At 32.5% G+C, this 226347-nt stretch overlaps 3 protein-coding genes and 2 long non-coding RNA genes across 15 annotated transcripts; 3 read left to right on the top strand and 2 right to left on the bottom strand.

The window, feature by feature from the left end:
- Positions 1-3033: 3033 nt before the first annotated feature.
- Positions 3034-64612, bottom strand: LOC114325208 (equilibrative nucleoside transporter 1). 4 transcript variants are annotated; one of them, XM_028273216.2, is made up of 9 exons: positions 64447-64612; positions 29981-30119; positions 19776-19990; positions 17739-18024; positions 15775-16007; positions 15465-15642; positions 14571-14692; positions 11062-11264; positions 3034-9959 (listed from the first exon to the last, which is right to left on the bottom strand). In XM_028273216.2, the coding sequence occupies exons 2-9, from the start codon at positions 30042-30044 to the stop codon at positions 9833-9835; spliced, it is 1428 nt and encodes a 475-aa protein (XP_028129017.1). In that variant the 5' UTR covers positions 30045-30119; positions 64447-64612; the 3' UTR covers positions 3034-9832. The 4 variants fall into 4 exon arrangements, with proteins under 4 accessions (XP_028129017.1, XP_028129027.1, XP_028129020.1 ...); XM_028273226.2 differs by lacking the exon at positions 64447-64612 and adding an exon at positions 47775-47793; XM_028273219.2 differs by lacking the exon at positions 64447-64612 and adding an exon at positions 46356-46519.
- A 6852-nt stretch (positions 64613-71464) lies between these two features.
- LOC114325191 (NADPH-dependent diflavin oxidoreductase 1) lies at positions 71465-101814 on the top strand. 3 transcript variants are annotated; one of them, XM_028273199.2, is made up of 7 exons: positions 71465-71623; positions 71700-71959; positions 73377-73628; positions 74940-75081; positions 88358-89026; positions 91591-91817; positions 101543-101814. In XM_028273199.2, the coding sequence occupies exons 2-7, from the start codon at positions 71895-71897 to the stop codon at positions 101766-101768; spliced, it is 1581 nt and encodes a 526-aa protein (XP_028129000.1). In that variant the 5' UTR covers positions 71465-71623; positions 71700-71894; the 3' UTR covers positions 101769-101814. The 3 variants fall into 3 exon arrangements, with proteins under 3 accessions (XP_028129000.1, XP_028128993.1, XP_028128988.1); XM_028273192.1 differs by having other exon boundaries at positions 71484-71623; positions 71682-71959; XM_028273187.2 differs by having other exon boundaries at positions 71490-71959.
- Positions 101815-106257: 4443 nt separating this feature from the next.
- On the top strand, positions 106258-107607 carry LOC126883401 (uncharacterized). The gene is made up of 2 exons (XR_007697638.1): positions 106258-106588; positions 107458-107607. It is a non-coding gene; the product is annotated as an uncharacterized LOC126883401 (long non-coding RNA).
- Positions 107608-112949: 5342 nt separating this feature from the next.
- LOC114324812 (uncharacterized) lies at positions 112950-114631 on the bottom strand. Its single transcript, XR_003651604.2, has 2 exons — positions 114290-114631; positions 112950-113408 (listed from the first exon to the last, which is right to left on the bottom strand). It is a non-coding gene; the product is annotated as an uncharacterized LOC114324812 (long non-coding RNA).
- Positions 114632-116526: 1895 nt separating this feature from the next.
- Positions 116527-220164, top strand: LOC114325166 (6-phosphofructo-2-kinase/fructose-2,6-bisphosphatase). 6 transcript variants are annotated; one of them, XM_028273151.2, is made up of 7 exons: positions 116527-116881; positions 190600-190982; positions 194254-194550; positions 197069-197287; positions 200026-200260; positions 203554-203681; positions 203790-205894. In XM_028273151.2, the coding sequence occupies exons 1-7, from the start codon at positions 116692-116694 to the stop codon at positions 203826-203828; spliced, it is 1491 nt and encodes a 496-aa protein (XP_028128952.1). In that variant the 5' UTR covers positions 116527-116691; the 3' UTR covers positions 203829-205894. The 6 variants fall into 6 exon arrangements, with proteins under 6 accessions (XP_028128952.1, XP_028128947.1, XP_028128971.1 ...); XM_028273146.2 differs by lacking the exon at positions 203790-205894 and adding an exon at positions 211358-220164 and having other exon boundaries at positions 116528-116881; XM_028273170.2 differs by lacking the exons at positions 116527-116881; positions 203790-205894 and adding exons at positions 146523-146705; positions 211358-220164.
- Positions 220165-226347: the final 6183 nt, after the last annotated feature.

Below are 226347 nucleotides of genomic sequence, written 5' to 3' on the forward strand. Positions count from 1 at the left end.
TAGTACGATCCAATCGATCAGCAACCGTTGCCAACCATCAGACGCATGCGCAGTTAACAGTTTGAGTTCGTAGACTACGAACGCGCTTGCGTCTGACGGTTGGCAACGGTTGCTGATCGTTCTACGAACAAACCTAATATTCTTAATTTGATTGAATAGCGTAATGTACTGTAAGTTGCATACATTTGGCGCAACACAACGATAGAAATCTGTAAATAGGTAATTTATTTAAATAAATACTGTAATTTTGCTACGAAAACATAAAATTTACTACATATCATTATATAGATTTATAAATGATTACGTTGTAATTATTAACATCAACTGTGATGAATAATAAATAATTTAGAAGATTTATACCCTGTTTTTAAACTGAGGATTAATTCAAATTTACGGCGCCGCCGTAATGCTTGTTTATAATTTGTTCAACCTCAGGCAAGTTTAGGTACTCCACTCTTTTGAAATTTTGACCCTATTGGCATTTCATTTGTTAATTAAGTTATATCGGCGATTAAGTTATATTCTGCCGTCCTTAGGAAAAACGCCGTATCTGCAGAGATCGCATTTGAGTAAAATCGGTTTTTGTTTAAATTAGCCGTTGAAAACTAGTTAGAATTTTTTTTGTTTTCTACTTTATATACATAATAAATATCATAGAATTCATATTTATATATAAGATTGGCAAAATATATCTCATTTACTCTAAAAATTCATGTTACTGCGTTCTTTCTAAGTATACTACATAAAGTAACTTCTTCCTCCTTAGGAAGAATGCAGTACTGCGTTTGCGCTAAGCATTTTCTTATTTTATAATACAGTAGACTCTCTCTATAACGAACACGGTTAATACGAGGTTTCGCTTATAACGAGGTACACTAGATGTCCCATGAAATTCCTATTGAACTGAACACCTCTATAACGAGGCATATTAAAATATGACGAGGAAAAATGAAATCGTAAAATATGTATCTTTATTATTCTTTATCTATTTTTAGCGCTGTAATGGCTGTAAGTAAATACCCCAACTAGGTACCTGTATACATAAATTTTCAACATCTGTGCGGTTATCGAGGGTAGTGCTTTAATAAAAATCCACCGCCTACATATAATAAACTTCTTCCTGTTCTGTTTATCTATTGGCCGATACTGAATATTGTAAAAAAAAATTATAATTTATGATGGCGAAGCCTTATTGTCGAGGAAACAATATTTAGCATCTTATATTGCTCCGAATGGCATCACTATAGAAAGTTAATATTTTAGACAACTATATAAATATGTATGCACAATATTATTGTTGTCTGATATAACAAGATCCGCGTATAACGAGGTAATTAGTCTGCCATTTGTTCTCGTTACAGAGGGAGTTTACTGTATAATAAATACAATATAACGATGAAAAAGGAGAATAAAAAACATTTTTTATAAAAGTGTGTCATGAAAATGGACAAAAAGAGTGCTGGAAATAATTTTGGAATTGATAAGTTTGCCGCTAAGGGGCGTTTCTTGCATTTTAAAATTAAAAACATTCCAGAAACGATTAACGTTTACGATCAAGTTTATTTTCAATTATTAATTATTAGACATTGATTTAGCTATGTATTTTTATACCACATTTTTTATTTGGAAATTCTACGACCTACGGCGACCAAAATACTTCGTACCAAAATTCGTATTTCGAACAAACTTTATAAAATTTGCGTTGTTTAAAATGCCTGATGTAACGTAATAATACAATATCGCATCAACAACAATATACATACTCAGGAAACTCCACATTTAGTATTTGTCTCACTTAATAGTACCGCATTGTTTTTAGCACCACACATTATTTCTTGATCACCAACAACTCAAACACATGTGTTTAGATTTTCTGTTGATAAAGAAAAAATAGCCTTCTGCAGTATTAACTTTGTTCTATTTGACTTATTTAAAAAATTATATCAAACAACCGTTCTCGTTGAAAAATGGCAACGAACTAGATTAAAAATTTTACACATGCTGTAAAAATCTGTCAAATGCTTAGACAGAACGCCGCATCTAGTGCCAGCTTAGGATAAACGCGGCAAGTGACCTTTAAATACGGCGTTTTTTAAGTATTTTTCAAATGACGCATTTATTCTAAGTATCCATGAACATTTTTGCAGATACGGCATAAAATGCGTTGTGTTTAATGTATTTTGGCTTAACTTACGTCATTTTTAGTAAGCAAATAAGATAGATATGCACATTTGGGTTAGAAAAATGTATAAATCTAAATTTTGCAGATACGGCGTTTTTGCTAAGCACGGCAGTATTATATAAAAAAACAGTTTGTTTTTAGAACCCTTTGGCGACGTATTAGTATAACATAATATTTACGAATTACCGTCGAAGGCCGACACATTCAACCAAAAAAGATGTATTTGGTGATTTGCCTAGTAACATTGGGTGTGAATCTGTCTTTTGAGTTTACTCCTCCTGATTTAAAAACAGAGTATAATTATTATACATTTTGAGGCTATTAAAAACAAATTAAATTTGTCAAATTAAAAAAGAAATGACAAGTAATTTAGAGAGCCGGTGAAATTAAATTTTTCTCTATATTATCAGTTTGTCTACAAAAATCTTTCATTTTGTCCGCTCTTTTCCGAATGTATTTTTTGTCGATATCTGCGATTTTTGTCTTGTGATTTATTGCAGATTTTTTTCTGTTAAAATCTCTTTCCTACATACATACACCAGACAAGACAACGGCAGTGATATACTCGTTTTTTTATAGCTAAATAATAAAAACATCAACACGAATAATGCCTAAATTATTGCTAAATGAAAAAAGGACAAAAATTGTACAATACTTTACATTCTCAATTGTTTTTCACTAGCAAGTGTGATTAATATTTTACTAAATTGTCAATATTATGGTGTATAACGATGGCTGAGTTGAAATCAGTACTAAAATTATAAATTTAACGATAAGAGAATATTAAAAAAAGTCATAAAATATTCACTGAGAATACAAACAACTAAAAAGGAAAAAATAAAACAAAAATATCTTACGGAGTTCTTTATTCAGCCTATTTTATAAAACAAGCTGTAAAAAAACTGGATAGAAATATTATCAATCAGTCTTGAGTAAAATTGATCTTTAAAATCGTCGCTTTAGAGACCAATTTGTTGAGTGAATTCCAAATTACTCAATCGGTGTAGTTATTACGGATTTAGAAAAAACAAAAAAACCCTGAGTTAAAATCATATAAAAGTCTATTTACAATAAAAATTCTTATTAATAGTTACATCTTTATCAACAGTGTGACGCAAAATTCTAGTCGCACAAGGTTTTTGTTTAAATACAATCAGTTGTTTTTAAATTTTACTTGTCCGAGCTCAAAGTAATAAAGTACATAAGAAATAAATTAAGTTGGATATAATCGATATATTAATCTTAGTAAGAAATAATGGCGCGCGCACTTTAAAACTACTTTATGGCATTCCAAAATATATTTAGGCATACTTAAAATACATAAAATTATTCGTATTCGATCTATATACAGTCCGTCTAATTTACTTACCGTTGCACGTCATTATTTACGTTAGAGATCTAAGTTGACATTGTTGCCCAATTACAAAAAATTCTTGAATTCATTTTAAATCAAATACGTCACACAATTTTTGCGGAAGTGGATTATACAGCAAATCAAATTAATATTCAATGTAAATAAATAAGAACTTTAGAAATAGAAAACAAGAATTAAGTTATAATCTCATGTTAAAGTACATAATAAAAATAGTAAATATATTGAAACAAATACTTATTGGGACCGTGCAAGTTCGGCAAAGCGACACCTGGTTTCTACGCTCAGCAACATTATTCGCACTTTTAATTATATTGGCCAATTATATTAGTCCTGGTTACTGGATAATTGTCAAGGCCATAGTCCAAAAAAATAATAAGAAGAAAAAATAAGATTCAGGTTATGTTATTAAATCGTAAACAATTGTATGTAGAAAATAAAATTAGTTATTAAAATGCAGTACTGCAAGCAAAATACAATTAATTAAATTTGCCTTTATATAATTGCATATTATATCAATATTGTGGAGCAATATATAATGTTTCTTCTTCATTGACAGTAGATATGAAATATACGTCAATTTGACAATTTCAATTGACAATGAATTATTTAAGAAAGTTACAATATTTCTCCGCTATTCTCGCACGATCGTTTCTCGTATCCCCTCCAAGTACTTGCACACCGCGAACAGTAAAGAATATAAACAAATATGATGTGTCATCACCGCAACTGTCAAATAAATGTTACCAATTTATGCCAAAATATCACCTTCGTTCGATTATAGTTACAGTGTATTCCGAACAAATGTGCTTCATAAAAACGCTTTATAATCCATTTAGACAAATTAAATGAAACATATTATTGTGTATTTCTTTAAGTTAACATTAATAGAAATCTTTAAATATTATTTCTACGCATATATAATAAAATATGCCTAGTGGCTGTAACGCCAGTGTACTCGGCAAAGTGATTCTAAGAAAGAACACACCTACCGCCTAAATATTTCGTGTTGATATCATGTGACGTCTCGGGCTATGCCGCGGATGACGTGTAACTTCAGGGCCGGGTTTAAAGGGAGCAGGCTGGGCAGCTGACCGGGGCCCCCACATTTTGGGGGCCCCCACAAAGCCCCAAAAAAATCAGCACATTATTCACATAGAATAATTTTTGTCAATCAATTAACTGTAATATTTTGTTATATGGAAGGTTTCTCTACTATTAAAAATGTATTTTTGCAGGGGACATGGGAAATATGTAAAAGCTGCAGGGGACAGTCCTACGACAATGTGTCAGTCATAGGTGGAAAATACAATGGTGTTCAGCTAAAATTTAGGTAACACAATATCTTGGCGTTGTAGATTCCATGTGTCGCCCACTCTCTAAATTTAGTTGCTAAAGCTGCAGCTAAGTGTTGTCTGCTGCCATATAATTATTTGATTTCTTGGAAGGACATATTTCTTCTACATATAGATACAACTTGGTCATCGAATGTTTAAAAATGTCTTTAAGCGAGAGCAACGTCGACCATGGCAGAAATATTATTGTTCCTAAAAAAGAGTAAATACTACTAGATGGTCGTCTAGAAGTGATGCCGCAAACGAATTAGTTAAAGGCTGTAATCAGATTAAAGGAGTATTATCCAAAATTTCAAAAGACGATGGGCAACAATTTGAAACTCGTAGCGGTACAAATTGTTTGCATAATCGAGTGAGTTTACTGAAAATAGGGATATTTGCAATATTTTGGAATGAAATCTTAGAGGGGACAAACAGCACAAGTCGTATTCTCTAAGATCCAAATATTGACCTTAATTCAGGAGTGGCGGCAATTAAATCAATTAAAAAAATTATATTCTTTTAAGGAATATTTCAGAGACTGAAATGACAACATCAGATAAATTTAGGACTCAAAATTTTATAGCTATTATAGATCACTTCATTTCCTCTTCAAGTCATAGGCTATTTGCATATGAATCTATTCATTCCAATTTTGTATTTTTACATTATTTGGAAAATTTAACTCCAAATGAAATTGAAGCTCACTCACTGAAGCCTACCGACAATTATAGGAATGATTTAGATAAAAAACTAGGTGTCGAACTAGTACAATTTGTAGAATTTTTCAATTCATTTAAAGAGGAAATCGGCTCATCAAATATAAGTAAAGAACTTCAAATGTGCCGACGCGACGGTTAAAAGAGAAAAATGTGAATGATGCATTTCCAAACGTTGTAGTGACACTTCGTTTATATTTAGTTCTGATGGTAACTAACTACAGTGGAGAGAGATCATTCTAAAAATTTTAAGTTATTTAAAAATCGACTTCGGTCTATGATAGGCCAAGAGCGCTTGAACAATCTCTTTATAATGAGCATTGAACACAATGCCTTAAAGCAACTAGACATGCCCGACATAATCAAGGAATTTTCAGTTAAAAAATCTCGAAAAGTACCCGGACTTTAACCATACCATAGTCATAACAACAATTTGTTTAATGGTAGGAGGTAGGGCCCCACACCAATTCTGCCCAGGGGCCCCCACTGCCTTAAATCCGGCTCTGAGTGCAACGGTAAGTAAATTAGATGGGGTATACAGTCGGAAAATACACTTATTTTGAATTTGCTGTCATTTTCTATAACAAATGTTTGTTATTTATATGTTATGTTATGTTAATGGCTTCTACAACAAATGTTTGTTATTTATAGAAAAAGATAGCAAATACAAAATAAGTGATTGATGTGATCGTTCATGGGTATTCTTTCATTTTTCCGACTGTAAGTACTTAGCCTTCAAAAAAACGAAAATTTTGGAAAAGTGACGATTTATTTTTGAACGTAGCCTCATTTTAGTTCGATACACGTGCAGTGATACAGCACCTTTTTTAACCCGTCTGAAAAATACCTTTTCTCGAGGTCTGAAAAGTAGGTTTCCGTGGCGGTGATGAACTCCTTATTACACTTAAATTTCTGCCCGGCGATTGACTTTTTCAAATTTGGAAACAAAAAGAAGTCGTACAGGCCCAAATCTGGAGAATACGTTGGATGGAACAGCAGTTTGTAGCCCAATTCAACCAATTTGGCAAAGGTGTAAACCGGACCGTTGTTATGGTGGAAGAGTGATTTTTTCTTCCCAATTAGGGATGTTTTTTCTGAAATTCGGCGTCGAATAGGGCCAATAATGTGGCATAGTAAAGCCCTGTGATCGTTTAGCCCTTTTCCAGGAAGTGGATATACTTAGATGTTCACATCTTGTGAAACACTGTAAATGGTGTTCCGGTCGATTGGACAGTCTTCACCCTACTCGGTGCATGTTCGGGGGCAACGTCGAGTGTATCCATGTTTCTTGGCTTGGTCTCTGGTGTATACCAGTGGAACCATGTTTCGTCAACGGTTATGAAATAACTCATTTGGATTACGCTTAAATCGCATCCGCTCCGGTCTAATGGATATGACCAATGAGATTTTTTGAGATACCTACTGTCTCAGCGATCTCACGCATCTTCAGTTGGCGGTCTACCAATACGAGATCGTGGATTTCTTTCATGTTATCCTCAGTGGTAGCCGTTTTCGGGGAGTAACCTGGAGTGACTTATCAAAAACCGACGTGTCACCAAGTTGAAACGTAGAAGAAAAGTCACTGTATACAGCATCCGAGGGATATTTGATTTCGCTGGGGGATTTCCTTTCTAAAAACAAACTGATATTACTCTTTTTTTAATTTTCTAAAATCCCCAAACACGCCCGCTTACACACGCGGTCAAAACAAAACTATGAGTCCGATTTGGCTGATATTTTCACAAATGGCGTCTGCAAGAATGTATTACACGATGGTAGTTTTCTCTTGCGACAGTGACACCATCGGGCGGAGAGGCTAAGTACTTATTGGATCACCTATAAGCAAAAGTTTTAGTAGCTAAAAAACCTTTAGTAGCTTAAAAAAGAATTGATATGCCTTTTTAATAAAAATTTATCGTTTAATTTTCATGACTTTGTTATAAAAAAATTTCGATTACAATAATAATTAAGGTTTGGTTTATAGCTCGTATTTTTTCTTTTGGTTGAAGCTATTAGAAAGTTACTTCATTCAAAATGCAGATGAGATACAAGTGAAAAATCTCCCAAGTGCCGTAATTTTGCAATATCCGCATTTCTAATTATTGGATCAAGGTTTATCATACATCATTTTGAAGGTTTTTTTTATAGTAACAAAAATTGCATTGTGTAAAAATTGTATTTTTAAGACTAGAACTAGAATATTGCGTTACGCTGTATATAAGTCAAAAATATAAAGAATAACAAAAGTGTATAAACCAACACTGGTAATAAATACATAATATAAACGTTATATTATTATATACTAACGATGATGAATAAATAAAATCGAGACCTTTGTGGCTAGAAAATTGTTGATGTAAAGGTTTTTACCTATATTTTATACAAATTTTGCTACAAAACTCCTAGAGCCTTGAAAAAAAAAAAACAAAAAATTTAGAATAAAAAAACTATAAAAGGGGTAAAATAAAATTTGAACACAAAACAAATTTATAATCTCTTCCAATTTATATAAAAATTTAATACAACATAACAATTAAAAGAAATGTAAAGGAAAATAAAAACCTTTTTTTTTGTAAATATTTCCAAACTTTTTCCATTCTTTCAATATTTTGTTTAAAAAAAATATGCAAATAATATTTTAAATCAACAAAAACATTATACTTCTTATAAAAATTCAAATGAAAATGAGGACTAATGGATGTGGAAGATCTACGATTCTATTTTTGGATTTTGGAAAAAATAGCTCAAAGTTAGATCGTTGAAATGTCGGCAGGTTTTAATTTAGCGCGGCCATTTTTGTTGAAGCCTTACTGTTTAAATTGAACTCTTGAGAAACTAAGATTATGAATAAATGCAGCTGCTATATAAAACACAATTTTTTAAAAAACGTTTACTCGAAAAATTCTGTTTTTATTTTGTTTCTGAACTTCTAAAGACAACCTTCCAAAAAATTCGAAGAAGTTGTCGCAAGGGCATTCCAAGACTTTAACGACGCGACGTTTATGACACCGTTGGGAGACAAACATTGTATTTGTTTATATTTGTATCACATTGCAGAAAACTGCAATATCTCTAGCATGACATGTCATGAGGGGCGAGCGTTATAACTTATTGCAATTAATAATACAAGGAAGAATACAGAGTAGATATAGTCGTCAAAGAAGACACATCTCCTGGTTAAACAGTTTAAGAGTTTGGTTTAACTCTTCTGCTGATCTCTTTAGAGCAGCGGTGTCGAAAGTGCGAATTACCATGATGGTTGCCGACCGTCTTAGAGGAGATGGCACGTGAAGAAGAAGAAGTACCACATTGTGTTTCTTAAGTTTTTTACCTTTAATAGTTTTTTAGTTGTATTTTCCGAACATTTTTTTATTGATTTTGTGTAGTTTTCAGTTGTAGAAGTACTTGAACGACTTTATTTAGTTTTAAGCAGTAAATAAATAAACAAGAGTGAATATTTTCGAAAGTTGTTGGTAGACAATACAGATGTTGCTAGTACGTACAAGCAAAAGATTGGCAAAATAAATAATATAGATCCATTTTCCCTCAAGGAGTCTGAGTTAACCTACAGTGGAGACATTTTTCCAAGTGTAAGTAACATGGACATAATTAGTTATGTAGCATTTTTATAGGACGTGTTATAGCATTTAACCATTGTTTTTGTCTCTCAGATGATAACTTATTTAGTTCAGTTTTATACTTAAAATGTAGCACTGATGGTAACTGATAAAACTGAACTTTATCATGAATACTTCGCATTCCACACTTCAAAACACAACAGAAATTAGGCATATTATCTTTTTAAATTAATTCTTCTAGTGAAAATGTTAAATTAATCCTAGTACAAACAAAATTACAAAGAAACGCAAACTAAAATGATCTAAAACACATTAAGAACTGATAGAATAACATTTATGTATGCCTCCCGGCTACCATATTGATTTAATTTTGACAGCATGTTGGCATGCCCTATTGGACCTTCACAAAAATGGCAGCACGACGCTTTCCAGCGTCGTCCAATATAAACATAATACTAAACTGTATACATAGTGTCACATTTTGTCGCTATTTTTTCCGTAATCCCTTTGTATATTTATAATTACAATCCTTTGGTTCACAAAATGCTAACTAACAATAATATTTTGGGGCATATGACCAGAAATTTTCCTCATAAACTGAACCTAATCGCGAACTCCTTTTCTGTGCCATATACCACACATTTTTGCTAGGCGCCAACATGGCCGATCACCCAAGGCCACAAGAAGGCTATTAGAATGCCGGAGAAGATTCCAGTGATTAAAGCTGCGGCCGAAAACATTCCAGCTGTGGGAGCGTACCGATCGTCCACAGATCTGTGAATAAAAGTAATATAATGTTACATAACAATAATTATTATTGTATTACAAGTTTTTAGAATTGTGAAAGTGGTATACACATGTTTTGTAGTAGGTTATTATAAACATTATCATAGATGTAGTAATAATAAACTATTATTACAAAAATTATCAAAAAAAGACTGGAGGCTATGTTAGACTTCGATCAGCCTAGAGAACAAGCTGGATTTAGATCTGGATATAGCACATCTCACCATAGCTATTCACAACCCTTTTAGAACACACTTTTAAGAAGGCAGATCTCAACGAATATGGTATCATCATAAATGGAGAGAAGCCCAGTCATTTGAGATTCGCAGATGACATCGTCCTTATAACCGATCGTATGGATGATGTAATAATAATGTTGAACAAATTATATCACGCTTTCTTAGAGGTCGGACTAAAGATTAACATCAACAAGACGCAAATAATGAGTAATCTCGTGCTAAATTTAGTAATACATATTGTTTTGATGGAATGATTGGAATTGGTAAACTGAACTATGTATTTAAATCGGACTTACCCATATGCCTCAAAAGGAAAATCTTTGACCAGTGTGTGTTATCTGTACTCACTTATGGAGCGGAAACATTAACACTCACAAAAAAAGGTAGTGAACAAGATTCGCGTAACTCGTGAGGGCCATGGAGCGCCAGATGTTGGGTGTTTCCCTGAGAGACCGAATCCCAAACGAAGAAATACGTTGTAGAAAAAAAAAACAACAGACGCTGTCGAAAAAATCGCTGCGCTAAAATGGAATTGGGCAGGACACGTCGCCAGATTATCAGATTGTATTGTCGAGTACATGACACGAGAAGAAGCACTACAGAGCAGAGGATACCCACCAACCAGATGGGCTGATGAAATATGCAAAGTCCACGAAATATTCGTATTTAACTCACTTTTCATAGGCAATAGTACATATATATTACCCAGCCAATGAGGAGCAACTTCGTTACAAACTTTTGAGTCCTTTTACTTTCCCACCCCTTTGAAAATCTCTTTCTAAACTCAACAAAAATTAAATATTTATTAATACACACACACACACACACACACACAAACATTTTTGACTTACCTTGGGGCATACATCATGCCTAAGGAACTGAGATAGCCACTCGACAAGGCCATCGAGGCACTTAACAAGAAGTATACGTAGTCATTGGTGATCAGTCTAGGTAAAACTCTCTGGATGCCCTTCACTTGGTAATTACATAACAAAAACAAAGGTATGTACACGATTCGGGCCGTTACTGGAATCCACAAAAATTTCGGACTAGGCTAAAAAGAAATTAAAATCAATAAAAACTGATCGTTTTATTTCATTCGGATCGAATTTGCAATTATTTCTCTAAAAGTGTTGTTTGCCACTAGACTAATAAAAAGCATAATCGGTTATGCGTTAAGGTGAATGTACACTGTACACCGCAGAGCAAAATCTAGCTAGATTGTAGAGACGCTAGCTAATAAATCTAATAAACTGTGTACACTACAATGATTTATTTTAGTCTCTACCTAGAGTTATCTCGAGTTGTACGAGATTAATTTGGGATAGACTTCCATATTTGGTGTGTACACTGGACAGAGTGTAGTGTAGACAGTGGATGTATGTATCTGAGTTGCGAATTTCCCTGAAAGATGTACCGGCGAAAAATTGGAGCAACTGTTTTTATTTTAATTTTAAATGAGAAAAGAAAGAGCGCAAAACGAAATAAAAAAAGAATGTGTGTGTACTTTGTACGTACGTAAAAAATTATACTTATATGATTTCTTAAAAATAAATATACTTTAAACAGTTTCTTTTAATTTTTTTTAAACACCAAACTAATTTTGTGCTTACCGCTTTCAAAAAAATAAAAAAAGTATAGGATTGCACTGGATTCGAACTCAAGACCTCTCGATCTCTGGTCGAATGCTATACCAAATACGCTACGAAGACTGTGGCTGTATCGGTTCGAACGTACCTATGACAATTCACGGTAACAAACAGACAAGGTGATGTATAATAAATATACAATAAAATGTTTTAATTATACTCATCTTACTACTGAGGAAGACAAATCCAAAGACACAAAAATTATAATAATTATATTTACTAAAAACACTAATATATTCTTTTCACACCTTTTCTTGCACTGATATATTTATACATAACTAGAAACATTTAGCAACTAAACGCCATACTGTCTGGGTGCGCATGCGCGCAGTATTATGAAATTTTATTCTCAATCGCGCCTAAAGAAGTATAACTTCAAAAACGAAGTGTTTGGGTAAGAAATTGGGTTTTAGAAATATAAGGAAAATGGTTGTTTACGAATCTATTGTGTACGAAGCCGTACACAATTTTTTTGAGAATGGGTCATAAAGATTATGAATGTTTATTAGGGAAAGTAGAACCAATGATAAAAAGAAAAGATACGCATTTAAGAGGAATGCAATAAAGAATAACGCAATTTCAGCTTCAGAAAGACTTACTAAAGTCCTTCAATGAAACATTTAACAATTCGGGATGCATTTCAGTCAATTAAATTCATTTAAAAATATCATATATTTTCAATTAAATTAATTTTAATATCATATATTTTCAATTAAATTAATTTTAATATCATATTTTTCCCGTCCCATTTAATTTTTTTCAGACATGGTACATATGTAGTTTCGTTCTACAAAATATCAATGTCTCTCTAGATTAGGTCACTCTATTTAGTCGATCAAATAGTTTAAAGTGTCTCTAGACATATTCGAGACGGTGTGTCCACTATAGAGTAGCTAGATTTATTTTTCTCTACTGAGATCTAAGGCTGCTGAACTCTAGCTAGGCTGCTTTCAACACCGTGTTCACTAGTGTCTGACATTTTTAGCGAGAGTAAATCTAAGCAAAACGTCTACAGTGTACATTCACCATTATATGCTATTAGTGATTCTATAGTATAGAAAATAGTACAATATATTGTAACTTGGCGTAACTTAATGATATTTTAAATGACTGATGCCTGGTTGCACCAACAAATCTTAGCTCAAGCTTAGTCCAGCTCAGCTTATAGATCCATAATTTTCGATTTTTATTTAAGCACGTCCTAACTGAGACGAAGTTTAAAATGCAATCTACGTGGCAGACTATTGTGGCAAGCAGAAAATTGATTTAAGACTCAATGGTGCAACCCTTATATTTAGTAAGCGATCCATGTGCCGTTTCGAAATCGGTAACTGAACGGTCCTTTTGATACATGCCTTCAAGCAGAAACTATTTGTATTGACTTGCGCAGTTAGGATTGTTTTCATTTTTACTGGTCACTGCTATTCAATAATAGAATAATCCACGCTATTAGTACCTGTGAATCTTGATTTTCGTTTAAAAAATTCTTTTTTTTTCAAATTAATCTTAAAAATATGGATAATTTATTATTATTATTATTATTTTTTCATAGAAGACAACGATTTTATGTCAAATATAGATTCTGAGGAAGATTTTGAAGTTGAAGTGATGTTTAATGAACATGTTAGAAATGAGAATTTCTAACATGTTTAATGAACATGTTAGAAATGAGAATTTCTAACCATCTAGCAAACTACTAGTGGTACTGTGGTACTCGTACTGAAAATGGCTCAGGCGCATCTCGAACTTGAAATGGTACACAAATACGTTCCAAGAGGGTTCTTCTTCTTCTTCTTCAAGTGCCATCTTCGTTCCGAAGGTTGGCGATCATCAGGGCTATACGTATTTTCGAAACTGCTGACCGAAACAATTCGTTGTTGCACCATTCCCGTAGATTCTTTAGCCAGGAGTTTCGTCTTCTTCTTATGGACCTTTTTCCTGCTATCTTTCCCTGCATAATTATTCGAAGCAGTTCATATCTTTCGCCTCTTGTAATGTGTCCCAAGTATTGCAGTTTTCGTTTTTTGATCGTAAATATGACTTCCTTTTCTTTATTCATTCTTCTCAAGACCTCGACGTTTGTGACTCTCTCAAAGCTGTATCAATCTTTTTCAGCGTCCATGACTTCATTCAGTAGAACAGCACAGAAAGTACGTAACATATCATCAGGCGAAGTTTCATTTCAAGGCTCAAATCTCTTCCACAGAACACTATCTTCATTTTAGTGAATATGGGATCTGGCTTTTTCTATTCTTATTTTGATTTCTGCTGAGCTATCGAGGGTTACGTACCGGTAATCGGTTCGGGATCGAAAGAAAACTGTTCAAGGGCGATTCTGCGCATTAAAACAGTCCAATCGATTTCGTGACGGTTCAAGGGATCGTACAAATGTGTCGTCTTGGAACGAACCTATTATCTCACGTTGTTAGGTGTCAGGTGGCAATGCATTGTGGCAAGCTGAAAATTGATCGAAGGCTCAATGGTGCAACGCGTACGTTTCGTAAGCTGAGCTTAAGGCACTTCTTAAGCTTAACGATATGTTGGTGCAACCAGGCATTAATTACTTTTAATGTAGTATAATATAGTTTCCAAGATTAACTTAAAAAATTGACTAACAAAAAACAGTTTTGATGATTTATGATACAATAGTGAAAATACGAATTCCATTATAGCCTTTTACTTTACACGAGTAGAACAGTATGATTACTTACCCATACAAAAAAGGCAGGCAAACAACTACCTATCATTGCAAATATGTTAAAGGTCATAAAACACATCAGATTCACATAAATGAATTCGGGAACAAAGAAACTGTCATCACTTCTTTGTATTCCTGAAAAAGACCAAAAAAATTTCATGTTAGTATAGGGCATTCCAAGACTTTAACGTTTATGAAAACGCTGGGAGACAAACTGTCAAACATTGTGCTTGTTTATATTATTTGTACCATTGTACAACTTGTTTCTTAAGTTTTTTACTTTCCGAACATTTTGTTGTAGATTTTGTGTAATTTTTAGTTGTAGAAGTAATTGAACGACTTTATTTAGTTTTAAGCAGTGAATAAATAAACATGAGTGATTATAAAGTTGTTGGTAGACAATACAAATGTTGCTAGTAGGTACAAGCGAAAGATTGGCAAAATAAATAATATAGGTCCACTTTCCCTCAAGGGGTATGAGTTAACCTACGGTTTAGACAGTTTTCCAATTTAGACAGTTTAAGTAACATGGACATATTTAGTTATTTAGCATTTTTATAGGACGTTTTACAGCATTTAACCATTGGTTTTGTCTCTCAGATGATAACTTACTTAGTTCAGTTTTATGCTTAAAATGTAGCACTGATGGTAATCGATAAAACTGAACTTTATCATGAATACTTAGCATTCCACACTTCAAAACAAAACAAGCATGTTGGAGTGCTCTATTTATTAGTTCACATTTTGTTTTTGTCTCTATAGAGAGTAAAAGTATATGACAAATGTGACAATATTCTAAGGCGGTTAAAATGAACTATTCTAGGAGGACTTTATAAAGTTCAATGTTTTAGAATCAAGGCAGACCCAACCTAAGCAAAATGACATATACAGTGAATGATCGTCTTACCTGATTGAACAGCAGGAAATACAGAGATAGTTACGAAAAATACCATCCACACATTCAGTAATTGTGGAAAAGACTGTTTGAAAATTTTTAAATACGGAGGTCTTTGAACTTCTCCGCTAGGCATCGGTGCCAATCGCCTCTCTTTTTTGTCTTTCAGATCATAGTACCTGTAGAATCTCTAAAAAATACAAAAAAATCGCAATAAGTATAAGAACATGACTGTGAAATGAGTAATGTACTGCTTTACAAAATATCTTTCCTATAAATAATAACGAAACGTGGACATTAATGAGCATATAGGAATACTTACATTAAGTGGTAGAGCGAAATAAGTGTCGAAACATATCAAGAGCACGAAAAGAGCAGATATAAAATAATAGATGGCAGCCATTTTAATACTAGGTGTGCTAAGTTTAGAGACGAGGCTCACAGTAGCCGTAAACGTGCCACTAACGTTATTTCCTAATATCACAGCTGCTGTATATTTCGCAGGCAATTTGGCCGCCATACCGTAAACGGTATTCTGGTAGATTCCGTTTGCGCCTAAAACATACGAACTATATAAACTGGTTCCACGACATCTCGTAACGCCGTAATTCGTAACGCCATAAATTCGTAACGGCGACACTTTGTAACATTGCAGTTCGTAACTATAACTATTGGTAACGTCAAAATTTAGCATTACTTACTTTGTATACAATAAATGCATTTTGCATTATATTCCTACACTAATAGTAGTATGTACTTTTTTAAGACCACTTTTTAAATATATTTCACACATATTTTGCATCTTCTTCTACTTCATGTGCCTTATCCGTTCCGAACGTTGGCAATTAACACTTGGCTATTCTGACTTTGTTTCTGAATAGTTCAGACTGATGAATGACGACGAATGTCTCCTCCTCCCTGGACCTCTTCTGCTGTATACTTTCCCTTGGATGATTAGCTATAGTACTCTATATTTATTGTGCCTCATAACGTGACCCAAGTATTTCAATTTTCTTTTCTTTGTAGTTATTCCTACCTCTCTCTCTTTACCTATCCGGCGTAGTACCTTCTCGTTGGTCACGTGCTCGGTCCAGGATATACGTAATATACGTCGGTAAGCCCACATTTCGAAGACCTCTATTTTTTTCATTAGTGTTGCGGTCATGGTCCACGCCTCCATTCCATATAACAAAACCGGGAATACATAGCATTTTAGAAGTCTGATTTTGAGAGGTAATGTGAGGTGTTAGAGGTGAAAATTACGTATTTCCTTAGCTTGATCACAACTTGAATTAACTGTTGTTCCTAAGTAGATGTACGAATCCACATGTTCAATTCTTTGATTGTCTATTATCAGTTGTCATGCTCGTTGTTGGGTTTTGCTTACTAACATCCATTTGGTTTTCGTTATGTTTAATTTGAGTCTGTATTGTGCACTTGTTTTTTGAATCTTACTCATTATTTCACATTTTTGTAAATGACAACTAATATAATAACGAATATATTTTTTAATTTGATATCCTGAATTATCACTTAAAGGGCGTATACAGAAATTTTCGGCTCCAATGCTTTTTAAATGCATTCATTGTTTTCGAATCCTGAAAAACTAATAGATATTTTTGAAAGATTTAAACGCAGAATGAAAGATTACATTATTACCGAGGGCCGAAAGTCCCTTACAATAAACAAAAAGTTTCTTTTGAATGAGATATTCGAAATTAAAAATCACACTAAATTTGCTCTTAGTTTTTCACCCCTGTAACTTATTAAAATAAACATTATAGAAGTTTTCAGGCCTTCGGTAATAATGTAATCTTTCATTCTGCGTTTAAATTTTTCAAAAATACTTATTAACTTTCTCAGGATCGGAAAAAATAAAAGCATTTAAATGTCATTGAACCAAGATTTTGCGCCTACCCCTGCCCCCTTAACAAAACTAAACAAAATAATTCAAATGTATAAACATTTTCAATTTCTTTGCAACACGAAAATGCAGTAGCTGCATAATACTCTGGATAAATCGAAGAGTACAGGAAGAGTCTATACCGGTTTCGGAGGTTTTTTCCTCCTCATCAGTAGTCCCATATCCTCTTCTCTTTTCTCTCAGATTTCCCCAGGTATCATACTTTGGGCCTTTCCGAATTGCAAAGAACGAAATGCCGCGAATGAACTATACAAAATAATTCAATTATGAAGTTACGAAGTGGCGTCGTTACAAATTGATAGCGTTACGAGATGTCTTGTCACCATATAAGCTACATCAATTAAACTTATGTCAATACTTACAATTCAGAACGACAACAAGGACTAACGTCGACCAAAAGAAGGCATACGGCACATCACTGGTGTTGATCATTCCCAACACTATGGTAACAATGAAGACTACGATTTCTATACCGATGCCCCAAACTATCCTAGTGGTTAGGTTGCCTCCGATTTGTATGAATATATTTGTATAGTTCAGTATTATCGAAGGTATTTGGGCACAAAACGTCAAATACTGCATAAAAGTCGGTATGTACGGGAAATCGAAGTGTATATACGAGGCAGATAACTTATAATCTGTGAAATACTGAAAAATAAACATATATTAGGACATATTATAATAAAGTTTTTTTCCATATTAAAAACGGAGTAAGTCTTTACATGTCGAACAAAATAATTGGTACTATTGTGTATTGTTTCCCTGCGTTGCTACTCTAAAGAGGCTAGAAAGAGGTATGAGAGGTACAGCTATATGAATGGTATGAACAATGCTCTTTGCTGATAACGTGGTAATGGAGGAGAGCAAAGAAATCTTGGAGAAATTGGAGGGTTGGAGAGGGAGGTCTTATTGTTCTTCTTCTTCTTTTGGTGCTTATTCGTTTCGAATATTGGCGATCACTCTGGCTATAATTATTCTACTAACTGGTGCTTTAAATAGGTTAGTTGTGGTGCTTTAATAGATTAGTTGTTGTTGTGTTCCTCAGGTTCTTTAACCATGATATTCTTCTTCTCCCAATTCCTCGCTTTCCAAATACTTTGCCTGGAAGGATTATTTTCAGTAATCTGTAATTAGTGCAGTTTCTCATTATGTGTCCGAGATATTCTAACTTTCTCCTTTTGATCGTATACATCACTTCTCTTTCTTTCCCCATTCTTCATAGTACTTTCTCATTGGTTATCTTGTCCGTCCATGATATTCTTAGGATTCGCCTGTAGCCACATCTCGAAGGCTTAAAGTTTTTTCTCCATTGCTTCAGTGAGTGTCCAGGATTCAACTCCGTAGTATGATATCGAGAAGATATAGCATCGTAGGAGCCTTACTTTCATCTCCAGATTAAGGTTGTGGCTTTTAAAGAGTTTGGCCATGTTGTTGAATGCACTCCTAGTGTTCTCTATTCTACATTTTACTTCTTGTGAGTGATCCCAATGTTCGCTTACTATTATTCCAAGATAGGTATACTATTTTATTCAGTCCACTGGTGTATTCTTGATAAGCAGTTGGACGTATCTAATTTTATTTTTGTCGATGACCTTAAATTTAGTTTTTGATATGTTTATTTGTAGTCCAAATCTTTCACTAACATATGGTTATCAGGTTGAAAACGGAGGATATGTGGTTAGGAGGAATAGGAATGATTGGGACATCGAATTGCTTGGAGAAAAACTAGGACGAATAGGAGAATTTAAATAACTTGGCTCCTACATAACGGAAAAGGAGACACTAGATATAGAACTTGAGCACCTGATACAGGCTGGTTAGTTTAACTGGAAGCGAATGAGAGAGGTACTCCGTGATCGAAAATTCGGGGAAAGGTTTAAAGGAAAAATATACAAGAATGTGGTGAAGCCTGCGTTAGTGTACGACGGTAAGTGTGGCTTGTAAAGATGGTTCAGGAAAAGAAGATGGGGCAGCTGAAACGAATATGTTACAGTGTATGTTGGGTAAGACTAGAAGGGACAGGATCAGGAACAAAGTGGTTAGGGAAAGAGCTGGAGTGACTATAGTCTCAAAAAATGTTCAAGAACAAAGACTGCATCAGTTTGGTCACGTAAGACATAAAAATGAAAACTATGTGGGATGAAGAATAGAGCTGTTAGAAGTTGGGGGAAAGAAAGAAGTTGGTGGAGGAAAACCAAAAAGGAGATGGAAGGACTGTGTGGCAGAGGACACTGAAAAGGGAAAAGTTGGGGAGGAAAAAGACACAAGGACCAAAAGATGTCTAAAAGATATACAATAATCTATATGCAAGAAAATTGACAACATCGCACTTATTACGTTTACATACGGTGTTCTTGGTTGATGTTAAATAAATAAAACACATTTTAACTTATATTTACCTCAATAGCTGTAATAAACATATTCCAAGGCATCAATACGCCGATACCGTGGATGACGAATGTCATATAAACTAAATTGAACCGATCTGGAGGAGCCTCCATTGTTAAATTTTTGAAATTGAGCTCGTCTTCTGGAAGGTTGTTCTCCTCCCACGCCGGATGTAGCTTGACCGGTTGCTGCAGTCTGGCTTTTTCATTAGGATTGCTCTCCATCCCTGTAATGAATACAAAAATATTATCTCGACGTCATTTGCAACGAAATGATTATTTATTTATATTAGTTTTACTCCTAACTGAATATGCGGGACCATTTCTTGTTGGAATTTTACCGCGCTGGGCAGGCGAGAAGTGAGATGCACCTTTTAGATCTCCCTCAGCCTTCCTTGCTCCGGCACTTCGTTGGTTTGTAATTTTTAGAAACCACGAAGGTGTTACCAGAAAATTGGTCACAATAAAGTTTTATTTTTTATATTATTTCAATTTTATTAAAAGTGAAATTTTCGCTTGTCTTAAGCAGATGTGACCACATCTATACCATCATTTTATTTCGTTGTGAATTGATATTGACAGCCCGATCTTTAGTTTGTTTAGAGATAATCATATAATATGCTCTATCTAATGATAACCTAAAAAGTTTTGAAACCGGTTAGTGTGATTATGATGCTCTCTGAACGAACTGAAAAATATGCCGGCTCTTGTTTCATTTTGCAACGAAATGATTATTTATTTATTATATATAAGAAATTTTGTCGAAACGAAGAAACATTCAAACGAACAGTTTAAAAAAGAGGACGGAATATGTAGTAGAACATAATTATCTTTCTAGTATTTGCACAATAATAGCAATGATAAAGCTGGCTAATATATCGATAAACATTTGGGGTAACATTTTTATTTTGATAATAATTGTTTATCTACCGAAATCATTAGCTGTAATGAGAGATATCAATGTGTTATCTATTAATGTAAAAAACATAAATGTGATTCATTATTCTGTAAAAAATTTGTTATTTTACATACATAAATACGATGTTTAAGTTATTTTGAAAAAAAGCATATTTTTAAAAATTTAAATTTTTAAAAATTTTATTTTGAAACCAAATTTTTTCAAAAATAAGCACTTTGAATAGATGAAACTTAGAAATCATATAAACACAACATAAGTAAAATAATTTGTGGAGCGGTAACGATTAATTTCATTTAAGTTGCTAATTAGGGGGTGGTCTTCCCGATTTTTTTTTGCAAAAACAAAAGGGACCAACTTTATTTTGAGCGTAACTTGCTCAAATTTAATGCTAGAAACTTTTTGTAAAAACAGAAATAAAGCTTTTTTTAAACACTTTAAAAAAGTTATAAAGGGTTATCCCCAAAAGTGCTTAATTTTTTGGATATTTCACGTCGAAATATTCTAATTGAAATTTGGTAAATATGAATCTATATTTTATTGGCTATAACTCTGGTTCTACGAGATCCAGAGACCTAAAGCGTACACCATTTTTTTTAGTTTTTTATAAGCTATATTTTTGCTAAGAACATTTTTTTCGACAAAATACTTACTTTTTGAGTTATTTGCGAAAAACCGTCTAAAAATGTGGTTACTTTGTTGAAAAATGAACATATTCACTCATAAATAACTCGAAAAGTGTTAACTTGGCGAAAAAGCTCTATAGAACAAAAGTTACTTAAAATTAGTCAGTTTACCCATTTCCGGACTTATTTTAGACATATATTTTTTCACCCCCAAGAGGAGGTGAAAGTCACCCCCAGGGCAAAAGCACACATCGGCACAATATCACTTTTTTCTTTGACATGTAAGCTATACGTATGCCAAATTTCATGTCAATCCAAGCGGTTCTTTAAAATTTAGAGCAAAAACCGTGAAAGAATGGACTAAACAGAGAAACGGTCAATTTTAAATGTATAATGCTACCAATACCTTTTGTAGTGCTTGAAAAGACCTTTAAAATGAGCTATATTAAAGCTTCATTACATTAAAACTAAGCGAGATATACTGCAAACAAAATTGATAACTAATGTGTTTTAAGAAAAAATGAGAAGTAATTTTAACCCCATCCACCAAAATGTAAATGCATCGTTTTTTTCTACAATACCTTTTATTACAGTGTTATTTCTATGTTTAAAAAGTTGGACGTGTTTAAAGTGAATGGTTTTTTGACAAAAAACATCAAATTATAGAGCGCATTTTTAAATTTTCTTTAAAATCTTCCTTTTTCTCCATGTAACTTGAAAATGATAAGAGATACAGTAATGAAAAATAAAAGAAAAGTTTTATCTAAAAAAACCCTACATATTTGTGTGGTATCTTTTTTTCGTATCTCTTATCATTTTCGAGTTACATGGAGAAAAAGGAAGATATTTAAGAAAATTTAAAAATGCGCTCTATAATTTGATCTTATTTTTTTCAAAAACCATGCATTTCAACCAGTACAACTTTTTGAACATAGAAATAACACTATAATAAAAAGTATTGTAAAAGGAAAATGATGTATTTAAATTCTGATGGATGCGGGGTTAAATACACTTCTCATTTCTTCTTAAAATACATTAGTCATCAACTTTTTTTGCAGAATATCTCGCGTAGTTTGAATGTAATCGACATTTAGTATTGCCCTTTTTAAAGGTCTTTTCAAGCACTACAAAAGTTATTTGTATCATTATACACCTAAAATTGACCGTTTCTCTGTTATTTCAAGTTGAATACACCGATTTGAGCATGCAGCCAAAAAAAAACTAACTCTTCTTACCTACTATATCCCTCTTTGTATTTAAACTAGAAGATTTATGAAGGAACGAATCTCTTTGTTTTTTTATAACCTACAGAAATATTTCATATACATAGTTTTTTTGTTAGATGCATAGTTTTTAGATGCATTGTTAGAAAATCCGTCCGAAAAGGTGTCATTTTTCAATGAAATTGGCCAATTTTCAACCACGAATAACTCAAAAAGTATTGAGTTTTCAAAAAATAATTATAGAACAGTTTTTGCTTAAAATTAGGTTCTCTAGCCTCTTCCGTAGCTATTTTAACCAAAAAATTTTTCACCCCCGAGAAGGGGTGGGAACCATCCCTAAGATAAAAGCGCACATCGGCATAGGGTAGACTTTGTTTCTTGAGCTATTCCTTACTTACTGTGAAAATATCAAGTAAATCGATGTAGTAGGATGAAATTCGGAGCCGAATACCCTCATTGCCTGCCCTAGAAGTTTTTATACAGGGAATGATAATATATGTTCTTGTGGCTGCTTTTATTCTATTTCCAATTTCATCTTCCTGTGTCCCCTTCTTATTTACAAGTATTTCAAGGTATTTAAAAATGTCTCTACCTGTTCTATTTTGTTGCTTCGGATTTCAATATTTCCGTTAACTTCTTTGTTGAATATTGCCATCACTTTTTTTCCATATTTAGTACCTGTTGAGTTGTAATTTTTTAATTCTGTCTCCCAGATTTTTATATTTTATTCCAGAATTTTTTCAGTCCTTGTGACAATAACTATATCGTCTGCAAATACACAGGCTTCGATTTTGTATTTTACATAATGATATTTTATTATTTTTTACACTTTTTGCGACCTAGTCCTTGAATATTTTATATATTCAATATGCTGTTAAACCGACCTACCCAATAGAAAAAATAATCCAGATAAAATATTTTGAATGTCAATAAGTTACCAAGAGGTAAAAGGTTATCAAATTTAGCAAACAATTATCGACAATTTTAAACTGACACAGATGTTTAGAAAAACATTGTACATACCATACATTTGCTGACCAACCACGGAGGTATACTGTCTAATAATAGTCCCATAGCTTCGTACCAATAATTTTTTTATGGGCATTCTGCCCGCACCATTTAAGACTTTTTCAGAGCAGACTACTAATTGCTAAATGATCGTATTTCGTTCCATATCAACATTTACATAACAAACAATATTAATATCATAATAAATTGCTTAATGTATCTTTTAGATACCAACTTGGTGAAAGTTGACGGCCAAGAGACTCATCGGAAACCAAAAGAGATAAAAGTCTTGTAAATAAGCGTCAATCTAGTGTACATATTGACTTTACTATAAAATTGCTTTGTTGATAAATTATTGTAAATATCCAGTGTGGTCACTATATGGTACAATGTACAACCCAATTAGGGCGAGCGAACCGCAGAGTTCATTGGCGGGTCAGACAATATACTTGTCGATCAAATACCTTTGCTTTCTTTTAATTTATAACAGAGAACAATGAAAAAAAGTAAAGAGGTTCTAAACATTAGCTATACAATGTAGAAGGACTCAAAGATACGAACAAACATAAACAATATAAAAACATCAAAGTAGAAAACATACTAAAAAATAAATGAGATGTAGAAAGAGTATAGAATCATAAAAGACTCAACTGAAGAAGTACTAGGCACGGAAGGTAAACAAAGAAGAACAAAAACGAATCACTTGTTTGACGAAGAATGCCAGATTATAACAGAAAGACAAATAGAGCCAATTTACTGTTGCAACAGGGCACAGAACCCGACAAGCAGAGGAGGAATATAAACAACTAAGTACAGAAGAAAAACAAATTCATCGAAAAAAGGAGAGAGAAATATGAATAAAGAACTCCAAGAAGCTAAAGTAAGCTTACTACATACAATAAGTCAACAGAGACAAGAAAGTTTTACCGGAACAAGAACAAGAGCAGAAAAGAATTGAAACAACAGAGAAGAGAGTCCACAAACAATGGCCAAGATTAGAATAGCCAAGACCAGTATTCAGGTTACAATATACAGGGTGTTCCAGACTAATTTATCCAGGCTATATCTCTTAAACGAATAGATTTTCGAATGGGAAAAAAACTGATATATTCTATTTGTAATACACTTTGATACGGCATAGAAAAAATCATCCCCTAATTATTCATCCCTTAGTTACAACCCCTAACTTTAATTTTTTTAATAGCATCCTGTACAATTTTTTATAGTTTTGGATGTGGTCTTCTCTCGTCTATTCAACTGATTTTTTAAAAATAAAATCGGTTCATAAATAATCAAGAAATTATCAGTTTATTTTTTATTTTTGTTATGAGTCCCAGACTAATTTATCCAGGCTATATCTCTTAAACGAATAGAGATTTTCGAATGGGAAAAAAACTGATATATTCTATGTGTAATACACTTTAATACGGCGTAGAAAAAATCATCCCCTAAATATTCATCCCTTAGTTACAACCTCAAACTTTAATTTTTTTAATCCCACCCTGAATATTTTTTTAGAGTTTCGCATGTGGTCTTCTATCGTCTATTAAACAGATTTTTTAAAAATAATATCGGTTTGTAAATACTTAAGAAAATATGAGTTTTAATTTCTGTTAATTGTGGTATAGTTATTAAAAATTAAATTTAGGGGTTGTAACTAAGGTAAATATTTAGGGAATGATTTTTTCTACGCCATATTAAAGTGTATTACAAATGGAATATATCAATTTTTGTCCCATTCGAAAATCTCTATTCATTTAAGAGATATAGCCTGGATAAATTAGTCTGGGACACATAACAAAAATAAAAAATAAACTGATATTTCCTTGATTATTTATAAACCGATTATATTTTTAAAAAAGTCTGTTGAATAGACGGTAGACGACGACATCCAAAACTATAAAAAAATATACAGGGTGCTATTAAAAAAATTAAAGTTAGGGGTTGTAACTAAGGGATGGATATTTAGGAGATGATTTTTCTACGCCGTATTAAAGTATATTACAAATGGAATAGACCAGTTTTTGTCCTATTCGAAAATCTCTATTCGTTTAAGAGATATAGTCTGGATAAATTAGTCTAGGACACCCTGTATAGCAATGACGTGAAAATAAAACTAATCGTGATTCCCAAACCACAGAAACCAGTAAATAAAGTAGAATTACATACAGTACAGACCAATATCGTGGCTAACAATAATTATTATCTCCAAATTATTTGAGAAGATATTGATAATAAAAAATACAACCTACATATACTCCACAAAGACCACAACAAATTATTCCTTTTATCAGTTTGGATTCCGAAATGAACACTCAACAATAGACCAAAAGCATTCGAAAAAGAGTGACACAAAGACTTGTTACTAAAACTCAAATCTGTCCATCCACTATGTTCAATTAATACAATCATATATGGAAGACAGAACTTTAGAGTTAAACAAAAAGGCAAATATTCAGAACTACGACCAATCAAAACAGAAAACTTACAGGTCAGTGTTTTGGGACCCATACTATATTTTTATGATTTATTATATACCTGTGACATCCTTGTTACGGAAAATATTAAACTGGTCACATTTGCACACGATACTGTAGGACTAAGGCTACGGCTCCACGGGCGGGAAATTGACGCTAGCAGTAGCAGTAAAATGAATTTAACGTTCCGCGGAACGGAATAGGGATAGCCGAACTGTACCGACTACAGGACTTGTGCGTAGTCGGTTCAGTTCGGCTATTCCCATTCCGTTCCGCGGAACCTTAAGTTCGTTTTGCGGCTACTGCTAGCGTCAATTTCCCGCCCGTGGAGCCGTAGCCTAACATTCGGTGAAACATTCGCAGAAACTGAAAACCTCCAAAATGCAATGAACAAAAAAAGTACTTGGAATAAATGAAAAAAATCACTCGAAAATAACTCGAAAAGTATTGACTTAGTGAAAAACTCTATACAACAAAAGTCGCTTAGAATTAGTCATTTTATCCAATTCCGGACTTGTTTTGAATGTATAGTTTTTTCACCTCCGAGAGAGGGGTATTTCCCATTTTTTTTAAATGGAGGGGATGTAGAATTGTAAACGTTTTCTTATGTAATAATAGATACTTTCAACTACGTATCTTCAAATTTTTATTCTTCCTTTATTTTTTTTCGTAGGTTTTCGTAGTTTTGTGTTCTTTGATCGGGCTAATAGGATTGTGCATTGTTCCTATTAACCTTCGGATGACCAAGCGGAGGAAATTGTGACCCCAGCGTATGCTTTTCTTTAATAAATTCAAAAGTATTTTCAATTTTTAACTAACTATTTTTTTATTTGACTTAATATCATTCTAGATATCCGCATATTTTGAAATAAAAAAAATTCCCTATATTTTACGAATAAAAAATATATTCTGAAGTTGATGTTTAGTAAAATACCGTCTATTATGTGTAATTCCAAGCAGTTTTACGCTAATGACGTCGACTTTGCAAAGTAACAAGACACTTACTCAACATATACACTACACATGACACTAAGGCCATTCGCACACACAGCTGCTAAAAAGAAACCAGTTGGTAATTTTAGTTACCAATCAGTTACTTAGTAGTCACTGTCCATGTATTTTAATGAGCGTCCGCACACAGCACTACTAGTTAGCAGCCGGTCTATAATGCGGGAATGATCAGTCGACAGCGGACTGGACATGCAGGTCGCTGGGGGACTAGTTTCTAGCCTTTTGTGATATTTTGTTAAAGTTTAACACGCAAAATCGGCGGAATCGTTTAATATTAATATAAAATTAGTGCAAGAAGTGGAAAACATCCGTGCCTATATAAACTTAATTAACTAGTACCTATTGATGGGAAATAATCCACAATTTTACTAAAAAAATGATTTTATTAACGTTTCGTAGTCCAAATCGGATGCCGTTGTCAAAATACAAAAAATATTAATGAATTAAACAAAAATGTTGTTGCTTAGTAAAAAATTCTTCTAATATGTATTTTTTTAATCTGACTCATTTATATCGACAATTCAGACATATATTATACATTTTAAAGTAGAAGACTTTAAAATGATATTGCTAATATTTATGAGTTGCGTTTCTGGGACGACTCTACTGAAAGATAGTTTATTCGATTACATGAAAACAACCCCAACTCAAGAATATCCGTCACAAAAAATCATGACATGTGATCTATTTTTAAAAATACAACTACATGCAACGGTGACAATAAATAATAACAACAACATGATTTTAAAGTCTTCTACGTTAAAATGTATAATATATGTCTAAATTTCCGATATAAATTAGTCAGATTAAATAAATTATTAGAAGAATTTTTTACTAAGCAACAACATTTTTGTTTAATTCATTAATATTTTTTGTACTTTGACAACGGCATCCGATTTGTACGTCGAAATATTAATAAAATTATTTTTTAGTAAAATTGTGGCTTCTTTCCCATCAAAAACTAGTTAATTACAAAAATTTCACAAGAAAATAGATTCAGGACAACATAATATATAAACTTAAACACCGCCTAACAAAGCTACTCAGTACAAAGTACAGTCAAGAAGTGACTCGTTTTAATAATTTTCGGTAGCGTAATGTGCGAGCCATAGTTGATAACCCGTTGATAACTCTGATTACCAACTAGTTTAGTTTCTTTTTAGTAGCTGTGTGTGCGAAAGGCCTAATACTCATGTCGTGACTGGCTGAATGACATAAAGTCCATGCCATAAAAATAAAAAAAAATTAAAAAAAAAATTAAAAAAAAAACTTCATTTTTTTGTTAATTGTCATTTTTGACATTTTTGACCTGGGGTCATTTTCCCCCCTTGGTCATCCGTGTAACAAAAAAAGGTTGGTCATCGGAAGGTTAAAAAGAATGATTCTTTGTATCTATATATTATATGCATAAAAGAAATTCGAGTTATGTTAGTTACACCATTTATAACTCGAGAACGACTGAACAGATTTTTATGAAATTTTACACGTATATTCGACCGGACTGGGAATAGGATAATATGGAGTTTCATACCCGTACGTCATAAGAGGGGTTGCCCCCTGATATATTTTTTTTAATTTTTGAAAAAACCGTTTTTTACTAATTTTATGAGATGTAGAACCAAAAGATACATGAATCCTAAATTTTCAATTTTCTATCTCAGACCGTTATTTTTTAATAGCCATTTAAATATTTTACATCTATATATTCAAATTCTCCGGTCGCAGTGTTTGTCACCATACTCCTCCGAAACGACTTCTATGAAATTTGGCAGGTCTATTCGACCGGACTGGGAGTAGTTTGTTATCTACTCGCGATTGAAACGGAATATAGAGGGCAGGTCGAATGCAGGAAAATGGCCGATATAAATGGTATAAACAAACATTCGATCGAGGAACAGAACAATACCGATTTGATTTAAAATATTTTAATGTACTCATAATGCTAAAATTTACTAAAAATTTCTTAATATTGACCAAATTCCATTCAAATCAACAATTTTCTGGTTTGTTTATACCACTTATAGTAGTCTAAATTTATTCCACCAGAGGTCAGATACTTTGTTTTTCATCGCGAATATTTCATATCCGTACGTCATAAGGCATGACGCCGTAACTCTCACAATAATGACGCGAAAAATACGAAATTAAGTAGGTAGACTCCTTGCTGAATTCCGAGCAGAACCGTACTAAAAGTTTTTCTCTAGCGTAGTTGGTGTTCGAAATACAATATCTCAAGCCGTAGAAATATTCAGAGGACAGAAGAAGAACGAGCGACAAATTTCACAGAAGAGAAGTGGAACAGGTTAACTTTGGGACTCAAATTGGGCAAAATATGAATTTTTTAATTTTGTGAAATTTTCAAAAAATATCTTTAAACGGAACTTTTCTGACGAACCGTAAGCAGGAGAAAAATTCTGAGCACACGAAAAGAACAGACAGCAAATTATAAAATTTTATTTAATTTTGTTTATTTTTATTTAATTTAATTATTTTATTTATTTTCGTCTATTTTATTTTATTTCATTTTTTAATTCCATTTATTTTTTTTTTCAATTTTTTTTCAATTTCATTTAATTTTAATTTACTTCATTTACTTTTTTATTTAATTTAATTTTATTTAATCAACACCTATAGAGTTGGAACTACCCCGAATCCAATCATAAATATAGGGTTGTTTTGAATGTAGATAAAATAAAGCTGTATATTCATTATAAGATAAATAAAAAGATTGTAACTGTTGCACTACAAACTTTATTTTGTTACTTCTTTCAAACATCATGTGTAATTAATTAAAAATAATAATAATTAAGACCTTATTCACATCGAGCATTTTTTGTTTATTAATTACGAATTCCTTTTGTTTATTTTAAGTTTATTGAATACAAAAGTTTGTTTTTATCTATTGAGGCAGTACGAAGTCTGCCGGATCAGCTAGTATTATAATAATTCAACATACCTTGAAGTTGGTAAGTGTTGGTTCCATTATTTTCATTATAGTGGACTCCTCTGGAACGATTCATCTTTAGTGTTCAATACAATCTTATCCTTCTAAAGAGTTCCAAACTAAATCATGATATTTCCTAATTCAAAGATACCTGTAACAAAAAATATGAATTCTCAATAAGATACGAAGTGTCACATGCTGTGCTGAGCATCATTACATATCTTCAACTATTCTTATTCAATTATCTCTAATACCTTATTTATTGCATAAATATTTTAATAATATCGTTAATGTTTATATAACAGATCTTAAATTAAAAAAATTAATGTCAATAGTAAAAATAACTTTGTAATAAAAGTTCGGTGATAACATAAAAAATATTTTGATATTTTCGAATGTTTAATAGGCCTGGATCCCGCCTACCAAAAAAAAATTATTAATAGCAAGCTAAAAATTTGTTAATAGCTTAACGGTGTGTAGTCGGACAAATATTTTTTCATAATATTATATAAAGTTTGCTCTTGAATAAACTTAAAAACAACATGCTAGTTTTCACAATCATAAACTTTTCAGAATGACACGTTCCACAATTAAAACTTCCCCTGTTCCAGTGTTCCCATATATCAAAGTTTGTTTGAATAGACACCGTTAATAGCCCAGTAAATGAACGGGAAATACGACGATACCGTGTAATTTTCAGGGGCAATTCCGAATTCCATGAAAATTTGGATTTAGGGTCTACTTACTCTCCACTTCAAAGTTGAATTTGTGCCGTTGATTGCTTTTACTTGGGGGGTGACAGTCACCCCTTCTTGGGGGTGAAAAAAGATACGTTCAAGATAAGCCCAGAAATAGATAAATTCACTGATTATAAGCAACTTTCGTTCTATAGAGTTTTTTATGTAAGTTAATACTTTTCGAGTTATTTGCGAAGACAAAAAACTACGTTTTCAGACGGTTTTTTGCAAATAACTCAAAAAGTAAATATTTTATCGAAAAAAATATTGTTAGCAAAAATGTAGCTTAAAAAAATCGAAAAGAGCTGGGTATTCGTAAAGTCTATAGATCCAGCAAAAGCAAATTTGTAGTTCATGAAAAATACGTTTTTATTCGTCCAATTCCATATTGAATATTTCATCGAGAAATAACCAAAAAATGAAGCACTTTTCGGAAAAATCCGTTTAAACTTTTTTAAAGTTTTTAGAAGTAGCTTCATTTTAGTTGTTTATAAAAGTTTCTAGCATTAAAAAAAAGCGAGTTACGCCCAAAATAAAGTTGGCCCCCTTTTTTTTAGTAAAAAAAATCATGAAAATCTCCCTGTGTTTAGCTCCACAAAATGAACTTAATCGTTACCGCTTTACAAACAATTTACTTTACTTATCTATTTTTTGTATGATCCGTCAGTTTCACCGGCTTAAAGTGCTTATTTTTGAAAGGGTTATAGTTGAATGGGCTTTATCTTGAACACTAAATACGAGTGTACGCAAACTTTGAACAGCCACAGCTTAACCAATTTTTATCTTACAGAAAAACAAAATGAAATTAGCATATTTATAACAGCAAAACCTACATTTTTTTTACTTTTTAAGATTCTTTGTATCACTAATACTTTTTAAGTTATTTTGAAAAAAAGAAATTTCTACGAAATTAAAAAAAAATTTTAGTATAACACCAAATTTTTTCAAAAATAAGCACTTCAAACCGGTCAAACTTATAGATCATATAAACAATATACATACAGTACAAGTAAATGGTAAAGCGATAACGATTAATTTTATTTAGGGTGCTAAAGATAGGGAGACTTTCACCATTTTTTTTTAACAAAAAAAAAGGGGCCAACTTTAGTTTCAGCATAACTCGTTTATTTTTGATGCTAGAAACTTTTGTAAACAACAATAATAAAGCTTTTTTAAACACTTTAAAAAATGTTAATAAGTTTTTCCCGAAAATGGCTTAGTTTTTCGGTGATTTCACGTTGAAATATTCGATTTGGAATTAGACGAATAAGAACGTATTTTTCATGAGCTACAACTTTGCTTTTACTTGGTTTATAAACTTTACTGATACACCATTTTTTTAGTTTTTTATAGTCTACACTTTTGCTAAGAACATTTTTTCGATAAAATATTTAATTTTTTAGTTATTTGCGAAAAACCGCCTAAAAACGTAGTTTTTAAATAAACATTTTCAATCGCAAATAACTCGAAAAGTATCGACTTACATAAAAACTATATAGAACGAAAGTTGCTTATAATAATTAGTCGGTTTATCCATTTCCGGGCTTATTTTGAACGTAAATTTTTTCACCCCCGAGAAGGGGTGACGGTCACGCCCCAAGTAAAAGCAATCAACTTTGAAGTGGAGGGTAACGAGAACCTAAATCCAAATTTTCATGTAATTCGGAGTTGCCCCTCAAAATTACACTCCAAAACGGTCATTTATGGGGTTATAAGCTATTAACAAATTTTCAGCTTACTATTAATAAACTTTTCTTAATAAGCGGGATCCAGGCCTATAAGTGATTTTTCCGACAAAGCAAATCTTTTTATAAATGATATAACAGTGATATTTAACTACTTTTTACAAATATACTGAGTGATAAAAAAAAGGTAAACACCTACATTATATTTATCTCATTTTAATAATTTTTGGTAATACATGTTAAGTGTCCCTTACTAATATAACGGTTAAAGTCTCAGCTTGATTCATCAACTTATTCCAGAAAGTGGTTAAATAATGTGTTGACTATCTACGATTTCTTATACACTCATTGATAAGCCCGATGTTGGTGTATCTCATTCCAGGCTACTGCAACTTCGCAAAACTCTGCAAAGTCGGTAGAGGGTGTTGCAACTTCAAGAGCCTGCGACGTAACATCTCCCAGACACATATAACTGGAGCCAGATCAGGCGATCTTGGTGGCCAAGGTTAATGGTTGATGTGATTTTGATCCACGCACGCTAACGATTCTCTGGCATTCTCTTGCTGAAAAGTCGGGTTGTTGAATGGTGTTTAAGTATGGAATAAGATAAGGCTCCACCAATTCCTGAATATAGCGTCTGGTGTCATACTGCCTCTGATGAAAATTAGTGGTAATCTGCTACTGCTACCTCTGCCTCTTACAGCCAGAAGTTTTAATCGGCAATATTGTCACTATGTGGTCTTCTGTGCCTTCTACAAACTTTTCTTACCCATAGAACGGCTTCACGCAGCCCGAAAATTCAATCCCTCCGGTTAGCTGGTACACCCGGCAAATTTTACGAACTCTAGGCATTTTGAGCAATCAAAAAAAGGTTTCTCAATCAGCTACACGAGTAACTGACAACGTAAATTCGCGAAATATGAATACTTCTTTATCGCCCACCAATTCATGCAGTCATCACAAAAACAGATAAACTTGAAAATTTTATCACTTGTTGCTCATGACAAGATAAGTGGATATGTAAAAAATTAATCGATTATAATACACATAAGTAGGCCAGATATTTATTTTTTTCAGTCACTCAGTATAAATATATTAAAACTTCTTCATAACACTGTTAACGTGGCGAACGTGTAACATTAATAAAGCAGCAATCTGGGAAACGGCGAAGCACAACTTTTAATGTCCATTCATTTTAATAACGGAAATTTTGTACCTCCCTTGGCGAACCCCCACTGTTCAAAAATGTTAACGTCGATAACAAAGAGATGCATGAGGGAATGAGGGGTATCTGGATCACGCTTTAGCAAGTTCAAAGAGCAGCAGCGTCTTTGATGAAGGAAAAGTACAGAAATTATCGCAATTGTGAGAATTCTTGTGAATCGTTTGTAATAAAAATAAAACACACATAATACACTTCTAAGAAATTCACGCACCACCTTAAAAATAGGTAATTTTTGATGCCTGGAATTTCGTAAACCTGTTTTGTCTGATTTAAGTCATTTTTTAAATAATATTAAAAAACAGTTAACATATTATGTTATAGCCTTATTCTTTAACAATATCGCTGTAATAATATTGTTGCTAGACAGGTAAATTGTCATTGAATACCTGGTGTACCAATCAAACTGTGATTTTTTCTCAAAGTTCGCGTCACCCTGTGGAAAATTCTAATATTTATAAAATACTGAAATTAAATCCCAACTATAGCCTCATGTTTTTTTAACGTTCTGTTTTTGTATTTATTTGCTTATGTTCGATAATAAAAAAGTTAAGATAAATACTTTAACAACTAGCCATGTTCTTCATCAATACAGGGTGTCTCCAAATAAGTGCGACAAACTTTAAGGGGTAATTCTGCATGAAAAAATAATGACAGTTTGCTTTATAAACATATTATGTCCGCAAATGCTTCGTTTCCTAGATACGAGACGTTGACATTTTTCTTACAAATTGACAATTTATTGCTCTAAAACCGGTTGAGATATGCAAATGAATTTGGTGGGTTTTAAGAGGTAGTTATTGAGCATTTTTTGACATACAATTAGGAATTTCATATTCACCATTGGAGTGTATACGGGTAATAAGAAATGTGAATACGTCGATGTCGTTTTTGGTTTTACTATCTGGACTCGTTAAGTATATTTTCAATGAATGTTCTTACAGGACAAGCAGTTCACCCAGTACGGCTTGTTTTCCAGAATGAAATTTGAGACTGTTTCGTCCCTTTCGCTAATGTGTCAAAATTTCCAAGTGTACTTTTACTCCTATTTTGGTAACAACTAGAATAGAAAGATGCTTTATTGTCACTGAAAATTATACAAATTTTATGGACAAAGCTTAAGAGGAAACAGTAGCGATCAACAGGTAGCGAAAACGGTAATTTTGAATATTTTTTCGAGATATTTGGCAGACGTATTCGTAATATAATAAAGAATGTCGGTACAGAGCCCAATTTGAAAAATATATTAATATGTGGAAATTACTCTGTAATTAAATACAATATTTAAAAAACGAGCCTGTACCGCCATTAAGAAGAACAAAAAAATACACTTTCTTCAAATAAACTTTTTTACCTGATGCCTAGATTTTGTGTCATTTTGGAACTACTAATGAAATAAAAAAATTTAGTAGTTCCAAAATGACACAAAATCTAGGCATCGGATAAAAAAGGTTATTTGAAGAAAGTGTATTTTTTTGTTCTTCTTAATGGCGGTACAGGCTCGTTTTTTAAATATTGTATTTAATTACAGAGTAATTTCCACAAATTAATATATTTTTCAAATTGGGCTCCATACCGCCATTCTTTATTATATTACGAATACGTGTGCCAAATATCTCGAAAAAATATTAAAAATTAAAGCTGCAATCTTGGAACGTGTTTTTGCTACCTGTTGATCGCTACTGTTTGCTCTTAATATAAAGTCAGAAAAAATAATATCAATAACAATAACAAATATTTTCTGAAATTTGATAAATCGTCAATATAAAAAAATACAAAAATACAAAATATAAGTTAATAAAGTAAAGAAAAAAAAACAAAATCGATATATTGCAACAATAGGGCTTTTCATTCACAGTCATTTGTTTCGAGCTTCTGTCATATGTTGTATAATCTGTGTATAATATTAATATACACGGATTATACAATATATGACAGAAGCTCGAAACAAATGACAATCGATGAAAAGCCCTATAAATAGAAATTCCAAAATGAACATACAATAGACATTGGAACTAATAAGTTTAAGCTGCTGCATGGGACACCCAAATATAGATAAGTTTGGTTTCTTGTAAATACATTACTGTAATTTCTTAGTTAGTCATTAAGAAACTCTTCTACTGAATAATATGGTCTTTTAGATAGATGAGCTTTTGTCATTTTACGGAACTTGGGGAAAGATGTGGCAGATTTGAGTTGTAAAGGAAGATGGTTATATAGTTTTTTTGGGGAATATAATATAGATTTCTTTACTAACTCAGAGGACGGGATCGGTAAATAGACATCAAAAGTTGAATTTCTGGTGCAGTAGTCATGATGAGGCCTTGCTGGAAAGACATGCATGTGTTTACGAATCAAGCAAACAGTTTCTAAAATATATAAAGATGGAAGGGTTAAAATTCCGTGATCTTTGAAGTAACTTCTGCAATGTGTTATTCTTCTGAGGTCAAACAGATACCTTATTGCTCTTTTTTGTAATTTAAAAATAACATCTAATTGGGCAGCTGTACTAGAACCCCAAAAAGGAAGACCATATCGAAGATGAGACTCGAACAAGGAAAATTATGTTAGTTTAGAAGATGCTAAATTGAGTTCTTTCGAAACAGATCTTATAGCATAGCAGGCTGAGGCGAGTTTCTTACTTAACAAATCGATATGAAGTGACCATTTGAGGTTGCTGTCTAAAAAAATACCAAGAAATTTTACGGAATCAACGGTAGAGATCTGGCTGTTATTAACAAGCAGGGGTTGAAGAGCACTTTTATAGGATAATGCTACTGTCTTATCCACGTTAAAAGAGAGTAAATTAGAGTCAGACCAGATTTTTATCTTAAGCAAATTAGAAGTTATAGTTGCATGAAGAGATGCAATAGTTGAATTGCTCCAAGTGATACTGGTATCATCAGCAAAAAGAAAAAAATTTCCATCGATTTTTAAATTAGTGATGTCCTTTATAAGGAACAGTAGAGGACCCAATACTATATATAACTATGTACTACTATAAAAAGTACAACTAGGATATTTTTAGTGGAGCGTGAACTAAAATCTATTGACCAGCAGCTTCAAAAACATTATTGTTTATGACAAAAAGCTACCTACACTACGGTAAGATTTTTGCAACGAACTAAATTGGTCCTAATTTTTCACGATAAAAGTTATTAACCGACACCGACACTCTCATAGACCGTGTCTTAATAAACCAAAATTGAAAACAATTTTCAATTGGACAATTACATTAACTAAACTGCTGAAAGTGTTGTTAATTATTCAATAAAGAAACAATTTAGAATGAAATCGAAAACACTATTTCGTATGGTTGTAAATTATTTGGTTTATCGATATCGATAGAAATTTGAATGAGAATTAAATATAATTAATTGTAATGCCGGCATAGATTTACGGCAGAAAAATAAAAAAAGATGCTGATTACATTATAAAACAATTATTTCTACGAACCTACACAACAGCAACAGGGTAATAGTCCAGAAAGCCACTGCGCATCCGCTAGGAAAAATATTCTGATTCGGATTTTTTGCACAATCTTACTCAAAAAGGACTCCTTTTAACAAATTTGCATGTTGACAGGACCAAAAGGTGGTGAAAAAATTTTTAAACGTTTTTTTTTTTGTTTTTTTCCTAAAATTATTTTTTTTTGCATGGAAAAACGTTTTTTAGGTTTTTTGGATCATTCCAAACAGAAAAGGTCTTTAGTGACTTTTCTCTAAAAATGATAGTTTTTGACATATAAGCGATTAAAAATTGAAAAATTGCGCAATCGGCCATTTTTAACCCTCAAAAACTATGTGAAAAACTGAAAATTTGAATGTTGCCAAGGTAGGTAGATATTCTTTAAACATCGATTGATGAAAACTCCTTTGTTTTTTAATTGCTAATCAAGCGTGCGCGACACTATTTTCCACCGTTGCATGTGTAACCAGTATGGTGCAAATGAAAGGAATAAATTCGTTTTTTCGTAAACCGGCGACTTTAAGGAAAAATCTCGAAACAGGTCGATTTTTATTTTTAAGTTATGATATTGTGGCATATATGGTATACTAGTGACGTCATCCATCTGGACGTGATGACGTAATCGATGATTTTTTTAAATGAGAATAGGGGGTCGTAGCTCATTTGAAAGGTTCTTCAATTCTCTATTCAGTAATATAAACATTTACATAATTATTTATACAGGGTGCCCAAAAAAATTTTATTAAATTAAATTATTTGACAAAAAAAGAAGAATGTATGTAATTTATTTAATTCAAAATACATTGTACTGCTTTCAAAAATCAGAAAACAAAGTTAATTTCACACAGTCTTATTCGTACCTTCGAATCGATCGCAGGCTATCGTTTACAAAGAAAACCGGATTCATCAATTTTTGTTGAATTATTAAAAACTCGTTAAAAATTTAATACTCGATAAAGATATAATTTTATAGTCCAGTGAATTTTTAAATAAACAAATTAAATTGGTTCCCCCATTATGGGGGAACAAAGTTCATTAGGGACGTCCTCTCAGACGAAAGACATAGTGAATAGTGAAGATAGTTTAATGGAAAATAATAGTTTTGAACCTAGTGCTACTTTGCCGATAGAAAAACAAAAGGATATTAAATATTTCAACTTGATCTCAGATAAGTACAATTTAGATAATATTTGGGTTTATATTGAAAAAATTGGGAATGAAACTGGTCTTTCTAGATTGCACCCTATGGCGATAGGTCACCTACTATTTAAGACCCTGAAACTTACACATATTAAAGAGATAAAAAGCATTGGCCGTAATCGTATAAAAGTTTTGCTGTCATCACGTTTAGAAGCTAATAATCTTGTCAAAAATAAATTATTAGACGCTCAAAATTTAAGAGCTTACATTCCAAATCACTTGTTGGAAGTTAAAGGGCTTATAAGGGATGTAGACACCCAATTTGACATTAATTATCTCATGGAAAACATTGAATCTACTTCCAAAGTTTTAAATATTTATAGAACAAAGCGTAGAATCCAAAAAGAGGAAACAATTGAATACGTAGATAAAAAAACTATAGTTGTCACTTTTGAGGGTAATATTCTACCCAACTATATAGGTTTTAATAGAGTTTATTTTCCGGTAGAACAATTTATTGGTAGGGTCGTTCAATGCTATCGATGTTTGAAATTTGGTCATGTGTCAAAGCAATGTAAAAGTTCCCAGGAATGTTGTATTCAATGTGGGCAAACTAAGACTACTGATCATACTTGCGATAAAGCTATGTATTGTATACATTGTATAAGTAATGAGCATGTCACAATATCAAAAAAGAGTCCCTTTTATGAAAAACAAAAAAAGATTAAAAGTATAATGATCGAACAAAAGACTACTTTTTTAGAGGCAAAACATTTGTGTGAACAATCATTTTCTGGTGTTATGAGTCAAAATTACTTTTCTTTGCTTGAAAATAATGAACAAGAATTTCCTTCGCTTCCAAAAATTAATAAAAATTCTGTCTCCACTCTAATATCTTCTCAATTGAACAATAATTCACATGCATCTGTAGGAAAGAAAAGGAAACCAAACTCTCCTATCATACAATCTCCTATTCATAAACCTATCTTTCCCTTTACATTTGGACCTGCCCAGCCTTTACCGGCTAATCCACATAAACCCAATTATAACAAAGTTGAAAATAAAAATCAGTTGACAAAAACTATAACAAATTTTATAATGAGCCTCTTGGAACATATTCGTTCAATTGAAGATATAAAAACGTTAGACGATAAGACTATAATTAATGAATTATAACAGGTTTTAAATACTGTAAACAATAATAGCTTCTAATGGCTGTACAAGATATTTTAAAAATTGGTCAATGGAATGCTAGATCTATTATGTCAAACAAAAACAGTTTAATGCAATACGTAAACAATAAACAAATTGATATTTTACTAATTAGCGAAACATGGTTTAAAAAAGATTCTCATTACAGTTTTAATGGTTATAACCTAATAAGAAGAGATAGGAAGGAAGACCGGTTTGGTGGCGTTGCGATTCTTATCCGTAACACAGTAACTTTCAGTGAACTAAAACTAAATTATAACTTTAATTCTGATATTGAAGTTTGTGGCATCAAAACAAAATTTAAAAATATTGAACTCAATATATTATCTATATACAAACCTCCTAAATGTAAAAGTACAGTATGTGATTGGGCAAATATATTTTCACAGGTCACTGGTTCAGTAGTTATAGGTGGAGATTTCAATGCGCATAATACGATTTGGGGATCTAATTATAATGATGCAACTGGAATACAACTCATTAAAACTGCAGATGACTTAAATTTTACAGTAATTAATAATGGAGAACCTACCATTTTAACTAAACCAGATCAAAATAAATCAGCTATTGATGTTACTTTCGTTACAGCTGATCTAGTCAATAAAATTAATTGGTCTATACATACAGACACCTTGGGATCGAATCATTTTATGATCTATATGGAAATTACCGACATTCATTTACCTGAAGAAATTATTCCTAAAAGTAAATGGAATACAAGAAAGGCTAATTGGTCCATGTACGAAATTTCAGCAGAGCAATTTTTCAATAACTATTACCAAATGGAAAATACGTCGGACAAATATAATTTTTTAATTGATTGTATAAATTATGCAGCTCAACTATCAATTCCACAATATAAAGCTTATAAAAACAAAATCAGAAATTCTCCACCGTGGTGGAATACAAATTGTGATAACATTATCAAGGAAAGAAAAGAAGCACTTTCAAATTATAAGCAAAACCGTAACTTTGAAAATTACTTAAAATGCCAAGAGAGCATGGCTAAAAGTAAAAAAAAAATAAAGGAAATAGCTAAAGAAAGTTGGAAAAACTTTGTCTCAAACTTAAACAAAAACACTCCTTCCTCAGCATTATGGAATCAAGCTAGAAAAATCAATAGAAAACCAATTACTAATCGAACATGTCTTAATGATACATTAGTCGACGAAATTTTTGATCAAGTTGCTCCTCCATCAGTCCAATTACTAAAAAGCTACAGCTATGCTTCAAATGAACAAAACCATTTTTTGCTAGAACCGTTCAACATTACAGAATTAGAATATGCTCTTAAAAATCGGAATAACACAAGTCCAGGTTTGGATAATATTAAATATCCCATGATAACACCTTCCAAAAATAGCTAAACTTTGCTGTTGGAAATATTCAATGAGATGGTCAAAAATGGGAGTTTAGTTCCTCAATTTCAAGATGTCATTATAATACCAATACTGAAACCAGGTAAAAATCTCAACGTGGCACAATCATATAGACCTATATCTCTTATGTCATGCCTTCTTAAAACAGTCGAACGAATGATAAAACAGAGACTGGAATGGTGGTTAGAAAAAAAGAAATTACTTCCCAACCTTCAATTTGGGTACAGAAAAGGAAGAAGTACTTTAGACGCCCTTTCAACATTAGTGGTAGATATACAAAACACATTTACAGACAACAATTATTTACCTGCAATATGTATGGACATAGAGGGTGCATATGATAGAGTCTGTCTAGATATTTTAGTTGAAAAATTAGTCAAAAATTTCCAAATACCAGCCCAACTAGCAGGAACAATATATAATTTTTACTCATGTAGAAAGATATATCTCAGAGCACATAACAGTAGTCTGATAGGTCCACGGTACAATAACTTGGGGCTGCCCCAAGGATCAGTATTGAGCCCTTTGTTGTTTAATTTGTACACTGCTGATCTACATAATAGCCAAATTGAAAACTGCACTTTGAAGATTATACAATATGCTGACGATTTTCTTGTATACTCGTTTTCAAAAAAATATGATAATTGTATACAAACATTAGATAAAATGCACAACTTGTCAAACAATTGGTTCCAACAAAATGGATTTGAAATTTCCACAAACAAATCTAGTGTTTGCATTTTCACACGACACAACTTACCAAATATTGATAAATTAAAATTAAGCAATCATGAGTATAGTTTCCAAACTTCTATCAAATATTTGGGGATGATACTTGACCGAAAACTAACATGGAAATCACATATTGAGTTTATGCTAAACAAATGTAATCAAGGAATAAATTTTTTAAAAGCAATTTCAAAAACGTGGTGGGGAGCAGATGTTGAAACATCATTACTTTTCTACAAAGCTTATATACGATCAATCATAGATTATGGTTGTGTACTCTATGGCTCTGCATCTGATCGGGCCCTAAGCAGAATCGACGTAACACAAAATACAGTTCTGAGGATTTGTTTAGGTGTTATGAAATCAACTCCAATTAATGCGTTACATGTCGAAGCTTTAGAGATGCCACTGAAATATAGAAGAGAATATCTAAGTAAAAAATTTATTATGAAATTACAACATAAAGATCCTTCCCTTCATTTAAAAATAAGCAAATTGAATGAAGCTGATCTGACGAATAAATATTGGAAACACAAGAATTCACCTCCACTTTGTGAAGCTTTTCGCAGTATGTCAAACTTTGATGTTACTTCAAATCCAGACGAAATCTTAGACTTTGAAGATTTTCCTTCATTATTAGATTTGGTAAAAGTAATTAAGCCAAGTTATCATGAAAATGCAGCTATCAGTCATAACATCTTAAGAAGTATCTTGGACGTTTTTTCGGAGTCTATAATTATCTACACAGATGCGTCGAAGTCAACGTTTGGCACTGGATGTGCCTTTTATGTCCCATCAAACAATACAGAAAAAATGTATAAAATAAATAATGCTTTCTCAATATTCAGCGCTGAAGCAATTGCAATTTATGAAGCTTTATTATATTTTATGAATACAGAAAATAAGTCTACAGTAATTGTTTCTGACTCACTTTCCGTACTGACAGCTATTCAGACAATAATATTTCCAAGTCATAATTTAAACAACTATATCTTCCAAATTAAAAAAATACTTTATGAAATCTATAAAAAACGAAGAGAAGTGCATTTCCTATGGGTTAAAGCACACATAGGTATCACCTGTAATGAACATGTTGATTTATTAGCAAAAAAAGCCATCACACATGGATCGTTAACCGGACATAAACCTTCTAATCCAGATATATGTGCAATTGTTAAAAATGAAGTTAACCAACAATGGAGACGTACATGGAACGAATCTAGCAAACATAGTTCCTCTCAATACGCGATGATTCAACCTAAAGTGCCCACTGAGTACTGGTTTAAAAATTATTCCGTTCCCCGCAGATATATTACTTCCATTATTAGAATAAAATTTGGGCACGCCTGTTATCCTTATCATTTGGCGAAAATTAACATGTTATCTTCAAATCTATGTTTAGACTGTCAAAAAGAGGGAGACTTAAATCATATATTTTTTGAGTGCTCAAAGTATACTCAACAAACTAATAAACTAATTGAAAATTTATTAAAATATAATATATTTCCACCTTATAATTTATGTTACCTACTTTCTCTAAATAAGAAAACAATATATGACTGTTTAATGGAATTTATTTGTAAAAGTAAAATCAACCTTTAAGCATTATCCACAAATGATTATTTACCTTTGTTTTATCCCATATGTATTTACCTCCTATCCGCGACCTAGTCTAGTTATGTCTAAACGAAATGTCTTGAAGGGTCCCTAGACGAGAAGAAGCAAGTGACCCTGTCTTATTCCTACCTTAACTCCTGAATATAATAATTGTAATATTAACAACCAACTTTACGGTAACGTTTCCTTATCTTTCTTATTTTTGTTTTGTTTTATATTTTTGAAATGTATGTAGATTTTGAAATATACTTGTTGTGACTGGCTGAGTGGCGACAGCCCATGCCAAAAAAAAAAAGGAATTATATCCGCAATACGATATATTTTAAGTTTTCTCAGCATTTTTCTCTTAAGTTAAATCAATTAAAGGGTTGTTTGGGGGTGAAGGGGATGAGCTCAAAAATCGAAACTATATAATTTCAAGAGCTCATAAATAGCTAATAGCTCGTAATTCTGCCGCAAAAACCGATTCAATATTCCTATTTTTAAGTAGTGGGGGGGCTGAGTCAGCCCCCCCCCCCCACCACCACTAAAGTATTAAATTCCTGCTCAGTGGAACGAGCTCAAAATTTTTAGTTTGCGGAATATGAGAGCTCATAAATCAGGGCTATTTGTTTTTTAATTTTTGCAAGTGGGGGGGGGGGCAGCTCAACACGGGTGGCTGAAAGAGGGAAGGCGGCGACAGCTGTAAAAATCCTTAAATAGATAGTTATTTCAAACGAAAGTTTATGGATTGCAGATTTCTAAATGGTTCAATGCGATTTTACGTTTCAGACCTCATGGTTTTCTACAAAACCTATGTGAATATCAAGTTCCTGAAAATAACATGAGATATTTATAGGAGAATACAGATTTCAAAGGATTGGCTTCGTTTCACTTTTTCGCCCCTAATTCAAATCTGCACGGGCGAAATTTTGCAAACACGTTGGCTAATAAGCCTAATGAGTTACTTATTAAAATATTCTTGGGAATATTACACATGTCATTGAAATTTAAAAAAGGTAGAGGTTGGAATCAGATTGGATTCAAGCATCGCTTCGCACTTCCATCTATCCACCTCTTCCTTGGTCTTACTACTGGCCGACGTCCTACCATAGTCCCGCTAAGTGCTCTACTAGATAATGTATTGTTAATATCCATTCTTATAAAGTGACCTGTCCATCGCAATATTTGTATTTTTGCATAATTTGATATTGGTTAGGTTATGTTTAAAGCTAAATTTTTAAGAATCAAAGTTTTAAATTTTGTCTAAAACACGAGGTCTTACCATTAATAATGGCCAACCTAAATAAATACATTACTCAATTCCCGCGCTTTTTAATCTGAAAGATAAGTACATTCCTACTAATTGAAGAGACTTCCTGTTTACTATGATATAGCTTGATAAAAGTATATCTCAACAAAGGAATCACAGTATAATAGCAGCTTATAGATAGGTTCTCGAAAGTGGTTAACATTAACATTGGCTCGCATAATGGATTATTTGTGTCTCTATCAGGAATGCAAAGAATGCGGTAATATAACTAGATAATGAAAAAATATATGACTAGTACATAGTAACATTTGGATGCTTCAGAAGTAAAACGATGTAAGTCACATTCTCCCTAAAAATGACTTATGAGATGTACCAACATATTATTATAATATGTATAAATATAATATTATAATTTCCTTGTTTGTATTTATGAATATAATACTTATATTATGATATGATAAATAAAGACGGTTTATTTATTTTTAATGACTCCTTATTTTTCTGCAACTACTTTCACAAACATCTCACAAACATATTATCCATTGCATTATGCATTTTAACCATTTATTGACTTATGTACACCGATTGGCTTCTGAGGCATCGATTTATAGGTTATAGATCATTTTTCACAATTTTATTTCATAATTTTTTTGAAAACTGTACAAAAAGTGTATTCATTTTATTTTCAAAATAAAATAACTACTTTGGACAAAAACTTTTTACAAACATTAATATTATTAACGAAACATATCAAGAGACAAATGGTGAAATAGTTTCTAAAAAAAATTGACTTCGTTTGGGAGAATATGCTTCTTTTCATGAACATTTTTCAGTGCGTCACAAATGATACATTTTAGTGACATGATATTTTAGTTAAATCTGACAGTTGTCACATTTTATTTGCAATTTGGCATAAAATCAAATCAATTGTGTTTATTGCATTTATAAAATGGTATTTTCTTTGATTTGTATAGTCTTATAAATTGTACAGTTTATATTCGTAGATATATATTTTGTAAATATTTTTTTCGATTATGGCGCCATCTATTGACAACTAGAATAAATGTTATAAATGTCACCGACGAAATGTAATCTCCGACGTGCGTTTTTTTCTGTCATATGCAATTTAATGCGTTAGAAAGAAATCGAAAAACTGTGACGCACTAAAAGATCCTCATGAGAAAAAGCATAGAAGATTTGTATCATCTGTACCGAAAATATATACAAGGTATCGCTGGATTCAATTTGATCTGACCAGGAAAAATATTCAGAAGAAAACGCACATTAGGAAAAAGAACATCGGGGTTTAAAAACCTGAGTCAGTGGTTTAAACAAACAAACGAATATGTTTTCCAAGTATAATAGCTGTTATTAAGGGGGTGATTCAATTTGAAGACGTAAAAACCTTTTTTAAGAATGCTGGTCAACAGAACATCTGCCTCTTATCTAGTTTTTTATTATCCTTTCTCTTGGGTGAGCAAAATAGTAGGATCAACAGCAAGTAGTATCTATCCTCTCGATATTTTTTGACCTATAAAACGTCCACTTGAAATCTTACCGTACATGATGATATCATTAATATCATTAGCAGATATCTATGTACTTTGTAGAACTTGTAAAAAATATTTCGAGGCTATAAAGCCAAAAACAATGAGCTATGAATTGAAATTGATAACTTTCCGTGGGCTACTATAAACTGGGTTAGGTTCGGAATATGCCAGAGGGAAAGGAAAATACTTTTTTTAGGGCATTACAAAAATAGATAAAACGTGTACTTTTCGTAAATGGACTATTCGTCAAAAATTATGCCTCCAATTTCGGAAGCAGCATCCAAATTGTTTTTTTTAATGACATATTCTTGTGATACACATTTTTACATTTTAATTATAAAAAAACTAGATTGAATTAATTAAATGAAAGATATAGGATATGATATAGTTTATTACCTTTCAAAATAAGCAGAAGTTCACAAATTTTTAAGCAATACCTAAGTGGATAGTGGATCGGCCTTCAAACTCTTGTGCCACACTTTTGCTGGTACCCCGCAACAGTAATTACATAAACACTATAGATACGATTAAGCAAATATACCGTATTAACCAATCTATTTTGTATAAAGATAAATAAATTGATAAAGTGCTTGTGAAGAGAAGAGTTGACAATAATATTTAATATATTTTAAATAAATTCAATAGATAACCCTATCAAATCAAAGTGAAGGCTATTCATATGACGATACAATCAATTAGTTAAATAAACGAAATCAAAAATATTCGAAAGGTGTGCCTTTCACTTGTTTTACGGAGAGCCCTCGACAAAAATTCTAAAGTGGGTAGGCAGTGAAAAATAAATGTCGTGGGTCGCATCCGTAGTATGTAATGTAATATGCAACTCAAGAATGCTTTTGTGACCTTTATGGAGAACTTTCTTTCATACATAGAAAATTTACCAACAGAATTGTGGAGATAAAAAAACAAAGACACCAGAGTAGCTCGTCTTATTATAAAATTTGACAGAGATATATGTACATACATAATGTTCTCCATTAGTGTTGTCTAAATGCAAGAAGATGAGACTTAGACAGTCTTGGTCTTGCGCCAGTACACCTGGTTTTGGTCTTGCAGCAAGAGTCTTGTAAGTCTCGCAGTTGCTCATTAGCCTATCGCATTTCTTAGAACCATGTAACAGAGTAGGCATATATTAAGCTTGCGTATCATAGCCATAGTAAAGACCAACCAAATTAATAAATATGTAATTAGTGTAATGCTAAGGTCTTTAATAAATCTTGCACACCAAGGTGCAAAATGTGAACAAAGCACCGGAAATGTTGATGGTCTGAATCGAAGTGTGGCAGCTGTTTGTCCAGTTCATATGTACAATGGTACATTTGGTATTCGCAGTTGCGTTGTCGACCGTGATACGCTGTATTTTATCAATTGTCATATCTCATATTCCAATAAACGTTGGAAAATCGTGTAAAAGTTACTATTCAAATTAAGATTCCAACAGGTAAGGAACGAGTTGTAAATATTTATAAGTGGATTATCACATTTATCGAGAAGAATACATAGACATTGATCCTAACCACAGCACAGACCAGGAGAATTTTCATCAGATGTTGTTAACCTTCAAAAACTAGGAAAACACCCATTTTAAATTACCATTATTAACAATAATGTACATACGAAACTAATTATTCAAAATAAACCAGAAACAATATTCTTTACAATCCCAATCTTCCAGAAGAAATGAAAGCCTACCACTATTTCAATGCAAAAAACTGAAAACTATTTAATCGCTACAAATTGAAGCAGTTTACTAATATATTTAAAAAATAAATGTTCACAAGGAAAAATAAGACTCACCCACATCGATTTACAGGAAACAACCGTCTAGTCATTTTCTAACCTAACAGGAATGAGGGAAACTGAACCATGTGCTTTTGCTATTGTTAGTCACAAGTTCACTATACTAAGAACATCTAAAAATAGACCGCACTGAAAAATTTCAAGTTTGTTTTCGAGACGATGCATCCAACTGCCAATTACGTTTGATTGGCAAAATCGGTTTCTACTTTTCATTCAGAAGATTAAACAAAAAAAGCAGCATTAGTGATTAGTGTTACACATGAGTGTAAATTGCACAGTCAGAGTCAGAGTATTTGTGTCACCGATATTCATTCACTAAATTAATAAAATCATAAAGCAGGATAAAATATCGAAAGAATAGAGAACGAGCGAATTAATTCTACTATTCAAAAAATGAGATAAAAAGCAGCCAGAAAACTACAGAGGTATCCACTTGCTAAATACTACCCAGAGGCGGATTTGAAGATTGGCCGCCCCTGGGCTATACGCAATTTGCCGCCCCCGGCCTTTTTTTTACTTTTTTACCAAAATTTGCCGTCCCCTGAATTATGCCGCCCTGGGCTATATAGCCCATCCAGCCCATATGTAAAATAAAATTCTACACTAATGAACCAGAGGATAAATTTAGCAAATGAACAACAGGGTTTTCGTACTGGAAGATCGTGTATTATACAGATGCAATATTCGTCATAAAGCAAATTACTTAGAAATCACTAAAGTACTTATAATAGACCAGCATTTCTATGTCTGATTGACTTGAAGAAAGCATTTGACAGAGTAAGACTAAAAGACGTAATCCATCTTGTGTCGGTATAATAGAGAAGTTCCCCTATATATCATAAAAACTATTAAAACCATTTACCACAACAACAAAATGTAAATCAGAATAGATAGACAACTTACAGAACCTATAGACATAGGCAGCGGAATAAGACAGAGAGACTCATTGAGTCCTATGCTCTTCAATTTTTTAATCGTGGATGAAATATGAAATCATCAAAAACGTAAACAAAAGAAGAGAAAGATACGGAATGGGAAACAAGGAAGTAAAAATACTCAGTTATGCAGACGACGCGCGACGCAATATTGATAGCCCAAGATGAAGACAGTCTGCAAAGATTAGTCCAGAGATTTAACATAAGAGTAAAAGAATTCAATATGACAATTTAGTCTTTGTAGATTATCTCCATGATTACAACATCATTTGGAGATTGTATAGGATCGTGCGTAGTTCAAAGGTTTAGTAAATCACAAAAAAATTATACATACTTTCTATTTACGTGACCTCACAAACAGGATTTGTAAAAACATTACGACTGATACTGATGCGGAAAACACAGATGGGACTTCACATTATAAATAGTGTGACCAACTCCAATTTAGTCGAATTCGGGACAAGACTGAAAAAACTACCTAAAATCCGGGACTTTTCAATGAAAATCGGGCCATTTTTTTTTTAAATATAAAACTTTAATATCATCATTTTATTGATTATTTAACATTTTTATGTTGACAAAAATTTTTTTAATGGAATGGTTTGTAATGATAATTACATTTTTGTTTTTTGACATTTTGTTTTTGACGTTCCGATTTTCAAACCGGAAATCGTTCTCAAAAAACGAAAAATTAGAAAATCAACTAATGTTGGATTTCCATGTAAATTGAACCTGGTTAAAATATAATGTATCATTATTTGATATTCATGTTTTTAAATCGTCTTTTCAGAAGATGATAATTAAATTACAGAAACCGGAAAAAGTCCAGAGTTTGAGTTTTCGTCGAACTATAATACGACGATATAAAATGCATGCGTTTTGGATGTGGTATTAGTATAACAGTCAAGAAATTGTAGACATTTTTTCTTCCCACCAATTCAATTTGATGTGAATTCTTAGAAGAATGATGTATTAAAAATTTCAATATGGAATTTTTCCAAAACGTTGAAAATTCGGATGGCCCGGAAGCCTTGTCCGGGACGCCGGGACACGACTTCGTAATTCGGGTCATGTCCCGGATTTTTCGGGCTAGTTGGTCACACTAATTATAAAGAATTTTTAATCATAATTTATGAATGTAATCGATAAAATGTTTCAAATACTAATTTCGAATCTCATAATTAAATTTTGAATTTTTCGGATCTACAAAGCTTTTTTGAAATTGAAACTGAATTCTATTTTTCCCTGTTTTTTTTTTCTATAATCATCCATAACATACAAATCACTTAGCCGTTACTTTAGATACAATATTAGGAACATGCTGTCAAAATAAAAACCAGAAACAACATCTAAAAAGTATATGATTACTCAAGTCTTTTCAGCCTTAGTTTCCGCTTTTTTTGCTAATCTGTTTAAGACTTATTAAATAATACATTTTTTGGGTTAACAGACATTTTTCTTTTATCCACAAGGAAGAATTTCCTGTAGCTGGCTGTATACCATTAATTTAATGAAAAATTCATCTTGATCAAAGGTATATTAATTTAAAAAGCCCCTAGAAGGGCTACAAATATAAAAACAAAACGTTTTCGCTCTGTAACAAGAGCATCATCAGTGTTACCTAAAATAAGTATAACCATATTAATTAAGACAAAATGTTAAAGTTAAAATGATGACCAAGATAAAAAAACAAAGTTTAGTTATACTTACAAGAACATGGTGATGGTGAGCCACCCAAAAATACAAAGGTTAAAACCTTTTGGGTGGCTCACCATATTCTTGTAAGTATAACCAAACTTTGTTTTTACCTTGGTCATCATTTTAACTTTAACATTTTGTCTTAATTAATACGGTTATACTTATTTTAGGTAACACTGATGATACTCTTGTTACAGAGCGAAAACGTTTTGCTTTTATATTTGTAGCCTTTTAGGGGCTTTTTAAATTAATATACCTTTGAACAAGATGAATTTTTCATTAAATTTATTTTCCTTTCAATATAATTCATACATAATCTATTAAACAAAGTCGGAGTCAGCCCATCTTCCTGATGTAGCCCTTTAGTTATCTGGAAGGGATTTGTCAATTATTGGTTTTGGACTTGTACTTGCATTTCTAGTGAGTCATGGTGGCTTGAACTAATTTTACTAACTTCCTTGGTATACGGAATTCGCGCATAATTAAGTATATTTTGTCTCTGTTTACGCATCTATTTGCGTCTACAGAAATTTGGTAGAAATTTGCTCCCAAGCTTTAGCTAATATTAGAGAGATATCGAAACCGTCGTTTGGTAATAAAAGATCCTTTATTTTGACACTTTTGACATATAAGCATGGTTATTTATGTCAAAATAAAGGATCTTTTATTAAAGGACGATGTAAAATAGGGTTTCGATATCTCTCTAATATTTGTTTTACGTTGACTAGCTAATCAATAGTATACCGTACTGGGCTAAATTCGGCCTGGTATTCTCCTATGATTTGCTCTGTGAAGAGACTCAATCTACTGTTTATGATCCCAAAGCCGTAACCAGGATGATCCTAAGGGGGGTTACAACTACTGGAGGGTCTCTGCGGGTATGGAATACCCCCACATAAAAGCGTATAGACCTCAAAGTACAACCTCCAAAACCCCGTATGATCTACATAAACACGTTATAGCTCACACAGAGTAAGGATATGCCTCTGTAGTTTTTGTAGCTGAGTTTGTCTCCGTTCTTGAGAACTTGACATATAATTGCTTTTTCCCCAGGCTGCTGGAAATTCTTCTGGGTTCCACACGTATGGTATTAGATGGTATTAGTTTATAAAATCCATCTATCAGTGTGTATCCTCAAATTTTGATAATTTTAGCTGGTATGTTGGCAATATCTGGGACTTAATTATTCTCCAGTGCTTTATTAACGGCATCCATTACTTCCAGTCTCGTGAGTGGATATGTCAATTCATTCATTCATCAAGCAATACTGAGTATGTCACAATAAAACCGTCAGAATGATTGCTGAAGTCGTTAAATCCACCAACACACAATTGCCGATATTTACAGTTTATCGATAGTCATAGTAGATAATATCGATATGTATTTATAGTTTTTCTGCTTTGAACAACCCTTTATAAAGACCGTTGTAATTCTGTGTCCTAAAAACTTTCTATCGCGCATTTCCAAATCGACTATATACTATTGTGTTTCAATTTATCTATCAAAGATAGAATAAAATTTTTTATTTTTTTTTAATATAACGCGGGCACATAAATTTGATACACCCTGTATATTGATTTGTAAATATTTATTAGAAGTTAGCTTTCACGCAAGGTGGTTTCTCCTTAAATGAATTTTTCCATGAAGAATATTAAAAACATTTGTAAATAAAAGTGAAGTGAAAGTTATTTAGGATTATTATTTTAAACCGATTGTTTATTACGGGAAAGGCAGAAGCCATAGGTAATTAGTTCTTAGAAAATTAAGGTAAAGAAAGTTTGGAATTTTAATCTCTTTTTGTTTAACCCCGAGTAAATTTTGTAGAATTTCCCGAAAGTAATTATTATGATGGTAGGAATATTTTTGAAAGTATGAGTGGGTGTTTCGAATGAAAAAAAAATGGGGAAGAAGAAATGTCTCTGATTGGTTTGGCAAGTTGGAATGGGAAGGAGAGAAGGTTGAATTTTCAGATAGTTTTGGAAAGAGGGATTAGTGTGTTACCGGCAGCCGAGAGGAGCAGTCAAAAGTTTTCGTGAGTAGTTCAGAAGCAAGTACTAGTGGTTGTATTGATAGTGAAAGTAGCTGGAAAGTGGAACGAGAGACAAATCAAATCGAGAAGAAATACCTCTTTGATTCTGTAAAGTCCAAGAGAGTAAGTTACAAGAATTATCGTTATTAAAATGATTTGTGACACCAAGTAAAAAAGATACTTGGGTCTCAGGAGATTATTGTTGAGAGAACGAGAGGAGAGAGATTTGGAGTTTATTGAACGAGTCCTGGTCAAAGGAAGCCTGGCTTGTGTTTTTGGAGAAATAGTTGCTGGTATCCTGCAGGATTGTTTGCTGAGAACGGAGAGGGCTTTGATTGGTAGCCTAACATAATCAGCAAGGAGGAGCTGTTTGGGTCAAGAGGAGACATCATTGTGTGTGAATCAAAAAGGTCAGTCAATAACCTATGTGATAGATTTTTTTATAATCAGAAGTTAATTTTTTTTTACGTAAAAGCATATGCATTTAAGATTCCAACATTTCAAAAATTTAATAGGAAGTATAAGTAATTTGCGAATACCAAATTTGTTTGTTTAGCTGGTTTTTTATTAAGGGTATCAAGAACAAAGCGATAAATATTTGTTTGAATTAGATTAATTTATATGGTAAAAGTTTCTTTTGGACAGTTATGCCCACAGGATTTAATTGATAAATTTATAGAGCATTGCTTTTGATAATAAAGGTATTTGTATGTGTTTATTTATGATGTTTCTATTTATTTCCTTTTCCTATTTTATCCCGATAAGGATCAACTAAGAGATACTGAAGCCACGAGAAAGGATAAGTATAACCTAAGAGAATTTAATTAAATTTTTTTTTTGACAAAAGGCACCCTGAGATTTTTTCTTAATATGTTTATGTATGATTTGCGTTAATTAAATAATTGATCAAATAAATAATAATTAATATAAATGTAATAGAAAGCAGATCATAAAAATACATAGTTCTTTTAGTCTAATTTAAACAGTCCTACCCATTTTAATACGATTATCTATCTATGTGTTCGAACCTTCCTACACACTAATACCGTCTAATACATACATAATAGCAAAGTCAATGACATTCATTCATCCCATTTACCATATTTATTAAGCTTTTCGTGTTCGAACCAAATTTAGATTACATTTAATATTTTGTGAGGATTTTACGCACCGTCGGCATCGCGTCATGGGCCTGATATTCATCAATAAATTCCTCATGAATAATACATACAACAAGAAAGCTGAAACCAGTCATTAGTTGCGTAATACACACTAATTTTCCGATATAATAATATTATCATGTGTTGCAATTAGACCCAGATGTTTACAAAACAGAGACGTCATTAGCATAGTGTATCTATTATAAAGAATGAATATTAATTTGGCGCGTGAGTTCATTCACGGAAGCCATTGTCATTTTCTAATTACAGATAGTGACGATTCTTATTGATAGTTCCAGTTCCAAAAATTCAAAATTGTTTCCTATGCAATGCAGGACACCAAAAATGCCATATACATATATTTCTGAGCAGACGTTTACCCCATTTATATTAGAAAAGAGAATGCCTATTAATGTATCACAAACTATTTCACAGAACTGCTAAATAATAGCGAAGTACAAAGAGAAACATGAAATATGCGAAACACAAAGAAAATGAAATTGAAGATGATCAGATAGCAATAGAAATCCCAACAGAGCAAGAAATAGAGAACGAAATAAAGAGCCTGGAAACTATCAAAAGCCCGAGAATAACAGAAATATCGGCCAGAATGATGAAATCAGGAGGGAAAAGACTGCAAAAAGAGATAGGTATGACCTGATAAGAATATGGGAAGTAGAAAAAATGCCAGAAGAGTGGACCATAGCAAGGATATGCCCTATACATAAAAAAGGTGATAGAATGCTATGCAAAAGCTATAGAGACTGATAATATCGCACTACTAGAAATAGTTTTCAAAATCTTGGCACAAAGTATAAGAAAAAGGCTAAATATCTGACGAACCAAATATTTGTCTTAACCCGACTAAGAAATACAGTCTACCCGTTACGAACATAAAACAGTGCTATATGCTTTGTTCGCTGACGACACAGTAAACAGACAACAAATGTACGAACTGATGAAAGAATTGGGGATGCCAAGTAAAATTGTCAGAATGATAAAGATGACGATGGAAAACACAACAAACGAAATAGCATGGAAAGGGTATACATCCAAAAAGTTTGAAACCAAGGAAGGATTACGACAAGAAGACCCACTATCAACAACTGCATTCAATCTGACATTGGAAGGAATAATCAAGAAAAGCAGAATAAACATGCAAGAAACACTATGTATTAGCACATCTGACACTAGTAGCAACAAGCAAGAAATAACTACAAAAGTTAATGAAAAACGTAATAACAAAAGCCAAAAAATTGGGACTTAAAATAAATGAAGAAAAGACAAAGTATATGATAATGGGAGAGATCCAAAAAGAAAAAGAAATTAACATCATGATGGAGAAAAAACATACTCGTTCAAAAGAGCCAAAGAAATTAATTACCTGGGAGCCAAAATAGATGAAAATGATCATGAGGAAGGGAAGATAAAGGCAAGAATAGCTAAAGGAAATAAAAAGTATGGTGCATAAGACTGTTTTCAGACCTACAGTAACATACGCATGCGAAACATGGGTGCTGGAAATGTCCAAAATAGACCTTTTAGAAAGATGGGAAAGAAAAATGCAAAGAGCAATATATGGAGGTGTGAAAATAGAAGGTCAGTGGAGAAGAAGAACCAATAAAGAACTGAAAGAACTATATAAACAACCAACGATCACGACGACGATCAAAGGACAGAGAATACGATATTTGGGGCACATCGAAAGAATGGGAAGTAAAAGAATACCAAAACTGGTACTCTCACGAAGACCAATACAAAAGAGAAGGAAAGGCAGGCCAAGAAAAAGATGGAAGGACAGTGTGTACCAAGATCTCAAGAAAAGTAACATGGAGAGATTGAAAGAACTAACATTGGACAAAAGGACATGGAGGGAGGTGGTGAAGGAGTGTATAAAAAGACTGAAGTGTAATTAAATAAAATTTGTAAGACTAAAACAAAATGTAATCAGAAATATAAAACATTTTAGCCCAAGGCTTACAAGCCGTGTTGAGCTTAATAAATAAATAATTGTCACTTATAGTAACAACAACGACAACATTGTGTTTGAAGAAAATTCAATCTGTGTGATCGCATGGTAGAAAAAAGCGAGCAGCAGATTGCTTGCGTTAAGAAGTAAAAATCAGATTAAGCACGAGCCGTATTATTGGATTAAATCTAATTGTGTAGAATGCCCTTTTTGTCGCACTGCGCTGCGTGCACAACGCTAGGCCCATTTATAATGTTTTACTACAACATTTTACAATACTTCCGTCTTCTTTATCAGACACACACACACACACACACACACACACACACACACACACACACACACACACACACACACACACACACACACACTTTAACTTAAGCTTTAAATTATACAGAGTTCGCAAAAAATTATAATAACAACAATCGATATAAACAACATAATATCCATTGTTTCACTTGAAGAAAGAAACCTAATTCATACTTCTATTTTTTGTTACTAATAAATTCATAGAAAATAGACCGAACATCGATATTTGAATTCTTCGTGTAACTTTGCGTCGATTTATATATGCTTTCACTAATCTTGGGTAATTTTTACTAAATTTTCGGTCATAATTGTTTAAACGGAAATGACTTCAAAATCGAAATTAAAGATTCAAGCTCGACTTTTTAATACGCTTCGATTGATATGTCACATGTACTATTTCTGCGACTATAATATGGCACTTCAGATTAGAACTTTTTAACCGGAAATGATATAAAAACCAAAAGTATACATTTGTTCTCATCTTGCTAAAGCACGTCGAATAATACATATACTTATACTATTTTGGTGATTTTAAAACGGTACTTCCGGTTGCAACTCCAAAACCGGAAGTCCGAGATCAAACGTCTCATCTTTGATACCATCCTTGGGTTATAAGCTTTCATTCGACACCTCACTTGTCATTCTACCTGTATTAATAACGGAGTTGCGTGTGCCGACAGACAGTCACGAAACTCGAAGTATATATTTGTTATCGTCTTGCTAAGATGCGTCGAATAATATATCGCTTGTACTATTCCGGCTACTTTAAAACAGTACTTCCGGTTACATTTCTAAAACCGGAAGTCCTAGGTCAAATTTCTCACCTTTAGTACCATCCTTGTGTGATAAGTTTTCATTCGACACGTCATTTGTCATTCTACCTGGTATAATGACGGAGGAGTTGTGTTTACGGACGGACAGACAGACATGGATAATTTATCGTTGTCACATTTTTACTTTAAGCTTTGCTGACGACCACATAGTGATCGCACACGACGAAGATGACCTCAGTTTTATGATGAGAAAACTGGAACAGCAATATACAAGAAATGGGATGGAAATAAACCTAAAGAAAGCTGAATACCTAACAACGGAGAAAACAGAAAATAGAACAGCTGGAAATAAACGAAGATAAACGAATCAGGGGAACAGACAAGTACAAGTATTTCAGTTTCACAATATCAAACAAATGAACAACGGAAGAAGATATAAAAAATATACTAGACCAAACAAGATACTGCATACGAAAATTGAACCCGGTACTGAAGAATATCAGCATAAAAACAAAAAAGAATATATAATAAAATATAATACCATGACAAGAAGTATCCTCACTTATGAATGTGAAAATTGTTCAATAAATAAGAAAACCAAAAACAAAATAAGAGCAACAGAAATATAATTCCTAAGAAGAAGCTACAGAGTAACAAGAACAGATAGAATAAATAACATATAGATTAAGAGAAGAATGGGAGTGAACTCAACTCAGATATAATAGACTACATCGAACAGACGAGATTAACCTGGTACGGACATGTCAGAAAATCGTTGGATAAATAGAATAACGGAATGGAGCCTGACAGGAAGAAGGAAGATAGGCAGACCCCGAAAATCCTTCAGAGATGAAGTGGACGAAGCAATGGAGAGAAGAAATCTGCAGGAAGCGGACTGGCAAAACAGAAAGAGCTGGAGAGAACGGTTGAGTGAAGGAATACAGTGAAAATTGTGGAAATCTTTAGTATATAATATGCTAAGTAGAATGATTTTGAAAAATGTTCTCAGGTGTGTTGCATCGGAGTGATAATTAGGGAGCAAGAAAGGAATGAAAATTTCCAATTAAAAATTCGTTAATGATTATTGTTTGACGTGTTTAAGCAATTTTATGACTCCATCAATTGGTGACTAATGAACACTTTATACAAATATACATGTATATTTCAGATAAAGTTATAATTGTCAGTTCCCACAAATAGTTACTTTATTCACCTTGATCTTAAAAATTAAACACTTTTTGCATGATCGTCCCTTTATAAAACCAACACAAGCTTTTATTCACCTTGAATGACTCAATTAAATAGCATGAATATTTTTTTGCATATTTTGTCATTTTCATGGTCTACATATCACAACACCTGAGTTTAAGTTACAAATCCGTCAGCTATTTATACAAAAACAATTTTGTACATAATAGCCTAATGATGTTCTGGAACTATTTTTTTGTGAACTTTTAATAATACATATTTACTGTCTTTATATTATTCATTTCAATTTCCACAATTCAATTTAGAATTCAAAAATCAATTTCCAAAATACAAACTGAACAAATTATTTTGTATTTCGAGAAGTATTTCTGATGTGGAAATTAAAATACAGTAGAGCGTCGATAATCCGAACTCTGGTAATCCGAACGTTCGCTAATCCGAACGCAAAAAATTATAAAATTAAAAAATATGATCACGGACCGAATTTTTGGATTTAATATGACAATATGGGCAAAATAAGACCGCGGATTTTTGTTTTGTTTATGCAGAAATACTTACAATATATTTGTTTATTATGCAGGTGTTTTATTCTTTGTAACTAAAACGTATGTACTATCAATGGTACTATGTTTATGAGCTTTGTATGTATTTTGAACATATGTTCGATAATCCGAACAATTTGATAATCCAAACTACCCCTCACTCCACTCTACTGTACCACAATAAAATTATTTTTAACAAAAATTGTGCTTAATTTCCATTAAAGATAGTAGATAAAAACCTAATGAACTTAAAATGAATGCAAAAGAAAATTAAGTAAATGGTGGATGAAATGAATTTTTAAGATATTATACAGGGACAGTTTTTATTGATATATTGGTCGATAATTCCATTACAGTATGGAATATATCTAAGTTATTTTGAAAAAAATACACAGGGAATGAAATTCTACAGACTTGGTTGATATGCCGAATTCTATAGTGTTGTTTATAACTATGTGGTAAAGCAAACATACAATTTTTGAAATGGTACACACAGTATATTTTCTCATATTTAGATTTCTCTCATAATCCCTGTTCTTACAATGTGGGGTTTGACACTATTATACAGGGTATTTAACGAGTTATTATAAAAGACCACTTTTATTATGAAATCGCTCTGAAATAAACACCCTGTGTATAAAGAAGAAATAAATAAATAAGTATTAATTTTACATAATAAGGGAAACAGTATGATGTAGTATTTAAATTAAGTTTAAGAGAAATCATGACAAATATTTGTATACATGGTGAACTATAACAGAAAATTAAGATTTTGTCATATGTCACATGTATTATTTTGATTCTACTTATTTCGTTTATGTAGTTATTTAAAAATTATACTTATATTTATTTTCAATTACTAATGGAACAAAACTTTTATTGGGCTAGCTCAAATTGATAAATTATCTCAGGGTTTTACGTCATCCAATCACAGAAATGCAAAACCAATACTCAGAGGAAGCTCATGGATAAATAAAATTCAAAAGCAAAATATAACCGCATATTAAAAAAAATGTTCCAAAGAATTAAACACAAATTTTAATGATAGAATAAAATGTAAAACAAACAATCTATGAAATGATTATGTACGTAAATTTAAAAAAAGGTATGAGAAATACCGCAAATTATTTTAAAATAGAAAGTTTACCAAACAGAAAGTATAGATACAATAATAATTATAACTGGTTAAAATATTAATTTAGAAAATTACGAAATTGTTTATGTTAAAATTTATGTCAAATTACACTGGAGATTTTATGTAGACATCGATGAAGCCAAAAAAAAAATTCTCGCAACAGAGAATATCGATAGAGAGATATAGATCTGAATACCTTGGTACTCAGATACCAAATGCTACCACTTCTCACTGAATTTAATTTTAACTTTAAAAAAATATACTTTGCTCCTTTTTTTCTTTTTTTCAGCACAAACTGCTCCTTTAAGCTCTCAGGAATACCCTCTTTTTTTCTCTCTTTGCCAAAAACTGTCTTGGTTCAACATCACCTTCCATAAATCACATACCTTCATTTCTATCAGTCAAAACAAACATCCCTCCTCCTTCATATTTCAACGTCTTCAAATTTCCAGTCGTAAGTACTTTTAACATTTTCTAGTTAAGATTCCCGACTTTTTCCAAATATTTCTTGTACCTCCGATTTACAAATCTTACAAAAACGTCTTTCGTATACTCAATTTCAGCCGCAAATTGTTCTTCGAAGCACTTTAACTCAAATTTACCCGCACTGATAAGATTATAAATATTTGTCCAAAAATCATAGAATTATTTTACCATTGTTAAAAGAGAAACTTAGCAAAACTGGGTAATTCCAATCTATACCTATTTTAACATGTTGAATGCAAAAATGAAATATTTCAAAAACGAACTACTTTAACGTATTACAAAATAACAAATTTGATGCATACAAATTATTATACAATTAGATAGTTAGATTTTCTTCTTCTTCTCTGCCTTTATTTTTTTACGACTGTATATTTGAAATATCGAACCCTAAATGTGTTCAAAAGATTGCATTTTTGATACTCTTTCATTTTTATAAACCATTCCTAAATCTCAGAGATATGTAATGCTTTTGCTATTTATATTTTAAATAAAGTTAGAGAAATGCAGAAACCTTCATGTGGTCCTTTCGTCACAGCAAATAGCTACAGGTGATAGGGTGTTGCCTATTATAATTCTAGATGTCGGTCCATTATATTACAAGTTTTGTAGTGCATTTTTTTATCAGCATGTGATTAATATTGTTGTCCCAAAGTACTTTCCAAAGTTTTTGACTGGCACTGTATCATAGGCTCTTTGCAGATCAATAAAAGTTAGGTAGACTTCTTAATTGTTTGCTGTTTTCTTTTTTATGATATGCTTTAAACAAAACACATTATCAATACAAAACCTTCAAGCCATGAATTCACTTTGTTCTTTTCCATGGTAACTGCAGTATTCTTCTATAACAGGGGTCACCAATTAGCGGACCGCAGTCCGCATCCAGACCGTGAGCTAGTTTTGTGCAGACCGCCAATAAATTCAGAATATACCTAGTGTTTGGCAATTTTGAAAATGTTTGACCATGAAATTGTGTACCATGTTTGGCTCAACTTATGTGTGCGAAGCCGCTTTATCAAGAATGAACTTTATTAAAAATCGGTAGAGATCTCACTTAACAGATGAATATCTCAACTCCCTAATGAGACTCAGTTTCACTAAACTCACTCCAAACTTCAGACAGGTTGTACATAAAAAATGTCATTTTTCTCTCTGATAATTTAATTTTGTAAAGATATTTCCCCCTTATTGTTATACTTACTAATCATTAATTTTGAAATTAAGTAAGCTGTAATAATATAAAATTGTCATGTGCATTTAATTAAAATAATTTTCAGATTTAATAAGTTTGCAACAAACATCTTGCATTGAAACAAATGTAGAAAAGATAACATGTTAATAATTAGCATTTTGTACTATGATTATTTATTTTAAATTCTCAGTTTCCTTTCTACAAAATTGAAGATGTCTAAAAACTTCATTAGCATTCAGTAACAATTTACAATACTGCTGTTTTCAAAATATACTGATAATAACATCAAAACAATATACAATGAATTTATATTTTATTTATTGTACCAGGAAAACTTACAGAAAAGTATACAGTAACCAAAAAACAATCAGATATTATTAGTTTTCCTTTCCATATTAGTCCAGGTGTGAGGCCACTTTCGTATGAAAAATGTTTCTGACTCGATTTCTCTGCGGATTTCTGTTCAAAAATGTCCCCTTCAAATAAATCAGAAGGGTGCCGGGTGAAACAATTTTTTAAGCAAATTCAAAATTACTTTTTTGCCTCGAAAAATGTATTTTTACGTTTCTTGGGTAATTAGAAACAATAAAGGTATCTTCTCATATTTCTGAAAAGTTGATAGTTTTCGAGTTATAAGCGATTTAAAATCTGAAAAATGCGAAAATATGATTTTGCGATGCTTGAAAACTCTCCAAGTTTAATTAAATGACACATCTTTTTTATTTAAGATGACCCAAAATTGCTAAAAACATATTTTCGCGGGCAAAAAAGGGGATGTATTGAATTTGTAAAAAAAATATTAAACAATTTCTCCCAAAAATTTCGCCCGGTACCCTTCTGATTTGTTTATAGGGGATATTTTTTAAAAAGAATCCACAAAGAAACCGAATCAGAACCGTCAGGACACAGGCAGCATAAATCTGGACCCCGGAAGTGTTATAGGTTTTCGAAACGGACCCTCAGAGAAACTAATTGGTGACCCCTGTTCTATAAGGTCCATTAATTCCCTTACGACTAAGTGTACACAACACTGAGAAGTCTGGATAATAATTGGGGTATTTTCAAAAGAGCACTGACAAACTACTTAAATAAAAACTACAGGAGCAATTCAAAAACCCAACAAAAGAGAAGCCAGAGACAACATGATGGACAAAAAGCACAAAAAAGGGATGCAAAATAAAGCAATAATGCTATCTGACTGGTTAGAAATATGGATATGGAAGAAAAATTAAAAAGTGAAAAAAAATTAAAATTTATTAAAATAATGATGAATTAAATTGTTTGTTTATATGTAAACAAAGTCCCTCATTGATACCTTCAAAAGTTGACTGGCAAAGGGAATAAAAACTACAAATAAGTAGGTACACTGAATATATCATCGAAACAATTGTGAGAAAACTGACCTGGAGAAGAAAAAACTAAAAGGAAAAAATATTGAAGCAAAAAGATGAGATGCAGACTATAAAAATAAGCTCATATGATTTTCATTGTTTCTAAACAGATTTATATTTATGTAAAAAAGTGGACCCTATTAAATCATTTGAACACTTAAAAATAGGTAGGGTAGGTGGGGGCAAAAGTATGCACGGGGCAAAAGTACGCATTTACATTTTTCAGTAACTTCTTATATGTTGGCGACAACATCTTGTGGTATATGTTTGTACTACTCAGTAGCATTGGATGAAAAACTTTGGCGCAATCAGGGCGAACACAACAACAAAAATGAGATAAAAATTATTTTTGTACCTTTTGATCTAATTTTTCTTAAAAATTGATTGATTCTAATTCTTAATCTTTCAAACTCAGATTATTATTGGTTAGGCATGTTGAAAGTTTATTGTTAGAAGTTAGAAGTCCTTTTCTACATGACAGTTTGAAGTTCATATGTGCATAGTTTCATATTGAGGTTATATATATTATTGGTTGCCGGATGGGGCAAAAGTACTCACACAAATGGGACAAAGGTACGCACTGCGAACATTGAAATGTGGCAAACATTCGCAGTGCGTACCTTTGCCCCCAGTGAGGTAGACTTGGCAAATGCATGTTTCAAGTCAATCTTCAAAGTGAATATCAAATTGAGCTTGATATTCTATCAGCTAATTTTGTCTCATGCATACTTTTGCCCCATTGGGTGGGGCAAAGGTACGCATTTACATTTTTTTTTTCAAAAAGTTATCAACACTACAAAAATAATGTTGAAGAATTTCCATTTGCCTAATATGATTACAAAATGTATCAATTTCACTTTCATCTATACCCTGTGCCAATCCAAGCATTAGGAGATTCACTAGAGATGAAAATTTAGAAAATGTGTACCTTTGCCCCCACCTACCCTAGATATTGTTCAAATAGTACAGTTCTAAAAATGATGAATATACAAAAAGAAACAAATAAATGGTTTTATTGCAGCTACATTTTTATAGACAACCAAAATAATGTAAATATAACACAAAATAAGCAAAAATACCTAATCCACATGTTGGATTTGATGCAATGCTTCATCATGGGTTTTATTTATCACATGCGTCATAAAAGACATCAGGAAAATTGTAATTTTTCGTACATTTTCATTTTTGGTTGTTTTAAGATGTAAAAATTGCAATTTCACATTTTAAAACACACTTATTTTAATTATTTCATTCAGCATTGTTTAACAAATAAACACAATAAAGAATGTAAAAATATAATAATATACATATTCCCGCCAGAACATAAAATGCTAGCAATACGATTAGTGATTAAATTTTTACTTTTAAGCATACCTATGTAATTTTGGAAAATAAAACTACATTTCCTTAATATTCAATAAGTTTCATTTCTATTGACCTGAACGCCTATTTATTTATGTTAATTATTATCTACCCAATTAGTTGCTTTTATAAATATGTATTTATTTTGATATTTAATACAAATTCGCAGAACTAACGCCACAATTTAAAATATGCATAAACAAGTGTAATTATTTCGGCATATTTATTTGCGCTATATTGCTCATCATAGGGGATGAAGGGTCAAATATGCGGGGTGTGTCAAATTGAACCAAATTTAAAACAAATGAAACTAAATCCAGTGATATGTTGTTTAGCAAGAATTATACTGATAAGTGTAAAAATCGGTAAGAGAAATAAGTTTATTCACCAAATAGGAACATTCAGTTAATATCTATCGATTAGTTCCATTTCCTTGAAGAAAATTGGAAAACTGCGAGTGGAAAAAGTGAAAGTGTACTTACATTGTGTATAGTTTTATTCACAAACTGCTCAATTAATTTTAGAACCCCGAATTGTTTTATTGTAAACACGTGTTTTATGTATAACCAACAAGACAACCTAACCCGTACCTTACTACCTCAGCACTATTTTCACACTGATGCCATTTTCATTTTCTTCAACAGCGTGTACCGCGAAATCCATCAACCTGCGATCGGAGTTAAGTTAGCAACGACTGAGAAAATTCCGTTAGGTTGCACTCCATGGGCGTGTAGTAATTTTTTTATCAAAATTTTTATAATATTAGGTACAGTTTAATTTTTATAAAATTTTTAACAATTTCTCATTTCCTGTATGGTATATTGTTAATTTTTTTCGCGACTACATTTTTCCCGCGAATAACTTGTAATTAAAATTGTTTTATCGAATTTCCACTCAGAAGTTGTTCCCAAAATGTAAATGGGTGATTCGCCAAAATAGACGGCAATTTCGAGGTAGAGAAATTTAATTTAAAACATGGTTTAGAATTAGTCCATTTGAAAATATATTTTATAAAATGAGCTATTCAACTTAGCCATGATACCAGCAGATATCATTTTTAAATATTTTCCGAAAAACGGAAATGTTGTGACTTCGGAGTTGACAAGTGTCCACGGTGTTGACGTAATTCTCTGTTGATTAAAATTTATGATCGTAACAATTAAATAAAAACTGGTATGTAATAAAACTATACAAAATACTTCCATTTTGATATAAAGTACTACAGAAAAACATGAAAAATAGTTAAAATATCAATTGAGTCGGAGTTGATTTAGACCGGCCTTCGTGTTGACAAAACTTTCCAATATGTAGCCGTGTCTTTTCCGTTAAACTTCAAAAATCTAATCTGATTTTGAACACAATCTTGGCATTTCCTTTCTACACATTCTTCTGTCTTTTCTCCATTTTCTCCATGTCAACATAATTATTTGTTATCCGCTTCCACACATGAGCTCCATGTTTTCACATAATGTGCCTACATAGACAGCAGATGTCTCTTTTATCAACATTAGAGAAGACTACCCAAAATGGTATATTCTTACAGAAATAAGCATAGCTACATAAAAAATTACTTTCTTTCATAAAATCTTTATTTAACGATTTTGGGGGCTTTCGCCTTCATTTTTCCGTCGTATTCCAGTGTATACGAGCCATTTTCTATAAAAAGAAGATAATTACCAAACCGACCGAAACATCTTGACATCTTACCCAGTAACCCTTTTCCTATATCAGACTAAATTTAAATGGTATTTTTTTAGTTTAAGAATGACCATTCACACACTTTAAACAACTCCAAGACACGTTCGTCATCTCCGAGGCACGACTGGGCTTCGGAGTTGATTGCTTCGGTGTTGATGATTTCATACATTTTTAATTCTACTTTCTACAAAATATTAAAAATAATTCTGCTTTATTCATCTTGTGTCAAAAAAACTTTATAGCGCATACTTAAAAGAAAAACATATTAAAAAATTAGCAAAATTAAGCTTTTACGAAGGCTTCGGTGTTGACTGTATAAAAACATACGCTTAGCTTAAGACACCTTGAAAAATTTTCTATCGCTTAACGATATTCTGTTCGTCCACAATTTGGGTTAGACTGAAGCGTTCCTCTCTTGTCAAGCTGCCTGCCATACAGTATACGCTCTGAGCTTCGCTGGTGGCGCTCCTAGCGGATTACTAATTCAACTTTCACCGGTAATTTTTAAATTTATTATTTAATTGTTATCGCTTAACATTTACAACGCAAAAAAGTAATTAAATTGTAATCGATTTTTTTAAGATTTTGCTAATCATTTTGATGTTCTATTGATAAAATATAAATTTCTTACTTCGGATACATTCACAATTATCGTGTAGATGGCGCTAAGATTATTAGAATAATTTATAATTACATATTACGGAAGAGTAAAAAACTTAAATTTAGTATTTAAAACGTAAGTATATTTAAGGTAAAAATATATACCACAGCTTTGACCAACTAATATTTTTTATAATTAATGTTTTTAATTTTAATTTTAAATTAATCACTTTGACATTTATGTCAAATTTCCGGTAAAGGTTTACAGACTTGTCACTACTGGCGCTCGTGAATTTGTAAATATCCCCTCTACGTACGAGCTCACAGCGTATAGTGCAGTTTGGCCTAAATTTTTATATCATAGAAAAAAGTGTTGTGTGATTTGGTAGAATGCGATCTTACTCTTTAAAAAAATGTCACGTATTTCAGCGCCATCTCAGCACCTGGTTAAATGGAAGGGTACTACAAATCTGGCCTCCACATAAGTGGTCTGTAGCTTCGACATGATAGGTGTGGAATTTTAAACGTTCTTGTTGTTGATTGGATAGGAAGAGTGGCGTAATCTAGCCTCCATGCTAGGTACATCATAGCCTCCATACGGTACTTCCAAGATTTAATATTTTATTCAAGTGGACAATAAAGGTACAACACAAACAACTTTTGTTTCTTAATTATTTATTTATACAATAATGTGACATTTTACATAGAAATATGAGTATTTAATTTGGATTAAATATATGTTTACTCGTTGAATTTTTCCACTGTCTGTACACAACACCTGATGGGAGCCATTAGACCTAACAACAAAACGCGAAATAAAATGTGTATTTTAAAACTGTTGGATAAACAGTACCTACAATCAGAAAATCTCTACCTTGCAATCAGAAAAACTTACCTTTAAAAAGGTACTCGATTACAAAATAACAAAAACATCAAAAAACACGACTGAATATCAGCTTTTTATGGTGACACAAACACATCCATAGATTAATAATATAGTATTACCGGATAGATAGGCAACTCACTGTAAAAATTTGGTTCCTTTCGCCACTTGCGACCGTAGTGTTAACTAATCACCATTTGGCGGGAAATTTAAATGGACAAGCATTAATTTCATCCGTTCAGCGCCTCTTGCGGGCCCTTTCGTTACTAATTAAAATATCTTCTTATAATCTCACCTATATTATTAAAATAAAATACCAGAACTTACTAAGCTTGTTAAAGTATTTTATTTAAATAATATCTAAGTAATACTCATAAATTATTCGGAATTCCCAAGTTACAAAAATATGTTATTTTTGCTGTCAAATTTAGTAAGGAAAAGGGATATAAAAAAAGTTATGACAATGTTTTTCTAAATATAGATACGTGTATTTATTTGTTGTTTCAGATAAAACAGTTATAAACTAATTACTATTTACCTATCTATGCATTTTTCTAACTTTTCTATGATTTGTACACAACGGTACACAACAATAATAAACCATGTTCAGTTTTTTTATTAACACAACACAAAAGTTCTTTCGTTTCGTAACTAAAACAAAACTACACTTTATCAACGAAGGATAAGGAACCAACTTAAATTGAAATTACTAAGAACAAATCGTTAAAGGTAATACAATAAAAAATAAAAACTGTAAACTAATGGAAAATTTTTTCCACTAACTGTCATTACTTTTGACAGAATTGACATTGCCGAGTTAAGCCTCGTTTGATTATTTTATTTATGACATTCAGATATGGCGTTAACATAAATGATTGGTTAAAGTCTTCGTGAGCGAGATAGGCTGTCATTTCTCTTTATTAGCTGAAGGTAGTGAAAGTGATGGGGGAAATTCCCCAGTTTGTTCATATAAGATTCCGGGGCATGAACACATCACCGACCAATAGGGCTTTTCATTCACAGTCATTTGTTTCGAGCTTCTATCATCATCATCATTCTCTTTGCCTTATCCCTATGCGGGGTCGGCTTCCCTAATTGCATTTCTCCACACAATTCTGTCTTGGGTCATATCAATGTTAATCCCCTTTACCAACATGTCCTGCCTTATCGCCTCCCCCCAGGTCTTCTTTGGTCTTCCTCTCCTACTTCTTCCAGGAATCTGCACTTCAGCTATTCTTCGTATTGGGTGATTAACGTCTCGACGTTGAACATGACCAAACCATCTTAACCTATGCTCTCTCATTTTGGCATCAATTGGTGCCACACCTAGACTTCCCCTAATATACTCATTTCTAATTTTATCCTTCTTTGTCACTCCACTCATCCATCTAAGCATTCTCATTTCCGCCACATGCATTCGTTGTTCCTCTTTCTTTTTCACTGCCCAACATTCAGTTCCGTACATCATAGCCGGTCTTATGGCTGTTTTATAGAATTTTCCCTTCAGCTTCATTGGAATTTTTCTGTCACACAACACACCACTCGCTTCTTTCCACTTCATCCATCCAGCCCTAATTCTACTGCATGCATCTCCATATATTTCTCCATTACTCTGTAGTACCGATCCTAGGTACTTAAAACTATTGCTTTTCACAATCATTTCACCATCCAAAGATACCATTTTATTTGTAGTAGCTCCATCTTTAAATGAACATTCCAAATACTCTGTTTTTGTCCTACTAAGTTTTAAACCTTTTTCCTCCAGAGCTTGTCTCCACTGTTCCAGTTTTTGTTCTAGGTCTCTTTCACTATTTCCTACTAACACGACATCATCAGCATACATTAAGCACCATGGAATGTTACCCTGTAGTTTCGTTGTTATCTGGTCCACAACTAATGAGAATAAATACGGACTAAGCACAGAACCTTGGTGCAATCCTACTTTCACATGAAATTTATCAGTCTCTCCCACACCTGTCCTAACACTAGTCGTTACTCCCTCATACATATCCCTCACAATCTTTACATATTCACCAGGGACTCCTTTCTTATTGAGTGCCCACCACAGAATCTCTCGAGGAACTCTATCATATGCTTTCTCAAGATCAATGAATACCATATGAGCGTTTGTTTCTTTACTCCTGTATTTTTCCATCAATTGCCTTATAATGAAAATTGCATCTGTTGTTGATCTACCCTGCATAAAGCCAAATTGATTCTCGGATATTTCGGTCTCTTCACGTATCCGTCTGTCAATTACTCTTTCCCATATTTTCATGGTGTGGCTAAGCAGTTTTATAGCCCTGTAGTTTGTACATTGTTGTATATCTCCCTTGTTTTTGTAAACAGGTACCAGCATACTGCTTCTCCATTCGTCTGGCATTTGTCCGACTTCCATAATTCTATTAAATAGACCTGCTAGCCACCTTGTTCCTGTCTCTCCCAATGCTCTCCATACTTCCCCAGGAATATCATCTGGTCCTACCGCTTTTCCTTTCTTTATTTTTTGAAGCGCTTGAGCCACTTCCTCGTTGGTTATTTTGGTGACCATTGCTGCTACTGTCTCCGTTGGCTCTACAGGCTGTCTGTCAAATTCTTCATTTAATAAGCTGTCAAAGTACTTTCTCCATCTCTTTTTGACTTCCCTTTCGTGAACTAGTATTTTATTATTTTCATCTCGGATACATCTAATCTGATTAAAATCTTTTGCTTTCTTTGCTCTCTGTTTGGCTATTTTATATATCTTCGTTTCGCCTTCCCTGGTATCAAGTTGATCGTATAGGTTTGAATACGCTTCTGCTTTGGCTTTTGCTACTGCTACTTTCGCTTCCTTTTTCGCCACCATATAGTTTTGAAGATCTATGTCGGATCTGGTTTCTTGCCACTTTTTATATAATATTCTCTTCTCTTTTATTTTTCCTTGTACTTCGTTTGACCACCACCAAGTCTCTTTATGCTCAAACTTTTTTCCTGACGTTTTCCCAAGTATTTCAATAGCAGTCTCTCTAATACTACTGGCCATTTTTCTCCAAATTGTATTAGGGCTTCCTTTCACGTTCCAACATATTTTTTCTACTATTCTTCTCCTGAATAGACCTTCTTTCTCATCTTTCAGCAGCCACCACTTGATTTTTTGTGGTCCTCTCCGATATTTTTGTTTAGTTTCGCTTTTTACTTCGATGTCCAGAAGAAGCAGCTTATGTTGTTGGCTTACTGTCTCACTCACTATTACCTTGCAGTCCTTACATTCACGTATGTCTTCTTTCCTTATCATGAAGTAGTCTATTTGGGATTGATGTTGTCCACTTTTGTAGGTAATAAGTTGAGTTTCTCTCTTTTTAAAGAATGTGTTAACAATCGCCATATCCAATGCTGTTGCTAATTCAAGCATGTCATCTCCAGCTTCATTTCTAGTTCCAAAGCCTAATCCCCCATGTATTGTTTCATATCCTGTCTTGGTTTGGCCCACATGTGCATTGAAATCACCTCCTATTATAACTTTCTCCTCTGCTGGAATATCACTCAGTACGTCTCCTAATTGATCATAGAAAGCTCTTCTTTCATTCTCACCCAGACCTGTTTGGGGAGCATACACACACACAACATTCAATACCTCTTTATCAATTACAAATTTCACTGACATCATATTCACTGACTTTCGAGCTTCTATCATATGTCATATAATCCGTGCATATTAATATTATACACAGATTATACAACATATGACAGAAGCTCGAAACAAATGACAATCGATGAAAAGCCCTATATAAACCGACCATATATATAAAATAACCTGAACGACAACGAACAACGAACGAACGAACACGAACACTGAACACAGATAGCGCAGGATTTGTCAAAAGTCATGTTCCACCAATCACAATGCCGACATCAGCGCCTCTGACAAAATGGAAGGAAAATAAATACGATAACATTTTTAGAGTGCGCGGGGCATGATAGAATGCTTGTAAAAATACTTTTTTTTTAATTAATGTTAAGTGACGTACATTCATCTATTGTATAACTTAACTTTGGCAACACAATTTGAAACACAGTATATAAAGGACTTAAGAAAAAAGCGAGTTACACAATATGCCGCTTATTTTGGAGAACCACCCAAATGCATAATCTAATAAATAAAAAAAGTAATTTTTAAAGAATAAAGAGAAGAATGGCCAGACTAGAACTGAAACGTCAATAAATATGTAATCTTAATTAATTATAATAATTCTTGTAGTTTATTCTCAGAAAAATTATTGACGTTTACTTTCATATATGCAACACAGATTTCATATAGTAATTTGGGTTGCCTATAACAAAATGTCTGAACTGTCATTGAAAAATTAGGTTAGGTTTAAGTTTAAGATCCAAGTCCAATGCCAAATTTGCTAAAGATAAAATTGGAATACTTTTATTATATGTGAAGATTTGAAATTTACAGAAATTTAATTGCATTATATAACCAATTTTTGAAAAGGGTGAGTAATGAATGGGAATATCTGTGAATGCCTTTGACTTACATAATATATTAACCAGATGTCTTTTGAAAATCAGAGAATAGCAGTATTATATGGTTCCCAAACTGGAAACGCTCAGGATTTAGCCGAAAGGATATGGAGAGAGTCCAAGAGATTTTATTTTAAAGGCTCCGTGAAGGCTTTAGATGACTATGATGTACTTCATCTTATCCAGGAGACTTGTGTTATCTTTGTATGTGCAACTACTGGTCAAGGTGAAGAACCAGATAATATGAAGTCATTTTGGAGATTTTTATTAAGAAAAAACCTACCTCCAGACATTCTATGTAGACTCAAGTATGTATCTTCTAATTCAGGTATTTTATTATATACCTATATAGTGGCTAAGACATCTCTGTGGGGGTAGCGCCACCTTTACAGGCTCTCTAGATTCACCTTTTTCGAGGTGGATCAGTCCTCCATCTTCTCGTTTTTAAACATCATTACATATTCGGTTCCAGCTCCTTCTCTCTCTTGCACTTTCTACTGCATTTCTGATTCCCATGTCCTCTAGATCCCGCTTCACCTCATCCAGCCATTTGGACCTCGGTCTTCCTCTTCTTCTCCTTCCGGCCGGATTCCACTTTGTTGCTGAGTTTATTATCGCTTTTTTCCCTGCTCTCCATACATGCCCAAGCCATCTCAATCTTTGTCTCTGCATTCTCCTTACTATAGCTTGCCCCTTTAATTCCTCATTTATTTCATTATTTCTTCTACTGTATTCACCTTCTGCTGTTTTTCTTGGTCCTAATATTGCTTGAATTATTTTTCTCTCGGTTCTTCTTAAATTTTCTTCATCTGTCTTGGTCATTGTCATTACTTTTGCTCCATACATTAATGTTGGTCTAATTAATGTTTCATAGAGCCTTAATTTAGTTGTTTTTGTTAATATTTTGCTTTTTTTCATTTTTTTGTTGGCTTGTAATGCTCTAATTATTGCCAATGTTTTCTCTTTTATTTCATTTTCTCTTGTTCCGTCACTTGACAGCATGTGTTCCTTTGTTCATTTTTCTGGTAATATATTCTATTGCCAGGCTGAATAATGTGGATAAACTATCACCCTGCCTCACCCCTTTGTTTATTTCGAACTCTTCTGTTTCCCCTATTTGAGTATTTTCATACTCACTCTGGTATGGCCATTGTCATTTTTATAAGTTTTATTAATTTAAGCGGTACCTGTAGCATTTTTAATATTTGCAATAATTGGTTTCTTTTGATTTTTGATAGAATCAAAAGCTTGTCTAAAATCTACGAAAAGTATTTCCAAGTATATTTTAAATTCGCCTTGTCCATTATTTGCTTTAGTATGTATACTGCATCTATTGTGGATTTTCCTTTCCTGAATCCATATTGATATTGACTGATTTTATGGTCCTTTGCTTCCTGCAATTTTCTTTGTATTGTGGTTGACAACACATTATATAATGTACTCGGTAATCTTATGCCCCTGTAATTTTGACATTCTTGTTGATTTCCCTTTTTTTATATCTTTATGATTTGCCATGTTTCCCATTCTTTTGGAATTTTTTCTTCTTTCCAGATGTTTACTATCAGTTTGTGTATTTCTCTATGCAACGGTTCCCGTACCACCAACGATATGCAAAGGTATCTTATTAGCGTTTCCAAAGTCGTTTTTGATTTATCATTATTTATTTGTGAAACTATTAGATTTTTCTCTAAAAGAAGAACCATTCCAACTAATATGTGTTTTTAGGTTTGGTGTATTTGGTTTAGGAGATTCAAGTTATGCAAAATACAATTTCACAGCAAAGAGACTTTATAAGAGGTTACTACAATTGGGAGCCAATCCTCTCGTACCTTTAGGACTAGGAGATGACCAGCATGATTTAGGATATGATGCTGCAGCTGATCCTTGGATAGAAAATCTCTGGAGTAGCATTTTAAGGTTTCATCCGCTACCTGTGGGCATAGAACCTTTATCAAAACAGTATAAGATTGAACCTAGGTTAGTATATTATTTTACTCTGATATTGTCATATAAAATTTACTAAATTACTTTATTTTCCATATAGTTGTGACAGCAAACTAATAGAGTCATTAATATTCATCTCAGCAGGGTAATATTGATGAAAATGTGTAATTAAATAAACAAGGGATCATTCCATAAAACAAAATCATTCCATAAAATAATAGGGAATAGGGATAGTGTGCTAGTCCATTTAAAAGGTTATTCAATTCTCTATTCACTAATATAAACATTACAATAATTATTTATACACGTTGTCCAAGAAAAAAATATTTTAATTAAATTAATTGACACAAAAAGAAGAATGTATGTAATTTATTTAATTCAAAATACATTCTACTGCTATCACAAAACAGAAAAAAATGTTTTTTGATAAATAAACATTGCTTTTCGATTAATTTCAATGTCCAAGCTGCCACCCATCTGCCTCTTGGTAGGTTGAATATTGAATTTAAGCGAAAAACAATATTTATTTGTCAAATAAACATTTTTCTCTGTTTTCTGTCAGTAGTAGAATGTATTTTGAGTTAAATAAATTGCATTCATTCTTCTTTTTGTGTCAATTAATTTAATTAAAATATTTTTTCTTGGACACCCTGTATAAATAATTACGGTAATGTTTATATTAGTGAATAGAGAATTGAATAACCTATTCTATTCCCTATTTAAAAATAAGGGGTGGGGAAGATGAAGGGAGGGGGTTGACAAATGACAAATGTATGTACCGTAAAAATGTGTCCCCCTTAGATCAAAAATTGACCTGTTTCTTCATTTCTTTAAAGTCCAATAAATACTACCAAATATCGAGGTGGCCTGTTTTTTTTTGTATAAACAAGGAATCATTTTATAAAACAAGTAGATCCCTTGTTTATGGAATTTCACAACAACGACAATAGCACCCCGCTCAGATGAATATTAATGACTCTAGTTTGTCAGACTCTACCTGAATACTGTTTTATTGCTGTTAGTTAAAATTTTTGACATTAAAGATTTTTCTCATTATTTTACCTAGTTTATGTTTACCATGTTAATAAATTAACTAATAAATATAGCACATGCTCTTTCTCGATTTATTCTAAGAACATGGCAATACTGCCTAACACTAAAATTCGTTAGATTTGTAGCTGTCTTCACAGACCTTTAATCTAAATGTTGTCCCTATTATGAATTCCTTGTGTTACTAACAGTCCAATAGAAGGAACTCATAATCTAAGGCTTGCTCGATTTACATGTTTTTTTTTTGGCTTGTTACAATAATTTTATGTATGTATGTTCTTTTTTTTTTTGTAGATGGAATGTTGTTAGTCATTTTAGTACAATTAAAGAAGAATCACGTAGGCCACACTCTATTTATTCCTACATAAGAAAACCATCAGATTTTGTTGCTACAGTGATAGAAAATTCGAGATTAACATCATCTGACCATTTCCAGGTATAGTTCTTTGTTATTGTTGTGACTGATACTTTCATCTTAACAATAAAATCAAACTATTGTAAATGACACAAACTTTGCACCACCACCAACATATAATTTCAAAAAAGTAACTATATTCAACTGCATTATCTGATATACAACACTAATTGGCAAGAATGTATCAATTCAAATTCAAATAACCCAGAAATATGTGTCAATCAATTTTATAATACTCTTTATCATATACTAGATCAATGTATTCCACATAAGAAGGTAAGCCAATCAAGGAAATATCCTTTTTGGTATTCAAAAGAATTAATTAAAAAAATTAAATTAAAAAATAAATTTTTTAAGAAAACAAAAAAAGATAACACATATTTACAAAAGTTTTATGAAGTTAGGAAAGATGTTAAAAAACTTATTAAAAAATGTTATAGAGAATATATTCAAAATATTGATGGTAATATTAATAATAGTCATAAAGAGTTTTGGCAATACCTAAAAGGGAAAAGATCAAATTCAACACTTGCATATAAATATAAACATGAAGATGAATGTTACGAATCTGAAAGTGATATAGCAAATGCGTTTGCACATTATTTTGAATCTATACATTCTAACACTAATTTAATAATAACAGACTCCTACAAGGAATATGGACTTGAACAATTATGTGTTGATTGTATAACTCTAGAAGAAATCAATATTATGCAATTAAGTCTTTAAAAAGTAGTGCAGCTATAGGTGTGGATGGGATTCCTTCTTACCTGTTTAAGGCATATTGAGAAGTTCTGTTACATCCCCTACAAATCATATTTAATAAATGTTTAGAGACAAGCACGTTTCCGGATGCGCTTAAGGCAGGTAGAATAACTCCTATCCACAAATCTGGAAATACGAGTTTAATATCAAATCATCGTCCTATAACAGTATTGCCTTCTCTTTCAAAAATCTTGGAAAAAATTATGTACAATAGACTGTATACTCATGTTTCAAAAACTTTAATGGAAGAACAACATGGTTTCATAAACAAAAAATCAACTCAAACAAATCTGTGCATTTTCAGTCACCATATTGCTTCGTCCATAAATAATTCTCAAGTTGATGTTATCTTTACTGATTTAGCAAAAGCCTTTGATAGAGTAAATCCTTCAGTACTATTAAAAAACTGAGGTCATATGCAGTTTCTGACAAGCTTATAAAATTTTTTGAATCTTACCTTACCAACCGTACTAATGTAGTCAAATTTGGGAACTGCTACTCAGACAGTTGTATAACCAGGTCAGGTGTACCGCAAGGTTCCATCCTTGGGCCTTTACTTTTTGTTATGTTCATAAATGACATCACCGATTATATAAAATTTGCCAGGTTTCTTCTATTTGCAGACGATTTGAAATTATTTCTTACAATAAAGAACGAACATGACTGTATTAATTTACAACAAGATATTCAAGGTATATCCACATTCTGTAAAAATAATGATTTGAACTTAAATGAGTCAAAATGTAAACTATTGACTTTTTCTAGAAAGCGAGAAATCATAAGAACAGATTATTTTATTAACGAAGTAAAACTTGAAAGGTTAACAAAAATCAGAGATCTAGGAGTGTTATTCACTAGCACTTCTCCTTTAATGAGCACATTGTCAAACTAACTAATGATTGCTATAGACAGTTAGGCTTTATCCTAAGATCCAGTAAAGAATTTTATTTTGACACTACAATTAAGCTTTTTAATGCATATGTGAGGTCAAAACTCGAATATTGTTGTACCATATGGAGTCCCTCCACCATATCACATGGTGATATGATAGAGAGGATTCAGAAGAAATTTTTGAGGTCTTTATATGTGAGGAAATTTGGGATTTATCCTTTTAAGGTTTCGTATAACTTGCAGAGAATGCTTTTTGACACTGTGTTATTGAGCGAAAGACGTAGAAATGCCCAAATCATTTTCATATTTAATATAGTTTATCAAATCATAGATTCTCTTACGATTCTTTCATTTATAAATTTTAATGTACCAGACCAAAGACTTAGATGTAGACACACTTTATTTAAAATACAGTAGAACCCCGCAAATCCGAACCCCGCAAATCCGAACTTTCGGCAAATCCGAACCAACGGAAAGTGAAAAAAATTCTAAAAATTCAAAATAAAAATTTATAACATACATACATAATCGGTTGCCTCTTTTACCATTAGGTGTCGAGGATTCCTCCTTTATATAATACTCTCTGCAAATTTACGCCACTTCTTCCTATCTGCTGCTAAAACTTTTGCTTCTTGCCACGATGTTCCTCTTTTCTTGAGTATTTCGTTTACACTAGTGTTCCAGCTTTTCCTTGGTCTGCCCCTCCTGCTTTTACCCACTGCTTTGGCCTCCCATGTCATTTTCACTTGTCTCTCACCACTCATTCTTATCATGTGTCCAGCCCATTTTAACTTCTTTTCTTCAACTTTTTCGTTGAGCGATTTTACCTGTAATTCATGTCTTATATCTTCGTTTCTTCTTTTGTCTAATCTTCTTGCTCCCACCACTTTTCTTAAGTATCTCATTTCTGTAGCTTGTAATCTTTTTCTTTGTCTGTCATTAAGTACCCAGTTTTCTGCCCCATATATTGTAATTGGCATATATACAGTTTTATATACTGTCATTTTGGTTTTCCTCGATATTTCTTTTTTGTTTAGGAAATTTTTATACAGTGAATAATAAGTTCTCGTAGCCAATTTTATTCTGTTTCCAATTTCATGTTTATTATATGTACAGAGAACCAGAAAATTTACTTACTTACTTACTTAGTCCTAAGCCTTTCTACCTTTAGGTGTAAGGCTGGTGGAGTTGAGTTTGGCATTGTAGTCTCCATGCTTTCCGATCTTGCGCTAGGTTTCTTGCACTTTCCAATGTCAATCCCTTCTTCTCGACTTCTTTCCTGATTTCATCTACCCACATAACTCTTGGTCTCCCTCTTTTGTTTTTCCCCTGCACTCTCGTTTCGAACACTCGTTTTGTTAGCCTCTCGTTCGACATTCTACACACGTGCCCGAACCATCTAAGTTGTCCTTCTACTATTTTTTCATTGATTGGTTCTAGTTTTAGGTTTTGTCTAATTGTTTCGTTTCGTATTTTGTCTGTCCTTTTTCTGTTTGCTATTTTCCTCAGGAACCTCATTTCCATAGCATTGACTCTGGATTTTTGTCTCCCCGTCAATGTCCATGTCTCGCTGCTATACATGATTGTTGGTCTAACTACTGATTTAACGACTGCCGTTTTTACTTTTTCCGGTATCCCTTTTTTCCCAAAAAATGTTGTTTTCATAGTGTTAAATAAGCTTCCTGTTCGTCCCATTCTCTCGTTTATTTCCATGTCTTGTTTACCATTTGATTCGATTATTACTCCTAGGTATTTAAAATATTCCACTTGCTCTAGTTGTTTCCCGTCTAATTCTATTGCGTGTGTCTTCCTCGTATTTGAAATTATCATTGTTTTTGTTTTCTCTGTATTAATTTTCATATTTATGTTTGATAGTTCTTCTTCTAGGATTTCAAGATTGTTCTGTAAGTCTTCTCTGTTTTCTGCTATCAATACCATGTCGTCTGCAAATAGTAGCTCCGATAGTTGAGTCTGTTTCATTTGCCAGTATCCTAATGTTAGTTTTCTCATTCTTCTCTTGGCTTTCTTTATCGCTTCATCCAGTACCACTGAGAATAGCAGTGGACTCAGCACGCATCCCTGTTTGACGCCTTGACTTGTAGAAAATTCTCTGGATTCCTCGTTATTGGTTCTTACTGTATTTGTATTATTTTTGTACATATCCTTTATTACTTCTATTATGTGTCTGTCGACTCCCCTTTCTGTTAGTGTCTTCCAAACGTCCTTTCTTCGGATTCTGTCAAACGCCTTTTCCAGGTCAATGAAGCACATATGTATCTCTCTATTTTTCTTGATTACCTTCTCACTTACTTGTCTTAATGTGAATATTAGGTCTTGCGTGCTTCTGTCCTTCCTGAATCCACACTGTGTGTCTTCCATAGTTGTTTCTATTTGTGTTTTTATTCTTGTCTCTAGTATTCTTGCTAATACCTTCCCAGGGATACTTGATATGGTGATACCTCGGTAATTATTACAGTTTCTCTTGTCTCCCTTTTTGTGTATTGGTAATATAATGTCTTTCTTCCAGTCCTTTGGTAATTCTGCTCTATTTATGATATCATTCATTAGTTCTTTCATGCTATCCATTCCCTCTGTCCCCATGAATTTTATCATTTCCGGGGTGATATGATCCTTGCCTGGTGCTTTGCCCAGTTTTACTCTTTCTATTGCTTTCTCTAATTCCTCTCTTGTTATGGATTCCACTTGTTGTTCTTCATTCCTTTCTTGTATCTCCCCTATGTTGTCCTTGTCTACATGAGTTAGCTCTTTGAAATGTTCTCTCCATCTTTCCATTATTTGTTTTTCTTCTGTTAGTACGTTTCCATTCTTGTCTTTTATATTCGGCATCGTGTGCTCTTTCTTTTGTCTGAGTTGTTTTAATGCGCCGTAGAAGAGTTTTTGGTTTTCCCTATAATTTTTTGTCATTTTTTGTCCAAATATCTCCCATGACCTTTCCTTTCCTGCTTTCACCGCTATTTTAACCTCTTTCCTTTTTTCTTTATATGCTTCGTAATCTTCCGGGTGTTTTGTGCTTAGGTATCTTTTCCATTTGTCTTTTTTGTTCTTTATTTTCTCTCGTATTTCTTCCGTCCACCATTCTGTTCTCCTCATGTTAGTGTTTGCTATTTTTGCTTTCCCGCAAGTTTCCTCAGCTGCTTTGATTATGCTGGTTTTTAGATATTCCCATTTTTTTTCTATATTTGTATTTTTTGCCCTACCTTTCAAAGTATTATCTAATTTTTCTTGGAATTTCTTCTTATATATTTCCTCTTTTAATTTGTAACTTTTTATTTTTTCATTTACTACCTTTCTTCTCTTTTCTTCTTTTTCCTCTGTTGTTCTCATTCTCATTATTACTAGATGGTGGTCACTGCCAATCTCCGAGCCTCTTTTCACTTTCGTATCCTGTACTCTTTTCCATTTGTTGCTGCTTACCAAAAAGTAATCTATGATTGATTTTTCGTTTCTGCTGTCTTGTACTCTCGTGTATTTGTGTACTTCTTTATGTTTAAATTTTGTATTTGTTATAACTAGTTTATTCTCCATACATATTTCTATTATTCTTTCACCATTTCTGTTTAGCATTTCTTCTCCTTCTTTTCCCATGCACTCCTCTATTCCGCTGTTGTTGTTTCCGACTCTACCGTTTAGATCTCCCATTACAATTATGTTTTCTTCCCCATTATCAATTTGCATTTGGAGCTCCTCGAAAAATTTATCTTTCTCTTCCTTTCTTGCATCTTCATTTACTCCGTAGGCTGTTATTATTGTCCATATTTCTTCGTCCATCAGTTTAATTTTCACCGATAATATTCTCTGGTTAACATATGTTTCTTCTATAACGTGTTGTAGTCTATTCGGTGCAATTATTATCCCGACTCCTTCTTTTGCTCTCTCTTTTGTATCCGCTCCTACCCAAAGTAACCAATATCCTTTGTGTATTTTCTTAAGACCTTTTCCTTTCATCTTCGTTTCTGTTATTCCTAGTATTTCTATTTTTTGTCTTATCATATCTTCTACCAGTTCTTCCTCTTTTCCATTGATGCTTCTCACATTCCATGTTCCCATTTTTATCTCTCCTTTTTTCTGCAATCTAGCTTTCCCCTTTTTCCTATTTTTATCCTTGTTTACCTTTGCATCATCTTTTTCCCTATCGCTTTTCCCATTCATTGCCTTGGTTGTCATTGTTGTGGGTCCGGTCTCATTATTTTCTTTTAGTTTTTTGAAGTCCCTTCCCCGATATTTCTGTGAGTTAGTATAAGTTTCTCTTTATTATGGTCCCATTTCCACTCCTTTCCATTAATCTCCAGTTTCATATATCCTATCTTCGTAGTATTACCTTTGTCTTTTTCTTCTTTTGCCATTTTCCTAATTTTTGCTTGTATTTCCCTTTCCTTTCTTGTTAAATCTGATTCTATATACACCTTTTGTCCCTGTAGATTTTTCAGTTTTCCTTTGTTTTTTAGTACACTCATCTTATCCGTTAGGTTTTCCATTTCTGCTACAAAGATTTGGTCGCCGATCTTCACCGCTCCTCTCAGTCTGACCTCTAATTTCAGATGTTTAATTTATGTTTAATGTCTAATTTCAGAAAATTTAACAATGTAAAATTAATAGGAATTTGGACATTTGAAATTTATTAAAAATAATATAAATTATTATAAATTATTATTTATAAAAAAATAAATAAATACACATAGTACATACTTATAAAAACTTAAACACAATCAATAAAGGAATGTGCATAATACGCATTTCCCATGGTATACTATGAACGAAAACATTGAAAAAGATAAGAAACATGAGAAACATAGTGTAATCAATATCCAGATTACAAATTAAATGAATCATTTACATGGCCGAATTCCCATGTCCGTGACGAAACAAAACTACTGGTGTTAGTGATTTAATATTTCAGTGATCTAAATATTTTTCAGCTTTAGAATATTGGAGGCATAAACGCGCGGATAAAGTTTCATAAAGGGATCGGTGGCAGACCATATTATCTTTTAAAAATCATCTTCCTTAGCTTCTTAGGCTAACTTTCGGATAATCCGAACTTTTCGGAATCCGAACAGGCTGTCCCCCCCAATTAGTTCGGATTTGCGGGGTTCTACTGTAACTCCAGAATATGCAAACTCCCCCATGGCAAACTGCTTAATGTCAATGAACGATTTTATCCTGAGTGAAGACCTTGACCAATATAATATGAAAAAGAGTACTATGCTACATAAACTGTGATACCCTTATTTATTGTTTTAACGTGTATTTGTTTTATTGTATTGTATAAATTATTGTATGTTCTTATTGCCTTGTATTGACCAACTGTGTATTTATAATTGGCATCATTGCTGTAAATGTGCAGTATAAATAAATAAATATATAAATATTCCTTTAGTTTATTCTACATTGATATGAAATAATCATTTATTTGTTTGTATTCATGTATTAAAATAGGAACAAGAGAGGCGTTATTTGCTTTTAATGTGTTAGCTCAAAGATGCATGAATATGATTGTGGATGTGCATGTTTGTTACGTTGATTTTGAGAAAGCATTTGACAAAGTAGGGCATGACATGAAAAATTAGTCCAAATTCTTAAGACAAAAAACATAAACAAAAGGGACTTACGAATAATAACAAACCTTTACTGGAATCAAAGAGCATAAATTGTAATAGATAACGAACCCAGTCCAGAAATTGAAATCAGGAGAAGAATTAGGCAAGGACCAGGGATGTATTATGTCTCCATTACTCTTTAATGTATATAATGAAGCCATTTTTGAAGAAGCATTACTATCTCAAAGTGAAGGAATAATAATTAACAGAAGATCTATTAACAACATAAGATAATATGCAGATGATACCATGATTATTGCAAGATTTGCTGAACAACTACAATTACTACTAAACAAAACAAACATTTTCTGTGAAGAATATGGACTAAAAATGAATATAAAAAAAGAATGTGTGTACTTTGTACGCACGTAAGAAGTTATACTTCTATTATATGATTTCTACGAAATCAATATACTTTAAACAGTTTATTTATATTTAATTTAACTGTTAAACTAATTTTAATACTTACTACTTTTCAAAAATGTTTATTAAAACAATACCAAAAATTAAAAGAATAACACACACACAACCACATTGAAAAATGCCACAAAGAAATGATTTCTGAACAATAATTGTTCCAAAAATTTTAACTAAATACGTATTTTGCGAAAAAATTATATAATAATATACTGACAATCATAAAATGTATAAAAAAAATAGTAACTTGCATTGGGGATCGAACCCGCATCCCGTCGATCCCGCCGATCGAAAATCGAAGTGCATTCCCATTGCGCCAACTTCGCCTGTCTGTCATGTGGGAATATACACCAACTGAACGTTTACACCATAAACTTTTTGACAGTAGTTGTTTATTACTTATATGAATTTAATCAAATCAGTTTGATTTTTGTGGAATAACAATATATTAGGTGAATATCGGTAGAAATGTTGATGGTAATCAAATTATGTATATCAAAGCATTACATACTATTTTGGTAAATTCATTTTAAATTTTCAAAATAGGTAGGTAGCTATGTAATTTTTTATTAGGATACTGAAACATTTACAATTATTACGTACCTGTCGCTTTTAAAAAACTATTTAAAAAGTCACTACAAATATAAACTTGCTTTTTTCTCTGCCATCACAACAATAAAAACTAATATACACAAAATGTTTTTATCCGTAATCTCCATATTGAACAATTATTGACAGATGATTTTAACACCCAATCAGATCTCGTATAACGTTTGAGCGACTAATACCATACTGTCGGTGTGCGCATGCGCCAGGGAATGTAAAAATTCACCCTCGTGCCTAAAGAAGTATAACTTCAAAAAGACCAAATATATGATAATAACTAAGAAAACAAACATACATTTGGGAAACGTACCGATAGAAAGGGTTGATAAATACAAATAGCTAGGAACCTGGATTTCAGAGAAAAATGATCAAACAACAGAAATAAGGACCAGGATAGAAATAGCAAGAAATGCGTTTGTAAAAAGAAAACAATTCTCTGCAACAAAGACCTTAGATTAGAACTGAGAGTAAGAGCTTTGAGATGCTATGTGTTCTCGATACTGCAATATGGACTTGAAAGCTGGACACTGAAGCAAAAAAACATAAATAAGCTTCAGTCTACATTTGAAATATGGTGTTAAAGAAGGATGCTTAGAATAGCATGGACACAGAAGAAAATCAACACAGAAGTATTGCGAGAGATGGGCAAAGAATGCGAAATAATAAACACAATAAAAATAAGAAAGTTACAATATCTGGGGACATGTAATGAGGGGACAGCGATATGAAATGCTAAGACTGATAATACAGGGAAAGATAAGAGGCGGAAAGAGTATAGGAAGAAGGAAAGTGTCATGGTTAGAGAATTTAAGGGACTGGTTTAAATGCAGTTCTATAGAACTTTTCAGAGCAGCAGTAGATAGAGTAAATATAGTGATGATGATATCCAACCTCCGATTGAGAGACGGCTCTTCAAGAAGAAGATCAAAATTGTCTCTTGTCATTCTGTTTGATTATATGAGTAATGGCCGGTTTCACCAACGACAAATAAATAGTAGTTTATTCTATGAATAAAATTATTCGACCAATAAACTGACATTTCTCCATTTTACTAACGTCAAATAAGACTTATTTTCTATTCAGTCTAACATAAAGCATCGTCGGAAAAAAAACTTATTTTAAGACAACTGGTTCTTTAATATATTATTCCCTATGCTTCCTCGAACACCGTACCGGCCATCTGGCTGCTGATACAGGTTGCGTTCTTTACTGCGCAGCACATTTGTACAGGTAAACATAACGAATTTAAAATTATTGTAAGACGAAAAGTTATTTTGTCATTACTTTTTAAACATTATTAGAAATATGAACTATAATTGCCAGACATTTTTGTGGTTTAAAAAGTAATGACAAAAGAATGTTTTGTCCTAAAATAATTTAAATTCAATATACAGGGTGATTGATGAGTGTGATAAAGCTCAGTAGATCCGCTATAGTAATAGATAGCAATAAAAGTTGATAACAAAAATTGTAGTCAACTTTCAGCATTACGTTACGAAATTAGTTAGAATGTTACAGGGTGTTCGATAACACAGTGGCAGACCAAACGTATGTTTTTTTTAAATGGAATACCCTATATTTTATTTTATATTCGAAATTCTCTTAACTTTCCTGTCACAAAAATATAAAGGTCTGTTATGTTATATAGGGCTTTTACAAAGTTATAACCAATTCTATATGAAAATCGTAACAAGTTCAGCTCCCAGTATAAATAAAAATAATCACAACAGCAATGGTTTATTGGTGCTATATTTTTTGGTTGATTGTCAAAATTTATAAAAATGGTTGATATTGCTAATTTTCCTTATATCGAATACAGGGTGAGTCAAAACGCAAGTACATTCTTTTCTCAGAAATTTTAAGTGAAAGACCCTGTATTTTATATCACCACCGAAAATTATCATTGCCGTACTTTAATTTTTGTATAATATTCCCTATGCCTAAATTTGTTAGTTTTCGTGATATTTTCATTTTTCTATTAATTAAGGTGTTCTATTTAAAATTACTGAGAAAATAATGTACTTGCGTTTTGACCCATCCTGTATTCGATATAAAGAAAATTAGCAATATCAACCATTTTTATAAATTTTGACAATCAACAAAAAATATGGCACCAATAAACCATTGCTGTTGTGCTTATTTTTATTTATACAGGGAGCTGAACTTATTACGATTTTCGTAAAACATTGGTCATAACTTTGTAAATACCCTGTATAACATAACAAACCTTTATATTTTTGTGATATAGAAGTTAACAGGATTTCGAATATAAAATAAAATATAGGGTGTTCCATTGAAAAAAACATAAGTTTGGTCACTATGATATCGAACACCCTGTAACATTCTAACTAATTTTGTAATGTGAAGCTCAAAGTTGGCTACAAGTTTTGTTATTAACTTTTATTGCTATCTATTACTATAGCGGATCTACTAAGCTTTATCACATTAGTCAATCACCCTGATTTTGTATTTACCTGTTACAGGTGTGCTGCGCACTAATGAACGCAACCTGTATCAGCAGCCAGATGGCCGGTACCGTGTTCGAGGAAGCATAGGGAACAATATATGAAAGAATCAGCTGCCTTAAAATAGTTTCTCGAAAACGTTGATAGCTCTTAGACCATTTATTCTATGAATAAAATTATTCGACCAATAAACTGACATTTCTCCATTTTACTAACGTCAAATAAGACTTATTTTCTATTCAGTCTAACATAAAGCATCGTCGGAAAAAAAACTTATTTTAAGACAACTGGTTCTTTAATATATTATTCCCTATGCTTCCTCGAACACCGTACCGGCCATCTGGCTGCTGATACAGGTTGCGTTCTTTACTGCGCAGCACATTTGTACAGGTAAACATAACGAATTTAAAATTATTGTAAGACGAAAAGTTATTTTGTCATTACTTTTTAAACATTATTAGAAATATGAACTATAATTGCCAGACATTTTTGTGGTTTAAAAAGTAATGACAAAAGAATGTTTTGTCCTAAAATAATTTAAATTCAATATACAGGGTGATTGATGAGTGTGATAAAGCTCAGTAGATCCGCTATAGTAATAGATAGCAATAAAAGTTGATAACAAAAATTGTAGTCAACTTTCAGCATTACGTTACGAAATTAGTTAGAATGTTACAGGGTGTTCGATAACACAGTGGCAGACCAAACGTATGTTTTTTTTAAATGGAATACCCTATATTTTATTTTATATTCGAAATTCTCTTAACTTTCCTGTCACAAAAATATAAAGGTCTGTTATGTTATATAGGGCTTTTACAAAGTTATAACCAATTCTATATGAAAATCGTAACAAGTTCAGCTCCCAGTATAAATAAAAATAATCACAACAGCAATGGTTTATTGGTGCTATATTTTTTGGTTGATTGTCAAAATTTATAAAAATGGTTGATATTGCTAATTTTCCTTATATCGAATACAGGGTGAGTCAAAACGCAAGTACATTCTTTTCTCAGAAATTTTAAGTGAAAGACCCTGTATTTTATATCACCACCGAAAATTATCATTGCCGTACTTTAATTTTTGTATAATATTCCCTATGCCTAAATTTGTTAGTTTTCGTGATATTTTCATTTTTCTATTAATTAAGGTGTTCTATTTAAAATTACTGAGAAAATAATGTACTTGCGTTTTGACCCATCCTGTATTCGATATAAAGAAAATTAGCAATATCAACCATTTTTATAAATTTTGACAATCAACAAAAAATATGGCACCAATAAACCATTGCTGTTGTGCTTATTTTTATTTATACAGGGAGCTGAACTTATTACGATTTTCGTAAAACATTGGTCATAACTTTGTAAATACCCTGTATAACATAACAAACCTTTATATTTTTGTGATATAGAAGTTAACAGGATTTCGAATATAAAATAAAATATAGGGTGTTCCATTGAAAAAAACATAAGTTTGGTCACTATGATATCGAACACCCTGTAACATTCTAACTAATTTTGTAATGTGAAGCTCAAAGTTGGCTACAAGTTTTGTTATTAACTTTTATTGCTATCTATTACTATAGCGGATCTACTAAGCTTTATCACATTAGTCAATCACCCTGATTTTGTATTTACCTGTTACAGGTGTGCTGCGCACTAATGAACGCAACCTGTATCAGCAGCCAGATGGCCGGTACCGTGTTCGAGGAAGCATAGGGAACAATATATGAAAGAATCAGCTGCCTTAAAATAGTTTCTCGAAAACGTTGATAGCTCTTAGACCATTTATTCTATGAATAAAATTATTCGACCAATAAACTGACATTTCTCCATTTTACTAACGTCAAATAAGACTTATTTTCTATTCAGTCTAACCATACTCTGGTGTAAATATTTTAATATTTGCACCATCTTCTCGTCTCGTTTTGATTCAAATCAATCTTCTTGCGAAGCCTCTTTGAAAAGGAATAGATTCCGACACATAAGGTGTCAGAGGATGGCAAGATACTCGAATTGAATCAAAATGAAACGATTATTTTCATTTTTTTTACTTATTTTATTTATTTATTAAATAGATATTTACTTTTCGAATATGTAAATTGGCAAGTTAAACTCGCTGTAAATATTTATAAGAAAGTAAATTTGCCGCCAGTTTAACTTTAAATTATCAAAATTTTATTGAAACAAAATATAAATATAAACGTCTAATAAATTTTATTCGACGAATAACTATTCATTGTCAAGTAGTATAATATATTTATATTTATTAACATAGTATGTACATTAGCTGTAATGAGTAGGTAAATAAGAAGTAAAAAAATTGTAATAATATTATAATAACCAAGTTTCACTAATTGGCAATATCTTTAATACATTTACTTTTAATTGAGACTGGCTGAATGACCATAGTCCAAGCCAAAAAAGAAAAAAAAACTATTCATTGACTTATTTGTTGTTGGTGAAACTGGACCTTTTAGTTAAAAAAAAATAAACAAGTAATAAATCAATAAATAACTTTTTTTAATTATGTTTTTAGGATGTTAGATTAATTAAACTGAAATGTCCAAACCAGAAGTACAATCCTGGAGATGTAGTTTCCTTAAGGCCTAGAAATCTAGACTGGAAAATAGAAGAGTTCAGGCAAGTACTATCGTCCAATGGAGTGGATATACCTCCTGAAACAATAATAAATATAAGAGAGAAGGATCCTGAGATATCTCTGCCTGACGTTCTAAACTATGAATTGACTTTCCAGCAGTTGTGTACCGAGTATTTTGATTTGATGGCCATACCACGGAGACACACTTTCCAGCTGTTAGCCCAATTAACAGACAGTGAACTGGAAAAGGAAAAATGCCTCGAATTCACATCAGCCGAAGGTCAACAAGACTTTTACACCTACACGTGTAGACCAAGAAGGAATATCGTAGAAGTACTTCAGGACTTTCCTCACGCTACTAAAAATCTGACGTTGGAAGTTTTATTGGACATTATGTCACCTATAAAGCCTAGGGATTTTTCTATAGCTAGCAGCTATAAAGCCCACCCGGACGAAATACACATTCTTCTTGCTGTAGTAAAATATAAGACTAAATTGACCAAAGAGAGGTTTGGTCTAGGCTCGAATTTTTTAGCCGGATTAAAGAAAGGTGACGAAATTACGGCATGGATTAAAAAAGGAAGCTTTAAGTTTCCACAAGAATCGGTAAGTTCAATATATGTAATCCATATCTCATACGTTGTATTATGTGGGCTTTGAAGGCTTCTTTAAATATTTTTGTAGCACGTTTTATTAATTTATTATTTTCTTTTTAAAATAAAGAAACAATTTAAGTTTAAAATTAAATTTATTTGACGTTTCATTTCCACATCAGAAATCTTTATCAAAATATAAAACATTTAAATAAAATATCAAATAAAGTTAAACTTACATTGGGGTTTCATTCCCAAATAAAATAGTAAATTAGACAAGATGCCACAAGGAAATAGCTTCAGAACAATATTTTATTAAATAATAAAAGCGGATTATAATTCCCTTCACATTTATTATATTTTTATCACTTGTGTTTTTTTATTTGTCCGTTTCATGTCATTTGTTACATTCTATTATTTTCAACGAAAACTTTTAGTTTATAAATTTGCAAAAGTCTGTGTGTTATTGCGTTGCCGCTCCTGCAATACTTAGAGCAGATGTATCGATGGATTCTTATGTAGTTTTGTCTTCTGAATCCAAATCTGAAAACGGCATTTCGATATCTCTAACCGTCTTCGAGATAATCGACCTCAAAATCTAAAATGTGACGTCACAATCCGATTATTTCCTACCACGCACTAAACGTCAGCTGAAATCTTTGATTAGGAAGTAGGCTACTTTTTTAATCTGAATTTGTTAAGCAAAGCAAATGTTATTATTTACATTTCAGTTTGACACTTCGTGAATGTCAAACTAAATTTTAAATTATTTAGCTATTAATAAAATATAAATGACATTTTATAGTGAATTTAATTATTATATAAAATAATATGTGTAATAAATGTATAAAAATACAATTTGAGTATATTTTGAAAGCATACATATTATACTATATTAATAATGAATCAGTAGAAACGATTATATTTAAATTTGGTAAATTATAGGTTTGTTCCAACTCGATACAAAACCGTTCTTGAACGGTTACGAGTATGCGCAGTAACGAAAAATGTGTTACTGCGCATAATTATTCGTTATTCCGCATGCGCGTAACGATTCACGAACGGTTTTGTATCGAGTTGGAACAAACCTTATAACTCCACTCGACCAGCGCACGACCACACAACTCGAAACACAAGTACGCAAATACGGTTGCGTGAAGCGTGGCGCAAAGCCGTGGAATTTACGAGACTCGCTCGGTCACGGTCTGTAGATCCAAGTAAAGTTCATCAGTAAAAAGTATCTTTATCATGTATGTATTATTTATTTTACAATATTGGAAAATTGTTATTTAAAATGTGGTTTGGAATAAAAGAGTATGTTCTGATATATGAAAATACATCCTTCTAATGGAAAAAATATTTGACGAATTTTCTCAAATTATGGATACCAACATCATTTTCATTTATAACTCTTGTATTTTTAATTTGACGAAGAAAAGTTATTCTTCATAAAAATCTCTTTTTGGTCTAAGATTTATGATGCGACCATCATGAATCAAATTTTATTAATTTTATACGAGGTATGAAAAAATATGAATTTCGAGTAAAGTATCTTTATAGTTCACAACATTTAAATTAGAATGATATACTTGCACATTAAAACATAATTTTTAATTCTAAACAGCTTTTCGTAATAGCAATTTTCTATATTATGAATTTAAATACGTATATAAACAAAGTTTTCGTTATGATAATGCTCGCATTTTCAGCTTGTTTTTTTTTTATAAAAATATGTTCTAATTGTTATTTGAATATTCAGATATTCTGTTTTCTTATTATGTTTAGTATTTTCTCTAAAGTTTTTCTGTCGTAAATATTACAACTACATACATTTTACTAGAGGCCATTCACATGCTAACGCGCGTTTTAAGTTATATAGCATGTGAACGGTCTCAAGTAAAATGTATGTACAGTCGGAAAAATGAAAGAATACTCATGAAAGATCACATCAATCAATTATTTTGTATTTGCTGTCTTTTTCTATAAATAACAAACGTTTGTTATAGAAAAAGATAGCAAATACAAAATAAGTGATTGATGTGATCGTTCATGGGTATTCTTTCATTTTTCCGACTGTAGTTGTAATCGCGCGTTATCAAAACGCGCGTTAAGCGCTTGTCATGAGAACAGTTCCTTAAGAGCAAGCTTAACCCCTTACATACGGTGATGCACACGGGTGCATCATGAGCTTGCGTTCGCCATATACGGCGGTGCAGCTGTGTGCATCATATTTAAGGAATTTTTGATCAATCCGAATGTTCTTATTAAAATCTAAAGGTGGGGAAACCCACCTTTAATTAGTTGTAGTGTGATACTGTATTTTAACAGATAACTGTCAGAGCCCGAAATGCGCGAATCCACTCGGTAAGCGCGCGAATCCGTATAATAGGTGCGACTTGCCGTATGCCGGTCCGGTGGGAAGGGGTTAAGGATACATTTTTGTACTTTTACAGTATCAGCTGTTGTCTTTCTGGTTTATTTTCTCTTTTATTTCATATATAATAATAGGATCCCTTTATGTAGTTGATGTTTTTGTCAAAACTCTGACTCTCTCTAATTATTCTTCTTATTTTTTAGGATGTACCTGTGATAATGGTAGGCCCAGGAACTGGGGTAGCACCTTTTAGAAATTATATATTCGATCGTTATGTAGAAAATAATAGCAATAAGAAAAATTTGTTCCTATTTTTCGGTTGTCGATACAAAGAGAAAGATTTTCTTTGTAAAAGTGACTTTAAACAAATTTATGATAGCCACAAACTCAATTTGATTACTGCTTTTTCCAGAGAAGAGGAACACAAAGTGTAAGTTTTAATGTTAATGTACAAAAGTTTAATAGATAAAATTCTAGTAAGGAAAGACAGCTTTAGATTTAATTCAATTCGTGGGCCACCACCAACAATTGACATCAGTGGCGGATCCAAGGGGGGGCGATCGGCCCCCCCTCTCAACCCAAGTGATTTATTTTTTTTTAATTATAATATAAAGATTACAAAAACATTCATTTATTTTTTCAAATGGATAATTATACAGTTTTAAAATTACAATATTATATGAATTATGAATTACATATAAATATATTTTATTAGTATGCGCTTGGCTAAAACGGGCCAGTGACGCTAGTGTTTTTGGAAATGAGTAATTTATAATCCTTATAAATTAAGAATTAAAAATGATCACAATAAGCATATTTAAAAAAATATGTAATCCTATATACTGTGAACGCATACTTAAGCATCTCCACGTATAATTATAAAATCGTTTGCAAAGAGATTCGCCGAAAATCCCTCGAAAATTGCGCGCCTATCAAAAACTATATTAATTCGCCGAAAATATAAATATGTTCAGACGCCGCGCCGATTTAGCTGACCACGAAAAAAGCACACCCTTATTAATTATTAGTAATTAGTGTATTTTGGCTTTGGGTATCGATGCAAGTAACATCTCTAATACTGATTCGTACAGATCTTAGTTTGTAAATTGTTAGCGTGATTAATAGTATTTTGAGTTTATTCTTCTTTTTTTTATATTAATATAGTTTGTGATTTACGAAGAGTTATAAGATGTCAAATAAACGAAAGGAATCAGAAGCTTTTACCGAGAACTTTAAAAGTAAAAAATTCAAATTTCGCAATATAACTGATAATTTTTTTTTAAATCAACGTAATTTGGGTGATAATAGTAATAGTAATTATGATAATAAATATGTACAAGGTACATCTTATCAGATAGATCATACTATGAGACCTACTGATCTTGGATTAAATTTTTAAGTTCTGCGAGCATTCAAAACAAGTCATGCGATTTTTCAATATGTCCAATAAAAATCAACGATGATGCAGTAAATATCAATTCTACTTTCGAGAGTTTTATGGAAAAAGGTATGTCTTATATGCATGAAATGTATGTCTTATATATTATATAAGTTTATTTTATATCACGTTTGACAGAACTAAGTATTTCTACACGAGTACGATAGATAGTCATAGTCCAGGAACCGAAGCTTTTCACCTCGCAATTTTTACAGAATGGATCGATTTGCTTGAAAATTTGAGAATAAGTAGTGGATAGTCCAAGGATCAAAATCTATATAATGCCGAAAGGTGCCTTTACCATGGGGGTGGCTGCCACCCCATCTCGGGGGTAAATTTTTTTTTATTATATTTTGACCGCAAAAGTTAATAAAAACATTCATTCTAAACAAAAAACGTTCCATACATTTTTTTGATAAAATTAATAGTTTTCGATTTATTCGCTATCGAAATTGTTAGTTTTATATCTAAAAAATTAATGTTTTTCGATGATATACTCATGTACGATTCACTCAATTTTTGCCGTACAAAAATGTTTTTCAAACCAATTTCTTGGAAATGAAATAACCTACAATTTCATATTTAAACATTTTTTCGTATCTCTGATGCTAATCTTTCTATTCTGAAGAAAATGGCATTTTTTACCAAACTACAAAAATTCGTAAATTCGCTTTTGACTCCAGTTTTTTAAAAACTAATCATTCTAAGCCAGTCAAACTTCTACAATCTATTAATAATACATAAATAAATAAGAATGAATAAGGTAAATCACTAAAAACACTGCTAGCTTACATTATTATGCTTACAATTGGATTTCTCCTTGTTTTTTTTTTCAAAAAAATATATTGATTTCTTAACCGTAACTTTTTAATTTTTTATCTTGGAAAGTTTAGTAAAAAAATAATGCTGTAGGTTTTTATAAGGTCTATGAGCCTATTTATATTAAATCTTTTAAAAATCCTCAGTCGCAAAAAGAGGAGACTTTGAAAGGGTTGGTTAAGGTGGTTTTGCATGTTATTACAAGTTTTAATTGTCAATAGCTTACTCAATTTTTGCTGTAGGAAAAATTTTTGCAAACCATATTGTTGGGAATTAAATAAGCTACAATATCACATTTAAACATTTTTTCGTATATCTGATGCCAATCGTTTCATTCCGAAGAAATGGCGATTTATTTCCAAACTACAAAAATTCGTTCTTCGCTTTTAACTCCATTTATTTAAAAACTAATCATTCTATGTCGGTCAAACTTTTAGTACCCATTAATAATACATAAATAAAGAAGACCAAATAAGGTCAATTACTAATTTTAATTAGGGTGGTAATTAGGGGGCTGCTTCCGATCACTGTTTCGCTGAAAAAATAGGAGCTGACATTCATTTCAGTATGTCATTTAATATTTGAGCTAGAGACTTTTTTTTTTATTTCTGGAGATAGATATTTTTAAATGTTTTAAATTAGTTTGCATAAGTAATCCTCGAAAAATATATAGTTTTCCCGTCTTTTGACTTTGAAACTACAATATTTAGCATTTGACGAAGAAGAACTAACATATTATAAAGTATAGCTCTGTTACTATTGGTCTTAAAGAAGATTTAAAAAAAAGAGCTTTGTTTATTTTTTCAAAATGTACATTTTTGTTAAGCAAAGTTGTTTTGATAAAACGAAAACTTTTGGAGTTATTAGCAGAAAACTTATTAAAAACATTGATTTTTTCGATATAAAACTAACACTTCCGATAGCGAATAAATCGAAAACTATTAATTTTATCAAAAAATGCATAGAAAGTTTTTTGTTTAGAATGAATGTTTTTATTATCTTTTGCGGTCAAAATATAATAAAAAATTTTCACCCCCGAGATGGAGTGGCAATCACCCCCATGGTAAAAGCGCCTTTCGGAATCATATAGATTTTAATCCTTGGACTATCCACTACTTATTCTTAAATTCTCAAGCAAATCGATCCATTCTGTAAAAATTGCGAGGTTTTGTACTATTTTAAGCTTCATTACTTGGACTATCATTTATGTCGCGGGATGCAATCATCCACATATATAAAATTATGGTAATAAATTAAATTTTAAACTTCGTGTGGGAAAGTACATCATATGACACCTCATTTAAAAGCTTTTGAGATACTGATTACAAAAATGTATAGGCAATACTTGTGCAAAATGTCGGTCCAATGCTTTTTAAATGCATTCATTTTTTTTATAATCCTGAGAAAACTAATAAGTATTTTTTAAAAATTTAAACGCAAAATGCAAGATTACATTATTACCGACGGTCGAAAGTCCCTGAAAACTTCTATAATGTTTATTTTAATAAGTTACAGGGGTGAAAAAAAGAGAAAATTGAGTGTGATTTTTAACACGTTGACGGACAGTGCGTCAAATGTATAAGCAAGAGTTGTGACACTATAATATGTATTTTGCAAAGTAGAATAGGGGAAAATGCAACGTCTATAGACGTTGTGTCACATTACATCAATGGAAATTAGACGTCTATAGACGATCTGTCCGTCAGCGTGTTAATTTAAATTATATCGTTCAAAAGAGATTTTTTGTTTATTCTAATGGACTTTTGGCCCTCGGTAATGATGTAATATTTTATTCTGCGTTTAAATTTTTCAAAGGTTCTCGTATTAGTTTTCTCAGGATTCGAAAAAAAATGCGTTTAAAAAGCATTTGACCAAAATTTTGCGCATGTACGTATTATACATTTTTGTAATCAGTATTTCAAACGATTTTAAATGAGGTGTCACATGATGTACTTTCCCATTACGAAATAAAATTAAAACTAATATTTCGACATGAATTTTTTTGCCTTGAAAAAAGTAAAGTATTTTGATTTTTTGAAACTTACATTCGGTTAATTCATTATTACATTTCCGAAACTACTGTACTGTACTGTTAACTTATAAAAGTCTCATTTTGTAGGATTTTTTTTTTAATTTTAATGATAATTCACTACATATATTTGTTTTTATTTCATCAACTTTATATATAGGGTGTCCCAACCCAAAAGTAGCGAAACCGTTGAATATTTCGCGAAATGAACATCGGATCGAAAAAATGAAAAATATATGTGTTCAATAATTTTTAAAAATCTATCAAATGATACCAAACACGACCCCCTACTCAACCCCCTGGAAGTGGGATGGGGGTAACTTTAAAATATTTAATGGAAACCCCCCAGTTTTAATTGTAGATTTATATTCCTAAGTAAGCAACTTTTATTTGGGACATTTTTTCGAATTCTGGATAGATGACGCTATAATCGAAAAAACGATTTATCGTGATACCATAGGTAATTTATAGAAATTGTTTAATATCTATAGAAACACACTCTCAAATGAAAAATCAAAAAACACAAGTTGACTATTTTTCAAAATCCTATCGAATAATCGAATGCCACCAAACACGACACAGTGTCATTCGATAGGTTTTTGAAAACTATTAAACATGTGTTTTTTAGCTTTTCATTTGGAAGTATATTTCTCGAGACAGACTATTTCTATATTATTCTATTTCTATGGAATAGAAAAAATGTCTCGAATAAAAGTTGCTTACTTTTACGTAAGGAATCCAAATCTGCAATAAAAACTGGGGGTTTCCATTACGATTTTAAATTGAGCCCCACCCCACATCCAGGGGTTGGAGTGGGGGGTCGTATTTGGTGTCCGATAGATTTTTAAAAATTACTGAACAGGTATTTTTCAGTTCTTCGATCCGATTTTCATTTTAGCCAATCGGCCCCCCCTCTTAACGATGCTGGATCCGCCGCTGCCCGGACAAGGCTTCCGGGCCATTCGATTTTTCAACGTTTTGGTAAAATTCTATTTTGAAATTTTGAATATGTTATTCTTCTATGAATTCACATCAAATTGAATTGGTGGGACGAAAAAAATTCGACAATTTCTAGTGTAATACTAATACCACATCAAAAATACATGCATTTTATATCGTTCGACGAGAACTAAAACGGTGGACTTTTTTTTGTTTCTGTATTTTAATTATCGTCTTCTGAAAAAAAAATGGCCCGATTTTCATTGAAAAGTCCCGGATTTCAGGTATTTTTTCAGCCTTGTCCCGGATTATATTGAAGTGGAGTTGGTCACACTATGTATGTCAAATTTTATGTCAATCCAAGCGGTTCTTTAAAATTTAGAGGTTTTGCAATATTTTACCGTTAAAGAACGTACTAGTGGTGTACCCTGAAACGAACTAAATCTGGCTGTCTGCTAAGCAAAATAATCAACAATTGTTTGCTGCTAGACGCATTAGCGAACGGCTATTTAAACAAATGAGAAAATTTTCTTTTGGGTCGGAATGCAGAATTCTTGGTAACAATTAATTGTCTGCATTTTTTTACAATTTACAAAGCAAACATACCGATAAATAGCGGACATAAGAGAATCTACAATTTGCATTCATCACCTGTCCGCTTTTCTAGATAAAAATCCAACAGAATTCTGTTTCTTTGGTACTCAAATATGAGATAAAATAAGGAAAGACAGTTTTATATTTAATTCGATTCTGTGGCCACCACCATCTTCACTCTAAAAAGAAGAAACATGTTAACTTATTGTCGTGGTCCCTGAATCGAATTAAATCTAAAGCTGTCTTTTCTTATTTCATTTTACTCATATTTGAGTATAAGGAAGCAGAATTCTGTTGGATTTTCATGTAGATAAGCAGACAGGTGATAAGGTGAGAATTAATTAAGGGAACTTAAACGCCTATAGTCTTTTTACTACAAAGGCAAGATTACGTAGGTCAAAATTTCTGACGTAAGAGCACACGTATTCTCACGTCAAAATATGAGAATGTTACTTTTCATCATGACCACGTTTATGTCATTCCTTGTAAGAGATATTTTTCTTTTTTTTTTTTTTTTTGTTTACTATAAAAATAATATCTATAATTATTTATTCTAATTAATTATGTCAATTGGTTTTCATTACTTTCCGAAATATATTAATTAACAACTATATTATCATAGTGTAGGTATAATCATTAAAATAGATTATTTAATATTTTTAAAACTAAGTAGGTACTGCAAACGCTAAAATTCATAAGAAAACTTTCTGATCTTTAAATATAATAATAATTTTATTTCTAATAAACCTAATCCAAGAAATCAAAATTCTTTAACTTACTTCTCTGCAGTTAATGGTAAATGGGAATCCCATTATTTCGTTCTTGTTCAACATAATCTATTAAAGAAGCATTTTGATTTGACATATGTTTCTCAATACAAACACAATAGTATAGGTACACATAGTCCTGTCGCCAGGGGGGGTACAACGGCCTCCTTTATTCAGATGGACTTACCCAAGTTTTTTTCATGTATTTTGACCCGTAGAATACGAATTTTTTGGGTAACAGTTGATCCGGATGTCGATAAGATTGTTATTGACCAAGAACTTGAGGAATTACATAACCGCGATCTCTCGCAAAACAAAACATTTTTTGGTATTTTTTGGGTCATTCTAAGCAAAACATGTTTCTACAATTTTTTTCGTAGGATGGCTAGTTTTCGAGATAACCGCGGTTAAACTTTCAAAAAATCGAAAAATTGCAATTTTTGAACCCGAATAACTTTTGATTAAAAAATAAAATAGCCAGTCTGCTTACCGCATTTGAAAGTTTAAGTCAAATTATATCGGTTTTAATTATTTGCATTGCTAAAAATTTATTTTTTTATTGTTTAACAAAGCTATAAACACATAGTGTTTCCCCTTTACATGCATAGTGTGCCTTTACATGCATTTTAACGCATGCTACGTAGAAATAGCCTCGATTGCACTAGTACCTATTCTACCTACTCGTTAGATTTTAAATGAGAAATCATAGAAAACATCACTCACGCACTAGGTGTTTGTAGCTTTGTTTAACAATAACACAATAAATTTTTAGCAATGCAAATAATCAAAACCGATATAATTTGACTTAAACTTTCAAAGGCACTAAGCAGAATTGCTATTTTATTTTTTAATCAAAAGTTATTCGGGTTTAAAAATAGCAGTTTTTCGATTTTTTGAAAGTTCAACCGCGTTTATCTCGAAAACTGAGCATCCTACGGGAAAACTTGTTAGAACATTTTTTACTTAGAATGACCCAAAAAATACAAAAAAATGTTTTGTTTTGTGAGAAACCTCTGTTATGTAATTCCTCAAGTTCTTGGTCAATAACAATCTTATCGACATCCTGATCAACTGTTACCCAAAAAATTCGTATTCTACGGGTCAAAATACATGAAAAAAACTTGGGTAAGTCCATCTGAATAAAGGAGGCCGTTGTACCCCCCCTGGCGACAGGACTAACAACAATAATTACAATAGTTTTTAAATTAAGCTATATTTATTTAGTGTTGTAAAACTATATTTTGAAACAAATTGTGTACGAAATGAAGGAAAAATGTAGTAACACAGAACTGTCACATCAGTAGCGTACGATTGTCTAATATATTTAAATAAAAATTATTATTTTCTGGAGTATTTAACTTAAAAGACTGTTTCACAAAATTTATATTATTAATAAAAAAATGTGTTTGGGTATTAAATTAATATAATTTTCAATGTAATCGCGATTACGTTTTTCTTATTATAATACCATGTTGACATTTTTGCAAGATCGGTCAGTTCCGTGTGGGTGTCGTACAGCTGTGCTAGAGAAATGTCAATTTTAAAGTTGATGTTTATTTACGTTAATTAACATTACAAATATTTCGGTGTATTAATAATATATTTCGGCAAGAAAGGAAAACCGATTGACATCATTAATTAGAATAAAGAATTAGATGTATTATTTGTACAGCAAACAAAAACAAAGAAAATATCTGACAAGTAATGACATTAACGTGGACACAATGAAAAGTCACATTTTAATGATTTGGCAGTGGTCTGACGTCAGAAATTTTGACCTACGTAATCTTGATTTTGTAGTAACTATAAGTTATTATTTATGCCTTTTATGTAATCATCAGTTTATCTTTTTTACGTCTTTTGGTTGGTTTTTCATTGGAAGTTCTCCATAAGGCAAATTTCCCCTCCCAAGACAAATTTCTAAATCCGCCACTGCCCCTGGCACGAAAAAATCTTTAATTCTAGTCCGCAATTCCGAAATGGCAGACGGTGGATCTGTCTGACTCCTTCAGCATTCCCCATATGTACGCATCTGGTGGCGTTAGTTCTAGTGAGTGGCAACTACCAAAATGATCGCGCAGTATTCGAAGAGATTCCCTGGCAGTGTGACACCTGCTGGAACCATTGTTGATTTAAAGCTTGGACCGTTTTCGTGACCTTTTCTTTATGACCGAAAATAGTACACCACCATAAAATTTTTTTCTGCAAAACTGAGAACCATTCTGAAGCACCTAATATTATCACAACATTCACATATATGTTATAACAACATTTGAAAACCACTCGGTACGTTTCGGCGCCTGACACATACAAATTTGAGGCATACGAATTTCAGTACCTACTGTTTATTTTGCCGCATACCGTATTATGCCATTAAACATGTTGTGATAATATTTTTTATCGCCAACCGTCACTAAAGTCATTAATTATTGTACTCATTTGCGGCAGTAAAGTAACACTTTATTGTACTGAAAGAAGAATTTTACTTTACCTGCCGCGATTAATCAAATTAACCCAGATTGAATGTAAGCGGTCGATGATAGTACTCGAATGGCGTGTATTTGAGTGGACTTACAATGTATTTACTTTAATTATTAAAAATATTGTACGCAATTTGCGATATTATCAATTAAATTTATGTTAAAAAGTGAAATTCTGTAGTATTTTGTATATTGTCATATAAAATAAATTAAAACTTTACCGATTTAGTAATTATTCAATATTGATAACTATCGATTAAAAATCGAAAGCGGCCATCTTGCAATTTATTTGTCATCACTGTCATGAAATTATTATGACGTCTAAAATTTAAAAAGTTCTTAAATTGTAAATTGCAAGTAAGTGTTAAAACCAATATCAAATTATGTTGGATGTAGATTTTTTTTACCATACTGATATTGTTTAAAAACATTAATAATATTGATATAAAATGTTAATAAATTGTATTTATTTTTATAAGAATCAAAGGTAAATATGATTAGGCGATTCGCAGTCAATATCCCAACCACACACAATTATGTTGGCAAATATTATTTTATATCAATAAAACATATCTTAACCGATTGTCAAATATACCAGCAAACTAGAAGTAAACTCAACCTTCCCAGCGACATATCTGAGCTTCTTAGAGACAATACAAATAACAACAATATCATACAGTTTTTAACGGAAATAGGAATAAAAGATATTTAATTGTATCACAAATTTTTCAGATATACTTTTAGTTAGTACATATGTATTTACTTAATAGTACAATCTCTTTTTATTTTTAATATGTATTTTCCATTGTTGTCGTGTATAACCACAGTGGTTCGGACGACATTAAATTTAAAAAATATATGTTGGCGATAAAATTTTGTATGCACCACATCAGTAAAGACTCCTTCTCGAACTCGTCTGTTACTCGCCTCGCTCGCTACGCTCGCTCTTCTCGTAATATCAGACTCGTTCGATAAAGAGTCACTTTACTGACTTGGTACATAAATAACTATTTATTAGATTCATTGTTTATTTAAATAATTATTGTGTAATTGTATATTTTACTAATTGTTTTGTTTTTTAATTTCAAGGTATGTTCAAGACAAAATAAGAGACAACAAGCAACTGGTTTGGGAGGCTCTAGAGAACAATGCGTATGTGTTTGTGGCTGGCAGCGCAAAGAACATGCCACAAGAAGTGAGGAAAACGTTTATTGAAGTATGTCAAGAATGTGGTCATTTAAGTTTAGAAGAAGCTACAAAATATATAGAAATATTAGAAAAGACGGGTAGATACCAAACAGAGTGTTGGTCATAGTATTCTTTTATTATCTGTTAAATTAAATATTAAATTGTTTTTATAACTATTTGTTTTATTTCTTTATCCCTTGTAATTTTCAGAGTACTTATTTCTATTTCTTCATTAATAGATTAAGCATATTTCGTGGCTAGTTGTAAAAAATATTAATAAAACACTGGAATACGTACTAATATAAAGATGCGGAGTTGTAAAAACCATTTTTAAACTTTTTCTGCATATACGGTTGCCTAACTAGTAGAACTAGTTATAATTCAAAAATTGTATTTTGAATTCATATCTTACAAATGTTTAATAACAATAAGTGAAGTTCTGTTTATTAAAAGCCAAATTAAATTACATTACATATATAACTGAATGTTTTTAATTTTCTACTTTTATACAAATAATGTAATATTATTATAGTAGGAAATCTTCAGAAACTTAGAGAACTTGTGTATAGATGTCAGCAGCGGTAATATTAGATAATAGTCAGAGTGCGTCCAAGACCACAAACCATACATACTCATAGACGTTTCACGACCATGTTAATCTTTCGGATCGAATTAACGCCATCTCTTGATTGGAATGGGAACTAAATTGACAAATTTTAATTACGTGAGAATTTCAAATTATAAATTTTGCGGGACTTTTGATGAAATTTCGCAGGAAATTAAAACAACAGAAAGACAATTCAATGTTTTATTCCATATTTTACTGAAAACTTCAAATATTCCAATTTGTTTTCAAAATGCTAACACTACTGCTATGTGTCACGTGAAAGCACTGATGTGTATCGAGTTGAATGAGAATTTTTGAAAGAATCTTGTAGGATGATTGTTTAGATAAATATTACCTTATAATCTTTTACAAACTTCCAAAAATATATAGGTCCGAAATGTTGATGACACTTGTCTATTGGAATAAACTGTTTCAGGATCTATTATATTGGTTTTTTTTTAATGTGGAGAAACACAACACGGGATGATCAATGTAAACTAAAAATTCTACTCATAAAAACGGAGAGGAGGTTAATACACTTGATTAAAATTGTGATTAAATCTAATTAAAAACGTAACACCTTTATAATAAAATAATTAAGCCACAAACTGTAAAATAAAAAGTAAATAACAAATTAATTTAATTGTCAACTGTCAGTTGTTAAATATGACAAGAGAATTGACTGACAGCGACATCTCTGGATTGGAATGGTAACTAACTTGCTGTCTTGACCTTGACAATTTACGTGAAACGTCTACCAAGACGCACACTGATAATAGTATTTGGACCACAATGTGGTCCTTGTTCTCTGGTATTACAGTAGAGCGTCGATAGTCCGGACGTCAAAAATCCGGACCGTCAATAATCCGGATTTGTATCCAGCAAAAATATCTGATTCTTTTAAAATAAATTAAGAACTTCGCTGCGAAAAACGAACCTCTACCGCAGCTCAAAAATATTTTACACATTTTTTTAAAAGCCCCAAATAGTGTCTGATGTTTTTACTGTACACATGGTGCTATTATAAATTAATTACAATACAGTGTTTAAACATAAAAAAATGTTTTGATTAATTTCACCTGTAGACACTTTACTGTACAAGAGAAAACATAAAATTTTAAAACGTTTGTTGTACTTTAATGTGTATACTGGCCTTTTTTTAGGTAATTTCGATAATCCGGATAATTTGATAATCCGGATGGGGTCCGGTCCCAATTAATCCGGATTATTGACGTTTTACTGTATTAACTTATTATTGATATTTTTGTCCTACCATTTCAAAGCATTTGAAATAATTTTTAAAATATATTTACTTTATCTTAGTTGTAAAGAAATAATAAAACAAGTAATTGGACTTCGTAAGTCCTAGGTTTTCACCCAAAGTAATCGAAAGTAAAACTGGAAGTCGATATTTGAACGGTTTGTGTAACTTTGCTTCGATCGATATACGATTTTACTAATTTTGAGTCATTTTGACTAAACTTTGGGTCATCATTGTTTAAACAGAAATGACTTCAAAACAGGAACTAAAAATTAAATCTCAACTTTTCAATACTGATCGATTATTGATGTGTTACATGTACTATTTCTGCGACTAAGACGACACTTCTGGTTATAACTTTATAAGTGGAAATGATATAAAAACCAAAATTTTTTCTCATCTTGATGGAAAACAAGATGAGAACAGATGGAAACATTCCTTTGTGTGTCCTATTTTCAAGGCAGGAGATCATAGTGATATCAAAAATTATCGGCCAGTTTGTATTCAGTCAGCCTTATCTAAAGTATTTGAAAAAATGGTTCTGCCAAGTTTGGATAATTGTTTTAGGAACATTATTACGGACAACCAACATGGATTTGTAGGCGGACGTTCTACTCTCACTAACCTCTTTTTGTATTCAAGTAAGATCAGCAAGAACATTGCAAGTAAGATCAGCAGGATGTGTTTCTAATGGATTTGAAGCCGTGTCAGGGGTTCCGCAGGGTTCCCATTTGGGTCCTAAGCTTTTTCTGTTGTTGGTAAATGATATTGGTAGGAACTTTAAATTTGAATATCTGATATTTGCAGACGACTTAAAGATATTTAAATGCATTAGGTCAGAATCTGATTATGAGGGTTTGCAGAGAGACTTGGATTCTTTAGTACATTGGTGCCAGGAAAATAATCTTAGATTGAATGCTTCGAAATGCTCATATATTATTTTTTCACGTAATAAGACCACCAGTGATTTTAAATACAAGATAGGAGATGTGGATTTATCTAGGGTTCAGGTAATTAAGGATTTAGGTGTGTTACTGGATAGTAAGCTAAGTTTCGTGGACCATTATGATGCCATTATTGCGCGTGCTAATCGGACATTAGGGTTAGTCATCAGAATGTCATATGATTTTAATAATTTGTTTATACTTGTGAGATTGTTTTTGAGTTATGTTCGTTCATTACTAGAGTATTGTTCAGTGATTTTTAGTCCAAGTTATGAGAATCACAAATATCGAATTGAATCGATTCAAAACAAATTCGTTAGATATCTGCGGTATAGATTAGTTACTAGAGGAATGCAATTGAATTCCAGTCAGGTCATGCAGATGTTTCATTTGCACCGCCTAGAGGATCGCAGGCGATACTTTGACCTTAATTTCGTATTTAAGGTGTTAAATGGTATTATTGTTGCACCTAGCATTCTGGGTCGAATAGATTTTTATGTTCCAGCTAGGAATTTGAGAAGATGTCCCTTGCTATCCGCTAGATCGTGCAATACACGTCATGCAGAAAATATGCCTTTAAATAGAATTGTTTCTAGTGTAAATGAGTTTCCAAATATAGACATTATGGGAGTCACACTAAATGCTTTTAAAAGGACTATTTCACGTGAATTATTTTAATTTGATTTTAAAATTTTTTTTGATGTCGTTAGTTTAATTGTAAGTAATGTAAGTTAACTTGTGTTCAATGTTTAATTTTGACTTTTAATTTTAATTGTAAAATGGAGTTTTCCGTCAAATAAATATTAATTTAATAATATATCACGGTACTATTCCGGTGACTTTATAAAACAGTACTTCTGGTCGCATTTCTAAAACCGGAAGTCCTAGGTCAAATTTCGCACATTTAGTACCATCCTGCTTGGATTATAAGCTTTCATTTGACACCTCAATTGTTACCTGGTATAGTGACGGAGGAATTTTATATATTCGCAGTCGGACGAACACACAGCCTAGGTCAAATATCTCACCTTTAGTACTATCCTTGGATTATAAGCTTTTATTTGACACATCATTTGTCATTCTACCTGGTATAATGACGGAGGAGTTATATTCGCGGTCGGGCAGATCGATGGACGGACAGTCTAGATTAAATTTATCACCTTTAGTACCATACTTGGATTATACGCTTTCATTTGACACCTCGCATTTGCCATTCTACCTGGTATAGACGGAGGAGTTATATATCGCGGTCAGACGGACCGACGAACAGACAGACTAGGTCAAATATCTCACCTTAGTCCCTTCCTTGGATTATAAGCTTTCATTTGACACCTCATTTGTCATTCTAGTTTTTTTTTATTATTTTAGAAGTGCAATTTTGGTTGCCTAATTAGTAGAACTTTTGATAGAAAATACAGCTCCGAGAACGAACCATGGCCGATGACAAACGCTGTCGTCGGTCGTACACCCACCTAAAATTTACGCAGACAGGATTTCTCTACGCTGTGAGCTTCGCTGGTGTCGCTCCTGGCGGATTACTAATCAACTTTCACTGGTAATTTTTAAATTTATTATTTAATTATTATCGCTTAATATTTACAACGCAAAAAAGTAATTAAATTATAATCGATTTTTTTAAGATTTTGCTAATCATTTTGACGTTCTATTGATAAAATATGAATTTCGTACTTCGGATACTTTCACAATTATCGTGTAGATGGCGGTAAGATTAATATATTAATTTATAATTAGATATTACGGAACATTAAAAAAACTTAAATTCAGTATTTAAAACGTATTGTATTGGGATAAACCGTAATCGTACCCCCTCCTAACTGCCAAAGTGTCATGGCCGCCGTCGGGACCTATTGTGCTGACATTTACAATGTTTACATATAGAAAAGTTTGTTTTTTTCTGCTTATAATACCGTTTTCTAAAGATATTAGTGAACAAAATCGATTTGCTAACAATATTTAATATATTTTAAATGTGCTAAAATTGGATTCAACAGCAAAAGTCGCATAAATAACATATAAATAACGAATTTGTTCACCTATTACAAATGGGGTTATGTGGTTGTAACTGTTTATTTTGGGAATAAAATGAAAATGATCAATTAAACGACTGGAAAACTGTAAGTATTACAATTAAAACATGTTTATCCTATCAAAAGAGTTCACTTCATTTTAAGAAAGCTAATTATTATTATACAATAGACATTTATAAACTGCCATGTACTTTTAAGGTTACTTTTGATCTGTTTTCAAAGCTTATGATTAAATGTTACCTCTTTATTAATTAGATTTGCCAACAAAACATGCATGATTAAGGCCAAATGCAATTCCTTTGCTAAAGTCATAAAAAAAGTACCAATACAGTTAAAAAAATTATTTTAAAAAGGTCTCTCAAAAGACATGAAAATATACAACAACTCAAAAAACTAGAGAATGTAAAGAAAGCCAGGTTATTGGAAATGGAATTCCTGTTTAATTGGAAGCCAGTAAACTATCCAAGACTTTTCAGAATCAAATGTGTCAACTTGTAAAAACGATTCTTCTGACATTTTTAGTAAAAACCAGATTATCCTCAAGAAAAATTCTGTTTAAGTGAGACTCAAAGTCATATTTGTGGATGTGTCATCTTTGAATGAAACAATTTTTTTACCTAAACAATTAAATGTATGGATCTAATTAAAAACAATGCTGAATCAAGTACAGTTACAGAAATACAATCCTTTGAACTTCTAAATGTGATTGTTGAAAGTGTCGAAATAGCTACTGCATAGGGATTCGAAAGGGATAGACTTGTTATGAACGCACTTGATCATGTACTTCTTACTGTTATAAAGTTGAAACAAAACTTATTTTATGCTTTTTTATCAGTCACTTTTAATTGTGTATCAACTTTACGTGGTACATCCTGCAAAAATTGCTAAAAATGCAAACATTATATTTATTTTCTGTGTTACATTGGATAGTATGATTGAATGTCTTCCTCTTTTAGATAGTGAAGTGAAGAACATCTTGAAGTTCCAATGATGTTTCAAGATGAGATAAATCGAAATAATGGTTGTATGTTAGAAGGACAGAGAATACGAAGAAATGTTATTGCTGCATACTTAGTGTAGTGAAATACAAACTTCAAACATTATAATATATTTTTTGATTTCAAACATTTCATATGATTATGAAAGAACATCTTTCTTTTTAAAACAATGAAGAAGTGAAGAACATAATAAAGTTCCAACGAAAATGATTCCAGATGAGGAAAATCGAAATAATGGTTGTATGTTACGTGTATAGAGAATACGAAGAAATGTTATTGCTGCAAACTTAGTGTAGTGAATTAAAAACTTATTGTCAAATACAAATCAATGTATTTCATACTTTTATAATATATAGTGATATAATTTTATATGTGTTCAAATAAAAATATTAATAAATAAAATACAATAAACACAAATCATGTATATCTTACAATGAATTACAAAATCAAAAATTAATTACAAAAATATCAAAATAAATCTAAAATATTAAAAAGTTACATATAATTTTTATAGTACCTACATACTTTGGTTGGTACTCTAATAATTTGGAGATCCATTAAAGTCTGTAGATGGAAATTGCAGGTATCTAAAAAATATAATAATATAAAGTAACTCAACAATCTCTTTTTAATTAGGGTAGCAGTTGATAAAGATGACCCTTGCTCGGGAAATCAAATGTATCTAAAAAAAAATTAAGTAACAGCTTTCTAACAAAACAATCTTAGCACTAAACGGAAACAAAGATACTGGTAAGTATTAAAACATTTTTTGAAAAATCTTTCTGAAAGTGAAAATAAAGACTACTCTCTATGGGAACAACTAAAACTGGGCATGCTTTACAAAAAAATGTATCCAGAACAAACTTCTTCTCTATAAGGCAATACTACGACAAGTCTGGATGTACAGGATTTAAATCTGGGGAACTGCCAGTAATACAAATATGCAAAAACTATTAAGATTCTAATCCGAAGTCGTTTATGATGTCCGATGTTTTTAGTACCACTACCAAATATCATGCTAAACTGAAAATTATAGGGTAAAAATCTGTCTGATCACCCAAACTTTTAAAAGCTGGATGCTTATCTGATCTAGTCCAGAGGCTGGTTTCAGTATTGCAGCTATAAAATACTTAAATAGTAAGCATGGAAATTTTTATTATGGTCCACCTTGAGGCAAACTAGGGCACTAGAGGGTTAAGAAAAGTTACAGATCTCTACACCACTGGGAAGTAGATAGTAGTTACTAATTTGTAAAAAAGTCAGAAATATGGTAATGTAGACTAAATTAATATAAATATGTAAAGAATTCTCACCCCTGAGTGTAGTTCCCACTGTGTCATTTTTTATATCTGTCATATTGTTATAATGATAACAGATTGCATTAAAGTTAAAATAAAAAAGAATTAAAGAAGTTCATAAAAATATTCTATTTTTGAAAAAATATTTAAGTGCTTAAATACTTTTTTAGATAAAATATACATCAAATTTATTTTTTCTACAACCGTGTTAAAAATGCAACTTTCAGCACTCTATACAAGCGTTAAAAACGCTACCTTAAGGCACTAGTGCTATAAAATTTTTATGGCACTGCAGTTCGTATTGACTGTATAGGCAATTTTGATGTAATGTCAAAAAAATATAAAAATGGAATGTCAGTTCAAGTAATAGTTATTTATGATATAAGTGTTAAAAGTACACGTTTAAGGCACTCATGTGAAAGTTTGCAGAATGAGCGATAGCGAGTTCTGCAATTCACATGAGTGCCTTAAAAATGTACTTTTTAACATGCATATCATACAATATTTTTTCTACAAACGTAATTACAGGTACCGTAATTTTGTACAGTAATCTACAAAAACTTTTACTTGAACTTGACCGACATTCCATTTTTATATTTTTGTGACATTACATCAAAATTGTCTATACTGTCAATACGAATTGCAGTGCCATAAAAATTTTAAAGCACTTGTGCCTTAAAGTAGCATTTTTAATGCTCTTATGGAGTGCTAAAAATTGAATTTTTAACACGGTTGTAGAAAAAAGTTTTTGTAGATATTATTCTGTAATTACGTTTGCAGAAAAAATATTGTATGATATGTGTGTTAAAAAGTACATTTTTAAGGCACTCATGTGAATTGCAGACTTTCACATGCGTGCCTTAAATGTGTACTTTTAACACTTATATCATAAATAACTATTAAAAAACTAACAGAAAATAGTAAAAATATTTGATTGAGCATAAGTAAAAAAGTCACTCTCTCAACCAATAAACATTTGTGATTAAAATTAATATACTTAATTGATTATAATATGAATGTGTTCTTGTAGAGTTTCATATAATAATTTCCATTTGACTAAAGAGACACAAGCTGGAATACTTAGGTCAATAATACTTAGGTATGAAACACCCTAAAAAATATGAACTTTTGCATTTGATAATTCAGAGAAAGATCCAAGGTAAATGTGGTTCTGGTAGAATCTCACAATCATAGCTGAACAATCTAAGACCATAGTATGGAAAATCGACTCCATCATCATTAGTTAGAGCTGCTGTCAATAAAGCCACAATAGCGAATATGGTAGCCAATATGATATCCAACAATTGATAACAGTCATGGAACTAAAAAATGTATTATTTCAAAGTGTTTATGGGATAAAATTAGTAAGAGTGACATGATACCTAACAAAAATTTGATTCAGAAGATTTAACATAAAACTTGTAATTCTCTTATACTAAACTCACAATAAAGATGCACCAGAAATAAACAACCCAAGACATGTTGAATGATACAAATAGCACTCCCGAATCATGATTTACAATGTATAAACTTTGTAAATCATGATTTGTGAGTGCTCCTCATAACATTCATCATGTCTTGTGTTTGTTTCTTTCTAGTGCATCTTTATTGTGATTTTAGTATTATAATTATATACAGTGTGTCCACGGTTGGGGTGCCCAAGAGGAAAAACTTTTTTATTTTCAATTTTAGCGAAAAATGTCATTATTGATAAAAAGTTTTGCTTGTTCTAAAACCCCATAAAACGAAATAAAATTCAAGTTTTTTAAATCCTGCTTAATTTTGTAGCCAATTTTATGTAAATCCCTATTTTATGTAAATTTTTGCACTAAGTTTTAAATCTTAACAATAATCTAGTGTTGCCAAGCCACAATGTAGCTTAGTAACTATCAATTTCGATAAATAATTTGCGAATTGTCAATTTTTTTGACAATGTTAAGCTATCAATAAAGAATTTATCTTGTGATAAATTTCATTATTAAAATTGTTGTATTAATAATTATTTAATTAATAAATAATTGGATGATTCAAGGAGAACGACAAAGTCTGGCTTCGTAATCCAGAGAAGTGAAAGGGTTGTTCTCCCAAGTTATTATTGTTACAATTTCGAACTTAGTGCAAAAATTTAAAGGGATTTACATAAAATTGGCTATAAAAATAAGCAGGATTTGAAAAACTTGAATTTTAGTTCATTTTATGGGGTTTTAGAACAAGCAAAACTTTTTATCAAGAATGACATTTTTCGCTAAAATTGAAAATAAAAAAGTTTTTCCTCTTGGGCACCCCATCCGTAGACACACTGTATTACTATTTTTATAATAAAAAGATTATAATTTATAAAATGTGATGCTGTATATGATTTCAAATATTAATCTTTTCTATTACCATACAAAAAAAATATTGCCTTTACTCAAAAACATTTTATTTATCATAAAATTTTTAAAGATATATTTAAAAAGTTCATAAATATTAATATTAATTTATACAAAAACATTAAATATTTTAGTTTTACTGGTTTATGGCTGTAAGGTGTCTCTGAATATTTTTCACTCTTTTATAAGATGTTTCGAAAATTGAAATATCTCTGAAAGTTTTTAATATTTAAAATCAGTTTTCATAAATTTATCATCGGTTAATATTAGAGATCTTAAGTTCACAGTGGCACAAACAACTGAAAATATCTTCTGTAAGTGGAAGAAGACTAACATACATTTTACATACATTAATTGTTTTTATTTATTTGGTTGGATCTATCTATGTGTACTCAAGCTTTAGCTATCTTCATTGTAAGAATTTTAAGTTTAGCGTGATATTTGGTAGTGGTACTAAAAAAATCGGACATCATGAAAGACTTTGGATTGGAATCTTTGTAGTCTTTGCATATTTGTGTTACTGGCAGTTCCCCAGAATTAAATCCTGTACATCCAGACTTGTAGTAGTATTGCCTTATAGAGAAGAAGTTTGTTCTGGATACATTTTTTTGTAAAGCATACCCAGTTTTAGTTGTTCCCATAGAGAGTAGTCTTTATTTTCACTTTCAGAAAGATTTTTCAAAAAATGTTTTAATACTTACCAGTATCTTTGTTTCCGTTTAGTGCTAAAGGCTGTATGACACTATGCATTTTCTTGTATCATTTCTAATATCGTTTCTGATATGTCAAAAAAATGTATAGTGTCATACACAGATACAAGAAACGATATCAGAAACGATACAAGAATTTGTGTCAGGCACAGATTCTTGTACAATAACTGCGCCAATTTCTGCGCAAAGAGCAAAAACGTAAAACCTGCTGGTAAAACTTCTAAATGTCATAATGGCGGCTGAAAATGAGATCATATGATTTATGTCTTGATGAATTTATTTGTGTTTTGTAGGTATTATTTATAAATATTTTATTGATACTTAATATACCGTTTGGTATGGACTACTGTTCTACTAATAACCATATATTTAGAATAACTTTGGGTTTCATATTGCATAATTTTTTAATAGAGGAAAATACAATAGTTCCAATTTGGATCAAACTGAAGATAATTATAATGCAAATATTTTAGCACAAATATCAAAACAAAATAAAAAACACAAATAATCAACAGTCAACGTAAAAATTCTAGTTATTATAACATTAAAATATTTGTTTTTAAAAGTTTATAAATTTTATAAAATCCTTAAAATCAGCTGTAGACACAGTACTACCATAAGTACCATACCAATGTAACGTGACAGGGTGACAAACAAAATTTCGACCAGTCACGTGCAAGAAATGATACAAGAAAATGTATACAAGAAACGATATCAGAAACGATATTAGAAATGATACAAGAAAATGCATAGTGTCATACAGCCTTAAGATTGTTTTATTAGAAAGCTGTTACTTAATTTTTTTAGATACATTTGATTTCCCGAGCAAGGGTCATTCATCTTTATCAACTGCAACCCTAATTGAAAAGAGATTGTTGAGTTACTTTATATATTTTTTAGATACCTGCAATTTCCATCTACAAACTTTAATGGATTTCCAAATTATTAGAGTACCAACCAAAGTATGTAGGTACTATAAAAATTATGGGTTACTTTTTAATATTTTAGATTTATTTTGATATTTTTGTAATTAATTTTTGATTTTGTAATTCATTGTAAGATATACATGATTTGTGTTTATTGTATTTTATTTATTAATATTTTTATTTGAACACATATAAAATTGTACCACTATATATTATAAAAGTATGAAATAAATTGATTTGTATTTGACAATAAGTTTTTAATTCACTACACTAAGTTTGCAGCAATAACATTTCTTCGTATTCTCTATACACGTAACATACAACCATTATTTCGATTTTCCTCATCTGGAATCATTTTCGTTGGAACTTTATTATGTTCTTCACTTCTTCATTGTTTTAAAGAGGAAGATGTTCTTTCATAATCATATGAAATGTTTGAAATAAAAAAATATATTATAATGTTTGAAGTTTGTATTTCACTACACTAAGTATGCAGTAATAACATTTCTTCGTATTCTCTGTCCTTCTAACATACAACCATTATTTCGATTTATCTCATCTTGAAACATCATTGGAACTTCAAGATGTTCTTCACTTCACTATCTAAAAGAGGAAGACATTCAATCATAGTATCCAATGTAACACAGAAAATAAATATAATGTTTGCATTTTAGCAATTTTTGCACGATGTACCACGTAAAGTTGATACACAATTAAAAGTGACTGATAAAAAAGCATAAAATAAGTTTTGTTTCAACTTTATAACAGTAAGAAGTACATGATCAAGTGCGTTCATAACAAGTCTATCCCTTTCGAATCCCTATGCAGTAGCTATCTCGACACTTTTAACAATCACATTTAGAAGTTCAAAGGATTGTATTTCTACTGTACTTGATTCAGCATTGTTTTTAATTAGATCCAAACATACATTTATTTGTTTAGGTAAAAAATTTGTTTCATTCAAAGATGACACATTCACAAAATTATATTTATACATATGACTTTGAGTTTCACTTAAAACAGAATTTTTCTTGAGGATAATCTGGTTTTTACTAAAAATGTCAGAAGAATCCTTTTACAAGTTGAAACATTTGATTCTGAAAAGTCTTGGATAGTTTACTGGCTTTCAATTAAACAGGAATTCCATTTCCAATAACCTGGCTTTCTTTACATTCTCTAGTTTTTTGAGTTGTTGTATATTTTCATGTCTTTTGAGAGACCTTTTTAAAATAATTTTTTTAACTGTATTGGTACTTTTTTTATGACTTTAGCAAAGGAATTGCATTTGGCCTTAATCATGCATCTTTTGTTGGCAAATCTAATTAATAAAGAGGTAACATTATCATAAGCTTTGAAAACAGATCAAAAGTAACCTTAAAAGTACATGGCAGTTTATAAATGTCTATTGTATAATAATAATTAGCTTTCTTAAAATGAAGTGAACTCTTGTGATAGGATAAACATGTTTTAATTGTAATACTTACAGTTTTCCAGTCGTTTAATTGATCATTTTCATTTTATTCCCAAAATAAACAGTTACAACCACATAACCCCATTTGTAATAGGTGAACAAATTCGTTATTTATATGTTATTTATGCGACTTTTGCTGTTGAATCCAATTTTAGCACATTTAAAATATATTAAATATTGTTAGCAAATCGATTTTGTTCACTAATATCTTTAGAAAACGGCATTATAAGCAGAAAAAAACAAACTTTTCTATATGTAAACATTGTAAATGTCAGCACAATAGGTCCCGACGGCGGCCATGACACTTTGGCAGTTAGGAGGGGGTACGATTACGGTTTATCCCAATATTTAAGGTAAAAATATATAACACAGCTTTGACAAACTAATACTTTTTATAATTAATGTTTTTAATTTTAATTTTAAATTAATCACTTTGACATTTATGTCAAATTTCCAGTAATCGTTTACAGACTTGCCACTACTGGCGCTCGCGAATTTGTAAATATCCCTTCTACGTACGAGCTCACAGCGTATAGGGCTTTTCATCGATTGTCATTTGTTTCGAGCTTCTGTCAAATGTCGCATAATCCGTGTATAATATTAGTATACACGGATTATACAACATATGACAGAAGCTCGAAACAAATGACTGTGAATGAAAAGCCCTATACATAGATCTTTTCATCGATTGTCATTTGTTTCGAGCTTCTGTCATGTGTCACATAAAATTAATATATCTACGTTATGCGTCTTTGGTACATACCAATGATACAAACCAAAGACGTATGACGTAGATATATTAATATTATGTAACACATGACAGAAGCTCGAAACAAATGACTGTGAACGAAAAGCCCTATTGTAATAATTTGGCTTTTAAAGTGAGTGATTGAACAATGAAAATAGGGCTTTTCAACAAGTCTCATTTGCTTCGAGCCTCTGTCATATTTTATAATGTGTATAATTAATATACGACATATATGACAGAAGCTTGAAACAAATGCATGAGAATCGTTGAAAAGCCCTATTGAACAATGAAAATAGGAGACTTCAGTTTTAGGCTTAGAGGGAAAACGAGGAATACAAATTACTTCAGGACACAGTAGACTCATATTTGGATATTTAAGGTATTTAAAGAATGGCGGTACGGAGCCCAATTTGAAAAATATATTAATTTGTGGAAATTACTCTGTGATTAAATACAATATTAAAAAAACGAGCCAGTACCGCCATTAAGAAGAACAAAAAAATACACTTTCTTCAAATAAACTTTTTTATCCGATGCCTAGATTTTGCGTCATTTTGGAACTACTAAATTTTTTTATTTCATTAGTAGTTCCAAAATGACACAAAATCTAGGCATCGGGTAAAAAAGTTTATTTGAAGAAAGTGTATTTTTTTGTTCTTCTTAATGGCGGTACAGGCTCGTTTTTTAAATATTGTATTTAATTACAGAGTAATTTCCACATATAAATATATTTTTCAAATTGGGCTCTGTACCGCCATTCTTTATTATATTACGAATACGTGTGCCAAATACCTCGAAAAAATATTCAAAATTACAGCCGCAATCTTGGAACGCGTTTTCGCTACCTGTTGATCGCTACTGTTTCTTCTTAATCTTGAACAAGAAAAATAGTTTCCAAATTATTCCTGTGTTTCTATCGTATGTTGCACATAGGATAATATTCCCATATGAAATCCATTTCCTATGGACAAAAAACGGGGTTTAAAGCTCATTATTACGGTCTTAGTATAGTATGGTATAATAATAGGTAGGTATATACATTCCTACATCATTCGAGAGACACAAAAAAAGAATGAAAAAAAAAATAGTAGGATGGCTGGGAAATGAACTCGGATTGCCCGATCACAAGTTTAGCCTCTTATCAATAGTCGTATCAAACATTAATAGTAAAACTTTAAATAGGTAATCCCTTGTTTTTGTAAATCACGTACACAGTACACATATAAGATCGTTCTCCAAATCGCGAGAGAGTACCAACGTGACCTATAATCATAATTAACGCACCTAGCGAAAACAATAATTAAATAATTAACAAACTGTTTGGGATTTGAGACTATAATTCAAAAAAATCGTTGACTGCAATAAGTACATATTTATGGAATCGTCCTCGTATAAAAGAACTGCGAAGCTCCATTATCGCACACGGTGTAGTCGGGTGATCACATAACCCGTTCTGATTGGTCCTCGGCCATCCTTAGCCGTGTGTATTTCGCGGATGATCCGGTCTTTCAAAACAGTTGTTTCTTTAGCCGGTGTAAGAATAGTCAATTTTACGTCTGCACCGACAAGTACGAACGACCTACCGCGAAAAACTATCACTGACAACTATATCACATTTTTGTTTATATTTTATTTTCCATTGATTTCCTAGTTCAAGTTCAGCAGACATGAGCAGTGGACTCGACGTTCTTAGCGGCTCTTTAAGAGTACGAAATAATCGTATCGGATCGGCTTGTAAAAATTACAATTGTAAAATCAGTGAAGTAAAAGCATGTCCTAGTGTAATGTCCCCGGAAACCAAGAGGTTGCTGCCTCCTAACACAGAAACAGTTCAGACGAAGCCCTTCCCAATCAGAGGTAAGTTGATAATGATTTTTGTTTTGCTATCTATAAGTACATGCCAGCATTACCAGCCTATTGACTATTGCCTAGCTCTAAATGTTCCAGATTAGCCAGGGTCTGATATACCTTACATCTTACATTCACCATTCACCTTGTTTTAGGTTTTTACATATACATTAACTTACATTTTCATAAATATTATTATACAATATCTCACATAATACAGTTTATGTAGGTACTACATCTACATACTGAGATATTACGTATTTATCTAATGTTACAGTTAAAATTAACATGTTTTACCCTGTTTCGCTTTAATAGCTGTCTTATTTTTCAACAACCAAATATTTAGGAATTTTTATACATTTTTATAATTGATCTTTTCCACCTAGGTACATAGGCACATTAATATTATACATGATATACCGAAGCTAGGACAAATAATCCCGGACAAAAAATCCCCACAAATTATCCCCGGACAAAAAAGCCCCACAAAAAATCCCCACAAATAATCCTCACAAATAATCCCCGGACAAATAATCCCCGGACAAAAAATCCCCACAAAAAATCCCGGACAAAAAATTCCCACAAATTTTTTTGGACAAAATATCCCCACAAATAATCCCGGATAAAAAATCCCCAAGAAAATTTTTTGCTACCGAATAGTTCTCTAAAAGTTTTCCCGTGAATGCAATCGACGAAAATGTTTTTCAGCTCCAGTGCATGAGAGTTATAGCAATCGCCATGAAACCAGTTTTCGGCACGAAAATAATGATTAACGATTAAAATTAAGTACAAATTGTAATTTCGATTTCCAAATGTCGAATTCCAATTGTGAGTTTTTTCAAAAATCGTGGAAGATATGGAGAATAAACTAAGGCTTTGGGAATCATGTTGTACTTATTGTCTATTCGTGATGATAACTGCTGGTCCAGAAAACGATAATCTTGATTGTAATGCACAAAATTCTGTTCCTTTTTGTAAATTTAACGTCAAAAATATTTAGTCATCATCATCATCATCAATGGCGTTATAAATTTTCCACCTTTTTCTAGGCCGCCAGACTGCATCTTTCCACCTTTTTCTAGGCCGCCCTACAGACCTTCTCCCATCTGGCCTCTCCCCGAACAGCCATGTCTGGTTTGATTTACGGATAAATTTTTAAAGTTTTTTTATGGATGCACACAGATCCTCAATTACGTTTTCTGAAAACCTGATATCGAATAGTAATGCCCATAAATGTGTTTCCAAAACCAACAAAAGTCAAAATAAGCGAAAAGCTTTGTATAACTTTCATGGCGATGCGTGGAACGTATTTTTTACATTAGTATAATCAAGATTATTGTTTTCAGTATAGTTATCAGTTATTATCATGAATAGACAATGTTTTGAACAGAGTTACTCAAAGCAGAGTTATCAAAAGATTTAAGCCAATTACAACATGATTCCTACAGCCTTAGCTTATTTCCCATATCTTCCACCCTTCACGGGAAAACTTTTAGAGAACTATTCGACAGCAAACATTTCTTGGGGATTTTCTGTCCAGGATTTTTTGTGGGGATATTTTGTCCAAAAAAATTTGTGGAGATTTTTTGTCCGGGATTTTTTGTGGGGATTTTTTGTCCGGGGATTATTTGTCCGGGGATTATTTGTGGGGATTATTTGTGGGGATTTTTTGTGGGGATTTTTTGTCCGGGGATTTTTTGTCCGGGGATAATTTGTGGGGATTTTTTGTCCGGGATTATTTGTCCGGGGATTATTTGTCCGGACCCCTGATATACCTGCTTTTTGTTGTTAATTATTTTTCTGAGAATTAGTCGCACTGATGGTAAAATATTGCAAAACCTCTACAATTTAAAGAACCGCTTGTATTGACATGAAATTTGGCATAAATACACATAGCTAACAATTAACTATTATGATTGGGAACATAAGCCACAATTAGATTGAAAAAATAATTTTATTAACGTTTCGACTCCCTTATCGGATGTCGTTGTCAAAATACAAAATATTGCAGTAATATTTACAACGACATTCGATTTGGGCGTCGAAACGTTAATAAAATTATTTTTTCAATTTAATTGTGGCTTATTTCCCAATCAAAATAGTTAATTATAAAAATGCCACAAGGAAATATCTTCAGAACAATATAATATATGCAAAGCAATAAAGCACTAAAACCGGCCTTACCTCCGAAAAAAAAACGACAAGACTTAATAATTATTTTTGCATTCAATTCATGAATGTGCCAGGGGAAACTTTGTGACCCCTAGCCATGATATAATATTGAAAAACTGCATACAAAAAATGCATTCTTAAAGTGCATCTCAATATCTCAAACAGACAATAAAAAAAATTCAGAACTCATCAATTATCGGCGGAAATGAGTAATGTGTTCAATTTTGTTACTCCGGGGGGTTTTGGGGTCGCTGAAAAAAACGAATACGACGTCGAAAGTGATCTCCGGAGCACCTGGTGCCCAGGGTACCTACTGCTTACCTCATCTTATGGAGTTTTCGGCAAATTCGTTAAAAAATTAGTCAAAAATCATTAGTCACGAGATAAACAGTAGGTACCCTGGGCACCAGGTACTCCGGAGATCACTTACGATGTCATAGTCGTCGTTAACGGCCCCAAAAACGCCGAGTAATGATTTTTGACTAATTTTTTAATAAATTTTTTGCCGAAAACTCCACAAGACGAGGTAAACAGTAGGTACCCTATGGGCACCCGGTGCTCCGGAGATAACTTTCGACATAATATTCGTTTTCAGCGACCCCAAAAACCCCCCGAGTAAAAATATTGAACTCATTTCCGCCGATAATTGACGAGTTCTGAATTTTTTTTATTGTCTGTTTGAGATGCTCTTTAAGAATGCATTTTTTGTATGTAGTTTTTCAATATTATATCATGGCTCGGGGTCACAAAGTTTTCTGACGCATTCACGAATCGAATGCAAAAATAATTATTAAGATCCGTCTTGTCGTTTTTTTTTGGAGGTTCAGTGCTTTATTGCTTCTACTAAAAGCTAACAAGTAAAAGAATAAAAGTGATATTGTGCCGATGCAGTGGCGTAGCGTAGTGAGGGCGGCCCGCCCCGGGCGGCACTTTTTAGGGGGCGGCAAAATTTAACAGTAAATAATAAGAGTATTTGGTTAATATTTGAACCATTTTATATTTTTATCGCAACTACAAATTCGAACCGATTGAAAGGAGCAAGGAATTTTTCATTACTTTTATAATTTGTAATATGAACGATATTTTGTAGCGACTGGCAACAACGTCTATACTACCTTGTGGGAAACGTCTATACGATCCTGTACTTCGTGAACATCTTGTAAGATCTAAAATATGTGGCAAAATTTCAATCACTTATATGTCACCACAAATACAACACGAATTTATTGCCTTTTTTAGAAATAATTTTCGCTAAAATATCATCGGACAAATAATAAAGGCTAAGTATTATTCAATTACGTATATTCGACAGCACTTCAGATCTTTCTCATAAAGATCAAACAAGTCAGGTATTAAGATACGTAGTAATTGAAAATCAGGAAGTAAAAGTAATGGAATCTTCTACAGATTTCATTGAAACTAAAGACAAAACTGCTGAAGGAATTTCAAAGATGATTTTGAACAAGATTCAAGCTGACTGCCTAGATATACGCAACTGGAGAGGCCAATCATATGATAATGCTGCTGTTATGGGTGTCAATGATTCAGGAGTTCACCAAAGAATTCAAGAAATAAACCCTAAAGCTGAATTCGTACCTTGCTCAAATCATTCGTTAAACCTAGTTTGTTTACACGCTGCCTCAGTTGAGGTGGATTCAATAACTTTTTTCGGCACTTTAGAACGTTGCTTTTCTTTTTTTTCCATATCGACACATCGTTGGGAAGTTCTGATAGCAGCTACAGGCAAAAGCTTAAAAGGGTTCAAGACACGCGGTGGAGTGCAAGAAGCGATGCCGTAAATGTGACATGGCTTCATTACAAAGACATTCTTGTCACTTTGGAAAAACTGAGGTGAAAGCAGATGAAAAACTGAGGCAGGTGAAAGCTTAAACACTAGGACATACGCAGGTGCTTTACTAGTTTCGATGCAGTCATTTTCCTATATTTGTTTTTGGGCCTGTGCCAACCGGTGCTACATGAAGTGATGCACAAAATATTTACAAAGAGGACTTGACATAAGATTGTGCGCTCAGAAAGTAAATGCTGTGCAGATGATATTGACAAAGAAAAGAGAGACATGAGCTAATGGCGCCGTAGGTTATGCAAAAAATATGTGTGAAGAACTTGGAATTTCCATAAAACCTCGGAGGTGCATAACAAGAAGGCACATTTTTAATGACGGAACTAGAGATGCTAACTTTTCTTGTGAAAATGAATTGAGACGAAAGCGGTTTTCTTCGTTAGATAGAGTTATTGTAGAAATTCGTGAGTGTGTTCAACAGCTACAGAATTTAACGAATAAGTTTGCTTATCTAACGCCGGCTATATTATTAGATCCAGACAACACTGAATGTAATCTAGACTACGCATCTGATGGAATTGACGAGCAGGATTTCAAGCTGGAAAGACTTCGACTGCGGACTTTCGTTGCTGCTACAGGCAACGAAAATAAATTGATTAATGCAGACTCACTCGAATTATTTAAATTTATTGTTAAATCCAAGCTGGAATATACTCTACCCAATATTTTAATAATGTTCCGAATATTTTTCACATTTGCTTTAAGCAATGCCAGCTGTGAGAGAAGTTTTTTAAAATTGAATTTGATTAAAAATTATTTAAGATCGACAATGAGTACTCTAAGACTAACTAATTGGGCTATTTTGTCTATTGAGCAAGAAGTATGTGATGTGATAGACATTGACGGTGCAATAAAAGACTTTGTTCTTAAAAAAGTAAAAGTATAAATTTTTAATTGAAGACGGAAGTTTTGTTTTTAATTCTAACAAATACTCATATTGCTTTGCAATAAAAATATAACATTCTAGTAGCGTTCTAGTTCTAATTAAAAATTGATTTAATTTAGTCTTGTCGGTCGTACCTAAGTTATATGGTTAAAATAAAAGAATTTTTGTATTATAGTTCTTAGGCCCCCATATAAAATTATTATTTATGACCACACCGTTGAAACTTTTTGTGCTTGTTATTTGGGTGGAGTCGGACAAATTTGGAGCTTAGCGCAACATGGCAGTGGGGCGTTTGTCTGTCAAGCGGTCACGAAGTTGTCAATTTTATGCAAGAAAAAAATTTATAACCACATTGGTCATTTTGTTTTAATCAATGGTTTTTATCATATAAACAGCGAAAACAATTTTGTCGGACAAAAATATTGGGGCATATGACGCGTCGGACACGCTAAATATGTCAAATTTATGAAAATAATAAATTTATTACCACATGGATAATTTTAACGGTATATATCATAAAACCTTTTTACAATCATGTGGTAACCTTGTCGGACAATTTTCACGGGGCATATGCGCAGTCGGATGCGCCGAAGATGTCAATTTCCTGGAATTTTTTTTATTTATTACCACAGATGTCATTTTTATTTTGTACTGTTCTTTTACATGTGTAATGCATATTGGATGACTTGTCCGACAAAAATAATGGGGCGTTTACCGAGATACAGGGTGTCAAAGTTAAACTTTTTTTTTTATTTATTATTGAATATTTCCTGACAGGTATGAGATATCAATATGAAATTTGGTATGTGGGGGTTTTTTGGGTCGAGAAAACTAAATTCCCTACCAAAAATTATGCATTGCCCAGAGGGCGCCACATACGCCTTTCAGCACTCATTTATTACGTTCAATTTTTTTTATTCCTCACTCTGTATAATTTTGACATTAAAATTTTTATTCTCCTATTAGTTTTACTTAAAAAAGGTATACTTCTTTCATCTCCCTAAACTCAACCGTTTTCGAGATAAACGCATTTTAAATCTGCGATACACCATCATTTTTAGCATAATATCATATCATTGTAGTTAAACCCGAAAAATAACTTAACATAAAATTATCCAAAAATGTATCGCAAATTTCTTCAAATGGAATTTGCGATGCAATGACATAAATTTGAGAACTGGCACAATTATTATGGTATTAAGTTATTTTTCGGGTGTAACTACAATGATATTATGCTAAAAATGATGGTGTATCGCAGATTTAAAATGCGTTTATCTCGAAAACGGTTGAGTTTAGGTAGATGAAAAAGTATACCTTTTTTAAGTAAAACTAATAGGAGAATAAAAATTTTAATGTCAAAATTATACAGAGTGAGGGATAAAAAAATTGAACGTAATAAATGCGTGCTGAAAGGCGTATGTGGCGCCCTCTGGGCAATACATAATTTTTGGTAGGGAATTTAGTTTTCTCGACCCAAAAAACCCCCACATACCAAATTTCATGTTGTTATCCCGTACCTGTCAGGAAATATTCAATAATAAATAAAAAAAAAGTTTAACTTTGACATCCTGTATCTCGGTTATTATAAACTTTGTACCAAGGTAAGTTAGCTTAAATCGGTCTATTTTAACCTCAGGAACCTGAGGTTAAGTTATGGCCCATTCTTTACCAAACACCCTGTATATAAATTAAATGTATGAAGTTGAATGTATTGTTTCTCGATTCCACGTTAAGATAAATGGTCGCCTTTCTATGATTATCTCTCAAATGATCTAGTGTCCATTGAATGTACACTAGAGTTTTTTTTATTCGAAATAGAAAAAAAATTTATTTTAATGGCCGGTAAATGAACTAGGATTGCTCTATTAAATTTAGCGTCGCAAGCACTACAACTACATAAACCATTTCGGCGATAATGGTCAAATGGATTATACTTTTGGAACTAGATACCTTCTAATCGGTATAACCGATTTTGATCACTAAATATGAGAAGTAGTGTCGGATGCATCTAAGGTCAATTATGATAACTGAAGCTATTACAGGAATTATTGAGCTTGAAAAACCGTTTTTTCTCATAGGAAATAGATTTGATCACATTTATGAAGGTTATAACTTAAAAATTCGAATTTTTCCTGATATGAGGTATACACCGTTAGACGCGTCTAGAGTCCTCCTCAGTTATTGGCGCAATTCGTAGGTTGAAATTTTGAGTAATTATCCAAAAACCAAAATTTTCAAAGTTTAGTTTTTCAGTTTTTCAGCTGTACTGAGCCGTGTGTATCTCTGATCCTAACCACTTAGGCACTATTTGAAAGCTTAACTCAAAGCTATTAATTTGGTGTATTTGCGGTTTTCCTGTCTCTCCTTGAACCTAAGATATGTATGTACCCCCAAAAAATATGCCGTTTTGTACCTACCAAGTCCTATAGCTGGCTTAAGGGTGGTCGAAAGTCACAAGCTACACCGGTTCTGAATCGGCCCTGACCCCCTCTTAAAACATAGAAAAAAAAATTCAGATCGGTGTAACTTTTCCACAAACATACACACATACAAAACATTTTTCCCTTTTTAAATAGAAATTGAATAAAATTTCTGAGATCGGTAACTTTTGAATGGTATAACCAATTTTCAAAATTAAACATGCATTGGAAAGGTAATGATCAGTACTATAAGAAGCCGTAAAGGTCGGACTTAAATTTTCGAAATTTTTGGGAGTTTTGGGGACGAGAACGAAAAACAGACCCTAAATGGGAAGGGCCGTAAAATCCACACCCTTGGACCAAAATGGATGGTTGACATTTGGATGGGCGAGTCTTTCCCATACTTTAAGATTGGATTTGGCCCAATTTTTTTAATTCAGTCACATTTAGAAAATAGAAAATTTCTTGTACATATATATAGTGTCACAAGTTCGGGAACAGCCGTTCTCTGGGATATAAAGAAATAATAAGCATCAAGGAGGCCAAAGCGAACTATAAACAATATTTCTCGGTTAGCTCTACATAGATCAAACTGAAAATTTGTAGAAATACTCCTTATAATATAAGGGCGTAACGTAGAGAACTTTCCAAAATTTTCGAAAAATTTTCCGAAATGTTCCCTTTTGTCGAATTTTTTTTTACTTCGAAAAAAAACTACAGAACGATGTTTGTCATTGTTCGAAGAGTATGTGCACAAACTTTCAGATAACAATTTTTCCTAAATTTTCCCTATTGTTGGTAATTTTTTTTGGAAAATTTTGGGTACAACTCTACGTCATGCCCTTTTAAGTGTTGTACTTAGTGTGTGTACCAATTTTCAGCTAAATCGATTCAAAAGTAAGCGAGAAAAACTGTTTTAAAATATTATTTCACAACACCTCCTCGTCGATAGCCTAAAATAAGTTTTCTTTCGTTTGCCCCAACATTTTTGTCAGACCATTACATTTTTTTTTGTTTAAGAATATAATTACTTATAACCTACTAATTTTGTCGGAAAAATGGTTGTGAAGATAAGGGATGCAGGAACTCAGCATAGCTTAAAACTATAGTTTGCTAATAAAAATTAAATTTTTTGTCCGACCATCGATTTGCCCCAATATTTTTGTAGGACACTTTAAGATTTTTTGATTTAGAATATAACTACTTATAACCTCCTACTTTTGTTGGAAATTTTTTTTAATTCGAGAAAAAAAATTTACAGAACGATGTTTGTCATTGTTCAAGAAGTATGTACACAAATTTTCAGATCATAATTTTTCCAAAACTTTCCCCCTTGTCGAAAAATTTTTTTGGAAAATTTTGGATACAGCTCTACGTCATGCCCTTTTAAATGTTGTACTTAGAGTGTGTACAAATTTTCTACAAGTGTCAATTTCTACATCAGTCACATGTTCTACAATCAATTTCTACAAGTTTCTTAGAGTGTGTACAATATCTCTTCGTCGATAACCTAAAAGAATTAAGTTTTCTGTTCGTTTGCCCCAACATTTTCGTCAGACAATTACATTTTCGTTTAAGAATATAATTACTTGTAACTTACTACTTTTGTCCGAAAAATGGTTCTAAAGATAAGGGATGCATGAACCCAGCATAGTTTAAAAGTATAGTTTATTAATAAAAATTAAATTTTCTGTCCGACTTTCGATTTGCTCCAATATTTTTGTAGGACACTTAGATTTTTTGATATAGAATATAACTACATACTTATAACCTGATATTTGTGTTGGATTTTTTTTTTAAATTCGAGAAAAAAAAAATAAAAAAACGATGTTTGTCATTGTTCAAGGAGTATGTACACAAATTTTCCGATCACAATTTTTCTAAAATTTTCCCTATTGTCGGAAAATTTTTTAAGAAAATTTTGGGTACAGCTCTTCGTCATACCTTTTTAAATGTTTTACTTAGCGTGTGTACCTATTTTCAGCTAAATGGATTCAAAAATAACCGAGAAAAACTGTTTTAAATTTTTTTTTTGATAATACCTCCTCGTCGATAGCCTAAAAGAATTAAGTTTTCTGTTCGTTTGCCCCAACATTTTTGTCAGACAATTACATTTTTTGTTTAAGAATATAATTACTTGTAACTTACTACTTTTGTCGGAAAAATGGTTGTAAAGATTGGATGGATTAACGAACGGATGTAAGGATTGGATGGTTGTAAAGATGGATTAACGAACCCAGCATAGTTTCAAAGTATAGCATTATTAATAAAAATTAAATTTTTGGTCCGACTTTGGATTTGCCCCAATATTTTTGTCGGACACTTAGATTTTTTGATTTAGAATATAACTACTTATAACCTGATACTTTTGTCGGAAATGTTTTTTTTTTAAATTCGAGAAAAAAAAACTATAGAACGACGTTTGTCGTTGTTCAAGAAGTATGTACACAAATTATCAGATCACAATTTTTCTAACATTTTCCGTATTGTCGGAAAATTTTTTAAGAAAATTTTGGGTACAGCTCTTCGTCATACCCTTTTAAATGTTTTACTTAGTGTGTGTACCTATTTTCAGCTAAATAGATTCAAAAATAACCGAGAAAAACTGTTTTAAATTTTTTTTGATAATACCTCCTCGTCGATAGCCTAAAAGGATTAAGTTTTCTGTTCGTTTGCCCAACATTTTTGTCAGACAATTACATTTTTTGTTTAAGAATATAATTATTTGTAACTTACTACTTTTGACGGAAAAATGGTTGTAAAGATAAGGGATGCACGAACCCAGCATAGTGTCAAAGTATAGTTTATTAATAAAAATTAAATCTTTTGTCCGACTTTGGATTTGCCCCAATATTTTTGTCGGACACTTAGATTTTTTGATTTAGAGTATAACTACTTATAACCTGATACTTTTGTCGGAAATGTTTTTTTTAATTCGCAAAAAACTATAGAACCACGTTTGTCGTTGTTCAAGGAGTATGTACACAAATTATCAGATCAAAATTTTTCTAAAATTTTCCCTATTGTCGGAAAATTTTTTAAGAAAATTTTGGGTACAGCTCTTCGTCATACCTTTTTAAATGTTTTACTTAGCGTGTGTACCTATTTTCAGCTAAATGGATTCAAAAATAACCGAGAAAATATGTTTCAAATTTTTTTTTGATAATAACTCTTCGTCGATAGCCTAAAAGAATTAAGTTTTCTGTTCGTTTGCCCCAACATTTTTGTCAGACAATTACATTTTTTGTTTAAGAATATAATTACTTGTAACTTACTACTTTTGTCAGAAAAATGGTTGTAAAGATAAGGGATGTACGAACCCAGCATAGTGTAAAAGTATAGTTTACCAATAAAAATTAAATTTTTTGTCCGACTGTCGATTTGCCCCAATATTTTTGTCCGACACTTTGATTTTTTGATTAAGAATATAATTACTTATAACCTACTAATTTTGTCGGAAAAATGGTAATAAATAAAATAATTTCAGGAAATTAACATCTTCGGCGCATCCGACTGCTCATATGCCCCGTGAAAATTGTCCGACAAGGTTACCACATTATTGGAAAAAGGTTTTATGGTAGATTCAGTTAAAATTATCCAAGTGGTAATAAATTTATTTTTTTCATAAATTTGACATATTTAGCGTGTCCGACGCGTCATATGCCCCAATATTTTTGTCCGACAAAATTGTTTTCGCTGTTTATATGATAAAAACCATTGATTAAAACAAAATGACCAATGTGGTTATAAATTTTTTTCTTGCATAAAATTGACAACTTCGTGACCGCTTGACAGACAAACGCCCCACTACCATAATGCGCCAAGCTCCAAATTTGTCCGGCTCCACCCAAATAACAAGTACAAAAAGTTTCAACGGTGTGGTCATAAATAAAAAATTTTATATGTGGGCCGAAGGCCTATTAATAAACGTGATTGTAAAACTTAGATAAACTTTTTTATTCAAAATCTAACCTGTATAATGCAAAATTATTATGACTGTTCTCGCCGAAAAGTTCTCTATAATTAATGTATGTAATGTACAGTATACATTAAATTAAAATACCTAAACAAGAGGGCGGCAAAATTGTCTTCCGCCCCGGGCAGCCGACACTCACGCTACGCCACTGTGCCGATGTGGGTTTTTACCCAGGGGGTGAGTTTCACACCTTCTCGAGGGTGAAAAATATACGTCCAAAATAAGTCCGGAGATGGATAAACTGCCTAACTCTAAGCAACTTTTGTTCTATAGAGTTTTTTCACCAAGTCAATACTTTTCGAGTTATTTGCGAGTAAGTATGTTCATTCTTTAACAAAATAACCACGTTTTTAGACGGTTTTTCGCAAATAACTCAAAAAGTAAGTAGGTAATACCTACCTACCTATGTATTTTGCCAAAAAAAAAAAATCTTACCAAAAATATAGTCTGCAAAAGAGAAAAAAAATGGTGTGTGTATTTTAGGTCTCTACACCTAGTAGAAGTAGAATTATAGCTAATGAATAATAGTGTCATATTCTTCAAATTCCAAATGGAATATTTTAACGTAAAATAACCAAAAAATGAAGCAATTTTTGGGGAAAACTCATTACAACTTTTTTAAAATGTTTAAAAGAAGCTTTATTTTTGTTATATAAAAAAATTTCTAGCATCAAAAGTAAACAAGTTACGCTCAAAATAAGGTTGGTCGCCCCCTAATTAGCATTTCAAATGAACTTAACCGTTACCACTTCACAAGTGGCTTTACTGGTGTATGTATTTTTTATAAAATATGATCTGTCATCGGTTCAAAGTCCTTATTTTTGAAAGGGCTGTAGTTGATAGGGCCAGAACGAGCCACCAATCACGAGTGTATGCAAATTTAGAAACAGCAAATCTTAATCAATCGTGGTCTTACAGAAAATCAAAAAAATACAAGATATTCAGAAAAGCAAAGCACATTATCTTTACCGTTTGAGATTTTTGGGACCTGTAATAATTTTTAAGTTACTTACTTTGAAAAAGGCATTTTTTCAAAATTAAAAATTTTATTTGACAACCAAATTTTTTCAAACAATGCACGAAAAACCGATAAAACAGCAAAACACAACCTAAGTAAATCAACTTGTGAAACAGTAACGATTAATTTCATTTAAGTTGCTAATTAGGGGTGATTTCCAGATTTTTTTGTACAAAAATAGGGATCATGTTTATTTTGAGAGTAACTTGCTTAGTTTTGATGCAAGAATTTTTTTTATAAAAACAGAAATAAAGCTTTTTTAAACACTTTAAAAAAGTTGTAATGAGTTTTCTCCAAAAAATACTTCATTTTTTGGGTATTTCACGTTGAAATATTCTATTTGGAATTTGGGGAATATGAACCTATTTTTCTTTAGATATACCTCTGCTTCTACTAGGTCTCGAGACTTCATACATACACCATTTTCTTCACTTTTTTAGAGAGGCTATATTTTTTGTAAGAATGTTTTTTCGATAAAATAGTTACTTTTTGAGTTATCTGCGAAAAATCGTCTAAAAACGTGATTTTTGTTGAAAAATGAAGATATTCACTCGCAAATAACTCAAAAAGTATTGACTTAATGAAACAACTCTATAGAATAAAAGTTGCTTAGAATTAGTCAGTTTAGCGAATTCCGGACTTATTTGAACGTATGTTTTTCACCCCCGAGAAGAGGTGAAAGTCACTTCCAGGGCAAAAGCAAACATCGGCACAATATCATTTTTTTCTTTGTCATGTTAGCTATTTCATGTCAATTCAAACGGTTCTTTAAAATATACAGCAAAAACCGTCAAAGAATGTACTATTATTTCTCTGGACTAATAAGAGTTTTTTGCAATTGCCTCGGCCAATTGTTTATGTATTTTAATTTGGAAACTTGTTTCCCTATTGACTGGCGTATATGCCTGACCATGGCAAATATGTTTTTAAATGTGCATGGATGTCTGAATCCACCACAGGCAAGGTCGTGTAATGTCTTTAAAATAAAAGAATGTGAAGTGAAGCAGAAGACGGTGTTACGAGCTGCTGGTCACGTTACAAGTTACAACCAACGGCTTTACACAACATAATGACATCAAGAAGAAGTTATGAGTTATTTACATGGAAGTGAAAACGAGAACAAACTCTAGGAACTGGTAGATAAAGCTATGAAAATCGGAGAAATATTAAAGCTACTTTCAAATCTAATTAAAAAATACTTGTAAATTACAAAAAATATACCTACTTATAAACCCATTTAAAATTAATGACAAAATTGATGCTTCGGTACATTAGGGCGATGTAAAATACACTACTCCAAGAAATTAACGCACCACCTTAAAAATGGGTCATGTTATTTACGGTCTAAATTAACAAAATGTATATAAAACCAAAAAATCAATAAACGCACTGGGGTCGTTTTGGGACCCCGCTTGGTAAACAACGTCGCAAAAAAAGTTTGGTGCTCTGAGGGTTAATCGTGTTTTTAATTATTCAGTAGTAATCATCTCATAATGACCTTATACAGCAATTTTATAATTTTGCTAAAGTGTCGTAATCATAATGAATATTTCCAATTATGGAAAAGTTCTATTTGTTTTCTTTATCTCTTTGTAATTTTTAATTTCATGCTTTACTTCAGACGAAAGTTCAGTACTGACGTATCCACGTAATTAGCATGTCACCAGATCGGAAATAATCAACAAAGGTTTTCTTTAATTAATCGTCGTTTTATAATAGTAAATAGAGTTTTCCTAGGAGTAATGACTGTCGTTTATATATATATCGTCCAACTACTGTGCGCAAATTAATTGCGACGTTGATTTTCCAAATGTAGTATGGGAGCTTGATCTTCAAATTACAAATACGAATAAACAAAGACATTAAGATTTTCAAGTTTTCGTACCTGTTCAGTTTGGTTTAATTTTAGCGTTCCTCCCATCGTCCGACGTTATTTCTTCATCTGTCTAATCTTTAACCTATCATGCTATACATTTCACATATATGTGCACTTATCTATTTTTCATACCTTGAACTAGAACTGCAATTTACAGTCACTTTGTTGTATTGATTCTATATTACAGTGAGTTATATTAAGAAGGCCCTATACTATCTATAGTACTATAACACTTCCCGATGAGAAACTACAACGCTAGGCAGAATTTATAGACGAACTGTTCGATGATGAAAGAGGATCCCTGGAAAACATAAAACTTACTTCAGAAGAAATAAAAACAATGAAGGACGGAAAAACCCCTGGACCTGACATGTCTCCTGTCAAATCAATAAAAATTGTAGATGAGTAGCACATTGATGTTCTAGTGATACTCTTGAACCAAATTTATAAATCAGGCGTATTACCCAAAGAATGGTTAACGTCGATCTTTGTTTGTCTCCCCAAAAAGAAAAACGCAGGAGAATGCGCCGATTATCGCACCATTAGCTTGATGTCCCATGTGCTGAAGTTGCTACTGAAAGTCATCCATAGCCGAATATATCATAAACTGGACGTAGACATTAATGATACACAATTTGGGTTTCGCAGAGACCTAGGAACGTGTGAAGCTTTTTTCTCACTTAATATCCTAATACAAATGTGCCTAGACTTCAATCAAGATATTTATATAAACCAATGTCGAACGAATAGACCAATATGCATATCTTGGAACAATGATCAACTCCACAAATGATTACTTCCAGGAGATTAAAATTAGAATAGAAAAGGCTAGAGCGAATTTTAACAAAATGAGAAAAGTGCTCTGCACAAGAGATCTAAAGTTAGAGCTAAGAGTTAGGTTGGCTAGATCCTACGTTTTCTCGACTTTGTTTTACGGAATGGAAGCTTGGACCTTGAATGCGGCATCAATGAAAAAACTGGAATCATTCGAGTTGTGAGTGTATAGAAGAATTCTGAAAATATCAGGGACAGAACACGTCACAAACAAAGAGGTTCTGAGAAGATCTTATAAAGAAATGGAAGTCTTGAATACAATCTAAACCAGAAAATTGGAATATCTCGGACATATTACACGTGGAGAGAGATACAACTTGCTCTAATTGATTGTGTAGGGAAAGATTCAAGGAAAAAGAAGCCTAGGGAGACGCAGAATATCGTGGCTGCGCAACCTGAGAGAATGGTACGGATGTACAACAAATGTACTTTTCAGAGCATCCGTCTCCAAAATCCGAATAGCTATGATGATTGCCGACCGAAGGAGAGGAATACGATCTATATTCCGGTTTTCTAGCCTCTCAAGGGATTTCTGTAGGAATTACGGAGGAATTTCTGTAGGAGTGACTTTATTTTTCTTTACATGCCATATCAGAATTATCCGACGTTGGCTATCACCATTGCAAAGGCTTCTCGATATGGAATAATTGTCCTGCATTTGATATCTGAGGTCTGAGTCCATTCACGAATGTTTTTTAACCAAGAAACTCTTTCTACACTTTTACGGACCTCTATTTTACCGTTGAGGATTAGTTGTAGTAGCTATTCTATATCGATTTCTCTTCACTATATGTCCCAGATACGACCTCTCTAGTTCTCTATCTTTGTTGAGTTCTACTCTACTTAGTACTTCCAGAGAACAATAACCACAGTAGGTTATTGTTCTCTGGTACTTCCTCAGTAGCTTTTCTTGCTGTCCAAATTATTTTTAGCATCCGTCTATGAATCCACATTTCCAATGCTTCAATTATTCTGTTCATGGTCGATACTTGTATTTCTCTTTCCTCTAGTTCTTTTTCAATTCACTCCCTCCAGCTTCTTCTCGACCTTCCTCTTTTTTCCCTTGTGGTGTTAACGCCAAAATCTGATTAGGGATCCTGTCATCTGGCATTCTCTGTACATGGCCGTTGTTTTGTTTTTATATCATCAATTATTGTATGTGTGACTCCAATCATTTCTCGTATTCTCTCATTTGGTATCCGATCTCTCCTTGATTTGCCAGCTGCTCTTCTCCAGAAGTCCATTTGTGTTACTATGTAGTAACATTTTCTCTGTTCTTTGTTTCAGTGACCAAACTTCACTGCCATATGTGATTACACTTTTAAGTATGGTATTGTATATAAGCTGTTTGTTCGCTTTAGATATTGTTTGGTCCCACATAATGCCGTCCATCATGGATATCGTTTTTCTACCGTGTATGTTTCTGTCTTTTATAGCAGCATCTTGAGTGTTCCATCTTGAGTTATCTTCATGCCCAGGTGCTTGTATTCATCACAGTGCTTAATTTCTACCCCATTGTTTAATGTAATGGACTTCTTTGTCCCTCCAAAACACATGGCTTCAGTTTTCTTGATGTTGACCTCGGGACCCCATTTGTTATATTCTTCTATTAGCTTCCGCGTCATTTAATTCAAGTCGTTATGATTCTGAGCAATCAGAATTTGGTCATCAGCGAAACATATAGCGTATAGTGTTGTCTCGTCATTGAGAGGGATTCCCATGCCATTACTTTTCTTTTCCACAGCTTGAGTGCTTGTTCCAGATAAATTTTGAAAAGGGTAGGCGAAATATAGCAACTCTGATTCAATACTCTCATGACCTTAAATCCCTCAGACATCCTTGATCCAGTTTTAATTTTTGCAGTCGTTCCATTATACAGACTTTAGACTGCTTTGATGAGACTATGTTTAATGTTGCTGTAGGTTTGACCATAGTTTGCTAAGGGGCACACTGTCATATGCTTTTTGTAAGTCTACGTATACCAGGTGAACTTCTTTATTAGCGGCTTTTTTTTTCTTAATAACTTGCGTAATAGAGTACAGGTAGTCTACTGTGGCCCAGCTCTAAAGCCAGCTTGCTCCTCTGCTTCGTTATTTCTATAATCATTTTCTGTTTTGTTCTTAATAAGTTTCCCATACATCTTACTTATTGTGCTGTTTACCGCAATTCCTCTGTAATTTTCACACTGACCCTTGCTGCCCTTTTTGTGGATAGTTGATATGATAGATAATTTCCATTCTTTTGGTAAGTCGGCACTATTTACCCTGTCTTGAAAGAATACAACACTAGCACTATAACACTAACTAAGAAATTACTAACAGAACAAAGACCAGAATTTACTAACATGGGAGACAACAAGATAGCTATTAGGTATACATATAAACATCACCATTACAAAGAAGTAAGTAAGAGATGGAAGAAATAAACAAATCCCTGAAAAATTGAAAATCCCTTGGTACTGGTGACTTCCCTGCAGAATTAGTGAAAGCCGGTACAGGTACAGAGAAATTTAAGGAACAGCTAAGAAAACTCTTTTAAGTTGGAACTAATAGTGATAAATACGAAAGATATCAAGGAGTTTGAAAATAATTTAAGACATGTTTTTTTTTTTCGAACAGGAATTTTGTTCAAATGTTGTGGGATGTCAAACGAACGCATGCTATAATTTATTTAATTTGTTTTTCCAAAATATATTTTTGTATTGATTTCTGTATTTGGCTTCCGGACTAATGTTACGTTTTATTGATAGTGTGAAGGTCAATATCAATATCAAGAAGCTGTTTGGTTGGCGTTCGCGTTTCACAATCTCATGAATTACCGCGCGAACTAAACCAGATTCATGCTGTTTTCTCTGATTCTTTAATAGGCCTGGATCCCGCGTACCAAAAAAAGTTTATTAATAGCAATCTGAAAATTTATTCATACCCAAGTAGCACAATAAAAACATTTTAGTTTTATTTTAGGTTTATAAAGGTTTTATTGTGGTAAATAAGAAGACAATGGTTTTAAAGTTACCTTGTAGATATACTGCCAGAACTATAAAACTGTTAAGCATTTGTCACTAGTTTTAAAGTATCTAATAAGAGTATCAAATAAGACTAATTAATCTTAATAGATAATTTGTCTTATTGTAGTTTTAAAATGGTTTATTCTCAGATCACTTTAAAACTAATCAGTTTTATAAAGAACTTCCGGACTCTTTGGTTTTATTAGATTCTTGTTTGTTACCTTTTAGTTTTAAAGCAATTTTAAAGATTCTCCTAATATGACTAATAAAACCTATTATTAAAACTACTTGATCTCAAGACTATTATGTCAGTAAAACATATGCCTTAAAACTATTTTTGTAGTTGTCTTTAAAGTTGCTTTCTTAAAAGCAATTAGTAGGCTATATTAAAACCAAACGCTCTTAACTGAATCAATTTGTTTATCGTACTAAACTATGCTTCTTATTAGAAACACTAAAACTAAACCCATCCCCTCTTCTTTTATGTCCAAAATGGTCGGCCATTTGTTTTAGAGCGAAACAGTGGTGTAGTGTGTTGTAAAAAGTGGAATTACAGTTAGGTGGAAGAAATATGTCGCAAGTACTTAAAATATAAACGAACTGGTCATTTTAAAAGAAAAATACAACACACACAGCACTACGACGCGCGACTCCTCGATTTTAGGTTAGATTCACATTAAAACCGAGTGTCATTATTGACAGTAACATTAAAACTAAACGGTTTTAATTCCAAGGCAACCTTGCTTTTATGTAGGATATATGCTCTTGGCAAGGTATAAAATAAAACCATTTGATCTTATCAATTCTCTGTCGATAGACCAAATAGTTTTATTTGGATTTCGGCCATATTGCTTTCTGGAGATGCTGGAAGCCATGATAGATTACAATATAAGGCTTATATAAAAATTATAAATAAGCGACTTAAAGACATAAATTCGATTTATTTTAACATTTAAACATTAAAATTGTAGATAAAATTAATTTTCTTTCAAATTAATATTTTTCGGATTTAAATTTTTTTATTATTTTTATTCTTTAATCGCCAAATGTTAGAAATTTTAGGGCGCGTGAGTTATTTAGACCTCTTTTTGTTAACATTATCAATAAAGTTGGGTGCGCAAGTGTTTTTCTACTTTGACAGTCCGAAATAACCAAGTACTTTTTATTATTTTATGATTACAAATGCGTATGTACCTATCATAACACATGTAAAAATTTGTTGGCCTATATGGAGTATATGGGTTTAAAGAATCATTTATATGGTAAATCGTCTTTAAAAGTCTCCATTTACGAAACTTTTTTAAGTTTGCTATAAAACTGTCTGCACTAAAAGTGTCTTTTAACATGGTTTTAAAAGCACCTTCACAGCAGCTTTAAAACCAGTTACTTAAGAAAACAAAGTTTTAAGAAGGTTTTCATTTTTGGTTTTATTGACCTCTTTCAGAGTGGGCCCTTCAGAGTGCTGAAAGCGGTTTTATTGCAACCTTAAGGTTTACTTAAAAACCAAATGGTTTTAATTTTAGTTTTATTCTACAGTTTTAAAGCATCCTTAAAAGACTTAATAAATCAGTTCAGTGCTTCTTGGGTAGCTTAACGGTGTCGAGTCGGGCAAACTTTGATTTATGGGAACACTGGAACAGGGGTAGTTTTAATTATGGAACGTGATTTTAATTATTGTGGAACGTGTCATTCTTCTGACAAGTTTATGATTGTGAAAACTATGGGCCATTCCATGAACATACGCCTGTTTTGGATTACTTCGACACAACGAATATTTTACTGTGCAAAATAAGAAGAACGAAAGTAAATTGCAAATTACATTGTTGTTTATTGGAATAATTATTAGCGCCATTTACTTTCGTACTTCTTTTGTTGCACAGTAAAATATTCGTTGTCAAAGTAATCCAAAACAGGCGTATGTTCGTGGAATGGGCCATAGCTGGTTGTTTTTAAGTTTATTCAATAGCAAACTTTATATAATATATGAAAAAATGTTTGTCCGCCAAATATGTTGGGCATTTTAATAAGTCCGACACGTAGAACATGTTAAATGACAAGAATTATATTGGTTGTAAAAAGTTCTGCCCAACAAAATACCATGGGATGTTTTCATAGTCTGACGTTCGAAACCTGTAACCTGTTCCACAATTAAATCTTCCCCTATTCCAGTGTTCCCGTACATCAAAGTTTGTCCGACTAGACACCGTTAAGCCATTAACAAATTTTCAGCTTGATATTAATAAACTTTTTTTGTACGCGTGATCCAGGCCTATAATTTAATACAAAGAAACAGGTAATAATTACCGCGTAGAAAAAACTCATTTCCAGGAAAACAAAAAACCTATTTCTATACTCGTATCCCTTTCGAAACAAATGAAAACGTACAATTAATTTCTCAATTTCAACCCTATTTTATAACAAATACTTGTGTGTAGTGACTTTCATAAAAAAACTTTATTTTTTTTTTCATCAATTGAAAATTTGCACAATTCTTTGCAATAAAATCCCACATACACTACTCCAAAGAAATGAACGCACCACCTTAAAATGGGTCATTTTTGATGTCTCGAATTTCCTAAACCTGTTGTCCGATTTAAGTGATTTTTTAAATCTGGTATAGCCATATTCTTTAACAACATCGCTGTAATATTGTTGCTAGAAAGGTAAGTTGTCATTTTATACCGGGTGTACTGTGTATTAATCAAACTGTGATTTTTTCTCAACGTTCGCGTGACCCTGTGTAATATTCTAGCATTATTTATAAAATACTAAAATTAAAACCTTACTAAATGTTTTCTTAACATTTGGTTTTGTGATTCATTTGCTTATGTTGGATAATAAAAAATTTAGGTACTTTAACAACTAGCCATGTTTTTCATCAATACAAACTTTAATAATTCTAGATAGATGAAAAAGAAATGACAGTTTACTTTATAAACTTATGTCCGCAAATGCTTCATTTTCGAGATACGGGATGTCGAAATTTTTCTTGCAAACTGATGATTTATTTATTGGTCTAAAACCGGTTGAGATATGCAAATGAAATTTAGTTTTAAGAGGTAGTTATTGTGCATTTTTTAACATACAATTAAGAATTTTATATTCACCTATAGTGTGCATACGGGTAATATGACCCCTATGCGCGCCAATGGAGGATATAAAATTCTTAATTGTATGTCAAACAATGTGCAATAACTACCCACCAAATTTCATTTGCATATCTCAACCGGTTTTAGAGCAATAAATAAATCATCAGTTTGTAAGAAAAATTTCAACATCCCGTATCTCGGAAACGAAGCATTTGCGGACATATGTTTATAAAGCAAACTGTCATTATTTTTTCATTCAGAATTGCCATTTAAAGTTTGCCATATTTATTTAAAAACACCCTGTATTCACGAAGAACAAGGCTAGTTGTTAAAGTACCTAACTTTTTTATTATCCAACAAGCGAATGAATAAAAAAAAACAGAATGTTAAGAAAACCTGAGGCTATAGTTGGCTTTTAATTTCAGTATTTTATAAATGCTAGAATATTCCACAGGGTGCGGGTGTGGTGAACTTTGAGAAAAACATACTTAGTTTGGTTGGTAAACCCGGTATACGGTACAGTATACAATGACAATTTACCTGTCTAGTAACAATATTATCACAGCGATATTGTTAAAGAATAAGGCTGTAACATATTAAAAAAGGCACTTAAATCGGCAACAGGTTTAGGAAATTCGAGACATGAAAAATGACCGATTTTTAAGGTGGTGCGTTAATTTCTTGGAGTCGTGTATTTGATAAGTCGAGAAAATACAAAGAGGAAATTATTAGTCCGTCTTTTCAGACGAACGTAGATACGTAGTAGATTATCTATTTTTAAAATTGTACCAAGCAATAAATTTAATGATTATATAATAAGAAGTGTTTTTTTTCAATTGGCGCCAATTCAAACATTTTTAACGTGACGATTTCCGTCTTTTGCCAAATACTACTGTCATACACTTATCCGATACGAGTAAATAAATAAAGTAACGAAATATTTTCTGTATTGATTAGTCTTGGCTTATCGCTATCTTAGTGTTAACAGTTTTGTATTCCGGAGTTATCATCACACATTGGTCTAGTATCTAGCAGATAAAGCTTTTAGTCCATTGAAATGTTACATTTAGAGTTGCATTATTTTTTTAATGGGTTGGGGGAGGGGGTCAGTAAAAGCTTAAGTTCAAGTTTGTGAGGTCGCCACCCTTGTCCCCCGGTCGCCATTTTGGAAAAAGGGGTGCAAAGAGTTTTCGCGCTGTATCTCGTAAACCAGCAACCCCACAGAAAATTTAATGAGACATAAAATGTAGTAAATTAAATTTGCTGCAATTTTATTTTTATTACTTTTTATCCTCAAGTGACCAACAAAGAAGTTATAAACAAAAATAAGTGAAAATTTTATAACAAGTTTCCTTTTGGAGCTTATAACATTTTTTCATTTTTCAGTTCATTTTACAATAAAATGACATCATAGCAATTTTGTAGAGGGTTTTTCAAGGAGCAATTTTCACTATAAAGTTGTTTAATTTTATTTATTTATCTAGGTTTTACACCGCTTCAGACTTGACCAGATTCTCCAACGCTCATACGGAAATAATAGAAACAAAACGTTAGGCTTACTTTTCTATCTATATATTTTTTTATTCATCCAATTTATTATGATCTTAACATTCCTGTGCTATTATGTATTAAACTATTTTTGACCTTTCTTACCACTACAAAACTTAGAACCCTAAGCAAATAGAAAAGACCCAAGTAGTTGTTTGAGGACAAATCGTCGGTCCGGAAGAAGAATGACCCAACTGCACAAAGCAAAATTCTTCAGAAGAGCAAAAAACAATTTTTAAATATTTAAAATAGGGATTAAATATTAAATGAAGAGTTATCGTCCAGGAGTATTGGTATTGCGTTTATTCTTACAACGACGGCGACGGCTTTTATTTTCATCGATATTGGTTTGAATTTCATTATCTTATTTTAATCCCCCCATTTTCAATCCTATCTACAGTTGCGTCATTATGCATCTGAGACAAGGTCTAACATAGCGCGTATTTCAATAACGACTCAACTACCCTTTAGTGGCTCAGCACATAGTTACAGTTCTGTCGTTTTTGTATTATCTGTACATAGTATTTTAGAAGTTAATTGCGCAATAGACATGAATTGACAAAATTTGCAATTACGTCATTCTTCTTCCGAACTGGACTGAACATCTGCCTGCTATTCATCGTCATCAATGGTGCTACAGTCCTATGAAAGAGCCTCGACCTTCCCAAGTCTATTACGCCAGTCAGTCCTATCCATTGCCAACCGTTGCCAGTTTGCTGCGCCTATTTTTCTCCCATCCTCATCTACACCATCCTTCCATCTAAGTTTTGGCCTACCCCTATTTCTACTTCCCACAGGTTGTGTCATAAGGATTCTCCTAGGAGGGTTGTTATGCTGTGATCTTGCTAGATGTCCTGCCCATCTTAGTCTTCCTATTCTTATAACAGATACTACGTCGTTACCACCAAAGATATGTTTATATCTGTGGTATACCTCGTAGTTGTACCTCCTCCTCCAAATACCATTTTCACAGATGCCACCGAATATTCCTCTCAGGATCCTTCGTTTAAATATAAGCAGAAGGTTTTCATCTGCCTTGGAGATGGTCCATGTCTCCGATCCATATGTCAACACTGATTGTATAAGGGTTTTGTATATGGTTATTTTTGTTTTTTGGCTTAAGTTTCTGCTTCTCATATGTCTACTCAGTCCAAAATAGCATTTGTTCGCTAGGATTATCCTTCGCTTGATTTCTTTCGTCATGACGTTCTCCTTGGTGATCAGGGAGCCTAAGTATGTGAATTTGTCCGCCACTTCAAAGGTAGAGTTATCAACAGTGACTTGGTGACCGATGTTTCTGGCTCTATTGTTGGGTGTTGATGCCATCATCTTAGTTTTCTCCTCGTTTACTTTCAGGCCCATATTTTTTGAGGCATTTGAGAACGTGGTATACATTTCTTCTAGTTTGCGTGTTGTGCGGGCAACTAGGTCCACGTCATCTGCATATGCCAAAATTTGGGATGATTTATTAAAAATATTTCCTCTGTTGTCTATTCGGGCATCTCTGACCTCTGACAGCCTTTTCCAGAGCTATATTGAAGAGGAAACACGCCAGCGCATCTCCCTGTCGCAGCCCAACATTCGTTTCAAACGCCTGTGATTGTATCTGCCTGCTATTACTGTTATTATTGTAATTTATCCTAGGTGGCACAGCCGTCGGTTCCCCTCTACTTATTTTTACATTTGTGCTACATATTTTGCTACGTACAGTCATATTAAAAATTGTGAAGAATATTTTGAGTTTTATCGATAATACCATTGTGAGTCTTGTGGGTAAAATTTATATTTTTGTGATATGCATTTTACTTTTTTTAAGCGTGCATCATGAGTGGTTGTTTTATTTGTAAAAACCTCTGGGGAAAATCATTTGTCAGTTAGAAAGTCAAACCATCTTTACTCAGTGTTGTTGGCGAACGTCTCTATATGGCGGAAATAAAGACGATTCTCTGGAAACCCTGAGATACAAACGATTCGCTAAAACAGTGACAAAAATTCATTTAGTCTCTTCTCACTTCCTCCAACACAAGATGCAGCCCGTTTCCACAGACTCCGAGTATATCACCAGATTCGATCATGGTTCGGTAAACATTGTGATCCAAAAGATTGGGGCTGGAAAAAGCATGGAAAATTTTGTATACCAATACAAACTTCCAAGACTCCAGTACCCCCGAGCTTATTAAATTCATATTTTGTAGATGCAATGGGAACTGGAAGTGCATGCGGTTGCCGAAAAGCAGGCCTCAAATGTTCTGCAGTGTGCCTCCATTGTAGTGGTGAAAGCTGTAGCAACATCGTGGACATATCACCTATCAACATTAATTGAAGGAATTGAATTGGAAGATGAATTACCGATAGTGACGCCAACGTTATACCACATTCCATTATACTACAAATATTCACCTCGGATACTGATTCAGATCTTGACTCGCAGCCTGGAAGATCGAAAAAATGAAAAAATAATAACTATGATAGACCTTTTTAAATATATTATAATAATAAATAATATTATTTTGTCTAGAAATTGTCGGTGGATTAGGCCTACTGGGAATACGACACAAAAAAAACGCGCCTCCAGACTCTACCTCATAGGTTGTGGGGAAAAGGATCAAAAATAGGTTAATAATAGCATAGGAACGTTAAAATCATAATAAATTGTAAGAATAAATAAAAAAATATGAAAAGAAAATTTTTAAGAAACGCTTTTCTTTAGTTACGGGTGACTAAAATTAAAAATATTATAAAAAATCAATCAAAAAGCAAAAAATAAAAAAAATTTAAAAAATCCGTCAAAGAAAAGCGTGGCGCGTGTTCATCGAATAAACGGTTTTCGCCTCACGCTTTTCTTTAACGAATGTGTTAGATTTTTTCTTTCTTTCTTTCTCCCCTTCCTTATACCCTTTCAGGTGTCGGATTTGGGTTTAATTTAGCTACATATTCACCCATCTCTTCCATTCTTTTCGGTCCTGTGCTATTAGTTTCATTTCTTCTAGCGTTTTCTGTTTGATTTTTCCTGCTTCTACTATTTGCTGTATCCATTTTTTCTTCGGCCTGCCTTTTTTCTTTTTTGTAATATTCCTTGTTTCGTGAATTTTCCTTGCTAGTCTACTAGGTTTCATTCTCATCAGATGTCCATACCAGTTTAATTGCCTCTTTATTATTTTATTCATTATTGGTTCCTGTTTAGTTATCCCTCTTATTGTCTCATTTCTTATTCTATCCCATTTGGTCTTTCCGGCTATAGCACGTAAATGTCTCATCTCAATTGCATTTATCCTACTATTATGCTTTTTCTGTAAAGTCCAATTTTCGCTTGTATACAGTATCGTCGGTATCACAATCGTATTATATATTTTAATTTTTGTTTCGTGGGACAATTCTTTTTTCCTCAGAATTGGCGCTAGTGCGTAGTACAGTTTATTTGATTTTTTAGTTCTGTTTGTTATTTCGAGGTCTATTTTCCCATCATTGGTAATAATACTTCCAAGATAATCATATGCTGTAACTATTTCCAGTTGAGTATTTTTGCATTTTATAATTATTTCATTTTCTTCCTTTTCGCCGATGACCATTATTTTACTTTTCTCGATGTTTATTTCCATTTTTAATTTCTCTATTTCTTCTGTCCATATATTTATGAGTTTTTGCATTTTTGTCACGGAATCTGCTATAAGGACTATGTCATCCGCATACAATAGGGCTTATATTTTTATTGGCTGTAATCTTTGGTATCCTATTGTTGTCTGTATTTGGTTCGTTCTTTCTCCAGTATTTCTAGTCAATTCATTCATGACTATTATGAATAGTAGCGGACTAAGACTGTCTCCTTGCTTGATACCTCTTTCCCAATTGAATTCTTCAGATCTTTCTCCTGCTATCTGTACACGTCCTTTTACTACTCCGTATATATTTTCAATTATTTTTATCAGTGTACTTGGTACTTTCATGTTCTGCAAGCATTTCCATATAATTTGTCTTTCTATAGAGTCGAATGCTGCCCTTAGATCTATGAATGCTAGAATGAGCTTTCCCCCCGAGTCAATACTTCTTTCTATTATATTTCTAATGATGTAAATGTTATCGTTTGTCTGTCTTTCTGGTCTAAACGCTGCTTGTTCTTCTCCCAGTTCTTTTTCTACCTCTTGTCTTAGCCTCTTTTCTACTATTTTCGTGTATATTTTAAAACATACCGATGATAAACATATTGCTCTATAATTTTCGCAGTTGACGTGTTCTCCCTTTTTGTATATTGGCACTATAAGGTTACTTTGCCAGTCTTTTGGGATTTGCTGCTTTTCCCATGCCTCTTTGTATATTTTCAACAACCAGTTTATCCCTTCTTCTCCCATGTACTTGACCATTTCCGGGTCTATGTCATCATCCCCTCCAGCTTTACCTATTTTTACGTTTGATACTTCCAATATTACTTCTTCTCTATTTATTTGCTCTAATTCTTTGTTCTCGTTATCTTGATATGTTTCATTTCTATCATCTATTATTGCATTTCTAAATTTGTTTTCATAGTATTCTTTCCATACTTTAGCTATTTGTTCTGGAGTTGTTTGGATTTGGTTTGTTGTATCCCTTACGGCTGTTATTTCTTTATGTTTTCCTTTCTTCATATGTCTGATTGTTGTCCAGAAGCTTCTATTATTTGTTACATAGTTTTGTTGTAATTCTTCTCCAAACTCTTCCCACGTTTTTGTTTTTACTTGTTTTATGGTGTTTTTCGCTAATCGTCTCAGCCTTTTGTATTCTTCTTTATCTTCTTCCAGTTCGGTCTCAATGTATTTTTTCCATGCTATTTTCTTTTTCTTCACTGCTGTTTTAACTTCATTGTTCCACCATCTCGTTCTTTTATGGAGTTTGTTATGTTTTCTGATTCCACATATTTCTGTTGCTGTAGACTTTATGACTACTTTGAAGGCGTTCTATCTTTCTTCCAGTGTCCATGCCTCTTTTTGGTTTTCTAGTTGTCTTAATCTTCTATTTGTTTCTTTTTTGTAATGTTCGCGCACCTGTTCTAATTTGAGCTTATTTACTTTTACTCTTTGGTAATCTTTTCTTTCCACCTCCTTTATTTTTTCATCCTCGAGTTTTGCAGTAACCATCCTGTGCTCTGTAGCTAGTTCCGGTTCCTTTTCAGTTAAGACGTTATGTATTTTATCTTCTAGGTTTATCGTATAAACTATGTAATCTATCAAACTTTTCGCTCTTCTCTCTTCCGCCACGAACGTATATTTGTCTTCGATGTTTTGGTTTGTAAATGTGTTTCCTATTAGTAGGTCATTTGCTTGGCAGAAATCTAGCATTTTGACACCATTCCTGTTCAAACATTCCTCTCCGTATTTTCCAATGCATCCTAATCCTTTGTTGACATCCTTGCCCACTCTTGAATTCCAATCTCCTAAAATTATGATTTTCTCTCTCGATTCTCTTAATTTGTCTAGTGCTCTTTGGAGTTCATTGTAGAATTCTGTCATCGTTTCTTCATCTCTGCCTTCAGTTGGTCCATATAATTGTATGAATCCTATTTTGTCTTTTAGGTCCATTTGGATTGTTATAATTCTAGATGATAATGTTTCATAGTGTGTTATTCTTGGTTCTAGTCTCTTATTTACTATTATACCAACTCCTTCCTTTGCTCTTTGTCCCTGCGGTACTCCTGAATAATAAAGACTATATTCCTCATTTAGATTTATGTGCCCTCCTCCTACCTTTTTTGTTTCACTTATTCCCATTATTTGGATACCCATTTTTTCCATTTCTTCAGTTATTTCTATTTCCTTTCCATTTAGAGAGGTCACGTTCCATGTTGCTATTCCTATTTGTTCTGATTCTTCATTTACAAAACTAGTATTTGATTTTCCATTATTGTTATTACTACTACTACTACTATTTATACTACCTATACTACCAATATTTCCACCACCCATCCTATTTCTATTATTATGTTTAACATTTGAACTCCTAAACCTAATCTTATCACTAATCGAGTCTATACTTTTATTTTCATTGTCCACGAAAACGGCACATGTATTTTGTCCGACAGAACAGACTTAAACTCTCCGAACAGAGATTAAACTCTCATGCAAAAGTCAGACTGCTATTATCACCAAATGGGTGTTTGAATGAGTGTAATATGTAGAATATGTCAAATGACAGGAATTATGACAGGTGATAAATAGCAGTCTGATTTTTGCATGAGAGTTTAATCTCTGTTCGGAGAGTTTAAGTCTGTTCTGTCGGACAAAATAAATGTGCCGTTTTCGTGGTCTGACCGTTTCAAATTTTTAACCTGTCCCACAATTAAAACTGCCCCTGTTCCAGTGTTCCCATATATCAAAGTTTATCCGACTAGACACCCTTAAGCTATTAACAAATTTTCAGCTTGCTATTAATCAACTTTTTTTTCATACGCGGGATCCAGACCTAGTAGGGTTGCTAGTTTACGAGATACAGCGCGATAACCCTTTGCCCCCCTTTTTCCAAGATTGCGGCCTGGGGACAAGGGTGGCGACCCCACAAACTTGAACTTAAGCTTCTACTGACCCCCCCCCACACATTAAAAAAATAAAATTGCGTCCTCTAACACTAACAAATGCAAGCTAAAAAAATGTAATATTTCAAAGGACTATTTTTATGATTTCTAATTTTGGAGGGAAAAACGTTTATATGACAATTTATACGACAAAACAGTTTGCCATAATTCTATCACGATTTTAAGGTTCAGGCGTTAACAACTAGGTATATCTATCCATCCGTTGTCTACTGTTTCAGGAAGCTAGAGATTTTAGCCAATACACCTATTGTCTAGGTATCGGCGACTGTGTTGTAGTTGTAGCCACAGCTGTATTATTTTTACATCACGTTCAGCACACTCAAAACTAGAGGCGTTGACTGACATACTTAATTCACAAACTCGTGATGTAATTAACACCGTCTGATATAGATAGATAGACATATTATTTTATTTCAGTTGCATTATTGTGGGCGAACTGGTAATTCAAAATAATTTTTTGCGAAATCACTTTTTTCTAGTGTATTTTTAGTGTGGTATTTGTGCGTATTTTGCGAGAATGGAGAATTACAATGATATATGTGACGATAGAATTTTTAGAACTAAAAGGATAATGTCTGTAAGAATAGGTAAGAAGCTAATTTTTCTATTAGAAGCTGAGTATATCGATTAGAACTATATCATCATTTTCTTTGAATGTATCTCTATGCGGGATGGCTTCCTGCTTATGCGTCTCCCCCAGGTCTTCTGTGGTCTTTCTCTCCTATTTCTCCTAGAAACCTGCAGATCAGCAATTCGTCGTATTGGATGAGTTCTTTTGTATTGGATGAAGAACTTGTCTATACTGTTCCAGTTTCTATTCTAAGTCGCTTTCACTATTTCCTACTAGCACTACATCAGCAGCATAATTAAGCACCAGGGAATGTTACTCTGCAGTTTCGCTCTTATCTAATCCAATACTATCTATCTATCTATCTCATTAGTCTTCTTCAGGCCATCTTTGGACATATTCCTCCCCAATCCTTTTCCATTCTTCTCTGTCTGTCACTACAATCATCCACCTAGAGATCACGTGCTTCTTTTTTTTTCCTTGGAGTTGTATGACTACGGGCCCTTCACGGCTCATTCGCCGATTCACCAATTTTGCTCATTTATTTTACAATATATTTTTCTATACCTATCTACTTAACATTTTCTATCCTACTTATTCTACATACTTTATAAGGAATGACCACTGGTCAGTGGGAATACCACATCAGGCAAAAACACAGGTTTACTTATATATTATAATAGATTTTAATTTCGGTCTTTACGTTAGTTAGTTCATAATTTTATTTTTTATTTTTAATATGTTCTATAAATAATTGCATTAATTCTGTATTATTAATTTGTGATAATATATATTTTAAATTTATTGGGTGTGTTATATTTTTACAACTGTATAATTAACTTATAAACATATTTATATTTATTTGTATTAGAGGGCAATTTAAAATCATATGTTCAGCATCACCTATTTCTCCACATTGACAATATGGATTGTCTCTTAAATGAATTTTATGTAGATATGTTGGAATCAATGCATGGTTAAATCTTAAACAGCATATTTGTCTCACTGCGTATTTTGGAAGAGTTGTCAGTGCAAACCATGGTCTTGATGGTATTGTACATTGAATTTCTTTATAGTACATACCTTTTTTAATTTCCTCAAATTCTTTGCTCCAGATTATTTTATATATATATTAGTGCTAATATTTTTAATTTCTGCAGGTGTACATTTGTAGTCAATATAATATATGTCCCTTCTTTTAGAGCCTGCTTAGCTAAGGAATCCACGAGTTCATTACCCATAATTCCGCTGTGTCCTTTGACCCACAATAACCGTATTTTTTTAAATCTCTATTTAATTTGTTAATATTTTTGATTATTTCCAAAATAATATAATTTGCTTTGGAAGTTATCTTCAGGTGTTTTATTTTTGACAAAGCTTCTTAATATCATCTGCCGATCTCATGTGGAGCCTTCGTCTGCTTAGTTTATATTCTCACGGTCTCCAATTTATAAGAATTCTGTTCAATCGGTCTTCTTTTTGTCTTATATTGTGTCCGGAAAATCTCCATTTCAATTTTACAACTTCTTGTCTAACACATCTAACTTTTGTTTTCTCTCTTATCCAATAATAATGAGAATAAATAAGGACTAATCACTGAGCCTTGGTGCAATCCTACTTTCACATGAAATTTATCAGTCTGTCTCAGACCTGTCCCACTACTGGTTGTTGCCCCTCATGCCCCATGCATGTCTCTCAAAATCTTTACATATTCACAGCGGGGATTCCTTTCTTATCGAGTGCCCACCACAGAATCTTTCAAGGAACATTTTTCCTAAGAAGATGCCATCAGTATAATTTTTGTTGCATTGGAGAAGTTATTTTTATGTATAGACCAGGATTGCTATGGATAAGCCAAAGTATTGTTTCCCGTATCATGGGACTAGGAGATACGTACTTTATTCGGGATACAGTCAATATTGTACCTATTGTTCTATCTATATAAGGATTTTTACAGCTGTCGCCGCCTTCCTTTTTTCAACCAACCTTTCTGTTCTGCCATTCTCCATCTTTAAGGTCGTGTCTTTCCATGGTCTCGTCCACTTCATCCCTCCATGACCTTCGGGGTCTACCTTTTCTTCTCTTTCCTATTGGGCTCCAATCCGTAATCTTTGAAATCCACCTTGTACAATCTGCTCTTCTCACATGTCCATACCAAATTAAACGTGTTTCTTCGATTTAGCTGAGTATGTCTTGTTCTACTGTCATTTTTCATTTTATCTCCTCATTTCTAATGCGATCTATTCTAAGTTATAAACTTCATTTCTGTTGTTGTAATTTTGGACCTGTTTCGTTTATCACCCAATTCTCTGTTCCACAGGTCATTACACTACGTGCTAAGGTGTTATAAAATATTCTCTTCTAACCTGTTGTTATTGATCATAAATGCTCATACAATGCACCTTTTAATACCATGCAACAAATAGTATTATCTTAAAAAGCATAACGATAAACTATTTGTTATCTTCATTTATGTATAGATAAACTTAAAATGTTTTCTTTTTTTACTCATTAATATAATAAGCACATTATTCTCCTAATTTGTTTAAGAAACAATATGAGTTATTTCCTATTTTGGAATGAAAAAGTTTTGAAATGTTTTGTTTGCACTGCTAGATTATTATCAATGCAACGTGTTAAATGCATGAGAAAACATCAACTTAATTATATCTGGCATAAATTCGGAGTGAAACCTACGAAAATAAAAAAGGATGATAAGTAGTAATCGTCAGAGGCAAAAGTAAAGGATAAAAGTAGTATACTGACTGACTGTGTTCTTTATTTTATTTATTTATTGTTTCATAACAAAAAAGGCTACACGGTTTATATCCTTAATTGATTCCATAGCTCAACCGGTTCTCAAAATAGCCAAAATTTAGTTTTCTTAAAAAGACATCCGACGCCCTGAAGGGCACTAAGGATTATGAGAAAGAAGAAGAAGAAAAAGAAACCTTGAATAGAAGCTACAATACTTCGGACACATTATGCGAAATGAATCCAGGTATGTTATCATGCTATCCTACAAGCCATCCTGCAAGGAAAACTATTTGGTCCAGAAAGAAGAAAAATATCCTGTTTAAAGACCCTCAGAACCTGGTTTAACACATCATCTGTGCAGCTTTTCTGCAAAGAAAAAAAAAGAAGCTAGAAGCAAAAAAAAATATGAAAAAAAATTTTTTTTAAGAAACGCTTTTCTTTAGTTACGAGTGACTAAAATTAAAAATATGTATTATAAAAAAATCAACTAAAAAGCAAAAAATAAAAAAAAAATTGAAAAAATCTAACACATCCGTCAAAGAAAAGCATGGCGCGTGTTCATCGAATAAACGGTTTTCACCCCACGCTTTTCTTTAACGAATGTGTTAGATTTTTTCAATTTTTTTTTATTTTTTGCTTTTTAGTTGATTTTTTTTATAATATTTTTAATTTTAGTCACTCGTAACTAAAGAAAAGCGTTTCTTAAATTTTTTTTTTATATTTTTTTATTTTTTACTTTTTAGTCTTACACTTTTCAAACATTAAAATATAACGTCATGTTTATTAAAATATGTATAAAACATATGATGTACAAACATGAAAGTAGTCGGAATCGGCAAAAAATTTAAAACTTTATTGTTTATTAATGAAGCATAACGTAAACAATTAACGTAAAAAGTGAAATTATGTATTGTTCATATCATTAGCTATACAATCCGTAAAAGTTTTAAGTTTTTATATTGTAAAAAACAAGAGAATTTAAGCGTTTTCCATTAAAATCGTTTTTTTTATTTAAACAATTAATAAACATGAAAAATTTTTTTTATTGACTATTCGTGTATTGTTCCCGCGAATGCATATGTCTGCAAATTTTCATTTATTTGCATTGAAGAAAAGGCAGTCAAATTAACGTCTAAAGATTTGACGCAAACTATTGAATTAAATGAAAGCGTTTAATAAGTGAAAATGTTGTGTAAAGTTTCCTTTAGGAGGTTATAACTTTTTTTCACTTCGTTTTACAATAAAATGACATCCCATCAATTTTATAGAGGGTTTTTCAACGAACAATTTCCACTATAAAGTTGTTACAGTTACAAAACGTTAGGCTTACTTTTCTATCTATATATTTTTTTATTCATACAATTTATTATGATCTTAACATTTCTATGCTATTATTAAACTATTTTGACCCTTTTCCGCACAACCTATGAGGTAGAGTCTGAAGGCGCGTTTTTTTATGTGGTACCCCCAGAAGGCCTAATCCACGGGCAATTTCTAGAAAAAATAATATTGTTTATTATTATATATTGAAAAAGGTCTATCATAACAATTATTTTTTCATTCTCTTCAATGGTCCATGCTGCGAGTCAAGATCTGAATCAGTATCCGAGGTAAATTTTTGTGGTATGAGAGTTAGCGTTGGCGTCATTGTCGGTAATTCATCTTACAATTCATTTTCTTCAATTAATGTTGATATGTCCACGATGTTGCTGCAGCTTTCACCACCACAATGGAGACACACTGCTGAACATTTGAGGCCTGCTTTTCGGAAACCATACGCACGTCCACAGTTTCCTTTGCATATGTAAAAGATTAATCTCATCAGCTCGAGGGATGCTAGAGGCTTGAAAGTTTGGATTGGTATCCAAAATTTACCATACTTTTTCCAACCGCAATCTTGTGGATCACAATGTTTACCGAGCCATGACTGAATCTGGTGATACACTCGGAGACTGTGAAAACGGGCTGCATCTTGTGTTACACCTCTTTTTTCAAGATAACGGCAAGATGACAATGGTGGCGACCGCACAAACTTGAACTTAAGTTTCTACTGACCCCCCTACACATTAAAAAAATAAAATTGCGTCCTCTAAAAAACGCAACCCTAAATGTAACATTTCAATGGATTAAATGAAGTATGTAGGTACATTGTCAAAATTATCAACTTTGCATTCAATGTCATTGAATATTAAGCAAAAAAACGAATGACGTAGAAGCATTTTTATCTCCTTCTATTTTAGTTAAGATAAAATATCAACTATTTCGTTATATAGTTTGAATAACAAGCGATAAGACACATAAACAGAAACACGCCACGTTCATTGCTATCGACTCAGACGAGTTACTAAGATCTAATATCTAGGGAGGCATAATAAACAACAATCTTTTGTTTTCTAGCAATTTCATAACTTCTGATTGTTAATTCAACCATGTTATAGATTTTTCCACCTACCTCTACCGAAAGTATACTTTTCCGGACCTGATTGTAGGGAGCAAAGTTGTACTTTTCCTCCCTAGGGAGGAAAAGTAAAAGTGACGTCATGATATTTCATTCATGAAATATAACTTATTGACGCCCTGTACAACATCTATTTTCTATTACGTAAGTATCTATACATTTTAACGTTTATTTAAAAACACTCTGTATTTTGCAGAATGGTAAAAAACAGTAAATTGTTATTCTGATTTAACAATGTTTACATTAATAATTTGACTTATATTTGACAGTTGACAGTTATATTGTACCTACTTGTTAGTTTTAGTTCTAATAAATTTTGTTGGTTAGTTACATAATAAATTAAGTAAAAATGAAAAAATGACTGGTTATTTGAGGAAGGTGGAAAAACCATATGTATAACATGGGAGTAAAGTGCCTTTTTCTCCCTTGAATGATTACTGCCCTCCGCTACGCGTCGGGCAGTAAACTTCATTCTCGGGAGGAAAAGTAGCACTTTCCTCCCTTGTTATACAAATAGCTATTTCCCAAAGTATTATCTCAATCGGCGAATTTTTCGCTATCTTAAGTTCTTATCAGACTTGCATGTGTTTACTTTCATCTGTTCTACGTCAGTAATATTACCTATTCAGTAAATTAAAGTACAGTAAATTCAAGACAGGTTTCGAATTCATTCTTTGTAAGACCAGTCGATAACTCAACTGGATCAAATTTTCTCAAATCTCACAGAAAATGTCTTGGAACTCCTTGTCCCACTAATTAATAATTCCTATGAAAAATGTAAATTTCCAGAGTGCCTAATGGTGAAAAATCTAATGCCTGCAACTATAAACCTATTGCCTTACTAAGAGATTAATATTAAATTATTAAGAGACTCATAAAAACTCGACTTATGTCCTTTCTCTTGTATTACAAAATCAGTTCGGCTTTTTAACTAATAAATGTACCACTTATGCCATGTTTTCTGTACTACATGAGGTTTACCCGTTTACCAAGCACTAAACAATAGTCTTTATACTGCCACTGTTTACTGTGACTATGCCAAAGCTTTTGATTGTGTAAGTCACGACATTTTGATAAAAAACTAATTTCTACGGAATTAGAGGTATTTCTGTGAATTGGTTCCAATCCTACTTGGATAATAGGAAACAACAAAAAATGATACTGACTCTAGTTTAGTCTCAAAAACATTGTACCTACCTATGTGGAGTACCACAAGATTCAGTATTTGGTTCTCTACTTTTCCTTATAAATGACATGACTAATTTAAAAATCGATGAAAATTTTTTTCTTTTTGCTGATGATACCATCTCATATATATCATGTTACAGGTCATGTCATATTACTCGTATGCACGCCAATGATGAGTATAAATTTTTTAATTGTATGTCAAAAATGCTCAAAAACCACGTCTTAAAACCTACCAAATTTCAATTGCATATTTCAACAGTTTTTAGAGCAATAAATAAATCGTCAGTTTGTAAGAACAATTTCAACATCCCTATCTCGGAAACGAAGCATTTGCGCACATTATGTTTATAAAGCAAACTGTCATGTCTTTTTAATAATAATAGCCTTTATAATAATAATAATAATAGCCTTTATTGCCCAACAGTTTCCCATTTACAGAGCAAATTTTACAATGATTTTTATAACAGCACATACGAATAAAGATACTAAAGTAAAGAAAAATAAAATAATACTAAAATAAAGAAAGAAACAGAAAAAATAAAATACATAAATTTATAACTTACTTTCACACATTCAAAATATGTGCCCGTGATTTATTTTTAAGTTCACATTCGCTGCACGTGAATATATCACAAACACCTACTAATTTATTAGCATTACGGCACATTAGATTTACAGGTGATTTGTACAAAATATTAGTTTGTGCTCTGTTACATAAAAATATATTATTTTGTTGTCTGGATGTTAATCTAGGAACCCATATATTAATTTGTGAAAGTAACTTAGCACAATCTACCTTATTGTTTAACAATTTATGAAGAAATATGACAGAAGCTTGATTTCTACGCTTTTCTAACGAGACAAAGTCAAACTGATTGAGTAAGTTCAAGTAATTACAACCTCTAGGAGGATAAACTCCTGTCAGTTTAAAGCTTAAATGTTTTAAAAATTTCTTTTGAACTTTCTCAATAGTGGATGCATATTGAATGTATATTGGGTTCCAAATAATTGATCCATATTCTAATTTCGGTCTTATTAAACTATAATATAGTGAGGTTAGTACAAACAGGTTATGAAAATTTTTACAATTACGAGTAACAAATCCATACGTACGATATGCAGCATTGACAATTAGGTACATTGATGTGTTCGTTAAAAGTAAGCTGTGAATCAAAATAAATTCCTAAATCTTTAACAGTGTTGCTTCTCTCCAGTACTGTATCGTCAATCGTATAACGATACACGACTGGATTATTTTTACGACTACATGTTAAAATTTTACATTTAGAAATATTTAAATAAAGGTGATTATTCAGACACCACTCCTGCAACAAGTTAACTTGCCCCTGCAACCTAATACAGTCATTTAAACAGGAAATGGACATATATAACTTCAGATCGTCTGAAAACATTAATTTGTTATCCTCAAGTACGTTACATAGATCATTTATAAAGATTATAAATAACAATGGTCCTAGATTAGACCCTTGGGGAACCCCACTTGTAGCAAGATAAGTGTCCGAACAAAAACCATTATAACAAACACACTGTTTACGTTGTGTTAAGTAGGATTGTAATAAATTATAATATGTATTATTGATACCCAGAATTTTAAGTTTCTGAAGTAGTATTGAATGGTTAATTTTATCGAAAGCCTTCGAGAAATCCGTGTATACCACGTCAACTTGTCCTCTATCGTCTAAATTTTCACATAGATACTGACTGAACACGGTTAGGTTGGTGACAGTTGATCGTGCGTTCATAAATCCATGTTGATGAACAGATATTATATTTTTAGCTGACAGATATATGCGGGAGTACACAACAGACTCAAAGATTTTAGCAAAATTATTTAAAATGGATATTGGTCTATAATTAGCGATGTTAGTACGATTTTCGGACTTGTATATAGGACAAACTTTAGCTGTTTTCCATACATCAAGTGATGATTTTAGAATCAAGTTGAAAAGTGTACAAAGTGGCCTAGTCAGTACATGCAGGCAATCTTTCAATAGAAATGAAGGTATTTTGTCAGGTCCTGAAGTAAATTTATTCTTCAATTTTTTTCCAGCTGCTAAAATTTCAAGTTCACTAATAGGTTCACAACTGATATCTAAAAAAGTATTGGGATCAAAATTGAAATCTAAATCTAAATTTCCCTCATGTATCTCAGGTAGAGAATACACACTTTCAAAAAATGTTCTGAATGCATTTACTATTGTCTGAGGAGTATTAAATATTTCATCATTATAAACCATTTGTCCAGGAATTCTAGAAGACTTTTTATTATTTACAAATTTCCAAAAAAATTTTGGTTCATCTTTTAGTTTCATTTGCACCGTTTGTAAATAAAGTGAATATGCTTCCTTAATTTTTTGTTTTACTAGTAGCCTAACTCCACTGAACTGTACGTAATAATCATTATTTTTGGTTTTTTTAAATTTTGTATGTAATTTAGCTTTTTCCTTAATAAGTTTTATGACCTCACTTGAATACCAACTAGGATATTTATGCTTAAAATTTTTATAAACTGGCACATGGCTATCAATGATTTCATAAAACCTATCATAGAAATTTTGCAATGCTTGGTTGACGTTGCTGAAATTTTCCAGAAAAGCCCAGTCGGTGTAAAAGAATTCAATATACATTGACATATAGTCGGCTTTTTTAAAGTTATAAGTTTTAGCACTCATGCTTGCATCAAAATTGTTTTGTTTAGTAAAGATAGCTTTAAGTTCAATTGATAAAGAGGGGTGGTACGCATCTTCGTGTACCAGTGGAAGAGCATCACGAGATACAGAACAATCAATATTTGAAACTATTAAATCCAGTAATTTATTGTGATTATTTGGAATATTGTTGTATTGTTTCATGTTATAAAACGCTAATAAGTTGTTAATGGAATTTGTTTTACGATCATTAAGATTATTTTGCACATAATTTGGGCAGTTAAAATCACCAATTATCATAACCCTAACCGAATTCAAAATATTCCAATCCTCAAGAACTTCTAAAAAACTGTCAAACTCATCAAGAGATATAGATGGTGGAATGTAAATAACTGCCAAATAAAAAGATTTGAAAGATATATACAATTTGCACACCAAGAAGTCGATTTCGGGAAAATTTTCAGCAAACAGTGACGTATCAACTAACTCAGACTTAATACTAGTATCTACAGCAAAAAGTACACCACCACCACAAGTTAACCCCACTTGATCAAATTTACGATCACTTCGATAAACTTCATAGTTACCCGGAAATAATTCACTAGAATTTACTTCCGGTTTCAACCAGGTTTCACTTAATGCTACAACACTATATTCGCAATCACTCACACTTGAAGAGAACATGTCTATTTTACTGTTAAGTCCTCTGACGTTTTGATAGTAAACTTTGATTTCTTCGTTACAGATACTGTTGGGTTGACTTAGTTTAAAGATACTATTTTTGGAACATCGTTGATATATTTTATCCGACAGTTAGTATCACCAGAGTTTTTCCTATCGTATAGCTCTTGTTTAACTTTTTTATAATATTCTAATTGCCGTCTAGTACGATCCGCAGAAATCCCTATATTTTTGTAATTTTTATTTGCTTTAAGTTTATTAGAGTTTATTAATATTTTCCTCGCAATATCTTCATTTTCAACTGTAATCTTAATTGGCCTATTTTTTGACTTATCGGCAGTACCCAGTCTAACGATACTCATATTAATGTTTGACAGCTCTGGAGACAATGAAGTTAGTATACTTGAAATAACTTCTTTATCGTAATTAGCTTGTTCTTGGGATGGTGTATTTTGTTCCGGTTCAGCAACATTAAAGAACATGACATTTTTCTTACGCTTTAGTCTATCGGTTACTTCCGATACCAAATCTTCAAAATCTACAGAAGTTTCGGTTTTAGCTTTTTCTGCATTTAAGTCTTTTATGTCTTTCTGGAGTTGAATAATAAGAGCCTTTAATTCATTGAGATCTTTACCAATACCTCTACAACCCACACATGTCCAATCACAACCTTTATTACCATTTAGAATACGTACTTCATTTGAAGTAATATCAACACAGGAATGTTTATAGGTATCCTTACAAACACAGCATGTTACCATAAGGTGGCCATCAAATGATAATTCACAACATTTACAAGCAATTTTTGAAGGCATCTTGGATATACAAATCCGTTAGGTAGATAGCAAGAGATACGCCACTGGTAAATTATCAAAGCAATTAAATTGCTAATTGATAAGAAATCGTGGAAATCGAAGTTGAATTGTTGAGGTTATATTTGAAATTCGCACAAAATACTCGATAACAGAAATATTAACTATGCGTTCAAAATGCTGCAGTGGTAAATAAACTGTTTATAAATACCTTGATATACTCGAAACAAATTAAACTTGAGCACTTTATACTAAAACTAGTATTTAATTCGGACACAACTGAAACAGGTATAATATCATACAGTGCCGTAGTAACAATCCCAATTTTAATGTCAGAATTGCCCTTTAAAGTTTGTCGTACACCCTGTATTGATGAAAAACATGTCTAGTTGTTAAAGTACCTAACTTTTTTATTATCCAACGAAAGCGATTGAATAAAAAAACAAAATGTTAAGAAAATCTAAGGCTATTGTTGGCTTTTAATTTCAGTATTTTATCAATGCTAGAATATACCACAGGGTGTGGTGAATTTTGAGAAAAAACACAGTTTGATTGGTACACCCGGTATATACAATGACAATTTACTTGTCTAGAAACAATTTTATTACAGCAATGTTGTTAAAGAATAAGGCTATAACATATTCAAAAAATCCCATAAATCGGACGACAGGTTTGGGAAATTAGAGACATCAAAATTGACCCATTTTTAAGGTGGTATGTTAATTTCTTGGAGTAGTGTATATCCAATATGTAGTAATAAATAGGAATAATAATAATAATAATCGTGTGTTGTTGAAAATTATTAGTAGAGCGACATTTTCTAAAAATATTCTATCGAAAATTGAAAAATTCCGTAGTTCGTATTTTATTATTTTTCAACGAATTATGAATGTATGTACCTAATTGAAAATTACACGCTTTAAAATTTGAAATCCATTCCTATTTTATCAACAATGGTATTTAACCTTTTTACGCAGCATTGTCAATAGACGTAATCATCATTAACAGTATTAAAATAGAATGATTCACCAACGTGAATGATGTGATTTTAAATTCTGCATAAATTACGTATCATTTTCAACTATAACCGTTGACAAATTCAAGGCTACGGCTACACGCCTTGAGAAATCAAGAATAACGACTCTACATATAATTTGGTAATTATATGGATATTAAAATTCAATTTGAAAACTGTTATATAAGGTTTTATTATTGTCTGGCTATTGAACTATTACCAGAGAACGGTGGCGCACACCCACACCCCCTACACGCGACACTATAGTACAGGGTGTCCCGAAAAGATTGGTCATAAATTATACCAGATATTCTGGGGTCAAAAATAGTTCGATTGAACCTAACTTACCTTAGTACAAATGTGCTCATAAAAAAAGTTACAGCCCTTTGAAGTTACAAAATAAAAATCGATTTTTTTTCATATATCGAAAACTCTTACAGATTTTTTATTGAAAATGGACATGTGTAATTCTTATGGCAGCAACATCTTAAAAAAAAATTAAAGTGAAATTTGTGCACCCCATAAAAATTTTATGGGGGCTTTGTTCCTTTAAACCCCCCCCCCCAAACTTTTGTGTACGTTACAATTAAATTATTATTGTTGCACCATTAGTTAAACACAATGTTTTTAAAACTTTTTTGCCTCTTAGTACTTTTTCGATAAGCCAGTGTTTATCGACATATTTTGAATATTTGTCGAATCCGCCACATATTTTTATATGGCTTAGTACGATTATAGAGCCCTGTTAATAATCTGAAAATTTATTTATAATTTACATTTTTAGGTATATTTTGAAAAAGAAGCCACATCTCGATAAAAAGTCACTTGTCAAAAAAAGACCAAGAGGCAAAAAAGTTTTAAAAACACTGTGTTTAACTAATGGTACCACAATAATAGTTTAATTGGAACGTACACAAACATTTGGGGGGTTTAAAGGAACAAAACCCCCATAAAATTTTTATGTAAATATATTAAAAAAGAAGCCGCATCTCGATAAAAACTGGCTTATCGAAAAAATACTTAGAGGCAAAAAAGTTTTAAAAATGTTGTGTTTAACTAATGGTACCACAATAATGAATTAATTGGAACGTACACAAAAGTTTGGGGGGGTTTAAGGGAACAAAACCCCCATAAAATTTTTATGGGGTGGACAAACTTCACTATAATTTTGTTTTAAGATGTTCCTACCATATGAATAATACATATCCATTTTCAATAAAAAATCTCTAATAGTTTTCGATATATTGAAAAAAATCGAATTTCATTTTGTAACTTCAAAGGGCTGTAACTTTTTTTATGAGCACATTTGTACTAAGGTAAGTTAGATTCAATCGAACTATTTTTGACCCCAGAATGTGTGGTATAATTTATGACCAATCTTTTCGGGACACCCTGTATATACACGAAATTTTCGATTTTCTAAATCTGACAGAATTGAAAATTGTACCAACTCCCATCTTAAAGATCAGAAAAAGACTCACCCATTCATATATCAACCATCCATTTTGGTCCAAGGGTGTGGATTTTACGGCCCTTCCTATTAGGGCCTGATTTTCGTTCTCGTCCCCAAAACTCCCAAAAACTTCGAAAATTTAAGTCCGACCTTTGCGGCTTCTAATAGTACTGATCATTACCTTTCCAACGCATGTCTAATTTTGAAAATCTGTTATACCATTCAAAAGTTACCGAGCTCAGAAATATGACTCAATTTCTATTTAAAAAAGGGAACATGTTTGTGGATATGTATGTATGTGGCTGGAAAAGTTAAACCGATCTGAATTTTTTTTTTCTGTTTGAAGAGGAGGTCAGGGCCGATTCAGAACCGGTGTAGTTTGTGACTTTTGACCACCCATAAGCCAGCTATAGGACTTGGTAGGTACAAAACGGCATATTTTTTGGGGGTATATATTTTCGGTTCAAGAAGAGACAGGAGAACCGCAAATACACCAAATCAATAGTGTTGAATTAAGCTTTCAAATGGTTCTAAGCCGTCATGATCAGACATACACACGGCTCAGTATCACCGAAAAACTGAAAAACTAAACTTTGAAAATTTTAAAACATTAAAACATTAAAAGGGTAAACCCTGTAGTTGGCTGTATACCTTTGTTAAGACAACGTAGAATGAAGTAAACACTTCTGTTGTATATAGGTATATTATAAATTTATTAAAAAAATTTTAAAATTCATCCACAAGGGAGTGGTTGTACAAAACGTTTTCGGTCAAACTGACCATCCTCAGTGTAAACCTGGAAATAAGTGAACCACTTAGATTGAAATGCAAAAGGGTGAAATTTTGACAGTTAAAAAAGAAAATGTGGTTACTTACGTCCAGTGTACAAGTAATTGAAACTAGCCACTTGAATAGGTGTAAAACCTCAAAATAACATTATTGCTACATTATGAGCTGTATAGTAATCGACAATAAGTCGATGTCTTAAGATTAAAATTAAAAGATTAAAATTTAATCTTAAGACATCGACTTATTGTCGATTACTATACAGCTCATAATGTAGCAATAATGTTATTTTGAGGTTTTACACCTATTCAAGTGGCTAGTTTCAATTACTTGTACACTGGACGTAAGTAACCACATTTTCTTTTTTAACTGTCAAAATTTCACCCTTTTGCATTTCAATCTAAGTGGTTCACTTATTTCCAGGTTTACACTGAGGATGGTCAGTTTGACCGAAAACGTTTTGTACAACCACTCCCTTGTGGATGAATTTTAAAAATTTTTTAATAAATTTATAATATACCTATATACAACAGAAGTGTTTACTTCATTCTACGTTGTTTGAAAATTTTGATTTTTCGATAATTACTAAAAATTTTAACCTACGAATTGGGCCAATAACTGAGCATTTGTAGAATGACTCTAGACTGTGACTCTGACGGTGTATACCTCATATCCGGGAAAATTCGAATTTTTAAGTTATAGGCTTCATAAGTATGATCAAATCTATTTCCTATGGGAAAAACGGGTTTTCAAGCTCAATAATTCCTGTAATAGCTTCAGTTATCATACTTGACCTTAGATGCATCAGATACTACTTGTCAATACGTTTCAAACTCATGTTTAGTGATCAAAATCGGTTAAGCCGTTTAGAAGTTATTAAGCTACAAAAGTATAATAAATTAACGATTATTCCCGAAATGGTTTATGTAGTTGTAGTGGTTACGACGCTAAATTTGATCTGGCAACGGGCAATCCGAGTTCATTAACCGGCCATCCCAATAATTTTTTTCAGTCTATTTCGAATAGAAAAAAATCTAGTGTATATTCGATGGACACTAGATCATTTGGGAGATAATATGACAAAGGCGACCATTTATAAAGCTTAACGTGTAATCGAGAAAAATTGCATTCAACTTTATACATTTAATTTATAAAAAACACTTTGAAAAACTCCTGATACAAGAATAAAAAACCGCTAAACGCCGTAAAAATGAGTGGCGCATACAATATTCCAGCTACAAAAGATCTGATATGAATATTACGTGGCGCGAAAATGTATTTTCATAATTAAGTATTTTCTATGGGAAATAAGCCACAATTTTACTAATATGTATTTTCATTTTGATGCAAAATAAAATTTTAGTTTTATTTTAAAAGATTTTTCCATAATATTTGCTAAATTTGAAGTAAACGTGCCAGAAAAGAGTTTCAAAATTCAAACTGTATCAAAGTTACTATTTTCTGGCGCGTTTTACTTTAAATTTCGAGTTCGATTGTAGCAGCGGAAGCGAATAGTTCTCTGTGTGATCGAAGTGCTAATTATTAGAGTTGTTGTTGTTTTTACCAAAAAATGGAATTAAATTCAGATGGCAGAGGAAATCCACCTGACAGAGGAAGGATTGACGATGTTGCTAGTAATATGGATTATGAAGTTAATGAAAAACAAAAACAGTCTGAGGAAATTATAAATATTAATATTAATACACAATCAAAACAGGTACCGATAACAAATCCAAAAAACTTTTTACCAGATTATCAGGTAAGCAATAAAACAAATAATAATATAGGCCAGTCCATAATGTCAGAGGTGAAAAATAAATACAGTCAAGGTGACCAAGGTCCTTATTTTGTTTTTATGCAGAATAAGGAAGGGAACATCGGCCGATTGCATCGTATCGCGACAGCTCGGTTAATTTTAGGTGCAGTACCTGCAATTAAAGATAATATTGTTAATATTAATATTATAGGAAAAAATAAAATTAAAATTGAATGTAACACATATAAAAGCGCTAATATTTTAGTGGAATGTAAAAAGGTAATAGAAAGAAATTACGATTTATATATTCCAAATTTTTTTACTCAAAAGAGTGGGGTAATTAAAGGGGTAGACAAAAATATTTCAGAAAACGAATTAAAAGGTATTATTGTTCCAAGATACGGCAATTTTAAAGTAATAAACGTTAAAAGAATAAAGCGAAAAGAAAATGATCAACTGGTGGAGACGGGTACGATAGTGGTGTCTTTCAGAGGCCAAATGATTCCAAAACAAGTAATCATTGAGCGAATGATATATCAAGTGGAACCTTATGTTCCAAGAGTAATACAATGCCTTAATTGCATTAGGTACGGGCACGTTACGTCACAATGTCGTGGTAAGAAAAGATGCAGCAAGTGCGGACAGGAACATGATTCAGATGTATGTGATTTAACAGATCCCACTTGTATATTATGTTTTGGAAACCATTCAGCATTAGATCGAAACAAATGCGCTGAGTTTGAAAAACAAAAGGGTATTAAATATATAATGGCAAATGAAAATTTACCTTTTGAAGAAGCAAAATTAAAATACAGCAGTAGCTATAGAACAGTCCTAAATTCAACAAACACAGGAAATAGGTACACAGTGACAACCAAAAGAAAATGGAGCGAAGGAGCTCAAAATAAATCAGTTTATCCTTATTCAAAAGAACACGAAAATATACTGGACACTGCAAGCGCTTCTGCTTACCCGTCGCTACCAGTTATAAACAACCCATTATATCAAAATCAAACAAAAATAGTCCAACAAAACTCACTAACTAGTAAACAAATTACTGATAATATAGTAACAATATTTAAAAATTTCTTAGACAAAAACTTAATTCCAATAGCAAACAAACAAATTTTAGACGACATTAAAAGTAATATAGAAAAAGTTTTAAATGGCCCTAGTAAATAATAAGATTTTACAATGGAATTCACGATCAATAGTGAACAATAAAGGCCATTTTGAAAAGTACATTTTCGAAAATAAATTCTTAGCTATTCTTTTAAGTGAAACTTGGTTAAAACCAAATTCAAAGATAAGCTTTTCCCAATATAACATCTTCCGTGAAGATAGATCAGATGGTTATGCAGGAGTAGCGATATTATTAAGAAAAAATATCAATTTTCAGAACAATTTAAATTTTTATAAAATAAATAATGTCATGTGCGTTGCAGTACAGATTAAGATAAATAATAAAAACTTAAACTTATATTCCATTTATGCAAAACCCAAATTATGTGTGTCAAAAAACGAATGGGTTAAATTTTTCAATAGTTTACACAAACCTTTTTTAATAGGGGGAGATTTCAACTGCCATAATAAAATGTGGGGGTGTGATGTCACCGATCAAGAAGGTATTTATCTTTTTGAGGCTATGGAGCAATGTGGACTTAATTTCCTAAATGATGGGTCAGAAACATTAATTCGTAAACCTATGCATTTAAATAGATCTGCTATAGACTTAACAATTTGCTCTAGGGATATTTATTACAAATTTGATTGGCACACAGAAACTTTGAGTCTGGGTTCTGATCACTACCCAATAGTAATAGAATTTAACCATAATACTGATAGTAACGTTACTAATAGTAATGCTGTCATTGACACTAATGATATATCTAGATCTAGAATTACATGGGATATTAAAAAGGCAGACTGGGCTTTCTTTACCTATCTCTTAAACAATGAAAAGAATAATAATATATCAGATGGTTCAGAGCAAGAATATTCCACATTTTGTGACTCAATCAATTTAGCTAGTAAAAGCTCTATTCCAGAGAGGAAGAGAGGGCCCAATGCAAAATTTAATAAACCATGGTGGAATGATGATTGTAGGGACGCTATAAGACAACAAAAAGAAGCTTTTTTGCAGTTTAAAAGACTATCTAATTACGATAATTACTTAAAATATCAACAAGCAGAAGCTTATAAAAAAAGAATTATTTTAGGCAGCAAAAGAGCTTCTTGGAAAAACTTTTGTAGTAGTTTAAATAAAAATACACCTATTAGCAAAATATGGAATGAAATCAGAAAATTAAAAAACGTTTATAATCCTCCCAATAATCCGATAGTTGAAAATGAGTGGACAGATATATTTTTTAATAAAATTGCTAGACCTTGGGTTATAGAAGGAGAAATTAATCACAGGAACCCAACGGATAATAGACATGACAATGACGAAGCAAACGAAGACAACATGTTTCTCACTGAAGCATTTAGTCTGGAAGAAATAAAGAACTGCCTAAAAAGACATAATAATTCAGCTCCAGGATTAGATGGTATACACTATAGTATGTTGTATAATTTACCCATACATAAGAAAGTTCAACTACTAAACGTAATAAACAATATCTGGATGAGTATGGATATACCACGTGCATGGAAAGAGTACATCATAGTTCCAATTCTTAAGCCACACAAATCACCAAACTGTCCGGATTCGTATAGAGGCATTTCACTATCATCATGTGTGTTAAAAACAATGGAAAGAATGATTAAATGTAGACTAGAATTATGGTTAGAAAAAAATTCTAAAATACCTGCAACACAATTCGGCTTTAGAAAATCATGTTCTACGATGGAAAATTTAACGCACTTAATACTGGATATATATAACTCATTTTCCGCCAACAAGTCGGTATTTGCTACATTCATAGACATAGAAAACGCATATGACAATGTGAACCTACAACTTCTATACCACAAAATGAAGGAAATAGGACTGCCAGATACACTCTGCTGGAAACTTCATCAACTTTACATCAATAGAACTCTTTATCTTCAAATCAATAACAAACTAATAGGACCCAGAGTTTCAAACATCGGGTTACCCCAAGGGAGCATCTTAAGTCCAATATTATACACTATTTATACAGCGCATATAGGTCAAAGCATAATTACTAGCAAACAAGGTAAAATATTACAATTCGCAGATGATATATGCATATATGTAGACCAATTGGAAATAGAACAAGGCAGTAGAAAAATAAATACAGTATTTAAACATCTACAAGAAGACCTAGATCAAATAGCATTAAACATATCAACAAAAAAAACACAAGCTTGTATATTCTCCCGAAAACGAAACATTCCAGAAGTAGTGGAGTTGCAAAATGTCTCGTTTAAAGTTCAACCTAAAGTTAAATATTTGGGTATTATACTGGATAGGAAAATGATTTGGAAAGATCATATTGAGTATATCGTAGCAAGAGCTGACAAAGGGTACAATGCGTTACGAGCAGTAAACTATACAACCTGGGGAGCAGATCCCAACATAGCATTACTAATGTATAGGTCATATATAAGGTCAATATTAGATTACGGATGTTACTTTTACAATCAAGCCGCCAAAACCCATCTTCAAAAAATAGACATCCTTTCAAATAAATGTCTCAGATTATGTATAGGAGCTTTGATGAGTACTCCAATATCAAACCTAAGCGTAGAATGTAATGAACCACCGTTATGGTTAAGAAGGAAAATTCTGTGTGAAAAATTTATAACTAAAATGATAACTAAAGAAAGCATAATATGTAACAACTGCCACAAACTTTGTATAAATGACCTAACCACAGAATACTGGAGGAAAAAGACAACATTACTACTTGCTGAAAGTTACAATAGATTAAGACAATTTAAAAATAAACTACATACATCAACTCTGCCATCTATGTTTCAGATAAATCTAAACAATATACCAAACATACAACCAACCTACATGAGAGATTACTCGAAATTTCCAGTGTACTTAAGGAATGCCATGTTTAATGTGGATATAGAAACTTTATTTCCGGGACATTACCAAATTTATACCGATGCCTCAAAAATGAATTCGAGGGTGGCCGCTGCCGTGTGGGACCCTAGGACAAGGTATAAAGAGGGTATACGACTTAATGAAAATTTTACAACATTTTCAGCAGAACTTATTGCAATACTGAGAGCATTGCAGTATATAAGCAGTATAAACAATAATGAAGAGAAATTCCTAATCCTTACAGACAGCAAAAGTGCTTTACTTAAACTGGAAAGTTTGAAGGACATATCAAACTACATATATATTGATATTATTAAGGCATATATCGCACTTAAGGATAAGGGCAAACAAATATCATTTTGTTGGGTAAAAGCCCACTCTAATCTTAAACACAATGAAATAGTAGATACTTTAGCTAAGAAGGCTACCGAACAAGAAATTGAAAGTGAATATAAATTAACATTAAATGATATTTACGCTAATATTACTAGCAATAAAACCAAAACCTGGCAACAATGGTATAACAACTCAACAAAAGGGCTATTCTATAAAAACATACAATTAAATATTCCAGCTAAATCCTGGTTTAATCATTATCACGGCGAAAAAATCGTTGTTTCATATATATGCAGACTTAGATTTGGACACTGTCTAATTCCAGAACACAAATTTAAAATAGGTCTTAGTGATAGTAATCTTTGTGAATGTGGTGAGTTAGGATCTGCAGAACACATGATACTAAACTGTAGACTAAAGATAATCGAAATAAATCATTTCATGAATCAAGTATATAGAGAAACCAATATTACAAGACCTTTTAATCTAATAACAATATTATCTAGTTTAGACGAACGTGTATATGAGATCCTAATTAAACACATACTTAGTATAAAATTAAAATTGTAAACTATAATACCTGTGTTTATCCCATTTGTCTACCTACCTTTCCGTGGTCTAGTCTTGTGTGTGTGCATTGCTCTGAAAGACCCCTGAGCAGAAGTACTCCTTGTTGACATTCCTTATAATACAATTAAAAAAAAAAAAAAAACAAAAAAAATAATAATAAAAAAAAAGAAAAAAAAAAGAAAGAAAAAAAAAAGAAAGAAAAAAAAAGAAAGAAAAAAAATATATATAAAAATAAAAAATAAAAAAAAAAAAAAAAAAATAATAATAAAAAAAAAACATAATAAAGAATAATATTGAATAATACTAGAATATATTTATGATATAGATATATGTATATAAATGTGTAATATTGTATGATTGTAGCTAAAGATTAAATTATCCATTTATTGTTATAGAATCTAGGTATATCTTTAAAATACAAAATCTTATTTTAATAGTAATATGTGAGATAAATATCTGTAGAGCAAAAATAAGTTCGGCTAATGGATTAAGTCCACAGTCAGGAAATTCGATGACACACACACATACTTTAAATTTAGCAAATATTATAGTGTAGGAAACAAAGGTTGAACCTTGCAAAATGGACACAAGTCCGGTTTTATTTTTTTTCTGGTATATCAAGGGGTGTTTATTATAAGACTAACTTTTTCTGAAAAAATTTCGCCCCGGAACCTCCCTTTTCACCCCTTTAAAGGGGGTAATTTGTGGTTTTTGCGGAACGTAGCCCTTCCTGTAACTTTTACAAAAAATTTCTTTTATAGAAATATGAAGAGGACTATATTTTCTACGATTTATTTCCAACACCATCTCTCTATCATCCACCGTTTAGCGGGGGTGGCGCCCTAAAGTTGACAAGTTTTTAAAAAAGATGTTGTTAAAAAATATATATTTTTCCCTAACTGTAACGGAAATTAAGAAGAAATCCTGCGGTGGTTATTCACAAATAATTGACTGATTTTTTGGTATAGGCTTTGCTTAAGAATAATTGCCCTTTTTTTAATTACAGGGTGTTACATTTTAAAAAACCTCTTTTTATACCATCTGAACCGTTTATGCTAGAGTAAAAATACTTTCAGCGATTACTCATGTACTGGTGCTATTTACAAATTTGTATAATGCACCCCCATTTTTTCCCCGGAACCACCCCAAAAAAAAGAAGAATTAATAAATAAATTGATTTTCTTGGAATCCTTCACACACAATGCCCTTTATTAATATGCTTCATACATCATTTTGTGTACGTTATTATTACCCATGCATGGACACCAAAAGCAATTTCCTAGTGCAACCCCTTAAGCAAAAAAAATAAATAAAATGGGGGGTTGAAATTTTTTTTTTGTTTTTTGCTTTTTGATCCATATGGGCATATGCTTCATCAATAGTGCTTTTCAAAAATATATATGGTTATTGCAACATCTCTGCGAAAACCACCCCTATCCTTGAAAATGTACTGCAGAAACTACCCCTATCCCTTGGCGAGCATGTTTTTACGATTTTCTCATTACCTATGTATTATTTTTAAACAAAACTTATACAAGATTAAAGACCACTATTTACTCCAAAAATTATGTCCCATTCATTTTTTCGTATAAGTAACGGTTACGGCACAGTGGCGCCGTAAACCTCATATATGCTTTGGCGGGCTCCAGTTTTTGTTTTTTTTTTTCGTCATCTGTTCGTTTTATTGATAAAGTACTTATGCAAAATAAAACAACACAGTGTAACCTACAAATTATGACTTATGGACATTTTACATTCTTTGCTCCCCAAAGCCACAGTGGTGGCCCAAATTAAATTTTTGCATATTTTCGCCACCTACATGCATTTTATTGCATTAATGCTACCTTAACAGCACAATATTTACCCTTAGGTGGTCGCTACGCAGTGGCGGATCCAGGGAGGGGTGATGGGGGTGAACATCTCCCCCCCCCCTCTCAAACCAAGTCATATTATATTCAAAGATTATAAAAATATTCATTTATTTTTATAGAAATTTAACCAATTGGCACCCCCCTCTTAACGATGCTGGATCCGCCACTGTCGCTAAAGCATAAAAAGTCATTCTTATAAAAATAATATTAATATTATATAAGTATTTCTATAAAAATAAATGAATATTTTTATAATCTTCAAATATAATATCACTTGGTTTGAGAGGGGTGGGGGTGATCGCCCCCATCACCCCTCCCTAGATACGCCACTGCTTAGCGACCACTTAGGGGTGAATATTGTGCTATTAAGGTAGCATTAACGCAATAAAATGCGTGTAGGTGGCGAAAATATGAAAAAATTTATTTTGGGCCACCACTGTAGCTTTGGGGAGCAAATAATGTAAAATGTGCATAGGTCATGATTTGTAGGTTACACTGTGTTGTTTTATTTTACATAAGTACTTTATCAATAAAACAAACAGATGACGAAAAAATAAACAAAAACTGGAGCCCGTCAAAGCATATATGAGGTTTACGGCGCCACTGTGCCGTAACGGTTGCTTAAACGAAAAAAATGAATAGGACCTAATTTTTAGAGTAAATAGTGGTCTTTAACCTTGTATAAGTTTTGTTTAAAAAAAATGAATAGGTAATGAGAAAATCGTAAAAACATGCTGGATAAGGTATAGGGGTAGTTTCTGCAGTATATTTTCAAGGATAGGGGTGGTTTGCGCAGGGATGTTGCAATAACCATAAATATTTTTGAAAAGCACTAATGATGAAGCATATGCCCATATAGATCAAAAAGCAAAAAATAAAAAAAAAATTTTAACCCCCCATTTTATTTATTGTTTTTGGCTACAAGGGTTGCACTAGGAAATGGCGTTTAGTGTCCATGCATGGGTAATAATAACTTGCACAAAATGATATATGAAGCATATTAATGAAGGGCATTGTGTGTTAAGGATTCCAAGAAAATCACTTTATTTATTAATTCTTCTTCTTTTTTGGGTGGTTCCGGGGAAAAAATGGGGGTGCATTATACAAATTTGTAAATAACACCAGTACATGGGTAATCGCTGAAAGTCTTTTTACTCTAGCATAAACGGTTCAGATGGTATAAAAAGGGGTTTTTTAAAATGTAACACCCTGTAATTAAAAAAAGGGCAATTACCCTTAAGTGAAACCTATACGAAAAAATCAATCATATATTTGTGAATAATCTCCGTAGCATTTCTTTTTAATTCCCGTTACAGTTAGGGAAAAATATATTTTTTCTAAAAACATCTTTTTTAAAAACTTGTCAAATTTGGGGCGCCACCCTTGCTAAACGGTGGATGATAGAGAGATGCTGTTGGAAATAAATCGTAGAAAATATAGTCCTCTTCATATTTCTATAAAAGAAATTTTTTGTAAAAGGTACAGGAAGGGCTACGTTCTGCAAAAACCATAAATTACCCCCTTTAAAGGGGTGAAAAGGGGGGTTCCGGGGCGAAATTTTTTCAGAAAAAGTTAGTCTTATAATAAGCACCCCTTGATATGCCAGAAAAAAAATAAAACCGGACTTGTGTCCATTTTGCAAGGTTCAACCTCTGTTTCCTACACTATTATGGAAAAATCTTTTAAAATAAAACTAAAATTTTATTTTGCATCAAAATGAAAATACATTTTCGCGCCACGTAATATTCATATCAGATCTTTTGTAGCTAGAATATTGTATGCGCCACTCATTTTTACGGCGTTTAGCGGTTTTTTATTCTAGTTTCAGATATACACTAATTACAAAAAGTATCGCATATTTTATGAAACAAAAAAAAAGTTTAAAAATAATTTTTAGTAGATTGTTATAATACTCATATATCGTCTTCTTTAGGTGTCTACAAACCCATTCCATTACATTATTTCATGTTGAAGAATGTTTTTGCCGAAAAAAAAAACAGTAAACAAAACGTTGTTAAAAGAGAATATTTATTTTGGATATTCGTATTGAAGAATTTTTCAATGAGGAAGTGCGTTCTTAGAAAAAATGACTAGGTAATTTAACGTCAGAACGAGCAGCCCAAATTGTAGATTTAATGGGAGATGGATGATCGCAGCAATATCTTGCTGATGTTATGGGAAATGGGAATACACTAATCCATCGTTTCAAGAACTTTAAGAAGGTATAGAGAAAGCGGAGGATACACAAGAAGACCAGTTCCAGGACGTCTCAGGTGTACGATCCTCGCAGATAAACGTTATTTACATCTGCTGACTTTGTGTACACATTACAGTTAGAAAACTGCGAAATGATCTTTCCACGCCCCATAATGTTCGAATAAATGCCAATTGGGTTAGAAACAGATTGAGGAAATTTGGAATCAGAGCCAGAATGCCTGCTACTGTTCCACTGTTAGCGAGGACTAGTAATGTAAAATTTCCGGGAAGATTCGAACGCCGGACAGTTTCCGGAAACTTTCGGAAATTTATGGAAATATTGCATTTTTATTAAATTTATTATAATAAATTATACAACTCAGTAGTTAGCTTTACTTTATGTTTTGGTATTACGACTACAGAAAAATCTGTTAAAAATTAAATGTCCAAAAATACCTTTAAAATTTATTTAACTTATTACTTAACTTTTTATTAAAAAAAAATACTCTGAATATTCTTGTTGTCATTACATTTAAAACAAAAAAAGTTATTTTATTTAAAAAAGTATTAAAATAAAAAAAGATAACACACAATAAACAAACCAAAATTGATTATATAGGAAGTTACTTTAGGTAATCTGTATTCCTATACCTACAGTATTAAAGCAGGAATATTTTTCTTAACTAATAATAACAAAAGACACTGCAAAATGCTTAGGAATTATAATTATAAAATATATAAATAAGTAAGTCTATTCTTGCGAGTCAGAGAAATTTTCTTCACACAAGCTGCACTCTGTATTATGAAGATAATATAATGAAGAGTCTCTCTCCGTCTTGCTTAAACTTTCATTTTCTGATATAGATTTAGTAGAGTCTTGCCTGGTTCCAACAGATGAGTTATAGAAAGGCTCTCATCACATAGGTACCATTTTTCCATGTTTATGATCTATTAGGAGTTTTTCATTATGAGCCATTATACATTAACTCTACTCTATCTATTTCTCCTTTAATTATTGTGTATGAAAGAGTATGTGCTATAATTACACTCTGTTTCAGCGTAGGAAGCTGGTAACCCCAGTATTGTAATTGCCAAATCTTTTAAAGAAGTTTTGGTGCACATTTCTTGTCACCAGCTTATACAATCTACTGATCGTGCTGAAAGAAAAATAAAATTCATTGACCAAAGGTCTGCTTTTGCACAAAACTTTGTTAGTTCTGTAAAAATGTTTTCTTTTTCGTCAATAAACTTGGGATGAATGGTTAATATCTTGTTTAGACACTGCAAAGCTAATATATGTCCTTCACCAATGAGGTTTTGTCCTGTTAAAGAAGAATCAAGTAAATTTGCAGCATAGTGCACAGGCTTCACTGCCAATTCTTTTTTTCTAATTTAGATAAGCATTCCTTTTCCTCAAACGTACTGATTGGAAGTAATGGAATATTCTCGGTAAAAATATTTTCTCGACAACCTGGGATATTTTACAATATTGCCTTCCAATAAAGTATGTAATGTACCTAATCTATTTCATAATTGGTGTTAGCACAACTGATACTTTTTGCAACTTTATCCAAAATATTTCATCATCCAGACAGTTTTTATTTTAATTCCGTGAAAATTTTAAATTTTCTATTTTCTCTCTCTATGACCATAAGCATCGGTACGGTACAGCACTTTTAGACTCAATAACGTTATTTATACAAGTTAAGGAGTGAACCCCATCTAGTTTTTACAGGAAGTTTTAATGACATAACTTTATTGTAGTTTTGAATTTTTTCTTTTTATTTATTATTTCTCTTTTGAAATATTCCCATGCATTATACCTATATACTACCACAATAAAGATGCACTAGAAATAAACAAAGCAAAACACATCGAATATTCGAGGAGGACTCCCAAATCATGATTTACAGTGTATATACATTGTAAATCCCAAATCATGATTTGCAAAGTTTATACATCGTAAATCATGATTCGGGAGTACTCCTCGTAACATTCAACGTGTCTTGGTTTGTTTATTTCTAGTACATCTTTATTGTGATAGAGCTTTGGGCATTTTTAGCATAAAAATAATGAAGGTAATGTTCAAAACAATGTTCCTTTTGTACTTAGCAGTAGTACCTATAGGTTTGCTGGCTGTGTGAATTAAATAGCGCTACTTACATGTAAATTCAAATTATGTCACTGACTCTTATGTCCAAAAGGCTCTTGGAAATATTCCTCAAAAGTTCTCGGAAATATTATGGAAAGTTCTCTGAATCATTCTTGAAAGTTCTCGGAAATATTCTCGAGAATTTTCCATTGAAAGTTTCCGGGAATATTCGCGGTCAAGAGAATATTTCCATTTTTTATAAGCGAATATTCTCGGAAACTTTCCAATGTTCGCGAATATTCGCTTGGAAATATTCTCGACTCACATCACTAGCGAGGACACACCGTATGACACGTTTAAGTTTTGCACCAGAACATGTCGATTGGGATATTAAACGACTGGGCTAATATTCTTTATACTGTTGAGTCAAGATTTGCAATTTGTGGACCCGACAGACACTTTGCACTGTCGGATCCACAAAGTGCAAATCTGAACTCACCAATAAAACGAATATTAGCCCAGTCGTTAATATCCCAATCGACATGTTCTGGTGCAAAACTTAAACGTGTCATACGGTGTGTCCTCGCCAACAGTGGAGCAGTAGCAGGCATTCTGGCTCTGATTCCAAATTTCCTCAATCTGTTTCTAACCCAAATGGCATTTATTCGAACATTATGGGGCGTGGAAAGATCATTTCGCAGTTTTCTAACTGTAACATGATGTGCACGCAAAGTCAGCAGATGTAAATAACGTTCATCTGTAGGGTCCGTGCAACTAGGTAGTCCTGGAACTGGTCTACTTGTGTATCCTCCACTTTCTCTATATCTTCTTAAAGCTCCTGAAACGCTGGATTGGTGGATTCCCATAACATCAGCAAGATATTGCTGCGATCGTCCATCTCCATTTAAGGCTGCAATTTGGGCTTCTTGTTCTGGCGTTAATTTACTCATTTTTTTGTAAGAACGCATTTCCTCATTAAAAAATTCTCGAACACAAATTTCCAAAATAAATATTCTCCTTTAACAACGTGTTGTTCACTGTTTTTTTTTTCTGCAAAAACACGCTTCAACTGGAAATGGTATGGGTTTATAGACACCTAAAGAAGACGATAGACTAGTATTATTATAACATATATAAAATTAAAAATTATTTTTAAACTTTTTCTGTTTCATAAATTATGCGATACTTTTTGTAATTAGTGTATTTATGACAAAATCACTTTATCAAAAAAATAAATAAATTATGGATTTCATTCATCTCCTGGGCATTATAACTCCATCATCATCCATCAATTGCTTATTAAAAATTCAACCAATATTTATAAATTTTTAACTTTCTAACAAAAGTGTTTGGAGTCTAATAAATCTGACCCAATATTAATATTAATTACAGCGAAATGCGAAGTTCATAAATTTTTAGAAGCATCACTAGAATTGGACATAAAGATTTTATAAAGAGTTCAAATTTTTTAGTGTTAGTTAACTACTTATTTTTTTTATCGCTCTGACACATGATAGAGTATAATGTTATCTTTTTTCTAGGTCTTGTAGATCCTTAGCTGAATATTATCTTCCTCCACTGTCTCCTGTCCTTAAACTTTTCGTTTTCTCTCTCTTTTAGATCATCCGTAACCACCTCTGACTAGTTTATTCAGGCATCATTCCTTTTTTTTTCGGTTTTTGTTTCCTCTCTTCAATAATTTTTACCTCTTCCATTTTCCTTTGCATCTAAATACCCCGACTATCGCAATCGTTGTGTTCTTACAACTTTACGTTGTCCAGTTGTTTTTTGAAGTGTTCATACAGTTCGTTATTTTTATTTGTCGTTTTCTCCCATCCTCCTTCAGTTAGCCGACTACGACTACCATATATTGCGTGTGTTCTTCCAGAGCATTTAAATTCCGTGTTCCATGATTGTTTTTTAGTTCCATAAATTGGAGCTTTTGCTGATATATTTGCAAGTCGTATTCCTTTGCCGTGTCAATTAACCTATTAACAATTTGTTAGAGTTTTTTTTGCTTCTTCCCATTAGCACCACATTTTGAGAGCCTGATTCTATATTATGTTACTGGATGTGATATAAGCCTCTCCATATATCCATTACAGATCTCTATCCAGTGCTATTGGTATGTGTATAATATATTCACTACATATAACTGATTCAGTTTGGTAAGTGGAAGTACGACCTGCTCCTGAGTACTTGATTGCCTTACTCAACAAATTGACTTAACACGCAATTCATAAGAATGTGGAAACGACTTCATTATTTTTTAAGTAGGTACAATACGTTAGTTGATTACCCGTAACAATGATAAAAACGTCTAGCTTTAAGAGCTGATAACATAATCCTCTTCAAACAAGTGTCTTAATTTTTTCTATTCGTTTTTGCACAATTTAAAAGTTACGAAACATTTGATAATAATTATTGTAAAAACCAGCAGCAATTATAACTGGAACACATTGTTGCAAAGTGATAATAAAATACTGAGGTGTACTTGAACTATTGATTGGTTCTAGACTAGAACATTCATCATCATCATCATCATCATAAGTGGCTCGACAATCCGTTGTGGATCTTGACCTGCTCGCAAAGAAGTCGCCGCTCCTGTCGATTCCTAGCAACTTCCCTCCATCTTCTGACCCTTAGAATGTGTAGGTCTTCTTCTTGTGCCCTCTGGTTTTGAAAATGGCAATCTCTTCGTGTACTCGTTATCTGACATCTGACATCCTAGCAAAGTGTGCAGCCCATCTAAGTCTCTGCACTTTAACGAATTTCACAATATCTGGATCGGTGTATAACTGATATATGTATTATGTAGTTCAAAGTTGTATCTTCGACGGCATAGCCCATTTTCATTTACGGCACCAAAAATCTTTCGAAGAATTTTTCTCTCAAAAACACCAAGAAGTCTTTCATCATTTTGAGATAAGGTCCACGTTTCAGCCCCATAATATCATATCAAAACCGGTCTTATTAAGATCTTGTATATATTGAGGTTTACTGCACGTTATATATTTTTATTTTTTAAATGTTTCTGGAGACCGTGAACAGTTATGTTTGCTATTGATATGCGTCTTTTTATTTCGTCGCTTGCGTGTTTGTTGCGTTTACTAGCGATCCAAGATATGTGAATTCTTTGACTTGCTCAAAGGTATAGTTCTTGATTTGAATTCTCTGTTGGATATTTCGGGAGTTTTTAGAAATCAACATATAGGTATTTGGTTTTTCCCTCGTTTACCACAAATCCTAATTCACTTGCCGCGCCAGCAAGCCTTGTAAAACACTGCACCATGTCTCTCATACTTGTGCCCACTATAACTATATCGTTAGCGAATGCGAGATTTTGCGTCGATCTGTTAAAAATAGTTCCATTCATTCTAATATTTTCTGATTGCCTTTTCCAAGGCAATATTAAAGAGAGGACACGCCAGCGCGTCCCTTTGTCTTAGACCAGGTTCTAGAACATTGTCAATGAGAAAATTCGTCGTCAGCTTTTAAAGGGGTCAACCTTATCAAGTTTTCTGCGCCATACGATTTCGCTTGAGTATAGTGTTAATCCCTTTTCCACCAAACTTACGCTTGTAGATTTTGTGCAATTTAAAGTTATATATACGTCTCTATATTCCGTTTTTACAAACCGCTGCAAATATTTTGCGTAGTACCTTTTCTTAAAAAAATGGATAGAGAGGGTTCATCTGATTTGTTTAGGGTCCATGCCTGTGATCCATGTTAGAACGGGGACTATTAGAGTCCCTTCTAATAGTCCCCGACTATTAGACAGTACAAAGTGTCTGTCGGGTCCACAAAGTGCAAATCTTGACTAATCAGTAAAAAAAATATTAGTCCAGTCATTAAAATCCCAATCGACATGTTCTGGAGCAAAACTTAAACGTAAATGGTGTGCACTCGTTTACAGTGGAGCAGTAACAAGCATTATAGCTCTGATTCCAAATTCCCTTAATCTGTTTCTAACCGAATTGTACTTTACGAACCGAACATTACGGGCCACAGGCTGTGGGAAGATCATTATTTAGCAGTTGTCTAGCTGTCGTAACGCGATGTATACGCAAAGTCTGCAAATGTAAATAACGTTCATCTACGTGGTTCGTACACCTGGAAAGTTCTGGAACTGGTCTTATTGTGTATCCTTCACTTTCTCTATACCTTGTTAACCTTCGGATGACCAAGCGGGGGAAATTGTGACCCCAGCGTATGTTTTTCTTTAATAAATTCAAAAGTATTTTCAATTTTTAACTCATTATTTTTTTATTTGACTTTAATATCATTCTAGATATCCCATAGAGTTATATACCGGGTGTCCACTTATATTTTCCCCCATTTTAACTGCCTGTAACTTCTAAACGGCTCAAGATAGCAATATGCGGTTTTCGCTGAAATGTTTTATTTTAGTAAAAGTTTTGTCTGAATGGATTGAATTTTTTGTATCTCTTTCAAATACGAAAATAAAAATGGCGGATTTTTGAAAAAACACCCAGTATATTTAATGGAACACCCAGTATATTTTTTTGTAGATTGAAAGAAACGTCATTCACCTATCCAGTGATATAAAGTTTTTCAAAATCGGTTGTCAAATCACTGAATAATTAATTTTTAAAATGAGAGGTGCAACGTGGATATCACATACCTAAATACCATAACAAAGCAAATTGATATTATGTTATGTAATTTCCACATTAAAAAATTAATTGCTCAGTCATTTGACAACCGATTTTAAAAAATTTTATATCGCTGGATAGGTAAATAACCGTTTTTTTCAAGTTACAAAAAAATATACTGGGTGTTTTAATAAAAAAAGTCAACAACGTTTTTTTTTAATCCGCCATTTTTTATTTAAAAGCGATATAAAAAAATGGGCATTTACCTAAAACCTTAAAAGAACTGTCATTTACCTATCCATCGATATAAATTTTTTTAAATTCGGTTTTCAAATAACTGAGCAATTAATTTTTAAAATGAGAGATGCAATGTGAAAATCACATAACAATATCAATTTTGCTTACTTATGTTATTTAGGTATGTGATATCCACGTTGTACCTCTCAATTTAAATATTAATTACTCAGTGATTTGACAACCGATTTTGAAAAACTTTATATCGCTGGATAGGTGAATGACCATTCTTTCAATTTACAAAAAAATATACTGTGTGTTCCATTAAAAAAAAGTCAACAACGTTTTTTTCAAAAATCCGCCATTTTTATTTTCGTAATTAAAAGCGATAAAAAGCGAATCCATTCAGACAAAACTTTTAGTAAAATAAAACATGTCAGCGAAAACCGCATATTTCTATCTTGAGCCGTTTAGAAGTTATAGGCAGTTAAAATGGGGGAAAATATAAGTGGACACCCGGTATTAGCATAGAGAGAGTGTCATTCAGAGCGAAGTGACGACACCATCTTTTTTATTTGGATTAATGCTGTTTCACTCTTACGCATAGTAAAGCTGCTACAGTTGTCCTCCCTTTCCGTGCCTATACTCACACTGAATGTCATCACAGATTCTCGATACAATGTGTTAGAAAGAGATGCCGCAAACCAGTCCATGAGATCTTGTCGTCAGGAAGCGCGGAAAGTAGGCTCACTCTATGTTAATATATACCTCTATGAGATATCCTCATATTTTGAAATAAAAAAAATTACCTATATTTTACGAATAAAAAATATATTCTGAAGTTGAAGTTTAGTAAAATACCGTCTATTATGTGTAATTCCAAGTAGTTTTACGCTAATGACGTCGACTTTGCAAAGTAACAAGACACTTACTCAACATAACACTACTTCTTCTTCAGGTGCCGTCCTCGTTCCGAAGTTTGGCTATCATCAAGGCTATGCGTATTTTTGATACCGTAGATCTAAATAATTGGCAGCTGCTGCACTTGTACCAATCTCTTAAATTCTTCAACCATGAATGTTTTCTTCTGCCAATGGATCTTTTACCTATTATTTTTCCCTGAATAATTAATTGTAGTAGCTGGTACTTTTGTCCCCTCATTATATGTCCCAAGTATTGCAGTTTGCGCTTTTTAATAGTAAGACACATGACACTAATACTCATATTGTGACTGGCTGAATGACATAAAGTCCATGCCATAAAAAAAAAAGAAAAAAAAAACATTTTCCCCCCCTTGGTCATCCGTGTAACAAAAAAAGGTTGGTCATCGGAAGGTTAAAGCACTTGAAACGCTGGATTAGTGGATTCCCATCAGCAATATATTGCTACGACTGTCCATGTACAATAATTGTAGATATAATTATTAAAGCTCCAATTTGGGCTGCTTTTTCTGACGTTATACATATTACTCATTTTTTTTTGTAACAACGCACCTCCTTATTGAAAACTCAAGCAGACATAGTCCACAGATCAAATTTTCGAACACAAATGTCCAAAATAAATATTCTCCTTTAACAACGTTTTGTTACTGTTTTTTTTTTCTGCAAAAACATGCTTCAACTTGAAATGTTATTGGTTTGTAGACACCTAAAGAAGACGATAGACTAGTATAATAACATTCTGCTAAAAATTAAAAACTAAGTATTTTTAAATTTTCTGTTTCAAAAATTATGCGATATTTTTTGTGATTAGTATTTATATTTTATTTGGAATGCTTTATTTAAATATTCAGTAAATCTACTTTTTATATTTATTTTATATTAGAATGCAAATCTTTAAACAATAGATATGAATTATATGCCAGAGTATTATTATGTAATAGCATTTTATAATTACATATATGAATTAAGTGACGACAAAACAATATTATTTAGTTTTTTCGGCAGAAAATATCTTTTTCTCGAAAAATTTGTTAATTTATTAATGGCTAAGAAGAAAATCGTAAGTTTGTATGGAGTTTTGAAATATATTGATCAATCCTCGTATCTCCAGGACGAAATATTGATCGCTACTGAAAGATAGACAACCAACATTTCAATCGACATAATCAGCTGTCCAAAAAAGTTATCTAAAAGGAATCAAATTTCTATTATACATAATAATTTATAATAATTACAAAGATGTATTTAAAAAAGTATACAATGGTTTAAACTTTTAAACGAATGAATTTTTATTTTTTTTTATTTACTTCATATTCCTTGTGTTTGATTACTTATAGCCCAGTAAATGGCCGTCTTGAAGTGTAATTTTCAGGGTCAACTTCGAAACATAATTCAAAAAGTAAGTATTTTATCAAAAAAAATATCCTTAGCAAAAATATAGCTTACAAAGAAATGAAAAAATGGTGTATTCATGAAGTCTATAAACTCAGTAAAAGCAAAGTTGTAACTCATGACAAATACGATCTTATTCGTCAAATTCCAAATCGAATATTTTAATGTGAAATGACCAAAAAATGAAGCAATTTCAGGAAAAACTCATTAAAACTTTTTAAAATGTTTAAAAAAGCTTTCTTTTTATTTTTTATAAAAGTTTCTAGCATCAAAATAAAGCGAGTTAGGTACGTTCAAAATAAAGTCGGTCCCTTTTTTTTTTGGTAAAAAAAAATCGTGAAAATCTTCTCATATTTAGAACCCTAAATAAAATAAAATCGTTACCGCGTTATCATTTACTTTATATGTGTATTGCTTATACGATCTGCAAGTTTGACCGGTTCGAAATGCTAATTTTTGAACAAATTTGGTTTTGTAGAAAAAAATTGTTTTCCGCAAATCGCCAGGAAATTTTGACATTCCTGTCAAAATTTCTTAAAGAAAAAGTCAGGACTTCCTTACTGTAAGGAAATGTCATTTCCTTACTGTAAGGAAATGATATTTCCGTACAGTTGTTAGTGTTCTACATAAATGATAGAAAATTATTAATAATCCATAAAACGTCTGTATGCATTTTCGTACTTTTCTCTTGATTTCTTTGGCAATAATTCTAATGAAGCAGTATTCACTGCCTCAACCAGCTCTGGAGGAGTCCCAGGAATGGAAATTTCATCATCACTTATCATTTTACTTTCGAGAACACCAGCAATTAAATTTATAAGCGTCAAGTTTGACAATTCAACCTCAATACGTTTCCATAGTAACCCAAGTAATTTTATTAGGAATTTCAAAGCACCATTTATTTGGGAATAAAATTATCGCGTTTTTTTTTTAAATCAATCAATATCTGTCGAATTTTAAACGATTTGCGGAAAAATAGTATGTTTACCTCGTAGGAAAAGCCACATTCCTGGACTCTGTGTTGCTAAGTCTCGGCTTGCGCCTCGACTTAGCAATCTTCACAGTCGTCCAGGAATGTTAAGCTTTTCCTACCCGGTAAACAATGTACTATTTCTAAAATTTTGAAAAAATGCTCTTTTTGCAAAATAACTTAAAAAGTAAAGTGATACGAAAAATCTCAGAGTAAAAAAATGTAGGTTTTGATTTTGTAAATGTGATCGTTTCATTTTATTTTTCTGTAAGACAAATATTGGTTAAGATATGACTGTTAAAAGTTTGCATACTCTCGTGATTAGTGACTCGTTCAAGCATTTTCAACAATAAAGCACTAAAAATGAGCACTTTCAACCGGTGAAACTTACAGATTATATAAAAAATATATAAGTACCTAAAGTAAATTATTTGTAAAGCGGTAACGATTAAGTTCATTTGGAGGTGCTAAATAGAATGAGGTTTTCACGATTTTTTTTTAGCAAAAAAAGGGGCCAACTTTATTTTGAGCGTAACTCCATTAGTTTTGATGCTGGAAACTTTTATAAACAATAAGAATAAATCTTTTTTAAACACTTTAAAAAAGTTTTAATGGTTTTTCCGAAAAGTGCTTTATTTTTTGGTTATTTCATCTTGAAATATTCGATTTGGAATTTGACGAATAAGAACATAGTTTTCATGATCTTTTGACTTTTGCTGAGTTTATAGACTTCCTGAGTACACCATTTTTTTCGTTTTTTTTTATAAGCTATATTTTTGCTAAGACTTTTTTTTTCTATAAAATACTTACTTTTTGAGTTATTTGCGAAAAGCCACCTGAAAACGTAGTTTTTTTTATTGAAAAATACATATTGTCACTCACAAATATCTCGAAAAGTATTGATTTTATTAAACTCTATCGAATAAAAGTTACTTAGATTTAGTAAATTTATCAATTTCCGGACATATAACTTGAACGTACGTTTTTTCATCCCCGAGAAGGAGTGTCGCCCCCCAAGTAAAAGCAACTAACGGCACAAGTTCAATTTTGAAGTGGAGGGTAAGGAGAACCTAAGTTCAAATTTTGATGCAATTCGGAGTTGACCCTGAAAATGACACGGTATGGTATCACCGTATTTCCCGTTCATTTACTGGGCTATTAATTTCTGTCAATTCATTGTAAACTGACGTGTGCGTTTAAGGATCACTATCCACGTATTTATGTGTACAATCTTTTGGTGATTTGAAATCGTAGCAGTATAAAAATGTCTGTAGCAATATCTCCCAAAGCCTCACTCACATCTATTGCATCCACTAGATCCCTGGGTTGGAGATTTTTAATGAAGGAAACATTTGGGCCAGCAGGTGAGCCACTTTGACGCTTTTTATTCTTTTAGACGCGTAAAAGTGTAGAAATAATTGTAAAGATATGGTAGTATCTTTCATTCAGTGAACGGAAGTGGTTGATAAAGTTACTTTATTAATTTAATACATATATAATACACACCTTCAATTTAAAGGAACACATATAAAATATAAATATTTTCTTCTATTAAATAAGTCATTTTTGATGTCTCGAATTTCCTAAACTTGTCCGATTTTAGTGATTTTGTAATATGTTATAAGCCTAAAGGCAGAAACTCACTCAGAAACTATAGCCTCATGTTTTCTTAAAATTCTGTTCTTTGACTCATTCGCTTGTTGGATAATAAAAAAGTTAGGTACTTTAGCAACTAGCCTTGTTTTTCGTCAATACAGGGTGTTTTTAAATAAATATGGCAAACTTTACGGGGTAATTCTGCATGAAAAAATAATAAGAGTTTGCTTTATAAACGTATGTCCACAAATGCTTCGTTTCCGAGATAGGGGGTGTTGAAATTTTTCTTACAAACGGACAATTTATTTATTGTTTTAAAACCGGTTAAGATATGCAAATGAAATGTGGTGGGTTTTAAGAGGTAGTTATTGTGCATTTTTTTTTATATAAAATGAGGAATTTAATATTCACCATTGACTCGCATACGGGTAATAACTACTTTCAAGGCACATGCCTTGAAAGTGGCTGGAAAAAGATTATGGCAGGTCCTTGCCAAACTATTCACTAGATGTCTGCAGGAAGCGGTAACACCAACTCAGTGGCATAACGCAGAAATTATCATACTTCATAAAAAAGGTGATGCTACCGACCTCAGAAAGTACAGGCCCACAAGTCCATACTTTCCCATATTTATAAACTATTTACAAAAATAATAATTATTACGGAACGACTAAAAAATAGATTGGAATTTTATCAGCACATAGAAGAGGCAGATTTTTAGAAAATGCTATGGCACAAATGATCACCTACTGGTAATAAACAATCTTATACCGGGTGGTGAATTTAAAAACGGGCCATAGGAAACTCAATCTAAAATTTAAATTGTTGAATTCCTGCTTCCCTAATTATTTTACATCAAAAGTCATGAACAACTATTTGTAGAGGATTAAAATCTGTGTTAAAAACAAAAGTTAAAACTGTTCTACGATTTAAACAGAGTCCAAAATTTTGAAAAATAGAATACATTTGCCATAACTAAGTGCGTAAAAGTAAGGCCACACGTTACTATTTCTGACAGTACGCAAACTATTGACTGAATAAAACATCTTTATTATTACTACTTCTTTCTCCTCAACTGAGGACATCTTTTCGACTTTATTGTTTTTTAAACAATAAAAACGATAAAATAAAAATACTGACAGTTCAAAATATTGTTAATATTATAACAATTTCATTGTGACCGAAGGCAACCTGTGTGTGGCCTAAATTTGGCAAATACTTTGATAAAATTTATATTTTACAAAATTTTGGAATGTGTTCAATTCGTAGAACAAATCTAACATGTGTTTTCAATAAAGATTTCAATCCTCTACAAACAGTTTCTCATGTCTTTTGATGTAGAATAATTAGTGAAGCAGGAATTCAACAGTTTAGAATTTTACATTGAGCTTCCTATGGCCCGTTTTCCAATTCACCACCCTGTAGAAACATGCACTGAATATAATAAACCACTAGCTTTAATATTTGTGTACTATGAAAAGGCCTTTGACACCGTAAATCAACAAAAAATGTTGAAAGCCTTGACAGAATGCCGAATTGACTATCGGTATATAAATATAATTAAACACATAGGTATACCAAAACGCAACAGCCAGTGTTAGAGTGGGTGATGGTCAAACCCAGAAATTCCCGATACAACGTGGAGTACGTCAAAGGGACACCATCATCATCAGCCCATAGTCGTCCTCTGCTGAACATAGGCCTCCTCGAAAAACTTCTATTCAGATCTATCCTGCGCTGCTGCAATCCAGTTGGTACAAATCCTCTTTATGTCGTCAGTCCATCTTGTGGGTGGTCTTCCCGGGTTTCGTCTATCCGCTCTCGGTCTCCACTCCAGGATTTTTTTAGTCTATCTATCATCTCTCATTCTAGCGACGTGTCCTGCCCACTTCCATTTAATTTTGGCTATGTGTTTTATAATGTCTTCTACACCACTTCGTCTACCAATTTCTTCGTTTCTTACCCAATCTCTTAACGTTATGCCAAGGGGACACCATATCACCGAAACGCAAAGGGCATAAACATAAACGGAGCAAAGCTTAGCCATCTAAGGTTTGCAGATGATATTGTACTAATAGCTGACAGGATAGATGAGGCCAAAGAAGTTTTAAATCAGCTCTACCTTTCCTCGCTAGAAGGGGGATTGAAAATAAATATATCTAAAACCTAGCCTAGATGATGACCAATCTTGTAGTCAGCGTTGATAAATATATGCGTAGGAACAAGATCCATAGATCAGGTAATGGTCTATAAATACCTAGGTCACAGCATAGAAAACGCAACAGCAGTGACACACTATTAGTAGGCGGGAAAAGTTCGCGCACTATTACTGCGCAGATCGTCGGCCATTTTGTGCGTAGTACCAGACAATGTAGAAAATCGACAGTGTTGCCGATTTATACATAATTATCAGATTTACTTAACTTCTATGACATTCATATTTTTTAACATAATTTTATACAGTGGCGGCCCGCGAGGTAGTGCCATAGAGCCATGGCACTACCTTGCTAACTATGCAGAAACATATTTTTTATCTTAAAAACATTTTAATGCCTGTTTATTTTTTTTGTGAATATTTCTCTTTATTTTTATAAATTATATCAAATCTGGCAACTGTGTAGCGCAATGCAAATCTACCGACTCTGGCCACCCACAGCTGACCGGATAAAGGATGAAAATCATAAAAATCCCAGTGCCGAACGGCATAGTGGCTCGTGAGAAAAGAGAAAGATTGTATGAGCATCCTGTGTAAGTGACAGAGAGAGAGCGTTATTGCACTTTTAACATACGTTTAAATTGGAGTCTCCGTGCCAGGCTCGAAATCTCGAAAAGGAAGTTAGTGGATCTTAAGATACAATGTTTTAGATCTACATATTTCTAGTTTCTTTACGCGTTCGCTTGACGCTATTGTGTTTATTGTCTACTACTGTATTGTATATTTGTGTTTATACTCTACTATATTTTTTAATTTGTAATTATTAGTTAGTGCGTTGTGATCGTGGGTGTCGTAGGTATAAAAATAATATTTTGATTATTTTCTACGTTTAATTTATTTATTGACAATGAATCAAATTAGTATATTAAAAAACTCTTTTGGTGGTTTTTCGTTAGAAAAAAAAACTACAAATTAAAGAACTCGGTCGGCCTTTACCCGATTTAAAAATTGAAAAACAAAGTGGAAATGGACAAAAACTTCGCTGTTGTAAGTTTAATAAAATTATTTATGATAAAAATAGCTGGTTGTGTGGTTGCGAGCAAACTAATAAACTCTTCTGTTTTGTATGCGTTTTGTTTGGAGGTGACGAGACTTGGTCAAACAAAGGCACCGATGATCTTGTACATATATGGGAGAAATTGAAATCCCATAAAAAATCTAAAGTGCACATGAATAACGTTTTTAGCTTTTCAATGCTTGGTAAGTTAAATATAAAAACCCAATTAAATTCAGCTTATCGTGATACTCTATTTATATTTTATATCCTTTTTGACCATATCGTAAAACCGCCACAAAAAATTTAGGCAGCTGCCCGGATTCTGGCACTACCTTCCTAAAGTTATACGAGCCGCCACTGATTTTATACGTATGCCTGTGGGAATTATGTCAATAATTGGGACATAACACAAAATATTGACGATGAATGGCGATTGTATTGTTAATCTTTTGCATAAATTCCAGAAATTATTCAAAAAGAATCTCTTACGGGTAATAAAGTTGGTGACATCGGCAACACTGATGAACCAGCACATCACATCACCACTGAGATGTACTACGCGAAAAATGGCGACCCTGTACTTTTCAACTTCAAAGGCGGCATCAGGGAGTGTCCTTGCTGGTTTCGTTTATTATGCTGTGCCTAGGTCATGAGATTCGCATAGGAAAAGATAACCAAACCGTTGAGCTTCTTGTTCGTATAAGACTGACTTGGGCAACCTTCGGCAAGCTGAACCATATTTTCAAATCGTCTGACATACCAATATGCCTTAAAAGAAAAACCTTTAATCAGTGTGTTTGCCAGAGAGTAGCAACACTGAAATGGAACTGGGTAGGTCATATGGCTCGAATGCAGATAATAGATGGAAAAATCGGATACTGGAATGGAGACCAAGCAAGAGATGATGCCTACCGAAGCAGAGGTCGTCCACCAACACGTTGGGCTGATGGACTAAAGCGTTGTCATAGGAATTGGATGCAAGAGGCACAAGATCGAAGCAAATTGAAAATTATGAGGGAGATCTATGTCCAGCAGTGGGCAAGCGAAGATTGAATGATGATGAATCGATATAAGTATCTGTTTGTCCGATATAATAAGCTCTACTACATGTCGATTAGTAATCTTTCTAAAATTTTGAAGACGCCCTCGTACTAATCTATATTTATCTGGCGAAAAACAAAAATATCTCTACTACATAATATGACGAACGAACGTTCTGTCTTGAATGCATAACCGAGGCATGAGCACCAACACACATTCACATTAGAATCATAAAAATACGTCTGAACGTTAAACTCGTTGTCGAGGTCGAGCAAAAAATATAAAAATGTATATAACCCGAGGTTCAATGAGGTAATATCTTGAAAAGTAACAAGATATAAACTTCACACACTTCAGTCACAATCATTGTTTAAATAAATGTTGGTTGATAATAGTATACTTTTGAATTGAGCAGCACGAGTACACATGTTTTAGGGACCATAGCCGGGGTGGTCGTGTTTTCTGTGGTGACGTAACATTATTTTTGTGTGAAAAAGAGAAAAGTGTTGGACATGCCTCTGAACCATTCGCACGCAAGAAAACGCGGAATTGCGAGGGCTTTTTCTGTTCACATAGGTTCGTATTGGTGGAATATTTTTAGACAATTTTTGTTTAAATATAAAATAGATTACAATTTAATAGAGATACTTTAATCCATTCGTATCGTCAACTATATGCGCGCGCAAATATTACTTAGATCCGCAAATTTTTATAGATAACTAATGAAGTGAACTTTGACTTTTATATTTATTCATTTTATGTAGAAGAATGATTATTACTACTCTATCTTCAGACCATACCTAATTTATTGCCTAACCAAAAATTAACTGGCACTCCAGGGACGTACATAAGTACGATGTGGGGGCCCCGGGACAAACGTGATCTGGGGCCCCCTAGTGGAAGAGGGGTCCGGAAAATGTTTGATATTTAACCCCTTGAAAACGCATTTTAATGCATTCCATAACTAAAGTTTCTTGTACCTACATATTGCTCTTTTAATTCATCTCAGGCCTCAGGGCCCGTGTTCCATTCCAATTGCATTTTAGTCGAAAAGACTAATTTCCCCAGTGAAAAATTAACTTTATGTTGACGTCTAGGGTGCCCCTGTAAGGTCTTTTTAAAATTGTGTCATTTAAAAATGTTTCGTTGGAATCGACTTTTAAAATACATATTTTTATTTTCCTCGTTAAAATCTATGCACTGCCAACCAAAATGGCCCCCTTGGCCGGGGGCCCCGGGCACTGCCCCGGTTGCCCCAATGGTAGTTACGTCCCTGTGGCACTCTTCATTAACTTGATTTGTCTATTGATTCAGCCCAAACGTTTTAGAGTTTCTGTACTGCTATTTTTTCGATTTATCTCATGGAGCGTAGCTTGCATGGAATACTCATAAACGCCATACTACTTTAAATATAATTTGGCTTTAGAAGATACGATACTTTGCACTGTCGGATCCACAAAGTGCAAATCTTGACTCATCAATAGAAAGAATATTAGCCCAGTTGTTAATATTCCAATCGATATGTTCTGGTGCAAAATTTAAACGTGCCATACGGTGTGCCATCGTTAACAGTGGAACAATAGCAGGCATTTTTGCTCTGATTCTAAATTCTCTTAATCTGTTTCTAATCGAATTGACACTTTACGGGCTGTGGAAAGATTATTTCGCAGTTGTCTACCTGTAACATGATGTGTACACAAAGTCTGCAGATGTAAATAACGTTCATCTGTGGAGTTCGTGAACCTGGACGTCCTGGAACTGGTCTTCTTGTGTATCCTCTACTTTCTCTATACCTTCTTAAAACTCTTGAAACGCTGGATTGCTGGATTCCCATAACATCAGCAAGATATTGCTGCGATCATCCATCTTCAATTAAACCTACAATTTGGGCTGCTTGTTCTGACGTTTAATACTATACTCATTTTTTTTAGAACGCACCTCATTGAAAACTCAAGCAGACATAGTGCACAGATCAAATTCTTGATCACAAATGTCCAAAATACATATTCTCCTTTAAGAGGATGAGTACGTATTTTCGGCTGCAATGCTATTCAAATGGGGATTCATTTTTTTCGAATCCTGAGAAAACTAATAAGTATTTTTAAAAAATTTAAACGCAGAATGAAAGATTACGTTATTAGCGAGAGCCGAGAGTCCCTGAGAACTTCTATAATGTTTATTTTAATAAGTTACAGGGGTGAAAAACTAAGAGAAAATTTAGTGTGATTTTTAATTTCAAATATCTCATTCAAAATAAACTTTTTATTTATTCTAAGGGACTTTTGACTTTTGGCCCTCGGTAATAATTTATTCTTTCATTCTGCGTTTAAATTTTTTAAAAGTATTTATTAGTTTTTTCAGGATTCGAAAAAAATGGACACCATATCCGTGGTAATATTTTCCAAATCTATCTTTGTCTTACAACGCACTTAGTCGAATCGAATATTGTCAGTCAAACATTGACAATTAGTGACAATTTTAAATATTTGACATGGCATCGGGAATATTTTGAGTTGTTGATTAAATAATATTGATATATAGTGTATTTGATAAATAATTAATTTAAGACGTGAACTTAATAAAAAGTTATTTATTGTGTATTATTTGTGGAAGATCTAAGCAGAGAATACATCAGGATAATATATTCTGTGATCCAAGTATTTTGCTGTTAAAGATGTTCAAAATTGTAAGCGTTCTATAGTAACAATATATTATTAAAAAATCACTTTAACAATTTTTCTCTTTTCTCGATTGAGTATGGGTTTTTGTTGTACATTTATAAATGATTACCATCACTGAATACATAGTTAGTGAAAAAATTATCACATTTATTAAATGAATTAATAATTTGCAATTATACAAAAAATAACAGTTATCCAAGAACATTCAAAAGCCATCTCTTTAACTTAATGATGACATTTTCAAGTAGAATGACATTCTAGTAATGTTTACATATCCATACCAGTGTGAATTTTACTACACGTAATTTGCCGTGTAAAGACAGAAAAAGTAGGGATAGCCGTAAAATATTTGCGAATTATGTACCCATGGCCTTAACATAACACCGTTTTGTTTATTGTTTGATTGTTCGGTAAAAACACGCTTAACATGAAATGTTATGCGTTTGTATAGACATCTAATGGAGTCGATAGACGAGTATTATAACATTCTAACAAAGACCGGCTTTTATTATTCATTTACATATATGTTGCATACGTACTAAGTGTGTTTTGTTTTTGTATTGTAGGAGAACGAGCCAATTACGTCAACACTCCACATGTGATCGCCATGGTGGGACTCCCGGCCCGGGGAAAAACCTACATTTCCAAGAAGTTATCCAGATACCTGAATTGGATAGGCATCAACACGAGAGTATTCAATCTAGGCGAGTACCGAAGGCACGCCACAACTGCCTATCAAAACCACGACTTCTTTAGACCAGATAACCAGGAGGCGATGGCCATAAGACAGCAGTGTGCGCTGGAAGCCCTGGCTGACGTAGGACAGTGGTTGGAAGAAGGTGGGGAAGTTGCTGTTTTTGATGCTACCAACTCGACGCTAGATCGTAGGAAGTTGATACACGATGAGGTCGTTAATAAGATGGGTTTCAAGCTGTTTTTTGTCGAATCAGTAAGTATATATATATAGTTCAATTTCTACTTTGGTATTGTCATTTTTATTTTAATTTAGGTATCTCAAGTTTTCTGGACACTAAAACACGATGAATTTATAACGTTTATGTATTCAACCCTACAAATATATTTTTTTAGACTAACTTAAAATCTAGTTGCTTTTTATATAAGTACAGTGCGTCCATAAAGTAACGCATACATTCCTTATTAGCTAAATAAACAATATTATTAAAAATTCCCGAAACAGATTGATTTTTGATTTTAATTTATGATTTTTTCGCATATTTATTGTAATACTAGTGACTTCATCCGTCTGGACATGATGACGTAATCGATAATTTTTTTTAATCAGAATAGGAACCGTGTCCTGGCTCATTTGGAAGGTAATTAAATTCTCTATTCAATAATATAAACATTATCATAATTATTTATACAGGGTATCAAAAAAAAATTTAATTAAATTATTTGACCCAAAAAGAAGAATTTGCGTAATTATTTTAATTCAAATTACATTTTCTGTTAACAGAAAACAGAAATAAAATGTTTATTCAATAAATAAACATTACTTTTCGCTTAAATTATATGTTCAAGCTGCCACCCACCTGCCTCTTGGCAATTTGAACATTTGATTTAAGCGAAAAGCAATGTTTATTTCTCAAATAAACATTTTATTTCTGTTTACTGACAGCAGTAAAATGGATTTTGAATTAAATAAATTGCGCACATTCTTCTTTTTGTGTCAATTAATTAAATTTAAAATATTTTTTTGGACACCCTGTAAAGTTAATTATGTTTATGCTTATATTACTGAATAGAGAATTGAATACCCTTTCAAATGAGCTATCACACGACCCCTATTCTCATTTAAAAAAATCATCGATTGTGCCATCACGCCCAGATAGATGACGTCACTAGTAAGATATATATGTACGTCAAAAAATCGTAATATAAAAATCGACCTGTTTCGGGAATTTCTAATAATGTTGTTTATTTAGCTAATAATGAATTTATGCGTTACTTTACAACTGTATATACCGTTATTGTTTTCAAAACTACACATATCATTCCTTGTCACTTTCCACAAGGAATTCTAGCTCCTCACTCTACGAACTGTAACTAGTAGCTCCTGATCCTGAATCTCACAGCTTAAACACACTCTGTCTCTCCTACTACATCCCACTCATCCTTTAACCAATGAAAAGAATCAACCATTCCTTCCATTTACCATTGACCAATAGAAAAATCAAAGCATATTCTAAAACAAACCCACTCCATGACCAGGTTATTGTTCTAACCAATCTTCTTCTTCTTGTGCCACTCCTATCGGAGATTGGAAATCATCAAGGCTACCCTGACTTTGTTTACAGCTGACCTAAAAAGTTCATTAGTGGTGCAGCCAAACCACTCTCTTCAATTCCGCATCCACGACGTTCTTCTACGGCCTGGATTCCGTTTTCCTTCTATTTTTCCTTGCATTATATTTTGAAGTAATGCGTATTTATGACCTCTCATCAGGTGACCTAAATACTCGAGTTTTCTTCGTTTTATCGTTAATAAAATTTCTGGGTCTCTTCCTATCCTTCGTATTACTTCAAGATTTGTGATTCTTTCAACCCAACTTATCTTCAGCATTCGACGGTAGCCCCACATCTCGAAATTTTCAATATTTTTTATGTTGTTCTGTTTGAGAGTCCAGGCCTCTACACCGTATAATAGCGTGTTAAATACGTAGCCACTTAGCATTCTTAATCGTAGAGGGATGCTTATATCTCTGTTGCAGAAGAATTTTCTCATCTTTATGAAGGTGGCCCTGGCAATTTCGATACGTCTTTTTATTTCATTGTTTTGGTCTCCAGTTTCGTTTATTAAAGTTCCCAAGTATTTATAACTTGATACTTTTTCAATTTGAATGCCGTTTATACTAATATGTGCTGGTTGTGTCATGATTTTACTGAAGACCATATACTTGGTTTTTTTGATATTAATGTTTATGTCATAATTGTTGCAAGCAATATTTATGTTTGTAAGTAATCGTTGTAATTCTTCTACTGTTCTTGCAACTAGTACAGTGTCGTCTGCGTATCGAATATTATTTACAACCTCTCCATTGATTACGATTCCTTCATTTGCTTGCAAAAGGGCTTCCTGACAGATGCTTTCACTATATAGATTAAATAGCAGTGGTGACAAAATGCATCCCTGTCTTACTCCTCTACGTATTTCTATTGCTTTTGATATCTCGTTTTCTATTTTGATGTTAGCTTTCTGATTCCAATATAAGTTGAGAATTATTCGCAGATCTTTATTATCTATGTCTTTTCTTTCAAGAATGTCTCTTAGCCTATCGTGGCGTACTCTGTCAAACGCTTTTTCAAAATCGATAAAACATGCATGTACTTCTTGATTAACGTCTAGGCATCTTTGTGTAAGAACATTCAAACCGAAGAGAGCTTCTCGAGTACCTAGTCCTTTTCTGAACCCCATCTGTGTATTACTAATATCTGACTGTAACTTTTGATAAACTCGGTTGTGGATGATTTTTAGAAATATCTTTAGTAGATGGCTCATTAAAGATATTGTTCGATGTTCTGAACATTCTTTTGCATTGGATTTCTTTGGCAGTGTAACGAATGTAGACAGCAATCTAACCAATAGAAAAGGATAAACAAAAAGGTCGGATGTTCTTAGATACCAACAAGTTCACATGTAGAACTGATCAGTCCACAATAATACAGGATAGTCACTTGACATAATCCATAGCTTCGCATCAGACAGTCTCACGGATTTCAGTAGCCAGAAAAATAACAAATCTTTTGCCGGCGGATTTATTACTCATGTTCTAGATCAGTGGTTCCCAAACTTTTATGTCTGACGACCCACTTTCTAATATTTTTTCATATTCGCCACCCATCCCTCTCCCATGATGATAGAATAAAATAAATTACACGGTCACTGTACTCTACTCAGCTACTGTAAGAGTCACGGCGCGACCCATCTGAAATCAGTCCGCGACCCACTAGTGGGTCGCGACCCACCGGTTGGGAAACTCTGTTCTAGATAAACATCAACTCCAAACATGAATATGCACTCTCTATCAGGAATAGACAAGCTTGAGATCTTCTATATACCAGGGTGGTAATAAAATAAGTTTTTTTTAATTCGAATATAATTTAGGAAAATAATAGGTTGGAATGATTGTGTTTTTGGCACCGTTTCAATATTATCCCTTACTGTGTTAGTATAAGTTTCTCCAGTTTTTTCTTTTGTAGATTTGTGATGATCCGAATATAATAGAACAGAACATAATGGAAGTAAAGGTTAGCAGTCCCGATTATGCAAATATAAATAAAGATGCCGTTCTAACCGATTTCCTGCAAAGAATACAGCACTACCAAGAGAAATATGATCCCTTAGATGAGGTTGCTGAAAAGGACATATCGTTCATGAAAATATATAACACCGGTGAAAAGGTTGTGGTGCATAAACACGAAGGGCATGTGCAAGCTAGGATTGTATATTATTTAATGAATATACATATTACACCTAGGACTATTTATTTAACTAGGGTGAGTACATCAACGGTTTTTTTCTTATTGTGGTTAATTTGCTCGAAATTTCATACAGAAATAGAAGAAAACAGAAATATACAAAAATTTTCATCTATTTATTATAGGGCTTTTCATCGATTGTCATTTGTTTCGAGCTTCTGTCATATGTTGTATAATATGAAAAGAAACAAATGAAATAGAGAATGCGGAAAAATCCCCTTACGAATAATTCACACATCCACTACTTCGGGTTGGAAAAAAGTAGTGGATGTGTGAATTATTCGTAAGGGGATTTTTCCGCATTCTCTATTTCATTTGTTTGTTTTCGTACGAGTGGTCGTCCAAACCATCAACTTTGGATCTTTTGATCACTGAGTGTTTCAAAGATCTACATCTTTTGTTTGTATAATATGTGTACAATATTAATATACACGGATTATACGACATATTATGACAGAAGCTCGAAACAAATGACTGTGAATGAAAAGTCCTATTATCAATTTTGTGAAATATCTTCGTTTTTAATAAAATGTTGATGCTAGGCAAACAGTATTGCAGGTACACGTATTAATTGTTGCGTGAATTTAGGTAATTTTAAAACGTTTTTATATACTTGGCTTGGTCTTTGTAACTATGTCATTTTAAATTTTGTAATCCATTTTAAAAATAGTTCTATGCTACCTAGGCACCTGAAATTTTCAGAATATCTCAGAACTAGCTAACAATGCAATATTTAACTGCTATTATGGATATATCGTTTTAAGGGAGCTAGAGCTCATTAAAGATGGCGTCTTGGAATTAGTTTTTTCTTAAATATCTCCAGAGTACTTGTATGCAGAAAAACGAAAACTGGTACTTTTATTTATCTTCCAAAGATAAATCAATTTCATCAATTTCGACATTCTAGTACCAGTCATATGCGTCCGTTTTGGGTAGGCCAACACGGTTATTTTATTGCATAACTTTTTATCTTAGTTTTGAAGCATTTTTGACATTTGATGGTTAAATATGTTATTTGTGGATATATCGCATACATTTGATCACAGCGATATAGAGGCCACACAATCTCAACAATGTTACCCATAGCCCCATTAACTAGTCCTTTTTCGACATTAATGTTAGCTCGTGACATTATTCTTGCGCAGACGAATATCTCCAACTCCTTTAGTTATCCACCTATAAGTGCTATAGGGGGGAAAGGGTTGGCCTGGAGCATTGGAGCGTGGTGGAGTGATTCCTGTATGACACGAATTAATACACCTCGCTCCAATGAATTGTTGCAACCGGAGTGAACATTTTTTGGAGTGAACAAGTTTCACAGACTGGGTTGAATCACATTGCTTGTTTGCTTACTCAAACTGCCATATATCACCTCGTAGCTCGTAGTGTATCTGGAATTCCAAATTAAATTTGAAAGCCAAGTACCTATGCAATAGACATAAAATTTTATGAAATATATTTTGATGAATAAATAATTTCCAATATTTCTCTTAAGGTTGTGTGTTTGGTGTGTTTGTAAGGTAACATTTTCTTTGATTTATATGAGTTTAAAGTCGATTAAAAAATTCCTTTATGACATAGAAATTGAAACAACAAAATAGTTTATAATTTTATACTGGGTTCTATATAAATAACGAAAACGTTTTATTATAAAAAATTATTTTTTATAAAAGTGTAATTATTATGATATTTTACTTTGAAATACATATTAATTAAAAATACATAATAAAAATGAAATTTTAGATAAATTAGAACATTATTCAAGTTGTTTTTATGTTATATAAATTGAGAACAATATAAGCAGATCAATACAAAATAAATCAATAAATCAATAAATCGTGACAAAGAAGTATAACTTCTTAAATGCTCAAAAAGAACACACTCTTTTTTTTACGGACAGAGTTGTATAATTCCAATATCCGCTAACTCCACACGCAACATATTTTCAGTAAAAGCAAAAAACTGTATTTATTATTTCAGAGCCCTGTCTAAATGAATTGAAATTATTCCATTAGGGAATGTAATTCTAATTTGTTGATAACCCTGATTTACGTAAGTTGATTAATAAAACAAAAGATAAAAATTTATTTATGTATCAAAAAGTGGATTTAGCAGGTTTTGAAACTAACCAGTGGAGATAACGTGGAATTAGAGAACTTTGTTTATAACTACAGGTTAATTCTTCTTTTATTAGAACATGCTTTTTCAACTTGTTTTTATTTCTTTCAATATTTTAATAAATAAAAGAAAATTACGGACAAAAATATTCACACAGTTTTGAACTATACCGTCATATTGAAATCTTCAGAATGAAGGGAGCTGGCGGGTTTTGGAAAAAATTCTTAACGTTACTGTCAAATTTAGTCGGGATCTGGCGGTTTTAGGTTTTTAGGTACAAAACGAACATAATAACATCTAAAAAATTGCACAGACTATCTAAAAACAAAGATAGTTCAAAATATGCAAAAAGTGGAGTTAGCGGATATTGGAAATATACGACAGAGAAATGTTAATCATACAATGTTAAAACTTTTAGCATGGTGAAAGTGAACAGAATTTAGAAGGTAGAATAGGCGGAGATTCGAATTTAAGCCCCAGAGGTAGGCAGTACGCGCACGCATTGGCGCAATTCATTCGAGATCAAAAGTTGGACGGTTTAAGAATCTGGACCTCATGGTTGAAAAGAACCATACAAACGGTGTCCGGCCTTCACGTTCCACAAGAAAGATGGAAGGCTCTCAACGAGATAGATGCGGTAAGTTCCATTCAAGTTTGCTTTTCATTAATAATAGTTGAACCGAGCAGAAGTCGTCTACTTGATTGGATCATCCCAGAGAACAGCAGTTCTCGCCAGTGGCGCACAACCCCTCTACATGCGACACTATATATACACGAAATTTTCGATTTTCTAAATCTGACTGAATTGAAAATTAAGCCAAATCCCATCTTAAAATTTAAAAAGACTCGCTCATCCAGATGTCAACCATCCATTTTGGTCTGAGAGGGTGGACTTTACGGCCCTTTCCATTTAGGGGCTGTTTTGTGTTCTCGTCCCCAAAACTCCCAAAAATTTCGAAAATTAAATCCGACCTTTGCAGCTTCCGATAGTACTGATCATTACCTTTCTAACGCATGTCTAATTTTGAAAATCTGTTATACCATTCACAAGTTACCGAGCTCAGAAGTATGATTGAATGTTTGTAATGTGTGTATGTATGTGTGTGTAAAAGTTAAGGGGGGCTGTGTTTCAAAAGGGGGTCAGAACCGGTGTAGCTTTTGACTTTTGACCATCCATAAGCCAGCTATATATAGGACTGGGTAGGTACAAACCGGCATATTTTTTGGGGTATATACCTTAAGTTCAAGTAGAGACAGGAAAACCGCAAATAGACCAAATCAATAGCGTCGAGTTAAACTTTCAAATGGTGTCTAAGCGGTCAGGATCAGATATACATACGGCTCAGTATAGCCGAAAAGCTGAAAAAGTAAACTTTGAAAATTTTGGTTTTTCGACAATTACTCAAAATTTCAACCTACGAAATGTGCCAATAACTGAGCGTTTTTAGGAGGACTCTAGACACCCCTATTATAACGGTGTATACCTCATATCTCGGAAAATTCGAATTTTTAAGTTATACAGTGGGTGATCAAATTATTAGAGCCACCTCAGAAAATTTTACTTTTTGTACTTAATGGTACCTATGTAAGTTTTTCTTTATATATGTCCACAGCTGTCTTGAAACCATAGAAATTGATGCTATTTTTCTGTTTAGTTTATTTTTCTGGAAGTCTCAAAGTTTATTATAAGTCTAAAAACCAAGAATACAAAATAATATGCACACGAGTTACAGCTGGGCTGGGCAGCACTGACAAACAATGGCATATGAGTCACGCATTACCACGGCTGCTGTGTTGTCACTATTGCTAGACTATTTATTACACTTTCATAAAGTGTTATGGTTTGTTCAACAGTAAATGGTTGAGTTCAATTAGTGTGGTTGTAAATATTATTAAATTTATCTGACCTGGCCCATTGTTAAGACCCACCCGGAGCGATAAGCAACCGAGGTAGACAGAGTTGGTCTTTTGACAATGAACACTGACTAGACGGTACTCCCATTAAAGCAAAGAAATTTTACCAGAAGACATAATATTTAAATTTTACCTGAAACCGGGCCTTTTATACTATTATCGGTTAATCCAGGATGTTTATAATGGTAACTAATTGGACTCAACCATTTACTGTTAAACATACCATACAAGATAATCAAATGGAAACAAACGCATTAGGTAATATATTATACAGTGACGAGCGCGCTAATAACCGGCAGAATAACGCAAAAGATGGAAAACACATTGAGTTGTGACATAAAAAGAAATGAAACTAGTGGAGGTGGGAGATTTAGCAATAAAAACCTATCCACTTGCGTTCTATTTATTGCTTCCCACCTTTAGACGTATCAGAGGAGTACCTATGTCAACTAAAACTGTCACAGTGGCAGTTGCCAAACTCGTCTGATACGTGTAAAGGTGGGAAGCAATAAGTAGAATGTAAATGTATAGATTTTTATCGCTAAATCTCCCACCTCCACTAGTTTCATTTCTTTTTATGTCACAACTTAATGTGTTTTCCATCTTTTGCGTTATTCTGCCGGTTATTAGCGCGCTCATCACTGTATACCCTTTTTGTAAAAAATTGAATTTTTCTAGATGGCTCTAATAATTTGATCACCCACTGTAGGCTTCATAAATATGATCAAATCTATTTCCTAAGAGAAAAAACGGTTTTTCAAGCTCTATTCCTGTAATACCTTCAGCTATCATACTTGACCTTGGATGCATCGGATACTACTTGTCAATACGTTTCAAACTCATATTTAGTAATCAAAATCGATTACGCCGTTTAGAAGTTATCGAACCCCAAAAGTATAATCCATTTAACCATTATCGCTGAAATGGTTTATGTAGTTGTAGTGGTTACAACGCTAAATTTAATCTGGCAATCCGAGTTCATTTGGCCGCCATCCCAATTATTTTTCAATCTTTTTCGAATAGAAAATAGATCTAGTGTACATTTGATGGACACAAAGAATTATATTGAAAAAAAAAAGGATTAGGATGGCTGGGATATGAACTCGGATTGTCCTATCACAAGATTAGTGTCGTAACTACTAATCAACGTACGTCATTTGGGAGATATTGCGACAAAGGCGACCATTTATAACGCTTAACGTGTAATCGAGAAACATTACATTCAACTGCATACATTTCATTTATAAAGAACTTAAAAAAAAACTCCCGATACAAGAATAAAAACTACTAAGCGTCGTAAGTAATATTATTATCATTGTAGCTGGAATATTGTATGCGCAACTCATTTTTACCGCGTTTACCGGTTTTTTATTCTTGTTAAGATATAGGGGAAAGCAGTACCGTATATTTCCGGAAACGTACGAGTTTGTAACAGCTAACGTCGTTTTCTTTTTATTTAAGGGTGTTTGTGAAGAGATGACGTACGAAGAAATCAAAGAAAAATATCCGGAAGAATTCGCAGCTAGAGACATGAATAAATTTGCGTACAGATATCCCAGGGGCGAAAGTTACGAGGACTTGGTGGCTCGTTTAGAACCCGTCATTATGGAGTTAGAACGCCAGGGTAATGTTCTTGTAGTTTCCCATCAAGCCGTGTTACGATGTCTGTTAGCTTATTTCTTAGACAAAACCGCAGGTAAGATTTTACTTTACCCGTTATTATTATTGTTATGGACTTTTATTTGTTTTTTTTCACTATACATGCTGATCGACAGTATGTTGTCATTTACAATGGCGAATGGGCGACAATCTGTAAATCATTCAGATTATCGGCAAAAACTATGGTGTCATCTGCATATCTATAATATAATGTTATTCAACCATTAACCGTTTATTAATATTCCTTTCGCACAATCGTCTAAATCTTCCTTAAATACCCATTCAGAATAAATATTGAATAGTAGTGGAGATAAAATACAGCACTGTCGTACTCCTCGTTCTATTGCAATTTTATCAGTTAACTGGTCTTCTATTTTCATTTTGGCCGATTGATTGTAATACATGTTTCTGATAATTCTCAGATCTTTGTTGTCAATTCCAATTTCTTGCATTAGAGTTATTAATTTGTCATGTTTTACTCTGTCAAATGTTTTCTGATAATTTATAAAGTATAAGTATATCTCACAATTTACATCCATGCATCTCTGAAATAGCACTTGTACAGCAAAAAGGGCCTCCCGTGTTAGCAGAGCATCACGAAATCCGAATTGTGTTCTTGTTAGTTTTTCCTCGCACTGTATATATTCTTTTGTGAATGACCTTTACAAATGTTTTAAACAAATGGCTCGTAAGGCTTATAATTATATAGTCTTCGCACTTTCTTGTATTGGATTTTTTTGGAAGATTTATAAGTTGATTCTAGCCATTTTTGGAGAATTATGCCTGTGTCATATATTATATTGTTAAATAAATTTGTCAACCATTTTATGCCGTCGTAGTCCATAAGTTTTAAGAATTTTTTTCTTCTTTAAGTGCCATCTCCGCGACGAAGGTTGGCAATCATTATAGCTGTTTTGACCTTCGAGGCAGTTGCTCTGAACAGCTGCAACCAAACCATTCTCTCAGGTTCCTCAACCAGAAAACGCGTCTACTTCCTACGCTTCTCCTACCCCCTATATTTCCTTGAATTATGAATCTCAAGATGTTATATCTCTCGCCTCTTGTCACATATCATCACAGGCGTTGCAATTTCCTTTCTTTTATTGTGTTTTCAATTACCCTCTCTCTCTCTCTCTCTCTCTCTCTCTGCCAATTCTCCTTAACACTTGTATATTCGTCAACCTCTATCTACCCATGAAATCCTTAACACTCTTATTCTAAATGTCCACATTTCAAACGCGTTAACTCGATTTATCGCATTTTGATTTAATATCTTAAAATTTTCTACAGATGCGCTATTGTAAACGTGGCTGTATATTTGTAAATAATTGGAAAATATGGCAGTGAACTGTGTCTACAGTGTTTCAAAGTCGATCATCCTGTATATATACTGTTAATATCTGCTTTCTATTACTTTTATTTTAATTGAGTATTTATTTACTTAATTATTGAATTGACGCAAATCATACATAAACAATTAATAAAAATTCTCAGGGTGCCTTTTTGTCATAAAAATTAACTAAAATTCTCTTAGGTTATACTTATCCTTTCTCGTGGGTTCAGTATCTCTTAGTTGATCCTTATCGGGATAAAATAGGAAAAGGAAATAAATAGAAAAATTATAAATACAGTAGAACTTCGATAATGCGGACGTCAAAAATCCGGACCGTCAATAATCCGGATTTGTATCTAGCAAAAATATCTGATTCTTTTAAAATAAATTAAGAACTTCGTTGCGAAAAACGAACCTTTACCGCAGTTCAAAAATATTTTACACATTTTTTTAAAAGCCCAAATAGTGACTGATGTTTTTACTGTACACATGGTGCTATTTTAAATTAATTACAATACAGTGTTTAAACATAAAAAAATGTTTTGATTAATTTCACCTCTAGACACTTTACTGTACAAGAGAAAACATAAAATTTCAAAACGTTTGTTGTACTTTAATGTGTATACTGGCCTTTTTTTGAGGTAATTTCGATAATCCGGATAATTTGATAATCCGGATGGGGTCCGGTCCCGATTAATCCGGATTATTGACGTTCTACTGTAAGCACATACAAATACCTTTATTATCAAAAGCAATGCTCTGAAAATCATAATTGTCCAAATGAAACTTTTACCATATAATTAATCTAATTTAAACAAATATTTATCGCTTTGTTCCTGATACCATTTATAAAATAAGCTAAACAAACAAATTTAGGTATTTGCAAAACTACTTATACTTCCTACTAAGGAACCCTAATGGTTATGGAACCCCTACTAGGAAATGTTGGAACCCTAATTTATATGCTTTTACGCAAATATCTTAACTTCTGATTATAAAGAACATCTATCACATAAGTTATTGACTGACCTTTTTGATTTACACACAATGATGTCTCCTCTTGACCAAAACAGCTCTTCCTTGTTGATTATGTTAGGCTACCAATCAAAGCCCTCTCCGTTCTTAGCATCAATCCAGCAGCATACCAGCAACTATTTCTCCAAAACACAAGCCAGGCCGCTTTTGACCAGTACTCGTTCAATAAACTCCAAAACTCTCTCCTCTCTTTCTCTCAATAATAATCTCCCGAGACCCAAGTAAATTTTTTAACTTGGTGTCATAAATAATTTTAAAAACTATAGTTCTTGTAACTTACTCTCTTGGACTTTACAGAATCAAAGAGGTTTTTCTTCTCAATTTGATTTGTCTCTCGTTCCACTTTTCAGCTACTCTCCACTATCAAACAACCACTAGTACTTGCTTCTGAACTATACGCGAAAACTTTCGACTGACTTTCTCGGATACCGACTACATAATAATCTTTCTTTTCCAAACTGTCTGAACATTCAAAACCTCTCTTTCCCCCTTCCAAATTGCCAAGCCAATCAGAAACATTTCTCTTTTCCATTCGAAAAAAGCAGGCATTCTTTCAAACAATACTTCTACTCAAACTAATCACTTTTCGGAAATTATACAAAATTCTTGTGTTTAAACAAACAGACTTAAAATTCCAAATCTCTCTACCTTTATTTTTCTAAAAACTAATAATTAAAATTACCTGTGGATTTTACCTTTCCCGTAACAAACAATCTCCTTAAAATTATAATCCGAAATAAATTGTCTTTCACTTCACTTATTTACAAATGTCTTTAATTCTTCAGGGAAAAACTCATTAAGGAGAAACCCACTGCGTAAAAGCTACCTTCTAATAACTAGTTACAAATCAATATACAGGGTGTATCAAATTTATGTGCCCGCGTTAAATTAAAAAAAAATAAATTTTTACTCTATCTTTGATTGATAAAGTGATACATAATAATACATATTGTTATTTTCAGATGAATTACCGTACTTAGAAGTTCCGCTCCATACGATCATCAAACTAACACCAGTAGCGTACGGTTGTAGAGTAGAAAAAATACCTTTAAATATCGAATGCGTAGATACCCACAGAGCTAAGCCGAAGGTAAGTTGATGGTCGTCTTTCGATCCGAATTTTCATGTCACATTAGCATTTTCTTTCATCTTTTTCGCTTTTGATTAACTATTTTCTCGCATGTAACTGTTTTTTTAGGATCAACGCCAAAACCCACCAGTTACAAAAGAAAACTAAAACAAATCTTAGAAAATGACTAACTAAACCGTTGTCGCTGTCTTTATGTGTATTAACAATGAGATAAATCGGAAATCTTGACGACTTTTCTGATATATCGATTTCAAATACGCTATAGGGTAGTATTTAAAGCATATAAATACAAGAAACCAAAATGTCGTTCGTTTTAAACGAACATTTTAAAATTTACCAAAAAAAATTAAATGAGATATAATTCAGTCAATTTGTACTCTAGGAGCTCCCTCGATCGTGGGAAAATTTTTGGGGTAGTTCTGATTTCTTTCATTCTGCATATATTATGGGGTGCTGAATCCGAATATGTGGTTTGCGGACAAATTTCGTGACGCAACATTGAAAAAATCGCGAAAAGCGAAAAATTTCTGCTCTTTCCCGCTTTTTTGCTTAAATCTCGAAAACTCTTAACTTTTAGTAAATGGTCTATTAACAGAAATTGAAGTATGTATTACTTTAAATTCTCTACAAATATCATTATTTAGTTTTTTTTTCAGATCAACCGTTCAGTCTAAAGTGCGAGTTGAAAATTGTCAATTTTTAACGGTCTCTGCAAAATCCACTTTTTACATTCCAAAACTTTATTTTTGAAGTTATACTTCTTTGGGCGCGTTGGGAGTAAATGTATATGTGCGCGAATTCACCAAAAGTCTTGGTCCTGGGCGCAGCTTAAACGTTATTCGTCCTCTGATTGGGTATTAAAATGACCTGTTAATAATTGTTCAATATGGAGGTTATGTGTAAACAAATGTTGTGTATATTAGTTTTTATTGTTGTGAGAACAAAGACAAAAGCAAGTTTATAATTGTAGTGACTTTTTAAATAGTTTTTAAAAGCAACAAGTACGTAATTGTAAAAGTTTCAGTATTGTAATAAAAAATTACATACCTATTTGTAAAATGTACCTAGCTACTTAGTAGGTAATGCTTTGATTTATATAATTTGATTATCAACACAATTTCTACCAATCTTCACCTAATATATTGTTTTTTTGTATATGTTTTGTTGTATTTTAATATTTTAATTCCACAAAAATTAAACTAATTTGGTTAAACTAAGAAAATAAGCAACTGTCAAAAAATAAAACTTTCACTTGGTGTATCTTCTCACATCACGTTTCATTTTTTAATGTCTTTGCGTGTGTTTTATTATTTTATTTTTTTAATTTTTGGTATTGTTTTAATAAAAATGTTTGGAAAGTAGTAAGTATTAAAATTAGTTTAATATTTTTAAATAAAATATTAATAAACTGTTTAAAGTATATTGATTTCGTTGAAATTATATAATAGAAGTATAACATCTTACTTGCGTACAAAGTACACACACATTCTTTTTTATTAGAATGCATATCTTAATGGGTATTAATATTAAGTACAAACATTATTTCTAACTTAGTAGTTATTAATATTACAAAAATTATAGTACAAAATGTTGTATAATACAAAATTATATGAGCCGTTGTCTTTTAGAAGGTCCTGGCTGTGGTTCCCCGGTGGCGATAGGCCCCAATACATGTTCTGCTTGTTCTCGAAAATAAAAGAGGTGGTGTCAGTTCTAAAGAAGAGTAGATGATTACAAAATAGATTGTTAGATACCTTCCGCTTCCGCATTGTGCTGAGGTTCTTCCATGGCATCGGGTCCTGGCTCAGAGTCTGATTGTTTCATCGTCAGCGTCAGGAGTCGTTTTCCTGGAAAATAAAAGAGGTGGTGAGATACTGACTTGTGATCATATAGCAAGGAGAGATCAATAACTACAAAATCATTTATGAGATTCTGCATACCACTGTCTCTTTCTTCAGTCTCTTCTACGTCTATGTCAGAGCTGTCTTCCAGGGGCTCAACGTTGTCACACAGTCCCTCGCATGATGTGCAAATTGCGGAACAATGGAGGCCTGTCTTCCTGAATCCACAATTGCGTTGGTAGTCCTTTTTACATTTACATGAACTATAGAGGAGTACATATTAAGTTTTGTGCAGGGTTCAAAGTGGTTGGCACTGGCACCAGACCACTAGTAGTTTTTTTCCACCCCTACTCACTTGGATCTTATTGTTGCTCGTCAGGTGTGGCTTGATATAAGAATAACCACTGCTGCACCTGATAGTAAACTCTCAGTGAATGTTCTCGTGCAGCAGCTTCGATAGGGAGTAATGAGGCAATGTTAGTCTTATTTTTGTATGATGAAGACACGTATTGTCTGTATCTCAAAACGTTCAAACTGGTCTCTATTTTTCCATATAGAGCCATGAGGAACATGTTTCCTGCTTTGGCAATCTCATAACGATGTGCATTAGGGTCTTTGAAAGCCTCAATGGTTGGTTGTAAGTCTGTGTTCTTCTGCAGGACTTAAGAAATTTCAGTTTCCCTTGATTAAACAATGCAGAAGTAATATCACTACCACTCATCGCATGTAGGAATAATATATGGTCCATTATGATTTTCTCAGTAGCCGGATGAGGGTTGTAGAGGCTTTGCGACTCGTCTTGGGACAAGCTCCGTGTCTGTATGTGCGGTGCCATCCATTAGCAAGTTTTAGTGCGTTATTGAAATTTCACACTTGTACATGGTGGTCTGCGTCGTTTTTACGCGGTGGTGTGCGCCGTCCGAACATTTTTAATAAAAAACGACATGTAAATATGTAATTCAATAAAAAAGCTTTTGTCTTTTTCCAAAATTTAATGTTGACTCGTTTCCCTTACAACCATTCCTTCTTTTTTTTAATAGACGAATAAGTTTTTAACATTTCCCCCGCCTAAAAAGTGGGTTTTGCAGAAACCGTTGAAAATTGCCCATTTTCAACTCGCACTACAGAGCCGACGGCTCGTCTGAAAATGAAACTAAACAGTGGTATTTGTAGAGAATTTTAAGTACTTTAATTCCTGTTGACAGACCATTTACTAAAAGTTAAAAGTTATCGAGATTTCTATCTCGATAACTTTTATCTAACTATCTCTATAAAGTTATTGTATTGATTTTGTATTAAAAAAAACGCATTTTTTAAGTGTTGTGTTCGGAAAATATACATTTTCAGTCAAAATTTTTGTTAAAATAGTTAAAGCAAACCTTAAGCACAAAAATTGTGGTAATTGTGTTGTTAATGACTCTATACGAGGGAGGATCAACTACGAACTCATTTTTGTTAAGGAATTGAATAATTTTAATTACAATAATTTTTCATGTATTTTTCCATTTGTACAAAAACTGTTAAGCTTAATAATCATCGTTTGTTATACCCTCCTGGTTGAGAACTACGTACTCCTTTCACTAGTAGAAAGAAGCAACAAGCATTACAGGTTTGAAAATGAAAGATAGTTTATGTTTCCCTTCGATTCAGAGGCGATATACAATCTCCAGATAACTGTTTCTGTCTTACGAGGTCTTCAGTGGAGCTGCGTGCATACCTCTGAATCAAAAAGAAGCCAAACTGTCTATTTAAGTCGAATTTCAAAAATTTGTAGTTTAAAATTCACTTTTGAGGCGCTATAGTGACATCTCTTAAAGAAAAGAGAAAAGTCCCAGATATAAAATTCACTATTAAAATAATTATTTAAACTTGAAACTTTTTTTATTGGGACCCCTTTCTGATAACATCCTTAATCTCTGACCTTTACAATTTATAAGAGAAGAGGCGACGGATAAAGAAAGCGAAAAGGACTCTACAATATGCAGTCACAATCCACTTTCATTCGTCTAGGAAAAAAGGTTCGAAAGAAAGTTCCTAATACTCAAAATCTGAGTAAAGATAAAAGTAAAAATGAAAGAAAGTTTTTGTTTCCTTTCGATTTCCTTTAGATACACTGTCTTTCATTTTCTCTTTTATCTGTACTCAGATTTTGAGTATTAGGAACTTTCTTTCGGACCTTTTTTCCTAGACGAATGAAAGCGGAATGTGACCGCATATTGTAGAGTCCTTTTCACTTTCTTTATTCGTCTTATAAATTCAGAGATCTTGTAAAGTCAGAGATTAAGGATGTTACTAGAAAGGGGTTCCAATAAGAAAAGTTTCCGATTTAAGTAATGATTTACTATTATTTTAATATTGAATTTTTTATCTGAGACTTTTCTCTTTTCATTACACTTTTGTTTGATCCCCCCTCGTATATTAATTTAAATAATCGAATAGTGACTTAACAACCTTAAGTCTTGATCATTTCATCTACTATTCCTTCTATACTTTAACTTTATGTTCTTTCAAAGGTTATTTTAACGAATACATCCATTTTTATGTCTAGATGTAATGATTGGGACCACGTAACTCAAATATTTTTACTAACATTAGCTTTGATTAGTATTATTTTACAAATTGTTGCTCAATTTTAAATTTAGGATAGTTTCTGTAAATATATTTGGTAGATAGAAAAAATAATAAAAGATCTAAAATAATCGGTAGCCAAAAAATATATCCAAAAATTATTTGCGAGGGAAGTTCAGAACGTAACAAAATACAAGTATAGGATGATAACACTCGGTTGCCGAAACGTTATACAAATCTCAAATCATCTAATCGAGCTGTCAGATTTAATCAACTGTTAACCAGTGAGGCGTTTCTGAAACGCCAATCGGGCTTTTCATCGATTGTCATTTGTATCGAGCTTCTGTCATGTGTTGTATAGTCTGTGTATATAAATATTATATACAGATTATACGACATATGACTGAAGCTCGAAACAAATGAGAATCGTTGAAAAGTCCTATTATAAAATTACAAATGATCATAGATCATGTAAATCGATGATCTGACATACGATTTGGTATCGATACTGTCAAAATCGGCTATCATCCTTCAATATTTTAATTATATTAACAATAGACGTATATATTAACATCAACATGACACTCTGTCGACAGAGTGTCATATTGAGCGAAGTGACGACACTATCTTTTTTTTGGCTCAGTGCTGTTTCACTCTTAAGCTTCATTTACACTTTGCAAGTTTACTGGCTGAAAATACTTGTAAGACTGGTGGAGTTGAGTTGGCATTGTAGTCTCCATGCTTTCCGATCTTGTGTTAAGTTTCTTGCACTTTCCAATGTCAATCCTTTCTTCTCAACTTCTTTCCTGATTTCATCTACCCACATAACTCTTGGTCTTCCTCTTTTGTTTTTCCCCCGCACTCTCAATACGCGTTTTGTTAGTCTCTCGTTCGACATTCTACACACGTACCCGAACCATTTCAATTGCCCCTCTACTATTTTTTCTTTGATTGATTCTAGTTTTAGGGTTTGTCTGATTGTTTCGTTTCGTATTTTGTCTGTCCTCTTTCTGTTTGCTATTTTCCTCAGGAACCTCATTTCCATAGCATCCATTCTGGATTTTTGTCTCCTCGTCAATGTCCATGCCTCGCTGCTATTCATGATTGTTGGTCTAACTACTGATCTAACGACTGCCGTTTTACTTTCTCCGGTATCTCCTTTTTTCCCAAAAATGTTGTTTTCGTAGTGTTAAATAAGCTTCCTGTTCGTCCCATTCTCTCGTTTATTTCCATGTCACTCCATGTCTTGTTTACCATTTGATTAAATTATTACGTCGTATTAATTGATTGATGAATAATTGATTATGTTGTATGTAAATACTAGCTCCGATAGTTGAGTCTATTTAATTTGCCAGTATCCTAATGTTAATAGTTTTCTAATTCTTCTCTTGGTTTTCTTTATTGATTCATCCAGTACCACTGAGAATAGAAGTATACTCAACACGCATCCTTGTTTGACGCCTTGACTTGTAGTAAATTCTCTGGATTCCTCGTTATTGGTTCTAACTGTATTTACATATTATATTATTTTTGTACATATCCTTTATTACTTCTATTATGTGCCTGTCCTTTCTTTTATAGTCTTCCATACGTCCTTTCTTGGATTACTATTGTTTTATAAATTAATGGTCACTGGTTCACGAACCTGTTTACGTTATAAAGGTTCTAAAAAAGTAGGTTTGAGAGATTTGGGCGAGAGTGCACAAAATTTACTGACTAGCATTTTAAATTCATTTCATTGAATTATTATTTTTAAATTCTTGCGAAATAGTGTATTCTTACTTTTTGGGCGTCCCTCGTATTTATATTACACAATGTATTCAGAATTTATAAAAGTCGCCATATAGATATTATAGTAAAACACTGTGCTGATTCTTTATACAATATTTAAAGTTTTTTATAGATAACTGTTTTGATAACTTTGACATTATTTTATCCTGTGAGTTATACCTAGATGTGATACATTTACTTGCCTTCAATAATTGTATGTTGTAGGGTTTTTATGTGTACTGTTAGTGTTATCAAATGCTACTTAATTGTTTTCTTATTTACGAACATGTTTTTAACCTATGTAAATTAACATTACATACAGTCCGTACAATACCGTTGCACGCCATCCGCGTCATATCACGTGACGTCACATGATACCAACAAGAAATATTAATTCGTAGGTGTGTTCCTTTTTAGAACCGTTTAGCTGAGTACACTGGAATTACAGCCACTAGACATATTTTATTATATGCGCGTAGAAATAATATTGGAAGATTCCTATTAATGTATGTCAATTTAAAGAAACATACCCTAATTTGTTTCATTTAATTTGTATAAGTGGGATATAAAAGGTTTTTATAAAGCACACTTGTTCGCATAACACTCTAACTGTGATCGAACAAAGGTGACTTTTTGGCATAAATTGGTAACATTTATTTGAGAGAGTTGCAGTATTGACACGTCATATTTGTTTTTATTCTTTATTACAAGATTTTGATTTATTATATTTATTGTTTTTATTATTCTTAATTCTTGTTTTCCATTGTTTCTAATGATTTTATTTATTTATATTGAATATTAATTTGTTTTGTTGTATAATCCACTTCGCAATAATTATGTGATATATTTAATTTAAAATGAATTCAAGAATTTTTTGTAATTGGGCAACAATGTCAACTTAGATCTCTGACGTAGATAATGACGTGCAACGATATCTATAGGTTTGTTCCAACACGACCGAGAACCGTCACGAAACGGTAACGCTTCTGCGCAGTAAACAAAATCCGTTCCAACAAAAATATGATCGTCATCGGATCGTCCTTCCCACTGTTCCAACAAGAATTGTGATCTTTCGGTGACGGTTTCGTGATGATCATTTCAGTAATCGGGCAAATGCATAATGTGCTGGTTGGACTGACTTGCGCACTAGGATTTAATTCTTTAAAGTTTTTGAGCCTTTGATCGACTAAAAGCACACAAGCTGTCACCAACAAAAATGACAAATATATGATTACCGTCATGGGACGATAACTGGGCGATACAATTACGAACATGCGCACAACAAACGGTACAAGTAGTTTCGTGACGGTTTCTGGACCGTCCAAAAGTTCATGTTGGAACAAACCTTATATTGTACGGACTGTATTCAATTTAAAACCTAATACGTATGCAACCAGTATGACAAAATAGCGTGCCGTTTCCGACCTAACAATCTATGCACACATTACATAATTGTTGAGTATGTACTTTGATGATAATAAGCAATATTTTTTAAAGGTTCCAGGTGAACTGGAGGAGAAGTTCTTAAGGAAAAATAAACAGAGTCCTTCTACTTAATTGTAAGCATCTACACAAGAATGACTGAATATTAAACTGGGTGCCTATAAATTGATTATATTAATGATCTACATTCATTGTTGTGATGTATCGACTTGATGTACCGATATACGAGATTTGGTCTTAGTTTTCCTAAGATGAAGGAATATATTATATAGGTATGCAACTTATTGCTTGAAAAATTGAAAAAAATACATTATAAACACTTTAATATGTTTACAACCGATGACTGGGTTGAATACCGAACAATCGGTAGGTAGCATATGAAAGTGGTTAGACTTAAAGAGATCTTGCTAAAAAGGTATTTGTAATATGTCAAATGTTTCTATGAAGTCTTAAACGTTTCAGTAAGACCTCATTATAAGTACCATTACACTGCTTAGTTTTCACTTGTAAGTTACTAAGAATTTCAATTGAAAACCAATTTTGTTTGTATTATTTGTCACGGTGTAATATTTTATTATTTATATATTTTTTATTTAATGGTAAGGAATACATCGACAGCGTCTGGTGCTCTTATTTGTTGAAAGTTTATTAGAATTTTTTTCCAAAAAAAAAATTTAAATATACACTAATCACAAAAAAGCATCGCATAATTTTTAAACAAAAAAAAATAAAAAATATTTTTTAATTTGTAGCAGAATGTTATAATACTCGTCTATCGTCTTCTTTAGGTGTCTACAAACCCATAACGTTTTAACTTGAAGCAAGTTTTTTCAAAAAAAAAAAAACAGTAAACAAAACGTTTTTAAAACAGAATATTTATTTTGGACATTTGTGTTCGAAAATTTGATCTGTGTACTATGTCTGCTTGAGTCTTCAATAAGAAGGTGAATTCTTACAAAAAAAAAAATGAGTAATATAACGTCAGAAAAAGCAGCCCAAATTGGAGCTTTAATAATTATATCTACAATTATTATAGATGGACAATCGCAGCAATATATTGCTGGTGTTATGGGAATCCACCAATCTAGCGTTTCAAGTGCTTTAAGAAGGTATAGAAAAAGTGGTGGATACACAAGAGGACCAGTTCCAAGATTTTCCAGGTGCACAAACCCCGCAGATGAGCGTTATTTACATCTGCAGACTTTGCGTTGAAGCGTTTTACATGTCTGCTCAGATGGGATCAGGGATAGGATTAATTACTTAGATACTGGGGGGGGGGGGGTCGAAATGGGCAAAAGTAGAAGGAGCAGGCACATAAAGCTTCTTTGCAAGACGGCAGCTCAGGTTTTGTTGGTGGCGGGTCGTGGAATCGTTAGGGGGTGAGAGGGTTTAAAGATGACTAACTACCATAACTAAATAAACAAAGGATACTTACATAGACTAGAGGACTTTTCTACTATTTAAAAATGGACGCCGTTTGAAATAAATCCTCTGGTACATTACTGGTAACTTACTGGACATATTCTTTACTTACGGGTACCAGTTAAGAGACATTCATCTTAGATTCCTCTGTTAGGCTTAATCGGGCTACTTTATCCTCAATATTGGCTTCTATGCCATTTCTTTTTCTGTTATTCTAAAACTGATTTCACTTGTATTAATAACTGGTTAATAATTTTCCAAAAAAGGTTACAGAAATAAAAATAGGTACATTTTATAATGTTTATTTAAACCTTTAGACTTTATTTTTATTTAAAAAAATATTCTTAGACAGGAAATGAATAATAAAAACAACTATAAATTTTACATAACTTTACCATGGACAATAAAGAATTTACAATCTTTTCTGACTTCCAAAAATACACAAGATTTTTATTTTTAATATTTCACATGATTTTTACATACATACAAAACTTTTTAGAGCAGTGTATCAAAACAAAGTTTGACTTATACTGTCAAATGTCACTGCCCTTTTATCTAATTTACAAAAAACTTTCCATGTTGAAAACAAACTAGTAAAATATTTAAAATCTTTACCAATATCCACTTGGAATTTAATCAAAAACCAAAATATTTCATACCTTTTTAAATGTCACACTTCGCACTTAACCAAAAATTTTCCTTCCAAGACAGGCGGGGAGGGCATTCAAAACATAACGACAGGAAACAGGGCAAAGTTGAGACTAAACATCTCATCGGGAAATCGGGACTTCAATGCGGGAACAGGACCATAACATCATGAAAACAGGAACAGCTACACAATGCGACAGGAACCGTGAACTTCTCTACCGGCATAACTGCGTCACAAAACTGTATACTCGATTTTCACCGTAAATATCCAACATAATGGAGTGAAAATTTCTACCAGTATTCCCTAATATTCACAGGACAAGTTGCAAATCCTTCACTTAGTTAAACATAACGACAACAGCGAATTTTAAGCCGGTAGGTGCGGTGCTAGGAGTTCTACGGGAATCGTTGTTTACATTTCAAACATGCTTTTAGAACTGAACTATTCTTTTTGGCGGGGTACCTAACCTTCCGAAAATTTTCCTCGCCCGTTGAGCCGATCACTTTTCTCGGCTGAAGATATTGACCAATCGGCCGAGACAAACTAAAGGATCTTTAAAATCTAATCCAATAGTAACATGGGATTTTTCGCGCTCAAAAGAAAGGAAATATACCAGAACTTTTCAACAAATTTCACAATAACTATCTACGTAGTTAATAAATGCTTACAAGATAAACAGGAAATTTCCTAAGTTTTTCAATGTTGTGAAATAATCCGTAATACTCAGAAGCAGGGGCGGTTCAGAATTTTATGGTAAATTACTTCATAAAATAAATTGTGTGTGTGTGTGTGTGTGTGTGTTTGAGCATTATTGGCTTCGGAGTCAAAGTCCATTCGCCATCTTACCTTTTTGGGATTATTTGTATTATTTATGCGGAAGCTCTAAAGGAGTGCTTCCTGCTTTCTACTGATTTGTTCAGGTATGTATCCAATCACAATCCTGCTCCAATTTTACAAAGAACTATTTTATATACCTATATCTAATTTTCAACGATTTTTGTTTTTATTTGGAATTATTTCTTTTCATTGTGATTTTTTTTATCATTTTTTTATGTATTTTTTTTATTTATTTACTTATATTTTTTTTATTTTTTTTTTGTTTTTTTTTATATATATTTTTTTTGATATTTTTTTTATTTTTCATTGTCTTTTTTTTTCAATATAATTTGGGATATTAGACTAGGACACAATTTGACGCTTAGGGGTCGATCAGAGTATTTAGACGAGACAGGTGGACCTCGGATTGGCATAGGGCTTAACACGAAAGGAAAAAAAAACATAGGTTATAAACTTAATCTAATACATAAAATATGTTTGTACAAAATTTGATAAACATTGCAATCTTCTGCTCTTAATAGTTGAGTTAGGTTATATGGTCTGGTAATTTTGGGTATTTTGGCCATTTCTTCATTTAATAATTTAACCTCGTTTATTATTCTAGAACAGCCTAGGATCATGTGCTCCGCTGTACCTTCTTCTCCACATGAACAATTAGGAGAATCACTCAGTTTTATTTTATATTTGTACTGGGGAGTTAAAACATGGTTGAACCTTAACCTGCACAAAACAGAGAAAAACCGCTTGCTTCCCGACAGTCTTGAGAACTAAGACTGGCCAGGAGGCTTGGTAACTATGTTTTTATAAAATTTTCCCTTTGGACTGTTACTATACATTTCTCTCCATTCGGCTAGTATTATGGGTTTTACGTGGCAGGCAATTTCACTGTGGAGACATTTATAACTTAAAAGCTCTCCAGTTCTACTTCCTTTCTTAGCATCTTCGTCCACTTCTTCATTCTCTTTTATTCCACAATGTCCTTTAATCCAAACTAATGATACATTGATTTTTTTGTTTGTAATTCTTGAAGTTTAATAATTATATTAGTCAAAATATAATTACTACTGACTTGGTGGATATTTTTTATTTTCATAATAGCACTTTTACTATCAGAACAAATTGCAAATGATTCTGCTGTAATTTTCGTATTACTTATATACAGGAGAGCTTCTAATATGGCTATTAATTCTGCAGTATATATTGTAAGCTTTTCATTTAATTTAAAAGATTTTTTATGATTTTTATGTGGATCAAATATAGCGCAACCTACTTTCTTGTTGTTCTTTGATGCATCCGTGAATATATATTGACATCTGGGAAAATACTTTTCTAAATCCTCCTCAAATATGTATTGTCTAATCCTTGGGTGAAATTTTGAATAGTCTTGGAGAAAAACACAGTTAATTGGATGGATGTTATAAATATTTATGCTATATAATGGATCTATATCTGAAGAGTATATTTCTTCTATTACGTTATATAAAATAAATTAGAAAAATAGATATTTTTCTTGAGATAGGATATAAAATTAATGAATGCTATTAACAAAACATTGTAGCGGAAATTTGTAATGCTACAGCGTATACATCATGTTACAGCTAGACAACTGCGAAATGATTTTTCCACAGGCCGTGGCCCATAATGTTCAGTTCGTAAAGTGCCAATTCGGTTAGAAACAGATTAAGGGAATTTGGAATCAGAGCCAGAATGGCTGCTACTGCTCCTCTGTTAACGAGTGCACACCGTATAACACGTTTAAGTTTTGCACCAGTACATGTTCATTGGGATATTAACGACTGGGCTAATATTCTTTTTACTGATGGGTCAAGATTTGCACTTTGTGGATCCGACAGACACTTTGCACTGTCGCATCCACAAAGTGCACATCGTGACTCATCAATAAAAAGAATATTAGTCCAGTCGTTAATATCCCAATCGACATGTTCTTGTGCAAAACTTATAACATGCCATACTGTGTGCCCTCGTTAACAGTGGAGCAGTAGCAGGCATTCTGGCTCTGATCCCAATTTCCCTTAATCTGTTTCTAACCCAATTGGCACTTATTTGAACATTACGGGTTGTGAAAAGCTTTCACAGTTGTCTAGCTGTAACATGATGACGTGATGTGTACGCAAAGTCTGCAGATGTAAGTAACATACATCTGCTGTGTTTGTATTGTACACCTGTGAAGTCCTGGAACTAGTCTTTTTGTGTATCCACCACTTTCTCTATACCTTCTTAAAGCACTTGAAATGCTGGATTGGTCGATTCCCATAATATCAGCACGATATTGCTGCGATCGTCCATCTCCAGTTAAAGCTACAATTTGGACTGCTTGTTCTGACGGTATACCACTAATTTTTTGTAAGAACGCACCTCCTCATTGAAAACTCAAACAGTCATAGTGCACAAATCAAATTCTAGAACACAAATGTCCAAAATAAATATTCTTCTTTAACAACGTTTTGTTTACCGTTGTTTTTTTCTGCAGAAACACGCTTTAACTTGAAATGTTATGGGTGTGTAGATACCTAAAGGACACAATAGGCGAGTATTATAACATTATGCTAAAAATTAAAAATTATTTTTTATCTTTTTCTTTTGTTTAAAAATTATGCTATACTTTTTGTGATTAGTGTATTATACAATGAGCATTCAATGGTAGCTAGTAATGTACGAGTTTGAGAGTTGCGAGATACCAACTGCCTGCTTAGTATCATAATATGAGTAGTATAATAAGTTTTTACCAACAAGTCTTTTACAATACATGTTTCATCGAGAGTCTACATTTTAAGCAGTGTAGTGGCACAAAAGAAAAATACAATTTGCACTTGGTTCTGTAAATATTGTTTGAATTGCGAAATGAAGTACTGAAAAATATATTGTTTAATCAAATCCACAAGTAAAAGAAATAATTTTTCCTGTAGCCTGGCTGTATACCATCAATTACAAAAATTTTATTGAAATACCTATCCTTTGTAAAAGTTATAAATTTTTTTTATTAAAATCCCCTTAAGTACTACATCACAGAACGTTTCCGATTTTTTACAAAATCATCATCAGCGTTAAAAATAAACAGGTTGAATTCTAGCTGAGCCACCAAAGAAATACCAGGGTGAGAACCCTTCAAATGGTATATAGTGTTATATTGTTATAAATGCATATTTGCTTGAAACTCCATAGGATGAATAAATTTATAAGGAATTATACCCTTAGGTAAAGTATGACATTCCCATCACGTGGGATGTAAAGTGAGTTGTGTCTCTACATGACGACAGTCAGTTGTCATCTAACTGTCGTCATGTAGAGACACATCGTTATGTCGAATACTTCTTCTTTTTCTATCTACTTTATAATAAGGCTCATGCCTGTTTTACTTCGGTTTTTATAGTTCAGAGAAACAAGAAGAAAAAAATATCCTGTTGGTGACACAACCCCCTCCAGGCCGAAACCAAATTTTTTGAGTAGTAGGGACATCTACATTAATAACTTATATGTTTCCTGCAGCCGATTTTGATGATGTACATAGTTATAAACAAATGAAGATCAAAAAACGGTAAATTTTCGCTTTTTTCGTCTATAACCAAAAAGTTAAGTATTTTAAACAAATTTGAGAGTGAGAAACTCATAAATCATATAAAAAACTTCAATATGGCGTTCGCTGAATATGTCTATCCTTATTGGTTGCTTAGAAAATTGCAAAATAAATCATAAATTTCGAGTTTTTATAAATATTAATAACTTATGTAAAAATTAACTTAGAACGTTCTTATTACACTTAATGCTGAGACTTATGGTGCTTAAATCATAACATAAATTTCAAAGCAATTGGTCAAATAGTTTAAAAGGTATTTAATGTGTTTATCCCAAATTAATTTTTTTTTTGCAACGCTATATAAGTCAGAAAATGATGAAGTTACACTAATACTTTGGATAGTTTATGAAAGAAGAAGATTTATACTATTAATTTAATTAAAAACAAATGACAAAAATAATTCTAAATACTGCAAAATTATTTTGCAAAAACAAGTGAATTAAAAAAAGGGGGGGCTAATTTCGTCCCTAATAATTGTCCTAGGATTATTGTTTTTCTTTCTAAATGTGTATAAAAATTCAGTCTTTCAAAATATGAAAAAATAATTTTTCTATGGGTAACGGTTAAAAAGTTATTCTAATTGTTTATAAGTAAGCAAAAAATCGACGTGTTTTCGCAAACTAATTTTACACTGTTTAAAATTACTTTTGGTCATTTTTTTTAAATTAAGTTAATAGTATAAATGTTCTTCCATAAACTGTCAGAAGTCTTACTGTAACCTTATAATTTTCTGACCTATAGTGTTGCAAAAAAAATGAATTTGGGATAAACCAATTAAATAACTTTTAAACTATTTGACCAATTGTTTTGAAATTTAAAATATAATTTAAGCACCAGAAGTCTCAGCAATTCGTGCAATAAAAAGGTTTTAAGTTAATTTTTACATAAGTTATGAATATTTATAAAAACTCGAAATTTATGATTTATTTTGCAATTTTCTAAGCAACCAATAAGGATAGACATATTCAGCGAACGCCATATTGAAATTTTTTAGACGATTTATGAGTTTCTTACTCTCAAATTTGTTTAAAATGCTTGACTTTTTGGTTATAAACGAAAAAAGCGAAAATTTACCGTTTTCTGATCTTCATTTGTTTATAACTATGTATATCATCAAAATCGGCTGCAGGAAACATAAAGGTTATTAATATAGATGTCCACACTACTCAAAAAATTTGGTTTCGGCCTGAAGGGGGACGCGTCACGAGAAAAATCTTATTTCTCTGGACTATTAAACTCAATTGACGTTGTCTGATCATATTTTCCTCAGTCGTCCCAATGATCTTTCATTTGGCGATTTGTCTCTTGCTATTCGTACTACATATTCTATTTTCTGTCATTATCTCTATGTGTTGATTCCATTGTATTTTTCTTCTTTTGGTCCACATGTTTATTTCCTCTATACGACATCTCGCTCGTATTTCCTCACTTCTTACTCTGTGTTTTAGAGTTTAGTTGGTTATTTTTCGTAAGACTTCATTTCTGCTGTTTCTAGCAGTCTTTTTGTTTTCGCTGTATCTGCTCTTTTTTCGCTGTGTACGTCATTATCGGTGTTATTATTGATTTATATATCCTGGTTTTCGTTTCCGTTGTGAGATATTTGTTTCTCCAGATTGTGTTGTTGAGACATCTCTGTTCGCCATGTTGACAGTTTTATTCCCAAGTATTCCGTTTCCATCACTTGTTCTATTATTTTGTTATTTACGACCAGTTTACAATGTCTCAGTTCCGTTGATATCACTATCGATTTAGTTTTTTCTGTTGAGATCACCATGTTGTATATGAACGCCGTGTCTTCGAATTCTTTAATTAATCTTTGTAGGTCATCTTCATTTTCGGTTGTTATTATGGCGTCGTCGGCGTAGCATATGATCTTTATTTCCTTTTCTCCCATTTTATATCCTCTTCTTTTTCTAACGTTCTTTATGATTTCGTCCATCATTATCAGATTAAATATCAATGGACTCAGCGAATCTCTTTGTCTAATGCCAGTTTCATACTTGATAGGTTGCGATAGTTTTCCTTTACACCTTACCATAGCTACGTTATCTTTATATTATATTCTCAATGGTTTTTACCAAATCCAGTGATATTCCCTTTTCATATAATAAATTAATATTGAATACGATAATGGGTAAAGATTCATTTCGAACAGTATATACAGTACGTAGAAAATAAAGTATATTTCGAGAATTTGGAACCAAATATTTTTGAATAATTATATAATTTTTACTCTTTGACTATCTATATGTACTATTTACATCATTGATTTATTTATAATAAATAAAAAGCGTTGTCTTGCTGTGGTAATATAATTATTGTATATCTATTGTTGAATAAAGATATTTTCTAATAAAATTAATTTTTTATTTGCTCAATCTGTTCAGTCGGAAAAATGAAAGATTACCCATGAACGATCATATCAATCACATATTATTCATATTATTAATAATCTCTCTCTCGTTTTGATATTTATGGAAAAGACAGCAAATACAATATGTGATTGATCGGATCGTTCATAAGTAATCTTTCATTTTTCCGACTGTTGTTGATATTACAGTATTCTATATGGGATCTTTTAGTGTTAAGGGTTGGCACTACCCTGTGCATGACACGTGTGTCAACGACGAGTCGATGGGTGCGTTCGGACCACCACAGCGACTGGGCAGCGGTCCCAAGCTATGACTAGCATATGTAAATGACATTGATCTCGTTGGAGACTCTATCCTATCTATAAAAGACATTTTCAACAAGGTGGAAGGAACAACAAGTGAAGTAGGGCTGAAGATTAATGAAGAGAAGACGAAATATATGTATAAATAGAACGACACGAAGAGGCAGGATAGGACAAAATGTGACGGTCAACACCTTCAGTTACGAAAGAGTACAACGTTTAAGTATCTGGGGGCCGTAATCACAGCTGACAACGATGTTTTGGATGAAGTTATAGAGAATCCAATCGACAAATCGCTGTCTATTCGCACTGGATAAGCTTATAAAATCAAAAAATCTTACAATAAGTTCAAAGATCAAAATCTATAAACCCATCGTCAGACCTCTACTAACATATGGATGCGAAACGTGAACCATGACCAAATCAAACGAAGAAAAGCTCAGACGTTTTGAACGAAAAATTTTCGGACCTCACCACGACAAACCAGTATAGGATCAGAACCAATATCGAATTAAAAGCACTCTACGATGACGCCGATATTGTCCAAGAAATTAAATCACAGCGACCAATAGGGGCAGGCCACGTGCACAGACTTCATAACGAGAGACTTGTAAGACTGGTTTGGGAGGAGATTCCTACAGGCAAAAGACCACTCGGACGTCCCAGAATGCGATAGGACAGAGAGATAACACCCAAGCAGATCTCCGGAAAATGAACATTCCATTTGACCCTAGGTTGATGGAAGACCGAACAAATTGGAAAAAGTTGTAGCCAGCCAAGACCCATCCAGGGTTGTAGCGCTACGTGATGATGATGGGCCCAGAGTTGTGGGAATTAAAGAAACTGACATATTGGTAATAAGGAGACAAAAGTTTTACGGAAAACGTGATACGGAACGCAGCGACAAAATGGCGGAAACAAATCTATTATAGTTGTAAATATCAAACCCTTTAATGAAATTAATTTTTCCAACTTGCTATTCAGAGTAAAACTGCTACTAGAACAAGCTGTTGTCTTAGTTGTTCTATCTAAATATGAACTTGTAAATGATGTCGCTCGAGTAATTTATAAGAAAAATGATGTGAAAGCCGGGAATCTAAAGCCGGGTACACACATGCCTGTAAATGAGGAAAGTAACTGGCATGCACAAAACACATTTGCGAATAATAGGCATGCCAGTAGCTCGCATGTCTTTATTGGTAAGACGAAAAAGCAGGGTAAATATTTACATATGCCAGTGCTATTAGTAAACAATCGAGTGGTTTTCATGTGAAACTAAAGTATTTGTTTTGCAATTAAAAGTTTTTGAGTTTCTAACAAAAAAGGCGATCCATGGGAGGTACATATTCGGAATGAATTAAACAAGCAAATATTGCTTATGGCCAGTACCGGCCCTAGGGTATAAGGCGCCCGCCTGCAAATCTAGCACAGGCGCCCTTCGGTTTCTTTTAAATTAGTATTTTGTATAGTACCAGCAGAAAAATGCTCATTTTGGCGCCCCCCAAACAGGGCCGCCCGCCTGCAGTGCATCCCTTGCAGGCCCGTTATCGCCGGCCCTGCTTATGGCCATAAATACTTGTTAGAAATTTAATAATGAATCCGACCCATATCCTCTTGAATTTTGGTTTAAGCATTGTCACGGGCTATTTTATTTTTATAGAGATGATTCAGGTGAATTCGAAATACACTCATAATTACATAGTTATAAATAGAAATTAATTTGATGATTTTTTCATCACCCCAACGAAACATTTTTAAAATAAGTAAAATAAAACGATTAATTTTTATCTCCAAAATAACAAATCTGGCAATTCTCTGCTAGCTACTGGCATGCCTGTAGCGGTAGCGCGTGTTCACACATGCTAGTGACACTCACACGTATGCGCCTTGCATCTCACAGCACGCTATTAGCAAGAAAAATCAAATTCTTTGCGATCAGCTAGCGTGCCAGTTAACGTACACACTTGCCAGTTTGGGGACAGAGCAGCTGGTGTTTGCTAGGTACCGGTATGCCAGTGTGCTAGTAACAGGCATGTGTATCTCCGGCTTAATTCTGCAATGTTTGCATGACAGTGCGCTTTCATTCAGGGACGTCTGTGGTGTACAAAATGTACAAAACTGATCCAAGGACACTTCTTAAACACCCGCTCTAATCTATCTTAAATCAGAGTACGGTGTTTCCTCCTTGATTCTAAATCATATATCTGATATGTATGGTTCTAATTGAAGATAATGTTTTTCTGGTAGGTACTTAATGTAGTTATGTATTATTTTTTGCCATACTTTGTCAAAAGTATCATACACAATCGTTTGTTGATTCAATTGTAGTAAATACATTGTAAATTGTATTTTAAAATTTAAAGTGATTGAATGATGGAAATAGGATCAACCGAAAGTTTTATTTAATAAAATTTAAAAAAATATTAAAATAAAATTTTTATTGAGACCAATTTTCTGCTAACGCCTTCGCGGTTTCTATAATTTGCAAACCATACGAATGTTGAGGCAAAGAAGGCTATGGAGATCTAAGAATTGCATCTCACTTCCTACCTGCTCAGCGTAGTAAAAACTTGGTCCCATGTACTCTGTTACGAGTAACCTAATAGAAATAAATAATAGCTTTGCTGTAAAACGAAAAGTAGAGACGTCTTATGGCGCGTCCGCATTGGTAAATTTTTCGTGCGTATTGAACTAATGGTTCGTCGCAAATTTTTACCAGTGTGGACGCGGTGCTCGATCTTCGCTCGAAAACGATAACCGATGGAGCGTGTGCGTCGAAAATTCTTGCATCCGATTTATGCGACGAACACGTCCACACTAGCATAATTTACTTCGAGGACGCAAATATTTGCGATGAACAGCTTGTTCAACGCAAATTTTTACCAATGCGGACCCGTTATTATATCTCAATTCATTCAGAAAGTGACATAAACACCCTAAACGGTTTCAAACTCATAAGCTATCATCAGAGAGTGTATGTATGACTTTCTTTGAATGAACTAAAACAAATCCGACTGCTAGTATCGAATTACAACAAAATAACGCGATACGGGTGCCGGCCGTGGCTGCATCTGCTTATAACAAGAGAAAGTTTTACTTCAATAAACTCTTTCAATTTACTCTCAGGTGCTCCACGTTCTGTATTTCCCCACATTCACAAAGTGCGTCGTTATCGGTCTTGATGCCCCAATTAATGAGGTTCTGTTTTACAGGGGCAACACCTGTGCGTATGCGGTTGAGTGTCCGCCAGGTTCTCCAGTCCAGGTTGATTCCATTGGGTCGTTCTGGATTGTAGTAGGAACAGCTCGAGTTGTGCAATGCTGACATTTCTCATAATAGCGGAGTGCATATAGATTTTCACTTCGGAAAAAATCAAACAAGATAGAACTTTTTGTAATTTCATTAAGAAATGTTTAATAAACAACATATCAAAAAGTTCTACTCGAGAAGTGGGTGCTTCATTTTTTATTAAACAAATGAACTACGAAATTAGATGTTTTTTTTTAAATAACTCCGAAAATATAAATTTTAGAAAAAAACTGACTTGTCCATTAAAAAATTCAGAAAATTTTACAAAAAAAATCTTATATAAAGAATTTTCTAAAATTAAATCTGTATTTTCGCTGATATCGCTGAATAACGCTGAAGTCACCCTTCTCACAAACATTGCGCACTGTAAACTAACGTACGTCTGTAAGTAAGTGCACGTTTGAGTTATTTTAATGTAATTCTTTAACTAATGGATCAAATAAAAATTTACAAAATGGACATGAAAGAAGAATAATTAAGCTAGCTTATGGTTATAATAGAAAGAAATAAAATGTATGGGCATAACTACGGTGTTGGCGGAAAGTGAGCCTTACATGAATTTTGTTTAAAAATGATTTAATGTGTAACTAATACAGTTTTTCTTATAAAACTTTCAGTTTTGCACAACTTACCTTTCAAGCATCGTAATATATGATGTTTCATTTAAAAAAAATCTCAAAAATTTAATTCAAATGATATAACGTCTCAAAAATGTAATTTTTGAAATCTTCGTAGTTTTATAGGATTACCACCACTTTAAGACGGTATTACTTAAGTTTGAACAGATCTATTACAGTTTTATAAGTGCTTTTTTAAAGCTTAGTATGTAATCTTTAAAATGCACTAAATTATTTCACTTTAGAAATGAAATAAACTATTTCTTTTTAAGAAAATTAAGAAAGATAACAAAAATGTAATACAAAAACCGAAAATTACCAGCTAAAAAAATGTTTATACAAAGTGATTAAAACTTTTTTCTGTAAAACTTACCTAAAATACATTTAATAATCAGCTTCAACAATAATAAATGTTCAGCAAAAAAAATTTTTTTTTGGCTCTTGTACAGTATGTCTGCGTAAATTGAAACCTATTGATAACTTTTTTATTATCAGTTTTACGAAAAAAAGTTATTGTTTATAAAATACTCTGCATCGTATATAATCTAAGATTCAATCATCAAATATCAAATTTAATTAATGTTATACGAAGTATGTCAAAAAATATGAATTTCACTCAAGAGTAAAGTACCTTTACATTTCACAATATCGTAAATTGTTATTAAGAAAAGTTGTTTGGAATTACAAAAATTTGTTTGTGTTCAATTACATCCTTCTAATTGAAATACTGTGAATAATAAAAGCACTTGACTCTTAAGAAAAATTCATATTTTTTACATACCTTGTATAAAATTAAAAAAGTTTGATATATGATGGTTGCATCTTAGATTTTAGACCAGGGAGAGCATTTTATGAAAAATAACTTTTTTTCTTAAAAGTGATAATAAAATAGTTATCATAATTGAAATAAAATGATGATGAGTATCCGTAATTTGAGAAACAATTTTTTTTCGATTAGAATAATGTAATTGTATATTTAAACATAGTTTCTAATTTCAAAAAACTTGTCATAATAGCATTTTTTGATATTCTGGAATATAAAGATACTTTACTCTTTAACGAAATTCATATTTTTGACTATTCAGAGCATTTTATTAAGAATAACTTTTTTTCGTAAATTTGATAAAAAAGTTTTCCATGTGGTTCCTATAGCTACGCAGACACACTGTATAAGAGCTTCTGTATAAGAATTTTTAAATTGCAATGCCATATTCGGATTCAGCATAATCAAAAAAAAAAAATAGAAACATATTTGATCAAAGTAAAATGATGAATTTAACGATATTTTTAAAATTATTTATACAAAACAATTGTTATTATTTAAACAATTAGCGCCCAAATCTGCGAGTAGAACTTTTAACTTTAACATGTATATAAACTAACAAAAAAAAGTTTTAGAAAAATATAAGCTTGTTTGAATTTTTCCGAAACAATGCATGTTTTCGTTCTAATTGCACTCCCCTATAAACCTTTTATTTGATTTAGGTCGGCTGGCCTGGCGGTTCGTCAAGCCCATATAATTGCTGCCTTTCATCGAAAGTTTACTTGAATTTCTCGGCGTATTGTGAGCCGCATCTACGATCGTCTGGTGATGCGAATCCAGCTGCCCGGTACAGTAATGGTAGAGGGGTAGGCTTCATACAACCGGTAGTTATTCTACACGTTTCATTTAACGCCGTTGGGCGTGTCTAGATCATAGAAAGGCATACTGAGCAAAAGAGCGTAACACGGAAGCAGTCGATCAGTGGTCTACCTATCTCTTTTAACCAAGCGATCCCGCGCAGATAAAGATGGATAGACCACCCAATCCTTAATATTGACGTTACACCTCGATGCACAGAACGGCCCATACCTTGTATAATCTACTAGTTATTATAGATATGGTCTAGATCTGCCCCAGACGGGACAAGCATATTCCCCTGTTGAGAAACATAAGGCCTC

Source organism: Diabrotica virgifera, chromosome 4 (genome assembly GCF_917563875.1).
Source record: "Diabrotica virgifera virgifera chromosome 4, PGI_DIABVI_V3a".
Classification (NCBI taxonomy): Eukaryota; Metazoa; Arthropoda; class Insecta; order Coleoptera; family Chrysomelidae; genus Diabrotica; species Diabrotica virgifera.

Excerpts from the sequence above, each read along its gene's own strand:
- LOC114325208 (XM_028273210.2), bottom strand. The coding sequence starts at position 23,633 with ATGCCCATAAAAAAATTATTGGTACGAAGCTATGGGACTATTATTAGA. Across the intron at positions 18,025-19,775 it reads TGTTTATTACAGCTATTGAG|TATTTCACAGATTATAAGTT; the intron begins GTAAATATAAGT and ends TTTATTTTTCAG. Across the intron at positions 11,265-14,570 it reads TGCCTGCCTTTTTTGTATGG|CCTAGTCCGAAATTTTTGTG; the intron begins GTAAGTAATCAT and ends ATTTCTTTTTAG.
- LOC114325166 (XM_028273146.2), top strand. The coding sequence starts at position 116,692 with ATGAGCAGTGGACTCGACGTTCTTAGCGGCTCTTTAAGAGTACGAAAT. Across the intron at positions 116,882-190,599 it reads GAAGCCCTTCCCAATCAGAG|GAGAACGAGCCAATTACGTC; the intron begins GTAAGTTGATAA and ends TTTGTATTGTAG. Across the intron at positions 200,261-203,553 it reads TTTCTTAGACAAAACCGCAG|ATGAATTACCGTACTTAGAA; the intron begins GTAAGATTTTAC and ends TGTTATTTTCAG.
- LOC114325191 (XM_028273192.1), top strand. The coding sequence starts at position 71,682 with ATGTCTTTTGAAAATCAGAGAATAGCAGTATTATATGGTTCCCAAACT. Across the intron at positions 89,027-91,590 it reads TTAAGTTTCCACAAGAATCG|GATGTACCTGTGATAATGGT; the intron begins GTAAGTTCAATA and ends CTTATTTTTTAG. Across the intron at positions 91,818-101,542 it reads AGAGAAGAGGAACACAAAGT|GTATGTTCAAGACAAAATAA; the intron begins GTAAGTTTTAAT and ends TTTAATTTCAAG.